At 39.7% G+C, this 288,358-nt stretch overlaps 5 protein-coding genes across 5 annotated transcripts in view; all 5 read right to left on the reverse strand.

Annotated features, from left to right (window-relative positions):
* Positions 1-37,831, reverse strand: part of LOC309803858 (dual specificity protein kinase CLK4-like) — a gene marked incomplete at its 5' end in the record, with an annotated part of 214,810 nt that extends 176,979 nt beyond the window's left edge. The window contains 2 exons of the mRNA XM_082620698.1: positions 32,750-32,836; positions 37,671-37,831. Of these exons, the coding sequence (XP_082476824.1) occupies positions 32,750-32,836; positions 37,671-37,831 (248 nt within the window). The remainder of the gene's footprint in view (positions 1-32,749; positions 32,837-37,670) is intronic.
* On the reverse strand, positions 20,122-32,720 carry LOC309804395 (dual specificity protein kinase CLK4-like; the record flags this gene model as incomplete). The annotated part of the gene is made up of 12 exons (XM_082621743.1): positions 20,122-20,262; positions 20,346-20,436; positions 21,159-21,238; positions 24,054-24,136; positions 26,912-27,041; positions 27,292-27,386; positions 27,593-27,759; positions 27,852-27,968; positions 30,921-30,987; positions 31,384-31,474; positions 32,524-32,659; positions 32,701-32,720. The coding sequence occupies 12 exons, from the start codon at positions 32,718-32,720 to the stop codon at positions 20,122-20,124; spliced, it is 1,218 nt and encodes a 405-aa protein (XP_082477869.1).
* Positions 37,832-101,010: 63,179 nt separating the features above from the next.
* On the reverse strand, positions 101,011-195,687 carry LOC309805249 (uncharacterized protein; the record flags this gene model as incomplete). The annotated part of the gene is made up of 6 exons (XM_082623182.1): positions 101,011-109,158; positions 110,098-110,224; positions 114,136-114,223; positions 115,275-115,691; positions 194,106-194,213; positions 195,601-195,687. 4 exons carry the CDS (start codon positions 195,685-195,687, stop codon positions 114,188-114,190), a joined length of 648 nt encoding a protein of 215 aa, XP_082479308.1. The 3' UTR covers positions 101,011-109,158; positions 110,098-110,224; positions 114,136-114,187.
* LOC309804396 (olfactory receptor 1f45-like) lies at positions 127,775-128,704 on the reverse strand (the record flags this gene model as incomplete). The annotated part of the gene is given in 2 exon segments (XM_082621744.1): positions 127,775-128,440; positions 128,444-128,704. Coding segments are annotated over 2 exon segments (927 nt in total).
* A 12,215-nt stretch (positions 195,688-207,902) lies between the features above and the next one.
* LOC309805472 (dual specificity protein kinase CLK4-like) lies at positions 207,903-216,062 on the reverse strand. The gene is made up of 8 exons (XM_082623376.1): positions 215,894-216,062; positions 215,635-215,801; positions 215,334-215,428; positions 214,704-214,833; positions 211,840-211,922; positions 208,949-209,028; positions 208,136-208,226; positions 207,903-208,052 (listed from the first exon to the last, which is right to left on the reverse strand). The coding sequence occupies exons 1-8, from the start codon at positions 216,058-216,060 to the stop codon at positions 207,912-207,914; spliced, it is 954 nt and encodes a 317-aa protein (XP_082479502.1). The 5' UTR covers positions 216,061-216,062; the 3' UTR covers positions 207,903-207,911.
* Between the last annotated feature and the right edge of the window lie 72,296 nt (positions 216,063-288,358).

Consider the following 288,358-nt stretch of genomic DNA (forward strand, 5'->3'; position numbering starts at 1 on the left):
CAGCTGCATGGCACAGAGAGATCAGCTCGGTGCTTTGTGACCACCTGGATGGGTGGGATCGGGAGGGAGATGCAAGAGGGAGGAGATATGGGAACATATGTATATGTATAACTGATTCACTTTGTTATAAAGCAGAAGCTAGCGCACCACTGTAAAGCAATTATACTCCAATAAAGATGTTAAGAAAAAAGAAAATAAATGTAAAGTTGTGAGAGGAAAAAAAAACAAAAAAAAATAAAAATAAAGTGACAGGGTAAACAAAACAAAACCAAAAAAAAAAAAAAAAAAAGAGAATGGCAGAGAATGACCTGGCACCCAGTTATGGCCAAGTCATTGAACTAACCCAGCATCTGCAGGCTGACTTCCAGGATTCTCAGGTTATACAAGATAATTCAATGACTGTACTGTTTAAGGAATCACACTTGGGGATTTTGGTACTGACCTTCAAAGACTTACTGACCACCACTTTCCTCTACATTATCTTATTTGCTCATCAGTACACAGGTAGTTGTGACCATCGTATTAGGGAAGAGGAAGCAGGAGCTCAGGAAGTTGAAGAGGTTAGATGCCAGGACTAGTAAATAGTGGGACTGAAACCCCATTTATCATCTACCCCTCTCTGCCTGCTGGTATAAATTCATTCAGCTTTCAGATCCCCGAACTTCAGGAGCGATGTTGCAAATCTTCAAAGCTAATGTGTAAAAGTCCAATTCAACAATTCCAAAATATATCTGTGAAAGGAATGTCCCAACAGTTGGCTCATTCGAAACATGCTGCTATTATTATAAAGCTCTCCTAAACTTCTGCAAAATAAAACAAGAAAAAAAAAGAGTGGAGAGATAAAGTGAGCATGCCAGGAAGTAACTATAAACTTCTTTGGTTTGGGAGCCAGGAAATGTCAAGGGAACAAATGTAGCTCTGATTTATACTCCATCTCCAGTTGTGCCATGGGATTCAAAAATTGGCATTTTTATTAAAGCATACACCTTAGAGCAGTCCTGATAAGTGAAAAGCTGCCACAGAGGCCAAAAAAAGCTACATTTGATTCTGGGTTTTATGGTAACTTAACCAATATATATAGTTGATGGTAGGGAAGGAAAGGACTTGAATTTTACCCTGAGTCTCTGGGTTTTTCTTGTTTTCAAACTGATTGGTCTGGAGAATGGAAGACCAACAGCCAACAATAAATCACTCATAAGCTGAAAATAGTTTCCTCTGAATACAACTAAATATTTCTTTAATTCTTGCATTAAAATTTTTGCTGTAGTATAGCAGCTATTTTATATACTCTAAAATTTAAGCTTTTGTAATACTGTAACTATAGGTATAACTAATGGGGGGGGGTTGATTACCGAGGCAAGCTCTTTAAAGCACTTTAAAAGCATAATATCATATGCTTGTTTTGCATTTATATTTTTGGGTCGTACTTAAGATACTATTGTTAATGACTCTTGCTCAAAAATCTTGCTTTTATTTTCTGAAAACCATTTCTTTATTTTGTACCATGGGAAGGGTCTTTAATAATGATGAGTTATCATGAATATCCCTTTTTTGTAGCTTCTATATCTACATTATCAGGCACATCAGCCAGTCCCAAAGAAGTTATTTCACAGTTCTGTTCCCAAGGGAACAAAGACAGTGGGTCCCATATTAACAGTGGCTTCTGTTGGCTTATTGTTTCCTTATTTTTTTCTGACATTAAAGTTGTGTATGGTTGGTAAGGATTTCTATTCTCTGAAAACAAGCTTGTTGGTAAAAGGACAAGCTGCAGGCATCCTCACATACACAACTACTTCAGCACAGGCTGAAAGGATGCTTCACTGAGAACAAATTAGAACTGAAAAACATGTTCAAGTACAAAGGTTCTTTCTTTAAGAGATTTTCAGTTCATTATTTATTTGTCCTTCATATCGAAGAGTTTTCCTAAATTATCTCCACATCTATTTAAACCCAATTACCAACTCCCACTATGCACCTCCCATGAGTCCCCTCATCTCAGCCAGGGACTCTCAGGATCACTGGCCAGGCCATGCACATTTCCCATCCAGTGACATTTGTAAGAAGAATGGCTAGGAGCAGGAACAGACTGGTGCCCTGGGAAAGAGATGCCTTTTCAGAGGGACACTCAAACAGCCAGAAGCTGAACCCCAACTGCATTCATAGTGTGGCATCTCAGATGCTCCAAGTAGAGACTCCTCAACACCAACTTTGGTTAGCTAGTAGCACGAAGTGTTAAGATGTGTCCTATGCTAATGGTACAGCCTGCAGAATGGTATAGCGAATTTCAAGTGGAAATCCCAGGATTTCAAATTTTCCCTTCCCCTTACTAATGAAGAGGAAAGAAGTGTGGGGGGCGCGGGGGGAGAGTGGTTTGGAGAGAGAGAGAGAGAGAGAGAGAGAGAGAGAGAGAGAGAGAGAAACAGAGAGGGAGAGGGGCAATACTCTGCCCAATAACTCCTTGGAAGCAGGATGAAGCCTCCTATGATCTGCATAGTTCAGGACTTGAAAATCTCAGCAGTGGCTGCTTTCCCAGGACTCCCCTCCCTATTAATGGACACAATTTGCAAGTTCCTTCTAAAAGGTTTTACTGCGATTTCTGATTTACTCAATCAAAGCTTGCAGTTTATTTTTTATTAAGTAAAAGGGGCCCCCCATTCGAAAGAACAGCCTCAGTTATATCACTAACAGGGAGAAAATTTACTGGCCCTCCATAAATCAATTCAACATCCTTGTCTCTAAGGACTTGCCTAAAGGTAATGGGCTGCAATTATGAAAACATCACCAGGAGTTGCCAGCAGGGCTCCAGAGAGATTTCTAAAGTCTGCAGGCACTTTCAAGAGGAACATAGGAAATCATTTCATGAAGCAGCAATTTTGCCCAAAACCAAATTAGAAGAGATGTGATACTGGCTTCAATTAAAGTGACTAAGAAATAGGTATGGTGAACACAAAGGCATGGTACAGTCTTCTCCCATTCACCTTAAAGAATCCAAATTAACTCAAAAATGGATACACAGCTACAGTAATAAAGATCACAGCTGGGCACAGCTCAGGGGAAATGGTAGTAACAGCCCTGCCCATCCTCTCCTCTACCTTGAAACACTGTGGTGCTATTCATACTACAGTTGAGGATGCCCCTTTGGGGAGTATGCTTGCCACCTTGGGGTAGCTGCCTTTCCTAGGAAGAAGAGGATGGCTCAGGCAAGGGAGGCCAGCACAAACAGGGGCACTCTGGCCAGTCTACCACCACTGTTCTATGGGGAGGTGCCCTGCTGGAGGTTTTGATCAGCATGATGGGTGAGAGATTTGAAGTCCCAAATGTGGCTCCTGCTTTGAAGACACATAGCAGCAACCTTAACAGAAGTGTCCGAGAGTCTCATATGATGCTTCCAGCAAGGAAACTCAGCATCTGCTGGGTCCACAATGCCCAGGTGGCATCGCCTAGGTGGCGTCGACCGAATCCAGAGTCTGTATTTTTTGGCCCGGACTGTTTTTGATTCCCCTCACCCTGCCAAGCTGATGTTGGCACCCCCTCAGGTCTGGGTTGCCCTGGGTGAGCGCTGAGCCCAAGCAACCCCAGGCACAGCACAGCATCTCCAAGATGGAGCTGTTCTGAAACAATTTCCTGAGGGGCCGTAGGCTGGACAGGGCAGGTTGGATTGACCATGTGCCTCCAAGGGCCCCGGACAGGTTCTGACTGAGGTTTCCTGCCACCAGGAAACCTCCGGTCTGCTGGGGGCCCCACACCTCTGCAGGTATATCAGCGTTGGGAACTATAGCTGCTACCAGTGACAGAAGTCACCACACACTTCCCGCAAGAGCTTCTTCATTATCCCGGCACAGGTAGGAAGGCAGGCCCTTAATGCTGGCGGGAAGCCACCGGTCCGAGTGCACACACCTGTGGAGACTCGCCCCCAGATCTGTTATTTCAAAGCCCGCAGTCTTTCCTCTTCCTCCCCCTGCTCGTCCCCGAAACAGCCCTTCTAGGTTGTTTTTCACGTAGGCCGACCCTGAGGCTGGAGCAGGGACAGCAGGACCCCTCGGCCGCCAGCATCCCAGCCTCCCTCCCCACCCCACCCCACCCCCGACCCCGCGCAGGCTGCTCGGACGGACTCAGGCGCTCACGGCTGGCCGGCGGCCGCTCCGCACCGCGACGGCTCCCGGTGCACGGACAATCCCAGCCCCATGCTCAGCGACTTACCTCGCGCAGCAGGTGCTCCAGTTGCGGCTCGGCCCAGGCGACCAGGGTGTCCGGCGACCCCACGCGCCACAGCAGCTCCCGCTCTTCCTCGAGCGCCGCCACCCGGCCCTGCAGCGTGGCGGCCTGGACGCCCAGCAGCAGGCAGGCGACCGCTGAGCCGGCGGAGAGTGGCAAGCACAACGCGCTCACCGCCCAGGCCCCGGCTGCTGTCGCGGGGAGCTGCGCACCGCCGCCGCCCGTCCGGCAGCCCTTCCGCGCGACGCCACCGGCGCCCTGGCCTGGACTCATGGTGAGCTCATCGCGGGTGGACTCTCAGAGAGGACGGTGCACAGAGCCGGGGTCGCTGGCTGAGCGTGCTGGAGAGCCCGAGGAACGAGGTCGGCCCGGCACGGGGCTTGGCCTCCAGGCAGCAGCGGACCGCGGCGCACGCCCCCTTCCCTGCCGCCAGCTCCTCCACAGCGGCCACTTTGGGCAGTTTCCTCTATGCAAATAGACCCTGCCAGAAGAGGGGCCGGGACCCACCCAGGCGAGGAGCGGCCAGGCCAGAACTGCGTGGCGAGGGGGCGGGGGCGGAAACGGAGCTGGCTCCTCGGAGCCCCACAGCGCGTACCTGGCTGACCCCGCGCGCAGCACGCACCTCCGCCCTCACCTGGACGCCGGGCTGCACCCACTCCCGTGCATGCACCTCTGCGACTCCGCAGCCCGAGTTCCAGCTGCGATCCCAAGAGGTCTGTGGTGCACCCAGAGACTCAGAGCGCCTTCTGCAGCCTACCCCTGGCTGCGGCATCATTCATTTGTTGGGAAAATTCCCCTCGACTTGTGAATTAACCTGACACTTTGAAGTGTCAGAAGTTTTGAAGTACGAAACTTCAAACCCTGTGGAAAACTTAGTGAATCCTTTCTAGATGGTGCCCTAGCGCCGCTTGGTGGTGGAAAGCGACCTCTTGTGCATTCATCCTTACAGATGCAGTCAGGGTCGGGATTGAGCCCAGTGGAAGGATGCCTCTTAGAATATTTAATACTCTCACCATTTATTATGTGCCAGACATGCGGTGCTGGAAACAAATTGAAAGACCTTGTTCCTGACCTAGAGAAGTCTTTCATTTGAGAAAATGTAGGCTTTAACAAATGCAAAAGATAGGGGAAAAGAACTCCAACTTTTGATGAGCGGATGGCTTAATTCTGTAGTGGAAACACAACTTGGCCAAAAATAATCATCTAGTATGCACCACATTTAACCTATACTGCGATTCTGATGCAAATGTACACCCCAGGGGTAAAGTAGGAAAGCCTGAATGAGAATCAAATGGCCGGAACAGTCTTTTTCAAGAAAGGGGGGCAAGGCTGGAAGTCAAGCACATTCTCTGCTGGCTCAGATTCCTACCAGGCATATTGTATCCTAAAATGGGTCCCACATAACTCTCCCACTAACTCCAGTAATAATCAAATAAAAACAACAGACTTGCTTGGACCTTTGTAATTTGGGCAAATCCACAGCCGTTTTTGAAAACAAGACCTGTTATATCTTCCCACTCTCTGGGTATCTTTGGATTTATTAGCGTCTTTGGATAGATTACTTATCTCTGAACGCGGTTGAGGACCTTCAGCTGACATATTCCTCCTTAACTCCTGAATTTGGAGGGGAAAGTTACCTCCAAGATTGGAATAAAACAAATGGTTGGCATCTCACCTCTGCAACTTTGTAGCTGTGACCTTAGGTAACTTGGGGTCACAGTTAAGTGGTTATACAGAGATAGGTCTTGCTAAGATCTAGCGTATGCCCAATAAATTGTCTGAAAAGTACTTGCTCAGCAAACTGGATTGTCTTCTTTGAAAAGAGGCCAACACCATGTTACAAGTGGGCACATCATTCTTGCTACAAACACATAGTTAAATTGCCCATCATCTGTAAAGTATTGTTCACCATATTCCAGAAGCTTCTGTGTATTAAACAAGCCAAGCTCCTTGGTCTCTTTGGCCTCTGCCCTTGCCTACAGCCTCACTATCTGGAATATCCTGCTCTCAGATCTTTGAGCAAGATCCTCCTTCAGGTCAAGGTCCTCAGGTCCTTAAACCTCACTATCTCCAAAAGACCTACCCAGACTGTCCAATCTAAGGAGGCTTCACTCACAGTCCTCAGAAGGATTACTCAGGAAGATCATTTATCACTGTTTGAAGCTACCTTTTTATTAACAAGACAAAGTTATCCATTTGTCTTGTTCACCCCTGTTTTCTCAAAGAGCAGTACAGGATCTGGCAAATATTTGTCAAGTGAATTAAGGAAAGGCGAAAATATGTTTACTGTCTACAGCTTAATTTAAAAGACAAGGCAGAAAATACTCTATTTTGTAAGCTGGGGTCCTGGAAGGAACAGATGGCATCCTCAGACTGAAGACAGTCTGATTGTAGAGACTGTCTACATGGTGGGGCAGATAAAGGGAAGTCAACAGGGGATGTTGAAGAAGCACTCTGGAGTATAAACAGTGGGAGGCCACTATCATCTCTAGCTACAGGGGGGAGAAGAACGAACTGTGTGGGAACCCTGTGAATGCTTGGAGCTCAACAAAGGTCAGCTCAACAGGAGCTGTGGCCTTTGGTCAAGGGATACCACCTCTGCAAAACCATGGCTTGGAAGGTAAGGAGCTGGGGGATAATCTCTCTCTCCTCTTACTCTCTGAACTGCTGGGCCTCCCACTGACCAAACCTACAGGGCAAGGGAGCCCAGATGATGCAATGCAAAGAGGTCAGCCTCCTAAGGGCAGAGAGCTGAGTCAGAGTGGTGGAGAGCAGATCTGGGGGCTGGGCAGGAATCCACTGCATTCCCTAACATGTATATAGATTACCAAGGTCAATCTAGCTACTGCTGCCTCTGAAATGGCTAACCTGTCAGCGATAGGCACTAGTCCTCAGGGAGACCAACTGGCTACTTGGTGGCAAATCAACTACTTTGGACTCCCTTCATCCCAGAAGGGCCGGCACTTTGTCCCTCACAGGATTGGGTAGCTATACTAGGTATGGGCTTGTCTTCCCTGTTTGCAGAGCCTCAGGCAGCACCACTATCCATACAGATTCCCCATTCCACAGGTGTGGAGTCCTATATAACAGAGCATCTGACCAGGGAACCCACTTTACAGCAGAGGAAGAGGGGGAGTGAGCCCATGACCATGGAATCCACTGGTTGTATTACATCCTGCACCAGCCAGAAGCAGCCAGCCTCACAGAACACTGGAACTGCCTTTTGAAGGCACAGGTGAAGCACCAACTCAGAGTATTCAGAGACAATATGCTAAAAGACTGCAGTGCCATCTTTCAGGATGTGGAATCCTCATTAAATGAGGGACCTCTGGCTTCCCTCGTGGTGCAGTGGTTGAGAGTCTGCCTGCCGATGCAGGGGACATGGGTTCGTGCCCCGCTCTGGGAAGATCCCACATGCCGCAGAGTGGCTGGGCCCCTGAGCAATGGCTGCTGAGCCTGCACGTCCGGAGCCTGTGCTCCGCAATGGGAGAGGCCAAAGCAGTGAGAGACCCGTGTACCACAAAAAAAAAAAAAAAGAAAAAAAAGAGAGACCTCTACATGACCCTTTTTTTCCAATAATGCATGGGTCCAGGAACCAACGGGTAGAAGCAAGAGTAGCTCCACTCACCATCACGTCCCATGGCTCACTGGGGGATTTTGTGCTTGCTGTCCTCAGAAAGCTGGGCCCTGCAGGATTGGAGGTCCTACTTCTCAAGAGTGTTACACTTGCAAGGGCACACAGCAGGGATCCATTCAACTACAAGCTATGGCTGCCCCCCAGGGCACTTTGAACTCTGTGTCCAGGGACCTGAAGTCTAAGAGTCACCATTTTGGCAGGAGTACCTGACCCTCAACAGTAGGGAGAGGAGGCTGCTTTTATACAGTGGGGACAGGGAGGAATATGCCAGGCACCGTCTGGCACTCCTTTGCCCATCCTAACTGTAAATAGCAAGTGCAGAAACCCAGCCTGATGTTTCTCAAGGGCTCAGACTCTTCAGAATAAAAGGGCATTATAAAATATCTTATTCAAAAGGGATTACTTGGGTCAGATAGGGTTGATAACCACTGTATAAGATTATAAATAATGTTGATAATGAAGAGGTTCAGATATATTCAAAATGCTCTGTTTAAGAAGGCAGGGGTACTTAAACATTTTTTTTTAAATTTCCAACAAAAATGGTTCAAACTAAGCTTTAAGTCTTAAAAGGATAAGTTTCAATTCCATGAGGAAATTGTTACTTAGAAAAGGCAGTATGATATTGTGGAAAAAGCATCAGGTATTGATGTATAATGCCTAGATTCCAGTTGTGGTTCCACTAATAGCTCACAGCTACTTACTATTTCAGACCCCCAGTTTTCTAGTTTGCAAAATGGATATACCAACAGGGACTAGACTTACTCTATCTGAAACTAGAAAACTAAACAAACTATATGAAACGGCAGTTTTCAAGATACTGGACATCAGGCAACGAGGGACAGTGACCCTTGGGAGATGGTGGAAAAATGAAGTGAGCCCAAGGATTGTCCCACCTTACTCTATGGAGAGATGTTTTCAGGCCACAGTGCAGGAAGGGGGACCCAGGCAGAGCCACCCTAAGGTGAAGGAGCTGCAAGTCCAAAGAAGCTGAGGCAGTTAGAATTTGCAGGGTAGAGGACTGGAGAGCAGAGCTGCACACAGAAAGAGAACTCTCCGCCTGAGATCATCACATTTGTGAGGAAACTACTGGGGCCAGGACAGAACCACTCAAAAGGATGAGACTCTAATTAGAGAGGAAGCAATCCCCACAGCCCACAGGCCAGGGAGAGCTCTTCTTCCCACCAGCCAGCATGGAAAACCTTCTAATTCAGAGGGCATTGGGTAGAGTACTCAAAAGATTTTGCATCAACAGTGGGCATAAACTAGCCCTAGACTAAATGCTGCTCTCGTCCTGCCTAATAAAGCTTAAACCCCAAACCTGAAAAGATCAAAATGATTCAAGTAATTTAATCATGTTCCATAATAAAGCTCAAGTGAATATAAAAATACCCAATAACCAACAAGGTAAAACAAAAAGCCAAAATTACCAGGCACACAAAACAGCAAGAAAATATGACCCATGATAGGAGAAAAAGCAATCAATCAAAACCACCTCAGAAATGAAACAGATGATAGCATTAGCAGATAAGGATATTAAAGGTTATACCTGTATTCTATATGTTCAAGGAACTAAGAGGAGAGACTGAACATGTTAAGTAGAGACAAAAGATTTTTGTTAAAAGTCTAATCTAGAGGCTAAAATGACAATGTTGAGATGAAAATTAAACTCTATGGGATTAAAGGTAGGTTAGACACGGCAGGAGATTAACATAGTTGCAGTAGATGGGACTTCCCTGGTGGCTCAGTGACTAAGAATCCACCTGCCAATGCGGGGGACACAGGTTCAAGCCCTAGTCCGGGAAGATCCCACATGCCATGGAGCAACTAAACCCGTGCATCACAACTCCTGAGCCTGCGCTCTAGAGCCCATGAGCCACAACTACTGAAGCCCGTGCACCTAGAGCCCATGCTCTGCAACAAGAGAAGCCATCGCAATGAGAAGCCCGCACACTGCAACGAAGAGTAACTCCCGCTCATGGCAAATGGAGAAAGCCCGTGCACAGCAGTGGAGATCCAACACTGCCAAATAAATAAATATATATATTTTAAAAAAGGAAAATATAGCAGTAGAAACTATCTAAAATGAAACAGAAGGAAAAAGCTTGAAAAAAAAGAAAAAAAAGAACATGTATTATCTCTTTAAAAGATAATAGATGGCTTAAGGCAAAAATAACAATGTATTGCAGGGTTTTAACATATGGCTAAGTGAAATGTATGGCAAAATGGTATAAAGCCCAGGAGGGGAAAATGGTAGTGTACTGTTACAAGATTCTTTTACTGTATGTGACATAGTATAATGTCAATTACAAGCATACTGTGATAAGGATGTATACTACAAACTCTAAAGCACATGCTAAACACACACACACACACACACACACACACACACAAACACATACACACGGTTTAGCTAATAAACCAGCTAATAAAGTAGAATTATGAAAAATACTCAGTTCAAAATAAAGCAGAAAAAGGAAAATGGGAAGAAATGGGAAAAATAAAAAAAATAGGAAGATGGTAATCTAAACCCCCAAATATAAAAAATCCCATTAAATATAAATGGTCTAAACACAACTAACAGGCAAAGATTGTGGCATATATATACAATGGAATATTACTTAGCCATAAAAAGAAATGAAATTGAGTTATTTGTAGTGAGGTGGATGGACCTAGAGTCTGTCATACAGACTCTAGAAGTAAGTCAGAAGGAGAAAACAAATACCATATGCTAACACATATATATGGAATCTAAGAAAAAATAAAAAATGGTCATGAAGAACCTATGGGCAAGATGGGAATAAAGATGCAGACCTACTAGAGAATGGACTTGAGGATATGGGGAGGGGGAAGGGTAAGCTGGGACAGAGTGAGAGAGTGGCATGGACATATATACACTACAAAATGTAAAATAGATAGCTAGTGGGAAGCAGCCACATAGCACAGGGAGATCAGATCAGTGCTTTGTGACCACCTAGAGGGCTGGGATAGGGAGGATGGGAGGGAGGGAGATGCAAGAGGGAAGAGATATGGGGATGTATGTATATGTATAACTGATTCACTTTGTTATACAGCAGAAGCTAACACACCATTGTAAAGCAATTATACTCCAATAAAGATGTTTTTAAAAAAAGATTGTCAGATTAGATAAAAATGCAAGACCCAAATATATACTTCCTACATAAAACACTTCATAGATAAATAAATAAATAAATGGATGGAAAAAAGATGTACCATGGTAACATACAAATGGAAATAGTATCTATTTGTGCTCATTTCATATGGTTCCTACAGGACTAAAACCAAAAGGATAGGAAAATCATTTATAGACTATAGAATACTGTATAAATCAAGAATATAGGGTATAAATCAAGAAATGGTGAAAATAACAGCTACTTTATATAAATTCCCTTATTTAATCCTCACAACCACTCTTGGGAAGTTAGGTATTAGTATTTCAACTCATAGATGAGACTACAGAGAATACCTAATTTGTCTACCTATACAGGGAATCCCAGGGTCTAAATTCAATCTGACTCTGCAGGCAAGCATTGTCACACAAGTCATATTGTTCTCACGTGTGCAATTATTGTGAGGACACACAACATAACTTAAATGTTCCTAAAAATAATGGGAAAAATATTAAAAAAATAATAGCAAGATCTTTAAAAATTAAACTCCTCTATTAATGACATGCTCTAATCATTTAGGCTGGTTATTATCAATCATTCTCAAAACTGTACCTACCCATGTTGCCTTTAGTTAAGAGTAAATCCAGCAGTGTTTAAAAGCACTGGGTTCTTTTTAAAAAGGTATCTAAATTGGAAGGGAAGAGGGAAAACTGTCATTATATGCAGATGACAATGATACTCTATATAGAAAACCATAAAGACTCCACACAAATGCTATTAGAACTGATAAATGAATTCAGCAAGGTAGCAGGATAGAAGATTAACATACAGAAACCTGTTGCACTTCTTTACAGTAATAATGACATATCAGAAAGAGTAAGTAAAAAACCAATTCATTTTATAATCACATCAAAAACAAAAAACAAAAAACCTAGGAATAAAACTGACCAAGGAGGTGAAAAACGTATTTGCTGAGAACTGTGAAACATTGATAAAAGAAACTGAAGATGACTCAAAGAAATGGAAAGATATCCCATGTTCTCAAAGTGGAAGAATTAATATTGTTCAAATGTCCATACTACCCAAACCAATCTACAGATTTAATGCGAGCCCTGTCAAATTACCCATGACATTTTTCACAGAATTAGAATAAATAATCCTACAATTTATACAGAACCACAAAAGACCCAGATTTGCCAAAGCAATCCTGAGGAAAAAGAACAAAGCTGGAGGCATAACCCTCCCAGAATTCAGACAATACTACAAAAGCTACAGTAATCCAAACAGTGTGGTATGGGCACAAAACAAGACATGGATCAATGGAACAGAATACAGAGCCCAGAAATAAACCCACCCACTTATGGTCAATTAATCTTCGACAAAGGAGGCAAGAATATACAATGGAGAAAAGGCAGTCTCTTCAGCAAGTGGTGTTGGGAAAGCTGGACAGTCAGCTGCATGTAAATCAATGAAGTTAGAACACTCCCTCACACTATACAAAAAAATAAACTCAAAATAGCTTAAAGACTTAAATATAAGACATGACACCATAAAACTCCTACAAGAGAACATAGGCAAAACATTCCCTGACATAAATCATAGCAATGTTTTCTTAGGACAGCCTCCCAAGGCAAAAGAAATAAAAGCAAAAATAAACAAATGGGACCTAATCAAACTTATAAGCTTTTGCACAGCAAAGGAAACCATAAACAAAACAAAACTACAACCTATGGACTAGGAGAAAATATTTGCAAATGATGTGACCAACAAGGGCTTAATTTTCAAAATATACAAACAGCTCGTACAACTCAATAACAAAAAACCCAACTACCCAATCAAAAAATGGACCTATATAGACATTTCTCCAAAGAAGACATCCAGATGGCCAAGAGGCACACAAAAAGATGCTCAGCATTGCTAATTATTAGAGAAACGCAAATCCAAACTACTGAGGTATCACCTCCACCAGTCAGAATTGCCATCATCAAAAAGTTTACAAAAAATAAATGCTGGAGAGGGTGTGGAGAAAAGGGAACCCTTCTACACTGTTGGTGGGAACATAATTTGGTGCAACCACTATGGAAATCAGCATGGAGGTTTCTCAAAAAACTAAACTAGAACTACCATATGATCCAGCAATCCCACTCCTGGGCATATACCCAGAAAAGATGAAAATGAATTCTAATTGCAAAGGATACATGCACCCCAATGTTCATAGCATCACTATTTACAATAGCCAAGACATGGAAGCAACCAAAGTGTCCATCGACAGATGAGTGGATACACACACACACACACACACACACACACACACACACACACACACACACACACACTAGAATATTACTCAGCCATGAAAAAGGAATGAAAAATGGCATTTGCAGCAACATGGATGGACCTAGAGGTTATCATACTCAGTGAATAAGTCAAAGAAAAATATCTTGATATCACTTATATGTGGAATCTAAAAAGATGATACAAATGAACTTATGTACAAAACAGAAATAGACTCACAGACATAGAAAATAAATGGTTACCAAAGGGGAAGTGGGGTAGGGATAAATTAGGAGTTTGGGATTAACAGATACACACTACTATATATAAAATAAATGACAAAGACCTACTGTATAGCACTGCGAACTATATTCAATATCTTGTAGTAACCTATAATGGAAAAGAATCTGAAAAGGAATATATATATATATACACACATATATATGTATATATATATTACTGAATCACTTTGCTGTATACCTGAAACTAATACTTCAATAAAAATAAAATTCAAAGCTCATGATAAAAAAAGGAGCACTGTTTTTTTTTTAAGTTAAAAAAACCTTAATTTTCATTTATATTTGTAATGGGAAACATTTTAAGTCACTGGGAGGAGGGGGTGCATGGGAACTCCTCCAAATCTACAATTAATCTTTAATCTCATTACATGTAACTGCTGTTGATAGTATCTAAAGAACTAGACCTATGAGGTGTCTGCTCCTTTGGGATATTTAGGATTTAGGATTAAATATCCCAAAGGGACCACAAATTGTCCCTTTACAATTAAATCTATGCTAAAGTCTTTTAATTATATATAACTTCTCCCCAGAATTGCAACGTTTAAAAACAAACTAAAACCAGGAAAGGAGTGAATATAAGAAAATATATCTGAATAGTTGACCATTCTTGATTGGTTAAAAAAGGAAAAATTCTTTGAAAATTCTTTGAAAATTCTATTCCCCCTTCCAGTTTCAGTGAAATGTCACAATAAAAACTGCTATGATAGGGAGTCAAAACTAGAATTCTTGGGCTTCCCTGGTGGTGCAGTAGTTGAGAGTCTGCCTGTCGATGCACGGGACGCGGGTTTGTGCCCCAGTCCGGGAAGATGCCACATGCCGTGGAGCAGCTAGTCCCGTGAGCCATGGCCACTGAGCCTGTGCGTCCGGAGCCTGTGCTCTGCAACGGGAAAGGCCACAACAGTGAGAGTCCCACGTACCGCAAAAAAAAAAAAAAAAAGAAAAAAAAAGTAGAATTCTTGATAGTTTTGTAATTCCTGGTGCCCTAAAGAGGAACAACCAACATTACTGGGAAAATTTAAAAAACATGAAGTCACCTGGGTTAAAGCATTTATAGAAAGCAAAGTAACTGCTATTTACTAGGGGTTAAAGCATTTATAGAAAACAAAGTACATAACTGCTATTTACTAGTGGGTCAACTAAAAGCCAGGTAATCTGCTAGATTAAAAAAAAATAAATTTTTGGCTGTGTTGGGTCTTTGTTGCTGAGTGCGGGCTTTCTCTAGTTGTGGTGCACGGTCTTCTCACTGTTGTGGCTTCTCTTGTTGCAGAGCACGGGCTCTAGGTGCATGGGCTTCAGTATTTGCAGCGTGTGGGCTTAGTAGTTGTGGCGCACGGGCTTAGTTGCTCCGTGGCATGTGGGATATTCCCGGACCAGGGATTGAAACTGTGTCCCCTGCATTGGCTATTAGATAACAGATATTATCCCTCAGTAATTCCAAGTAAGGAAGTACAGTTACTTTAAAGTAACTTACTCCTCCAAACACAGAGAAGACCTAGGACTAAAGTGGAAACCATGCTAGTAAGAAGTCTGAGCTCTTTTAATTCATTGAACTGCTACCCCAAAGAATTAACAGACAGGTAAGAAATGAACAAAAAGGGTCGGGATGCTTCTTTATATTTCAATTTCAATCTACAGGCTTGACTAGATCCAAGTTCAATGTTTTTGTTTTAAAGGCAGTGATACCCCACAGGTGCTGTGTATTTCCTATTGCATCACCTCAGACGCATATCAACACATCTATCTGGTTGCCAACCTGAGGTTCAGCCTGATCCCTTCATTCTAAAGTTCTCCATCAGTTTTCCCCTCATGGTTTTAGCATCCACTGATGATTGGTGCCCAAATATAGTATTTCATAAAGAGTAGCAACACAGTGTATTTCTAACATCCCTTCTGTATTTATCAGAAGGAATACTATAAAAAAAACTTCACTAACTATCAGTTTACAGGATAAGTGGGGACTAGAGGAAAGGACACCACTCCAATGAAATATTGAATATGGGAAACTCTCTAAAGACAAATGACCAAGTTTCAATTAGCAAAGAAATAAAAAGAGGAGGAAAAGGCACATAGTGATTAAGAGATCTGAGACAAATTAGCTATGTGTGGACCCTGACTCGGTACTGATTCAAACTAACTTAAAATAACTCTTTAGACAATCATGAAACTTTATAGACCCTACCAGATAAGGAATTATTTTGTTAGGTGTGATACTCGCATTAGAAACTCATGGTAAAAGATATACAGTACAGAAATATGGATGAAATGGTATCTGACATTTGTACTTAAATGCAACAGGAAAATAAGTTGGGGAACTGATGAAACAAAATTTGCAAAATGCTTTTGATTTTTTAAGCTGGGCTATATATATTTAGAGGTTCATTATTCAACTTTTGCATGTTATTTAAAAAAATCACTAACATAAAACTGTCCGCAAAAGCTAGACTGGCCAAGGAGTTGTAAAGCCAACCTGACTTAAAACTTTACCTTCCCTCTATGAAAATATGGAAAAAATAAAACCAATTAACCAACTAATTGGATCAACTCTTTTAAGAATTAAAATTGTTTCTACCTATTTATTTGCAAACGTGCAATCTACTAAGCCAACAATTACTGACGCTATTAATACTGTTAATGACTCATGAATTCTTCTGTTCTATTTGAAAAGGTTGCCTTTTTTTGTTGTTGGCTGCTTGGCATGTGGGATCTTCGTTCCCTGACCAGTGATTGAACCAGTGCCCCCTGCAGTGGAAGCAGAGTCCTAACCACTGGACCACTAGGGAATTCCCAGAAAATGCAGCTTGTTAAACGAAGTACTAGATGTTCAAATTTACAAATTTTTTAAAACTTATTTCTTTTTGTCTGTGTTGGGTCTTCATTGCTGTGTGTGGGCTTTCTCTAGTTGCAGTGAGTGGGGGCTACTCTTCGTTGCAGTGCGCAGGCTTCTCATTGCGGTGGCTTCTCTTGAGGAGCACAGGCTCTAGGCATGCGGCCTTCAGTACTTGCAGCACATGGGCTCAGTAGTTGTGGCTCTCGGGCTCTAGAGCTCAGGCTCAGCAGTTGTGGCACACCAAGTTAGGTGCTTCCGCCATGTGGGATCTTCGCGGACCGGGGCTCAAACCTGCGTCATCTGCATTGGCAGGTGGATTCTTAACCACTGCACCACCCTGGAAGTCCCTGGATGTTTAAATTTAAAATACCTTACTTGGGGCTTCCCTGGTGGCGCAGTGGTTGAGAGTCTGCCTGCCGATGCAGGGGACACGGGTTTGTGCCCCGGTCTGGGAAGATCCCACATGCCGCGGAGCAACTGGGCCCGTGAGCCAAAATTACTGAGTCTGCGCGTCTGGAGCCTGTGCTCCGCAACAAGAGAGGCCGCGATAGTGAGAGGCCCGCGCACCGCGATGAAGAGTGGCTCCCGCTCTCCACAACTAGAGAAAGCCCTCGCACAGAAACGAAGACCCAACACAGCCAAAAATAAATAAATAAATAAAGCAAACTGTCAACAAGTAAAAATAAACACTATTATATTAAAAAAAAAATACCTTACTTGCACCAAATTTTGTGGGAATCAGAAATTTCAAACTGGAAATGAGTTAAAAAGCCAGGCCACTAACTGACAAAGTGTTTCTTCATTCCAGGATGTCAAGATAGTTTAAATATAGGTTATCTGCCTATCTACTTAAAACAGAGTATATTTTCAAATTATCATACCATTTTAACCATTTTGATGGTTGAAGCTATGTATCAACTACTAAAGAAAAACGTGAGAAAAATGGAATCCAAGTAATTAAACTATTAGCCATTACATTCATTTCATCCCATTTCACAGAACCATGAACAAGAATCAAACTGAAGTTTTTAACTCAGTAAGGTGTATTATCACAAGAAGGCACAATGCTAGAATCTAGGATACCTGAGTTTAAGTCACAATTCAGCCGCAATTATTAGGAGTCGTGGCTGAGTCATTTCTAATTTCTCTAGCATCAAGCCCTTCAAGATTATTCAGAGGAATAGTTTTCAGCTGTACGAGCTACAAAACTCCACTGGGTATTTTTCTACTGTCAACTGCATAAGTCAATTTTATTCGTCTACTCCAAAAATTTTGATGAATGCCTGGGTGAGAACACCTGAGCAAATAAGCAGTAGCAGAAAACACTGGAAATAACCTATTTAGCTGCACTTTTAAAACTAGGTTTGACGTCAATGGAATTTCTAGAAATAGTAAACTAGGAGACATCAAATCATGAGGGAAAATACCCAGTTACAAACGATCCATATTTATACACTGGCCATTCTAAACCTTTCCTGTTAGTGCTGAAGCTCCCAACACTGTCAAATAAAAACCTGGTGCTTTCAGAAATTGAGTCCAGAAGTACAAGGAAAAAGTCAAGTAAGAGTAGGAACCCGAGAGTTCACAGAAGATGGGAAGGAAGGTTAGCAGGAGACACTCATATGATACCAGAGGTACCATCCTCACCACTAAACTTTTCTTCTATCCTACCTAATTCACTGAAGTTTCACTTTAATTCCTAAACTTCCATGAATTAGGCCTGGGAACTAGCAAATACCCTTAGTGAAGAATGTAAATACTTTTCAGCAGGGAAAGGGGTTAGCAATCATTACCTTCTTAGTAAGAAAGAGTGTGGATAGTTTTCTTTCCTCCTATATCCTGAGATCAGCTACTCCAAAGGAATGAGTTTCTGATGGGGGAGAAAGTAAACATTAATTTGGGAACCTGGAGCACTTGTAGGGAAAGGTCAGGAGGCTTCGGTAGTACAGTGGCTCTAGCAGTATGGAAATGGAGAGGAAACTAAAGGATGGCTGACTTCTGAATCTCTATAACGAGATTGCTGTGTTAAGGAAAAACCTTTTCTTTACATCAAATGCTCCTTTAAAAAAACCTTATAACATATAACATAGTTGAACTATATGTGGACTGCATCAGAGGCCTAAGAATAATTTAGGCAGTGATTCTATGGCAAAACTTCTTTCAGCTCTCTTAAATTCCTAGTCAACGTCAGGAACATAGCTTTACTCTATGTGCAAATGCTACCAGCGGATCATGTAGAGAAACCCACTTGGTATCACCATTTGTCATACCAAAAAATTACATGCATCTTATGTTCAGAATACAGATGAAACTCAAATCTTTGGTAATGCACTTCAGAAATGGGAATACTTTTAACAAAAATTTTATCTGGATAAGCAATCATGAATTCTACAACAAAAAATATTTTTACCTGGCAGACTGATCAATAGTTTTGGGGTTTTATTTTACTAAATTAACATTTACCATGTAGTTTTGTTTGTTTGTTTGTTTTTTGTTTTTTTGTGGTACACAGGCCTCTCACTGTTGTGGCCTCTCTCGTTGCGGAGCACAGGTTTCAGACGCGCAGGCTCAGAGGTCATGGCTCACAGGCATAGGCGCTCCGCGGCATGTGGGATCTTCCTGGACCGGCGCACGAACCCGTGTCCCCTGCATCGGCAGGCGGACTCTCAACCACTGTGCCACTAGGGAAGCCCCTACCACTTAGTTTTTCATGTGTAAACAGGTAAGCAGAAAAAAATACCTACAGACAAACAAAAAGTTCATTATGTTAACCAATCAGGGTCTGGAAACTTCTGCAGTTTTCTTCCCAAGTGTTCTCCGATCAAATCATCTTTTTTTTTGTTTTCCAGTAAACAGTAACATAAATACAAATTGTTTAATAATAACCATAAAGTCTCATAGGCTGAGGTTTAAGTATTTATACTTCATATGGTAAGGAGACAGATATTGGACAATTTCTAGACTCCTGAAGATTTGGCATTAAAAACAAAAACCTCAGTCATCAGAATTCCTATTTCTACGTTTGTGACTAACTACATAAATAACCATTGGAAAACAGGACTTTCCAAGCTCACTTTCCAGTTAGACTTTAATCTTAAACGAAGTGTGTATGTGGTTTTATTAATCTACTACAATGCACAAGTTGGATGTCTTTCCATGAATGCTACTTACCACCACTGACATCAACCAATGAAACAGAACACAATACTTACAATTTAATGAAATTCCAACAGCAAACAGTTCCTATGGGTTTTGGTTTCTAATACCTGCCTACCTAAAGTTAATAATACTTATTACCTGTTCAACAATTACAGAAAAATCTTTTAAAGTTAAGGAAAGTTTGAGGTAAATAAAGAATATTCATTTAAGAATGAAATAGTCAAGATTTCCTTTTACTCAAAAAAAACAAAAAACCAAACACAAAAATCACTTCCAAGAGTCAACCTCCATGTACAAAAAGGCAAGATCAATCACGGGACACAAAGGATATTCCAAAGGTCTTTAAAAATGGTAATTAATCTCAAAAAAGGAAAATTAATTTTAGCTTTTATATTTCATTCATTATCAAGACCATATTTGCTTAACAAGATAATTATGCGATTGATACAAAACATACAGCATTTACACTTAACTGTACAAAATAATTTAAGGTTTATAAAAATATTAGAATGTTTAGAGTTGACTGACACAGTCTTAAATCATCTCTTCTAGAGAAGTATAGTAAGACCACTGATTTCCATTTTATTTCTTTTTTAATAAGTCAAACAAAGGATGCTGCAATGCTTCATCCAAGGTAATTCTTTTCACTGGATCATATTCTAACATTCTTTGAATCAGGTCAAACAGTTTCTCATGTTCTTCATCATGACAGAGCATAAATTCCTGAGGGGAAAAATGACTTTGTTTAAGAAAGACAATAAAAAATAGTTAAAACAGGGTGTTTTTTGTGTTTTTTTTTGTTTTACCTTTAATGGCTTGCAGTGTCCCGTAACATATCTACCAGCAGAACTACGTTCCTCCCAATCTAGCTGATTATGATGAAAATACATCTGTTTCCTATAGGAAAGAGAAGTCTGGATTAAATTTTAAGAAAAAAAGAAACCCCAAACCCACATTCTTACCCTGCCCCAAACAGGGGATTGGGGGAAAAGATGGAACCATAGACATCTCTCTATATATACATAAACATACAATTTCTAAAAATCTCAGCAATAATTATATCGGATACCTTATATGGTATTTTTCCTAATCTTGTACCCTCTGAAGTTTTAGTATCCCACCTAAGTTGTACCATATGTGAAACAATGCCAGCTTCAAAAACAGAGGTTCCTAGATCCATTCCTGTAAATTCTGATTTCACTAGATCTGGAATGGGGCTAGAAATCGTTAACAATTCCCTGGATGACTTCTGCGGTGAAGCTATGTTTTGAAACCACTTATAGTATTCTTGTCCAAAGACGTACATGTGGTTTGCAACAGTCTGGAATTCAAATTTAGATAGGACTCCAAAATCAAGCTCTTTTTACTACTCTATGTATTATTTTTAAATCAACCTAGGAAAACATTTATGCAAAGGTTAACCTGAGTATAAAAACACCACTTTATTTACTGGATCACAAAGTAAATATTGCATTACTTTTCAAAAACTTGACTTCATGAAAAAGAATTCAAAATCTACAGTCTTTGGAATAAGCAATAACAACAAAGATGGGTTTTCTATAGTTTGAATATAGGCCACTGCATGTACCCAATAAGGACTTTAATCTTAAAAAGCATACCTTGTTTTCTGAATCATGTGTGTTGGTATGGGTCCTAATATACATTCCATCATTGCCAGGTGTTCTTTATTATCATTAGTCTAAAAAAAATAGGAAAAAGAAACTTAGCACTTTCCATTTCCCTACACGCACATAAAAGGATAACACAAGAAAACAGTGTGTCCGGGACTTCCCTGGTGGTCCAGTAGTAGAGAATACACCTTCCAATGCGGGGGACGTGGGTTCGCTCCCTGGTCGGGGAACTAAGATCCCACACGCTGCGGGGCAACTAAGCCTGCCCACCACAACAAGAGAGCCCGCGAGCCACAAACTACAGAGCCCACACACTCTGGAACCCGCACACTACAAGTGGAGAGAGAAAACCCACGTACCGCAGCAAGAGAGAAGCCCACGTGCTGGAATGAAGACCCAATGCAACCCCCCAAAAAAAGTAAATAAATAAATGTTAAGAAAAAAAAAAGAAAATAGTGTCTCCATAAAAGGACTAGATTAGACAGCTATACAATTTATATTACACTCTACTTCAAAGATGGAATAAAACTGAATGAGCTACACTGATTGTCTGATTTCTGAAATGAATTGGTAAGGTTTGTAGAGCTGATTGAGGAACAACTTTTTAAGTATATTTTACTGAAGTACAGTTGATTTACAATGTTCGAATAATTTGTTTAATGTAAAACAGAACAGTTTTCCTTATTTGTATTACTTGCACTGTTTAACTGAGGGATGACTGGGAAGATTACCAATAACCTGGCTACTCATTTTATCGGTTGCTTAACTAACCTCCATTACCCAATGGATAGCAACTTTGTAACACTAATCCTAGACAATAAAAATACAGTCCCAATAATTCTTACAACAACCTTGAGCTAGGAATGTGGGAACATAACATAACTCAAAAAGGTTAAGATACTAGCTCAAGCTCATATAGCTCATCAATGAGGAAACCTGAGCTGTGAACCCAAGTCAAAACTCATATTCTTAAATTACACAGTAACAGAGCTTTGGCTAAAGTCGAATAAATTGTTAAACTAAATGGTACACTCCTAAGCAGAGGCTGGAAAGCTTCTTCTATAAAGGACCAGATAGTAAATATTTTAGGCTTGGATGGTCACAGATGGTCTCCACCACATATTCTTTTTCATTTTTTAAAGCAGGCATCAGATAGGATATAGTTTGCCAATCCTTGCTCTGAAGAGCAGAGTCTATGTGCAATGCTTTTTAAATCCATTAACTACTGTGCCTAGCACACTGCTTTCAAAATGTTCTTAAGTCATGACAGGAATAAATAATACAAGCTCCATTATCTTCAAAAAGTTCCTTAGTTGAAGACTATTTTGGAGGGTGGAATTAAAATATAAACCACATCTCAAACCAAAGTTAATAATCGACGCTTAAGGTCTCAGAATGATTTACAATCATAAGACCATCTGAAGGATTTTATATGTGTCAGAATGAAGAAAGCATGCACTGTGCTCAACTTTTTCCTTGACCCTATAGCTTACTACCACAAAACCAGACACCACCCCCTAGAAATGTCCGACAGCTATGTTCTAGATATCAAACTTGTCTACAAACTCAGAGTACTTTTAACAGATCTCTACGGAGTAGACAGAAGTTTGGTGAGGTGCCCCAGAGCGGCGAACACATATATTCTGCAACAGCCACCTAAGTGACTTATAATTCATCACAGCTTCCTCCCTCCTCATCCTGCATTGCCATAACCTCAAAGCAACCTTGACAGTATTAGCCAGGAACTTCCTAACCACCCTCACCCCATCCAACAACACACCTTGATCAAATCACAACCCTCTTAAAGTTCTCCAATGGTTACACCACTTGAAGCTTTCAAGACTTTTAGTTTTCCGACATAAGCAAAATTATGAGGAAAACAAGTAGAGACCTAAATAACATTTTCTCCTTTTTGTTCTGCCAAGTAAGCCAATAACTATTATCATTGCATAGAAAGAACATTTTAATACCAAAAAAAACAGGAGAGATAATTTCTAAATGAAAGCCAGAACGGCAACCCTACAAAATCATTTTCATTTTAGACCGGTCTACATTTGGAAACCACTGACTCCTAGGATAAAACAAATACCTTTCTATGGCAAACAAGTCCACTATGAATCAGTACTTGCCTACTGACACCATTTTCCTATTTATCCAAGACACTCCAGCAGCACTATTCATCCTTCCTCAACTAGAGTAGCCTCCTTTATGCCTCTTGCATTTATGAATACCATTTCTTCCTGATATGGCCATCACACACTCTAGTTTTCTGACAAACTCTTACTCTTCCTTATAGCTTGGATTAAACTCTCTATTCCTCAGTGATGCCTTCTCGAAGGAAACTTAACCGTTCACCTTTTCTGGGTTCCCTTCTACATTGTTCCATTATAGCAAGTATCATATTGTACTGTACGTTTTCCCATGTCTATCCTGTGTATGTCTTCCTTGAGGAGAGAGATGCTGTCTTTTCATTTTTATACACACAGTGCTTAGAAATGTGCCTAGGGTGTCATACATGCTTAATACAACTTACTGTTTCTGAATTCTTTTAATAAAAGTGCAACATAACCAGAGCTGAATTAAAACTGACCATAGTAACACTAATGTAAATTTATGAAGGAGCATCACAATAAAATGGATCATATGAAGTCAATATGAACCATGTGTTTAAAAGCTCCACATGCAGAATGAATTATGACCATTCACTGAGAGTAGTTCGTTCAACTGTGGTTTTAGAGAAGGATGACTATTTTGCACATGGAAGTTTACATCTTAAGAATAATGACACTATGGCAACTTTCCAATATGGAAACCAAAACTTTAACATGCCTTTAACATTAAAGCTCATTATGAATCAGTAAGTAACATTTACTAAATACATACCTGAAAGACTGTGAAACCAAGGTAATATTCAATAAGAATGCAACCTATGCTCCAAACATCACATGGCTGAGACCAACCTAAAGCTATTTAAAAACAAAACCAAACATTTTATTAGGCAACAATTTTTAACTGCCAATACACAATATCTTTTCCTATGTGGGTGCTCTCTTTATATAGCCCATTTAGGAGAAGATGATAGTAAATTCAGGGTTTACATTTTTAGTTTTATACCAAACATGATTCAGTATGCTTTCACAGTCCTCCATATCCTTGTATCAACTTACAGTATTTTAACCTGGGGGAGGAGGCATTTTATGGAAAGTAAGAGGGGTGAGCAAATAGTCCATAGTCTCTGAATTGCTTGTGCAATGAGGAGCACTGTTATACCCACTTAACCGTTGTTCTATGAAATTTTACATTTTATTAGTGCAAACATAGGTCAATAATTATCCTCAGAGTGTAGTTACTAACCCCTTATCAATTACCATCAGCTTGATATCTGAGTTTATTTCTTCTATTAAAAGAAATAGTAGTGTCACATAAATTATGTAAGAATTATAATGGATATTATAAGCAGTGTCACCCATAAGCAGAATTATACAGATATTTAAAGTTCACATAGAGAGGTATCTATATATGTACTTTCAGGTTGTCTATACATGATCATATATTTTCTCCTTCAGAATTCTCAATAGTAACATTATTCAGAAAAGAAAAAAACACCTAGCCTTAAGTCTCTATCTATTTAGAAAGGAAAAGAGTAAACCTAAACCATACAGATGTTTTAACCTTTTAAATATTAAGTTTTTAATAAAAAAATAATGTACAAATAAAACCTACTTTAAAAGACATTTCAATTACTTTCAGCAACATTACTGAATTTAAAGACAAAGGAAGAAACAATATATTCAAGGAACTTGACTATGATTTAGCCATTTTTGTTAACCCTCATGGTACTTATCACTTGAACAAAAGGATAATGGAGCATGGTTTCTACTTACAGTAACACATACAAAATCTGCAAATGATAGAGCTTGGATCTAAGATGAAAGTTTTCTTTTCCAGCCACTCCTGTCTCCCAGTCCAGCTTTCTCCCAAGTGACTGTAAACTACCTCATTCTCTTATGGCTCAGCTCTCATACTCTTTGGAATTTCACATCATTCACTTTGACCAACTTCTGTTTACTACCAACACCCAAGACATGAGACCAACTGCCCTCCTCAGTGGTGGCACCTGACAACATCTTCCTCTTCAACCTAATTCTGCCTTAATCCTCAGGAGTAACACTTCACAAACACACAAAGAACCCTTCTAATCTTCCCATCTGTTCATTTCTTTTCCTAAACACCAATAAACCCAATTTCAGATTTATATCAACTATCCCCAGCCTGGCCACACATGGGACTGTATTATTACTAAGAATCACTGTATCTTATGCAATCTAGGAGGAGGCCATTAACTAACTGTAAGATACACCACTGTTTTATGAACCAATAACCAAGAAAAAATGCTGTTTTGTCTTATGTTTCCTCACATGTTAAAATGTGGAGAAAAATCTTCTTCTTAAAATTGATAAAACACAGCAAGTTATCTCTTTTTAAGCTCTGAAAATACCTATCTGTCCACAATCTCCTCCCACACTCTTTTCTTTTACCTTCATTGCAGGCTTCAGTCCTCAACCATGAATACACTTTCTAAACTACTGCAACATAGCAGCTTCTTTCAGACCATACTAAGCAGAAATCCTAGTAACATCAATCTCAAAGATGAGCTCCAAACCTGTGCTATCCTATGTGGTAGCCACTAGCCACATGTGGTTATTTAAATCTAAAAGTTTAATTAATTTAAAATTCAGTTCCTCAGTCACACTGGCTATACTGAAAGTACACAGTAGTCTACGTGTGGCTACTAATGGCTACCATGTTGGATAGTGCAGATATACAACATTTCTATCATCATGGAAAGTTCTACTAGCCAGCACTACAAACTATTCTTAATTTCCTGTCCCTTTTACTAATTCTTTACTCTAGGTAAACATCATTAGTTTGCTTTCACACTCATATTCTCAACTACCCAGTCCTCTTCGACAAAAGGTAAAAAGTGGAAAAGACTGATTCCACAAAGATGTTTTACTAGCCAACCTCGGTTGAAACTTACTTTTGGCAAAGTAATATGCTTATACCATTTAACTATCTCCCAATATCACCTGATCTGAATTTTTCCCACTGTCTCCAAGCCCCCAAATCCATCCCTGACTTCCTTGCTCTATCAACATGACTCGGTCTCGAACTTTTAAATTTTGAGGCCTAAGATGTGCTCTCCCTCACTGAGTTCCCTTTTATTAATATTGAAAAACCCTGCACCTTAACTAATTTTCCTTTCCATGCTTTCCCATGTCAAAGATGATCAAAGAAGCTCTCCTCTTAGACTAGCCGCTCTTTCTTCTCCTCTTAACCTCCATCCACCCTACATCTAGACGTCTGCCAGCCAAATCTTTAGCATTTTCACCAGCACCATGCTTTGTGATGAGACGAAAAGAGGTGCCCACATCGCTTCAAAATCACACTGCTGTCATGGACTTAGCCAATACAGCTTGTTCTCTTATGATCTTGTAAGACTGACTTGTTCAAAAAGAACCACCACCTGGAATATCTTTACAGATGATATCACATTTTTCCCACTCAGGAAAATTATTTATAGCAATGTCCAGACAGCTTTTATGAAAACAGAAAACATTTTCTGTACACTGCTAAGAAAATTACAGCTATCCCCCAACTACCTGCCCCCCAATAAAAGCTATAGAGAACAAAAAATCTCTTTTTCAATTAAAATATCAGGAAGTCTGGTATCTACTAACCCAAAATGACCTCTGGAGCTCTGTAATGCCGTGTAGATATCACAGTGCTATGATGTTCATCATCGTATGTTGCACTTCCTAAGTCAACAATTTTGACATCTGTGTTTTTCAGTGTGCGTTCATCACGTTTCTAGAGATACAGTTAAGTAAACACAAAGATCAATAAAGATATGAAATATTTTATAGCACTATCCAAAAGGCTTGCACATGAATTCTCTTTTTGATTTTCAAAATAACCCCATGAGAAAGGCAAAGGATTACCCTTTTTGGGTTAAACGTCAGGATATAATAAGCCTCAAAGGTAAAATTCCTCATCCAAGGATCACCAAGCTAAATTAATTTTAAAGACAACTACCAAAATTAAAACAAGTGTAACTTACCATTTTTGAATTATACTTGACTACATAGTCAGACTCCACAAATAAAATATTTTCAGGCTTCAGATCTGTATGGGTTAATTTATTATGATGCAAAACTACAAAAGAACAAAAAGACATTATTAGTTTCACTTACAAATTTAATCTGTACCGGGGGAAAGGAGAATTAGTAGTAGAGGTAGGGATCAAAAGTGGTTTCATCTTTACTTGCAACGTGCATTTTTAGTGACAATGGTTTGATATGTTGCTTGTCCAATAAAACCTTTAATTGACTGGTATTTAAAAATTTAACAAGTATACTTACAATTTACTGACTGACAGATCTGATATGCCATTTGCCTGATATGGTCAATTTGAAATGGCAGAAAGCTATTTTCTTTAATGAAATCATAGGTACTAAGTCCCAGGAGTTCGAACACAATACAAATATGACCATGATGATCAAACCATTCTAGCATCTGGACACATCGGCTGAAACAGATCCGAATACAAATAATTCAGTTCACAGAATTCTGATTATTTCATGGAACATAATGGATCACAGTTCCAAGTTTCTTACTTACAAGACATTATTGGGATCAGTACTATTTAAATGCTCCAATACTTTGATTTCTGAATGAGCTGCTTCACGATATGGTCCCACATTTTTTGTGATTTTCACTGCTACATGTATGCCACCCCTTAAAAACAAAATGAAAATGGTAAATGTACAGAAGGGCGTTGAAGACATGTATCCTCTAAAGCAGCTGTCCCCAACCTTTTTGGCACCAGGGACCGGTTTCATGGAAGACAAGTTTTCCATGGTTGAGGGGAGGGTGTGATGGTTCAGGTGGTAATGCAAGCTATGGTGAGCAGCAGATGAAGTTTCACTCGCTCGCCCACTGCTCACCTCCTGCTGTTAGGCCCAGTTCCTACCAGTCCACGGCCCAGGGGTTGGGGACCCCTGCTCTAAAGCATCATCTTGTTAAGTACCAATCACTCTATGCTATTTTCCTAAAATAATCTTTCAGGGTATATTATAGCAGATCTATAAACATTTTTTCAAAACATTTTGACAAAATATACATTATACAGAGTGATGATTTCTCTTAATACTTAAGAACGTTAATGTTTGTTTCCAAAAGTTTAAATTGACCTAGATTTTATAAGTAGTTTTTTTTTTAAAAAAGGATAAAAATATAAACCTTGAAGATACTACTGCTGAAAACATTCACTCATTCGCCAGGCTAGACCGAATGTGCCAGATGTTGCATTGGAATCACTGTTAAAAAGAGCTTGTCCCATGTACCTCACAGTCTAATGGAAAAGACAGACACTTGAACAACTTATCATTAGGTTAGAAGTGCCTGGTATAAGGAATAGAGAGAAGAAAGAACCTAACCATCAGAGTTAGGGGAGCTCAGACTTCTTCAGAGAAGAAAGACAACTATCAGTTTGTTAGATAATTCTGGCAAAGGAGACACCAGCAATAAGTCATCAAGCCAAAAAAATGTTTAGTGCATTCACGGATGCGAAGAGGTATAAATAGCAACAATGTAGGGCAGCGTGTTTTAGACCGGGGCATCTGTAGTACTTCCTAAAAAGTACAGAGGGAATTCCCTGGTGGTCCAGTGGCTTAAGACATGAGCTTTCACTGCCGTGGGCCCAGGTTCAATCCCTGGTCGAGGAGCTGAGATCCCGCAAGCCATGTGGTGCGGCCAAAAAAAAAAAAAAAAGCCGTAAATGATTTTGAGGAAAAGGATTTCCAAATCTTCAGCTTCCTTCTGTCCTCTTTTCTAAACCTGATCTTCTTGAATACAAGCCAGCAGTCAACCCTGCATTTTTCACTATGGCCTTCCCACATTACAAAAGAGAACCCCATGCACGTGAAATTAATATGGCAAGGTTTGTGCCCCAGGCTGTTTATAAAAAAGAAAAAAAAATTCTTTGAGGCAAAAATTTTTCTAGTGGCTGAATAGCAAACCTATTCCGAACTCATTTCTTTTGACAAGGTCCCAATGAAGTTGTGGGCTGATATATAATCATCAAACTAAATTTTTAATGATTTATCTCCCTATGATGTATAGCATATATCTCAAGACTTAAAAGAATTACTATAAAACTGCTGTGACAAAACTTCTTCTAGTCTCATCTATTTCATCATATGGACAAGTTTTCTAACTGCTAATAAGCTATAAAAATGAACAGTGCTAATAGCTATAAAAATGAAAAATGGATAATGGTGTTAGCTAATGCTACTATAGTAATCATATTGCAGTATATAAATGTTCAAACCAACGTTATACACCTTAAACTTATAAGCTTTCATATTACTTGTCAATTAAAAAAAAAGAAAAATGGAAACTTAATGTTAAAACAGTAAGATTTATCTATGGACACATGAACTCATTTTTTTAAAGGCCCCAACCATCTCGATAAAAGATATATTTACAATTACATTGTATGTTTTAGGTCTAATAAGTATCAAAATTTGTAACAGATTTGTACTTGATCAATTGAATAATCTTCATTGGAATATCTCAAATACTCAAGTCTTGGAACCTCAAGAAATTTTTAAAAGACCTCAATGGGACAACTAGTGAAATGTGAATCAGGTTGTAGATAAGCTGGCAAAACTTGAAAATACATATAACATGTAAATATAGAGAATGATTAAACACTGTAAAATGTTAACATTTGTGGAATCTGGGTGAAGAATAGATGGGAATTCTTAGCAACTTTCCTAAGTCAAAGTATTTCAAAATATCTTAAAATTTTACTTTATGTTCACATTTTTGTCATAGAGAGGAAAGGGTGATAATAAAAGACACTTAGGATAATATTCTTTATGAAAAGTGAAGTAAAAGTTAAGTTCAAGATAAAACATTTCTAAGTATTCAAGAAAAGTTTGTTCATGGATGACAGGAGGTATCAAGCTGTTGTATTTAGATTCCCCCAAACATATTTAGAAAGAGAGATATGTTTTTTTAAAAAAAATCACCATTTACAATAAGCTGGAAATTACATCCTCAACTATTTTATGATGAAAAGTATAGATGTCAATTTAGAAATGTGCAGTTTCCACTAAACTGTTGTAAGACGTTCACTTACAAAAAAATTTGCAACCGCAGAATAGAGATCCTAGAGGAAAACATGAAAATGAAGCAGAGAGGGTCAAAGAACAAAAAGTTTAGTATAACTCATTAAAGAATCTGGACTTTATTCTGTAGGCTTCAAGTAATATAATTTATTTATAGTTTGAGAAGCTAACCCTAACGTGCAAATATTATCCTTTGGAAATAAAAGTTTTTGAACCAAGAAGATTAGACATGCTAATTTATTGTCTCTGCAATTCAAAAGTAGGGTAAAGCACTCCAAATCTCTTATAGAAAGCTAAGGACCTAAGTTCTGGGAAAGTCTTCACTTGAACACTGACATTAATTTCCATGAACTCCATCTGATAAACATTTTCAGCATTCTTGGTCAAAATCCATACTTATGGTAAATAAATCGTACACAGTTCAAGAACTTCTGAATACTTATACCTCCCAGGAAAACACATAGCTACCACTTAAATTCCATTTCATCTAAATTATGGATCCTTCTCCACCAAAAATATCAGAATGTTCAAAAAAGAAAAACAACAAACTTACATGCCATGATCAAGGCACTCTACAACTCTGCCAAAGGTCCCTTCTCCCAAAGTGTTCACGATTTCATCTAAAGTGAGGGGGGAGAAAGAAGTGTAAGTACCTGAGTACAAATTATCAGTTATTCAAATAATGAATGCTTAAGTGTGGAATTTTTTCAAATGCTCTCTATTAAAGCATAATTAAGGTTCCAGCCCTCAAATTATTTGATTTTCAGATGCTACAAAAATAATGTAGATAGCTATCTTTCTTGCTCTAATCTCAAATTCCACTGATTATTTTGGAACTTTAGAGTAGAAATATTTAAACTCTATAGAAAAGAAGAAATACAAAAGAACAACAAACAAACCCACAAAAAACAAAACAAAAAAGCAATGAAGAGTTCTTTAGCCCCCCGCTGACAAACTATTCTTAAAAAGATTATTCTGTCTGCAAAGTTTAAAAAGTGTTGAAAAATATTCTATACATCTTGCTTTTAGAACGGCTCCACTTTGACAGATAAGGTGACCCTCTTCATCATCTTCTATACTCCTGGATCTTTTCCTTTGGTGGCTCTTCTGGAACGGCAAGTGGGCAGCACCAAGATCGTCCAGCCAATCAATATAGCAGAGTGAATTCAGGGCAGAATACGCAATTCATTCAGCGGGGAGATATTCAGGCATTCCGATAAGAACCAGGCCACGAAGAGTTGGCAGGAGCAAGTTCAAATTCACTCCCCAGAGATTCACAGGACACAGTTTATGTTACAGAAGAAAAACATGGCAAGATTTTCAGATAAGTTACTTAAAGTGGCAATAGAAAAAACAACACAATTGTCTCTAAAATACTGACTTAATTGAAGTCTGAAATTTAAAGAATGCAATGTCATGATCTATTAATCTCGTTATAAAATAGCCTATGCTGTGAGTTGAGATGTCTAGTTTGTCAGGAAAATGTTTTAAAACGTCAAGATTAGCTCAAATTGATACTTAGCAATATTTTTAAACATACTTATTAAAATAAAAGGGGAAAATAAAGGCTAATGTCAATGTTTGATCTAATCAATGATAGTTCTACTGAAGAAAACTTGGGGAGGAAAATAATAACTCATAGTTTACTGCAAACAAGTGAAGATTCATGAGTGAAAAAAAAAGGCAGGCTTTCTGGACAATAATTTCCCCTTCAGCACCCACTTTCAGAACTCCAATGGAACTAATTGCAGATTGTGCTATACACAGGGTAAGTATCCACCAGTGCAACTTTCTACATTTGTCTCCAAGTACTGGGAAAGGGGTTTCTTTTAAAGTAAAAAATGTTTAAGATGAAAGAAAAGATGGGTGCTTCATCTTTTCGTATGATTATGTTATAAAAGATAAAAATATTTTTAACATTAAAATCAAGAACCTCATGATCTGGTCTGCAGAAAATGAGTAAATGTGGGCAAATGAGGACTAACTAATAAATGCAGATTAGTTATAAGAATTTGGAAGTTTCCTTTAAGGATTCAAGTAATATAAACACAATTATATTCATATAGTATTATAAACTTTTTCAAACTTATTGGCTCAGTAAGAGCTTTTACACACAAATAAGTATCCACCCAAAATAAAAACAAAATCAATCATACCGAACGTGACTGATTACTTGAACATTGTCTATTACGCTTCCTTTTAGGACTGCTTCTCCAGCTTCGGACTGAAGATTTACTGCAGTGGATTCGATAACTGCTTTCAACGTCTCTGTGATAACGTCTAGGAACACATCTTTTGCAGTAATCATTTCTGTATTCAGCAATGTTAAGAACATATCTTTTGCAGTAGTCATTTCTGTATTCAGCAATGTTAAGAACATATCTTTTGCAGTAGTCATTTCTGTATTCAGCCATGTATCTCCGGTCCTGATAATATCTCTCATTCAAGAACCTTGCTTCTAAATAATGACTGCAAACACATTAAAGGATTTAAAATTACTCTCTTCATTCTAGAACGCTTTAACGTTTAACCACATTTTAACGTGGTTAAAATAAAACATTCTCTCAAGAATTCCTGGTTTCAACAGCTAACTCAATAAAAGAAAAAAATACAAATTGATGAATTAGAACTTATACTTAACTCACAAAACTTAAATAATTTTACTTTAACCAACAAGCAAATGGGTACATATATCTCTATTAATATATACTGCTATGAAGGAACAAACCTTGGGTCAAATCATTCAACATATTCAGTGTTTACTTGATTAAGTGTCCCTTTACCTTCTGGTGAAAGTTAAGACCAAAAATTCACAAAACTGCTCTTCTGAAATTCATCAATCTTATGATATATGCATCTGTAACTAAGCTCTCTTCCTTTTTGCAGAGCCACACACAACATGAGGCAGGCAAAACAGGATTCCTTTCCTTCTTAATGTAAGTTAGGTATCTCTGGCACACAGAGTTCTTTCACGAAGGGTGTATTAGAGCTAAAAGGAATCTTAAATATATTTCAGGCCTTTCATTTTACAGATGACTACACTGAGATCCCTAGAAGGAAAACGATTTGCCATGGTTGTAGAGCACATTCTAAATCCTATTGTATGTGCCAGTATTATTATACACACCACCTATTCCATCTCCTCTCCTCTATTTCGAGCTTCCTGTATCTTTCTGAGAAATAGTCAACACAGTTTTTGAACGCTGCTTCATGTGCCAAAAATATCCAAAATATATGCCCCTCAAATGAGAAAAGGTTCTTATAATTGCTTGCTTAGGATTTCCCAACTCCCTACTTGCCTTTGCATTTTGAATTTCCTGTCACTCCTGCTTGTTAAATAAACAAGAATTCAGGGAAAACAGCATCATCTGGTGCCATAGTGCTTACCTTCTTTTTGATTTTTTTATTTTTTTTGCGGTACGCAGGCCTCTCACTGTTGTGGCCTCTCCCGTTGTGGAGCACAGGCTTCAGATGCGCAGGCCCAGCATCCATGGCTCATGGGCCTAGCCGCTCCGTGGCATGTGGGATCCTCCCGGACCGGAACACGAACCTGTGCCCCCTGCATCAGCAGGCGGACTGTCAACCACTGCACCACCAGGTAAGCCCCATAGTGCTTGACTGCTGAATCTACACATCCCTTTGAAAATCTAATTGAGAGGTATGGGCCCTCTCCCCTAAGAAACGCACAAATGCGTAAACAAATCTTGGCAAGGAATTTCAGAGATCATGGACCTCAGGAAGTCAATGGATTCCAGTTAAGCAGCCTTGATTTGATGGAAAGAAAAAGACAGAGTCAACTGACCCAGTTTCCCGTCCCCCTCTCTACCTGGGATGAGTATCCTTTTCAACAGTGTGAAGCTTCAAGAGGGATGCACGTGGAGCACTGAGGGAGAGAGGGGACACCTGCCCAGTCAGACACACCAGCTAAAATAATCCTGACAAGCAATGGAGTGACAGATGTTAACTAGACTGCCCTCACTAACCTCGTTCTTTTTCCCAGAATATGTTGTCATTCTTTTTGCTCAGGAGGCTGGTTTATGCAAAAATAAAGGAGAAGCATCTCTAAAACTGCTACTCAACAGGGCTGGCATCAAATCCAGGCTGGGGAGATGCAGAAGCCCCCTTTCCCCAGTGTCAGCCTTAAGTTCTAGCCATTGGAGAAACAACTCAGGATATTAGGGTCTAAATCTGGGTCTAAGTCAGGGATCTGATCAGTTGCTTCGAACCGTTAAGGGAGAGATCTACAATACGTCAAACTAGAAATTACCATACTCTAAAGGGCATCTGTTTAATTCTGTAAGGCATCCTTCCCATAAAAGTCTAAAATGTATCGGAAAACTCTAACACTAATAATCCTTAGCTGGACTAGTGCATGAAATTAGAGCTGCTGATAATCCATAAATAATCTGTAGAATAACAAACATGGAGTGAAGTAATACTATGAGGATAAACTAAAAAGATGAGGACCTCTTCAGCCTACAACAACCGAGCCTTAGAGATTAGATAAACAAAGTCTACAGAATTATAAAGGCTATATGGACAGAGTGAACAGGATGAACAGACTGACTGAATTTCTAAAAAGAGTCACTGAATGTCCAGTGAATATTTCACTGTAGTTCTTTAAAACAGCCAAGACTAATGAGGCTATGGGCATTCATTTTTATTTCCACACAGGTCCTGTGGAAGATAAAAAATATATGAGGCAAAATCCCTGCCAACAAATAACTGTTCAATTTGAGATTACTCACACAAAAATCAAACAAAACTCAACCATGCAGGAAATGCCAAAAGCCTGGATATGAGTGCTTAGGAGAAAAAACTCATAATGCTTAAAATGGTCAGGGAAGATTTCGTGAAAAAGAAGGGAAGAGTTGCATCTTATAGGGACATCAGGATTTGGATAAAGTAGGAAGTAGAAGAAGTGCCAGGAAAGAAAAATGGCATATTACCATCTTACATTTATAGAGTACTTTTAGCCAGAATGGTTTAGAGATGAGTTTGTCTACATGCTACTTAGGAACTAGTAAGTAGACAATTTCAGCAAGAGCAATTTTCACATAGGGGAACATAGGCAAATAAATAAGCTGGGAACAGATCATCCAAAATCTTGCATGCCAGGCTAAAGGGCTTAATACAGTGTTTCTCAAAGGGTGGTCTGTTTATTAACAATATCGAAATACTGAATTTTTAAAAATGAAGATCCCTGGACCCCAGGTCAGACTCACTGAATAATCTGGTACTATGCATTTTAAACATACCTCCAAAGTGATTCTATTCACACTAAAGTTTCAGAATCACTGGTTTAAGGCTTGATACTCTATGTTACAACAAGACATTTAAGGATATAAAATGTGTTCACAGTGTTCACAGCCACATCAGTCTTCCTGTGTAGAATTAATTGATTAAGCTTGTAGGAAGGGAGCAATTCACAGGCTACTTACAAATCAGAAAGAAAAGACACTCTGAAATATATAGGAAAAAAGGTAAGATAATTGATCTACAATAAAAGCGCTGATAAATCATAAGAAAAATATGCTTTAATAGAAAAAATAGGCTAAGAATACAAAAATAATGTTCACAATCAACTAGACTTCAATTAAAAAAATATTCAAGTGTTCAATAAGCACATGACAGAGGACAAATTCAGCAGAAATTTAAACATTCAAATGAAAAGAAAACACTATTCTTGGCATTTCAAAATAGACAAGACTGGTGACAGCATGTCGTAGGGAGTGTAACTTGGTACAAACTTTCTAGAAAAATATGTGGAAAAATATGTGAATATGTAGCAAGAGCCTTATAAGAGTTCACACCCTTTCACTTGAAACTGTCCCTTCTTAGAACCTATTTTCAGGAAATATTCAGAGGCAAAGATTTGTATACAAAGATAGTTTTCAGAAGAAATAACTTTACATCCAAATGGGGGACTAGCATCCTACCAAGAGTACCTTCTTTATATGCTTCTGTATTTTTCAGTTTTTTTCCTATAATTTTACAAAAAAACACTCTTATAAAGTTTTGAATCTTGAAAATGACTATTAGATTACTCCAGATTACGGAGAGCAATTACCACCAGACATCTCTGGTGCCAATATCAAAGAAGAAACTATTGGCCTAGTGGTTATTGCACTGACTCAGTATCATCTTTCTGTGGTTAATTATGAATATGAATAACTGTTCATCATTCATATCACTTCCTTTCGACACATACAATGCATAATAAATCCATGAATGGTTAGTACTATATGTTCAGCCTTACAGAGTATTTTGTAGTTATCTTAATATAGGGTACAGATATTCTTGTATAATACATTAATTAGCTCAGGTCATTGAAATCCTGGCATAGATTCTCCCTCTTCCCTCCATATGATAGTGTGTGAAGAATGATTAGTCTGCACTGATTAACAACAAGCTCACTGTTCTACAGAACAAGTCTGTTTTGGCATGGAGAAGGAAAAAAATTGCATACTGTTTTTTAAAGTAACCCCAGTTGGCTAATTTAGAAAGCAATCTGGCAAACAGTCCCAGTGGAACATCTGCACAAAACAAGGAGAAAACATGGAACCAACAAAAACAAATGAGAAAGGGAAATTAATGGAGGACAGAATGAAAGAAACTCTATTCACCTAGGCTTTGTTTAATCATTTAGGAACTTGAAAAATTCCTTCAATTCTATATAAACGTAGTACCTCCAAATTTTACACGGGTAAGAATACAACAGAACAGGACACATGCCATTGGAAATTTTTATTGAGGCCCTTCTTACAACAGCCAAGCTTCTAAAAATCCCAAACATATCCACTGGCCTTATCTACAAATATAACCTGTAGAATACAGTATAGGCAACTAATCCCCAACACACTTTAACATTCTCACACACCACATGCTATTTTTCTCATCTGGATGAACTCTTCCCCACCCTTCATTAGCTCTCATTTGTGGAACCCTAAATAAGTGCCCCAATGTACAGCTCTCCCTACTACATACAAGTTAAAGGCACTCACTGGTCCTTTAATCACTTACTTAACTTTCGTGTGTCTCATTTCCCACAACTATATTACTGGCAGCTGGGACTCCATCAACTGTCTCCTACAGCTCCCAAATGGACACAGATATGTGAGAGCAGGAACTCTGTTCTATTCACAGCAGTGGCTAGCATATAATAGGCACTCAGTAAATATTTTCTGAATGAGTATTTGTTGACTGATTTATAAAACAATCTGACAGATGAAAGTTATATAAGCTAATGACAAGTCATTACAACTATTAGTGTTAAAATGGTACTAGTTCAAGCGTAATTTACCAATAAGATTCTTTAAGCTGGTGATGTGGTTTACAATGTCTGTTCTCTTGTGTACTACTGTGGGATCTCCTCTTCCGTTTGTACCTTCCACTGTAGCTTTCATGTCCCAGGCTTTCTCTGTTATCCCAGTCAGGGCAGTGAGTTCTGTTGGAATGACTCATCTGTTAATGGAAATGAAAAGTGAGTTGTGGAATTTACAGATGGTTATATTTAGTAAATAAAATATTTCACATTACTATTAATTCAATAGAAAAACCCCAGCACATGGGGTCCTACAGGTTCTAAAATCTTCGTAGGTAATGGTTCCCAAGGCATGGAGGCACTGTCCCACTGGTATGTCAGATGATTCTAAGTGGCACACACACCTAGCACTAAACGATAACACTGTGAGACCTGAATGCATTTTCTTTCCGTTCTTCTGGATAAATTCTCAGCTTGGTGCATATCTTCAACTAACACTTGCTAACTGCCATTTTTAAAAAAAGAGCCAGGATTCAGGCTTACAGCCTTCAGTAGACAACAATATCTAGCTAGAAATTAATAACTTTTTTGGTTTTATTTTTATCATTACCTTCTTTCTATGGTAAATTATTACTAATCTCTTAAGTTATTGATATAATCAAATTATTAAGTTATTGATGTTAACTTTAAATGTGAACTAATTTAAAACAAATATCACAAGTGTCATGCAGCTTTGTTGAAATACTGTGATACAAATAACTGAAGTCAGAGAAACACTTAGGGATAGAATATAGGAGATGACTGTTTATTTTCAGATCATCCTGCAACCATTCTTAAAATTAAACATATTTGTTATAGATCTGGGGTGACTAAAGAAATGAACCTATAAGGATGAATAGGGTCACACTGAAATCAGATAATTGTGACAATTCCTTGACTCCATCTACATCCTCACAGGTTGCATTCAGGATCACGATCTGTGTTCTAACAATGCCATCCCTATCTGCCTCTTCCCATCTTAATTCTTTCACAAAGCAGTTAAGTTTTTAACAGTGATGTCCAAACTGTTGAAGAGGGTGAGGTTCACAACTCAGCAAGGAGCTGAAAACAGGTAAAATGGAGCAAAACCAACTTAGTTAACCTCCTTCAGTTAGCCCAGATGACTCAGTAACAAGCAGACAAATTCAAGTAAAAAATTTAAAAGATTTCAAATGAATTAAAAGACTTTAAAATGAGGCATCTCCTGGGAGGTATTCCCTAAGAAAATGTAGGTATCATGCCATCAGGGACCGAAGCCACCAAATATTTAGATCTTTTAACTCACTTCTCTTGTTGATTCTTAGGTCCAACAAAAATCCTAAAACTCGAGTCAGGGTTCTCACTGGAAATTGATAAGTGAGCATTCTGATTTACATAGTCATTTGAATATGGGAAACTGAAATAAATGACATTACAAATTAACCTGAGCCAAAAGACCATCAGAAAAGCCATCAAAAAAATTATATTTCTAGTGGAATTCTTCTAACCCTTCAATTACCCAAATTATATTTTAACCACATAGGAACTCTTTAAAATTGTTTAGTTAAGCATTCTTAAATCATAGCAAGCAAAATTACAACATCTGATGACTGAGGTTTATTACTATGATTATTATAATGCATTTTTTGCAAAACACGTGTGTCTGCTTCAGTTTTGGTTTTTTCCTTCTACTATCAGTAGGCCATAACTAGCTCACCAAGGCAGAATTCTTAAATAACCACAGTTATCAATATGCAAATATTAAAATAAGCATCTTGGGAGAGCCAAAGGTTTTTATTTCTCTAGCCAAGTTCATTACTTTAAATTTAATTCAGCTGATAGGAAGCCTTCCCCCCCACCACCACTACTGTTCAGAAATATTTTCTCAGGAGGCCAAGAGAAGAATCCCAGATCCAGGTTATACAGATTAGGTTCCTTCGCATACAAAAAAAGAGAAAAACTAGCTAGAATTATCACACTATTTCTTATTAACAAAGAATCCTACATGTTAGAATCATCGGACATCCTTCAATAAAAACATCAGATACAACAAACATCAGATGTTTATATCCATCTTAGAAACCTGATTCTCTACTGCCCTTTAACACCCTATATTACCCGACAATTTGATGTTATCTATATAAAAATATCTATGTAGGTTAAAGTTATGATTAGATGGCTCCAAGAGGACTGTATGTAATGGATAACAAGAAGCCTGTGGGTGTATGTATGGAGCACAATCATACAAAGATAGCTCTAAAATAAGACCAGGTGGTTGACGTGGTCAGTTTGGAGCGCTGTTTCCTAAGAATAGTATAAGCGTTTCATGGTTACTTAAGTAATCAAGGACAGGGTGATCCAAAAGTATCAGAAATGCACATCTGATGCAACAATACTATGCTCCACTTTAGGAAAAAAACAGTTCGCACAAAGGATGAGCCTCTCCGTATTTACCTCTCACAAGCACGAGCTAAATTCCACCACCTGGACTCGCAAACGAGCAGTTCCTCGGACGCCCAGTCCCCACCCCTCGCCTCTCCGCCAGGGCACCTGGCCAGGGCCTTTGGCGCACTCAGAGGCAGAAGTCTGACCTCGGAAAATCCCAGAATGCTACAAACGGCCGAGGCCAGGGACCCAGAGTAAGGCTTGATCTAGGACAACACTTGCCCCAGGAGGCTCTCGCAGGGTCTCACTCTGATCGGCGGGACGGGTCACGGGCCTAAGGAGCCGTGATATGAGTGGCCTGGCCTCTCTGAGACGAGTCAGCGGCAGAGCCGAGGCCTTTCCGCCCTAGGATTTTAAATCTACCATGACACCGGGGCAACTTTAGGTTTCAAATGCCACGAGCAGAGCTGTGTCCCGAAGAAACCCCGGTCGCCGAGGCCCCGAATCCTGTCGTTTTTCTGACACCTGGCTTTCGAGACCTAAAACACTGGGAAACCGCCCAGCCCAGAACACCCTATCCGAAACCTTACCTCCTCAAAAGCAAAAGGCCCTTTGGCCAATAACTGTCACCAAACCGCCGTCTTCAATCCCTGTCGCTGCGACAAACACCCGACAAAATGACAGCAAAACCATCTCCCCAAAACCCCACCTTCGGCCTCTAGCGCCACTTATATAGGACGAAGGCGCCTGCGTAACAGAGCTCCCGCGCTCCCGCCCCGCCCCTAAGGGGCGGGGCCCAGTGTGACGTCAGGGCCGCGCCCGGCCCTCCACCACGCTGCTGCGTGGGCGGAGCAGTCCCGGCCCTGAGATGTGCAGTGGCTGAGGCGACTCCTTAGATTGTTTTCATTGCGGGAGAACCTGGCTGAAGTCAGGAGGAGACGACTTAAGCCTGTGGCACGTGTCTGCTGCTACTCGAGGAGTTATGCTGAATGCAGCACCTCTTAGCCGAGCCAACCTTGGCTCCGTTTCCTGCTCTCCCACCCCAGTGGGCCGCAGCACGGCTGAACTGTCAGGCAGAGCCACCGTGCAATAGACAAACCCCAAACCGTCTCGGTGCTAGGCCCAGGCTGGTGCTGGGGTTAGCTCAGTGAACGCGATTGTGTAGTCCAGCCCGCTTGGAACGTCCTGTCTAAAAATGGATTCTGATAAATAAGATGTCTTAGGAAACAAGCTCAGAGGTGCTTATCTTTTTAAGGCCTGTGTTCCTGATAAGAACAAAAAAAATAAGTTTCAGTTGAGACTCCTTACAAAATTTTTCCTGTTGTGATCCCTGCCTCCTGGGCAGATTCGGTAGCTGGAAGTTTCCCTAACAAACTTTTCCCCATTATTTATTCCTGTGAGTCAGTTTTAGTTAACCAATGCAGAGTAATGTCTGAGAGCTAGTGAGCCCCGTTAAGGGGCTTGCTTACCTCAAATAAGGTATTTCGCAGTTCTAAAGATCCCCAGACAGTTTCCCGTTGTGAGCGTGTACAGTGAGAAGAGAGAAGAGGGCCAAAATCTGAGCCCTGGGGAGCACTTCAGGGACAGAGGAAAAGAGCCTGAGAAGGAATGATCAGAAGGAGAGGAGAACCAAGAGTTTGGTGTCAGAGTAAGTGAGAGAAGGGTTTAAATGAGGGAAAGGCCGACAGTGACAAATGCTGGGAAGGAGTCAGGTAGGGTTGGTCCTGAAAAGTGTCAAGGGGATTTTGTGTTCTGACAAACATTCGATGGATAAAAGAGAAAGTCAGAAATCAGATTTGGGAGGGCACGGTTGGACTCTTGCAGGCATAAATCCAATAACATGTGGGTTTGTACCTTGTACCTTGTTAGGTGAAAGGAGGGCCCTGTCATTTCATGATCTAATAGTGTAGAAAATGTGTGCCACGTACTTTGGATAAATTGAATTGTTATGGAGATTGTACCCCATGTTAAGAAGTGAAGAAGTGAAGTTGAAAAGATACTTGGAAAATTGGAAGTGAAAATTCTTTATGCTGTAGAATGAAACAGACGTTATTCTCCTCACCTGGAATAGCCACCATTTATGCATCTACAATTGTAAATCTTACCCATCCTTTGAGGTCTATCTCTAACATGCTATCTCTGACTACATGAGTTCCCACCCATCTCCCTGCTCTTGACTACTCTGGTTAGAGATGAGGTCCTTAATCAGTTGGCCAAGGCACACTGGTGTGCCTGGAACCACCAAAATATGATGACCAATTTTGCCCATAGTGTGAAATGTATTGGTTCTACAATTGATTACACCTACTATTTCAGGGACATCTATCAGTTGGAATGTTTATCTGAGTAGACTGGGCCATCTTGCGAGGTAAAGTGGGACTCAGCTTGAGGCATATAGAGGCATAAATTAAGCTGGCAGCAAAGAAAAGTTCCCCTTTTTTCCTGGCACATGAAGGATCTTTGTCTTGTGAGGCTAAAAGAGAATGTGGTCAGGACAGTGCACAGTTTTGCTCAAACAACAATAGAAAGTTCAAAGACAGCCAAGTGGAAAGGCCCCCTACAGAGGGATTTATAGACATCACAAAACAATGTTACCCAGTAGTGGAGTCTGCTTTGTAGTTGCTGCTATCTTATTTTAGTGTCATTTTGAATCTTCAAGTTTGTCTGCCACTTAAATATTAAGGTCTAATATTTGAAAGTGTGTCATGATCAGGAGGAGGTCGACATGTATGGTGCTCCTATTTACTCTCTGTGGCTTATGTGCTTTGACTGGAGACAAGGACCTGATTTATATTATCTTTGGTATCTCAGTGGCTACAACCCAGTACATATTTGTAGGTTGTTTATGGAAGCTGCTTTTGGTTGTTTTGCTCAGTTGGGTTAAGTTGGATTAAATCAAAGGTTGAAATTTACTCCCAGAATCCCTGGGCCAGTTGGCTTAATAATCTTACCTGGCACCTTAACCCTTTCTATTAAGTCAGTTACCTGGAAAATGAATACCTTGTGTCAGAGGACTTAATAAAAAGTCTGTCTAATTTCTCAGAATCTACTACTAACACCAGAAAATCTGTCCAATCTGGTAACTTTGTCTCAACACAAGAACAAGTATGTCTAAGAAATCCTTAAGTTAAACCATATATAAAGAAAATCTTAGCTTTGAAGAGCAACCAGAGGAATATTCTTATCATATATTCTAGCACAGACATTCTACAAGTTTAACTTCAGATATAGGAAACAGTCATCTCTGAAAGCAGAGTTCCAGAGTAAAAGTCTAAATTGTTGTGTAAATTACGTTTAACAAAAGATTGTCAGCTATATGGAGAAATCTTTACAAAGCTATAAACCTTTATGAGTTTATAATTTCTAAGTTGCTATTACTGATAATTACCAATCTGTATTTAATTAGATTTTTTTGTGTTTTTAGCTATCAATTAAATACTCATTATGTGCTAACTACTTTGTATACATGATCTCATTTAATAATCTAAACAACACTGTAAAGTGATCATTGGTTACTTGCTTGCAGTCAAGTTATCAAGTACCAGAACCGAGATTCAATCTCAGGACTTACTTGCTCCAAAGCTCTTGTGTTTAACCCGTTCTACTGGCTGCTTCAACTCATACAGCAAAGTACAAAGCAACTTACTTTACTTAGTCATTAGGGAAACCAGGCTGAGTTCATCTTTCAGCAAGATCAAAGGAGTTCGTCTTAAAAAAAGCACTTTTCAAGGTGATATATCATCAAGGGCTCCTCATGATGAAACAATGACTCAGTTTATCTCCAGCACATCAAGGTCATCAAAGGTCCCAGGGTGCCTTATTCACTGTTCAACAGCAAGTCACAAAGGGTCTCCCGTGCATCCCATGCTGCCTAAGATGGATAACATCCCAGGTTTCTCCAATATTTCCTGAGACTGGTTGTGAGGAGATTCATACAGCACACCATGAAGCAGGATCCAATCATCAAACAGTGCCAGAAACATTCCCTGATGCACAGTGCACTTTGCAGTGTATCAAAGGTGGGGAGTGGAGGGGTGCCAGGAGTGATTTAATTCAGAGGTTCTTTTGGGAATAGGGTAAGCTGATCTTTCCAATCTCCTTGTCAATTTTCACTACCTCTAATGAAAGGGCTTTGGAACTAGGTTAATAAATTAGTTTCTCAACACCTGCTACCAATAGTCTCAACTATCAACCATCCAGTGAAACCACTGAAGGGAAAATATATTTGCCTAAGTAAATTCCTAAGTTCTAAATTTCCTATGAATATTGTAGAATCCTACATAAGCATATGAAAACATGTAATATATATTTGTCTCCAAATCTTCTGGGGTTACCTTTTATTTTAATGTATAAATATCAAGCTCCTATTTCACGTAATTGTAGGAAGTACAGTATCCTTCAGAGTATTCTGATGATTTCTATAGAGGTGTTAACTTCTCTGGTGGCTTCCTGTCACCTCTCACTCTAAATTCCCATTCCTGGCTCTATCCCTCAATTCCCTTATACCATCTCATCTGCAGTTGCTGTCTTTGCTTCAGAACATTTTGTACCAAGTATTGACACAGACTTCTCCTTGATTCTCCAAAGACTAGGTACCTTTTATGAGGAATAGGCTTAAAATTTTGAGAATACCAGAGGGTGGGTACAGCACAGAAACAAAAAGAACTGAAATTTTGTATCAGAATTCACAATTCTGAAGGTCCCAATCATTTCTTATCACAGAGAATTTCTTACTGGCTTTCATCTCCTTAGGACTCAACTAGGGGAATGGATATAAGTAAAATGGATATATACTACACATTAGTTAAAAGCAATGAACAATTTTGCTAAATTTATGCTAAATTGACATATAGCAATATAAATAGACCTAAAAAGTTAATGCTGAATGAAGAAGAAAATGTGATTTATAAAACAATATCATTTAGGCAGATATTTAAAAACTGCAACTACACCACATGTTTTCGAGGATACGTATATATTTAAATAAAGGTTAGAGAGTGAATTGGAAAGACAATATATTAAATACACTAGAGATGTGCTTCTCAGAGTTCTGAACTTTAGCCTAGAGACCATTTAGGCTATGCACTCAGTTTACTTTGTAGCTTTGTTGCCCTGGGTCTAATTTTCAACACAGTCTTCCCTGTGGCTACAGGAGACAGCTGAGTCAATAGTGTGCCTTAAGTTGACAGCTGGCTGACCTGATCTTCTCAGTTTCCATTTTCAGAGCTTTTAAAACAACTGACCAAAGGCAGACAACTCAATAACTCTTACAACTGCAATTGTCCCCATACTATTCAAGTGCCTCCAGCTATTGCATAAGCTGATGTTTCACCTCCATCTGAACCTCATCCCAGTTCACCACCAGTGAGAGTTTTTTCCTGGACCCAAAGGGCTATGTTCTTTATTCTGTTTCACCACCTTCTCTCTTAGAAGCAACAATAAGGGACATCCTTGCCTGATTCCTCTTTGTAAAGGGAATGCTTCTAAAGTTTTAGTTAAGTTTCATGTTGTAACTTTTCTTCTCAATGTATTGTGGAAATAGGTCCATACCAGTTAATACTTATATATAACCAATCCTCATTATTGGTGGATTCAGCTACTCATTAAAATTTATTTGTAACCCCCCAAATCAATACTCATAGTGCCTTCATGCTTATTCATGGGCATGAGCAGAGCAGCAAAAAATTTCTCAATGTGTACATTCCCAGCTGAAGTCAAGCAAGGCAATGCTCTGCCTTCTTTTCCAGTTCTCATACTGAAAAGAAGTGCCTTTTTCGCAGTCTATTTAATAGTACATTTTTGTGCTTTTTCTTGGTGACTTCCCTGTTTAAAATGGCCCCTAAGTGTAGTGCTGAAGTTCTATGTAGTGTTTCTAAAAGCAAGAAAGTTATCATGCACCTTATGGAGAAAATATGAATGTTAGATAAGCTTCATTCAGACATGAGTAATAGTGCTTTTGGTCATGAGGTGAATGTTAATGAATCAACGAGGTTTATTAGGTAAGGTTTGTTTGTTTTGTTCTTTTTTTGCGGTATGCCAGCCTCTCACTGTTGTGGCCTCTCCCGTTGTGGAGCACAGGCTCTGGACGCGCAGAACCAGTGGCCACGGCTCACGGGTCCAGCAGCTCCACAGCATGTGGGATCCTCCTGGACCAGGGCATGAACCCGTGTCCCCAGCATCGGCAGGCGGACTCTCAGCCACTGCGCCACCAGGGAAGCCCTAGATGAGGTATTTGTAAACAGAAAACCACATTTCAAAAATTATGGGCTGATTGGATGATGAAAGTATTGTGAACCAGAGGCTCACAGAAACCCAACCTTATTTCTCCTAGGAGGGATGAGTATCTAGTCACCAATTCAGTGTTTTCAGCAACGTTATAAAACCTAATTCCTGCAAATAACGAGAATCAACTACATATATTAAAATAAAAGAAACATTACATGGGACATACTTCTACTACAAAATAATTTATTATTTATCTGAAACAAACTCTACATATCTAAATTACATCTCTTTAATTATGTTTCCCTGATGGTTTGGATCTCAACAGTTCCTTGTTTTGTAGAATTTGCTTAGACATTTAATGCAGTTATAATCTGTGTTCTATTTAAATTGTACATAAACTTTCATTTTTTTTAAGTTTTTTTAATGTGGACTATTTTTTAAGTCTTTATTGAATTTGTTACAATACTGCTTCTGTTTTTGTTTTTTTTGGCTGCAAGGCATGTGGGATCATAGCTCCCCAACCAAGGATTGAACTTGCATCCCCTGAATTGCAAGGGGAAGTCTTAACCACTGGACGGCCAGGGAAGTCCCTTATTTCATTCTTTTGTCCACTACTATTCTTTAGTGAAAAAAGACTCTCATAATCAGCATTATGACCCACTCTACTGAACATGTGTTGGCATAAAATTGGTAACTGAGAATTGACCTTCCAATTTGATTTGTTGAAGTGCATAATACGATCTTTCCATTCTTCAGTATTACTTAGCATCTCTTCATCAAACTCTAGGTAAAAAAAAAATAAAGTTTTTCAAGTAATAAAATCCATTTCAAAAGATAGTCCTGGCAATTTCATAAAAATTACCTACGTCAAATGAGAAATTCTTTTCCATTTTAATGAGGTCCCTCTTAAAAAGTGTCTTGACACTTAACTCTCTAACACCATACACAAAAGTAAGCTCAAAATGGATTAAAGATCTAAATGTAAAGCCAGAAACTATCAAACTCTTAGAGGAAAACATAGGCAGAACACTCTAAGACATAAATCACAGCAAGATCCTTTTTGACCCACCTCCTAGAGAAATGGAAATAAAAACAAAAATAAACAAATGGGACCTAATGGAACTTCAAAGCTTTTGCACAGCAAAGGAAACCATAAACTAGACCAAAAGACAACCCTCAGAAAGGGAGAAAATATTTGCAAATGAAGCAACCGACAAAGGATTAATCTCCAAAATTTATAAGCAGCTCATGCAGCTCAATAACAGAAAAACAAACAACCCAATCCAAAAATGGGCAGAAGACCTAAATAGACATTTATCCAAAGAAGATATACAGATTGCCAACAAACACATGAAAGAATGCTCAACATCATTAATCATTAGAGAAATGCAAATCAAAACTACAATGAGATATCATCTCACACCAGTCAGAATGGCCATCATCAAAACATCTAGAAACAATAAATGCTGGAGAGGGTGTGCAGAAGAGGGAACACTCTTGCACTGCTGGTGGGAATGTGAATTGGTACAGCCACTATGGAGAACAGTATGGAGGTTCCTTAAAAAACTACAAATAGAACTACCATATGACCCAGCAATCCCACTACTGGGCATATACCCTGAGAAAACCATAATTCAAAAAGAGTCATGCACCAAAATGTTCATTGTAGCTCTATTTACAGTAGCCCAGAGATGGAAACAACCTAAGTGTCCATCATCCAATGAATGGATAAAGAAGATGTGGCACATATATACAATGGAATATTACTCACCCATAAAAAGAAATGAAATTGAGCTATTTGTAATGAGGTGGATAGACCTAGAGTCTGTCATACAGAGTGAAGTAAGTCAGAAAGAGAAAGACAAATACCGTATGCTAACACATATATATGGAATTTAAGAAAAAAAATGTCATGAAGAACCTAGGGGTAAGACAGGAATAAAGACACAGACCTACTTGAGAATGGACTTGAGGATATGGGGAGGGGGAAGTGTAAGCTGGGACAAAGCGAGAGAGTGGCATGGACATATATACACTACCAAACGTAAGGTAGACAGCTAGTGGGAAGCAGCCACATAGCACAGGGAGATCAGCTCTGTGCTTTGTGACCACCTGGAGGGGTGGGATAGGGAGGGTGTGAGGGAGGTAGATGCAAGAGGGAAGTGATATGGGAACATATGTATATGTATAACGGATTCACTTTGTTATAAAGCAGAAACTAATGCACCATTGTGAAGCAATTATACTCCAATAAAGTTGTAAAAAAAAAAAGAATTCCTGAGTCGAACGTATGACTAATTTGTTTATTGATAATTTTCACTTGAGGTAATCAGTTAGATATCCTATCTTCACTAGGTGACTAGACTCTGCAGGAAACTTCTGCCTGAGCTCTCCTGAAACCAAGTTTCAGCGCATGTACATCAGCACAAATAACAGCAGTTTCATTCAGAGATGATGAATCATGTCTTCAGGCAAATAAGGACATTGGGAAGCTTGTTCCTGGATGTTTCTTTGAATTACCTTTCTCCTGTTGCCTTATATTATTTGCCTTTATTAAAAGCATTATATGATTATGCTCAAAAAAATTAGAAATAAATATATTTAAAAAATAAAAGTAAAAAATAAAATTAAAAGATAAAAAAATTTAAAAAGTAAAAATTTCCCTGGTGCCTCCGCTATTATTGTCCTTGCACCCACAGAGAGCTACAGTCAACCCCTGACTCCCCAGGAGGCCCTGCAAGACCTCTAGGTAGGTCTCTGGACCTGCTTTGTCGGACCCACCTCTGCGTGTGTTCCTCTCACCAGCTTCTGCTCCTGAAGCTGGCCTGGAGCATGTGTGCTAGTGTAAGCCATCTGGGGTGCAGGCTTCCATGGGCATGGCACAAACCACTGGGACCTGCATGGCCAAAGGAGGCTTTGGAGGGGGATGGCTCACAGCCCACTGGGGCCTGCATGGCCAAAGGAGGCTTTGTTGGGGGCAGCACGCAGGCCACCAGGACCTGTGCTGCCTGGCGGAGGCTTTGACTGGGGTGGGGGTGGGGTGTTCCTGGTATTTGTTTTGGATATATCTCATATCTTTTTTGGTGCCTCTGTCCTCTTCTACTTTCTTCTTTTGTGTTAAACAGATATTTTCAAGTGAGGAATAAAATATGCATTTTAAGTTAAAAAACAATTTCAGATTAATGTTAACTTAATTCCAATATTACACAGAAACTGTTCAAATATGTTTCTCTTCCTACCCCCTCCTTTGTGCTATTTTACTGTAAAGTATATCTTTAACATTATGAGACCAACAATGTTTTATAATTGTTTCAGGATACGTGCTGCTGAAGTGAGCACTATAATTATTGTTTTATGCAGTTGTTTTTAAAATTATTTGAGGAGAAAAGGGTATGCATCATATCAATAGAATAAAGGATAAAAACCACTTAATCATTTCAGTAGACACAGGCATTTGACAAAATTCAATGTGATAAAAGCACTCAAGAATCTATGAATACGGCTTCCATTATGGTGCAGTGGTTAAAAATCTGCCTGCCAATGCAGGAGACATGGGTTCCAGTCCTGGTCCAGGAAGATCCCACATGCTGTGGAGCAACTAAGCCCATGCACCGTAACTATTGAGCCAGTGCTCTAGAGCCCGTGAGCCACAACTATTGAAGGTCATGTGCCTAGAGCCCATACTCCACAACAAGAGAAGCCACCGCAATGCGAAGCCTGCACACCACAATGAAGAGTAGCCCCCACTCGCCACAACTAGAGAAAGCCCGTGAGCAGCAATGAAGAACAAATGCAGCCATAAATAAATAAATAAATAAATAAATAAATAAATAAATAGAAGGAAACTATGAATACAGGGAAGCATCCTCAGCCTGATAAAGAGCACCTATGAAAATTCATGTTTAACATGATCCTGAATGGTAAGTGACTGGATGATTTCTACCTAATGTCAGGAACAAGACAAGGATGTCTGTGCACATCATTTTCCTTCAACATTGTACTGAATGTTCTAGTCAGGGCAATTTAGACAGGGAAAAGTTATAAAAGGCATCTGTATTGAATAAGAAGAAGTAGAACTATATCCATTCACAGATGACATGAAATTATGTACAGAAAATCTCAAGGAATCCAATAAAGCATTATTAAAACTAATAAATGAGTCCAGCAAGGTCATAGGATACAAGATCAATACATAAATATCAATTGTATTTCTATGCACTTTAAATGAATAATCTAACAATGAAAATAAGAAAACAATTCAATTTATGATAACATTGAAAGGAATCAAATTCTTAGGTGCAATTTTCACAAAAACATTGGAAGACTTCTATACTGAAAATAACAAAATATCATTGAAAGAAATTAGAGGGTCTAAATAAATGGAAAAATATCCCATGTTCATCAGAAGATGAACAGTATTGTTAAGATGACAGTACTCTCCAAATTAATCTAATGATGCAATGGAATCCGCATCCAAATCCCAGCTGGCTTCTTTGTAGAAACTGACAGGCTGATCCTATAATTCATGTAGAATTGCAAGGGACCTTGAATAGTCAAAACAAGCCTGAAAAAAAAGTTGGAGGATCCATATTTCTCCATATAAAAGCTTACTACAAAGCAATGGTAATGAAGATGGGGGAAGGGTAAAGGCATACAGGTAGATATGTAAAACAGTAGAATAGAACTGAGCATTCAGAAACTCATAGGTCCATACTCAACTGATTTTTGACAAGGGCATCAAGGCCATTCAATAGAGAAAGAGTAATTTTTTCAATAAGTGATGTTGGAACAACTAGATTACCACATGTAAAAGAATAAAATTGGACCTTTACCTCATAACTTATACAAAAATTAACACAAAATGTATCAAAGACCTAAACGCTAAGAGCTAAATCTATAACACTCTTAAAAGAAAACATGGGGGTATAGCTTCAGGATCTCAGATTTGGCAATATATCCTTAGACATGACATCAAAAGAATAAGCAATAAAAGAAAATAAATTGGGCTTCATCAAAACTAAAAGCATTTGTGCTTCAAAGGACACTATCAAGAAAGTGAAAAGGCAATCTCAGAATGGAAGAAAATATTGGTAGATCATATATCTGATAAGGGCATTGTATATAGAATATGTAAAGAACTCTTACAACTCAATAATAAAAAGGCAAAGAACCCAATTTAAAAATGGGTGAAGGATCTGAATAGACATTTTTTCCGAGGAAGATATACAAATGACTGAGAAGCACATCAAAAGATACTCCACATACTTTCAAGATTCTCTCTTTGTCCTTTGGCAGTCTGACTGTGATGTGTCAAAGTGTTGTAACATTGATTATATCCTATTTGAATTTCATTGACTTCTTGGGTGTGTAGATTCATGTTTTTCATCAGATTGAGAAATTTCAACCATTATTTCTTCAAATATTTTTTCTGCCCTTTTTTCTCTTGCTTCTCCTCTGGGACTTTCATTACACGTTGGTTGATATGCTGAATGGTATCCTACAAGTCTCTGAGACTCCATTCATTATTTTTTTTCATCCCTTAACTTTCTGTTCTTTAGACTGAATAATCTACATTGATCTACACCAAATTCAGCTGATCCTTTCTTCTGCAGCCTCAATTGTGCTGTTGAGACCCTCTAGTAAAATTTTCATTTCAGTTATTTTACTTCTCAACTCCAGAATTTCTATTTGGTTGTGTGTGTGTGTGTGTGTGTGAATTTTTGTCAAGCTTTCATTTAACTCTTTAAATATGGTTTCACTTAGTTCACTTAGTTCTTTAAACATATTTCTAATACCTATTTGATGTCTCTATGAATTGCACCCAATATCTGGGCTTCCTTAGGGACAGTTTCTATTGACTGCCTTTTTATCCTGTGTATAGCCACACTTTCCAGTTTATCTGCACGTCTTATTTTTGTTGTTGTTGAAAACTGGACATTTTAGATAATATATTGTTCTGATACCACCTCCTGGGGTTGTTGTCATTTCTGGCTTCCTAGGGATTACCTTGGGTCAGCATAGTTTAGTAGTCAGTCAGATTGAATGCTGCTGAAACCGCACTCCTTCTTGAATGTGACTCGAACTCAGCCAAAACTCAGATTGGGACTTGAACCCATGATCCCTGACTTAGGAGACGACTCACACCCACTGTCTTTTAATTGAAACTGCTCACCTGGTGTCAGGACTTATTGAAGCTCAGGTTCTTTTTTCTCAATGCAGAAAGAATTCAGTGTGAGGCAAAGTGATTGGCAAAGAGTGAGCTTATTAGCATAGGATGCTTGTGAGAGATACAAATGGGCAGGCAAGGGAGCACAGCAGCCCCAAGAACAAAGCAGGCTATGTTTTTATAATCAAAGAAAAAGTGGGGAGGGGAGAAGACCACCTTCTTCCTCATTTTGTGGTAGATATCAAGGCTTACATCATTAGTTCCTCCTTTGGCCCTATATGGTCTAAATGGGACTGTCATGGTACTATTGAAACATACGTATATTAGCAGAGGGGTGGTAACATATACTAAAATATGGTACTTCATATCAGGTTTCAGTATAATGTCCCCTTTCACCTAGTTTTTTTTTCCCCTTTCACCTATATTCCTGCCTTGGCCACATGCAGAAATGCTACTCTTCAAGAACCATTAACTCCCTGAATTCATGTAACAAGATTCAGAACCCATATCTACTGTCTTGCATTTTAATTATCAGGACTTGTGGCTTGAGTGTGCCTGGTGCTTGAATGTGCCTGGTCTTCCTTCAAGTAGTGTAGATTGTTGCTAGGTTACTGGATTCTTTTCTTGCATGGTCATTAGCTTACAACAGTCTTGCAGACTCCCTTAAAATTCTCTCTCTGTCTTCAATCCTCCAGTGGGATATTCAAATTAACCATTTAATTACCCTACTCTATCACTTTGAGTTGGTTAGGCTTCCATTCAGTGCAAAGGTGATCTATGTATGGGTTAGGGAATGCATTCAAAATTCAGGGAGTTAACAAGTCTGCCTGGGCTTTCACTTCTTGCTTGCCCAGGGTCTAAATGTCAGTCAGATATGAACAGTAGACTGGGGTCCTCTCTGGTGTTTCCTGTGTGTGTGTATGTAGGCTTACCCGTGTGCACAGCGTTCCAAATCAGCAGGAAAAAGTCAGAGTTTTCATATCCTTATTTGAACTGTCTTATTCCCTTCATTTTAAACTTTTGGCTGGTCTCTTGCTTGCCCCTATTGTTATTACAGCCTTAGGCAGCTTCCGTGTTGGCCTTTGACTGTTTGCTACCAAGCACTATTGTTTTTAACAGAGCTGTGGACATGGGGCTTTTCCTTGGAACTCCAAATCATATCAATCCCTTCTGGCACCAGCAAGGTCTATAATACCATGTTGCTGAGTCGGGGAAAGTGAGGATGGAACAAGTTCCAAGTTAAAATGTCACAGACCCTATTGTTCTTACCGAGGCTCAGTAGTTTTTCTTGAATAAATGTTTCTCAACTTGTATACCTTTAGTTAATTTCCAGAGTTCTGAAATGGTTGTTTCTAGTAATTCATCAGTTTTTTAGTTGCTTCTTTTGGAGAAAAGATGTGTCAAGGTCTTCTATCTGTTCTTCTGGAAACTCTTCATGAGTATAATTAAAATTTTTCTAATATTTATGGTTAAAACATAAAAAGAACAGGTAAAATTAATATTAAATTGTTTTATTTAATCCAATATATCAAATTATCATTTAAACATGTAACTTATATAGTTTTTCCAGCTTTATTGAGATATAATTGACATATAACATCATGTAAGTTTACGTTGTACAATGGGATGATTGCTACAAGTATATATTGTGAAATGATTGCCACAATAAGGTTAGTTAACACTTTCATCACCTCATATAGTTACCATTATTTTTTTGTGCAGTGAGGACATCTAAGATCTACTCTCTTAGCAACTTTCATGTATACAATATGGTATTGTTAACTACAGTCACCATGCTGTACATTAGGTCCAGAGAACTTATGTACCTTATAACTAGAAGCTTGTACCACTTGACAAACATCCCCCCATTTCCCCTACTTCCCAGCCCCTGGAAACCACCAAGCTACCTTTTTTTTTTCTGTGAATTTGGCTTTTGTACAGTCCATATAAGTGAGATCATATAGTGTTTGTTTTTCTCTGTCTGACTTATTTTACTTAGTTAATGCCCTTAAGATTCATCCATGTTGTAAATGGCAGGATTTTCTCCTTTATTACAGCCAAATAATATTCCACTGTACATATATCAAATTTTCCTTATTCATTTAAATTTTGAAGGACACTTAGGTTGTTTCTATGTCTTGGCTATTTTGAATAATGCTGCAATGAACATGGAGGTGCAGATATCTCTTTGAGACAGTGAATTCATTTTCTCCAGATGTATACACAGAAGTTGGATTTCTGGATTATATGGTAATTCTGTGTTTAATTTTTTGAGGAACATCCATAGTGTTTTCCATAGTGGCTGCACCAACTTACATTCCCACCAACAGGGCACAAGGATTCCCTTTTCTCTATATCCTTGCCAACACTTATCTCTCTCACTCTCTCTTTTTTTGATAACAACCATTCTAACAAGTGTAAGGTGATATCTCATTGTAGTTTTGATTTGCACTTCCATGATTAGTGATGTTGAGTACCTTTTCGTGTACCTGTTGACCATGTATATCTTCTTTGGAAAAAAAATGTCTATTCAGGCCCTTTTCCAATTTTTAAAGTGGATTATTTGTTTTTGTTTTTTTTGCTATTGCATTGTATGACTTCTTATGCATTTTGGACATTAACCCCTCATCAGATATATGGCTTCAAACATTTTCTACCATTCAGTAGGTTGCCTTTTTATTTTGTTAATTTTTGTGTGTCTGGTGCAGAAGCTTTTTAGCTTGATATAGTCTTATGGGTTTATTTTTGCTTCTGTTGCTTGGTGCTTTGGTGTCCAATACAAAAACTCATTGCCAAGCCATGCCAGGAAGATTTTTCCTGTAATTTCGTTTAGAAGTCCTATGATTTCAGATCTTACACTTAAGTCTCTAATTCATTCTGTGTTAACTTTTGTGAGAAGTGTAAGAGGGGGGTCCGATTTTATTCTTTGGCATGTGAATATCCAGTTTTCACAACACCATATATTGAGAAGACTATCCTTTCCCCATGAGTGTTCTTGGCTCTCTTGTCAAATATTAGTTGATCATATACATGTGGGTTTATTTCTGGGCTCTTGATTCTGCTCCCATGAGTCTCTGTGTCTGTTTTTGTGCCAGTACCATACTGTCATAATTACTATAGCTTTATTAGTATAGTTTGAAATCAGGAAGTGTGATGTCTCCAGCTTTGTTCTTCTTTCTCAGGATTGCTTTCGCTATTTGGGGTCTTTTGTGGTTCCCTATGAATTTTAGGATTGTTTTTATCTATTTCTGTGAAAAATGCTATTGAAATTTTGATAGAAATTGCATCAAATCTATATGGCTTTAGGTAGTATGGACATTTTAACAATATTAATTCTTCTGATCCATGAACATGGGATATTCTTACATTTATTTATGTTCTCTTCAATTTCTTTCATCACCGTCTTATAGTTTTCAGTGTAGAGATCTTTCACCTCCTTGGTTAAATTTATTTCTAAGTATTTACTTATTTATTTATTTATTTATTTTGGCTGTGCCTCGTGGCTTGTGGGATCTTAGCTCCCAAACCAGGGATTGAACTCGCACCCTCGGCAGTGAAAGCACAGAGTGCTAACCACTGGACCACCAGGGAATTCCCAATATTTTATTGTTTTTGATGCTATTGTAAATGGGAGTGTTTTATTTGATTATTTTTAGCTAGTTTATTGCTAGTGTATAGAAATGCAACTGGTTTTTGTATGTTGACTTGGTTATATAAATATTATTAATAAAATACATTACATTTTTTTAAATGCTGTCTTTGCAATCTGATATATATTTTACACTTACAGCTCATCTTAATTTGGATTAGTCACAATTTAGCATATTGGCTAGGGGCTACTATACTGAGCATGCAGCTCTAACATTTGTTAGAGTAGAGAAAAGCAATTGATTTTTAATATCAATCTTATGTCTGGTCACTTTGTTAAACTCTCTTGTTATGTCTAAATTTCTGTCTTTGGATTCTTTTAGAGTTTCTCTATATAAGACCATATCATCTGCAAATAATAATGGACTTGTTTCACCTGTTCCAACCATTACACCACTTATTTTTCTTCTGTTCCTGTGATGTCTAAGACAGTTATAAATAGAAGCAGTAATAGTGGGCAACACTGTCCTGTCTGATTTTACAGGAACTATTTCTAAGATTTTGCCATTAAGATAGATATGTATAACAGGTTTTTGGTAGCAACTTTTCACTAGATTAAGGTGGTTGCCTTCTATTTCTAATTTGCTTAATTTACAAACACACACACACATTCTTGGTAGGCATTTAACTTGCTCTTTATGCTTCTTCTGACATGGTCATATGCTTTTTACAGTAATATAAAAATTATATTTAGATATTCTCTAACTTAAGCTACCTTTGCATTTCTGATAAAACTTTCATATCTATACATTTTGGTCATTGTTGTGGTTTGCAAACTTTTTTTAAAAGGATTTTTGTATCTGTGTCCATGAAATAAATTGGGTCTCTCTCTACTCTCCTTTAATTCATTATCCACACAGAAGTTCTAGTAATCTTTGAAAAATATTAAACTGATTACTCTATATAAGGCTATCAATAATTTTAAATTTTAATTAAAAACAAATCCAAATTCATTACTAGGACCTATAAGGCTTTACAAAATCTGGCTGCATCTTATGCTATTCTCCATTGCCTTAAGCTTTTTTCAACACTACTCAGTATTTTTCTGGAGATCCTAGCACATCAAAGCAAGAAAAAGAAATAAATGAATTTCAAAGGAAGAAACAAACTATCATAATTGTGGATGTTAGTGTATATAGGTAGAAAATGCAATATAACCTATAAATTATGAACAAGTCTGATGGATGTAAAATCATGTAAAAAAATCAAATATTTCTATATGCAAGTAACAAATTGTTGGAAAGTTAAATTTGAAGGATGCCATTTTCATTAACATAAAAAATCAGGTAGCTGAGGGACTTCCTGTTGGTCCAGTGGGTAAGACCCCGTGCTCCCAATGCAGGGGGCCCGGGTTTGATCCCTGGTTGGGGAACTAGATTACACATGCCTGCCGCAACTGAGTCCGCATGCTGCAACTACGAGTCGCATGCTGCCACAACTAAGAAGTCTGAATGCCACAACTAAAGATCCTGCATGCCGCAACCAAGACCCGGTGCAGCCTAAATAAATAAAATAAGTAAATATTTTTAAAAAGTCAGATAGCTGAGAGTAAACTTAACACAATATGCATAAAACCTCTATGGCAAAAATGATAAAAACTTTACTAAGATACCTTTGAAAGACCTAAATAAAGATATACCAAATTCACTGGGTGAAGGACTCAATATTTTTTAAAAAAAACTGCCAGTTCTTTAAACATTGACCCATTAGGTTCAAAGCAGTCACAAGCAAAATCAGAATGAGACTTTTTTTGTACACTGACAAGCTGATTCTAAAAGATCTATGAAACTACAAAGGGCCCAAATAGCCAAGTGACTTGAAGAAGAATAAGGTAGGGGACATGTTCTAATATTATAGTAAGTCTATAGTCATTAACAGAGTATGGTATTAGCACAAAGGTAGGTAAACCAATGGAACAGAATAGAGAGCCCAGAAACAGAAATCTATACGTTGGGTCCCCCAGGAAACAGACCCTGAGACTCTGAGATTTGTGGCAAGAAGTTTATTAAGGAATGTTTTGGGGCATAACACCTCTAAAAATGTAAGAGAAGCAGGGTTGAGTGGAGGTGATCTCCAGCTGATCCTCTTAGGAAATCTAGTTCTGAAGTCACCTTTCATAGTTGTCCCAGTTGAGTCCAGATATTTATCTTCACACATTGACTAGCCATTAGAAGTAGGCTGACACCAGGGAAAGCATGTTACTTCAGATAAGAAGCTTCTTTTGGCTGAAGGCGTTTTCTGGAGAGTGAATGAGGTATAAGCCAGCAAAGCCCAGACGTTCTAGCAGCTGGAGGAACGAGTGCCTTGGTCCTGAGGTGGGATCTGGGTAGCACTCTATCCTCTTCTACTACTCAGATCCACCTCCTTCATATAACTCCACTCCATCCAGAACAACTCTTCCAGGATTCTGGTTGTTCTCTTCTCCTGAGGAATAGAGGTAGGCTAGTGGGATGAAGTATATATAGCACCTTCCACTACAGCTGGTTCCCAGGTCACAGCTGGTAACCATGTTCTCCTTCTTCCACAACTGGCTGAAGTGTTTCAGTGCAGCTGACTTTTATGACTCATGTTCACATTGTTCACATACCAGGTAGGAAAATAGAGATTTCACCAAGGGGAAAAGAAAGATTCTCTTCGTCTTTGGCTAGCTCCTTTACTGATCTTGGTGACTCACCTGGTGAAGTAAGTCAGACCTTCAACCCTGTGTGGTCTGAGCACCTAGTCACTGTGTCCTTCTCAGGTCATTGCTGCTATACTTGTCCATTTACTGTCAAGACTGGAAAATAGAGTCCCAGGAGCACCAAGTGGATCATCTCAGTGTCTAACATGTTCTTCCTGTCTCCATCGTGTAACAGCAATCCTGCCTCCTCCTAATGGTCGGGGTCAGTATTCTGACTCACTCCTTTCCCTCTTGGCACAAGCAGCACAAAGGGAATGGGCAGCAGTCGTAGCTTAAAGTTTTATGGGACTCTTTCTGTGTCCATGTGGGAGCACTCTCCCTCTGAGAATGAAGACCTCTGGAACAACGGAGCATAGAGTTGTGGGGAAATAGAGCACAAATTCCCCTCATAGCATATTTTTCCCCACCACAGATACCTCTAATACCAATAGGTCCGCCAGCTTGTATAGCCCAAGTGGCAGGGCTGTGTACACCGAAGCCTAGACCTACTACATAGCCATTTCCTGCTCTGAGCTCCATTTCTGAATAACTTCTTCTATGGCAGTGCTGTCACTGGAGGATATTCACCACTGAGCTTCTTGGTGATGCTGGTGACCCTCTCAATAGCACTTCTCTTATCACTTTAGGAAATGCAGCATCCTCCAGGCCCTCCTACCACACGTAGTCAGCTGATGAGTTTTCTGGTCTTATAGAATATGTTCCCTCTAGCATGCCCACTTCTGGGTCTTTTGATTCCTTCCTCTACCATTTTCCACAGCATTTCCAGCATCTGTACTTTTCATAGTGTGAATGGCACTTTTTCTGAGCTTCTAAGAGCAATTCTAGAAGCATACTAGATTTGTCTCTCAGGGTCCTTGCCAGGATATTAAAATCCTGTGTCACAGGTGAGTTCTCCCATATTGATAAACTCTCCCTCTTCCAAGCTTCTGTTTCACCGACCTGCTCACCCTGGCCTCTTTATCTAGTACCTAGAGGATCCAGGTCCATATATACTCTTTCAGCTCTCACCAGTATTTGTTGGCAAGGCCCTGGAGCTTATTTTTCCCACAGTCCCTTTCTTCACTTAACAGGCCTAGGACTTCCCTGGCCAGCTTAGTTGTTGGTCACCTGAGGGGAGGTGTGGGAGGACCCTGAGTAAGGCGCATGCTGACTTGTGAAGCAGAAGTCTCAGTATCTTCAAGCATGGGGGGCAGCACTGGCCTTTTACAGGGAAGAGTAGGCTACTTCTGCATGCCCAGAAGGCTCAGAGCATTCTAAGAATTCAAGATACTTGAGTGCATCAACTCAGATAGCCTTATTCCAAGTGTCAGGTCCTACCCCTTCCCACATAGGGTCCTGACCACGGCATAGAAGACTTACTGGGGTTGAGAAGTCAACCTCTGAATTTCTACTACTCTTATAATTAAGTCCTGTGAATGTTGGCTATGCACTCTTTCTGGACTTAGTGATTGCTTATGTATTTGCCTTGTGAGTTTTCTTTACCCTGGGTATGGGCAAACTATGGCCAGCGTGGCCAAATCCAGCCTGTTTTTTGTAAATAAAGTATTATTGGAACAGTGCCATGCTTGTTCACTTACATATTTTCTAGAGTGGCTTTTGCACTATAACTGCAGAGTTGAAAAGCTGTGACAGGCTGAATGATCCACAAAGACTAAAATAGTTACTATCTAGCCCTATACTGAAAAAGTTTGTCAACCCTGCTTATACATTTCTTTTTTTTTCCTTCCCAGATCTTACATTTGCTTTTATACTTATTTCATTGATTCTGTGATACATTTTTTTTTCCAATTTGGGAATATGATTTTTTAAAAACATAGCAATAATCCCTGTAACTAAATAATTATACATTGGTCAGATTATTTCCTTGGGATAACTTCCTGGAAGTGGAATTCCACTAGAAGTGTGTACACATTTTTTAAGACTTTCTGATACATAGCCCAAAAACTTTATATCACAAGATGATATTTTTTTATGTTTTCCAAGTCAATAGGCAAAAAAATATACATTGCTTTTAAATGAACATATCTGTTACAACTTAAAAACCCCAAATATTTCAAAAACCTTGCTTCTACTTTTCAATATATTCTTTTCTGTGCATGCATTATATCTCACAATTTAAAATGAAAAAAAAACCTTTACGTTATCTACATAATCTGAGAATGTATATATTACATGCCATTATTATGCTTTCATGTTAATAATTCTTTGTTGTATAAAACCAGCCTAAATATTTACAAATGCCTTTCATGGTGGAGACATCACACAATAGCCTATAATTTGGTCTTGGGAATTACTTGAGTCATACTAGAGAAACCTGGAACTCATAAATCTTGTCTCACTGTCTTACCCCCTTTCACATTGTTGCAGGCTAATTCATCAGTCCAAGGAGCACCACAAGATAGCTGTCTGAGGGCCATCAAAAGTGATCTGAAAAGTTCTTTTCTGTATCTGAGACATGACCTTGGGAATAGGGCAACACTGGGGAGAGTTACCAGAGGTGACTTGTTCAAGGGAAAGGTGATATGTGTTTACCATTCGGGGGCATAATACCTTTTTAACATGGGAGTGTAGGCATGTAAAAGAGCAGATGGGTCACTGGAGATCTTTACCTAGACATGAGAAGATTGAATAGGTTTGTGCATGAACATATTCACTAACACACAATTCTGGTTATGTGTCTAATACAGGGGTGGATTCTTTGGGGAACGATAAAGAGGTGGTAGCTACAGCCCCCTCTTCCGTGTGTGTGTGTGTGTGTGTGTGTGTGTGTGTGTGTTTAATGAACGGGGAGGGATATGTCATGGTAATGCATGAAGATATTTTACAAGGGTGATGGGAAAACTGGCCTGTTTTTGCATCCTTTTTGCTGTGGTAGATCTATATTCTTTTTTTCTCCCTGCTCCTCTTCCCCCTTCCCTGCTTTGTTATAAGTATTGCCTTTTTAAACAGCTGAGAAGGAGGGTGAGGGTAGTGTCATATTTTGAGCTGAATCACAGGGAACTCAGGCTCTTAGGTACCTGTGGAAGCGGTGGCATTCTGAGAGATTTAGGGATAGGATATTTCAGACGGGGAGTTAAGGAATTCAGTGAATGGAAGCTCCTGAGAGAAGCTTTTGAGCTGGCTGGTGACAACTTTAGGTCTTCTTGGTCTCAATCAGGTTGAAGCTACCTTTTTGAGCCAACAGCTCACTTTTCCTTATTTTTGTTCTCTTTCTTATAGGGTAGAGAGTATTTTGTGGAGAAAAATAGATGATAGAACTGCAAAATATAACCGCAAGAATGAGGTGTAGGCTTCCCAACTAGAATATTAGGAGCCATATCTGCATCTAGTGAAGGGATGGGTCCCATTCTTGGTTAACATCCTTAATGTGAAGTTGCATTATGTCACTTTCATATTATTTTTCTTAAATAAGAAATGTGGCTGCTTTTGGCCAAGAATTCTGTTAATGCTGATTCTTTTGTTCATGTCTTCATGTGCCATGTAGATTGGGATTAGTTGTCTTCAGTGACCATATGTTTCCATAACTTCTGTTTTCTTAAGCCAATCCCAAGCTGGGGAAAGTTTACCAGAGAGACTTTTCAGAAAAATTAGATCAACATAAGAATAATGATTTTTTTTATTAAAGATACATGTTCTCATTTTATTCCAATGTAAAATGAACCTAGGAATAGTAATATTATATTAATTTTCAGGAGCTATAGTGGAATGTTCTGATGGTAGGGGTTCATTTTCCCTTTTACCTGATATTCATTTTTTTAAGTTATTGAGGTATAATTGACATATAATATTATATTAGTTTCAGGTGCACAATGTAATGATTTGATATTTGTATATATTGCAAAATGATCACAAGAAGTCTAGTTAACATCCATCACCATATGTTGTTACACATTTGTGTTTGTGTCATAAAACTTTTAAGATCTATTTTCTTAGCAACTTTCAAATATGCAATACAGTATTAATAACTAGAGTCACCATGCTGTATGTTACATCTCCATGACCTATCTATTTTATAATTGGAAGTTTGTGCCTTTTGACTTCTTCACCTATGTTGGCCTTCCCCCCACACTGTGTTTCCCCCTCCCCACCTCTCACCCCGCCTTCACCTCTGGCAACCTCCAATCTGTTCTCTGTATCGATGAACTCTGTTGTTTTTTTTTAAACATTCTACATGTGAGATCATATAGTACGTGTCTTCCTGCCATAAAAATAGCTTACTGATGCAGGGAATGCTAATTGTCCCTAAATCTACTCTTTCCTACTTCCTCAGTAATAGTTCTCCTCCCCAATATTTAGCAGCTGATAGTCAGACGAAAGACTCTATTTTGCCAACTCTGTTGCAGATTGGTAAGGCCTTGTGAACAAATTTCAGGCAATGATAAGTAAGTAGAAATGTTCCTAAATGTTGAAGGTATACATTTCTATTCTCCTTCCTCCTCCTGCTGGCTGTGATGCAGATGTCATCACATCCGCTAGAGCAGGAATCCACAACCCGTGGGCTGGCTGGCTGTTCTAGAAACAAGGTTTTATTGGAAATCAGCCTTGCTTATTTACTTACATATTGTGTATAACTGCTTTTGTATTACAAAGATGGAGTGATAAGTTATGACAGAGACCATATAGCCAGCAAAGCCTAAAATATCGAATATCTGGCTCTTTAAGCAAAGTTTACTGACTCCTGGGCTAGAGCATGAATTGCCTTCTTGGACCACAAAGACACTGAGAAAACAGTACGATACAACTTAATGTTCTTTTATCTGGGGATTTCTTTTAATATATAATGTTATCTATGTACCTATTTTTAACTGATAGCTTGATGAAGGGATCATATCACTAATTATAGTTTATAATATTTTCTGTGCATCTTAGCCATGAACGTTTTATTAATATTTGATTGAACTTTTAATTGGGTTTCTTATTAAAACTAATTTAAAAGTAAATTTGGTATTAAGACCTGGGAAGTATATACATTCCAAAGTTCCATCTGGGTGATGGTTAGAGGCACAGGCAGGGACAGGGTCAGTGGACGGACAATGGAGGGACATGGGCATGGGTGAGGATGGATTCCTGGGGGGCAGCAGAGTGTATGGGGTGGGTGTAAGAGACAGTGAAGGAGACTGAGAAAAAGAGGCCAGAGATTCAGGAACAGAACCTGGGGTGAGCAGCAGATCTCAGGTACCATATAAGGGGAGAGAACTGAGTTGTGTCAAGAATTGTGTTAAAAGCTAAAGAAAGGACACATTGGATAAAGAATGAGGGAAAAAATGAATTAAAAAGTTAGGAAGTCTTTCATTTTCAAGGAAATGCAAATTAAAACCATAATAAGGTATGATATCACAGCCCCTAGGATGGCTAAAATCAAAAAGTTAGAGAATAACTAGTCTAGTGAGACATGTACAAACTGGAACCCTTGTCCACTGCTGAGAGAATTAAAATGGTACAGTCTGACAGCATCTAAATGTTAAATATGGAGTTACCACATGACCATATGACCTAGTAATTCTACTTCTAGGTATATATCCAAGAGAAATGAACACATGTTCACATAAGAACTTGTTCATGAATGTTCTCACCAGTGTTATTCATAATACCCAGAAGGTGGAAATAATCCAGATGTCCATCAGCTGATGAATAATGAACAAAATGTGGCATATCCATACAATGGAATATTATCTGGCTATAAAAAGCATTGAAGGGGGCATCCTTGGTGGCACAGTGGTTGTGACTCCGCCTGCCGATGCAGGGGACATGGGTTCGTGCCCCGGTCCGGGAAGATCCCACATACTGCGGAGCGGCTAGGCCCGTGAGCAATGGCCGCTGAGCCTGCGGGTCCAGAGCCTGTGCTCCACAATGGGAGAGGCCACAACAGTGAGAGGGCCATGTACACCAAAAAAAAAAAAAAAACCAAAGCAATGAAGTACTGATACACACTGCAACATGGGTGAACCTTGAAAACATTATGCTAAGGAAAGTAGCCAGTCACAAAAGGCCATATATTATAAGATTCCATTCATATGAAAGAAAATAGAGTGACAGAAAGTATATTAATGATGGCTCAGGGCTGGTAGGGGATGGTGGGAAGATGTGGAGTGATTGCTAAAGGGTATGGGGTTTCTTTTTGAGGTGATGAAAATGCTCTAAAATTGAGTGGTGATGAGTGCACATATCTGTGAATATGCTAAAAATGACTGAATTTTGAGCTTTAAGTTGGTGAATTGTATGGTATGTGAACTATATATCAATAAATCTGCTTTAAAAATTAGGATGTCACCAATAGCTTTTGAGGAAGCATTTTAAATAGAGTATAAATAGGTGAGGATAGAAGACTGTGGCATGTGAATGGGAGGTGTGGAGCCATGTAGGGGAAGCAGTTTTGAGAGAAGGTTATTTTAGGTTTGGGACGATGTGAAGCCACTTGGAGAGCAGCAGGAGAATCCTGTAAGTGTAGAGTAAGAGTAATGACCAAGGGAGAGAAGTGATGATTGATGTAGTTAAGGCCAAAGGAAGTTCTTAGGAGATATAGAGATGGCAAGGTGAACTTTCTGAAACCTGTTTTTTTCCAAAATGTGAGAGAAGAATCCTGGGAGCTCATTGAAAAGAGGAACGGCATCAGATTTATTTTTGTAATCTCAGTATCTAGTTAACTTAATGGTAAAGGCACATTTATTCATTCTCTACACATTTAACAAGGGCATACTCTGTGCCTGGTACAGAGCTCATGGCTGGGGATCCAGCAGGGAGGCCTAACAGATAAATCTCTCATAGAAGTCACATTCAAGTTTGTGGGGTAAAACAGTGCATGGGTTGTGGAGGAGACAGTGTTCACTGAATATTCATGTGCTCCTCTCTTTTTCCCAGCATTCCTTGCAGTGAGGTTGGAACCATGTGACTAAATCTGGCCAATGGACTGTGGGCATTCATAGATTTCTGGTTTAGGCTGTATAAAGTCAGTGTGCAGCCTCCATATCTGCTCCTCTGCTATGGTGACCTTGGAAACCACATGCTCATGAAATAATACTTATCCATATTAACTGCAATATGCTCTCATATCTCCTATTTGTTTTGATTCGCTTTCTCTCCATTTCTCTTTCCATCTCCTGCCATCTCTTCTTCCATCCCCCTGTCCTGATTTTTCTTTCAAGGGCTGGGTCCAACAGCCTAAACTGATTTCATGAGTGATTATTAGGCTCTTTGAAAAAAGAATTGTAGATCAGCATTTTCAACATTTAATCTGTACATGAATCATAAGGGATCTTGTTAATGCAGATTCTGATTCAGTGGGTCTGAGTTAGAGCCTGAGAGTTTCTAAAAGGCTCCCAGGTGATGATGGTGCTTGCTCAAGGACCACACTTTATATAGCAAGGTTCTAGAGGGTATTCCTCAACTCTGGTAATGAAATTTCTGACAAAAATTTATTTCTCTGGAATAATGCACACATGCACACGCAACAGACTTGTATGTATGCATACAAACATATGCATATGTATATGTGTCCTCACAGTTGCTTGACAATATATCCCCTCCCAGGCACCCTCAATGGTACCTTTCTTCTTAAAGACAGGATATGTTCCAACTTTTGTTTATTAACTGGTGTTTTAGTAGTGTGCCATTTCCTTATATCTGTTGAGAGGGTGAACACACATAGTCATTCTTGAGAACAGTTATGAATGTCTGTGTGTGGAGGAGAGATGCTAGGGAAAGGAGATCAAAACCTTATGAGAGATGAAGGAAGCTTCTTGTGCCTGGCGGAATTCCCACTCCCTTGCTTGGCTTCATCCAATCTCTGTTACTCATGAGAGCTCTTTTAGAGACATCAGAACATGTAATTCCTGCTGTCTGTAAATGTCTCCTTTGGTTTTCATCTCCTAAATGAAGTTCATCTTCTCTGTGTCTGTTGACATGTGCCATAAGTCTCATCACCTTCCAGTCTCCTAAATCCTCTGCTCTTATTCGCAGGACCCTACACTTACGTACGTATTATTATCGTTGGCACGGTTGTTTTCATGACAATACATCAACGTGTTTGCTGACAGTGATGAACCTGGGGGAACAACTGATACAAAAATGTGAGCTTTACACAGAGAAGAATTGGCTGAAAGTACATAAATCATCAACATTAATACTATTAAAGTAAGAGCTGACTGTAAGGGCCTCTGTACCGCAGCATTTAGTGTTTTGATGATAACCTTTACATATATACTAATTTTATGTCATTATAGGAGTAATGTTTAGGAGAAAAGCAAAACAAACTTTCTTCAAATATGCACCAATAAGAAATACAATAAATCCTTGAACATCCTCTAATTTAGAGTCAAAAATGCCTTACATTTCCAGTCTATTCTTTTTCTTTTCTTTTTTAAAAATTTAATTGAAAAAATTGAAGTATAGTTGCTTTATAATGTTGTGTTAGTTTCTGGTGTAGAGCAAAGTGATTCAGTTATATATGTGTGTGTGTGTGTGTGTGTGTGTATATATATATATATATATATATATATTCATTCTTTTCCATTATGGTTTATTATAAGATATTGAATATAATTCCCTGTGCAATACAGTAGGACCTTGTTGTTTACCTAATTTATGTACAGTAGTTTGTATCTGCTAAACCCAGACTCCTAATTTATCCCCCACCTCCCCTTTCCCCTTTGGTAACCACAAGTTTGCTTTCTATGTTTGTGATTCTGTTTCTGTTTTGTAAATAAGTTCATTTTGTATCATATTTTGGATTCCACATATAAGTGATATCATATGATATATGTCTTTCTCTGACTGACTTACTTCACTTAGTATGATCATCTCTAGGTCCGTCCATGTTGTTGCAAATGGCAATATTTCATTCTTTTTAATGGCTGAGTAATAGTCCACATTATATATATATATATCACATATTCTTTTCTTCTTTATCCATTCATCTGTTGGTGGACATTTAGGTTACTTCTTTGTCTTGGCTATTGTAAATAGTGCTGCTATGAACATTGGGATGCATGTATCTTTTTGAATTATAGTTTTCTCCAGATATATGCCCAGGACTGGGATAGCTGGTAACTCTATATGGTAACTCTATTTTTAGTTTTTAAAGGAACATCCATACTGTTTACCATAGTGGCTGTACCAATCTACATTCCCAACAACAGTGTAGGAGGGTTTGCTTTTCTCTACACCTTCTCTAGTATTTATTTATTTGTTTATTTAAAGAATTAATTATTTTTTTGATTTATTTTATTGTTTTATTTATTTACCTTTTGGCTGCGTTGGTTCTTTGTTGCTGCATGCGGGCTTTCTCGAGCTGTGGTGAGTGGGTGCTACTCTTTGTTTTGGTGCACAGGCTTCTCATTGTAGTGGCCTCTCTTGTTGCAGAGCATGGGTTCTAGGTGCGCGGGATTCAGTAGTTGTGGCACGTGGGCTCAGTAGTTGTGTCTCGCATGCTCTAGAGCACAGGCTCAGTAGTTGTGGCATGTGGGCTTAATTGCTCTGTGGCATGTGGGATCTTCCCAGACCAGGGCTTGAACCTGTGTCCCATGCATTTGCAGGCAGATTCTTAACCACTGCACCACCAGGGAAGTCCTCTCCAGTATTTATTATTTGTAGACTTTTTAATAATGGCCATTCTGACTGGTGTGAGGTTATACCTCACTGATGCTTTGATTTGCATTTCTCTAATAATTAGCAACATTGAGCATCTTTTTGTGTGCCTGTTGGCCATCTGGATGTCTTCTTTGGAGAAATGTCTATTTAGGTCTATTTAGGCCCATTTTTTGATTGGGTTGTTTGGTTTTTTGTTATTGAGTTGTATGAGCTGTTTGTCTATTTTGAAAATTCAGCCCTTGTTGGTCACATCACTGGCAAATATTTTCTCCCAGTTTTATGGTTTCCTTTGCTGTGCAAAAGCTTTCAGTTTGATCAGGTTCCTTTTGTTTATTTTTGCTTTTATTTTTATTGTCTTGAGAGACTGATCTAAGAAAACATTGCTATGATTTATGTCAGAGAATGTTTTGCTTGTGTTGTCTTCTATATTTTTCTGTTTTTCCTAATCTCTTATGTGTCTGCTGGCAAAAATCTGAGGAGAACAGCACATGAGCATTTTAACTGGACCCTTGGTTCTGAGCAAAGTTGGCTTCCCCATGCACTAATCTCTGTACTTTAGCCCACAGAGAACAGCATTAGGCATGGCTTTGAATTCTGGTAATGACATATTTCAGCTGATTTGTCAACCAGAACTGTTTGTCAGTGGCCAGCCTCTGTAAGTGGCATAAGGAATCCAGTAAAACAGAACCTTAAATCAGAAAGGTAATGATTCATGAAATGTAAAACCAACCTTAAATCTAAAGGGTACTTGAGTACCATCTCTTGGCCATGAGGCCACATACTACAAATTAAGGCAAAAACTGAAAACCTGGAGCGGCCTGATGTATGAGAATAGGAAAGTTGTCCACAGCCCCAAATAAATGGCAGACCACACAATTCTGCCTCCAGAATGGTTAATAAAGGTGTGTGGAGGCTCTTCTCCAAAGATGGCCTTCCAATGAGGCATGCCTCCCTTGACAGACTTTCTGGCAGGTGGGTGTGCCAACAGATGGGTGTTTAGGCACACAGATGTCCAGATGTTACTGGCAATCTTGGATCTACATGCCCTTCATGTAGCAAAGACAATCTACTGACACTGGTTGTAGTGAAGGAAAGTAAAGTGCTTATTGCAAGGCACCAAGCAAAGACAAAGGACAGTTCTTGCTCAAAAGACCAGAACTCCCTAATGGCATTCAGGGAAGTGTTTTTAAAGGCAACATTAGGGGTGTGGGTTTCAGGGTGTCTGATCAGCTCATGGACACTCTTCTGACTGGTTGGTGGTGAGGTAACAGGGTGAAGTTTCAAGAATCTGAATCATCAACCTCTGGTCCCAATGAGTTCAGAGTCTGTGTACTTGTGGTCAGCAGTTTCCATCTGGTGGGAATCTGGTTTCTGTAAAAACAACTTAGGAATGTGCGTCAGACATTATTAGCTATGTCTTTCAGTGAGAAATGGAAGGTCTGGTGGCTCTGCTATATGGCTGATCTATTGTTTAAATTTTTACCAGTTTCCCTGCCTGACAGCTATTCTTTGTTTCTACATGTTCACATTTTCCTAATCATTAACTCTTGAGCCAGCTTTTGAGACTCAGGGGAGCCTGAAGCAAAGCCTTTTACTTAAGAGAGCCGGAGCACGGGGTGGTGGGCTTGTATACCTGAGAGGGTCCTAAAGAGTCCTGCTTGGTATAACAGACAGACAGATGTTCAGACTGATTTCAACAGATTGACAGATGTTCCGACAGACAAGTTTTGGACACACGGACATTCAGAAACACGATTATCAGACACATGGACAGGGGTTCAGACTGACGTTTAAACAGACTCACATTCAGAAAAGTGAACAGATGTTCAGACAGATGGTTGGTTGGACAGATGGACAGATGTTCAGACAGAGAGCCATTTTTGCAGATAAGCATGCAGACAGATGGATGTTCGCACAGACAGACTGAGGTTCGGACAGTGGGTGTTCAGACAGATGGACATAAGTTAAGAAAGATGGACATACAAACAGATGGACATTGGAACAGATTGATACACATTCAGACAGATGGGCATTCTTAGAGATGGGTGTTCTGACACACAGATGTTCTGAGATGGACTTTCTGAAAAATGGATATTCTGATAGATTCATATTTAGACAGATTAATATTCAGAAAGACATTTTTACAGATGGACATTCAATCACATGGACACACATTCTGACAGAGAACCTTTCTGGCAGACAGACTTTCTGACAGATGGGCATGTGGACAGATGGGTGTTCAGACAGACCAGTGTTCAGATGGATGGATGTCCCCACTAATGGACAGTTAGGCAGATGAACAGTTATTCACAGAGAGGGAAGTTCAGACAAACAATTCTTCTGACAGACATTTCAGCAGACAGGTGTGCTGACAGATGTTTTGTGGCAACCCTGCATGAAGTGAGTCTATCTATGCCATTTTGTCCAATACCAGTTGCTCACTCGGTGTCTCTGTATCACATTTTGCTAATTCTTGCAATATTTCAAACTTTTTCATTATCATTTAATTTGTTATGGTGATCTGTCATCAGTGATCTTTGATATTACTATTGTAATTGTTTTGGGGTGCCAAGAATGGCACCCATACAAGATGGTGAACTTAATTAATAAATGTGTGTGTTCTGACTGATTCACTGACAGGCTGCTCCCCCATCTCTTTCCCTCTCCTTGGGCCTTTCTCTACCTTAAGACACAACAATATTTAAATTAGGTCAATCTAGAGGACTACAATGACCTCTAAATATTCGAGTGAAAGGAAGAATCACATGTGTCTCACTTCAAATCAAAAGCTAGAAATGATTAAACTTAGGGAGGAAGGGATATCAAAAGCCCAAATAGGCCAAAATCTAGGCCTCTTATGCCAAACAATTAGCCAAGTAGTGAATGCAAAGAAACGTTCTTGAAGGAAAGTAAAAGTGCTACTCCTTTGAACACATGAATGATAAGAAAGTGAAACAAACTTATTGCTGATATGAAAAGAGTGTTAGTGGTCTGGATAGAAGATTAAGCAAGCCACAACTTTGCCTTAAGCCAAAGCCTAGTCCAGAGCAAGGTCCTAACTCTCTTCAATTCTATGAGGGCTTTGAGTAGTGAGGAAGCTACAGAAGAAAAGTTTGAAGCTAGCATAGGTTGATTCATGAGTTTACGGAAAGTAGCTGTCTCTACAACATCAAAGTGCAGGGGCTGATGTAGAAGATACAGCAAGTAATCTAGGACATCTAGCTAAGATAATTAATGAAGGTGGCTATATCAAACAACAGATTTTTAATATAGCCTCATACTGGAAGATGATGTCATCTAGGACTTGCATAGCCAGAAAGAAGTCAATGCTTGGCTTTAAGTCTTCAAATGACAGGCTGACTCTCTTATTAGGGGTTAATGCAGCTGGTGATTTGAAGTTGAAGCCAATGCTTATTTACGATTCTGAAAATCCTAGGGATCTTAGGAATTATGCTATATCTACTCTGCCTGTGTTCTATAAATGAAACAACAAAGCCTGGATGACAGTGCATCTGTTTTCAAATGGTTTACTGAATATTCTAAGCCCACTGTTCAGATCTTTCACTCAGAAAAAAAGACTCCTTTCAAAATATTACTGCTCACTGACAATGCACCTGATTACCCAAGAGCTCTGATGGAGATGTACAACAAGATTAATGTTTTCATGGCTGCATCCATTCTGGGCCAAGGAGTAATTTTGACTTTAAAGTCTTCTTATTTAAGAAATACATTTGGGGAATTCCCTGGTGGTCAGTGGTTAGGACTCCATGCTCTCATTGCCAAGGGCCTGGGTTCAGTCCCTTTTTGGGGAACTAAAATCCCACAAGCCATGCAGCACAGCAAAAAAAAAAAAAAAAAAAGGAAAGAAAGAAACACATTTTGTAAGACTATAGATGCCATCGGTAGTGATTCCTCTGATGGATCTTGGCGAAGTAAATTTAAGGACATTCGTGATTCACGGGAAGATGTCAAAATATAAACATTAACAGGAATTTGGAAGAAGCTGATTCTAACCCTCGTGGACGACTTTTTGAGAGGTTCAAGACCTCAGTGGAAGAAGTAACTGCGGATGTGGTGGAAATAGCAAGAAAACTAGCACTACAAGTGGAGCCTGAAGATGTGATCGAATCGCTGCAATCTCATGATAAAACTTAGTGGAGGAGTTGTTTCATACAGATGAGCAAGAAAAGTGGTTTCTTGAGATAGAATCTACTCCTAGTAAAGATGCTATGAAGATTGTTGACATGAAAACAAAGGATTAAGAATATTTCATAAACTTAGTTGATAAAGCAGTGGCAGGGTTTAGAGGATTGACTACAATTTTGAAAGAAGTTCTACTCTTGGTAAAATGCTACCGAAGAGCATTGTATGTTACAGAGAAATCATTCGTGAAAGGAAGTCAATCGATGCCACAAACTTCATTATTATCTTATTTTAAGAAATTGCCACAGCCACCCCAGTCACCTTCAGCAACCACCATGCTGATCAGTCAGCAGCCATCAACAGTGAGGCAAGACCCTCCACCAGCACAAAGATTACAACTAACTTGCTGAAGGCTCAGATGATGGTTAGCAATTTTTAGCAAGAAAGTACATTTAAATTAAGGTATATACATTATTTTTTAGACATAATTCTATTACACATTTAATATACTACAGTACAATGTGAATGTCATTTTATATGCACAGGAAAACCAAAAACTTCATGTGACTCTCTTGCATTGTCTGCTTTATTGTGGTGGCCTGGAACTGAACCTACAGTATCTCCACAGTATGCTTGTATTCAGACACAGAGACCTATGTTGAGGCAGATGAATGTTCCAAACGGTGGACAGACATACTAACAGATGGCTGTTCTGACACATGGATGATCAGACAGAAGGACAAACCTCAGATGACTGGATGTTTGGACAGATGGACAGAAGATGTTCTGCCAGACAGATATTCTGCCAGAAAGGCCAAATTACAACTATTTACAGAGAATCGATTGATGAGAATGACCTAAAGACTAGCCAAAAATGATATTCCATAACAAAATATATAAAGAAGGAACCACGATGTGATGGGTAGGAGGGGCGGAGACAAGGTATGGTCAAGATCCACAACCAACAAACTGGAGGATAATCATAAGTGCAGAGGGTCTCTCAAAGGAGTGAGGGGTCCAAGCCCCACATTAGGCTCTTTAGCCTAGGGGTCCTACACCAGGATGATGAGCCCCTAGAATGCCTGACATGGAAGGCCAGTGGGGCTTGTGTATGGAAGAGTTGGAGAGCTGTAGGAAACAGAGACTCTGTTCTTATACAGCGCATGAAAAATCTCACATGCTTCAAGACTAAGTGTGGAGGCAGTAATTTGAAAGGAGAGTGGGTTAAATCCACTTGTTGATATTTGAGAGCCTCCTGGAGAGGCAAGAGGCAACTGGGACTCCCTCGGGGGACACAGACACAGGTGAGAGCCATTTATGGAAGTTCGTTCTACCATGAGGACACTGGTGCAGGCAAACCCCATTTGGAGTCCTCCCTCAGGCCTAATAGTGCTGGGAGCTTACCTGTCCACCAACTGGTTGGCACCAGTCCCAGGACTCCCCAGGCTCAGAATTCAGCCATAAGGGACACAGCCCTGCTCACCAGTGGGCCAGCACCAGTCCTGGGCCTTGTCCCCGAAGGCTCACAGCCAGCTGCTGGGACCCAGCCCCTTCCACCAGTGGGTCACCACAACTCTAGGTCCCCTAGGCCATGCAGCCAGGCACACTGTGAACTGATGCCACCCATCAGCAAGCTGGCGCCTACACCCAAAGCAGGGCCTAATAGCTAAGTAAGCCCAGGGGCTAGCCCTGCCTACCAGCATGCCCACAGTTGTCAGCCCCATTACAACAGAAGGGCCCATGCAGCCCACATAGGGGGCACCCCTAGAGCATATAGATCTGATGTCCAGAGGGGAGGGTGCTGCTGGACCCCATAGGACATCTCCTACATAAAGCCACTTCTTCAAGATTGGGAAACATAACTGAACTGCCTAATACACAGAAATAAACACACAGAATTCAGCAAAATGAGGAGATAGAGGAATGTGTTGTAAACAAAGGAACAAGGCTAAACTGCAGAAGAAGAACTAAGTGAGGTGGAGATAAGCCGTCTACCCAATAAAGAGTTCAAGGAAATAATCATAAAGATGCTCAACGAACTTGGGAGAAGAATGGAAGAACACAGTGAGAATTTAACAAAGAGTTAGAAAATATAAAGAACCAAATGGAGCTGAATAATACAACAATCAATAAAAAATACACTAGAAGGAAGCAACAATAGATTAGATGATACAGAAGAATGAAGCAGTGAATGGAAGTCAGAATAGTGGAAATCACCCAAGCTGAACAGAAAAAAAGAATTAAAAGAAATAAGGATAGTTCAAGAGACCTCTGAAACAATGTCACATATACTAACATTCACATCATAGGGGTCGTAGAAGGAGAAGAGAGAGAGAAAGGGACTGATAACATATTTGAAGACAAAATAGTTGAAAACTTCCCTAACCTTGGAAAGACAACAGACATCCAGGTCCAGGAAGCACAGAGTTGCAAACAAGATGAACCCAAAGAGAGCCACACCAAGACACTGTAATTAACATGGCAAAAATTAAAGATGAAGAGAGAATCAAGAAAAGCAACTAGATAGCTACAAGGGAACTCCTGTAAGACCACAAGCTGACTTTTCAGCAGAAAGTTTGCAGGGCAGAAAGGAGTGGCATGATATATTTAAGGTGATGAAAGGAAAAAGCCTGTAACCAAGAATACTCTACTTGGCAAGGCTATCATTTAGATTTGAAGGAAAGATAAAGCATATTACAGATGAGCAAAAGCTCAAAGAATTCAGCACCACTAAACTGATTGATAACAATTATTAAAGGGATTTCTCTAAGTGGAAAAGTAAAGATCACAACTAGAAATATTAAAATTATAAAAGGAAAAACCTCATTGGTAAAGGCAATATACAGTAAAGGTGTAGATCAACCACTTATAAGGCTAGTAGAAAGGTTAAAAGACAAAAGTAGTAAAATCATCTATACCTATAATAAGTAGTTAAGGGATACACAAAACAAAATGATGTAAAATATGATGCAGAAAACAGTACATATGGACGAGGGGAGTAAAAATTCAGCATTGTTAAATGTGTTCGAATGTAAGAGATTTTAAGCTTAAAATAATCATATATATATGTTGTTACATATAAACCACATGGTAACCACAAACCAAGAATCTATAATAGATACACACACACAAAAGAGAAAGGAATCCAAACATAACACCAAAGATAGTCATCAAATCACAAGGGAAGTGAGGGAAAGAAGAAATAAATGAAAAAGGACTACAAAACAACCCCCAAACAATTAAAATGGCAATGAGTATATACCTATCAATAATTACTTTAAATGTAAATGAATTTTTGCTCCAATCAAAAGACATAGAGTGGCTTGAATGGATAAAAAACAAGACCCATAAATATGCTTCCTACAAGACATTCACTTCAGATCTAAAGTCACACATAGACTAAAAGTGAGAGGATGGAAAAGAGTATTCCTTGCAAATGGAAATGAAAAGAAAGCTGTTGTAGCAATACTTATATAATAAAAATAGAATTTAGAACAAAGACTGTAATCAGAGACAAAGATATTATAAAAATCAGAGCAGAAATAAATGAAATAGAGACTAAAAAACCAGAACAAAACAAAACAAAAAATCAATGAAATGAGAGCTGGTTCTTCAAAAAGATAAGCAAAACTGATAAACCTTTAGCCAGACTCATCAAGAAAAAAAGAGAGAGGATTCAAATTAATAAAATCAGAAATAGAAAAGAAGTTAAAACTGAAACCACAGAAATACGAAGGATCATAATTAACTGCTATGAAAAACTATATGCCAATAAAACGGAAAACCTAGAAGAAAGGGACAAATTACCAAAATGTACAATGTGAAACACAAAGAAATAGAAAATGTGAACAGACAAATTACTATTAATGAAATTGAAAAAATAAAGAAAAATTTAAAAAACTCCCAACAGGGACTTCCCTGGTGGTGCAGTGGTTAAGAATCCACCTGCCATTGCAGGGGACACAGGTTTGAGCCCTTGTCCAGGAAGATCCCACATGCCGCAGGGCAACTAAACCCGTGTGCCACAACTACTGAGCTTATGCTCTAGAGCCTGGGAAGCACAACTACTGAGCCCACGTACCACAACTACTGAAGCCCATGTGCCTAGAGCCCATGCTCTGCAACAAGAGAAGCCACTGCAATGAGAAGCCCATGCACTGCAATGAAGAGTAGCTCGTGCTCGTCACAACTAGAGAAAGCCCGCGTGAACCAACGAAGACCCAACACAACTAAAAATAAATAAATAAGTAAATAAATAAATAAATAAATAAATCCATTTATTTAAAAAAAAAACTTCCGACAAACACATTCTAGGACCAGACGGCTTCACAGGTGAATTCTATGAAATATTTAGAGAAGAGTTAGCACCCATCCTTCTCAAACTATTCCAAAAACCTGCAGAGAAAGGAATTCTTCCAAACCTATTCTATGAGGCCAGCATCACCCTGATAACAAAACAGAAAAAGGTATCACACACAAAAAAAGAAAATTAGAGGCCAGTATCACTGATAAACATAGATGCAAAAATACTCAAAAAATATTAGCAAGCTAAATCCAACAATACATCAGATGGATCATACACCATAATCAAGTGGGATTTATCCCAGGGATACAAGGGTTTTTAACATCCACAAATCAATGTGATGTACCACATTAACAAGCTGAAGAATAAAGAACTCATGATCATCTCAATAGATGCAGGTATAGCTTTTGACAAAATTCAAAATCTGTGTATTATAAAAACTCCCCACAAAGTGGGTATAGAGGGAATATAATTCAACATAATAAAGGCCATACTTAAAAATTATGTATTATATAACATACTACTCAAGGGTGAAAAACTGAAAGCATTTCCTCTAAGGTCAGGAATAAGACAAGGATGTCCACTCTCACCACTTTATTCAACATAGTTTTGGAAGTCCTAGCCACAGCAATCAGAGAAGAAAAAGAAATAAAAGGAATACAAACTGGAAAGGAAGAAGTCAAACTGTCACTGTTTGCAGATGACATGATACTAAACATAGAAAATCCTAAAGAAGGCAGCAGAAAACTACTAGAGCTCATCAATGAATTCGGTAAAGTTGCAGGATACAAAATTAACATACAGAAATCTCTTGCATTCTTACGCACTAACAATGAAAGATCACAAAGAGAAATTAAAGAAACAATCCTATTTACCATTGCATCAAAAAGAATAAAATACCTAGGAATAAACCTACCTCAGGAGGCAAAAGACCTGCACTCAGAAAACTATAAGATGAAAGGAATCAAAGATGACACAAACAGATGGAGAGATATACCATGTTTTTGGGTCGGAAGAATCAACATTGTGAAAATGACTACACTACCCAACGCAATCTACAGATTCAATGCAATACCTATCAAATTATCAATGGCATTTTTTACAGAATTAGAACAAAAACTTTTACAATTTTTAATGGAAACACAAAAGACCCTGAATAGCCAAAGAAATCTTGAGAAAGAAAAACGGAGCTGGAGGAATCAGGCTCCCTGACTTCAGACTATACTACAAAGCTACAGTAATCAAGACAGTATGGTACTGGCACAAAAACAGAAATAGAGATCAATGGAACAGAATAGAAAGCCCAGAGATAAACTCACACACATATGGTCATCTTATCTTTGATAAAGGAGTCAAGAATATACAATGGAGAAAAGACTCCTCTTCAATAAGTGGTGCTGGGGAAACTGGACAGCTACATGTAAAAGAATGGAATTAGAACATTTTCTCACACCATGCACAAAAATAAACTCAAAATGGATTAGAGACCTAAATATAAGGCTATAAAACTCTTAGAGGAAAACATAGGCAGAACACTCTCTGACATAAATTGCAGCAATATCTTTCTTGATCCACCTCCTAGAGTAGTGAAAATAAAAACAAAAATAAACAAATGGGACCTAATTAAACTGAAAAGCTTTAGCACAGCAAAGGAAACCATAAACAAAATGAAAAGATAACCCACAGAATGGGAGAAAATATTTGCTAATGAAGTGACTGTCAAGGGATTAATCTCCAAAATATACAAACAGCTCATGCAGGTCTATGTCAAAAAAACAAACAACCCAATCACAAAATAGGCAGAAGACGTAAATAGACATTTCTCCAAAGAAGACATACAGGTGGCCAAAAACCACATGAAAAGATGTTCAACGTCACTAATTCTAAGAGAAATGCAAGTCAAAACTACAATGAGGAACTAATGAGAACCTGCAGTAAAGCACAGGGAACTCTACACTTCTACTGTGTACAGTAGAAACTAACACAACATTGTAAAACAACTATACCCCAATTGAGAAAGAAAGCTGCAATGGGGTGTCCTCTCACACCAGTCAGAATGGCCATCATCAAAAAGTCTACAAACAACAAATGCTGGAAAGGTTGTGGAGAAAAGGGCACCCTCCTACACTGTTGGTGGGAATGTAAAGTGGTACAACCATTATGGAGAACAGTATGGAGGTTCTTTAAAAAACTAAATATAGAACTACCATATGATCCAGAAATCCCACCCCTGGGCATATATCTGGAGAAAACCATAATTTGAAATGTTACATGCACCCCAATATTCATTGTAGCACTATTTACAATAGCCAAGACATGGAAGCAATCTAAATGTCCATCGACAGAGGAGTGCATAAGAAGATAGGGTATATATATATATATATATATATATATATATATATATATATATAATGGAATATTACTCAGCCATGAAAAAGAATGAAATAATGTCTTTTGCAGCAACATGGATGGACTTCAAGATTGTCATACTGAGTGAAGTAAGTCAGAGAGAGAAAGACAAATATCATATGATAGTGCTTATATGTGGATCTAAAAAATGGTACAAAGGAACTCATTTACAAAACAGAAATAGAGTCACAGATGTAGAAAACAAACTTATGGTTACCAGGGGGAAATGGGGGAGGGGACAAATTGGGAAATTGGGATTGACACATACATAGTACTATATATAAAATAGATAACTAATAAGGGCCTACTATATAGCACAGAGAACTCTACTCAGTACTCTGTTATGACCTATATGGGAAAAGAATCTAAAAAAGAGCAGATATATGTGTAACTGATTCACTTTGCTGTACAGCAGAAAGTAACACAACATTTTACGTCAACTATACGCCAATAAAAAATTTAAAAAAACAAACAAATGGACAAAAAAAAGTTTCTTGTTGGAGAACATTCCAAGGACAGGTGATGCCTAGGTCCTGAAGTGGTATGAAGATGATCTGTTCAATGTATAGAAAGAAACCTAGAGGCAAAGGGCAATGAGGATTTAAAAAAATTAGAGTTATGTCTTATTTTTTCCCTGAATTCTGTTAAAAGATGGACAAATAAATTATTTCCCCAAGTTCAATGGTTGTTTTGGGGGCTCACCATATATAAAGGTTCATGATGACAACCTTCTTCCTCTGAGCTATTATACATGAATTTTTAAAAAATAATTAAAATCGACAGCATTTGTCCCAGTTCAAAAATAAAATCCTTCAGTTCCAACAATAACAAGAATAAATTAATCAATAGAAGCATATCCAGAGAAGACACTGATGACCAAATTAGACAAGAGCCTTATATATCAGTTATAAATATACTATTTCCTTTGTACAAGATAGAGGAAATTATGAGCATAAGTCAGGTGCTCCTGAGACACATCCTAGAATCTAGGGCATCTTGACTCCCCTGAATGGTTTCTGGGGGAATGTGGGGTAAGAGGTGCCCTTGGCTTCTGGGTCATCATGCCAACAGGGCATCATGGTATTCCACTGAGACTCCTGGAGACTTCCATGCCCTCAAACAGTGTGAAGTTGTTGCTAGCATCCTGTGGCAGATGGGGAACAGGGAGAGGGGGGATGAGGGTTAGGGTCATTCCGTCCCAGGAAGCTCCCTGCCCATAGATGAAAACCCCAGTGGCAGCCCCCAGAGCCCTTGGTGAGCCTGGGTCTGCTTCTTCTGTCTGCTCTCTGGAGGAGAGCCACTGAAGGTCTTGGCATCCTTGGGGGATCTGGAGTTCTTGGGAATCTTCGTCAGGGCACAATGGCTCCCTTCAGCACCAAGAGTTAGTCCCATGGGGAAGGGCCACTGAGCCCAGGTTGGAGTGCTACAACCACATCCTGGTATGCCAGTGACTACACCTTCCTAAGTGGCCTATCAACGTGTCCTTGGTACACACCCAAGGGACCTGGCAGAGCCCCAGCAATCACCTGGGATTTCCCAAACAAGCCCAAAGTCTCGACCTCCTCGAAGGATTTTTCGCCTTCAGGACTAGTGAATGGAGCCCTATAGTTGGCCACACATTCAAGTGAAGTTCTCACAAAGCTCATAATCTCCCCCTGAAAAGCAATATTGGACCAGTGATACAATTCTCATATATTTTTTTGCCTTATATTCTTTATTGTTAGGAAAGTGAAAATCAAGTGACATGTTTGTGTGTGTGCATGTGTGTGTGTGTGTGAATGACAGTAAAAGTTGTTTAAGAGGAAGACTTGTGAAAGTGGGATCGACACAGAGGAGAAGTGTTTTGTTTTTGACAAATACCTCATAGGACATGTGCAGAAAGCAATGAAAGAGACACAGAGATAATAACATATATCTATGTTATGATGGTCAAAGAAACTGAAGGAAGAAGCGCCTGCTGCAACTTTGCCAGGAGGGACAGGACGCCCAGTAATGCTCAATCAAAGGATGATGATGCCTGTAAAAATTAATAAACAGGGGAATTCCCTAATGGTCCAGTGGTAAAGAATCCCCCTTGCAATGAAGGGGACACAGGTTTGATCCCTGCTTGAGGAACTGGGATCCCAGACACTGCGTGGCAACTAAGCCCGCATGCCACAACTACTGAGCTCGTGCACCTCAACTAGAGCCAGCATGCTGCAAACTACAGAGCCCACATTCCCTGGAGCCCAACTAGAGAGAGAAAACCCACACCCCACAACTAGAGAGAAACCCGCGCACCACAACGAAGAGCCCGTACACCACGTCGAAAGATCCCGCGTGCCCCAAGCAAAGATCGCACGTGCCGCAACTAAGGCCCGACGTAGCCAAAAATAAACAAATCTTAAAAAAAATTAATAAACAGAAACCTCAACTAAAATAGAGCCAGGAGGCCAGAAGGGGAAGCTCTCACACTCTACAACCATAGTGGAACCCCAAAGGAAGAAGACTTCCTCCTCTTGTCTGGCAAGAGCTCAGCCAACGAACGATTGTCACAATTCAGTAAATGAGAAGCCACTAGACTCTGAATTCTCAATTCCTCTAAGGAACTCTTTGTTTACTAAAACCCTCCCAACTTCCTTTCCCCCTCTCTCCTTATGTGAAAGACTTGCATGTGACTTGCCATGGTTGCAGACGCCAAATTGCAGTTCTTTGATGATCATGAGTAAACCCATTTTTGCTGGAGAAATAACTTGCAGTCTATTTTAGGTCAACAATTTTGGCCCACACAGGGACCCAGAGAAGACCCCCGACAACTGGAAGGTGGGCAAGCAAACAAGTGTGATACCAACACTAACCTCATTGATGCCTGCTGGGACCCTGGGGTTTGAGGGTAGGTCTTTCTCCTGGATCTGAGCTTCTGCCCTCTTTACTTTGAGGATCTCCAGGTTTTATTCAGGATCTATATTAAGGCTTTGTCCTCTCTGATTAAAGCCTTGTTTATTTGGCACATTGACCCGGCTCTTTTGCAATCAGGCTGCTCCAACTGGAATTCCCTTGCCTTCAGCCTGATTCCCATTGGAACAGGGGCTCTTCTGTTGGATCTGTGCTGTTAAGCAGTTGGCCTGAGTCTTTCAGAGCTAGGCCGTGCCCTTGGAACTGGCTGGTGTTAGGCCTACAGGCTGTTTGAGCTGTTAGGGTTTTTTTTGTGTAATTTATCCTTCTATTCTAGAGAAAGACCTCTGGGAAATAGGATCCCAGTTATCTAAACATTTTGAAGGAGCATTCCCCCCCACCCCTCAACCACAGGGGCCCTGGCTGATTTTATGTTTAAAATCTGTGGTCCTTCCTCATGTGCATTTCTATGTGGACCTGAGGCAGGAGATAGATGGGCCCCAGGCCACACATTTACAACTAGCCTCCTGTACATATTTCTTGAGGCAGGGTAGAGATGGGCTCCAGATTAGACATTTACAGCCAGCCTCCTGTTTATACTTCAAGATAGAAATAACAACAGGAATAGGCTAAGCACTGCCTGGGCAAAAGATCAAGAGGTCACATATTTCTCATCCTTGGGGTCAGGGAGATCTTGACTGCACATGCGCAGATAGGATCCTCGGGGGTCAAAAAGGGAGCGGAGGGCTTCCCTGGTGGCGCAGTGGTTGAGAATCTGCCTGCCAATGCAGGGGACACGGGTTCGAGCCCTGGTCTGGGAAGATCCCACATGCCGTGGAGTAGCTGGGCCCGTGAGCCACAACTGCTGAGCCTGCACGTCTGGAGCCTGTGCTCCGCAACAAGAGAGGCCGCGACAGTGAGAGGCCTGTGCACCGCGATGAAGAGTGGTCCCCACTTGCCATAACTAGAGAAAGCCCTCGCACAGAAACGAAGACCCAACACAGCTAAAAAAAAAAAATAAAAATAAATTAATTAATTTAAAAAGATGTTTAAAAAAAAAAAAAAAACGGAGGGGACACCAGACTATACTAAGTTTTACTAACTTCCCAAAGGTCCTTGTGCTAAAATCCATCTTGGCTAAAGTATGCGTGTGCACATAGGGGTGCACATAGGGGTGGGCCCTGAGTCAAAGGACAAAGCAAGATGATTGGCCAGAGAAAAACAAAGACCTGGAAGACTGCCCCCTTACAAATGATTTAAACTTCCCAGAGGCGTGACTTTTCTCTGAACTCAACCTTGCCTGTGTTGGCATGTACTCTGCTTTTCTAATATATGCCTACTTTCCTCTCTACCTTCTGTCTCCTTGTCAAAATTTTTTTCAAGGCAGACAAGAAATGGGGCTCAGAAGTTATCCGCTGGCCCTCCTGATCTAGTGCTTAAGATCTGGCACTCTCACTGCTGCAATCAGGGTTCAATCATGGTCTTGCTTCCAGCTGCTGCTCACTGCACTCTGAAATTAGACTAACCTAACCAAAGGCAATTACGGGAAACCTTTGAAATCCCCAAACTTACCTTTCTTAAAACCCCACTGAACAACCTTACCTATAAAACTTCTAAAACTGAACAAAACACTTATTTTTATTGGTATTTTGAGGCTTCCAAATGTTAGCAGGAGCCTAAAATTGCCTCTCTGCAAAATAAGATTTTAAGGTTAATTGAGGCAAACAAATGATTAAAGAAGGAAAAAATAGCTTCTGAAGCCTCACGTTCTTCTTCTGCAGCCTCTTTGTCTCAGGCTCTGCCTTTAGCGCCATCTTGTTTCCCTCCTCTGGGACCTTGTGCTCAGGCCCTGCCTTCAGGGCCATCTTTTTCCTTCCCCTTTATACTGCCTATTCCTCCTCTGTACCCTCAGGTCCTCCACACTAACTCCCTCGCTGAACTTCCCTTTCCCCCTGAAAATCTCCTCACCCCATTTTCCTCTGAATCTATCAGAACCTGTCCCTTTAGAATTGAGCTTTCTGAGGATCCAGAGGTTAAACCCTTAACTTTAAATATTCCTTGGGCTAAAACTGAACTGCGAGCCATAGTTAAAGAGTGTCCCAAAGTAACCAAAGATCCTCACAGATTTGCTGAGGAATTTCATATAACAATCTTACCAATCTTGTGCTCTGACTTACATCAGCTAGGTCATATGCTTGTTGGTGAAGGCCAGGCCCAGCATTGGATGAAAATTGCTGACTGGGAAAGTCCTGAAAGGTCTCTAGAATTAAAAGCAGGAGAGCAACCTGCTAACTTATATGCTCAGGCCAAGGCAATTTCTAGGTGACTTCATTGGGCAATTCCTAGGGCTTTTCCAAAGCCTATTGATTGGAATAAAATGCAGGCTTACACACACAAATCTGATGAATCTGTTCATAGCTATTACAATCAACTTCAGATTATTTTAAAGAAAATTCTGGTCTTCCTTCAGATGTTGATCCCACCCAGGTAGATGTAACTCTGTTTATTAATGGTCTGAACCAGGGTCTTTCCTTTCTAGTAAAAAAGAACAGGATGGAATAGGAAATGATGTCCACTCCAGATTTAGTTATTCTTACAAACCAGCTCTCTCACACTCTAGATGAGTCACCTAAAAGGAAAACTGCCAAAATTCTTAATCGTAAACTTCAGCAAATAAAGTTCCCTAAATGAAACAAAAACCCTCCTAGTTTCTGCTATTAGAGCAAAGAGCCAGGGCACTGGAAAAGAGATTGTTACACATACAAGCCCTTCAGTCACCATCAGCCCTCTAACCAGGCTTTCCAACTTCCTCCCAATTCCCAGTTGTTGGGCTCCAAGGAACTACAGGGGCTCTTCCCAATCCTCCCTCTTAATCAGCTTGGAGAAACATTCCTTCAGATTTGGGATGGGTCTCTTCTCATCCTAACTGACACTGCAGCCACCCTCTCGGTGCTCAACCCCACTACTATAAAGCAGCCCCTGCCTCGGAGTACTAATACAGTTCAAACAGTGGGCATCTTTAATGAACCTCAAGAGGTTCCTGCCTGTGAACTGATTCCCTTTCGTTTAGGCCCTTTGAGAAACGCACACTCTTTCCTCCTTAGTTCCTCTGCCGCTATCCATTTATATTAGGCTGAGACTTCTTACAGAAGCATCATGCTAAAATTTCTCTCCCCTGAAAGGGGAAAATAATTTTGGAATTTGATAGTAGTTATCAAAGCAGCCAACCAGATGAATTAAATGACTCTGACATCTTTTATCAGCTCTGTCTCTGAGCTGATTCTGGGAACACTGATCCTTTGTCCCTATTGAATCCACAACCACCTCCCTTATAGGCAAAATCTCCAACTGATATTGGCAAAATTCACAGTGCATCAATTCAAATAGATCCCTCAAAACCTCTCCCAGAATTAATCAACATGCTATAAGTAAAGAAGCTTTTCATGGCATAAAACCCATAATAGGACATTACAAGTCTCAAAGACTCTATTTCTTGTAAGAGTTCCTGCAATACCCTTATTTTACTAATGAAGAAACCCAAGGGCCGAGGGTGGAGGTTTGTTCAGGACTTCAGAGCAATAAACAACATTGTCATCCCTCCACACCCTGTTGCTCCTAATCCTCATATTTCACTAACATCCATTCCCACTGGATGTAAATTTTTTATTGTCATTTGATTTATGAAGTACATTCTTTAGTATTCCAGTTGATGAAGATGGACTATTGTCTATCGTTTTTGCCTTCACTTGGAAGAAAAACAATTCACCGTGACAGTAATGACTCAGGGTTTTACTGAGCTCTTATTTCTCAAAACTTCTCAAGGCTGATCTGGATAATGTAAAGTTCCCAGAAGTTCTATTTTGTTGCAACATGTGGATGATTTGCTTCTTTGCTCTCCTCAGACCGCTTCACAGGAAGACAGCACCCACTTCCTAAAGCTTTTAGTCTTAAAGGGACACAAGGTTGCCAAGGAAATATTGCCATTTGCCCAAACCCAGGTTTGAGATTTAGGGCATCTGATATCAGAACAAAAGCTATACCTAGTTCCAGATAGCTTTCATGGTGTCCTGAGTTTCCCAAAACCCCAATCTAAGCATTGACTGCAAGGTTTTCTCAGGCTAGTCAGTTATTGCTGAAAGTCTATTCCAAATTTCTCTATTTTTTAAATTAAATTAAATTCTTTATTTTATACAGCAGGTTCTTAGTAGTCAAATTTCTCTCTTAAAGCCAAACCTCTGTGTGTCTTACTCAACAACAACAACTCTGACCCAGTTTTATGGGAAGAGCCAAACAGCATAAACAAACTTTCAGGCCTTAAATGAGAGCTTGAGAAACCCACCTGCCCTTGGGAATCCCAGTTATCAGATCCTCTTTTTTCTTTTTTGTATATGAAAAGGAAGGGAATGCCCTTGGGATACCACTGACCCATAGGGTATTATAGCCAGCAGGTGGACCCTGTGGCACACCTTAGAGCCATTACAGCCACTGCCCTTTTGGTTGAGGCCGCCAAGAAAATCATTGTGGGATTCCCTTTAATCATCCTTGTACCTCATGCAGTAGAAACCCTCCTGAATTCTCATCACACTCAACATTTCTCAGTTAGCCACCTCACCTCCTATGAAGTCCTTTTGTTAACTGCTCCTCATATAACTCTTTTATGTTGTAATAACCTTAGCACTACTACTCTTTTCCCGTCCATCACCAATGAAGTCCCTCACAACTGCTTAACGCTGAAGGATCTCCTCTTTCTCTTTTTTTAGAAATGTATTTATTTTATTTATTTATTTTTGGCTGCATTGGGTCTTCGTTGTTGTGAAAGGGCTTTCTCAAGTTGCGGCGAGCGGGGGCTATTCTTTGATGCGGTGCACGGGCTTATCATTGTGCTGGCTTCTCTTGTGAAGCACGGGCTCTAGGAGCATGGGCTTCAGTAGTTGTGGCACACGGGCTCAGTAGTTGTGGCTCGCTGGCTCTAAAGCACAGGCTCAGTAGTTGTGGCACACAGGCTTAGCTGCTCTGTGGCATGTGGGATCTTCCTGGACCAGGGCTCGAACCCATGTTGCCTGCATTGGCAGGCAGCCTCTTAACTACTGCACCACCAGGGAAGCCCTGAAGAACCTCCTCTTGACTTCACTTGATGATTTGCAGGAAATTCCTTTGGGTAACTGTGGTTTCTCATGGTTCACCCATGGTTCTTATTTAAAAGGTGACAGTGGCAAATATCGTGCTGGGTATTCTACTGCAACTTCCTTTGAGGTGGTTGAGGCAGCATCTTTACTTATGGGTAATTCAGCCTAATAGGCCTACACAGGCTTGAGCTCTTACCCAGGCCTGTACTTTAGCCAAGGGCAAAACTGCCAATACTTATACTGATAGTAGATATGCTTTTGGTGTAGCTCATGCTTTTGGAATGTGGTAGAAGCAACATGGTTGCCTTACTTCCAGCTGAAATAAAATTGAAAATGGCCCCTATGTTTAGGTGTTATTGGATGCAACACTTTTACCTGCCACTTTAGCCATTAAGATTTCAGGACATTCTAAACTTGACTCTCTAGAAGCTAAGGGAAATTTATCTTACTGACATTTCCACAAGGAATGCTGCTATTAAAGGGACCAAAACCAGCCAAACCTCTGTCATGGTCCAAAGGGATAGTTCCTCAAATGATAACTGAGGAAAACTGGACCAGAGAATTTCAACAATTGGCCTGAAAAAAGGAAAAACAAGACTGGAAATTCAATATTTTTTTTTTTGATAACAAGAGAATGCTCTGGTTTGGACCCAATAACAACCCACTCTTACTGAAGACTCTAAAATTCCCACCCTGACTGGACCTGTACATCATCTGGTGACCTGAAAGTAAAGATTTCCCAGAATTGAAGCAGATGATGTCTGAGTTCTACTTCTCTCACTATTTGGGGAACTCGCATGTGACTTGCCACGGTTGCAGACTCTGAACTGTAATTCTCTGCTGAATAAACCTATTTTTTTTCTGGAGAAATATCTGGCAGTCTATTTGTTTTCAGTCAACACAATTTGGTGACATTTAGTACAACCACTTTTGCACAACCCTCACCGCTATGTAGCCCCAGAACATTTTCATCATCCCCCAAAGAAAACCCTGTACCAATGAAGCAATCACTCCTCATTCATCTGTTCCCCAGCACTGGAAACCATTAATCTACTGTCTCTTGGATTTGCCTATTCTGGATATTTCACATAAATGGAATCATACGTGGTCTTGTGTCTGGCTTCCTTCACTTAGCATAATGTTTACAAGATTCATCCATGTTGTGGCTTGTATCAGCATTTTATTCCTTTTTCTTGCTGAATAATATTTCATTGTATGGATATACTACCTTTTGTTTATCCATTCATTGAGTGATGGATACTGCATTATTTCCATCCTTTGGCTATTGTGAATAGTGCTTCTATGAACAGTAGTGAACAGGTTTTTATGGGAACAAATGTTTTCAATTCTCTTGGGTATATACCTAGGAGTTGAATTTCTTGGTCTATGGTAATTCTGTATTTAACACCACCAAACTGTTTCCCACAGCAGCTGCACCATTTAACATTCCCACCATTAATGCCGAAGGGTTCAATTTCTCCATATCCTTACCAACATTTGTTATTAAAAAAAATAGCCATCCTAATGGGTGTGATATGATATCTCGTTGTGGTTTTGATTTGCATTTCTTGCATTATGACTAATGATGTCAGACATCTTTTCATTTGGTTATTAGCTATTTGTATATCTTCCTTAGGAAAATGTCTATTCAATTACTTTGCCCCTTTTTAATTGGATTGTGTTTTTTACTTGGATTGTGTCAAATTATGAGTTAAAAAAATATTTCAGACATGAGGCTTTTAGAAAATATTTGCAAATATCTTTTTCCATTCTGTGAGTTGTCTTTTAATTCTGTTGATAGTGTCTTTTGATACACAAAATTTTAATTTTTCTTTTTAAGTTTTAATTTTGATTGAATTTGTTTGCTTGTGTTTTGTGTCATACCTATGAAAATGTTGCCCTATTCAAGGTCATGCAGAGTTTCACCTATGTTTCCTTCTAAGAATTTTATAGTTTTTAAAATAGTTTTAGCACTTACATTTAGGTTTTGATTCATTTGGAGTTAATTTTTGTATGTGTTGTGAGGTATGGGTCAGATACATTCTTTTGCATGTGGATATCCAGTAGTCTCAGCACAAGTCATTGAAGAGACTATATTTTCCCCCATTGAATGGTCTTTTTAGTCTTGTCAAAAATCTATTGACCATAGATACGTAGGCTCTCAATTTGATTTCACTGAGCTATACGTTTTTTCTATATGCCAATACCACATTGTTTTGATTCCTGTAGCTTTGTAGTAAGTTTTGAACTTGGGAAGTGTTCTTCTTCCAAATGTGTTCTTCTTCTAAATTATTTCCACTATGTGGGATCCCTTGCAATTGCATATGAATTTTAGGATCTGCTTTTCCACTTCTGCAAAAACGCTATTGGAATTTTGATAGTGATTTGCATTGAATTTGTAAATCATTTTGGTAGTATTGTCATTTTAACTATGTCTTCCAATCCATGAATATCAAATATCTTTCCATTTATTTAGGTCTAGGTCTAAGTCTTCTTTAATATATTTCACCAGTGCTTTGCAGTTTTCAGTGTGCGAGTCTTGGACCTAATTGGTTAAATTTCTCCTTAAGTATGTTATCATTTTTGATGCTATTATACATGAAATTGCTTTAATTTCCTTTTAAATTTTCTATTATTAGCATATAGAAATAAAACTGATTTTTACATGTTGACCTTATATCCTGAAATACTGCTAAACTCATTTATGAATTCTAATTGAATTTTGGTAGTTGTTCAGCTTTTCTATATATAAAGTCATGTCATTTGCAAATTGAGAAATTCTTCCTTTCTAATTGGGATGCCTTTTATTTCTTTTCCTTGCCTAACTGCTCGGACTACAACTTCCAGTACAGTGTTGAATAGAAGTGGCAAAATCAGGCACCCTTCTCTTGCTCCTAATCTTAGGGGGAAAGCTGTCAGTGTTTCACTATTCAACATGATGTTAGCTGTGGATTTTTCATCACTGTACTTTATCATGTTAAGGAAATTCCCTTCTATTCCTGAATTGTTCAGTAATTTTACATGACTGGATTTTGCATTTTGTGAAATGTTTTTCCTGCATCAAGATGGTTGTGTGTGTGTGTGTGTGTGTGTGTGTGTTTTGCTCTCATTCTACTAATGCAATGTATTATATTGATTGCTTTTTTTATGCTGTACACATCTTCAATTTCTGGAATAAAGCCCACATGGTCATGGTGCTTTATCCCGCTAGATTTATGTTAATTTGGCTAGGAGTTAGGCAGCCATAGGTGCCAGAGACTTCAAATTCCTCTAGTATCCTTGTTTTTGTCTCCACTATTGACAAAACACTAAACACTCCCTAAACACTCCTCCTCAAGGAGAGTCTGTATCTCTCTTTCTGCTGTAATCCAGTGTTGTTGGTATGTTGGCAAGCTGTGGGGTAAGGGTGGGAGTAGGGATGGGGGAGGAGGATTCTATAATCTTCCAATTAAATCTCAGTTTTAGTAGGCCCATGTCTAGGGCAAATGTTTATCGGGTGGTATAGCTTTTTCCCAAGTTCCTTGCCCTATACTCCCTCCTCTAGTTGCAGCATTCCCAATCTTTTTCCTTGAATCCCCCCCAACCCCATCTATTTGACTGTTTTCTCCTCCTTAGTGAGACAGGAAGGTTAAAGGGGGCTAAAGTGGGAGGAGTGTCCTTACCTCAGCCACCATAAGACTCTAGAAACTCTTTTCCCCAGGAGAGTAGGCATTTTTGGTGGAGAAGACTCTGGGTGTATTTTACAATGGTTACTCTTCTTCCACTAGAGCCCTGAGGGAATATTTCTCAGGTTGCCACCATGCAAATCCAACCGGGTTTCTGGATCTAATGACAATGGAAATGTGGGGGACTCTTAAGGCTGTGGCCCCCCAGGAGTTTCTCACTCTCAAGACAGTCCACACAACCTTCAGCAATTTATCAAAATGAGCATTTAAATCTTTCTACCAGTTTATGGCTTCAGTAATTTCTGTTCCAGGTAAGCAGATCTTGGATGTATCTTTCTGGATATGCCTGTCTCTCCAGATTTCAGTGTTGCAATTTGCCCACCAACCTCAGTTCTCAGGAAGATAAAAGAAAAGTCACTGATTTTCAGCCTGCCCCAATTTTTCTTCTTGTAAGGATACAAGCGATCACTTGCAAGCTGTTTACATGTCATAGCTGAAACAGGAATTCCAAACAAGTTTTGGAATGCTAGAAAGTTGAAGATTATGAAATGCAAACAAAATCACAAAAATTCTTTAACTGCTCAAATGTTTAAATGCTGAAGTAATGCAACAGCTTCACAATAAGTACTCCAGTGTCAACAGAAAGAATATCAGGTGTTGTCTGTGCAGAATTATGCAGAAATGTTGAGTATGGGCAAGATAGCCAACACCCTGCATAGAATCCATTGCACTTTGATTCAACTTTGAATAAATTGTTTGCACTTTTGCACATCCACCATAATTTGCATTTGTATTATCTCTATGGAAAGCAGTACACTTCTCATGAACTCAATAAGTGAGCAGCAGCCTTCTAAGCAAGCCTTTTTCACGACAAAAACATACAAGCAAAGGGATTTATTTTTCAGTATTGTGATTACTTGCAACTTGGGCTGTGTTGTAGAAAGACAAGGCATTTTAGATCTTTAATAATCTCTGTAATAGTAAATAGAGCTATTACATTTTTTTATTGTTACAGCATTTTATCCTGGCACTTAAAATTTTTTTGCAATTTTAGAATCAGAAAATACTCCTGGTATGTTTGATCAGTCATTTGTGCTGAAAAGATTGATAATGATGATACACAAGGTGGACGGTCATTACAACTTCTGCTGTGATTATTTTATTTTCATCCGAATTTGTTTTAATTAGAAAATGTATTTTATCTGTTTATAGCTGAGATAATCCTATATCTCTTAGGTTTAGCTGTTAATAGATACTGGTTTATAAATGACTTTCTATCACTTTTTCATATTGAATGAACAGTTTCATGCTGTGGAAAAGGTTTCAAAAGGATTTTTTCCCTCATTTAATACATAACCAATGTTCTGAAAATTAATCATGAATTTACATTTGCATTTGGGATTCAAATACTAGATGATAGCAAACACCACAGAAATTGAAAATATTGAATTTGATAGTCTCATGGCATCATGATTATGTTTGTCACTCACGAGGCTAAAGTTATAACAGTAAATTGGGGTTGAACTGTAGAAGTTGTTACCAACTAACAATAAATTGAACTTTGATATGTGATGCGGAAAAGCTGGACATCATGTATGGCTGCAAGCGAGAGCTGTATTCGCAAGGAAGAACCTTCCCAAAGAAAGCCACAGCTGATCTCATACAAGGTTTTGGGAAGCTTCGTTCAAGGATTGGTGGATTTTCAGAAGCAGGGGTGTGTATTGATTGACAGACTTTCAATTATGTTAGTGTGATCACTGAAATAAGGCTGTTATCGACTGGCAAACTTTCAGAAGTATGGTCACTAGACTGAGGTATCTGCTGACTGACTTGTCTACAGGCATGGGATAGTAACAAATTGGCTGACTTTCAGAAGCTGCAGTCTCTTTAACTTGCTAACTGTCAGAAGCATGGCCACTGTTGATTTTCAGAGCATGTGTACTGATCCAAAGTAATCTCTAATTAATGGTGATTACTTGCTTACAACTTGAGACCGTGACAAAAAGAAGTCTTTTCCTTTCTTTAATATGGAAAAGAAGACTCTCAATTCTTATTTACCTTCTCCTACACCCACCCCGCCCCCCCCCAACTTTGGTCTTTCCTCCGCCAAAAATATGAGAGAGACTATAAGGGATTGTTTCGGTCTTTGTGGAGATACAATTTTCAGCTAGCATTGCCACCTAAGTCATTTAAGTGCCAATTACTGAAGCAGAAAAATAGTTTCAACTGCTCGATTTTCATTACTGGGAAAAAGCACAACTTATTACAATAAGGGTGACCTGACAAAATCAATACAGGATGCAGTTCAAAGTCATTCAATACGAGACATATCCAGTATACACAGGATACCTGGCAACCCTACCTTCGAGTCAGCTTAGCCTTCTCATTCACCAACCTCATCTCTTTGCTTGTGAACACCATGTCTTGTTTCTAATCCATTATCTTGTCTCCTGTTCTCCATATATGCTATCCCTGCTTGAGTTTGGACTCTCGTTCACCTATCACTTGAATTACCATAGCCCAGATTTCTAGGCATCAGTCTATACAGCTTTCATACGAAACACACCCTCTATACATCATTGCCAGAACAATGTTCCTTACTTAACATTTTTAACTGACTCCATCAATTTCAGGATAAAATCCAAACTTCTTTTCATGGCAAATAGGCCCTTTGTTATCTGGCCTCTGCCTTCTACTCAGACTTTAACATCTGCCATTCTCCTGCTCATTAGTTCTATATTTGAGTTTCCATAAAGGTGTCATGGTATTACTCACCTCTACCTCTCCTATTTGGAATGCTTATCTCATCCTCTGGAGAGTTCTTATTATTCTTTCAAAACCTGGCTCAGGCATCATTGCCTCTGGAAAGCTTTCTCTGATGTCACCACGTTTCCTTGGTTACATTCAGTCTCTCCTTCATCACGTCCACATCTCTACAACTTTCTTGCACTGCAACATATTGTCACAACCTATCTATCTGCCTGTTAAAACAACCACACTTACATACAGTGACATAATAATTTGCTTTACTCATCTGATAGTCCTCCATCCCCTTTCCTCCATTCATGGCTTCTTGAAGGCCTGTGACTTTTTTCTTAAAATTCCCAGTGTGCAGCATAGTACATGTCCCAAAGCTGGGACTCAAACAACCAACCAACCAAACTACTGAGTTGCTTATAAATTACTCCTCTTGTTTTCTTAAAATTGTTTGACACTAGAGAACACCAAGTAGGAAAAACATACTCTTTATTTCATGAAGTGATTGATGTACCTTCCAATATTTTGGCACATATGCTAGATTCATTAAACTACTTTTGACAGCCCCTTCTGCTGTGAATTTAGAATATATGTTATTAAATATATATGTATAATATATATTAAATATAATTTAATAGCTTTAAACTTGAAAACTGCTTCTTTTTCCATTTAATATACTTAAGATGACAGCTCACAGTATATAGCATGTATAATTTCATAATAAATGACTTCAGAGCAAAAAAAATAATTCTGAGAACAGAATTAAAAATTGTGTAGAAAATTTCCAATTCACAGCAATTACTAGAAGAACAAAGGAAGAGAACAGACTTTTATTTCTACTTTTAAATGAAATCCAGGCACAAAGTTTGACATCAAGTCAGGAAAAGGACAAACCCCAGAAAGTCAGAGGTAGTTTACAATTCACTTGTAACTTTCATTTGGTCCTTTTCTCTAAAAATGTATAATTTCTTTGACCACATCTTTTATATACTATTACAATGTCAGTTATTTTTTAAAAAGTATTAAGTTTACAGTTTAACAGGAAATCCAGTGCACACTTCCCCTCATCACCCAGATGTTTACAACAATGACATATGATATGCAGTATGCGATGCTGTAGAGAAAACAATTACTTTACAAATGCCCAAAGTCAATGTCTCCAGTCCGGAATTCTTCATTTTAGGTTATTATAAAGTGTCTGATAGGACTGAACAATTTCCACTTTTCTCATTATCTATTACATAGGTTTATCCTTGGAATTTATTATTTGATGACTAAATCATAGAATGGCTTTTCATATCCATTACATTTATTACATCACTTTCATGTATTCTGATGAGCTTTGGTTTCAGAATGTCACACATACATGCAAACCTACTTTCTAGGGGTTCTCTTCAAGATGAATTTTATGATGATTAGTAAGAGATGACCTGTGATTGAAAAGTTCCCCACATGTATTACATTCATAGGGTTTCTCTCCAGTATGAATTCTCTGATGGGCAATACGTGATGAGCTTTGTCTAAAAGTTTTCCCGCATGTATTACATTTGAAGGGTTTCTCTCCTGTATGAATCCTTCGATGTTGAATAAGAGCTGATCTTTGGCCAAAAGATATCCCACATTCTTCACATCGATATGGTTTCTCTCCTGTGTGAATTCTCTGATGATTACTAAGGGATGAGTTACACCTGGATGTTTCCCACACTCATTACATTTATAGGGTCTTTCTCCAGTATGCATTCTCTGATGTTGAATGAGAGCTGAACTTTGTCTGAAGGCTTTCCCACACACTTTACATTTACATGGTTTCTCTCCAGTATGAATTCTTTCATGAATAATAAGTGTTGAGTGGGAACTTAAGGCTTTACCACATTCATTACAATTATAAAACTTCTCACCAGGAAGAATTAGTCGGTGTCTGTTAAGTCGTGAAATAGAAATGAAACCTTTTCCACATTCATTACATCTATAAGGCTTTTCTCCAGTGTGAATTCTTTCCTGTTGAATAAGAGATGCACTCTGACTGAAGGCTCTCCCACATTCACTACATTTAAAAGGTTTCTCTCCTGTGTGTATCCTCTGATGATAACGAAGGGATGAACTAGACTTAAAGGTATTGCCACATTCATTACATAAATAGGACTTCTTTCTAGAATTCATTCTCTGACATCCAGGAAGGGATGTGTTGCAACTAGATGCCTTCCTACCTGGATTATATTTATAGAGGTTTTCTCCAGCATGGATTTTTTGATGTATAAAAAGGCCTGACCTTCTGCTGAAGGATTTACCACATTCTTTATATCTATAGGATTTCTCCACAGTGTGTGTTCTTAGGGGTTTATAAAGGGATGTACTGAGAGTGAAGGCTTTCCCACATTCTTTACATATATAGGGTTTCTCTCCAGTATGAGTTATTGGATGTTGAATAAGAGCTGAACTTTCGTTAAAGGCTTTCGAACAGTCTTTACATTTAAACAATTTCTCTCCACTATGGTTTATCTCATGTTTATGAAGGGATGAAGTATTAATGAAGGTTTTCTCACACATACTACATTTATAATGTTTCCCGGCTGTGTTGATTTTTTGTTGATTAAATAAATTGGAATTCTGTTTGAAGCTGTTTCCTTGTATTTCACATTTTGGTGGGGTGTTTTCTCTGGGAACCATCTGTTGCCTAACAAGGACTGACTTTGGGCTGAAGTTTTGGCCAAATTCAGTATTTTTATGTTTTCTTTCTACAGTGAGGATTTTTTTGTGAGCGACTGAAACTATCTGAACACTTTCTTTTTTCTTCTGCTTTTTCTCTAATCTGTCTTCATATTTGCAGGGGTTTTCTAATTTGAAGTCCCAGGGTCCATTCCTTTTGGATCTTTTCATTATCAGCTCCTGAAATGAAGAACCTTGTGTTTGAGTTGACTTTGTGGTTTTATAACTGTTCTTCCATCCTGGAAGGGAAAGAAAAAACTGAAGATGTTCCATGTGATACAGCATTTGGCTACTGAGACTAAATGTATAGACTGAATATTGATGGTATTTAAATAAGGTCTTGGTATATGGCCAAAAACAGTAAGAAGAAAAACTTAGGAGATTTAAGCAGTACAGAGAATCAATCAACATGAGTTGAGAACAACAGGGTGGAGAAAAGATTAAACAAACCCATTTAAAGAGGGTGAGTGTAAGAGTGATCAGAAGAATTGGCTAATGGAAAATGGAGAAGAGGGATTCAAAGGGGAGCCATGAATTGGAAAAGGCAGCCTGGGATCAGAGTCCAAAGCCTATGATAGAATCCTAAATTATCTTCATGACATTTTTCTTCTTTGTGTAATCATTCCTAATCTGGAAAGTCTTCATCCCTTTTCCCTCATGCCAAATTCCTTTGTATCCTTCAGACTCAGTCCAAAGGTTAACTCTGAGTCCCTTCTTGACTGTGAGTTTCCACAGAGCATTCCTGTTATTATAGGCACTCACCACAGTGTTAAAAATATATATCTATATATTCTATATATGTAATTATATTTATCTATATCTAAATATTTTCACTTTCCTTTTCTACCCTAATGTTCTCTGCAAGCAGATTAGCATGCCCTATTCACCTACAGATCCTCCTAATGGCATCTGAATTATACACAAAATGTTTGTTTTGTTAACCTTCCTTAATAACTTATATATACCTAATTGGAACAATGTCAAATAATCTCAATTATTTATATATTAATTTCATACACACACACACACACACACACACACACACACACAGGATTCAAGACTTGCATGAGAAGTTGCCTTCCAGGACAGTACATTATACAAGCAGTGGGAGGGTTTCAGAGCCAGTTCAAACAGGAAGTAATTACTGAATTAATCTACAGAGGTGCCAACAGGTAGGCATGAAGCCAAAAGTTGCAAGATAAGAAAGCAGCCTTGCTCATTTATCAAGCAGGAGATGCTATGCAAGCAGCATAGAAAAGAGTCAAAGATCAATAAGACAGGAATATACAAAATGGTAAAAAGGGCTAACATGATAAGGTGGTAAAAAACAGAATTAAATTCAATAAATTTTAAAGTTGGGTAAGGACACAATTCATTGAATATTAAATTCTGGTGGGGAATAGGTATACATATATTTTGGCATTTTCTCCTGGGCTAGAGTAACCATTTAAAGGGCTCCTTTGCAACTCACTGTATTTTGAGATTCCTATCTGACATTCACTTTCTCACCTGTTTACAGATTCTCTCTGCTTGGTGAACATAATATATTCTGCTTTTCTCTTTTCTTCTACCAGTGTTAACTTCTCAGTTTCCTTCATGGGTAACTTTCTATTTCCACTTTAAAACTGCTTTCCCTAGGGTTTGGGATTTTTTCCCCCATTCTACACACCCTCTCTGACTAATTTTAAATGCACCCATCTTTACTATTTTTTTAAGGCACTGATATTTGCCAAGCCGAGCAAGTGAGAATAACACTCATTTTAAAATACATATATAGGTAAGTATCAATAAATCACTCATTAAATTAGGAACCACATCTTCTGGAAGAGACCATAATGTGCATTTTGGGTAATAGCTCTTTTTCACTTAGCCAATCACAAAACCTATCTGCTCTCTAATCTTTACTATTTGTTGTAACAGAAAGAGGAGTTTTTTTTTTTATTTTCTGTTCAACACCTTTCAATTTCCTTATCCATCTAAGTCTTGCTTAAGTGATCCAAATTTCAATAACATTATTTGGGCACAAGTGTGGGAGGCAGTGGTAAAAATGGAGTACTTTCCCTGTGAACATCAGTCATTGGTTCTAGGTTACTACACGAGCTGGGAAGAAAATAGCAAGATTCCAAAATTTTGGATTGTAGTTTATAAGGCAAAGTTAGAGACCCTGCCTTAGGTCTGAATGTAAGGACTGCAGTTTTACAACCAACAACTTTACTAGAGCCCTGAGCACTGGGCTCGGGTACCTAAATGGTACTCTGTTTCTCATGCTTTACTGTTCCACCATAGACTCCTAACTAGTCTCCCCACCTCAAATCTTGCTGTCAATTCAGTCTCCACACTGTAGCCACAGTAATCTTTCTAAAATCCACATCTTACCATGTTGCAAACTTCTGTAAGATCCTCCAAATTATCTTCAATGATTTGTATATAAGTACGGTCCAGAGTACTTAACATGGTCAACAAGGTGTTTCATGATCTGACCTTTATTCACCTCGGTACTCATCTCCCTCCCCTGGTTTCTTGCCATGTATACTGAACTACATGCAGTTTCTGGAGCACTACATGTTTTTTTTCTTATTTTGTTATATTTGCATATGCTGGAGACATCCTTTCCATTCACAAATATTTATTAACTGCGTACTATGGACCAGGTAATGATCCACAACTGCTGAGCCTGTGCACCTGGAGCCCGTGCTCCGCAACAAGGGAAGACATTACAATGAGAAGTCCGTGCACCGCAACAAAGAACCCCCGCTTGCTGCAACTAGAGAAAGCCTGTGCGCAGCAATGAAGACCCAACACAGCCAAAAAAGAAAAAGAAGCTGAAGAACTGAAAAAATCACTTAGGCATTGTAATACTAGAGGGCAAGAAAAGGAAGAAAAGCAGAAGAGTATGGTGGTCCAGAAGCCAAAGGAAGAAAGTACTCCAGTGAGGAGGCAATGATCAACTTTGTTAAACAATTTAAGAATTAAAAACTTAACCCTGATTGTGCCAAGATGGAGACTGTCTGGGATTTAATAACTGCTTTTCATGGACTAGTAAGGAAGAAAGCCCTACTGGAGTGCACAGAAGAAACAATGGGAGGTGAGAACATGGAGACATCAAGTATAGAAATGCTTTTGAAAAGTTCTGTTTAAGGGAGAATAGAGAAACAGGACATGGGGAGTTTTTATTTTTTAATGCAAGTAATTATAGCTACAAGGGTCCATACCAATACTGGGAAACTCACCTCAACTCTACTTCAAGTGCCAATGCCTTAGTCCAGAATGGGACTAATAACTTAAAACAGTCATGTTTCCCAATGAAGGGGACATCAGTCCTGGATTATGGACATCCTAACTGTTCTTTATGGTCTGCTTAAAGTTTTCTGTAGGTCTAAGATATGTCTCCTGAAGTGCAGTTCAACTTTTGCTCTCTCCCAGAATCAAGCCTGGGCCTGAGCTAACTCATGAACAAGGTTATGACTTAGGTCAGAAGTTTAGAGAACAGGTGATTTCGCCAATGACCACCACCCTGACTAGTTCCTGTCATTAGGTCTAGTTTCTCCTCCCTTGGTGCTTATGAAACTCTGTGAGTCTCTCTTCAACCTTCTCTCCCTAGATGATTTCATCCACTCCCACACCTCCTATCTGAATGACTATCCTGAGCCTCAAAACACTTTACAGAGGTATTTCCAGCTGCCTGCTAGACTCTTCATTTGAGGATTTTTCTTCAAATTCAGCTTGTCCAAATCCGAATCCAGTGCATTCCTTTCAAACTCTTTTTGTGTTTCCAAGTTCTGAATTATATCATAACTTCTTCAGCTCCTTTGCCATCAATTCTTAGTTTCATCTCAGAAGCTTCTCTCCCCTGCATTCCAAGTCTAGTCAGTCATCAAATTCCCTTGAATCTCTTCACTAAGATGTCTCTAACAACCATCATTAATACATCCAAGTTCAGGATCTCCTTACTCAATAGTGACTATTGCTATTGACCTTCAAGGTGATCCTCTGACCTGTTTCTCACCTTTCTAGTATTACTTCCCACTGAACTTAACCTTCTTACTATATAGAACTCCTCTTATTATTTCAAAAAGCACTGACTGCTCCTTATTTAATTCATTCAGCAAATACTTAAAAAGCACCTACAACATGTCAGGCTCTATCTTAGGCATGTGATCCACAAGACATTCCAGATCTGGTAATGAAAAGAAACAGTTAACTTCTTTAAGGAGCTCCCAGTTTGGCATTAGAGACAAAAAAGGAGAAGTGTGGTAATTTATACAACAAAAACACAAGACAGAAATGGATGAAAATGTGAGCTTACAACAACATCCAAACTACCCTCAGATAGTACCAAGTACAAGCTGGGAAGGCGTACTAGTGGTGGCCAGAATTTGGGGGAAGAAATGTCTAAAATGGGATTTTAAAGGATTAGCCATAGATTAGATGGAGGGATAGTGTGAGGGCTAAAGGCAGCATCAAAATCTTTGAACCCAAGCCAACTTTCCAGACCTATATCCTTCCCACCTTATCCTACAGGTGGTCAGATTCAAAATTATTCCTATAAAAATGTCACATGCATTTGCAGTCTCATAAGGTTTTCTAGAGTCAGAGAATTGAGGGAGCTATATGCTGAGAATTACACACAACACCACGATGGGGGCAGAACTACACATCTGTAAATTCCAGAATGCCTGTGTTGGTGAAAAAGAGAAATGCTGTTTTAGAAATTCTGTTGTTGGTAATTCTGATTTTTACAGTTTTTTATTATGGAAGATGTTCAGCATGTACAAAAGTGGAGTGAATTGTACAATGAATTGCCAAGCCAGCATCAACAATCACTAATGCTGTTTCATCTATTACCTTATTATGGGTTGAATTGCATCACCCAAAAAAGATATGTTGAAGTCCTAATTTCCAATAACTCAGAATATAACCTTATTTGGTAAGGTTAAGTAACTTTGCAGATTCAATCAAGTTGAGATGAGGTGATTAGGGTAGGTTCTAATATGACTGGTGTCTTTATAAAAGGGAAATTTGGACACAGGCAAGCACAGAAAGACCATGTCAAGATACCCCAGGGGAACACCAAGTGACAAGAGAAGCAGAGACTGGAGTGATGCAGCTGCAAGCCAAGGAACAAGGACCACTGGCCACATCCAGAAGGTAGGGAGAGGCAAGGAAGGATTCTACCTGGAGTTTCAGAGGGAGAATCGCCCCACAAAACTGTGAGACAATAAATTTCTGTTGTTTAAAGCCACACAGTTTGTGGCACTTTGTTGGAGCAGGCTGAGAAAATTAATACAACTCCCTTACGTCTCTTTCATTAGCATATGCTAAAGTACGCTAATTCTGTATTATATCATTTCATCAATAATACTTCAGAACACATTTCTCAAAGATAAGAACTCTATTTGTAAACATAAACACATATTTTTATTATAACCACCAAAATCAACATTTTTGAAGTTATTTTTGCCTGTAAGGTATTAATTACATGTTCTTCACCCAATTCCAATGTGGTGGGTGGGGGGCGGTTTCCACATCAATAATAAGCAATACTTGGATACCAACTGGGTGTCCTCAATTCAGCTCAACTCTGACATTATCTACCTGGAGATAGCATCATATCCCACAGGTTAAGGGTTCAGTCCTATAAGACTGCCCCCTGCCTCCCTCAGACACCAGTTACAAACCCAGGTTATCATCTGTACTTCTGACCAACTGGCTATAAATCAGAGGTTCCCACGACCCCCTTCTTAGGTTTGGTTAATTTGCTACAGTGGCTCATGGAACTCAGAGAAACATTCTGCTTACTAGATCACCAGTTAATTGTAAGAGGATATAACTTGGGAACAGCCAGATGGAAGAGATGCACAGGTCAATGTATGGGGAAAGGGAATGGAATTTCTAAGCCCTCTCTAAGTACACCACACTCCCCAGATCTCCACATATTCACCAACCCAGAAGCTTTCTGAATCTGTCCTTTTGGGTTTTTATGGAGGCGCCATTATACAGGCATGATTGATTAAATCATTGGCCACTGGCAACTAATTCAACCTCCAGTCCCCCTCCCCTCCCTGGAGGTCAACTTTCAAACCTCTAATCACATGATTGGTTATGGCAACCAGGCCCCATCTTAAGATAGGGTCCAAAAGAAACCTCATTAACATAACAAAGACACCTTTGTGGCTCTCATCACCTAGGAATTCCCAGGGTTTTAGGAGCTCTGTACCAAATATATATTACTTATTATAAACCACAATATTTATATAAATCACTAAGGATCTTTATTCAAGCTGCTGTGATTTAAAAGCATTTGAGATAATTTTTCTCTGTGACTAAGCCAACAACCTGAAACACAATTAGGGTCATTTGTTTCATTTTGCTTTCAATATTTATGGAACACTTTTTCATTTTTGTTTAATCTTGTTTTATAATTTAAATTTTTTTTTTTTTTTTTTGCGGTACTTGGGCCTCTCACTGTTTTGGCCTCTCCCGCTGTGGAGCACAGGCTCTGGACACACAGGCTCAGTGGCCATGGCTCACGGCCCAGTCGTTCTGTGGCATGTGGTTATCTTCCCGGACCGGGGCACGAACCCCTGCATCGGCAGGCGGACTCTCAACCACTGCGCCGCCAGGGAAGCCCTATAAACATTTTTATGGTTCCAAAGTCAACATTATAAAAACAAGGTACCTTAAAAAAATTCTACATTCTATCCTTGTTCTCTCAATCCTTTTTCTTTTTCTTCCTTCACCTTATAGGTAACCATTTTTATAGATCTGCTTTTATCCTTTTTTTTTTGGCTTCTCTATTTTTTTTTAATATAAGCAAATATACACTTTGTCTTTTTTGGTATCTCCTCCTTCCTTTGATAAAACTATTCTCACTGTTCTGTTCTGCACTTTCCCCTACTTAGTAATATTATCACCCCACAGTGGAATTTACAGAATTCTTCCTCATTCTTATTTACAGTGAGAATTCCACCATGAGAATGTCCCTCAGCTTATTCAACCAGATTCCTTTGATGGACAGTTGGATTAAATCTAACTGTAATACACCAGGACATCATATGGGTACACGATAAAGGTACAGCTTTAAACCAATATCCATATTGCTAATTAGAAACCACAGCATTTATAAAATTCTAGCCCAAACTGGACCCAATGGGCTAACATTATCCAAAGCCACATACAACCAAAATCACCTCTTCTGCCAGCCAAGAAGAGAGCTAGCTGAAGGCCGTAGAACTACTCCTTAGAATGAGGAAGCTCTTTATGTACTGACATGGAAAGAGTTTCAATATATATCAAGAGAAAGGGGCAGAATAATGTGTGCTGTATAATATAATTGGAGTGGACAGAGAAAAACAAGAAATATTTGTTTATATTTGCATAGAAGAGCTCTCCAGCTACTGCCTCCATGTCACATCTCACCTTGTCGTATCCCACACATATTTATCTCCTCCTGCTCACTCACCCCTCATGGGCTCCATTCTGGCTTCTGTCCTTACCACTACTCTAAGGCAACCATAACCTTCATGTGACAAAGGCAAGATGCTCTCTTCAGTCCCCACCTAACTTACCTCTCAGCAGCATCTGATAGTGACCCCTCATTTTCCTTCAGATGCTCACTACCTAAGCTACAGTGACCCTGAACTTGCCTCAAATTCTTCTCATGTTCCACCAGCTTCAATCTCCTTTGTGTGCTCATTTTCCTCTACCTGAGTTCCGTAGGTTTGAGTGCTAGGCCCCTGATTCTTTTCACTCTGTACCCTTTTCACAGGCCAGCTTCATCTATAAACATACTCTAGGCAAGACTTCTCTACTCTCCATACCTAATTATACAAAACCCAGCTCAAAACAGCAACTTGAGTGTCTCAAAGACAGCTCAACTGAATTTATGATTATTTCCTCCCCCAACCTGTATAACCTTTTTGTCTCTGTAATTGGCACCAGTTCTGAATCAAAACTTTAAAAGGCATCCTTCACACCTCTCCCTCTGCTAATCAATTACCAAGACTTGTTTATTCTGCCATCTAAATATGTCTCAAGTTCATCTCCTTTTCCCTACCTCTACTGATACCATCCTTTATGAGACTTGACTTCAATGACACTAGACTCCCGAGTTTCCTTCTATAGTACACCTTACCCTTGTCTTCCCTATGGGTTCATTTCTCTCTGCCTAGCCATGAAATGCCAGAGTTCCTCAAGATTGAGTCCTAGGCTCTTTCTTGCTCTTGCTGTACTCTGAATCCACTCCACAGGCTAACTCAAACTCAACCACTCTTTCAATTATCTTTAGTGACAGGGTCTCCCAAATTTACATTTAATGCCCAGGGTATATTATAAGGGGTGGAACTCCAAATCAAACAGGCTATTTGACATCTCCACTTGAATAACTGGGTCAACCAAAGACAATTTAAGTCATCCAAAACCATATTTATACCATCCCCCAAATCTGATCTCCTAGCACCACTATCTCAGTGAATGATATCACTGTCCATCCCAGAACAAACCACAAACCAAGCACGCATCCTTGACAACTCCATCTCCTCTATCTTCCATATCTAAACCATCTCCAAGTCCTGTTGCTTTTATCTGCCAAATATCTCTGCAACTGGTTCCCTTTTTTCGGTCTCCATCACGACTACCTAACCAAGTCATTCATACATTCACTAACTGGAAGCTGACTCTGACCAGACACTATTTTAGGTACTGGGGACATGGGAACAAATGAAACAGACAACCCAGCATGAGGGAATTTACAATCCAGAGGAAGAGCTGATAATAAATAAATATGTACTATTTGGCAGTAATAAGTACTCTGAGAGAAAATGAAGCATGGTGAGGGGATAAAGAATGTGGAGGACAAAGGACCTGTGTCCTGTGGAGGACAAAGAACAAAGGATGAGCTGTGTCTAACTGACAAAGTGCCATCTGAGCAGAAACCTGTATAGTGTGAGGAAGTGAGTCAAGTGGGCTCCTGGCCATCAGGAAGAATGGTCCAGGAGAGGAAAAAGCAAGTGCAGAGGCCCTGAGGTGGGAGCCTGCTTGGCCTTCCTGATGAACTACAAGGAGGCCAGGGTGATTAGAGTTCTCCAATGAAGGGCAGAGAGGAAGGAGGTGAAGGCGAAGAGGTAGCTGGGGCCAGACCACAAAGGCCTCTGAGGGCCATGCTGGGGGCTTTGGATTGTGTTCTATGTGATAGAAGCCACTAGAGGTTTTGAGCATGCGAGTGAGATGACCTGATCTATCTTTTAAATAGACCATTCTGGCAGCTACAAGGACAGTAGATGTTGGTGGCAGAAGAGGAGCGCAGGGGATGAGAACAAGACTAAATCAAACATAGTAAACAGGGCCACAGAGCATTTGGGCTCAACTTTCACCTTGTAAGAAATTCACTCCTTAAAATCACTGCATGATATTTCATTAGGTTGCCACTATAACCCCTACAGCACCTTTCTGCAAATTAGAAAAAGACCCCTATTCTCTGTGCAGATGAAGCCCCAGCAAGTCTCAGTGAGTCGAAGGCAGTCCACAAGCAACCCCTTAGCTGACCACCCTTCCAGGTTCAGTCTGCCCTGAATTCTTGCATAAATATAACAAAGGAAGAGAAAAAGACAAAGAAAGAAAAACACCTTTTCATTGGAGGTAACTGTTTACCTAGATCATCCCTGGATTTTAAACTTTTTGAATAAAAGAATATTTTCATGTTAGGTGTAAATCAAACTCATGAGACGTTCAAGTTGATTGAATCACATTATGCTTATTTTATATATATATATAACTTATATACATAATATGCCAGAATAGTGATTAGACTTTGGACTCATTTCTTAAGTAAGAGACTCAGATGAGACGTGTACCCTTTGAGCCATTTCCTCCCATCTCTCAACATGAAACATACAGATCCAGGGATGACAGTTTGTTTTCCCTTTTTGTCTTGTTTTTCCTATTTGTGAGGAGTCTTGAAGTGAAAATTATATTTTAAAAACACACTTGGAGGCAATTAGAGGTTCTAGGAGTCCTACCCTGGAAGCATAAGCTTTTCTGTCACCGGTTGTTCAAAGGGTTGGTTTTTGGTTTTGGCCTACAGTTAATGATCAAGGTACTTCCAAGAACATCCAGGTCCCTCACCTAAGCTCACAGGGAAGTGAGCTCCCCTTGGAAGGGAAACTGTTCCAAGGGCACTTTAGTCCAGGCAAATGGGAGACTCGCCAGGGGTGCAGGAGAGACACAACCACACGCCAGCACACCCAGGACGCCCCATCTCACTGTCTCCTTTGACCAAAGAGAGGAGGTTCATCCCATCAAGAGAAATGCACACACTGCTTGGCTCTGATGGCCTTACTTCCTCCAGACACCCACTCAGAGTTTTCCTTTGGGGACAGTTTCCCAACTCTGAGAAGGACTTGACATCACCACTAGGTGTCTTCAGGGTCTCTCTGGACAGCTTTCGACTCCAGTCATACTTTCTATTCAGTTTAATCCAACTAACATTTCACTCAGGAAGGGGGACTCCTCATGGATCAGAGGCTCCCGAGGCAAATGGAAAGGGAACAATTCTTCCATCTCTTCCTTTGATCTTCCACGCCATACTCAGTCCACACCTGACGCCCCTCCTAAACTCTCCACTGGTTTCCTGCTGCCTGTGTTCTCTGTTTACTTTGTGGTGGTCTCTAGCAGTTCCCACAAAATTAGAATATTTCTCCCAAGTGACAGTTAAAAGATAAAAGGAGAGATACGTGTGGTTCCCACCTCAAAAGATCTCACATTATACGGGGAAGAACGAGCTCTACTAAAGGTGTGGGTGCTTTAGGGATCGAGACAGCCTGTCCCACAGCCCTTCTGCTGGGCCCGCATTGTGAGGGGTCATCACTGACTCGTCTGGACCCGACAGCAACCTCAGACAAGTCCTACTACGTCTATGGCAGGTGGCTCCACATTGGTTGCAGGCTGATCCTTGCACAATATAAACCTGGGCCTGTGGCCAGGGTACTTCAACTCCTCAGAGGCTGTGCCTGGCTCTCAGGTCCCGGCTCCCTCTCCCTGCTCCCGTCTCCACACACCGGCTTCCTTTGTCTGGACTCTCGGACATGCTCTTCCTGTGCCTGAACGCTTCTCACAATGTGGGATCCGGCCCTTCCTCGGGAAGCCTTGCCCACAGCACTCCTCCTGTTCCCCGTTCTCACAGCACCTGCGGCTCTTCCCCCGAGGTCCTCACCGGAGGCTGTCATTCCACAGCCCTGTGTGCGATTAGCCTCCATCTCCACTGAGCTCCGCCAGGGCAGGACCTGCATCCTTCTGTCCAAGGTTGCACTGCTGTTTATCACGGGACAGGGAAGCAGTGAGCGAGGCTTAGAACCTGGCTCCCCCAGAGCCCTGGCCTCCCCAAGTCAACAGCTCTCAGTCCTCAACTTCCATGACAGCCGAATCTGCCAGTTTTCTCCTCTGGTGACTTCTTCTCAGGCTCAGCCACAGATTCTTCCTTCTTAACCCACCTCATAAACACTGAGGTTTCCTGGGACTCTGTCCTCTCCTCCGGTCCCTCATCTGCTCAGCTCAAGGCTTCAAATGCCACCTTTGCACTGATGGCTCCCTGACCTCCCTGTTGAGTTCTGACCCTGTTTACCTTCTACAGCTGTCCACTGGTGACCTCTACCCATATTTCACTAACATTTCAAATGAAACCCATCCCACACCGAACCTGTCCTATACCCTTAATAAAGGGACCTCTCCTCTTTCCTGAACTCACTGCACATGCCTTCCTCCAGGTAATGTCTTGCCTACATTAGGCAATAATCTCCAGAAGGTTCCCACCTCTAGTTTTTCCTCACTTCAAATCTAGGACCAACAGTGTTTCCAAAGTAACCATTCTTAGTTAATTGAAACTGTGTAATAAGGACTCATGAATATATTCTCTGTGAAAATTTTAATAACATTGCATGTAACTAAAGTCCCCTTTCATCAATGCCCATTCTCAGTCCCAATCCAAATGTAACTAGTTACCAGCTTAGGTGTCCCCCGACCTTTCTCTTGGCACTTACACGCACATAATGCATATAGACAAACACCCACGTAATTTTCTTTACACATAGATGGCGATATGTCATAATAATGCACCGTAACTTGCTTTAGTCCTTCACGTAGCTTGGAGCTCTGCCCACACCAGTGCTGCTGCTTTCTGACTGTGGTGCTGTGTGCCAGTGTAGGGACCCACCTCAGCTTCTTTAGCCTTTACTGAGGGACGTTTAAAGTATCTCAGACTCAGACTATTTTTTCTAAAATATCAACAACCATACAACTCTTCTGCTTGAAACTCTTCAATTATTTCCAGTCATCCATGGACAGTTCCCATCCCTAAGAACTGTACCAAAGCACTTCATAGTGTGGCCCCCACCTGGCTCTCTAATCTCATTTCCTTCCTCATCTCTTTCTTTTCCCATATACCCTGAGCTTCAGTCTGAATGAATTATCTGCAGTTCCTTAAATGCACTAAGTTTGCTGAATGAATGCATGACAATGTAGCCCTCCTCTGAAACAACAGGAAATCACAAGAGAAAAGATCCTGAGAGATTCACTTGTGCAGTAATTATCAGAGAAGAAGAGGAAGCTTGTGACTAGGGGCCTTAGCATCCCTTCTCCAAAACTTCTTCAGGACTGAGAACCTGCAGAAAATTCCCCGACCAACATCTCCGAGTTGCACATGCACTCACTTACCAGACTGCTGCCTGCAGACATTCCGCACCCACTCACCTAGAGAGGAGCCTCCAGGGCTTTCTTTCTCTACCTTCCAGGGATCTTCTCCTTGCTGCAACAGGGAGATCACCTCGGGTTTGGAAAATGGGAGTCCTGCTCATAGACCAAAAAGAAGAAAAAAAAAGAAAAAGAAAAAAAAGACTTGATTTTGCCTTGACACAAAGAGGTATCTGAGATCTGAGCGGAAAACTCAAAGGATGATACAGAGAACTTCTGTGGGATGCTCCAGTTGTGCCCCCACAATGTGAGGGGTGTGTTAGGGTAAAAGCAAGGGGCAATGTAACATTTAGTTGTATGTTAGTGAAGTATGATAAACATGCAGACCTGATTAACAGGGTGCTAATAGCTTTCTATACAAGAGGGAATATGTATATACTGTTAAATGTATGTTAAATGGACAGATTAAATTAATATTTGTAACAGGTATCTGTGGAAAGGATTATGTACCAAGTAGCTTGTTTAAAATGAGAAAACACTATCTGACTCCCTTTGAAAGATGGCAGCAGTCAGCAAACTATGGGTCATAGGCCAAATCTAGGCCACTGTCTGTTTATGCATGGCCCTTGAGCAAAGAATGGTTCAAAGAAAAAAAAAAGAAAAGGAATACGTTACAGAGACTATATGTGGCCCACAAAGCTGAAAATATTTACTCCCTGGCCCTTTACAGAAAAAGTTTGCTGACCCCTGTAAAAGAGAATTGAAAAAAGCCAGTGTTGGGTCAAAGAAAAAGGTTGAGGGATGCTCTCTGTTAAGAGATGAGCAAACACATCATAGTTCAGTCATAGTGGGAAAAAGTTGCCTGCAGTGAGGGAATTTCTAATGTGCAGCTCTGTAGATTGTCCCATCCATGGGGCAATTCCATACCTACGAGGGAGAAAAAGGTTTTCAGGTTTATTTATGGAGATCCAGTTTGCACAGTGCTAAGGCAAAACTCAGCTAAAGTTTTTAATGACCCAGGGCTTTTACCCAGGAAATCAGATGCTGAGGTATCCCAATTTCTGAACTCTGTATCTACAGGGAAAATTTCCTTACCCAATGAGACAAGGTTACTATAGTTCTCCAGCATCACATCTTGGTACAAGTTTCTCTCAGAAGGAGCCAGCTTTCTCCACTCATCCCGTGTAAAGAACACAGCCACATCTTCAAACGTCACTGACACCTGTAGAGACAAGCATCTCAGCTCACCCAGGACCACCCATCACACAGGGTGAAAAAGGCGGCAGTGGGGAGTAGACGGGCTACCATGAAATGCTTCTACATTATTCTAGGTTCTGAAGGTTCCAGGTCATTTGCTTAATGAACAACTGACCAATGACAAATAGATACTGAGTAGCATGAAGTATGAACCCGGCTCCGAGTTAACTGCTACAAGAGATGGGTGGAGGTATTAAGGCCATTAGTGGGAGTGTTAATTAGAATAATCTTCCTGTTGGCAATTTGATAACATACATTAGAAGCTTTAAAATGTGCATACTCTTTAACTCTCCAATTACTATATTTGTTTGATAATGAACACTGAACAAAAATGCACATGCAAGGACATTTATCATGGTGTTAGTAACAGCAAAGAAATGGAAACAACCTCAATAATCACTGAGGGAGCTAGTTTAAATAACTGAAGGCACTCTGTGCTCCCTAAAGCTTGAGGACAGTAATAATGGAAATTAAAATAGCTATAATTTATTGAATGCTTTTTTCAGGCTAAGTACTATTCTTAGAGCTTTATATTAACCTTTAGTGTATATCTTTATTTTATCTTCACAACAACCCTATGAAGAAGGTACTATTATTGTGTCCATTTTACACAAGAGAAAACAAAGAGAAATTTATCCAAGTCACACAGCTGGTATGAAGGGAAAACTCACTCCTCCTGCATGTCTCCGCTACTCTTAATACAACACTACTTCACTTCTGACACCAGATGTGGGGGTTTTTCCACACACCAAGCAATTGTGGGACACCAGCTGGGTGTCCTACAATTAAACTCAATTCTGACACCTGAAGATAGTGTCAGATTCCCACAAGACTGGCCCCCTTTCAATGTCAATCACAAGTCCAGGTTGTTACCTGTGCTGCTGACTGACTGGCTCTAAATTGGAGGTTTCTACAACCCTCTCCTCAGGTTTGATTAGTTTGCCAGAGTGGCTCACAGAACTCAGGAAAACATTTACTTACTAGATTACTGGTTGATTATAAAAGAAGATATAGGAACTGGCAGGTGAAAGAGCGGCACAGGGAAGGGGTGCACAGCTTCCATGCTCTCTCAGGATTCACCATTCTCTCTGACTCTCTACATGTTCACCAACCTGGAAGAACTCTGAACCCTTCTGGGTTTTTATGGAGGTTCATTACATAGGCACGATTGATTAAATCACTGACCATTGGCGACTGATTCAACTTTCATCTCCTAGGGTGGTGACAGATGGATAAGAGGGGTTATTGGGGGGCAGGACTGAAAATTCCAACACTTTAATCAAGGTTGATTCCCCTGGCAATTAGCCCGCATCCTTAGGTGGGGTACAAAAGTAACCTCATTAACATAAACTCTGGTGTGGATACAAAACACACCCATTGTGCCTTCATTGCTCTGAAGTAATTTCAGGGATAAAAAGCATATATTACTAACCACTTAGGAAATCACAAGGGTTTTGGAAATTATGTGCCAGGAACAGGGACAAAGACCAAATATATATTTTGTATTATAAATCACAATATCACAGCTGGTCAGTGGTAGAGGTAGAATTCCAATCCAAGGAACTGCCTCTCAACGCCTATCTCATAGGCTTAAGTAATAAATGATAATCCATACAATGGAGGTAAAGAGCAGTGATGGTAGCACCACACTGTGAACGCACTTAATGCCAATATACTCAAAAATGGTTAAAGTGGTGAGTTTAATCTTATGTGTATTTTATCAAAATAAAAAGCTAAAATGAGAAAATAAAAATATACATACATACATATGTACACATGTACATCAATAAGTAATAAATAAATAAAGGTACACAGACAATTATTCTGAGGGCTGCATACCAAAGGTATGACCATGATTATCTCAAGATGTTGGGGTAAGAGTGATTTTACGTTTTTATTCTCTGAGATTTTTAACATTAACATGCAGTGCATGTATAATAAGATAATTTATTGGCACATGGCAGGGAATACAAGAAATGATCTTTGCCCTCAAAAGAATTTACAATCCAACTGGCAGACAAGAAAAACGCGTGAAACAATTTGAACAAGAAAAGTGTCGCTGGACAGGACCATATACTATTTCCTCGTTCAATCCTCATTTTACAGATGAGAAACACAAGGTCCAGGGCAGTTAAGACACCAGGTCACATACTTTACCAATGGCAGAGACAAGACGATAACTGAAGTTTTCTTTTAACCCAGCACTTGGTGGGTATATTCTTTCTCTGGTCTTAAACGTCCTGTCACTGAGTTTTACACACAATTCCACATAGTACTGACGTATCGGCAGCAGGTGAGGTTAGGGAGAAATGTCACATAGGACTCACAAGCAGGGATGGAGAAGATTCTGGGTAAGAGAGCAGCCTGGCTCTGTTGGAATGGAACGGGAAGGGCTTAGAAAAAAGTAGCCCAAATATGCAGAGGCAGGTCCTAGCCACAGTCTCAGAAGATCAACCACTACCACATTTCATGGGTCCAAAAGATACACAACATCACATTGCAGAGAACTCTGGTCATTTGGGAGCCAGGCCTGCCCTGTGTTCTGAAAGATGTACCAGACGAAAGGCTGGATGATAACTAACATGAACTTAGAGGCCAGACATACCTGGGTTTGATTTCAGGTTGCCTGACTTCGTTGAGCCTCAGTTTCAAGTGTAAAATGGGGGTAATAACTTCTGCTTCGCTATGACAGTGAGAACAAAGGTGAAGCCCTCAGGATATTCCCCAGCAACGTTAACTACTATTGTTAGATGAGGATGAGTAAAGGAAGGACACTATAGTCATTTCTATCTACCAACAGTAGATAGATAGACATCATGAACTAGAATAATATCGTTTAGCTACCACAACCACCACATATTGAACATCTACTATGTGCCCGGCCCTGACAAGAACGCTTTCCATGCACTAACTCCCAGGATCCTCTCATCTACCCTTTGAGGTAGGCCCAGTTGTTGTATTCACTTTACAGGTGAAGAAACTGAGGCACAGAGAGGAAAGAAACTGAGGCACAGAGAGGAAAGAAACTGAGGCACAGAGAGGTGGAGTTTTTTGCCCAAGACCCATTAACAGCAACAGAGGAGATGGGCACAAACCTGGCCATCTGGCTCAAAAGCCCCACTGAGGAATCACTGTATACACTGCCTCTCCACTACCAATATCCCATGAAACTCTCACTGCTGCTTCCTGAGGAGTCTTCTCTCTGCTCTTGGAGTCAAGAGACCTCTCCATCTACGTCCCCACCAGCATGGCTATCCTTTGTTCACACAGTGGCTCACCTGGATGGGGTCCCACCCTCATTCTCACAACATAAAGTTGAAAATGGCAGGTCAACATCAGTTTTCAAGAGAGTGACAGAAGCAAGGCACATGATCCAGAAAGTTAAGATGGAGAAAAACTAAGAACTATGGACTGGGAAAAGCCTGGCGAAGGTATCATGAGGATTTCTCAGGGGCGGAAAGAAAAAGAAAAGCATTCTGGCCAAGGGTAGGGAGGGGGACACGACTGAGCAAAGGAGACAGGCCAGAAAGGAACTCTGCCAAGTGTGCATGTTTGTTTGTTCTGACCCCAAGTGGTATAAGACATGTGGCATCTTACCTATCAATTCAGTAATCATACAGTGAATTGAGATTAATGAATAAAAGAGTGTCTATTAGAAAAAAAAAGAGAAACACAAGCCATGGATTGGGGGGTTGGAGGCAAGCATTCCCTATGCAATCCACCATCCACCAGGGTGGACTAACTCTTCCAAGGCAGAAGGACATGGGCTCCAAATCCTGGTGAAGACTGTATTGGGGAGAAAACTTCAGTTTGTGGGTAAAATAACAACAAAAAAAAACCATCTATCTCTAAGACCTGAGATGGCAATGAACTCACCGGAGACCTTGCTTCCCTCTGTTCAGGAGCCATGTCCTCTTTCTGGGCAGTTTCACCTTAGGATGGGAGAAGTCTCCAGAAGCCAGATCTGAGAGAAGAAAAAGGGAACCAGGAGGAAGCCCCTTCTGCTTTCTAGACCTCAGAATCAGCAGCTCTGAAACCTTTATACCACTTGAAAATGATGCCAAGTGCCCCCAGAGAAGGAAGTCAGAAGGAACGAGGGCTAGACAGGACCAGAGAGAAGGGCTGGGTCATCCTGGTCCAGGCCCAGCTCCTTCCCTGGCTCAGAGGAAAAGTCCTAGGACTCTATCAGCAGTAGCAGCAACTCCCTGAGCCTCACCGCGTGCCAGGCACTACCTATCAATACATCGAGGCCCACAGCACAGTTGGCATTGTCAGCACCCCATTTTATAGATCAGGAAACTGAGGGCAGAGTGGGAGCAACTTGTCCCAGTCCACACAGCCAGGGAGGGTGGCACCAGGGTTCCAGGCACCGCGGGCTCCAGAGCACCTGCTCTAACCTCCCTGCGTGCATGTGACAACTTTTCTCCACCTCAAGCATTCCCACCCAATTCCTCCCCCTCCTGTCAAGGAAACAATTTCCAGATTTCTAGAGAAAGCTGCTTCGGAAAGGGAAAACATCAGCTCTCCTATGGCGGGGAGGGGCTGCTGTCTTGAGGAAAGGGCACATTAAACCAAAGACCTGGGTCCAGTCCTGGCTCTGCCACTGGGGGAAGCTGGCGACTCACTTCTCGCGTAAAACAAGCCTGTCACTCGGGAGTGCAGGGGTGACGGTAAGGGGAGGAAATAATTTTCTCACGTTCACTGCCAGCCTGAAACAAATTCAAATGCCGGCAGGCGCTGAGCAGGTAGCGCGCTGGGAACTGGTCGGGAAGAAGCAGGAGGGTGGCTGGGTCCAGCCGATGGGGACGATGTGTCCGACCTGTCTCGTTCAGGGCCACGTCAGTGGGATGGCTGGGGGCGGCAGGCGAACAGAGCCAGGGGTGCCCGGCTCTCGGCCCGCCGGCGCCCACAAAGACCCGGCTCGCGTCTCTTGGGCCTGTGCCCCATGCCCCGGCGACGCATGCTCCCGAAGCCCGGTCCTCCCTCCCGCATCCTGCCTACCCCCCGCCGCTCACCTCGCCCAGGCATCGGGGGTTCCGCGGGCCGCAGGCTGGAGGCTCCGGAACTGCCACGGCCAGACAGAAGCTTCCGCTGGGGACTCCACGCGGTGCCGCCTCGGCGGACCTCTGGCGAGTAATTAGCTCATGCCAACGGCAAACGCCCGACGCCCTACGCCCCACGTAGGTCCGGGAGGGACGGGGCAGGGACAGTCGCGAGCCCCTCTGGGAAATGTAGTCCATGCGAGAACAAAAGATTCTGGGAAATGTAGTTCTTCGAGCTTGTCTGCGAGGAGAGCCCTGGCTGAGCCTATCACTTGTCCAGACCCCATTCTGGGTTCGTGGTCGAGCTCCTTGGGCTGCTGGCTCCTGGGTTCCTGGTTCTTCCAGGAGGAAACCGACGTTCCTACAGGGCAGTGACTTGTAGCTCTGCATCTGCGTAAATGAGAGCAAGGCAAGTAGACAACCGCCAAGAACAAACCTATTTCCCCGTAAGTCTTTCAACAAGAGTGTATGGAGGACTTCCCTGGTGACTAAGTGGTTGAGAATCCGCCTGCCAATGCGAGGAACACGGGTTCGAGTCCTGGTCCTAGAAGATCCCACATGCCTTGGAGCAACTAAGCCTGTGTGCCAGAACTACTGAGCCTGTGCTTTAGAGCCGGCAAGCCACAGCTACTGAGCCCATGTGCCACAACTGAAGCCTGCGCACCTAGAGCCCATGCTCGGCAAGAAAGAGAAGCCACCTCAATGAGAAGCCCACGCACCTCAACGAAGAGTAGCCCCCCTCACACCACAACTAGAGAAAGCCTGTGAGCAGCAACGAAGATGCAGCACAGCCAAAAATAAATAAAATAAAATAAATTAATAAAGAAAAAGAAATTTATCCTGAGCACAGACTCTACATTCTCGCTATATGCTATGTTCATCGTTGCTCAGCTGTGTACCAGCGCTGTGGCACAGCTCTGTGTCTTCAGATGACCCCACTTGGAAGCACACTGCTTGCTCTACCACCAGTAGACTTCAGGGGTCACACTGCACGTCATCCCCATGGTTCCAGTCCTTACATCATCTTTAAAAGTTTTCCCATAAGAGGTTTAATTAATGAATTGTCTAATACATAACAACATGCATGTGTAATCAGTACTGCATACCATTATACCTATACCAATTAATAACATTGAAACCCAAATCTAATCTTGTCCCATAGGACTCAAATCATTGGCTAGGTTTAAGGAGCACATATTTTGAAACATTTAAATTTGATCCAGTTCTAACAAGTAATCCACACTTATTCTATTCTCATTCACATCATTTATGACATTACATTAATACTTTCTTTCATTTCTTGGCTCAGCAATACATCAGCCCAAGAAATGTGACTTAGCAAATTGTGGCATATTAATCTCTTGCTAGCACAGAATATATTTTGTAAAGATTTCAAGATATCCCTTACAGATTTCCTCCTGTGTCTAAAGCACTATGCTCATAAGGCATGTGATTCTGTGTGTTCTCAAGGCCTCCAGACACCAGGTAACAATGGCCCACACAGAAGGACAAATCTGAGAATAGTCTTTAAGTTGAAGTGAGCATTTTCTGTCCCAAGAGGTAAAGGTAAAAAATTATGATTAATAAACGTACCCATGCATCTTAACATACAGAAAAATTTAGATCTTATACCTTCTATCCAAGAATATATAGCTAAGATTAGATAGGTGTAACTTTGGGGCCATTATCCTCCACATCCTCCAAGTGTCCAGAAGTATCTTCTGGCCCAGCAGCCATAATTTCATCTGGCTTCACACCATTTTATTGTTTCATTTATGTTTTGAATAGATACAAGGAGTGCAGTGTGACAGCTGGTCTTTGTCAGATATTTCCCTTCAGTGGGAGTGGTCTTTTCAGAGGTGCATACAACTATTCAGCAGCTGTCTCCTCAGATGTTTCAGATGATAGCTCAGGTACAAGGAAGCAAGACTCATGTTGGCTTTGAAGCCCTAGGCCCTATCAGATCTAATGTATCTTGTAACAGCCTATGAGAAGAGCTGAGTTTCCAAGGTTCCTGCAAGGGACTTGCCCAGTGTAAATACACTTTACCAATCAGGAGTCATTTTTATCTTAAGCAATGTTGCCTCATCATGCAGCTGATGAATCTTTTGAGCATGTTACCAAGGCAGTCAGAAACATAAATAAGATTGTTCAGAAACACAGTTGACATACTTTCTTGGGTGGTTACCAGGGGAACAGAGCTAAAATGCTATTCCAAGGTCAAATTCTTTCACAGAGAAAGAGAAAGGATTTCCTTATCTTATTACCTACCACCCATCCCCTTGTTCTTTGGTTAATTGTTTTTTTTCATTAAACTCTATTTTGAGATCATTACTGATTCGCATGCAGTTGTCAGAAATAACACACAGGGCTCCTGTGTATACTTTACCGTTTCCCCAGTGGCAACATCTTGCAAAACTATAGTACAATAATGTGCTTCTTAGCTTTTTTAATACAGAAAAGAAGACAGGTTAGTATATACCTGGTCACCAGGACTTACATTGTAAAATGGGCCATTAACAACCACTTTATTTATTAAATAATTAGGTGATTTTTTTGATCAAAATAACTTTTTAGTATCCATAGTATTTTTATAGGAAATTTTCTACCAAATAATAGTATGACGGTATTTAACACACCAAACAGTGTTATTTGACAGAGTTAACAGTATCTCTTTCACCCTCTCAGCAAGTGTCTCTTTTAGGTATCTCAAACTTAGTATGTTTTAAATTGGATGTTTTATCTTCTCTCCCAAACCAGTTTTACCAACATTTTTAGTAGACTTTATTTTTTTAGATCATTGTTAGCTTCACAGCAAAACTGAGCGGAAGGTACAGAGAGCTCCCATAGACCTCCTACCTTACCCACATACACAGCTTCCCTCACTATTTTTTTTTATATACTGCAGGTTCTTATTAGTCATCCATTTCATACACATCAGTGTATACATGTCAATCCCAATCTCCCAATTCGTCACCTCAACCCTGCCCACTGCCACTTTCCTCCCCTAGTGTCCATACATCTGTTCTCCACATGTGTCTCAATTTCTGCCCTGCAAACCAGTCCATCTGTACCATTTTTCTCGGTTCCACATACATGCGTTAATATGCGATATTTGTTTTTCTCTTTCTGACTTACTTCACTCTGTATGACAGTCTCTAGATTCATCCATGTCTCAACAAATGACCCAATTACGTTCCTTTTTATGGCTGAGTAATATTCCATTGTATATATGTACCCCATGTTCTTTATCCATTCATCTGTCAATGGGCATTTAGGTTGCTTCCATGACCTGGCTATTGTAAATAGTGCTGCAGTGAACATTGGGGTGCGGTGCATGTGTCTTTTTGAATATGGTTTTCTCAGGGTATGTGCCCAGTAGTGGGATTGCTGGATCATATCATAATTCTATGTTTAGTTTTATTTTTTACATCTTTATTGGATTATAATTGCTTTACAATAGTGTGTTAGTTTCTGCTTTATAACAAAAAGAATCAGTTATACATATACATATGTTCCCATATCTCTTCCCTCATGCATCTCCCTCCCTCCCACCCTCCCTATCCCACCCCTCCAGGTGGTCACAAAGCACCGAGCTGATCTCCTTGTGCTATGCGGCTGCTTCCCACTATCTATTTTACATTTGGTAGTGTATATATGTCCATGCCACTCTCTCACTTTGTCACAGCTTACGCTTTCCCCTCCCCATATCCTCAAGTCCATTCTCTACTAGGTCTGTTTCTTTATTCCCATCTTACCCCTACGTTCTTCATGACATTTTTTTCTTAGATTCCATATATATGAGTTAGCATATGGTATTTGTCTTTCTCTTTCTGACTTACTTCACTCTGTATGACAGACTCTAGATCCATGCACCTCACTACAAGTAACTCAATTTCGTTTCCTTTTATGGCTGAGTAATATTCCATTGTATATATGTGCCGCATCTTCTTTATCCATTCTTCCAATGATGGACACTTAGGTTGTTTCCAGCTCCTGGCTATTGTAAATAGAGCTACAATGAACATTTTGGTACATGACTCTTTTTGAATTATGGCTTTCTCAGGGTATATGTCCAGTAGTGGGATTGCTGGGTCATATCGTAGTTTATTTTTAGTTTTTTAAGGAACCTACAAACTGTTCTCCATAGTGGCTGTATCAATTTACATTCCCACCAGTAGTGCAAGAGTGTTCCCTTTTCTCCACACCCTCTCCAGCATTTATTGTTTCTAGACTTTTTGATGATGGCCATTCTGACCGGTGTGAGATGATACCTCTTTGTAGTTTTGATTTGCATTTCTCTAATGATTAATGATGTTGAGCATTCTTTCATGTGTTTGTTGGCAATCTGTATGTCTTCTCTGGAGAAATGTCTATTCAGGTCTTCTGCCCATTTTTGGATTGGGTTTTGGCTTTTTTGTTATTGAGCTGCATGAGTTGTATGTAAATTTTGGAGATTAACCCAACTGACAAAGTTGCTTCATTTGCAAATATTTTCTCACATTCTGAGGGTTGCCTTTTGGTCTTCTTTATGGTTTCCTTTGCTGTGCCAAGCTTTGAAGTTTCATTAGGTCCCATTTTTTAATTTTTGTTTTTATTTCCATTTCTCTAGGAGGTGGGTCAAAAAGGATCTTGCTGTGATTTATGTCATAGAGTGTTGTGCCTATATTTTCCTCTAAGAGTTTGATAGTTTCTGGCCTTACATTTAGATCTTTAATCCATTTTGAGCTTATTTTTGTGTATGGTGGTAGGGAGTGTTCTAATCTCATACTTTTACATGTACCTGTCCAGTTTTCCCAGCCCCAATTATTGAAGAGTCTGTCCTTTCTCCACTGTACATTCCTGCCTCCTTTATCAAAGATAAGGTGAGCATATGTGCGTGTGTTTATCTCTGGGCTTTCTATGCTGTTCCATTGATCTACATTTCTGTTTTTGTGCCAGCACCATACTGTCTTGATTACTGTAGCTTTGTAGTATAGTCTGCGGTCAGGGAGCCTGATTCCTCCAACGCCCTTTTTCATTCTCAAGATTGCTTTGGCTATTCGGGGTCTTTTGTGTTTCCATAAAAATTGTGAAATTTTTTGTTCTAGTTCTGTGAAAAATGCCAGTGGTACTCTGATACGGATTGCATTGAATCTGTAGATTGCTTTGGGTAGTATAGTCATTTTCACAAAGTTGATTCTTCCAATCCAACAACATGGTGTATCTCTCCATCTATTTGTATCATCTTTAATTTCTTTCATCAGTGTCTTATAATTTTCTGCATATATGTCTTTTGTCTCCTTTAGGTAGGTTTATTCTTAGATATTTTTTTCTTTTTGTTGCAATGGTAAATGGGAGTGTTTTCTTAATTTCACTTTCAGATTTTTCATCATTAGTGTATAGGAATGCCAGAGATTTCTGTGCATTAATTTTGTATCCTGCTACTTTACCAAATTCATTGTTTAGCTCTAGTAGTTTTCTGGTAACATCTTTAGGATTCTCTATGTATAGTATCATATCATCTGCAAACAGTGACAGCTTTACTTCTTCTTTTCCAATTTGGATTCCTTTTATTTCTTTTTCATATCTGATTGCTGTGGCTAAAACTTCCAAAACTATGTTGAATAATAGTCGTGAGAGTGGGTAACCTTGTCTTTTTCCTGATCTTAGTGGAAATGCTTTCCGTTTTTCACCATTGAGGACGATGTTGGCTGTGGGTTTGTCATATATGGCCTTTATTATGTTGAGGAAAATTCCCTCTATGCCTACTTTCTGCAGGGTTTTTATCATAAATGGGTGGTAAAATTTAAGTTAATACATGCATAAGCCCTCTGACTTCCCACATACCTGAATATGTGCATATTTTCCATCATTTCCCCTTTTGATTGCAAATCTTGTTAGAAAGCAGTGATGCTCAAAATATCCATCCCTCAATGCTGGGGTGCTGGCTCTTACCTCAGGTTCAGATCATGTCCCTCGCTGTTACATCTCCTTTGTTTTCACCTAGTCACTCACGTTGGAGGAAAACTACGCTGATCTCATGAACAGGCTCAGAGATATGTTAATGGGGAAACACTTTATAGGCTATACATTTTATCACTTACACTCAATTGTCACAGAAGCATTGCACATGTGCTGTTAGCAGCAGACTTAAAGCAAGCAGTGTCACATTTCATGAGTAGTTATAATCTGTGAAAATTTCACTAGATAATTTTCTTTCCATTCAGAACATCAGGGCAAAAGCATGGTTAACACAATAACTGTCATAAATACAGACCTTAACTAACAGAAATAGAATTTAACATCCACTAAAACATAGTCTTTTTTCTCTCTGAAATAACCCTCATCTCCACCAAACACAGCAAATCAAAACTAGTTTGTTTGCAATTGACCATATCAGCTCCTTCAAGCTGGCTGAGGTAGAAGTCCTCAGGAGTCTCAGACTGAATTCCCCAAAGGCCTCTCAAGGCCAGGAATGCCATGACAAAAGCCTGCCATAAGCCTCCACCTCAGTGGATTTCTGTCTTCTAGAGGTATCCCAAATATCAAGATTCGTGCACATGCCAGGAGACAGTCTTTCCCATTCACCTGATAAGGCTGCTCAGAAACCAGGAGTCCCAGTTTTTGGAGGGACTAGGTAGAGAGAAAAGAAAAATGTTTCAATTCTACCCTCAGGAGTAGTTTACCCAATTGCTGTAAGTCACAACTAACTTGAGGGGAAGGGCATCCCTCTATCTGGAAAACACAGATCAAAACTTTCCAGACAAAACCCATAAATATTATAACCATATTCACCAGTTCACTCAGTAACCAATCCTTCCATTAACTTTTTACGAAGCCATCAGGTTTTCCTTTAGGATTATTTAAGTTTTTACCCAGTTCTGAAGTGTAATCTGAAATTTATCAGAGACCTGTTATTAGCAAAAGGTCGTTCCTATGAATCTGGAAGATGAAGCACTTTTGCAAAAGCATCAGAGTACAACAATAACTGTCTACAAAAGACAAAAGACTTAAAAAGTCACAGTTAAACATATTATCACAATATAAGCAATAAAGAATCTTGGTTATAGTAACTAGGATTATGACTGATTATAATCTTAACCCTTAAAAACCTTAATCTCTCACCAAAACCAAAAAACAATTGTGCATTTCCTGATTGGTAAGCTTAATGCTTTAGTCTTATTCTCCTAAGCAGGCAAAAGTAGATAAACTTAGACCTGACCAGCAATTAATGTTCCAATATTTTACCTTTTTTGAAATGACTTAGTCAATGAATTCTCTTCATGTAACTTAGTTTAGTTTCAAGTTACAAAAATCTTGAGAGACTATTTTAGATAGACACTCCCAAAACATAATTATTCCCATAAAGAATTTTAAAATCCTTGCTCCTTTTTGTTCATTTACTCTTAGAGATCACATATGATTAGATTAAAGTTCCTGAGAACCCAGGTAGATCATATACATCTCAAAGGTACAGGAAGAGAAATACCAATTCCTTCAGAGAGCTAGCTTAACCAATTACAGAAGGCTCACTTTGATACAATAGCAGAGCCATGAGGGGCCATTGTTCTCCAGATCTCTTGGCCGCCCCCATTCATCATGCACAGCCACTACAGGGTCCCACATACTAGTAGACATCCACTGCAGTACTACCCCTGCAACTTTCAGGATTACCCCCTCAACTTTTGGACCCCACGTGTGAATGGCCGGCCACCCCGGGATAAAACCCACAACTTTCAGGCCCCACAAGCTAGTGGACAACCCCTGCAACATTCCATTCCCCATCCTGTATTTCCCAACATCTCCGTGCTCACAAGAGTTTCCTTGTTCTCCTGGCTGGCTCTGCCAACTGTTGGGCTGCACCCAGCAGGCCTCTAAGGCCTACATTTGCCCAGTTTAAGACCAAAGAAGAAGCCTGGAGTCAGCAACAGAGACATCAGTGGCTTAATGGATGGTAGGGGGTGTAGTTTGCCAGTTATAGAGGGAATTACATCAGTTTGGCGCATTAGTTACCAGGACCCATACTACCCCTTTGATAAGGACAATCAGTAGCCTGGGCCTGGGGCAAGCATGTAGGAAGTTCAGTCGTGTGAGTAGGGTATAGGGGAAGCAGGCAATGGTTGAGCAGGGGATGTTCAGAGAGGAAGAGAACCCCTATCCTGAGTGGCCTGACCATATAAATGTCATCAGTAGTATACCATGTCCCTGTTCCCTCCTTCCTGATCCTCTCCTCCCCACTTCATGTAGTAAAGTCAGAGTAATTTATTTACCTATTTGGCTTTGAATGATTTCTTTACCAAAATATTATATTAGATATGATTTCTTGAGACTACTTTTGGCTTCATTATGACAATTTTTAAGGATATAAGCTGAATTTATTTACGATAGAAATTTCTTGAAACAACTGGATCACTAGGCAGTTCTTTGGTCTTTTTAGGTTCTATAGGGAGTTTGTGTTGTAATCATGGCTCTGTATTGTGGGATTTGATCTGCATCATCAAGTCTGAATTCTTAAGGGACATCTGCAGTTACTTTCATGCAACAAAGATAACCTCACATCCTTCTTGGCAAATATATCCATCCACAATACAGGGGCAAGTTTGTGCCTTTATATCAGTTGTATGTCACATTTAGAAATCATGATGAACCTGAACCAGTAGTTTTTGATGAGCAACAGGATATGCTTGAAGTTTAGAATGAATAAAAGGTGGCCTGTTTTGACGGTGGGCTTGGCAATACACTGTGTACCTCTGTGTGGCTCACAAATGAAAAGTTAATCTAGAAAACCAGATTCATTTGGAATCAGATTTCATAAGTTAGACATAGCCAGCTTTCAATATTCAAGTGACAAAAGGTCAATGCCGAGAACAAAGTCATCTACTAGAAGGCCAATTGACAATGTGATAGATAAAGTTCATATAAAGCCTAGCTTTCTGCCCTCAAGCACAAGGAGACAAGATATTACAGGCAGAACACTAAGAATATCTACTAGGCTACAATATCCAGGGACTAGCAGGAAGGGCTTCTTCAGCTCATGAGAGATGGTGCTGGACTCTGATGGAAACCGTGGCCTTGGAACAGACACTTGAAGGACAAGTTAGAGGAAAATGATTCCATGAAACTTGAAAATACCTCCAATGGCCGTGACATGGAGCAATCCTTGCTCCCTCCAGGGAGAACAGTATCTGGGGAAATGTGCCAGGAAGAAGGATGAGCCTTTATTCCAACATCATTGAGGTGAAGCCAAACTTTTCCCTCCATATGTTTTTTGTTTGTTTGTTTTTGTTGTTTTTTAAACATCTTTATTGGAGTATAACTCCTTTACAATAGTGTGTTAGTTTCTGCATTATAACAAAGTGAATCAGTTATACATATACATATGTTCCCATATCTCTTCGCTCTTGAATCTCCCTCCCTCCCACCCACCCTATCCCACCCCTCTAGGTGGTTTGTGTCCAAATGGTTTTAATTGGCTCACAAAGAGCTGTTCCTGTTGGCTAACTAGTGCTAGATGGAAGTTGCCTGTGGGGAAGTGGGGGTGGTGTCTTTAGGGAGTCCCAGCTGCAGAGAAGAGGCTCCTGGCAGAGGCCTGGCCTCTGCTAACTCAGGCCCTGGAGGGTGAATTCCCAGACACAATCCTGATTTCCTGGCTGCTCCCAGGGGGGACTCTGCCAGCCTGGCACTGCTTTGCTTCTATGGGCAGAGGTCCCTCGAAGCCCTGCATGAGGCTGAGCTTTGATTTATGACCACTTCATGTCATGTGTGACTCTCACATGCAGGAAACCACAACAGAGGCTGATTCTACCTGGACCTTAGAGTAAACCCCTTTGCTTATTTCCCCTTCATTCCCCTTAAGTGGTTGAAGTAATGCAAGGAGCCAGTGAAGATGGTGTTGAAGGTGGCCCTCAGAAGTAGGAGGTTTAAAGACTCGAGGCTCTGGTAGAATTAAACAGCATATAACCTCACACCACAGCCAGTCTGAGCAAGACAGAGGCCTTTCCTCTTTCTGCTAACACCACACTGCTGAGATTTCTTTTCCCCTTCAGACAGGATCTTCTGTCTGGTGAATGATGATTTCTCCCTTGAGCTGAATGAGTGGGGACCATGTAGATAGAGAGTGATTTTCCCTTTGACTTTGTACCCTATTGTAAGTTCACTGATTTCTCTCTATCCTCATGCTCCTTCTCACAGCCAACTTTTGACTGACAGTTGAGGGAGAGATGGATGAGCAATAAAACTATATCCCAAACATGGCTCTTTTCATTCAACCCTGCTGCTTCTTTGGGTCCCAGAATGCAGTGGAATCTTTCTGTGTTCTGGAGTAACCTTCTCAGTACTTTAGTTCCCTAGATTTAAATTTTTACCCTTCTGATTTTTTTTGTGTCTAGGAATGTTCACTTCCCAGTTTACCATTAGACTTGCCTACCACATCATCAGTGATTTTTCAATACATGATTATTTGGGATGAACAAAAACTCTACTGAGCATTGTATGGGATGTGCCCATGCATAATCTATGGTATTTTATCAAAGTGAATATGTAATGTAATAACCAGAGGAGACGTATGCAGATATGGGTAATGCAAGGAAGAATATGATGAGACCAAAATGAGTCATGTAACCTTAAACACCAACATTAGTCCATGTTATTATATCTCAAACATTTGCACTAAACTACTTCTAAAATAAAACTTAACAGTTCAGAACACTACATTGATTTTGTCACATGTAGTCAGGTTCCCACTGACACCAACATACATTTGGGAGTTCATTTACTACAACCAAGAAGAACTGTGTTGTGTGCTCAGTACATGTCTGTGAGATGTAATTAGTAAAGAAGTTAAGGGGAATGCACAATTATTAGAGTCTTTAAAAATCAAGGGAGGGCTTTCCTGGTGGCACAGTGTTTGGGAGTCTGCCTGCCGATGCAGGGGACACGGGTTCGTGCCCTGGTCCAGGAAGATCCCACATGCCGAGGAGCGGCTGGGCCCGTGAGCCATGGCCGCTGAGCCTGCGCGTCCAGAGCCTGTGCTCCACAACGGGAGAGGCCACAACTGTGAGCGGCCCGTTTACCACACACACACACAAAAAAAAAATCAAGGGAGTTTTTCAGCAGACGAATGAAAGAAAGAGGAAGAGAATTAGGAGAAAGTCATGGAACATATAATTATGTGAGTTGATGACAAACAAAGTTGTAAGTATGGCTCGGGGCCGAGTCATCTTGGGCTTGTATTTGAAGGTAATACTTGGATTTATCCTGGCCTCTTCAATATTTCTATAAGGAGTGGCTGACAGGATGTCATCAATGTTTTAGGAGGATTAAAGTGATCCTGTGTGCAGGACAGATATGTGTAGGGGGAAGCAGGAGGCAGTCAGAACCACGATAAGCCTGTTGCTGTGCTCATGGTAAGAGCTGGTCAGTGTTGGGACCAAGTGGGAAAGAAGGTGATAGTGAGGACAATGAGTACTGATTTTTCACGAGAGTAGAGAAGATTGAGAAAGGAGAGAAGGCCAATGAGGAATTGAAGGCTTTTGAAGAATGACCACTGGAGATTTAGGTGAGTGCTCCCTGGACACCAGGGAAGACGAGGTGGGAACCCTCAGGTGTAGAGTAGGAAAAGAGGCAAGGGCTCCTAGAAACTTTCCCCATGGATTGGAACAAACTCTGGACTTGGAGTCAGAAGTTCTGGGTTCTAATCCAAATCCTGTAATTAATTCATGTTTTCATGTTCCTAAGTTGTTATAGGAACTCTGGGCAGTTTAGCATTAAGGGAACCTCTGCTTCTCTTAGCCCATCTAAATTTGAAGGGATACCGAGATTTCTATGAGGAATTCTAGCTACTGTCTGAGGCTCGTCACCCTCTGATACCCATCCCTGACACCCATGCCAGGCAATAAACCACCAAGAAGTTAGATTGGTTGTGGGGGAAGAAGAATAGTGCAGGGCTAGGTTCTGAGCTGTGAGAGGAGAGGGTAGGAATTGAGCCTAAGACAGAGGAAAAGTTAACTAATTCAGTAATGACCAAAGACCCTGAAAGTAACAGCACCATTTGTAACCAATAATTGCTCATTGTACAGCCCTGGAAAAGGTAACTTTTCTGTGACTCAGTAAATTGGGGATAATTTAACATCTCCTAATGTGAGGCCATAGAGGACAGGTGACACTGAGGAGAGCCAACTCTAAAGTTTTCTGAAATTCTCAGACCATATAGTAGTCACTGTCTCATAGGGTTGCTGGACCCAATCCTGTCTTTTCCTGAATTTTTGTTGTCTGTAAAATAAGTGTTTTTAAATCACACCTTTTTATACATAACTAATGGTTTTATGACTTATGAGCACCTATCAGCCTCATATTTAAAAGCATGACCATGATCACATATCATTAATTACAGGAATAGTCATGGGTAAATTTACACCTATAGGGACTCAGTTTCTTGGTCTGTAAAATGAAAAAAATGTATGCTATCAAGAGTCCTCTCAGTTCTAAAAGTTTTAAATTATAGAATATGAAATTAGTTTCCTTAAAGCTCCCTTCATGTCATGAGTTCTCAAGCTGTAGATGAAGAGATTGATGAGAGGAGTCACCACTGTGAAGATGACAATAGTCACCACATCTTGCACTGAGTACGAGGATGAAGGGTGCTTATAGTCCCCCAGGATTGCCCCATAGAACAGGGAGACCACAGTGAGGTGGGATCCACACGTGGACAGGGCTTTCCTTATTCCATGGGCAGATGGCAACTTCAGTACATTAGAGAAGATGGAATCATATAAAATGATGATACATGTAAATGGTGTCATAAATACCAGTTCACCCACAGTGAATACCATCAGGTCATTGATAAAGGTATTCAAACAAGAGAGTTTTAGAATAGGATAAGGGTCACAGAAAAAGTTATACACAGCATTGTTGGAACAAAATGTGAGTTGCACCATAAGAAGAGTGTGTAGGAGACCATGCAGATTTGTACTGAGCCAAGATGCAGCCACCAGAAGGACACAGAGTTTGGGCCTCATGATCATGGTGTAGTGGAGTGGGCAACAGATGGCAGTATAATCATCATAGGCCATCACACTCAGGAGGAACCCATCTATGTTGATGAAAATGATGAAGAAGTAGATCTGGGTCGTACATTCCATGTAAGAGATAGACTTGCTTCACAGTATGTGATTCACCAGCTTCTTGGGGATTGTGACTGATGAAAAGCAGATGTTGACACAGGAGAGGTTGGCCAAGAATAAGGACATGGGTGTTTGGAGATGACTGTCACAGCTGATAGCCAAGACAATGAGAAAGTTCCCAATGAGGGTGACCAGGTACATCCACAAGAACAGCCCAAAGAGAACCTCCTCCTGCTCTGACTGCCCAGAGAGTCCCAGGAGAATGAATTCTGTGACTCCAGTCTGGTTGTCTCTGCCCATGTCTGCAGGGGAGAAGATGTGGTCAAAAGTAAAAGGAAATATTTATTTAATTAGGCTCCATATATTGTTTATAGATTACAAGTTTTTAATGATACCAGATCCAAAATGTATTTCTTAATTAATAACACTTCAAATATAAAAGTAGATGAGATTGATAATGTCATCATTGGAGCAAATTTTTTATGATACTGTTTTGTCATTGAGAATTAATTCACATTAGATAATTCTATGAAGCGAGTTTTAATGAAATAAATAGCTGTTTAATTATCTTTGATTTCATGCAGCTTAATTCATACTTCAATAACATTTAATGAATATCTGGTATATACAAGTTATTTTCACATACACAATCTCTTTTAATCCATATCATCCATATATATATATATATATATATATATATATACATATATATATATATATGTATGTATATATATATATATATATATATATATATATATATATATATATATAGGCCGCCTCACATGGCTTTTGGGATCTCAGTTCCCTGGCCAGGTACTGAACCTGGGCCACAGCAGTAAAAGCCTAGAATCCTAACCACTAGGCCACCAGGAACTTCTGTAATCCATCATTCATAAGTGAGGACCCTGAGAAGAAGAATCAGAGATGAAGAACCTGGGATTCAGGGAAATTAGGTGATGACAGATTAGATTGAAAGAAAGCGTAACATTTATAGTCTTGAAACAGCTGAAATGCCCTTTTCTTTATATTCCTCCCTAGTTTTACTTCCAAGTTTCAATTATCAACCATTTATTGAGACTATAACCAAGTGCCAGGCAGTGTCTTCCTGCCTTACATACATTTCTTACAGATTTAAAATATGTAAATTTAAAAAATAACAAGCTTCATTAAGCAGAAGGGAAAAATGAAGCAATGAGATTTAGCTATTTGTTTAAAGTCATAAGTTCTTTTACCCGAATAACTTTATACAACTCACTCAAATTCATTCTGGATCTCTCTTATTTTCTCAGGATTATACTAATTCTAGGCACTGAAGGATCTGCCTGGCAGTTTTCCCTCAACGTTGTAACTGGAGAGCATCAAAATGTCATTGCAGTAGCTCACAAATGTTGGCTTGGATGAGCTAAGCATGCTAGTGAGTTTGCTATGTACTGCATTCTGTGAAGAGACTTCTTTTCTCCCTGTGCTGGCCAAAACAGGATCACTGGTATTTGTATTATTTTTGAAGAGGAAAAGGAGATTCATAGAGAAAGTCAAGTTATGGGGGCATATCCAAGTGATAATCCCAGCCTTAAGGAATTCATGCAGGCAGAAAGAGTCAGATAGAGAATTTTGAATATGTAAGAATACACAGTATTCGAATAGTAAAGAGGAGAGGAGATGGCATTTCAGGGGAGGAGATTTACAGGTTAAATGTCTTGACTGACTGGGATAAAGGATGTCACAGGCAATACTTTTAGGAGAGTGGTTGCAGGATGTATATAGTATGGTGACTATAAAGTATCCAGCATTTTGAGAGTTAACTTAGTAAAACCAATGTAAAATTCTGAGATCTGAAGCCATTTTCTCATAAATTATATCAGAATTAAAAGGTAGAAAGGCAGTAGTTGGCAGTACCCAGAGCTATTGAAAGAAAGTACTTCAGGGAAAGGATGTCGAATGTAGAAGTGGGGTACAGGGGTTGCATCAAGGAAAAACCAAAACAATATTTGTGCAGACTTTTTCATTGTGCTCCAAAGAGTAGATGTTGATATTAGGGTCTTAATTGTAAGCTATTTCCCATAATGGAAATGGTAGTAGAAGGGGAAAGAAGTATAGCAGGATGGTGTAGGGTTTTTCCTATTGTCTGGGAACTGGCAAAGGCAAAAACAGGTGTACAGGCTCTAAATAACCCAGACTCTAGGTCGAGAGATCTGCCAGCATTAAGGTTAGCCACTTCCTGTCAATGTTTGCTGAGATAGTCCTACCAGGAGTACAAGCAACGTTGGCCCCAACCCCCAAGTCAATATGGTAAGAGGGCCTGGTTTCATATATTAGTCCCTTGTGAATCTCTTTAGTTTGTGACTGTCTCTGAGACATCTCATGTTTTGCAGCATTGAGTGTTTGTGTTCCTGGACCTTAAAACTGAGGATGCTTCGTGCTTGGACCGCAGCTCAAGCTGACCCCCTCTGTGGGGTTCCATGTGGCATCCAAGCAACCTCCCTCTGAGACACTTCTGTAATGTGGTCATAGACCACAGTGAAGGTACACAAGGAAGCAACTAATAAAACGGTGGAGCTTAAGGGCAGAATAGGAGGGTCTTGAATGTCTGACAGAAGAGTCTCTTTTGTGAGGAAAGAGGGTGGCTCTTGGCTCTGAGCTTTTGGCCAGAATTTCTAAGAGCCTGCCATCACTGATCTTAGCAATGCTGCCCTTAGTTACCTCTTTCGTTTCCCACTGCTTAATTTTCTGTTTCCACCTTGGAAACATGCTTGCTCTCTTCTGCAATGGGCAGTACATCCTGAAAGAGGAAAGGCTTGTACATGTTAAACCAGGTGATGTTTCCCGTTTGAACTTGGTGAGATGCTGAAGCATTTAGTGTGTGTTTCTCCAAATGTAAATGTATGTGTTTTTGTCTGTGTGAATCTGTCTCTGTGGGAGATAACTGTGTCCTCACCTGCTTTCCCAGATTTTCTTACCTGGCTGCTCTGCTGCTGTGAGAGGCTATCATGGGACCCCTGTCTCCACTGGCTCCTTGCCTGACCCTGAATCATGAGAATGTCACAGCTAGTGGGGGAGTCAGAAAGATTTTCTCCCTGGAGGAGAACACTTAGATTCAGACAGGTGGATTCCCCACAGCTCCTCATTAAAGGCACACATACTAAGTGTTCTTTGTTCCTATCCTCTCTGGAAACAGATATCTCAGCCTGAGGGGAATCAGTTTCGTGTTCAGACTTGTTGCTTCCCATTGCATCAAGTACATCTCACACCCATGTCACAGACAAAATATACTTGGTCCCTTGTTCTGTGCTCAGAATTGATCTGAAGAAAAATTGTGAAGCCAGTGAACTTGGCCCACAGATATTCACGGTAGCTCCAAGGCTCTACACTGACTCCCTTTTGTATAATCCTTAAGTCTTTAGGACTCTGCACTCTTTCTTCTTTCAAATAAAAGGTTTGTCAATTTATAGTAAGAAAGTAAGGTCTAAGAACAGACCCTCAATTCTGTCTCAGTTAATCTCTGTAATAGTTGCTGTGTCCCTGACATAGGAAACCAGAGGTACCACTTAGAAATGCTGGCCTGTGGACAGGGGTAGGGAATACTGGGTGTGGGTTATATATGTGGTCATCTAAATAATATCTGTGGGCTATTGGCACTTGGATGTGTATTTTTAAGTTTCTATTTGTGTGCATATACATAGCAAAATTTTTACAAAGTGAGTTTTAAAACCAATTTAAAAAAATGAAAGAACACAAATATGAAATTGGGCAAAGGTGTGTTAGGCAAGTGCAAAAATTAGAGAACATTGGTGGCATTATTAATTACAGATAAAGCAATAATTAAGTCAACTGAAAGCATAAATCACAAAAGAGGAATATTTGATGATAACAAAGGACAAATTCATAAAACTTAATCACAGTTATGAAATCAAACAAAACAATGTAGCAACTGTTTGCAACAGCAATGTAGAATAGGAATAGGTTAGGCAAAGGTTTAAAAAAATTTTAAAGAAGTTGATTAATGTCTTAATGATGGACTTTAGTATACAATTCCCAGAATTTGATAGATCAAGTAGTTAATTAAAAAATATGACAGAGATTTTGTTTAAACAACAAAGAAATTTGATTTGTACACAGGGAAATATATTCAATATTCTGAGATAAACCATAATGGAAAAGAATATTTAAAAAATGCATATATAACTGAATCACTTTGCTGTACAGCAGAAATTATCACATTGTAAATCAACTATACCTCAGTTAGAAATATATATATAGGGCTTCCCTGGTGGCGCAGTGGTTGAGAGTCCGCCTGCCGGTGCAGGTGACATGGGTTCGTGCCCTGGTCCGGGAGGATACCACATGCTGCAGAGCAGCTGGGCCCGTGAGCCATGGCCGCTGAGCCTGCACGTCCAGAGCCTGTGCTCCGCAAGGGGAGAGGCCACGGCAGTGAGAGGCCAGTGTACTGCAAAAAAAAAAAAAAAAAAAAAAAAAAATATATATATATATATATATACACATATAAAATACACATATTTCCACCTTGAAAATAGAAAATATATATTCTTATTTTAAGCCCAGGGAATAATTATAAATGTTGGCCATTTTCTTGACTACAACAAAAACTTTATAATAGAGTTTTTGAAATGAAAACTGAATCAATGAAATCAAACATTGATTTCATAAGATATATTCTCTTATGGCCTTCACCACAAAGCCAAAAATTAGAAACCAGAAATCAAAATGTAAAAAGAAATGTTCAGTTGATAAAATTTAAAACAGTATTCTTCATAATCCCCATATCAAAAAGAAAGTTTAAACCAAATGATTCATAAATTAGAGAAAAAATATAAAAAGCTATGGGAAAATAGACTTAAATGCTCTTATTAATAATAAAGGAATATAAAAACTGAATAAATCAAGTATTTAATCAAGAATTTTTATTTTAAAATTATTTTAGTCAAATAAATATATTAGCATAGCTTTAAAAGTTAAACAATTCTTTAAATGAGAAAGGTAGTTCACTACCTATCTTTCCACTCCATGATCCAACTTCCCAATATAAATACTTTTATATATTTCTAAATAATATGTTTATAATGCTATTTTTGATCATTGATTTACAATATATTGTCTTCCCATTTTGACAGGTGATGAGTTAATACCATTTCACCATCCCTTTTCCTCTTCCTCAAATGCTCCTATTATAGGCACAACACAATTTGGAGGTATGTCAATATCTATTATTGACTTTCTGACTCTGTTATACACCGTTTGTGTACTAATCCTTTTGTTTTTCCTGGCACAAATTTTGAATGTTCCTGAAGTTAATAATTGCCTATTTTTTTCATTTGCTTAATTTTTTGTGTGTGTGTGGCATGTGGGCCTCTCACTGTTGTGGCCTCTCCCGTTGCGGAGCACAGCCTCTGGACGCGCAGGCTCAGCGGCCATGGCTCACCGGCCCAGCCGCTCCGCGGCATATGGGATCCTCCCAGACCCGGGCACGAACCCATATCCCCTGCATGGGCAGGCGGACTCTCAACCACTGCGCCACCAGGGAGGCCATCATTTGCTTAATTTTTATGCCTCTTTTCCTTCCATATTTTGAAATTAATTTTGGGGGGGTGAGTTATAATTGATAGATAATAAACATTACCCATTTACGTTACACTTCGATGAATGTTAAAATCATGTTGTCATGTAACCACCACCACAATCAAGAAACACAACAGTTATATCACCCTAAAAAGTTTTCTTGTTTCCCTTTGAAGTTAGCACCCTTCCATGACCAGGTAATCACTGATCTGCTTTCTTTCACTACAATTTTGTGTTTCCTAGAATTTAATATAAATGGAATCATACAGTATGTGGTCTTTTGTGTTTGAATTCTTTCACTTAGCATAATGCTTTTGAGATTAATCCATGTTGTCAATGTATCACAAATTTGTTGCATTTATTAACATTGTGTTCCTTTTCATTCCTGTGTAGTATTCCATAGTAAGGAGATCCACAATTTTTATAACCATTCAACAGTTGAGGAAATTGGTTTGTTTCCAGTTTAGAACTATTATGTATAATATGTATGCATATCACTATATATGTATACAATGTGCATATAATACTACCATGTATATTTCTGTAGAAGTTTGTGTGTGGCCATATGCTTTCATTTTTCTTGGAATGTGATTACTGGTTTTTATGGTAAATGTTTTAACTTTATAAGATACTGCAATACCGTTTTTGCAAAAAATAGCTGGACAGTTTGCATTCCTATCAGCAATATTTGAGAGTTCGAATTGTTACACATCCTTATCAACACTGGGTATTGTCAGTCATTTTTTTTTTTTTTCGGTATGAAGGCCTCTCACTGCTGTGGCCTCTCCCGTTGCAGAGCACAGGCTCCAGACACACAGGCTCAGTGGCCATGGCTCATGCGGCACGTGGGATCTTCCCGGACTGGGGCACGAACCCATGTCCCCTGCATCAGCAGGCGGAGTCTCAACCACTGTGCCACCAGGAAAGCCCTTGTCAGTCTTTTTAACATTAACTATTCTACTGGATGTATAATAATATCTCATTGTGGTTTTAATTTGCATTTTCCTGATAACTAGTGATGTTGAGCATCTTATACTTATCGCCTATTCATATATCCCCTTTTGTGAAGTTATGTTCAAATATTTTCCCCGTTTTTATTGGGTTGTTTGTCTATTTTTATTGAGCTGTTTTTCTTCTCAGTTTTGAGTTTTATTTTTTCTGGACTCAATTGTAAATTTCGCAAAGATTTTCTCCCAGTTTGTGGTTTGCTTTTAATTTTCTTATGCCTTATGAAAAGAAAAAAAATTAATTTTAATGTTCATCTTATCACTCTTTCCCCTTAAAGTTATGCTTTTTTTTTTTTTTTTTTTTTTTTTTTTTTTCTTTTTGCGGTATGCGGGCCTCTCACTGTTGTGGCCTCTCCCGTTGCGGAGCACAGGCTCCGGATGCGCAGGCCCAGCGGCCATGGCTCACGGGCCCAGCCGCTCCGCGGCATATGGGATCCTCCCAGACCGGGGCACGAACCCGTATCCCCTGCATCGGCAGGCGGACTCTCAACCACTGCGCCACCAGGGAGGCCCAAAGTTATGCTTTTTATGTCCTATTCATGAAATCTTTGCCTCAGTCAGTGTAACAAATATTTTGTACCATGTTTTCTTCCAGTAGTTTAATAGAATTTTGTCTTTAACTTTATGATTCATTTCCGTGAGTGAATATGATGTGAGATAATAATTAGAGTTAGTTTTTATCTATACTGATTACCAGTTGTTCCAACATCACCTGCTAAAAAGATTTCTGTTTCCATATTGAATTATACTTGCACCTTTGTTGAAATTCAATTCTATTTCTGGAGTTTCTGTGTGTTGCATTCATTTCTATGTTTATCTAACACCAATACCACACTGTCATGATTATTGAATCTTTATGTTAAATATTGAGATCAATAGTATAAGTGATCTGAACTTGTTCTTAATTTTCAAGGTTTTTGGCTATTTTAGGTCCTTTGCTTTTCAATATAAACCTTTAAATCAGCTTGTCAATTTCTTGAAAATTGTCTGTTAGGATTTTGATTGGGTTGTATTGAATCTGTTGATTAATTTGGGGAGAATTAAATTCTAATCTTTTATTGCTAACATATAGACACACAGTTGATTTTACGTATTCACCTTGTACTCTGAAATTAGCTTATCAATTCTAGGAATGTTTCTATAGATTCCATTGTGTTTTCTATGTAGTTCAACATGTACACTACGGCAAGAGTCAGCAAATTTTTACTGTAAAAGGCCAGTTACTGAGTACTCTACATGTTGCAATGTCACCTCTCCCATTGTAGAAGGAGAGCAGTCATAGAAAATATGAAAAAAATGATGATGGCTATGTTCCAAAGAACTTGTTAAAAAAAGAAAACAAAATGCAGAGGGCTGAATTTTGCTTATAGGCTGTGCTTTGCCAACTCTTGTTCTTGGGTTTTGCAGAAATGAAATCCTATAACATGTACACTTTTGTCTGGCTTCTTTAACAGCATAATTGTTTTGAGATTCATCCATGCTGTAGCTGTAGTTTATTCCTTTTTATTGCAGGTAATATTCCATTTCATGGCTATACTACAATGCTTCATACAGGCGCCTACCTATGAAGACTTGTGTTGTCTCTTAGAAATAAAGCTGCTAGCAACATTCAACTACAAGACTTGGTATGGATCTATGCTTTTTCTTCTCTTGGATTAATTAACTAGAAGAGGAAAGGCTGGATCATTTTAAGAAATTAACATTTTTAAGAAAATGCCAAACTCTTTTCCAAGGTTGTTGTATTGCGTATATTTCTTGGTGAATTGCCTGTTCAAATTTTTTGCATTTTTCAAAATTACAATGTTTGTCTTTATATTCTTGAATTTGTATATTGGGCATAGTTAAACTTTATCAGATATATGAATTAACAGATAAATGTTCTCGTTAGATATATGATTTGCAAATGTTTTCTTCCAGTATGTAACTTGTCTTTTAATTCATTTATCAGTGTATTTTGAAGAGCAGAAGTTCTTACTTTGATGTTCAATTTACCAGTTTGTTCATTTATATATGGTCTTTTGGTGTCATATCTAAGACATATTTATGTAATCCAAGTACCCAAAGTTTTTTTTTTTTTTTTTTTTTTTTTTTTTTTTTTTTTTTTTTGGTGCGCAGGCCTCTCAATGCTGTGGCTTCTCCCATTTTGGAGCACAGGCTCCAGACACGCAGGCTCAGTGGCCATGGCCCACGGGCCCAGCCACTCCACAGCATGTGGGATCTTCCCAGACCGGGGCATGAACCTGTGTCCCCTGCATTGGCAGGTGGACTCTCAAGGACTGCGCTATCAGGGAAGCCCTCCAAAGATTTTTTACGTGTTTTGGAAGTTTTATAACTTTAGATTTTACATTCAGATCTGTGGTCCATTTTGGGTTAATTTTAAAATATGGTATGAGGTATGGATCTAAGTTCCATACCCCCTCACCCCATATGATTTAGATAGCCAACTGGTCCAGCACCACTTGTTTAAAAAAGCTAGACGTTCTCTGCTAAATTGCCTTTGTATTTGGGTTTATTTCTGAATTCTTTCCTTTTCATTCATATATTTGTCTATACGGATGGCAGGACTCATGGCCAAGACTGATGGCCAAGACTCATTTGTCTTGAGTACAATCTTTATATAATAATTCTTGAATTTGGACAGTGTAAGTCTTCCAACTTAGATCTTTTTCAAAGCTGTTTTTGCAATGCTAGGTTTTTTGCATTGTTATATAAATTTTAGAATCAGTTTGCCAATTTCTATGAAAAAGTCTGATGAAATTTTGAGACCACATGAAATGTTATCTATTTCAGAATTAACGATAATTAGTATCCTGACCCAAAAGCATAGCATATTTCTTCATTTTAAAAGGTTTTCTTTTATTCCACTCATGAATATTATCTTTAGTTTTCAGTGTATGGATTGCTCATATTTTTGACAACTTTAACACTAAATGTTTCATATTTTATGCTACTGTAAATGGTACTAAGTTTTTAATTCAAATTATTTATTATTTGTTGTTATATGATTATTTTTTAATATTGGTTTTGAATCCTGAAACTTTGCTAAACTCACTAATTAGCTATAATAGATGCCTTATAATTCCATCAAAAATTCTGCATGGCAGATTATTGTGTCCACATACAAAGACAATTTTACTTTTTCCTTTCCAATCTAATTGGGTGCCCTATAATTTAATTTAATTCAGATACTAACTATTCTGACCTAAGACAGACCCCAGAGTTTAAGGGCTCGGTCCCACAAAGCTACCCCCATTCAGATGCCAATCAGAAGTACTGGGCCCCCAGGTTACTCATACTCTGTTAAACTTGGTTACACATCGGGGTTTCCATGACCCTATCCTCAAATTGGATAATTTGCTATAATGTCTCACAGAACTCAAGGAAACAGTTTATTTACCATTATTGGTTCATTTTAAAGGATACTATAAATGACACAAATGACCAGCCAGAGGAAGAGGCACATAGGGACAGGCCAAGGTCAGGAAGGGTCCTGAGTGCAGGAACTTCTGTCCCACAGAGTTTGGGGTGCACCAGCCTCGTGGCACATGGATGCTCGCTCTTCTACTTTTCCTTCTTTCTCTGGCCTGTGGTGTGGAAATGATGACAGTACCTCCAGCTGCCACCCTGGACCATAAGATGAGGATGGAAAACTTACACTAAGATAATGGGGTAGAAATTTCTGAGCTTGGGAGTCTGATGACATCTTAGATCCACTGTACCAGCCTTTGAATACCTACAACTGATCTTATTTTGTGGGTGATAGAAATAAACTTCTATCTTGTCTAAGCCAACATTTTATACATTTTTGTCTTTTGAAGGTAATAGTACTGTTCCAAACGGCCCCCAAGCATAGTGCTGCAATGTTGTCTAGTGTTCCTAAGTGCAGGAGGGCCATGAGGTGTTTAACGGAGAAAATAATCTTTGTTCAGGTATGAGTTACAGTGCTGTTGGCCATGAGTTCAATGTTAATGAGTTTACAATATATATTAAGTAAGGTGTATTTAAACTGAGACACACATACAACAATGTTATGTATTGATTGGTTGACCAAAAATATTGTGGCCAGAGGCTCACAGGAACCTCTTTCCCTTAGTAACAGTGGTTCAGTATTCACCAATTCAGTGTTTATCATGACTTTATGGAACAAAACTACCTACATAAAGAGAATTGACTGTATTATTATCCTTAGATGATAAAGCTGAGGTGCAGAGATACAAAGTAATGAGCCCGGGATCACATAGCTAGTAAGTGGTACAGCTGATATTTGAACCCAGGGCAGCCTGATTCCAGAACCTGTATTCTTCCCCACCACACCATCCTGCCTCTGGTAGGGTGAGAGAACCCTGGGTATCAGACTTCCTTGAAGGTCAAGTTTGAGTGGGAATTTGGATGCCCTGGAAAAAAACTCCTCCCCAGCCTTCTAGGAAATGATGGTATCCTGGGATGTCAAGTCAAACCTGTAGTGTCTCAATGTCTTGGGGAGCAGGGTAGTAGGTCAGAGTTTCTTTGTACTATCAGAGTGTCCTGGGATCATCAGGCTGCTTTGGATGGCTGGTCAGAGTTCCCTTATAGGGTTAGGCTATTTTGAGGCAGCAAGAGTATTGGAATTCAGTGTGTGCTTGTGGATCCAAGTTGACTACATGAATCTTGGGAGTCAGAGCTGTCATGCAGCTCGAGTTTCTCTAGGAGGCCACAGTATACCCTGGGGTAGGGGGAGAGGGGTTGGCATCTTGGATCAGTGTTTCTCGACTTTTATGTTGTTATGACCTGAATGTTTGTGTCTCCTCACCACTTCATATGTTGAGTCCTAACCCCAATGTGATGCAATGATATTTGGAGGTGGGGCCTTTGGGAGGTGATTAGGGTTAAGTGAGATCGTGAGGTTGAGGCCACAAGATAAGAGTAGTGTCTTTATAAGAAGAGAAAAGAGACCAGGACTGAGTTCTCTTTCTGTCTTGTGAAGACACAGAAGGTGGCTGTCTGTAACCCAGGAAAAGTCTCTAAGGAACTGAATCAGCTGGCATGTTAATCATGGACTTCTCAGCCTCCAGAACTGTGAGAAATGGATACCTGTTGTTTTAGCCACCTTACCTTTGGCATTTTATTATGGCAGCCAGAGCTGATGAAGACAAGTGTACAGTCAGTTCTCTTGGGGATCTTGTTACGGTGAAAATTCTGATTCAGTAGGACTGAAGTGAGGCCTCAAATCTTACATTTCTAACAAGCTCTCATGTGCTGCTTATACTTCTGATCCATGGATCATATTGTAAGCCTCAGGATCCTGGAAGATTACTATGTTTTTCTGTCTTGATTGTTCTTTTAAAGAATGTGTGTGAAGGATTAGCATAACATTGGGGATCAGACAGTCCTATGAGTACAGTGTGTTCCAAGGGGATTAGGGTGTCCTCATTGATTCAGTCTATTCTGACATTTCAGAACTTCATGGCGGGGGACAGGGATAATCTCCTAGTTGAGGTTGAATACTCTAGGTTTCAGTGTGTCCTAGAGAACCCTAGAGTCCTAGGATATTGGGTTGTCTTTAAAGGGTCAGGATGTCCTACAGATGTCAGAATGTAGTTCCTAGATCTAAGTAATCTCAAGAAGCAGAGTACTGCATGTGTCAGGGTGTCCTGACTGCTCAGCAATGGTGGGTATGTCAGGGTTTCCTTGAAGAATCAGAATGTCGGGATGTCATGGGAATCTCAGTCTTCTGCAGAGTCCTGAGGTCCAGGGAGATCAGGATGCACCTGGAATACAGATGCTCTTGAGGGTAAGTGTTCTCTGATGGTCTGGGTGACCTTGGAGGGTCAGGGAGTCCTGGGGGGTTCTGAGTGAAGGAGGAGGTGACATTTGGGAGAAGAAAACAGAAAGTACTTGAGAACTATGGTGTCCGGGAGACTCATCCTATGGTTCAGGTTGTCCTGACGGGGTGTCCAGTGTATTCTGAGAATCAGGATATTTAGGAGGGGCCAGAATGTACTTGTGTTTTTAGTTTTTTAGTTTCCTGGAAAGAAGTCTGTGGGAATCACCCACGTACTGAGACACAAGGCAGGCCCTACTCCTCATCTCCATTTGCACAAACTCTCCCTCCCCCTCTCCCCTCATGATGAGGTTCTGAGGAGGAGTCTCAGGAGGAATGCATTTTCTCTTCCTTCCCCTGCCTTCTCCCAGGGGGGGATGTAACAGGACAAAAGAATTTGGTCCTCTGGGAATATGAGCTCTTGGCCCCAGTCCCTAGACCCTCCAACAGAGCACCTTCCCTCATCTGGCTTGTGATCCTCCCCTGATGATGGGGGCTCTGGCGACCAGGCAATGATTGGATGGGCTCACAGGGGTGAGGAACAGGTCACTCCTCCAAGGCTCAGGGAGAAAGAGTTAGTGTGGGATTGCAAGCTGGGAAAGTAGGCATCTGAGAGCAAAAGGAGAGAACGGCATCCCAGAGAGAGAAGGTGCAGGCGGAGAAAAGTGCAGACTAAAACAGAGAAACAGAGTGAGGGCAAGGCAGAATGAGATGATACTCAAGCAAAGGAATGGGGAATTAGAAATAGAAAGAAAAGTTAGAAAAAAGGAGAGAGAGAAAAAGGTCTATCTATCTATATCTACACAGGGAGAGAGATTCAGAGAGAGGTATAAACAGGGGGAAAGCAGTGAAATACAAGGCATAGAGGGGAACAGAAACACAGAAAGACTGATCCAGAATCAGGGACAGGAGACTGAGCTGTCTTTGGTCTTTGTTGTGAGCCATGGATGCAGAAGGGAAGAGCGAGCAGGGTAAACAAAAGAAGGGGCGAGTTTGCAGCAGTCTCTGGCCCGAGGGCTACGCAGCCGCTGGGACATTGACCTCCACAGTGGGTGAGTGAATCTCTGGGGTGGTCCTGAGGAGACAGCAGGTGTGCATGCTCCATGCCCAGGCTCCATGGGGTGATGGTTCACCACGAGGAAAGTGAAGAGGAGAAATAAAAAACCAGAATCCTAGAATGTTAAAAACAAGGGAATCTTAGAACACATGGGCCGATACAACGCCTTTGCTTTACAGAGTGGCACACTGAGACCCTGACGGATGAGGAGGCGGCAGAGGCTGAGCTAAAAGCTGTCTCCTCACTCCTGACCTCAGAGTTTGCTCACTGCACTGCTTTCTCCAAGGAAGAGAGGTGGAGGGGCCAGGGCTTTGGATCTGCAGAGAGCAGGGGGCTAAGGTGGACAGTGAGCACTGGGTAGGGACTACTGCCTGGGTCCCCATGGGGATGGGATCCTCACTCCAGATATCTTTTCTCAGTGTGTGCCTCCCAGGTGTTTCCTTTTGCTCCTGTTCTCTATTCCCCAGCTGGCTCTCAGACTAATTAGTGTGGGAGCTTAGTGAGTCTGTAGGGAGAAGAGGCAGGCCTTTCCCACGAGCTCAGTTTCCTGCAGCCTGGTGGCCAGGCCAGGACTGGGATAGGGGAGAAGATGAAATGTATGTGTGAGGAGGGTGTGTCTGAGCAGAAGAGTGAGGAATGTTTCATCTTCCCAGGTGGAGGGAATAGGACAATGGGAACAATATAAAGGTTTAAGTTGCATGTGAACCATGAGAGCAGGGAGCAAGTCATAGGGGTCATAGACAGAGACCTGGGCAGTTTGTTAGGTTGTCAGAGCAAATAGGAGATCCACAGGGTGAGACCCAGGAAGGTGGTATGTGTGCTGAGAGAGATGAAAGGCTATGGAGGGGCATGCCTTACATGGGGATGCATCTGGGGGAGTGTAATGGGGAGTGGGCACAAGATGCAGAAGTGAGGCAGAGGGAGCGTGAGTGCCTAGGACAAGTGAGACTGAGGGGCAGACTTCATGTGGAGAGGGCAGCATGGGTTAAGGGAGTCAGAAGTGAAGCAGGGCCAAGGCTGAGCTGGATTCAGCTAATTCTGAAAGCTGAAGAATTTCTGGTCAGTGCAGAGTATATGAGCAATACACTGGGTCCTAGTAGAAACTGGGGGTTCCAGCATATGTGGTCTGGGATGGATGGGTGGATCCATGCGGCAGCAAACTCTCCTCCACCCTCCTTCTCAGACATGAGCACTCAGCCCTACAGGAACCTCTCTGGTGTAGGAGTGGGGAGACCAAGTCTTTGCTCACAAGGAGGACAGAGGGGTTGCCCACACTCCTGGCGCTGCCAACGCACCACCTTCAGTCCAGCGCACTTGGAACAGCTGGAGTCAGCTTTTGGGAGGAACCGCTACCCTGACATTTGGGCCCAAGAAGGCCAATTTATTTAATCAACAAAAAATCAACACAGCCGGGAAACATTATAAATGTAGGATGTGTGAGAAAACCTTCATTAATACTTCATCCCTTCATAAACATGAGATAAACCATAGTGGAGAGAAATTGTTTAAATGTAAAGACTGTTCAAAAGCCTTTAACGAAAGTTCAGCTCTTATTCAACATCCAATAACTCATACTGGAGAGAAACCCTATATATGTAAAGAATGTGGGAAAGCCTTCACTCTCAGTACATCCCTTTATAAACCCCTAAGAACACACACTGTGGAGAAATCCTATAGATGTAAAGAATGTGGTAAATCCTTGAGCAGAAGGTCAGGCCTTTTTATACATCAAAAAATCCATGCTGGAGAAAACCTCTATAAATATAATCCAGGTAGGAAGGCATCTAGTTGCAACACATCCCTTCCTGGATGTCAGAGAATGAATTCCAGAAAGAAGTCCTATTTATGTAATGAATGTGGCAATACCTTTAAGTCTAGTTCATCCCTTCGTTATCATCAGAGGAAACACACAGGAGAGAAACCTTTTAAATGTAGTGAATGTGGGAGAGCCTTCAGTCAGAGTGCATCTCTTATTCAACAGGAAAGAATTCACACTGGAGAAAAGCCTTATAGATGTAATGAATGTGGAAAAGGTTTCACTTCTATTTCACGACTTAACAGACACCGACTAATTCTTCCTGGTGAGAAGTTTTATAATTGTAATGAATGTGGTAAAGCCTTAAGTTCCCACTCAACACTTATTATTCATGAAAGAATTCATACTGGAGAGAAACCATGTAAATGTAAAGTGTGTGGGAAAGCCTTCAGACAAAGTTCAGCTCTCATTCAACATCAGAGAATGCATACTGGAGAAAGACCCTATAAATGTAATGAGTGTGGGAAACATCCAGGTGTAACTCATCCCTTAGTAATCATCAGAGAATTCACACAGGAGAGAAACCATATCGATGTGAAGAATGTGGGATATCTTTTGGCCAAAGATCAGCTCTTATTCAACATCGAAGGATTCATACAGGAGAGAAACCCTTCAAATGTAATACATGTGGGAAAACTTTTAGACAAAGCTCATCACGTATTGCCCATCAGAGAATTCATACTGGAGAGAAACCCTATGAATGTAATACATGTGGGAAACTTTTCAATCACAGGTCATCTCTTACTAATCATCATAAAATTCATCTTGAAGAGAACCCCTAGAAAGTAGGTTTGCATGTATGTGTGACATTCTGAAACCAAAGCTCATCAGAATACATGAAAGTGATGTAATAAATGTAATGGATATGAAAAGCCATTCTATGATTTAGTCATCAAATAATAAATGCCAAGGATAAACCTATGTAATAGATAATGAGAAAAGTGGAAATTGTTCAGTCCTATCAGACACTTTATAATAACCTAAAATGAAGAATTCCGGACTGGAGACATTGACTTTGGGCATTTGTAAAGTAATTGTTTTCTCTACAGCATCGCATACTGCATATCATATGTCATTGTTGTAAACATCTGGGTGATGAGGGGAAGTGTGCACTGGATTTCCTGTTAAACTGTAAACTTAATACTTTTTAAAAAATAACTGACATTGTAATAGTATATAAAAGATGTGGTCAAAGAAATTATACATTTTTAGAGAAAAGGACCAAATGAAAGTTACAAATGAATCGTAAACTACCTCTGACTTTCTGGGGTTTGTCCTTTTCCTGACTTGATGTCAAACTTTGTGCCTGGATTTCATTTAAAAGTAGAAATAAAAGTCTGTTCTCTTCCTTTGTTCTTCTAGTAATTGCTGTGAATTGGAAATTTTCTACACAATTTTTAATTCTGTTCTCAGAATTATTTTTTTTGCTCTGAAGTCATTTATTATGAAATTATACATGCTATATACTGTGAGCTGTCATCTTAAGTATATTAAATGGAAAAAGAAGCAGTTTTCAAGTTTAAAGCTATTAAATTATATTTAATATATATTATACATATATATTTAATAACATATATTCTAAATTCACAGCAGAAGGGGCTGTCAAAAGTAGTTTAATGAATCTAGCATATGTGCCAAAATATTGGAAGGTACATCAATCACTTCATGAAATAAAGAGTATGTTTTTCCTACTTGGTGTTCTCTAGTGTCAAACAATTTTAAGAAAACAAAAGGAGTAATTTATAAGCAACTCAGTAGTTTGGTTGGTTGGTTGTTTGAGTCCCAGCTTTGGGACATGTACTATGCTGCACACTGGGAATTTTAAGAAAAAAGTCACAGGCCTTCAAGAAGCCATGAATGGAGGAAAGGGGATGGAGGACTATCAGATGAGTAAAGCAAATTATTATGTCACTGTATGTAAGTGTGGTTGTTTTAACAGGCAGATAGATAGGTTGTGACAATATGTTGCAGTGCAAGAAAGTTGTAGAGATGTGGACGTGATGAAGGAGAGACTGAATGTAACCAAGGAAACGTGGTGACATCAGAGAAAGCTTTCCAGAGGCAATGATGCCTGAGCCAGGTTTTGAAAGAATAATAAGAACTCTCCAGAGGATGAGATAAGCATTCCAAATAGGAGAGGTAGAGGTGAGTAATACCATGACACCTTTATGGAAACTCAAATATAGAACTAATGAGCAGGAGAATGGCAGATGTTAAAGTCTGAGTAGAAGGCAGAGGCCAGATAACAAAGGGCCTATTTGCCATGAAAAGAAGTTTGGATTTTATCCTGAAATTGATGGAGTCAGTTAAAAACGTTAAGTAAGGAACATTGTTCTGGCAACAATGTATAGAGGGTGTGTTTAGTATGTATTAAAGCTGTATAGACTGATGCCTAGAAATCTGGGCTATGGTAATTCAAGTGATAGGTGAATGAGAGTCCAAACTCAAGCAGGGATAGCATATATGGAGAACAGGAGACAAGATAATGGATTAGAAACAAGACATGGTGTTCACAAGCAAAGAGATGAGGTTGGTGAATGAGAAGGCTAAGCTGACTCGAAGGTAGGGTTGCCAGGTATCCTGTGTATACTGGATATGTCTCGTATTGAATGACTTTGAACTGCATCCTGTATTGATTTTGTCAGGTCACCCTTATTGTAATAAGTTGTGCTTTTTCCCAGTAATGAAAATCGAGCAGTTGAAACTATTTTTCTGCTTCAGTAATTGGCACTTAAATGACTTAGGTGGCAATGCTAGCTGAAAATTGTATCTCCACAAAGACCGAAACAATCCCTTATAGTCTCTCTCATATTTTTGGCGGAGGAAAGACCAAAGTTGGGGGGGGGGTGTAGGAGAAGGTAAATAAGAATTGAGAGTCTTCTTTTCCATATTAAAGAAAGGAAAAGACTTCTTTTTGTCACAGTCTCAAGTTGTAAGCAAGTAATCACCATTAATTAGAGATTACTTTGGATCAGTACACATGCTCTGAAAATCAACAGTGGCCATGCTTCTGACAGTTAGCAAGTTAAAGAGACTGCAGCTTCTGAAAGTCAGCCAATTTGTTACTATCCCATGCCTGTAGACAAGTCAGTCAGCAGATACCTCAGTCTAGTGACCATACTTCTGAAAGTTTGCCAGTCGATAACAGCCTTATTTCAGTGATCACACTAACATAATTGAAAGTCTGTCAATCAATACACACCCCTGCTTCTGAAAATCCACCAATCCTTGAACGAAGCTTCCCAAAACCTTGTATGAGATCAGCTGTGGCTTTCTTTGGGAAGGTTCTTCCTTGCGAATACAGCTCTCGCTTGCAGCCATACATGATGTCCAGCTTTTCCGCATCACATCTCAAAGTTCAATTTATTGTTAGTTGGTAACAACTTCTACAGTTCAACCCCAATTTACTGTTATAACTTTAGCCTCGTGAGTGACAAACATAATCATGATGCCATGAGACTATCAAATTCAATATTTTCAATTTCTGTGGTGTTTGCTATCATCTAGTATTTGAATCCCAAATGCAAATGTAAATTCATGATTAATTTTCAGAACATTGGTTATGTATTAAATGAGGGAAAAAATCCTTTTGAAACCTTTTCCACAGCATGAAACTGTTCATTCAATATGAAAAAGTGATAGAAAGTCATTTATAAACCAGTATCTATTAACAGCTAAACCTAAGAGATATAGGATTATCTCAGCTATAAACAGATAAAATACATTTTCTAATTAAAACAAATTCGGATGAAAATAAAATAATCACAGCAGAAGTTGTAATGACCGTCCACCTTGTGTATCATCATTATCAATCTTTTCAGCACAAATGACTGATCAAACATACCAGGAGTATTTTCTGATTCTAAAATTGCAAAAAAATTTTAAGTGCCAGGATAAAATGCTGTAACAATAAAAAAATGTAATAGCTCTATTTACTATTACAGAGAGTATTAAAGATCTAAAATGCCTTGTCTTTCTACAACACAGCCCAAGTTGCAAGTAATCACAATACTGAAAAATAAATCCCTTTGCTTGTATGTTTTTCTCGTGAAAAAGGCTTGCTTAGAAGGCTGCTGCTCACTTATTGAGTTCATGAGAAGTGTACTGCTTTCCATAGAGATAATTCAAATGCAAATTATGGTGGATGTGCAAAAGTGCAAACAATTTATTCAAAGTTGAATCAAAGTGCAATGGATTCTATGCAGGGTGTTGGCTATCTTGCCCATACTCAACATTTCTGCATAATTCTGCACAGACAACACCTGATATTCTTTCTGTTGACACTGGAGTACTTATTGTGAAGCTGTTGCATTACTTCAGCATTTAAACATTTGAGCAGTTAAAGAATTTTTGTGATTTTGTTTGCATTTCATAATCTTCAACTTTCTAGCATTCCAAAACTTGTTTGGAATTCCTGTTTCAGCTATGACATGTAAACAGCTTGCAAGTGATCGCTTGTATCCTTACAAGAAGAAAAATTGGGGCAGGCTGAAAATCAGTGACTTTTCTTTTATCTTCCTGAGAACTGAGGTTGGTGGGCAAATTGCAACACTGAAATCTGGAGAGACAGGCATATCCAGAAAGATACATCCAAGATCTGCTTACCTGGAACAGAAATTACTGAAGCCATAAACTGGTAGAAAGATTTAAATGCTCATTTTGATAAATTGCTGAAGGTTGTGTGGACTGTCTTGAGAGTGAGAAACTCCTGGGGGGCCACAGCCTTAAGAGTCCCCCACATTTCCATTGTCATTAGATCCAGAAACCCGGTTGGATTTGCATGGTGGCAACCTGAGAAATATTCCCTCAGGGCTCTAGTGGAAGAAGAGTAACCATTGTAAAATACACCCAGAGTCTTCTCCACCAAAAATGCCTACTCTCCTGGGGAAAAGAGTTTCTAGAGTCTTATGGTGGCTGAGGTAAGGACACTCCTCCCACTTTAGCCCCCTTTAACCTTCCTGTCTCACTAAGGAGGAGAAAACAGTCAAATAGATGGGGTTGGGGGGGATTCAAGGAAAAAGATTGGGAATGCTGCAACTAGAGGAGGGAGTATAGGGCAAGGAACTTGGGAAAAAGCTATACCACCCGATAAACATTTGCCCTAGACATGGGCCTACTAAAACTGAGATTTAATTGGAAGATTATAGAATCCTCCTCCCCCATCCCTACTCCCACCCTTACCCCACAGCTTGCCAACATACCAACAACACTGGATTACAGCAGAAAGAGAGATACAGACTCTCCTTGAGGAGGAGTGTTTAGGGAGTGTTTAGTGTTTTGTCAATAGTGGAGACAAAAACAAGGATACTAGAGGAATTTGAAGTCTCTGGCACCTATGGCTGCCTAACTCCTAGCCAAATTAACATAAATCTAGCGGGATAAAGCACCATGACCATGTGGGCTTTATCCCAGAAATTGAAGATGTGTACAGCATAAAAAAAGCAATCAATATAATACATTGCATTAGTAGAATGAGAGCAAAACACACACACACACACACACACACACACACAACCATCTTGATGCAGGAAAAACATTTCACAAAATGCAAAATCCAGTCATGTAAAATTACTGAACAATTCAGGAATAGAAGGGAATTTCCTTAACATGATAAAGTACAGTGATGAAAAATCCACAGCTAACATCATGTTGAATAGTGAAACACTGACAGCTTTCCCCCTAAGATTAGGAGCAAGAGAAGGGTGCCTGATTTTGCCACTTCTATTCAACACTGTACTGGAAGTTGTAGTCCGAGCAGTTAGGCAAGGAAAAGAAATAAAAGGCATCCCAATTAGAAAGGAAGAATTTCTCAATTTGCAAATGACATGACTTTATATATAGAAAAGCTGAACAACTACCAAAATTCAATTAGAATTCATAAATGAGTTTAGCAGTATTTCAGGATATAAGGTCAACATGTAAAAATCAGTTTTATTTCTATATGCTAATAATAGAAAATTTAAAAGGAAATTAAAGCAATTTCATGTATAATAGCATCAAAAATGATAACATACTTAAGGAGAAATTTAACCAATTAGGTCCAAGACTCGCACACTGAAAACTGCAAAGCACTGTTGAAATATATTAAAGAAGACTTAGACCTAGACCTAAATAAATGGAAAGATATTTGATATTCATGGATTGGAAGACATAGTTAAAATGACACTACTACCAAAATGATTTACAAATTCAATGCAAATCACTATCAAAATTCCAATAGCGTTTTTGCAGAAGTGGAAAAGCAGATCCTAAAATTCATATGCAATTGCAAGGGATCCCACATAGTGGAAATAATTTAGAAGAAGAACACATTTGGAAGAAGAACACTTCCCAAGTTCAAAACTTACTACAAAGCTACAGGAATCAAAACAATGTGGTATTGGCATATAGAAAAACGTATAGCTCAGTGAAATCAAATTGAGAGCCTACGTATCTATGGTCAATAGATTTTTGACAAGACTAAAAAGACCATTCAATGGGGGAAAATATAGTCTCTTCAATGACTCGTGCTGAGACTACTGGATATCCACATGCAAAAGAATGTATCTGACCCATACCTCACAACACATACAAAAATTAACTTCAAATGAATCAAAACCTAAATGTAAGTGCTAAAACTATTTTAAAAACTATAAAATTCTTAGAAGGAAACATAGGTGAAACTCTGCATGACCTTGAATAGGACAACATTTTCATAGGTATGACACAAAACACAAGCAAACAAATTCAATCAAAATTAAAACTTAAAAAGAAAAATTAAAATTTTGTGTACCAAAAGACACTCTCAACAGAATTAAAAGACAACTCACAGAATGGAAAAAGATATTTGCAAATATTTTCTAAAAGCCTCATGTCTGAAATATTTTTTTAACTCATAATTTGACACAATCCAAGTAAAAAACACAATCCAATTAAAAAGGGGCAAAGTAATTGAATAGACATTTTCCTAAGGAAGATATACAAATAGCTAATAACCAAATGAAAAGATGTCTGACATCATTAGTCATAATGCAAGAAATGCAAATCAAAACCACAACGAGATATCATATCACACCCATTAGGATGGCTATTTTTTTTAATAACAAATGTTGGTAAGGATATGGAGAAATTGAACCCTTCGGCATTAATGGTGGGAATGTTAAATGGTGCAGCTGCTGTGGGAAACAGTTTGGTGGTGTTAAATACAGAATTACCATAGACCAAGAAATTCAACTCCTAGGTATATACCCAAGAGAATTGAAAACATTTGTTCCCATAAAAACCTGTTCACTACTGTTCATAGAAGCACTATTCACAATAGCCAAAGGATGGAAATAATGCAGTATCCATCACTCAATGAATGGATAAACAAAAGGTAGTATATCCATACAATGAAATATTATTCAGCAAGGAAAAGGAATAAAATGCTGATACATGCCACAACATGGATGAATCTTGTAAACATTATGCTAAGTGAAGGAAGCCAGACACAAGACCACGTATGATTCCATTTATGTGAAATATCCAGAATAGGCAAATCCAAGAGACAGTAGATTAATGGTTTCCAGTGCTGGGGAACAGATGAATGAGGAGTGATTGCTTCATTGGTACAGGGTTTTCTTTGGGGGATGATGAAAATGTTCTGGGGCTACATAGTGGTGAGGGTTGTGCAAAAGTGATTGTTCTAAATGTCACCAAATTGTGTTGACTGAAAACAAATAGACTGCCAGATATTTCTCCAGAAAAAAAATAGGTTTATTCAGCAGAGAATTACAGTTCAGAGTCTGCAACCGTGGCAAGTCACATGCAAGTTCCCCAAATAGTGAGAGAAGTAGAACTCAGACATCATCTGCTTCAATTCTGGGAAATCTTTACTTTCAGGTCACCAGATGATGTACAGGTCCAGTCAGGGTGGGAATTTTAGAGTCTTCAGTAAGAGTGGGTTGTTATTTGGTCCAAACCAGAGCATTCTCTTGTTATCAAAAAAAAAAATATTGAATTTCCAGTCTTGATTTTCCTTTTTTCAGGCCAATTGTTGAAATTCTCTGGTCCAGTTTTCCTCAGTTATCATTTGGGGAACTATCCCTTTGGACCATGACAGAGGTTTGGCTGTTTTTGGTCCCTTTAATAGCAGCATTCCTTGTGGAAATGTCAGTAAGATAAATTTCCCTTAGCTTCTAGAGAGTCAAGTTTAGAATGTCCTGAAATCTTAATGGCTAAAGTGGCAGGTAAAAGTGTTGCATCCAATAACACCTAAACATAGGGGCCATTTTCAATTTTATTTCAGCTGGAAGTAAGGCAACCATGTTGCTTCTACCACATTCCAAAAGCATGAGCTACACCAAAAGCATATCTACTATCAGTGTAAGTATTGGCCGTTTTGCCCTTGGCTAAAGTACAGGCCTGGGTAAGAGCTCAAGCCTGTGTAGGCCTATTAGGCTGAATTACCCATAAGTAAAGATGCTGCCTCAACCACCTCAAAGGAAGTTGCAGTAGAATACCCAGCACGATATTTGCCACTGTCACCTTTTAAATAAGAACCATGGGTGAACCATGAGAAACCACTGTTACCCAAAGGAATTTCCTGCAAATCATCAAGTGAAGTCAAGAGGAGGTTCTTCAGGGCTTCCCTGGTGGTGCAGTAGTTAAGAGGCTGCCTGCCAATGCAGGCAACATGGGTTCGAGCCCTGGTCCAGGAAGATCCCACATGCCACAGAGCAGCTAAGCCTGTGTGCCACAACTACTGAGCCTGTGCTTTAGAGCCAGCGAGCCACAACTACTGAGCCCGTGTGCCACAACTACTGAAGCCCATGCTCCTAGAGCCCGTGCTTCACAAGAGAAGCCAGCACAATGATAAGCCCGTGCACCGCATCAAAGAATAGCCCCCGCTTGCCGCAACTTGAGAAAGCCCTTTCACAACAACGAAGACCCAATGCAGCCAAAAATAAATAAATAAAATAAATACATTTCTAAAAAAAGAGAAAGAGGAGATCCTTCAGCGTTAAGCAGTTGTGAGGGACTTCATTGGTGATGGACGGGAAAAGAGTAGTAGTGCTAAGGTTATTACAACATAAAAGAGTTATATGAGGAGCAGTTAACAAAAGGACTTCATAGGAGGTGAGGTGGCTAACTGAGAAATGTTGAGTGTGATGAGAATTCAGGAGGGTTTCTACTGCATGAGGTACAAGGATGATTAAAGGGAATCCCACAATGATTTTCTTGGTGGCCTCAACCAAAAGGGCAGTGGCTGTAATGGCTCTAAGGTGTGCCACAGGGTCCACCTGCTGGCTATAATACCCTATGGGTCAGTGGTATCCCAAGGGCATTCCCTTCCTTTTCATATACAAAAAAGGAAAAGAGGATCTGATAACTGGGATTCCCAAGGGCAGGTGGGTTTCTCAAGCTCTCATTTAAGGCCTGAAAGTTTGTTTATGCTGTTTGGCTCTTCCCATAAAACTGGGTCAGAGTTGTTGTTGTTGAGTAAGACACACAGAGGTTTGGCTTTAAGAGAGAAATTTGACTACTAAGAACCTGCTGTATAAAATAAAGAATTTAATTTAATTTAAAAAATAGAGAAATTTGGAATAGACTTTCAGCAATAACTGACTAGCCTGAGAAAACCTTGCAGTCAATGCTTAGATTGGGGTTTTGGGAAACTCAGGACACCATGAAAGCTATCTGGAACTAGGTATAGCTTTTGTTCTGATATCAGATGCCCTAAATCTCAAACCTGGGTTTGGGCAAATGGCAATATTTCCTTGGCAACCTTGTGTCCCTTTAAGACTAAAAGCTTTAGGAAGTGGGTGCTGTCTTCCTGTGAAGCGGTCTGAGGAGAGCAAAGAAGCAAATCATCCACATGTTGCAACAAAATAGAACTTCTGGGAACTTTACATTATCCAGATCAGCCTTGAGAAGTTTTGAGAAATAAGAGCTCAGTAAAACCCTGAGTCATTACTGTCACGGTGAATTGTTTTTCTTCCAAGTGAAGGCAAAAACGATAGACAATAGTCCATCTTCATCAACTGGAATACTAAAGAATGTACTTCATAAATCAAATGACAATAAAAAATTTACATCCAGTGGGAATGGATGTTAGTGAAATATGAGGATTAGGAGCAACAGGGTGTGGAGGGATGACAATGTTGTTTATTGCTCTGAAGTCCTGAACAAACCTCCACCCTCGGCCCTTGGGTTTCTTCATTAGTAAACTAAGGGTATTGCAGGAACTCTTACAAGAAATAATGAGTCTTTGAGACTTGTAATGTCCTATTCTGGGTTTTATGCCATGAAAGGCTTCTTTACTTATAGCATGTTGATTAATTCTGGGAGAGGTTTTGAGGGATCTATTTGAATTGATGCACTGTGAATTTTGCCAATATCAGTTGGAGATTTTGCCTATAAGGGAGGTGGTTGTGGATTCAATAGGGACAAAGGATCAGTGTTCCCAGAATCAGCTCAGAGACAGAGCTGATAAAAGATGTCAGAGTCATTTAATTCATCTGGTTGGCTGCTTTGATAACTACTATCAAATTCCAAAATTATTTTCCCCTTTCAGGGGAGAGAAATTTTAGCATGATGCTTCTGTAAGAAGTCTCAGCCTAATATAAATGGATAGCGGCAGAGGAACTAAGGAGGAAAGAGTGTGTGTTTCTCAAAGGGCCTAAATGAAAGGGAATCAGTCCACAGGCAGGAACCTCTTGAGGTTCATTAAAGATGCCCACTGTTTGAACTGTATTAGTACTCCGAGGCAGGGGCTGCTTTATAGTAGTGGGGTTGAGCACCGAGAGGGTGGCTGCAGTGTCAGTTAGGATGAGAAGAGACCCATCCTAAATCTGAAGGAATGTTTCTCCAAGCTGATTAAGAGGGAGGATTGGGAAGAGCCCCTGTAGTTCCTTGGAGCCCAACAACTGGGAATTGGGAGGAAGTTGGAAAGCCTGGTTAGAGGGCTGATGGTGACTGAAGGGCTTGTATGTGTAACAATCTCTTTTCCAGTGCCCTGGCTCTTTGCTCTAATAGCAGAAACTAGGAGGGTTTTTGTTTCATTTAGGGAACTTTATTTGCTGAAGTTTACGATTAAGAATTTTGGCAGTTTTCCTTTTAGGTGACTCATCTAGAGTGTGAGAGAGCTGGTTTGTAAGAATAACTAAATCTGGAGTGGACATCATTTCCTATTCCATCCTGTTCTTTTTTACTAGAAAGGAAAGACCCTGGTTCAGACCATTAATAAACAGAGTTACATCTACCTGGGTGGGATCAACATCTGAAGGAAGACCAGAATTTTCTTTAAAATAATCTGAAGTTGATTGTAATAGCTATGAACAGATTCATCAGATTTGTGTGTGTAAGCCTGCATTTTATTCCAATCAATAGGCTTTGGAAAAGCCCTAGGAATTGCCCAATGAAGTCACCTAGAAATTGCCTTGGCCTGAGCATATAAGTTAGCAGGTTGCTCTCCTGCTTTTAATTCTAGAGACCTTTCAGGACTTTCCCAGTCAGCAATTTTCATCCAATGCTGGGCCTGGCCTTCACCAACAAGCATATGACCTAGCTGATGTAAGTCAGAGCACAAGATTGGTAAGATTGTTATATGAAATTCCTCAGCAAATCTGTGAGGATCTTTGGTTACTTTGGGACACTCTTTAACTATGGCTCGCAGTTCAGTTTTAGCCCAAGGAATATTTAAAGTTAAGGGTTTAACCTCTGGATCCTCAGAAAGCTCAATTCTAAAGGGACAGGTTCTGATAGATTCAGAGGAAAATGGGGTGAGGAGATTTTCAGGGGGAAAGGGAAGTTCAGCGAGGGAGTTAGTGTGGAGGACCTGAGGGTACAGAGGAGGAATAGGCAGTATAAAGGGGAAGGAAAAAGATGGCCCTGAAGGCAGGGCCTGAGCACAAGGTCCCAGAGGAGGGAAACAAGATGGCGCTAAAGGCAGAGCCTGAGACAAAGAGGCTGCAGAAGAAGAACGTGAGGCTTCAGAAGCTATTTTTTCCTTCTTTAATCATTTGTTTGCCTCAATTAACCTTAAAATCTTATTTTGCAGAGAGGCAATTTTAGGCTCCTGCTAACATTTGGAAGCCTCAAAATACCAATAAAAATAAGTGTTTTGTTCAGTTTTAGAAGTTTTATAGGTAAGGTTGTTCAGTGGGGTTTTAAGAAAGGTAAGTTTGGGGATTTCAAAGGTTTCCCGTAATTGCCTTTGGTTAGGTTAGTCTAATTTCAGAGTGCAGTGAGCAGCAGCTGGAAGCAAGACCATGATTGAACCCTGATTGCAGCAGTGAGAGTGCCAGATCTTAAGCACTAGATCAGGAGGGCCAGCGGATAACTTCTGAGCCCCATTTCTTGTCTGCCTTGAAAAAAATTTTGACAAGGAGACAGAAGGTAGAGAGGAAAGTAGGCATATATTAGAAAAGCAGAGTACATGCCAACACAGGCAAGGTTGAGTTCAGAGAAAAGTCACGCCTCTGGGAAGTTTAAATCATTTGTAAGGGGGCAGTCTTCCAGGTCTTTGTTTTTCTCTGGCCAATCAGCTTGCTTTGTCCTTTGACTCAGGGCCCACCCCTATGTGCACCCCTATGTGCACACGCATACTTTAGCCAAGATGGATTTTAGCACAAGGACCTTTGGGAAGTTAGTAAAACTTAGTATAGTCTGGTGTCCCCTCCCTTTTTGACCCCCGAGGATCCTATCTGCGCATGTGCAGTCAAGATCTCCCTGACCCCAAGGATGAGAAATATGTGACCTCTTGATCTTTTGCCCAGGCAGTGCTTAGCCTATTCCTGTTGTTATTTCTATCTTGAAGTATAAACAGGAGGCTGGCTGTAAATGTCTAATCTGGAGCCCATCTCTACCCTGCCTCAAGAAATATGTACAGGAGGCTAGTTGTAAATGTGTGGCCTGGGGCCCATCTATCTCCTGCCTCAGGTCCACATAGAAATGCACATGAGGAAGGACCACAGATTTTAAACATAAAATCAGCCAGGGCCCCTGTGGTTGAGGGGTGGGGGGGAATGCTCCTTCAAAATGTTTAGATAACTGGGATCCTATTTCCCAGAGGTCTTTCTCTAGAATAGAAGGATAAATTACAAAAAACCCTAACAGCTCAAACAGCCTGTAGGCCTAACACCAGCCAGTTCCAAGGGCACGGCCTAGCTCTGAAAGACTCAGGCCAACTGCTTAACAGCACAGATCCAACAGAAGAGCCCCTGTTCCAATGGGAATCAGGCTGAAGGCAAGGGAATTCCAGTTGGAGCAGCCTGATTGCAAAAGAGCCGGGTCAATGTGCCAAATAAACAAGGCTTTAATCAGAGAGGACAAAGCCTTAATATAGATCCTGAATAAAACCGGGAGAGCCTCAAAGTAAAGAGGGCAGAAGCTCAGATCCAGGAGAAAGACTTACCCTCAAACCCCAGGGTCCCAGCAAGCATCAATGAGGTTAGTGTTGGTATCACACTTGTTTGCTTGCCCACCTTCCAGTTGTCGGGGGTCTTCTCTGGGTCCCTGTGTGGGCCAAAATTGTTGACCTAAAATAGACTGCAAGTTATTTCTCCAGCAAAAATGGGTTTACTCATGATCATCAAAGAACTGCAATTTGGCGTCTGCAACCATGGCAAGTCACATGCAAGTCTTTCACATAAGGAGAGAGGGGGAAAGGAAGTTGGGAGGGTTTTAGTAAACAAAGAGTTCCTTAGAGGAATTGAGAATTCAGAGTCTAGTGGCTTCTCATTTACTGAATTGTGACAATCGTTCGTTGGCTGAGCTCTTGCCAGACAAGAGGAGGAAGTCTTCTTCCTTTGGGGTTCCACTATGGTTGTAGAGTGTGAGAGCTTCCCCTTCTGGCCTCCTGGCTCTATTTTAGTTGAGGTTTCTGTTTATTAATTTTTTTTAAGATTTGTTTATTTTTGGCTACGTCGGGCCTTAGTTGCGGCACGTGCGATCTTTGCTTGGGGCACGCGGGATCTTTCGACGTGGTGTACGGGCTCTTCGTTGTGGTGCGCGGGTTTCTCTCTAGTTGTGGGGTGTGGGTTTTCTCTCTCTAGTTGGGCTCCAGGGAATGTGGGCTCTGTAGTTTGCAGCATGCTGGCTCTAGTTGAGGTGCACGAGCTCAGTAGTTGTGGCATGCGGGCTTAGTTGCCACGCAGTGTCTGGGATCCCAGTTCCTCAAGCAGGGATCAAACCTGTGTCCCCTTCATTGCAAGGGGGATTCTTTACCACTGGACCATTAGGGAATTCCCCTGTTTATTAATTTTTACAGGCATCATCATCCTTTGATTGAGCATTACTGGGCGTCCTGTCCCTCCTGGCAAAGTTGCAGCAGGTGCTTCTTCCTTCAGTTTCTTTGACCATCATAACATAGATATATGTTATTATCTCTGTGTCTCTTTCATTGCTTTCTGCACATGTCCTAGGAGATATTTGTCAAAAACAAAACACTTCTCCTCTGTGTCGATCCCACTTTCACAAGTCTTCCTCTTAAACAACTTTTACTGTCATTCACACACACACACACATGCACACACACAAACATGTCACTTGATTTTCACTTTCCTAACAATAAAGAATATAAGGCAAAAAATATATGAGAATTGTATCACTGGTCCAATATTGCTTTTCAGGGGGAGATTATGAGCTTTGTGAGAACTTCACTTGAATGTGTGGCCAACTATAGGGCTCCATTCACTAGTCCTGAAGGCGAAAAATCCTTCGAGGAGGTCGAGACTTTGGGCTTGTTTGGGAAATCCCAGGTGATTGCTGGGGCTCTGCCAGGTCCCTTGGGTGTGTACCAAGGACACGTTGATAGGCCACTTAAGAAGGTGTAGTCACTGGCATACCAGGATGTGGTTGTAGCACTCCAACCTGGGCTCAGTGGCCCTTCCCCATGGGACTAACTCTTGGTGCTGAAGGGAGCCATTGTGCCCTGAGGAAGATTCCCAAGAGCTCCAGATCCCCCAAGGATGCCAAGACCTTCAGTGGCTCTCCTCCAGAGAGCAGACAGAAGAAGCAGACCCAGGCTCACCAAGGGCTCTGGGGGCTGCCACTGGGGTTTTCATCTATGGGCAGGGAGCTTCCTGGGACGGAATGACCCTAACCCTCATCCTCCCTCTCCCTGTTCCCCATCTGCCACAGGATGCTAGCAACCACTTCACACTGTTTGAGGGCATGGAAGTCTCCAGGAGTCTCAGTGGAATACCATGATGCCCTGTTGGCATGATGACCCAGAAGCCAAGGGCACCTCTTACCCCACATTCCCCCAGAAACCAGTCAGGGGAGTCAAGATGCCCTAGATTATAGGATGTGTCTCAGGAGCACCTGACTTATGCTCATAATTTCCTCTATCTTGTACAAAGGAAATAGTATATTTATAACTGATATATAAGGCTCTTGTCTAATTTGGTCATCAGTGTCTTCTCTGGATATGCTTCTATTGATTAATTTATTCTTGTTATTGTTGGAACTGAAGGATTTTATTTTTGAACTGGGACAAATGCTGTCGATTTTAATTATTTTTTAAAAATTCATGTATAATAGCTCAGAGGAAGAAGGTTGTCATCATGAACCTTTATATATGGTGAGCCCCCAAAACAACCATTGAACTTGGGGAAATAATTTATTTGTCCATCTTTTAACAGAATTCAGGGAAAAAATAAGACATAACTCTAATTTTTTTAAATCCTCATTGCCCTTTGCCTCTAGGTTTCTTTCTATACATTGAACAGATCATCTTCATACCACTTCAGGACCTAGGCATCACCTGTCCTTGGAATGTTCTCCAACAAGAAACTTTTTTTTGTCCATTTGTTTGTTTTTTTAAATTTTTTATTGGCGTATAGTTGACGTAAAATGTTGTGTTACTTTCTGCTGTACAGCAAAGTGAATCAGTTACACATATATCTGCTCTTTTTTAGATTCTTTTCCCATATAGGTCATAACAGAGTACTGAGTAGAGTTCTCTGTGCTATATAGTAGGCCCTTATTAGTTATCTATTTTATATATAGTACTATGTATGTGTCAATCCCAATTTCCCAATTTGTCCCCTCCCCCATTTCCCCCTGGTAACCATAAGTTTCTTTTCTACATCTGTGACTCTATTTCTGTTTTGTAAATGAGTTCCTTTGTACCATTTTTTAGATCCACATATAAGCACTATCATATGATATTTGTCTTTCTCTCTCTGACTTACTTCACTCAGTATGACAATCTCGAAGTCCATCCATGTTGCTGCAAAAGACATTATTTCATTCTTTTTCATGGCTGAGTAATATTCCATTATATATATATATATATATATATATATATATATACCCTATCTTCTTATGCACTCCTCTGTCGATGGACATTTAGATTGCTTCCATGTCTTGGCTATTGTAAATAGTGCTACAATGAATATTGGGGTGCATGTAACATTTCAAATTATGGTTTTCTCCAGATATATGCCCAGGGGTGGGATTTCTGGATCATATGGTAGTTCTATATTTAGTTTTTTAAAGAACCTCCATACTGTTCTCCATAATGGTTGTACCACTTTACATTCCCACCAACAGTGTAGGAGGGTGCCCTTTTCTCCACAACCTTTCCAGCATTTGTTGTTTGTAGACTTTTTGATGATGGCCATTCTGACTGGTGTGAGAGGACACCCCATTGTAGCTTTCTTTCTCAATTGGGGTATAGTTGTTTTACAATGTTGTGTTAGTTTCTACTGTACACAGTAGAAGTGTAGAGTTCCCTGTGCTTTACTGCAGGTGCTCATTAGTTCCTCATTGTAGTTTTGACTTGCATTTCTCTTAGAATTAGTGACGTTGAACATCTTTTCATGTGGTTTTTGGCCACCTGTATGTCTTCTTTGGAGAAATGTCTATTTACGTCTTCTGCCTATTTTGTGATTGGGTTGTTTGTTTTTTTGACATAGACCTGCATGAGCTGTTTGTATATTTTGGAGATTAATCCCTTGACAGTCACTTCATTAGCAAATATTTTCTCCCATTCTGTGGGTTATCTTTTCATTTTGTTTATGGTTTCCTTTGCTGTGCTAAAGCTTTTCAGTTTAATTAGGTCCCATTTGTTTATTTTTGTTTTTATTTTCACTACTCTAGGAGGTGGATCAAGAAAGATATTGCTGCAATTTATGTCAGAGAGTGTTCTGCCTATGTTTTCCTCTAAGAGTTTTATAGCCTTATATTTAGGTCTCTAATCCATTTTGAGTTTATTTTTGTGCATGGTGTGAGAAAATGTTCTAATTCCATTCTTTTACATGTAGCTGTCCAGTTTCCCCAGCACCACTTATTGAAGAGGAGTCTTTTCTCCATTGTATATTCTTGACTCCTTTATCAAAGATAAGGTGACCATATGCGTGTGAGTTTATCTCTGGGCTTTCTATCCTGTTCCATTGATCTCTATTTCTGTTTTTGTGCCAGTACCATACTGTCTTGATTACTGTAGCTTTGTAGTATAGTCTGAAGTCAGGGAGCCTGATTCCTCCAGCTCCGTTTTTCTTTCTCAAGATTGCTTTGGCTATTCAGGGTCTTTTGTGTTTCCATTAAAAATTGTAAAAGTTTTTGTTCTAATTCTGTAAAAAATGCCATTGATAATTTGATAGGTATTGCATTGAATCTGTAGATTGCGTTGGGTAGTGTAGTCATTTTCACAATGTTGATTCTTCCGACCCAAAAACATGGTATATCTCTCCATCTGTTTGTGTCATCTTTGATTCCTTTCATCTTATAGTTTTCTGAGTGCAGGTCTTTTGCCTCCTGAGGTAGGTTTATTCCTAGGTATTTTATTCTTTTTGATGCAATGGTAAATAGGATTGTTTCTTTAATTTCTCTTTGTGATCTTTCATTGTTAGTGCGTAAGAATGCAAGAGATTTCTGTATGTTAATTTTGTATCCTGCAACTTTACCGAATTCATTGATGAGCTCTAGTAGTTTTCTGCTGCCTTCTTTAGGATTTTCTATGTTTAGTATCATGTCATCTGCAAACAGTGACAGTTTGACTTCTTCCTTTCCAGTTTGTATTCCTTTTATTTCTTTTTCTTCTCTGATTGCTGTGGCTAGGACTTCCAAAACTATGTTGAATAAAGTGGTGAGAGTGGACATCCTTGTCTTATTCCTGACCTTAGAGGAAATGCTTTCAGTTTTTCACCCTTGAGTAGTATGTTATATAATACATAATTTTTAAGTATGGCCTTTATTATGTTGAATTATATTCCCTCTATACCCACTTTGTGGGGAGTTTTTATAATACACAGATTTTGAATTTTGTCAAAAGCTATACCTGCATCTGTTGAGATGATCATGAGTTCTTTATTCTTCAGCTTGTTAATGTGGTACATCACATTGATTTGTGGATGTTAAAAACCCTTGTATCCCTGGGATAAATCCCACTTGATTATGGTGTATGATCCATCTGATGTATTGTTGGATTTAGCTTGCTAATATTTTTTGAGTATTTTTGCATCTATGTTTATCAGTGATACTGGCCTCTAATTTTCTTTTTTTGTGTGTGATACCTTTTTCTGTTTTGTTATCAGGGTGATGCTGGCCTCATAGAATAGGTTTGGAAGAATTCCTTTCTCTGCAGTTTTTTGGAATAGTTTGAGAAGGATGGGTGCTAACTCTTCTCTAAATATTTCATAGAATTCACCTGTGAAGCCGTCTGGTCCTAGAATGTGTTTGTCGGAAGTTTTTTTTTTAAATAAATGGATTTATTTATTTATTTATTTATTTACTTATTTATTTATTTTTAGTTGTGTTGGGTCTTCGTTGGTTCACGCGGGCTTTCTCTAGTTGTGACGAGCACGAGCTACTCTTCATTGCAGTGCATGGGCTTCTCATTGCAGTGGCTTCTCTTGTTGCAGAGCATGGGCTCTAGGCACATGGGCTTCAGTAGTTGTGGTACGTGGGCTCAGTAGTTGTGGTTCCCAGGCTCTAGAGCATAAGCTCAGTAGTTGTGGCACATGGGTTTAGTTGCCCTGCGGCATGTGGGATCTTCCTGGACAAGGGCTCAAACCTGTGTCCCCTGCAATGGCAGGTGGATTCTTAACCACTGCACCACCAGGGAAGTCCCTGTTGGGAGTTTTTTAAATTTTTCTTTATTTTTTCAATTTCATTAATAGTAATTTGTCTGTTCACATTTTCTATTTCTTTCTGTTTCACATTGTACATTTTGGTAATTTGTCCCTTTCTTCTAGGTTTTCCGTTTTATTGGCATATAGTTTTTCATAGCAGTTAATTATGATCCTTCGTATTTCTGTGGTTTCAGTTTTAACTTCTTTTCTATTTCTGATTTTATTAATTTGAATCCTCTCTCTTTTTTTCTTGATGAGTCTGGCTAAAGGTTTATCAGTTTTGCTTATCTTTTTGAAGAACCAGCTCTCATTTCATTGATTTTTTGTTTTGTTTTGTTCTGGTTTTTTAGTCTCTATTTCATTTATTTCTGCTCTGATCTTTATAATATCTTTGTCTCTGATTACAGTCTTTGTTCTAAATTCTATTTTTATTATATAAGTATTGCTACAACAGCTTTCTTTTCATTTCCATTTGCAAGGAATACTCTTTTCCATCCTCTCACTTTTAGTCTATGTGTGACTTTAGATCTGAAGTGAATGTCTTGTAGGAAGCATATTTATGGGTCTTGTTTTTTATCCATTCAAGCCACTCTATGTCTTTTGATTGGAGCAAAAATTCATTTACATTTAAAGGAATTATTGATAGGTATATACTCATTGCCATTTTAATTGTTTGGGGGTTGTTTTGTAGTCCTTTTTCATTTATTTCTTCTTTCCCTCACTTCCCTTGTGATTTGATGACTATCTTTGGTGTTATGTTTGGATTCCTTTCTCTTTTGTGTGTGTGTATCTATTATAGATTCTTGGTTTGTGGTTACCATGAGGTTTATATGTAACAACATATATACATATATATATATATATATATATATATATATATATATATATATATGATTATTTTAAGCTTAAAATCTCTTACATTCGAACACATTTAACAATGCTGAATTTTTACTCCCCTCGTCCATATGTACTGTTTTCTGCATCATATTTTACATCATTTTGTTTTGTGTATCCCTTAACTACTTATTATAGGTATAGATGATTTTACTACTTTTGTCTTTTAACCTTTCTACTAGCCTTATAAGTGGTTGATCTACACCTTTACTGTATATTGCCTTTACCAATGAGGTTTTTCCTTTTATAATTTTAATATTTCTAGTTGTGATCTTTACTTTTCCACTTAGAGAAATCCCTTTAATAATTGTTATCAATCAGTTTAGTGGTGCTGAATTCTTTGAGCTTTTGCTCATCTGTAATATGCTTTATCTTTCCTTCAAATCTAAATGATAGCCTTGCCAAGTAGAGTATTCTTGGTTACAGGCTTTTTCCTTTCATCACCTTAAATATATCATGCCACTCCTTTCTGCCCTGCAAACTTTCTGCTGAAAAGTCAGCTTGTGGTCTTACAGGAGTTCCCTTGTAGCTATCTAGTTGCTTTTCTTGATTCTCTCTTCATCTTTAATTTTTGCCATGTTAATTACAGTGTCTTGGTGTGGCTCTCTTTGGGTTCATCTTGTTTGCAACTCTGTGCTTCCTGGACCTGGATGTCTGTTGTCTTTCCAAGGTTAGGGAAGTTTTCAACTATTTTGTCTTCAAATATGTTATCAGTCCCTTTCTCTCTCTCTTCTCCTTCTACGACCCCTATGATGTGAATGTTAGTATATGTGACATTGTTTCAGAGGTCTCTTAAACTATCCTTATTTCTTTTAATTCTTTTTTTCTGTTCAGCTTGGGTGATTTCCACTATTCTGACTTCCATTCACTGCTTCATTCTTCTGTATCATCTAATCTATTGTTGCTTCCTTCTAGTGTATTTTTTATTGATTGTTGTATTATTCAGCTCCATTTGGTTCTTTATATTTTCTAACTCTTTGTTAAGTTCTCACTGTGTTCTTCCATTCTTCTCCCAAGTTCGTTGAGCATCTTTATGATTATTTCCTTGAACTCTTTATTGGGTAGACGGCTTATCTCCACCTCACTTAGTTCTTCTTCTGCAGTTTAGCCTTGTTCCTTTGTTTACAACACATTCCTTTATCTCCTCATTTTGCTGAATTCTCTGTGTTTATTTCTGTGTATTAGGCAGTTCAGTTATGTTTCCCAATCTTGAAGAAGTGGCTTTATGTAGGAGATGTCCTATGGGGTCCAGCAGCACCCTCCCCTCTGGACATCAGCTCTGTATGCTCTAGGGGTGCCCCCTATGTGGGCTGCATGGGCCCTTCTATTGTAATGGGGCTGACAACTGTGGGCATGCTGGTAGGCAGGGCTAGCCCCTGGGCTTACTTAGCTATTAGGCCCTGCTTTGTGTGTAGGCGCCAGCTTGCTGATGGGTGGCATCAGTTCACAGTGTGCCTGGCTGCATGGCCTAGGGGACCTAGAGTTGTGGTGACCCACTGGTGGAAGGGGCTGGGTCCCAGCAGCTGGCTGTGAGCCTTGGGGGACAAGGCCCAGGACTGGTGCTGGCCCACTGGTGAGCAGGGCTGTGTCCCTTATGGCTGAATTCTGAGCCTGGGGAGTCCTGGGACTGGTGCCAACCAGTTGGTGGACAGGTAAGCTCCCAGCACTATTAGGCCTGAGGGAGGACTCCAAATGGGGTTTGCCTGCACCAGTGTCCTCATGGTAGAACGAACTTCCATAAATGGCTCTCACCTGTGTCTGTGTCCCCCGAGGGAGTCCCAGTTGCCTCTTGCCTCTCCAGGAGGCTCTCAAATATCAACAAGTGGATTTAACCCAATCTCCTTTCAAATTACTGCCTCCACACTTAGTCTTGAAGCATGTGAGATTTTTCATGTGCTGTATAAGAACAGAGTCTCTGTTTCCTACAGCTCTCCAACTCTTCCATACACAAGCCCCACTGGCCTTCCATGTCAGGCATTCTAGGGGCTCATCATCCTGGTGTAGGACCCCTAGGCTAAAGAGCCTAATGTGGGGCTTGGACCCCTCACGCCTTTGAGAGACCCTCTGCAATTATGATTATCCTCCAGTTTGTTGGTTGTGGATCTTGACCATACCTTGTCTCCACCTCTCCTACCCATCACATCGTGGTTCCTTCTTTATATATTTTGTTATGGAATATCACTTTTGGCTAGTCTTTAGGTCATTCTCATCAATAGATTCTCTGTAACTAGTTGTAATTTGGCCTTTCTGGCAGAATATCTGTCTGGCAGAACATCTTCTGTCCATCTGTCCAAACATCCAGTCATCTGAGGTTTGTCCTTCTGTCTGATCATCCATGTGTCAGAACAGCCATCTGTTAGTATGCTGTCCACTGTTTGGAACATTCATCTGCCTCAACATAGGTCTCTGTGTCTGAATACAAGCATACTGTGGAGATACTGTAGGTTCAGTTCCAGGCCACCACAATAAAGCAGACAATGCAGGAGAGTCACATGAAGTTTTTGGTTTTCCTGTGCATATAAAATGACATTCACATTGTACTGTAGTATATTAAATGTGTAATAGAATTATGTCTAAAAAATAATGTATATACCTTAATTTAAATGTACTTTCTTGCTAAAAATTGCTAACCATCATCTGAGCCTTCAGCAAGTTAGTTGTAATCTTTGTGCTGGTGGAGGGTCTTGCCTCACTATTGATGGCTGCTGACTGATCAGCATGGTGGTTGCTGAAGGTGACTGGGGTGGCTGTGGCAATTTCTTAAAATAAGATAATAATGAAGTTTGTGGCATCGATTGACTTCCTTTCACGAATGATTTCTCTGTAACCTACAATGCTCTTCGGTAGCATTTTACCAAGAGTAGAACTTCTTTCAAAATTGTAGTCAATCCTCTAAACCCTGCCACTGCTTTATCAACTAAGTTTATGAAATATTCTTAATCCTTTGCTTTCATGTCTACAATCTTCATAGCATCTTTACTAGGAGTAGATTCTATCTCAAGAAACCACTTTTCTTGCTCATCTGTATGAAACAACTCCTCCATTAAGTTTTATCATGAGATTGCAGCGATTCGCTCACATCTTCAGGCTCCACTTCTAGTGCTAGTTTTCTTGCTATTTCCACCACTTCCGCAGTTACTTCTTCCACTGAGGTCTTGAAACTCTCCAAAAGTCGTCCACGAGGGTTAGAATCAGCTTCTTCCAAATTCCTGTTAATGTTTATATTTTGACCTCTTCCCATGAATCACGAATGTCCTTAAATTTACTTCGCCAAGATCCATCAGAGGAATCACTACCGATGGCATCTATAGCCTTACAAAATGTGTTTCTTTCTTTCCTTTTTTTTTTTTTGCTGTGCTGCATGGCTTGTGGGAGTTTAGTTCCCCAAAAAGGGACTGAACCCAGGCCCTTGGCAATGAGAGCATGGAGTCCTAACCACTGACCACCAGGGAATTCCCCAAATGTATTTCTTAAATAAGAAGACTTGAAAGTCAAAATTACTCCTTGGCCCAGAATGGATGCAGCCATGAAAACATTAATCTTGTTGTACATCTCCATCAGAGCTCTTGGGTAATCAGGTGCATTGTCAGTGAGCAGTAATATTTTGAAAGGAGTCTTTTTTTCTGAGTGAAAGATCTGAACAGTGGGCTTAGAATATTCAGTAAACCATTTGAAAACAGATGCGCTGTCATCCAGGCTTTGTTGTTTCATTTATAGAACACAGGCAGAGTAGATATAGCATAATTCCTAAGATCCCTAGGATTTTCAGAATCGTAAATAAGCATTGGCTTCAACTTCAAATCATCAGCTGCATTAACCCCTAATAAGAGAGTCAGCCTGTCATTTGAAGACTTAAAGCCAAGCATTGACTTCTTTCTAGCTATGCAAGTCCTAGATGACATCATCTTCCAGTATGAGGCTATATTAAAAATCTGTTGTTTGATATAGCCACCTTCATTAATTATCTTAGCTAGATGTCCTAGATTACTTGCTGTATCTTCTACATCAGCCCCTGCACTTTGATGTTGTAGAGACAGCTACTTTCCGTAAACTCATGAATCAACCTATGCTAGCTTCAAACTTTTCTTCTGTAGCTTCCTCACTACTCAAAGCCCTCATAGAATTGAAGAGAGTTAGGACCTTGCTCTGGACTAGGCTTTGGCTTAAGGCAAAGTTGTGGCTGGCTTAATCTTCTATCCAGACCACTAACACTCTTTTCATATCAGCAATAAGTTTGTTTCACTTTCTTATCATTCATGTGTTCAAAGGAGTAGCACTTTTACTTTCCTTCAAGAACGTTTCTTTGCATTCACTACTTGGCTAATTGTTTGGCATAAGAGGCCTAGATTTTGGCCTATTTGAGCTTTTGATAGGCCTTCCTCCCTAAGTTTAATCATTTCTAGCTTTTGATTTAAAGCGAGGCACATGTGATTCTTCCTTTCACTCGAATATTTAGAGGTCATTGTAGGCCTCTAGATTGACCTAATTTAAATATTGTTGTGTCTTAAGGTAGAGAAAGGCCCAAGGAGAGGGAAAGAGATGGGGGAGCAGCCTGTCAGTGAATCAGTCAGAACACACACATTTATTAATTAAGTTCACCATCTTGTATGGGTGCCATTCTTGGCACCCCAAAACAATTACAATAGTAATATCAAAGATCACTGATCACAGATCACCATAACAAATTAAATGATAATGAAAAAGTTTGAAATATTGCAAGAATTAGCAAAATGTGATACAGAGACACCGAGTGAGCAACTGGTATTGGACAAAATGGCATAGATAGACTCACTTCATGCAGGGTTGCCACAAAACATCTGTCAGCACACCTGTCTGCTGAAACGTCTGTCAGAAGAATTGTTTGTCTGAACTTCCCTCTCTGTGAATAACTGTTCATCTGCCTAACTGTCCATTAGTGGGGACATCCATCCATCTGAACACTGGTCTGTCTGAACACCCATCTGTCCACATGCCCATCTGTCAGAAAGTCTGTCTGCCAGAAAGGTTCTCTGTCAGAATGTGTGTCCATGTGTTTGAATGTCCATCTGTAAAAATGTCTTTCTGAATATTAATCTGTCTAAATATGAATCTATCAGAATATCCATTTTTCAGAAAGTCCATCTCAGAACATCTGTGTGTCAGAACACCCATCTCTAAGAATGCCCATCTGTCTGAATGTGTATCAATCTGTTCCAATGTCCATCTGTTTGTATGTCCATCTTTCTTAACTTATGTCCATCTGTCTGAACACCCACTGTCCGAACCTCAGTCTGTCTGTGCGAACATCCGTCTGCATGCTTATCTGCAAAAATGGCTCTCTGTCTGAACATCTGTCCATCTGTCCAACCAACCATCTGTCTGAACATCTGTTCACTTTTCTGAATGTGAGTCTGTTTAAACGTCAGTCTGAACCCCTGTCCATGTGTCTGATAATCGTGTTTCTGAATGTCCGTGTGTCCAAAACTTGTCTGTCGGAACATCTGTCAATCTGTTGAAATCAGTCTGAACATCTGTCTGTCTGTTATACCAAGCAGGACTCTTTAGGACCCTCTCAGGTATACAAGCCCACCAGCCCGTGCTCCGGCTCTCTTAAGTAAAAGGCTTTGCTTCAGGCTCCCCTGAGTCTCAAAAGCTGGCTCAAGAGTTAATGATTAGGAAAATGTGAACATGTAGAAACAAAGAATAGCTGTCAGGCAGGGAAACTGGTAAAAATTTAAACAATAGATCAGCCATATAGCAGAGCCACCAGACCTTCCATTTCTCACTGAAAGACATAGATAATAATGTCTGACGCACATTCCTAAGTTGTTTTTACAGAAACCAGATTCCCACCAGATGGAAACTGCTGACCACAAGTACACAGACTCTGAACTCATTGGGACCAGAGGTTGATGATTCAGATTCTTGAAACTTCACCCTGTTACCTCACCACCAACCAGTCAGAAGAGTGTCCATGAGCTGATCAGACACCCTGAAACCCACACCCCTAATGTTGCCTTTAAAAACACTTCCCTGAATGCCATTAGGGAGTTCTGGTCTTTTGAGCAAGAACTGTCCTTTGTCTTTGCTTGGTGCCTTGCAATAAGCACTTTACTTTCCTTCACTACAACCAGTGTCAGTAGATTGTCTTTGCTACATGAAGGGCATGTAGATCCAAGATTGCCAGTAACATCTGGACATCTGTGTGCCTAAACACCCATCTGTTGGCACACCCACCTGCCAGAAAGTCTGTCAAGGGAGGCATGCCTCATTGGAAGGCCATCTTTGGAGAAGAGCCTCCACACACCTTTATTAACCATTCTGGAGGCAGAATTGTGTGGTCTGCCATTTATTTGGGGCTGTGGACAACTTTCCTATTCTCATACATCAGGCCGCTCCAGGTTTTCAGTTTTTGCCTTAATTTGTAGTATGTGGCCTCATGGCCAAGAGATGGTACTCAAGTACCCTTTAGATTTAAGGTTGGTTTTACATTTCATGAATCATTACCTTTCTGATTTAAGGTTCTGTTTTACTGGATTCCTTATGCCACTTACAGAGGCTGGCCACTGACAAACAGTTCTGGTTGACAAATCAGCTGAAATATGTCATTACCAGAATTCAAAGCCATGCCTAATGCTGTTCTCTGTGGGCTAAAGTACAGAGATTAGTGCATGGGGAAGCTAACTTTGCTCAGAACCAAGGGTCCAGTTAAAATGCTCATGTGCTGTTCTCCTCAGATTTTTGCCAGCAGACACATAAGAGATTAGGACAAACAGAAAAATATAGAAGACAACACAAGCAAAACATTCTCTGACATAAATCATAGCAATGTTTTCTTAGATCAGTCTCTCAAGACAATAAAAATAAAAGCAAAAATAAACAAAAGGAACCTGATCAAACTGAAAGCTTTTGCACAGCAAAGGAAACCATAAAACTGGGAGAAAATATTTGCCAGTGATGTGACCAACAAGGGCTGAATTTTCAAAATAGACAAACAGCTCATACAACTCAATAACAAAAAACCAAACAACCCAATCAAAAAATGGGCCTAAATAGACCTAAATAGACATTTCTCCGAAGAAGACATCCAGATGGCCAACAGGCACACAAAAAGATGCTCAATGTTGCTAATTATTAGAGAAATGCAAATCAAAGCATCAGTGAGGTATAACCTCACACCAGTCAGAATGGCCATTATTAAAAAGTCTACAAATAATAAATACTGGAGAGGACTTCTCTGGTGGTGCAGTGGTTAAGAATCTGCCTGCAAATGCATGGGACACAGGTTCAAGCCCTGGTCTGGGAAGATCCCACATGCCACAGAGCAATTAAGCCCACATGCCACAACTACTGAGCCTGTGCTCTAGAGCATGCGAGACACAACTACTGAGCCCACGTGCCACAACTACTGAATCCCGCGCACCTAGAACCCATGCTCTGCAACAAGAGAGGCCACTACAATGAGAAGCCTGTGCACCAAAACAAAGAGTAGCACCCACTCACCACAGCTCGAGAAAGCCCACATGCAGCAACGAAGAACCAACGCAGCCAAAAGGTAAATAAATAAAACAATAATATAAATCAAAAAAAATAATTAATTCTTTAAATAAACAAATAAATAAATACTAGAGAAGGTGTAGAGAAAAGCAAACCCTCCTACACTGTTGTTGGGAATGTAGATTGGTACAGCCACTATGGTAAACAGTATGGATGTTCCTTTAAAAACTAAAAATAGAGTTACCATATAGAGTTACCAGCTATCCCAGTCCTGGGCATATATCTGGAGAAAACTATAATTCAAAAAGATACATGCATCCCAATGTTCATAGCAGCACTATTTACAATAGCCAAGACAAAGAAGTAACCTAAATGTCCACCAACAGATGAATGGATAAAGAAGAAAAGAATATGTGATATATATATATATAATGTGGACTATTACTCAGCCATTAAAAAGAATGAAATATTGCCATTTGCAACAACATGGACGGACCTAGAGATGATCATACTAAGTGAAGTAAGTCAGTCAGAGAAAGACATATATCATATGATATCACTTATATGTGGAATCCAAAATATGATACAAAATGAACTTATTTACAAAACAGAAACAGAATCACAAACATAGAAAGCAAACTTGTGGTTACCAAAGGGGAAAGGGGAGGTGGGGGATAAATTAGGAGTCTGGGTTTAGCAGATACAAACTACTGTACATAAATTAGGTAAACAACAAGGTCCTACTGTATTGCACAGGGAATTATATTCAATATCTTATAATAAACCATAATGGAAAAGAATGAATATATATATATATATATATATATACACACACACACACACACACACACACACACATATATAACTGAATCACTTTGCTCTACACCAGAAACTAACACAACATTATAAAGCAACTATACTTCAATTTTTTCAATTAAATTTTTAAAAAAGAAAAGAAAAAGAATAGACTGGAAATGTAAGGCATTTTTGACTCTAAATTAGAGGATGTTCAAGGATTTATTGTATTTCTTATTGGTGCATATTTGAAGAAAGTTTGTTTTGCTTTTCTCCTAAACATTACTCCTATAATGACATAAAATTAGTATATATGTAAAGGTTATCATCAAAACACTAAATGCTGTGGTACAGAGGCCCTTACAGTCAGCTCTTACTTTAATAGTATTAATGTTGATGATTTATGTACTTTCAGCTAATTCTTCTCACATTTTTGTATCAGTTGTTCCCCCAGGTTCATCACTGTTAGCAAACACGTTGATGTATTGTCATGAAAACAACCGTGCCAACGATAATAATACGTACATAAGTGTAGGGTCCTGCGAATAAGAGCAGAGGATTTAGGAGACTGGAAGGTGATGAGACTTATGGCACATGTCAACAGACACAGAGAAGATGAACTTCATTTAGGAGATGAAAACCAAAGGAGACATTTACAGACAGCAGGAATTACATGTTCTGATGTCTCTAAAAGAGCTCTCATGAGTAACAGAGATTGGATGAAGCCAAGCAAGGGAGTGGGAATTCCACCAGGCACAAGAAGCTTCCTTCATCTCTCATAAGGTTTTGATCTCCTTTCCCTAGCATCTCTCCTCCACACACAGACATTCATAACTGTTCTCAAGAATGACTATGTGTGTTCACCCTCTCAACAGATATAAGGAAATGGCACACTACTAAAACACCAGTTAATAAACAAAAGTTGGAACATATCCTGTCTTTAAGAAGAAAGGTACCATTGAGGGTGCCTGGGAGGGGATATATTGTCAAGCAACTGTGAGGACACATATACATATGCATATGTTTGTATGCATACATACAAGTCTGTTGCGTGTGCATGTGTGCATTATTCCAGAGAAATAAATTTTTGTCAGAAATTTCATTACCAGAGTTGAGGAATACCCTCTAGAACCTTGCTATATAAAGTGTGGTCCTTGAGCAAGCACCATCATCACCTGGGAGCCTTTTAGAAACTCTCAGGCTCTAACTCAGACCCACTGAATCAGAATCTGCATTAACAAGATCCCTTATGATTCATGTACAGATAAAATGTTGAAAATGCTGATCTACAATACTTTTTTCAAAGAGCCTAATAATCACTCATGAAATCAGTTTAGGCTGTTGGACCCAGCCCTTGAAAGAAAAATCAGGACAGGGGGATGGAAGAAGAGATGGCAGGAGACGGAAAGAGAAATGGAGAGAAGGCGAATCAAAACAAATAGGAGATATGAGAGCATACTGCAGTTAATATGGATAAGTATTATTTCATGAGCATGTGGTTTCCAAGGTCACCATAGCAGAGGAGCAGATATGGAGGCTGCACACTGGCTTTATACAGCCTAAACCAGAAATCTATGAATGCCCACAGTCCATTGGCCAGATTTAGTCACATGGTTCCAACCTCACTGCAAGGAATGCTGGGAAAAAGAGAGGAGCACATGAATATTCAGTGAACACTGTCTCCTCCACAACCCATGCACTGTTTTACCCCACAAACTTGAATGTGACTTCTATGAGAGATTTATCTGTTAGGCCTCCCTGCTGGATCCCCAGCCATGAGCTCTGTACCAGGCACAGAGTATGCCCTTGTTAAATGTGTAGAGAATGAATAAATGTGCCTTTACCATTAAGTTAACTAGATACTGAGATTACAAAAATAAATCTGATGCCGTTCCTCTTTTCAATGAGCTCCCAGGATTCTTCTCTCACATTTTGGAAAAAAACAGGTTTCAGAAAGTTCACCTTACCATCTCTATATCTCCTAAGAACTTCCTTTGGCCTTAACTACATCAATCATCACTTCTCTCCCTTGGTCATTACTCTTACTCTACACTTACAGGATTCTCCTGCTGCTCTCCAAGTGGCTTCACATCGTCCCAAACCTAAAATAACCTTCTCTCAAAACTGCTTCCCCTACATGGCTCCACACCTCCCATTCACATGCCACAGTCTTCTATCCTCACCTATTTATACTCTATTTAAAATGCTTCCTCAAAAGCTATTGGTGACATCCTAATTTTTAAAGCAGATTTATTGATATATAGTTCACATACCATACAATTCACCAACTTAAAGCTCAAAATTCAGTCATTTTTAGCATATTCACAGATATGTGCACTCATCACCACTCAATTTTAGAGCATTTTCATCACCTCAAAAAGAAACCCCATACCCTTTAGCAATCACTCCACATCTTCCCACCATCCCCTACCAGCCCTGAGCCATCATTAATATACTTTCTGTCACTCTATTTTCTTTCATATGAATGGAATCTTATAATATATGGCCTTTTGTGACTGGCTACTTTCCTTAGCATAATGTTTTCAAGGTTCACCCATGTTGCAGTGTGTATCAGTACTTCATTGCTTTGGTTTTTTTTTTTTTTTGGTGTACATGGCCCTCTCACTGTTGTGGCCTCTCCCATTGTGGAGCACAGGCTCTGGACCCGCAGGCTCAGCGGCCATGGCTCACGGGCCTAGCCGCTCCGCAGTATGTGGGATCTTCCCGGACCGGGGCACGAACCCATGTCCCCTGCATCGGCAGGTGGAGTCACAACCACTGTGCCACCAAGGATGCCCCCTTCAATGCTTTTTATAGCCAGATAATATTCCATTGTATGGATATGCCACATTTTGTTCATTATTCATCAGCTGATGGACATCTGGATTATTTCCACCTTCTGGGTATTATGAATAACACTGGTGAGAACATTCATGAACAAGTTCTTATGTGAACATGTGTTCATTTCTCTTGGATATATACCTAGAAGTAGAATTACTAGGTCATATGGTCATGTGGTAACTCCATATTTAACATTTAGATGCTATCAGACTGTACCATTTTAATTCTCTCAGCAGTGGACAAGGGTTCCAGTTTCTACATGTCTCACTAGACTAGTTATTCTCTAACTTTTTGATTTTAGCCATCCTAGGGGCTGTGATATCATACCTTATTATGGTTTTAATTTGCATTTCCTTGAAAATGAAAGACTTCCTAACTTTTTAATTCATTTTTTTCCTCATTCTTTATCCAATGTGTCCTTTCCTTAGCTTTTAACACAATTCTTGACACAACTCAGTTCTCTCCCCTTATATGGTACCTGAGATCTGCTGCTCACCCCAGGTTGTGTTCCTGAATCTCTGGCCTCTTTTTCTCAGTCTCCTTCACTGTCTCTTACACCCACCCCATAAACTCTGCTGCCCCCCAGGACTCCATCCTCACCCATGCCCATGTCCCTCCATTGTCCGTCCACTGACCCTGTCCCTGCCTGTGCCTCCAACCATCACCCAGATGGAACTTTGGAATGTATATACTTCCCAGGTCTTAATACCAAATTTACTTTTAAAGTAGTTTTAATAAGAAACCCAATTAAAAGTTCAATCAAATATTAATAAAACGTTCATGGCTAAGATGCACAGAAAATATTATAAACTATAATTAGTGATATGATCCCTTCATCAAGCTATCAGTTGAAAATAGGTACATAGATAACATTATATATTAAAAGAAATCCCCAGATAAAAGAACATTAAGTTGTATCGTACTGTTTTCTCAGTGTCTTTGTGGTCCAAGAAGGCAATTCATGCTCTAGCCCAGGAGTCAGTAAACTTTGCTTAAAGAGCCAGATATTCGATATTTTAGGCTTTGCTGGCTATGTGGTCTCTGTCATAACTTATCACTCCATCTTTGTAATACAAAAGCAGTTATACACAATATGTAAATAAATAAGCAAGGCTGATTTCCAATAAAACCTTGTTTCTAGAACAGCCAGCCAGCCCACGGGTTGTGGATTCCTGCTCTAGCGGATGTGATGACATCTGCATCACAGCCAGCAGGAGGAGGAAGGAGAATAGAAATGTATACCTTCAACATTTAGGAACATTTCTACTTACTTATCATTGCCTGAAATTTGTTCACAAGGCCTTACCAATCTGCAACAGAGTTGGCAAAATAGAGTCTTTCGTCTGACTATCAGCTGCTAAATATTGGGGAGGAGAACTATTACTGAGGAAGTAGGAAAGAGTAGATTTAGGGACAATTAGCATTCCCTGCATCAGTAAGCTATTTTTATGGGAGAAAGACACGTACTATATGACCTCACATGTAGAATGTTTAAAAAAAAACAACAGAGTTCATCGATACAGAGAACAGATTGGAGGTTGCCAGAGGTGAAGGTGGGGTGAGAGGTGGGGAGGGGGAAACACAGTGTGGGGGGAAGGCCAACATAGGTGAAGAAGTCAAAAGGCACAAACTTCCAATTATAAAATAGATAGGTCATGGAGATGTAACATACAGCATGGTGACTCTAGTTATTAATACTGTATTGCATATTTGAAAGTTGCTAAGAAAATAGATCTTAAAAGTTTTATGACACAAACACAAATGTGTAACAACATATGGTGATGGATGTTAACTAGACTTCTTGTGATCATTTTGCAATATATACAAATATCAAATCATTACATTGTGCACCTGAAACTAATATAATATTATATGTCAATTATACCTCAATAACTTAAAAAATGAATATCAGGTAAAAGGGAAAATGAACCCCTACCATCAGAACATTCCACTATAGCTCCTGAAAATTAATATAATATTACTATTCCTAGGTTCATTTTACATTGGAATAAAATGAGAACATGTATCTTTAATTAAAAAAAATATTATTCTTATGTTGATCTAATTTTTCTGAAAAGTCTCTCTGGTAAACTTTCCCCAGCTTGGGATTGGCTTAAGAAAACAGAAGTTATGGACACATATGGTCACTGAAGACAACTAATCCCAATCTACATGGCACATGAAGACATGAACAAAAGAATCAGCATTAACAGAATTCTTGGCCAAAAGCAGCCACATTTCTTATTTAAGAAAAATAATATGAAAGTGACATAATGCAACTTCACATTAAGGATGTTAACCAAGAATGGGACCCATCCCTTCACTAGATGCAGATATGGCTCCTAATATTCTAGTTGGGAAGCCTACACCTCATTCTTGCGGTTATATTTTGCAGTTCTATCATCTATTTTTCTCCACAAAATACTCTCTACCCTATAAGAAAGAGAACAAAAATAAGGAAAAGTGAGCTGTTGGCTCAAAAAGGTAGCTTCAACCTGATTGAGACCAAGAAGACCTAAAGTTGTCACCAGCCAGCTCAAAAGCTTCTCTCAGGAGCTTCCATTCACTGAATTCCTTAACTCCCCGTCTGAAATATCCTATCCCTAAATCTCTCAGAATGCCACCGCTTCCACAGGTACCTAAGAGCCTGAGTTCCCTGTGATTCAGCTCAAAATATGACACTACCCTCACCCTCCTTCTCAGCTGTTTAAAAAGGCAATACTTATAACAAAGCAGGGAAGGGGGAAGAGGAGCAGGGAGAAAAAAAGAATATAGATCTACCACAGCAAAAAGGATGCAAAAAAAGGCCAGTTTTCCCATCACCCTTGTAAAATATCTTCATGCATTACCATGACATATCCCTCCCCCTTCATTAAACACACACACACACACACACACACGGAGGAGGGGGCTGTAGCTACCACCTCTTTATCATTCCCCAAAGAATCCACCCCTGCATTAGACACATAACCAGAATTGTGTGTTAGTGAATATGTTCATGCACAAACCTATTCAATCTTCTCATGTCTAGGTAAAGATCTCCAGTGACCCATCTGCTCTTTTACATGCCTACACTCCCATGTTAAAAAGGTATTATGCCCCCGAATGGTAAACACATATCACCTTTCCCTTGAACAAGTCACCTCTGGTAACTCTCCCCAGTGTTGCCCTATTCCCAAGGTCATGTCTCAGATACAGAAAAGAACTTTTCAGATCACTTTTGATGGCCCTCAGACAGCTATCTTGTGGTGCTCCTTGGACTGATGAATTAGCCTGCAGCAATGTGAAAGGGGGTAAGACAGTGAGACAAGATTTATGAGTTCCAGGTTTCTCTAGTATGACTCAAGTAATTCCCAAGACCAAATTATAGGCTATTGTGTGATGTCTCCACCATGAAAGGCATTTGTAAATATTTAGGCTGGTTTTATACAACAAAGAATTATTAACATGAAAGCATAATAATGGCATGTAATATATACATTCTCAGATTATGTAGATAACGGAAAGGTTTTTTTTTTTCATTTTAAATTGTGAGATATAATGCATGCACAGAAAAGAATATATTGAAAAGTAGAAGCAAGGTTTTTGAAATATTTGGGGTTTTTAAGTTGTAACAGATATGTTCATTTAAAAGCAAGGTATATTTTTTTGCCTATTGACTTGGAAAACATAAAAAAATATCATCTTGTGATATAAAGTTTTTGGGCTATGTATCAGAAAGTCTTAAAAAATGTGTACACACTTCTAGTGGAATTCCACTTCCAGGAAGTTATCCCAAGGAAATAATCTGACCAATGTATAATTATTTAGTTACAGGGATTATTGCTGTGTTTTTAAAAAATCATATTCCCAAATTGGTAAAAAAATGTATCACAGAATCAATGAAATAAGTATAAAAGCAAATGTAAGATCTGGGAAGGAAAAAAAAAGAAATGTATAAGCAGGGTTGACAAACTTTTTCAGTATAGGGCTAGATAGTAACTATTTTAGTCTTTGTGGATCATTCAGCCTGTCACAGCTTTTCAACTCTGCAGTTATAGTGCAAAAGCCACTCCAGAAAATATGTAAGTGAACAAGCATGGCACTGTTCCAATAATACTTTATTTACAAAAAACAGGCTGGATTTGGCCACGCTGGCCATAGTTTGCCCATACCCAGGGTAAAGAAAACTCACAAGGCAAATACATAAGCAATCACTAAGTCCAGAAAGAGTGCATAGCCAACATTCACAGGACTTAATTATAAGAGTAGTAGAAATTCAGAGGTTGACTTCTCAACCCCAGTAAGTCTTCTATGCCGTGGTCAGGACCCTATGTGGGAAGGGGTAGGACCTGACACTTGGAATAAGGCTATCTGAGTTGATGCACTCAAGTATCTTGAATTCTTAGAATGCTCTGAGCCTTCTGGGCATGCAGAAGTAGCCTACTCTTCCCTGTAAAAGGCCAGTGCTGCCCCCCATGCTTGAAGATACTGAGACTTCTGCTTCACAAGTCAGCATGCGCCTTACTCAGGGTCCTCCCACACCTCCCCTCAGGTGACCAACAACTAAGCTGACCAGGGAAGTCCTAGGCCTGTTAAGTGAAGAAAGGGACTGTGGGAAAAATAAGCTCCAGGGCCTTGCCAACAAATACTGGTGAGAGCTGAAAGAGTATATATGGACCTGGATCCTCCAGGTACTAGATAAAGAGGCCAGGGTGAGCAGGTCGGTGAAACAGAAGCTTGGAAGAGGGAGAGTTTATCAATATGGGAGAACTCACCTGTGACACAGGATTTTAATATCCTGGCAAGGACCCTGAGAGACAAATCTAGTATGCTTCTAGAATTGCTCTTAGAAGCTTAGAAAAAGTGCCATTCACACTATGTAAAGTACAAGTGCTGGAAATGCTGTGGAAAATGGTAGAGGAAGGAATCAAAAGACCCAGAAGTGGGCATGCTAGAGGGAACATATTCTATAAGACCAGAAAACTCATCAGCTGACTACGTGTTGTAGGAGGGCCTGGAGGATGCTGCATTTCCTAAAGTGATAAGAGAAGTGCTATTGAGAGGGTCACCAGCATCACCAAGAAGCTCAGTGGTGAATATCCTCCAGTGACAGCACTGCTCTGGACCAGCCTGGGCCACACAGCCAGCAGGTGGTGGTGGCTGCTACAGACTGAATCATTCAGCCCCCCGCCCCCCTGTAATGGGATTAGGTGATGTGGGCTTTGAGAGGTGATTAGGACATGAGAGTAGAGCCCTCATTAATGGGATTAGTGTTCTTATCAAAGAGACCCCAGAGAGCTCCCTCAACCCTTCTGTCTGCCATGAGAGGACACAGGGAGAAGACCGCCTATGAACCAGGAAGCATGTCTACACCAGACACCAAATCTGAGGGCGCCTTGGTCTTGGACTTCCTAGCCTCCACAACTGTGAGAAATAAATATCTGTTGTTTAAGCCACCCAGTCTGTGGTATTTTGTAACAGCAGCTTGAACAGACTAAAGACAGTGGCCTTCTGATTCCTTGTCCAGAGCGCTTCCTCTTCAAACTCAGACCCCTCAAGGCCACCATGACACACAGCACCAGGCAAAGCTGGGCAACCTCCTGGCCTCACTGCTCCTGGTCACTGGGACTCAGGGCACCCCAACAGATTCCTCCAACGGTCTGGAGAGGAGCCTCCTTTCTCATGAGTGCACTCCTATGGGGAGAACACTCTCTGGGAAGGAGATGAAAATGGGCTGAAGGGGGACTTCCCTGGTGGTCCAGTGGTTAACACTTCGCCTTCCAATGCACGGGGTATGGGTTCTATCCCTGGTGGGGGAACTAAGATACCACATGCCCCACAGCCAAAAAACCAAAACATAAAGTAGAAGCAATATTGTAACCAATTCAATAAAGACTTAAAAAAGAAAAGCAAAGAAAGTGGGCCAAGCTAAGTGGGCCCCAGCAGCAGGCGGCCCTGACTGCCCTCGGCTGGATATGAAACTCATATAAATGGTGTAGAGAACACACACAACCTTATCACTCCTCCTTCCAAGGCCTCCTGCTGACCTGAGGGAGCTCAGGCCTGGCCTGTGTGCCTGGAACAGGTCACGGCCTCCCTCTGAGTGACATTTCTCCCTTGTAAAACAATGACAATAACCTCTATCTTCCACAATTCATCATGCTGTTGTGGGAAAGTTTTAAGATTTTAAGTTATCCTATAACTTGTTAAGCTCACATTTTGTGATTGCATTATATTCAGAGAGAAATACAGATTTTGATCCTACAGATAAACTCAAATTTATCAATATACATAAACACCTGCAGAACAAACACCTACCAACCTACTGCCTAGCCCATTAGATCAAAAATCCTTTAGCTGGATTTCAAGCCATTGAGGAAGAATTTCTCCAGAATGTGGCTCCAGCTTGTTGCCCAAGCCTCTCTCTTGTTATTCCTTGGATGGTCATCTACTTGGTTTTACCAGCCCCTTGTCTTCTTCCCCTCCTAATAACAACACTTCAAATTGTCCTTTGGGGACCATCCTCCACTCCTGGTCCTTTCAGCTCCAGTGGGGTACACACAGATGTGCCCAGTTGCACACAACCCCCCCCACACACACACAGATCAGAGATGCTGCCTGGCTCATCTCAGTGACTGGTGCAGGTAATCCATATTGACCATTGGAGTGAATCAGTGGGACTATTGGGAAAGAGAAACTCTAATGCTGAGGATATGGACCTGGAGCTGCTGACAGTTGCCCTGCCACTTCATGGGAAAGAGTGAGGGCATCCTTGACAAATATGGAGCCAACACAAGGAAACACAAAATCAAGGCACCTCTAGCTGTGCCTGAGCAGATATTTCCCTGGACATTTCAGTTAAATTCCCTTTTTAATTAAGCCAGTCTGAGCTGGGGTCCTGTCACATTGCTATTTGAAAGTTTAAGGATCCAAAGGCAACTAGAAAGGTGGACTCTAATGAGATGATGCTCAATGAAGGTAAAAGAGACACCCTGCTCTGGGGACCATGATTCTTCCATGACCTCTGGAAGGGGATTTGGAGGCCACAGTGAGATATAGTTGTTGAAAAATTCTTGGGGGCCTATGGCTGGGATTGGGGTGAGGAGGGGGAGCAGAGCTGCCTAGGCACACCTTATGGGTATAGGGCACCACACACGTTTTCAGGTCCACTGATCTGCTTGGTCCTCGGAGTGGCTGGGCCAGTTCCCTCCAGCCCGAGCAGCCTCTTCCACTTACTGCAGGGTGATATGCAGGTGTCCTCGTATTTGTGTATGCCACGATGTGGAAAGAGCTGGAAAGCAAGACCCTACAGTGCCATCACCAGTGAGGAGGCCACTCCAGTCAGTCACTTTGGGATCAGAACAGCATGCACTTAAGGGTTAAAGACCACAAACTACAAAGCATGGGACTGAGCCAGAGAGAAACCCAAATGCATCAACCTTGCCTTTGACTACTATGGCTAGATGCAGGGCGGGAGAGCAGGACCCTGAGAGAAACAGAAATTTTGCAGCTGGAGAGTGTTCCCAAAGTGTGGAGCAGTGAAGGGGGCATGGTCATGAAAGCTGCAGCAGTTTGGATGACTTCCCCCTCCCTCCACCCCCGCCCTGTCCTCCTCTAGGGTAACATTCTAGGGCACCTATCTGACACTGTTGGTTGCTCCCCAATAGCCATTCCTAAGCTCCCTTCCTCACAAAGCTACCATTTTGTTCCACTGGCAACATGCCCAGACTCAGGGGATTCACCAAGCTTGGCCAAAGTCTCCTGTGGCAACCCCATCACCCTTGACAGGATGATGGTGATCACTGGCCCTGGTTCTGGCTGGTGGCTATAAAGAAAAGTTCCCTAACTCAAAAAAGAAAGCCTCTCGAGAAGATAGCTTTTTCCTGCCCTCTTCCCTTCTACCTTGGCTATTCTTGTGTGAAGACATGTGCTTGGAGCTGCAGCAGCCATCTTGTGACCATGAGGAAAGACCAAGTGAATGGCAGCATTTTGTCTGTGTCGAGGCGTCAGGAGGACCTAGAACCATGTGCGGCACCCTTCGGCCAGCCTGAGACCCAGAGTCACTTCCCCTTGATCGCCCAGCACCCCCAAGCCACTCCCGGGGCTCACGATACACCAGAAATACATCTACACGTGGAACAACTCCTACAGAACACCTACTGAATGCTGGCAGAAGACCTCAGACCTCCCAAAAGGCAAGAAACTCCCCACGTACCTGGGTAGGCAAAAGAAAAAAGAATAAACAGAGACAAAAGAATAGGGATGGGACCCGCACCAGTGGGAGGGAGTTGTGAAGGAGGAAAAGTTTCCACATACTAGGAATCCCCTTCATGGGTGGAGACTGCATGTGGCGGAGGGGGGAAGCTTCGGGGCCGCGGAGGAGAGCACAGCAACAGGGGTGCGGAGGGCAAAGCGGAGAGATTCCCGCACAGAAGATGAGTGCCGACCGGCACTCACCAGCCCGAGAGGCTTGTCTGCTCACCCGCCGGGGTGGGCGGGGCTGGGAGCTGAGGCTCTGCCTTTGGTCGGAGCACAGGGAGAGGACTGGGGTTGGTGGCGTGAACACAGCCTGCAGGGGATTGGTGCACCACGGCAAGCCGGGAGGGAGTCCGGGGAAAAGTCTGGACCTGCCGAAGAGGCAAGAGACTTTTTCTTCCCTATTTGTTTCCTGGTGCACGAGGAGATGGGATGAAAAGTGCTGCTTAAAGGAGCTCCAGAGACGGGCGTGTGTCACAGCTAACAGCGTGGACCACAGAGATGGGCATGAGATGCTAAGGCTGCTGCTGCCGCCACCAAGAAGCCTGTGAGCAAGCACAGGGCACTATCCACACCTCCACTCCTGGGAGCCTAGGCAGCCTGCCACTGCCTGGGTCCCGGGATCCAGGGACAACTTACCTGGGAGAACGCACAGCGTGCCACAGGCTGGTGGAACGTCCCGCTGGCCTCTGCCACCGCAGGCTCGCTCAGCATCCACACCCCTCCCTCCCCTGGCCTGAGTGAGCCAGAGCCCTGCAAGCAGCTGCTCCTTTAACCCCATCCTGCCTGATCCAAGAACAGACGCCCTCTGGCGACCTACACACAGAGGCGGGGCCAAATCCAAAGCTGAGCCCTGGGAGCTGTGAGAACAAAGAAGACAAAGGGAAATCTCTCCCAGCAGCCTCAGGAGAAGCGGATTAAAACTCCACAATCAACTTGATGTACCCTGTATCTGTGGAATACATGAATAGACAACGAATCATCCCAAATTGAGGAGGTGGACTTTGAGAGCAAGATTTATTATTTTTTCCCATTTTCCTCTTTTTGTGAGTGTGTAAGTGCATGCTTCTGTGCAAGATTTTGTCTGTATAGCTTTGCTTTCACCATTTGTCCTAGGTTTCTATCCATCCTTTTTTTTTACTTAAAAATTTTCTTTTTCTTAATAATTATTTTTATTTTAATAACTCTATTTTATTTTATCTTATTTTATTTTATCATCTTTCTTTCTTTCTTTCTTCCTTCCTCTATTATTTCTTTCTTTCTTCCTTCCTTCCTTCCTTCCTTCCTTTCTTTCTTTCTTTCATTCTACTTTTTCTCCCTTTTATTCTGAGCAATGTGGATGAAAGGCTCTTGGTGCTGCATCCAGGAGTCAGTGCTGTGCCTCTGAGGTGGTAGAGCCAACTTTACAACACTGGTCCACAAGAGACCTCCCAGCTCCACATAATATCAAATGGCGAAAATCTCGCAGAGATCTCCATCTCAACACCAGCACCCAGCTTCACTCAACGACCAGCAAACTACAGTGCTGGACACCCAATGGCAAACAACTAGAAAGACAGGAACACAACCCCCCCATTAGCAGACAGGCTGGCTAAAATCATAATAAGTCCACAGACACCCCAAAACACACCACCAGACTGGACCTGAACACCACAAAGACAAGATCCAGCTTCATCCACCAGAACAAAGGCACTAGTCCCCTCCACCAGGAAGCTTACACAACCTGCTGAACCAACTTTAGCCACTGGGGACAGAACCCAAAACCAACGGGAAATACGAACCTGCAGCCTGCACAAAGGAGACCCCAAACACAGTAAGATAAGCAAAATGAGAAGACAGAAAAACCACAGCAGATGAAGGAGCAAGATAAAAACCCACCAGACCTAACAAATGAAGAGGAAATAGGCAGTCTACCTGAAAAGGAATTCAGAATAATGATAGTATATAAGATCCCAAATCTTGGTAACAGAATAGAGAAAATGCAAGAAGCATTTAACAAGGACCTAGAAGAACTAAAGATGAAACAAGCAATGATGAACAACAAAATAAATGAAATGAAAAATACTCTAGATGGGATCAATAGCAGAATAACTGAGACAGAAGAACGGATAAGTGAGCTGGAAGATAAAAGAGTCGAAATAACTACTTCAGAGCAGAATAAAGAAAAACACAATGAAAAGAACTGAGGACAGTGTCAGAGACCTCTGGGACAACATTAAAGGCACCAACATCCGAATTTTAGGGGTTCCAGAAGAAGAAGAGAAAAAGAAAGGGACTGAGAAAATATTTGAAGAGATTATAGTTGAAAACTTCCCTAATATGGGGAAGGAAATAGTTAATCAAGTCCAGGAAGCACAGAGAGTCCCATACAGGATAAATCCAAGGAGAAACCTGCCGAGACATATATTAATCAAACTGTCAAAAATTACATACAAAGAAAACATATTAAAAGCAGCAAGGGAACAACAAATAACACACAAGGGAATCCCCATTAAGTTAACAGCTGATCTTTCAGCAGAAACTCTGCAAGCCAGAAGGGACTGGCAGGACATATTTAAAGTGATGAAGGAGAAAAAAGTGCAACCAAGATTACTCTACCCAGCAAGGATCTCATTCAGATTTGATGGAGAAATTAAAACCTTTACAGACAAGCAAAAGCTGAGAGAGTTCAGCACCACCAAAGCAGCTTCACAACAAATGCTAAAGGATCTTCTCTAGGCAAGAAACACAAGAGAAGGAAAAGACCTATAATAACAAACCCAAAACAATTAAGAAAATGGGAATAGGAACATACATATTGATAATTACCTTAAATGTAAATGGATTAAATGCTCCCACCAAAAGACACAGACTGGCTGAATGGATACAAAAACAAGACCCATATATATGCTGTCTACAAGAGACCCACTTCAGACCCAGAGACACATACAGACTGAAAGTGAGAGAATGGAAAAAAGATATTCCATGCAAATGGAAACCAAAAGAAAGCTGGAGTAGCAATTCTCATATCAGACACAATAGACTTTAAAATAAAGACTATTAGAAGAGACGAAGAAGGACACTACATAATGATCAAGGGATCAATCCAAGAAGAAGATATAAGAATTGTAAATATTTATGCACCCAACATAGAAGCACCTCAATACATAAGGCAAATACTAACAGCCATAAAAGGGGAAGTCAACAGTAACACATTCATAGTAGGGGACTTTAACACCACACTTTCACCAATGGACAGATCATCCAAAATGAAAATAAATAAGGAAACACAAGCTTTAAATGATACATTAAACAAGATGGACTTAATTGATATTTATAGGACATTCCATCCAAAAACAACAGAATATACATTTTTCTCAAGTGCTCATGGAACATTCTCCAGGATAGATCATATCTTGGGTCACAAATCAAGCCTTGGTAAATTTAAGAAAATTGAAATTGTATCAAGTATCTTTTCTGACCACAATGCTATAAGACTAAATATCAATTAAAGGAAAAGCTCTGTAAAAAATACAAACACACACTGGGCTTCCCTGGTGGTGCAGTGGTTGAGAGTCCGCCTGCCGATCAGGGGATACGGGTTCCTTTCCCGGTCTGGGAAGATCCCACATGCCGCGGAGCGTCTGGGCCCGTGAGCCATGGCCGCTGAGCCTTTGTGTCCGGAGCCTGTGCTCTGCAATGGGAGAGGACACAACAGTGAGAGGCCCCCGTACCGCAAAAAATAAAAAATAAAAAAAATACAAACACATGGAGGCTAAACAATACACTACTTAATAACGAAGTGATCACTGAAGAAGTCAAAGAGGAAATCAAAAAATACCTAGAAACAACTGACAATGGAGACACAACGAGCCAAAACCTATGGGATGCAGCAAAAGCAGCTCTAAGAGGGAAGTTTATAGCAACACAATCCTACCTTAAGAAACAGGAAATATCTCAAATAAACAACCGAAACTTGCACCTAAAGCAATTAGAGAAAGAAGAACAAAAACCCCCAAAGTTAGCAGAAGGAAAGAAATCATAAAAATCAGATCAGAAATAAATGAAAAAGAAATGAAGGAAACGAGAGCAAAGATCAATAAAACTAAAAGCTGGTTCTTTGAGAAGATAAACAAAATTGATAAAGCATTAGCCAGACTCATGAAGAAAAAAAGGGAGAGGACTCAAATCAATATAATTAGAAATGAAAAGGAGAAGTAAGGACTGACAGTGCAGAAATACAAAAGATCATGAGAGATTACTACAAGCAACTCTATGCTAATAAAATGGACAACCTGGAAGAAATAACAAGTTCTTAGAAATGCACAACCTGCCAAGACTGAATCAGGAAGAAATAGAAAATATGAACAGACGAATCACAAGCACAGAAATTCAAACTGTCATTAAAATCTTCCAACAAACAAAACCCCAGGACCAGATGGCTTCACAGGCGAATTCTATCAAACATTTAGAGAAGAGCTAACAATGATCCTTCTCAAACTCTTTCAAAATATAGAAGAGGGAGGAACACTCCCAAACTCATTCTATGAGGCCACAATCACCCTGATACCAAAACCAGACAAGGATGTCACAAAGAAAGAAAACTATAGGCCAATATCACTGATGAACAGAGATGCAAAAATCCTCAACAAAATACTAGCAAACAGAATCCAACAGCACATTAAAAGGATCATACACCATGATCAAGTGGGGTTTATTCCAGGAATGCAAGGATTCTTCAATATATGCAAATCAATCAACATGATAAACCATATTTACAAATTGAAGGAGAAAAACCATATGATCATCTCAATAGATGCAGAGAAAACATTCGACAAAACTCAACACCTATTTATGATAAAAACCCTGCAGAAAGTAGGCATAGAGGGAACTTTCCTCAATATAATAAAGGGCATATATGACAAATCCACAGCCAACATCGTCGTCAATGGTGAAAAACTGAAAGCATTTCTACTAAGATCAAGAACAAGACGAGGTTGCGCACACTCACCGCTCTTATTCAACATAGTTTTGGAAGTTTTAGCCACAGCAATCAGAGAAGAAAAGGAAATAAAAGGAATCCAAATCAGAAAAGAAGAAGTAAAGCTGTCACTGTTTGCAGATGACATGATACTATACATAGAGAATCCTAAAGATGCTACCAGAAAACGACTAGAGCTAATCAATCAATTTGGTAAAGTAGCAGGATACAAAATTAATGCACAGAAATCTCTGGCATTCCTGTACACTAATGATGAAAAATCTGAAAGTGAAATCAAGAAAACACTCCCATTTACCACTACAACAAAAAGAATAAAATATCTAGGAATAAATCTACCTAAGGAGACAAAAGACCTGTAAGCGGAAAATTATAAGACACTGATGAAAGAAATTAAAGATGATACAAATAGATGGAGAGATATACCATGTTGTTGGATTGGAAGAATCAACATTGTGAAAATGACTCTTCCACCCAAAGCAATCTACAGATTCAATGCAATCCCTATCAAACTACCACTGGCATTTTTCACAGAACTAGAACAAAAAATTTCACAATTTGTATGGAAACACAAAAGACCCCGAATAGCCAAAGCAATCTTGAGAAAGAAAAAGGAACTGGAGGAATAAGCCTCCCTGACTTCAGACTATACTACAAAGCTACAGTAACCAAGACAGTATGGTACTGGCACAAAAACAGAAATCTAGATCAATGAAACAGGATAGAAAGCCCAGAGATAACCCCACGCACATATGGTCACCTTATCTTTGAAAAGGAGGCAGGAATGTACAGTGGAGAAAGGACAGCCTCTTCAATAATTGGTGCTGGGAAAACTGGACAGGTACATGTCAAAGTATGAGATTAGATCACTGCCTAACACCATACACAAAAATAAGCTCAAAATGGATTAAAGACCTAAATGCAAGGCCAGAAACTATCAAACTCTTAGAGGAAAACATAGGCAGAACACTCTATGACATAAATCACAGCAAGATCCTTTTGGACCCACCTCCTAGAGAAATGGAAATAAAACCAAAAATAAACAAATGGGACCTAATGAAACTTCAAAGCTTTTTCACAGCAAAGGAAACCATAAACAAGACCAACACATAACCCTCAGAATGGGAGAAAATATTTGCAAATGAAGCAACTGACAAGGGATTAATCTCCAAAATTTACAAGCAGCTCATGCAACACAATCCAAAAATGGGCAGAAGACCTAAATAGACGTTTCTCCAAAGAAGATATACAGACTGCCAACAAACACATGAAAGAATGCTCAACATCATTAATCATTAGAGAAATGCAAATCAAAACTACAATGAGATATCATCTCACACCAGTCAGAATGGCCATCATCAAAACATCTAGAGACAATAAATGCTGGAGAGGGTGTGCAGAAAAGGGAACACTCTTGCACAGCTGGTGGGAATGTAATTTGGTACAGCCACTATGGAGAACAGTATGGAGTTTCCTTTAAAAACTACAAATAGAACTACCATATGACCCAGCAATCCCACTACTGGGCATATACCCTGAGAAAACCATAATTCAAAAAGAGTCATGTACCAAAATGTTCACTGAAGCTCTATTTACAACAGCCCGGAGATGGAAGCAACCTAAGTGTCCATCATCGGATGAATGGATAAAGAAGATGTGGCACATATATACAATGGAATATTACTCAGCCATAAAAAGAAGTGAAATTGAGTTATTTGTTGTGAGGTGGATGGACCTAGAGTCTGTCATACAGAGTGAAGTAAGTCAGAAAGAGAAAGACAAATACCATATGCTAACACATATATAATGGAATATAAGAAAAAAACATGTCATGAAGTACCTAGGGGTAAGAGGGGAATAAAGACACAGACCTACTAGAGAATGGACTTGAGGATATGGGGAGGGGGAAGGGTAAGCTGTAACAAAATGAGAGAGTGGCATGGACATATATGCACTACCAAATGTAAAATAGATAGCTAGTGGGAAGCAGCTGCATGGCACAGAGAGATCAGCTCGGTGCTTTGTGACCACCTGGATGGGTGGGATCGGGAGGGAGATGCAAGAGGGAGGAGATATGGGAACATATGTATATGTATAACTGATTCACTTTGTTATAAAGCAGAAACTAGCGCACCACTGTAAAGCAATTATACTCCAATAAAGATGTTAAGAAAAAAGAAAATAAATGTAAAGTTGTGAGAGGAAAAAAAAACAAAAAAAATAAAAATAGTGACAGGGTAAACAAAACAAAACCAAAAAAAAAAAAAAAAAAAAAAGGAGAATGGCAGAGAATGACCTGGCACCCAGTTATGGCCAAGTCATTGAACTAACCCAGCATCTGCAGGCTGACTTCCAGGATTCTCAGGTTATGCAAGATAATTCAATGACTGTACTGTTTAAGGAATCACACTTGGGGATTTTCGTACTGACCTTCAAAGACTTACTGACCACCACTTTCCTCTACATTATCTTATTTGCTCATCAGTACACAGGTAGTTGTGACCATCGTATTAGGGAAGAGGAAGCAGGAGCTCAGGAAGTTGAAGAGGTTAGATGCCAGGACTAGTAAATAGTGGGACTGAAACCCCATTTATCATCTACCCCTCTCTGCCTGCTGGTATAAATTCATTCAGCTTTCAGATCCCCGAACTTCAGGAGCGATGTTGCAAATCTTCAAAGCTAATGTGTAAAAGTCCAATTCAACAATTCCAAAATATATCTGTGAAAGGAATGTCCCCACAGTTGGCTCATTCGAAACATGCTGCTATTATTATAAAGCTCTCCTAAACTTCTGCAAAATAAAACAAGAAAAAAAAAAAAGAGTGGAGAGATAAAGTGAGCATGCCAGGAAGTAACTATAAACTTCTTTGGTTTGGGAGCCAGGAAATGTCAAGGAAACAAATGTAGCTCTGATTTATACTCCATCTCCAGTTGTGCCATGGGATTCAAAAATTGGCATTTTTATTAAAGCATACACCTTAGAGCAGTCCTGATAAGTGAAAAGCTGCCACAGAGGCCAAAAAAAGCTACATTTGATTCTGGGTTTTATGGTAACTTAACCAATATATATAGTTGATGGTAGGGAAGGAAAGGACTTGAATTTTACCCTGAGTCTCTGGGTTTTTCTTGTTTTCAAACTGATTGGTCTGGAGAATGGAAGACCAACAGCCAACAATAAATCACTCGTAAGCTGAAAATAGTTTCCTCTGAATACAACTAAATATTTCTTTAATTCTTGCATTAAATTTTTTGCTGTAGTATAGCAGCTATTTTATATACTCTAAAATTTAAGCTTTTGTAATACTGTAACTATAGGTATAACTAATGGGGGGGTTGATTACCGAGGCAAGCTCTTTAAAGCACTTTAAAAGCATAATATCATATGCTTGTTTTGCATTTATATTTTTGGGTCATACTGAAGATACTATTGTTAATGACTCTTGCTCAAAAATCTTGCTTTTATTTTCTGAAAACCATTTCTTTATTTTGTACCATGGGAAGGGTCTTTAATAATGATGAGTTATCATGAATATCCCTTTTTTGTAGCTTCTATATCTACATTATCAGGCACATCAGCCAGTCCCAAAGAAGTTATTTCACAGTTCTGTTCCCAAGGGAACAAAGACAGTGGGTCCCATATTAACAGTGGCTTCTGTTGGCTTATTGTTTCCTTATTTTTTTCTGACATTAAAGTTGTGTATGGTTGGTAAGGATTTCTATTCTCTGAAAACAAGCTTGTTGGTAAAAGGACAAGCTGCAGGCATCCTCACATACACAACTACTTCAGCACAGGCTGAAAGGATGCTTCACTGAGAACAAATTAGAACTGAAAAACATGTTCAAGTACAAAGGTTCTTTCTTTAAGAGATTTTCAGTTCATTATTTATTTGTCCTTCATATCGAAGAGTTTTCCTAAATTATCTTCACATCTATTTAAACCCAATTACCAACTCCCACTATGCACCTCCCATGAGTCCCCTCATCTCAGCCAGGGACTCTCAGGATCACTGGCCAGGCCATGCACATTTCCCATCCAGTGACATTTGTAAGAAGAATGGCTAGGAGCAGGAACAGATTGGTGCCCTGGGAAAGAGATGCCTTTTCAGAGGGACACTCAAACAGCCAGAAGCTGAACCCCAACTGCATTCATAGTGTGGCATCTCAGATGCTCCAAGTAGAGACTCCTCCACACCAACTTTGGTTAGCTAGTAGCACGCAGTGTTAAGATGTGTCCTATGCTAATGGTACAGCCTGCAGAATGGTATAGCGAATTTCAAGTGGAAATCCCAGGATTTCAAATTTTCCCTTCCCCTTACTAATGAAGAGGAAAGAAGTGTGGGGGGCGCGGGGGGAGAGTGGTTTGGAGAGAGAGAGAGAGAGAGAGAGAGAGAGAGAGAGAGAGAAACAGAGAGGGAGAGGGGCAATACTCTGCCCAATAACTCCTTGGAAGCAGGATGAAGCCTCCTATGATCTGCATAGTTCAGGACTTGAAAATCTCAGCAGTGGCTGCTTTCCCAGGACTCCCCTCCCTATTAATGGACACAATTTGCAAGTTCCTTCTAAAAGGTTTTACTGCGATTTCTGATTTACTCAATCAAAGCTTGCAGTTTATTTTTTATTAAGTAAAAGGGGCCCCGCATTCGAAAGAACAGCCTCAGTTATATCACTAACAGGGAGAAAATTTACTGGCCCTCCATAAATCAATTCAACATCCTTGTCTCTAAGGACTTGCCTAAAGGTAATGGGCTGCAATTATGAAAACATCACCAGGAGTTGCCAGCAGGGCTCCAGAGAGATTTCTAAAGTCTGCAGGCACTTTCAAGAGGAACATAGGAAATCATTTCATGAAGCAGCAATTTTGCCCAAAACCAAATTAGAAGAGATGTGATACTGGCTTCAATTAAAGTGACTAAGAAATAGGTATGGTGAACACAAAGGCATGGTACAGTCTTCTCCCATTCACCTTAAAGAATCCAAATTAACTCAAAAATGGATACACAGCTACAGTAATAAAGATCACAGCTGGGCACAGCTCAGGGGAAATGGTAGTAACAGCCCTGCCCATCCTCTCCTCTACCTTGAAACACTGTGGTGCTATTCATACTACAGTTGAGGATGCCCCTTTGGGGAGTATGCTTGCCACCTTGGGGTAGCTGCCTTTCCTAGGAAGAAGAGGATGGCTCAGGCAAGGGAGGCCAGCACAAACAGGGGCACTCTGGCCAGTCTACCACCACTGTTCTATGGGGAGGTGCCCTGCTGGAGGTTTTGATCAGCATGATGGGTGAGAGATTTGAAGTCCCAAATGTGGCTCCTGCTTTGAAGACACATAGCAGCAACCTTAACAGAAGTGTCCGAGAGTCTCATATGATGCTTCCAGCAAGGAAACTCAGCATCTGCTGGGTCCACAATGCCCAGGTGGCATCGCCTAGGTGGCGTCGACCGAATCCAGAGTCTGTATTTTTTGGCCCGGACTGTTTTTGATTCCCCTCACCCTGCCAAGCTGATGTTGGCACCCCCTCAGGTCTGGGTTGCCCTGGGTGAGCGCTGAGCCCAAGCAACCCCAAGCACAGCACAGCATCTCCAAGATGGAGCTGTTCTGAAACAATTTCCTGAGGGGCCGTAGGCTGGACAGGGCAGGTTGGATTGACCATGTGCCTCCAAGGGCCCCGGCCAGGTTCTGACTGAGGTTTCCTGCCACCAGGAAACCTCCGGTCTGCTGGGGGCCCCACACCTCTGCAGGTATATCAGCGTTGGGAACTATAGCTGCTACCAGTGACAGAAGTCACCACACACTTCCCGCAAGAGCTTCTTCATTATCCCGGCACAGGTAGGAAGGCAGGCCCTTAATGCTGGCGGGAAGCCACCGGTCCGAGTGCACACACCTGTGGAGACTCGCCCCCAGATCTGTTATTTCAAAGCCCGCAGTCTTTCCTCTTCCTCCCCCTGCTCGTCCCCGAAACAGCCCTTCTAGGTTGTTTTTCACGTAGGCCGACCCTGAGGCTGGAGCAGGGACAGCAGGACCCCTCGGCCGCCAGCACCCCAGCCTCCCTCCCCACCCCACCCCACCCCCGACCCCACGCAGGCTGCTCGGACGGACTCAGGCGCTCACGGCTGGCCGGCGGCCGCTCCGCACCGCGACGGCTCCCGGTGCACGGACAATCCCAGCCCCGCGCTCAGCGACTTACCTCGCGCAGCAGGTGCTCCAGTTGCGGCTCGGCCCAGGCGACCAGGGTGTCCGGCGACCCCACGCGCCACAGCAGCTCCCGCTCTTCCTCGAGCGCCGCCACCCGGCCCTGCAGAGGCCAACACCATGTTACAAGTGGGCACATCATTCTTGCTACAAACACATAGGCAAATTGCCCATCACCTGTAAAGTATTGTTCACCATATTCCAGAAGCTTCTGTGTATTAAACAAGCCAAGCTCCTTGGTCTCTTTGGCCTCTGCCCTTGCCTACAGCCTCACTATCTGGAATATCCTGCTCTCAGATCTTTGAGCAAGATCCTCCTTCAGGTCAAGGTCCTCAGGTCCTTAAACCTCACTATCTCCAAAAGACCTACCCAGACTGTCCCATCTAAGGAGGCTTCACTCGCAGTCCTCAGAAGGATTACTCAGGAAGATCATTTATCACTGTTTGAAGTTACCTTTTTATTAACAAGACAAAGTTATCCATTTGTCTTGTTCACCCCTGTTTTCTCAAAGAGCAGTACAGGATCTGGCAAATATTTGTCAAGTGAATTAAGGAAAGGCGAAAATATGTTTACTGTCTACAGCTTAATTTAAAAGACAAGGCAGAAAATACTCTATTTTGTAAGCTGGGGTCCTGGAAGGAACAGATGGCATCCTCAGACTGAAGACAGTCTGATTGTAGAGACTGTCTACATGGTGGGGCAGATAAAGGGAAGTCAACAGGGGATGTTGAAGAAGCACTCTGGAGTATAAACAGTGGGAGGCCACTATCATCTCTAGCTACAGGGGGGAGAAGAACGAACTGTGTGGGAACCCTGTGAATGCTCGGAGCTCAACAAAGGTCAGCTCAACAGGAGCTGTGGCCTTTGGTCAAGGGATACCACCTCTGCAAAACCATGGCTTGGAAGGTAAGGAGCTGGGGGATAATCTCTCTCTCCTCTTACTCTCTGAACTGCTGGGCCTCCCACCGACCAAACCTACAGGGCAAGGGAGCCCAGATGATGCAATGCAAAGAGGTCAGCCTCCTAAGGGCAGAGAGCTGAGTCAGAGTGGTGGAGAGCAGATCTGGGAGGTGGGCAGGAATCCACTGCATTCCCTAACATGTATACAGATTACCAAGGTCAATCTAGCTACTGCTGCCTCTGAAATGGCTAACCTGTCAGCGATAGGCACTAGTCCTCAGGGAGACCAACTGGCTACTTGGTGGCAAATCAACTACTTTGGACTCCCTTCATCCCAGAAGGGCCGGCACTTTGTCCCTCACAGGGGTGGATGGCTATACTAGGTATGGGCTTGTCTTCCCTGTTTGCAGAGCCTCAGGCAGCACCACTATCCATACAGATTCCCCATTCCACAGGTGTGGAGTCCTATATAACAGAGCATCTGACCAGGGAACCCACTTTACAGCAGAGGAAGAGGGGGAGTGAGCCCATGACCATGGAATCCACTGGTTGTATTACATCCTGCACCAGCCAGAAGCAGCCAGCCTCACAGAACACTGGAACTGCCTTTTGAAGGCACAGGTGAAGCACCAACTCAGAGTATTCAGAGACAATATGCTAAAAGACTGCAGTGCCATCTTTCAGGATGTGGAATACGCATTAAATGAGGGACCTCGGGCTTCCCTCGTGGTGCAGTGGTTGAGAGTCTGCCTGCTGATGCAGGGGACATGGGTTCGTGCCCCGCTCTGGGAAGATCCCACATGCCGCAGAGTGGCTGGGCCCCTGAGCAATGGCTGCTGAGCCTGCATGTCCGGAGCCTGTGCTCCGCAATGGGAGAGGCCAAAGCAGTGAGAGACCCGTGTACCACAAAAAAAAAAAAAGAAAGAAAAGAGGGACCTCTACATGACCCTTTTTTTCCAATAATGCATGGGTCCAGGAACCAACGGGTAGAAGCAAGAGTAGCTCCACTCACCATCACGTCCCGTGGCTCACTGGGGGATTTTGTGCTTGCTGTCCTCACAAAGCTGGGCCCTGCAGGATTGGAGGTCCTACTTCTCAAGAGTGTTACACTTGCAAGGGCACACAGCAGGGATCCATTCAACTACAAGCTATGGCTGCCCCCCAGGGCACTTTGAACTCTGTGTCCAGGGACCTAAAGTCTAAGAGTCACCATTTTGGCAGGAGTACCTGACCCTCAACAGTAGGGAGAGGAGGCTGCTTTTATACAGTGGGGACAGGGAGGAATATGCCAGGCACCGTCTGGCACTCCTTTGCCCATCCTAACTGTAAATAGCAAGTGCAGAAACCCAGCCTGATGTTTCTCAAGGGCTCAGACTCTTCAGAATAAAAGGGCATTATAAAATATCTTATTCAAAAGGGATTACTTGGGTCAGATAGGGTTGATAACCACTGTATAAGATTATAAATAATGTTGATAATGAAGAGGTTCAGATATATTCAAAATGCTCTGTTTAAGAAGGCAGGGGTACTTAAACATTTTTTTTTAAATTTCCAACAAAAATGGTTCAAACTAAGCTTTAAGTCTTAAAAGGATAAGTTTCAATTCCATGAGGAAATTGTTACTTAGAAAAGGCAGTATGATATTGTGGAAAAAGCATCAGGTATTGATGTATAATGCCTAGATTCCAGTTGTGGTTCCACTAATAGCTCACAGCTACTTACTATTTCAGACCCCCAGTTTTCTAGTTTGCAAAATGGATATACCAACAGGGACTAGACTTACTCTATCTGAAACTAGAAAACTAAACAAACTATATGAAACGGCAGTTTTCAAGATACTGGACATCAGGCAACGAGGGACAGTGACCCTTGGGAGATGGTGGAAAAATGAAGTGAGCCCAAGGATTGTCCCACCTTACTCTATGGAGAGATGTTTTCAGGCCACAGTGCAGGAAGGGGGACCCAGGCAGAGCCACCCTAAGGTGAAGGAGCTGCAAGTCCAAAGAAGCTGAGGCAGTTAGAATTTGCAGGGTAGAGGACTGGAGAGCAGAGCTGCACACAGAAAGAGAACTCTCCGCCTGAGATCATCACATTTGTGAGGAAACTACTGGGGCCAGGACAGAACCACTCAAAAGGATGAGACTCTAATTAGAGAGGAAGCAATCCCCACAGCCCACAGGCCAGGGAGAGCTCTTCTTCCCACCAGCCAGCATGGAAAACCTTCTAATTCAGAGGGCACTGGGTAGAGTACTCAAAAGATTTTGCATCAACAGTGGGCATAAACTAGCCCTAGACTAAATGCTGCTCTCGTCCTGCCTAATAAAGCTTAAACCCCAAACCTGAAAAGATCAAAATGATTCAAGTAATTTAATCATGTTCCATAATAAAGCTCAAGTGAATATAAAAATACCCAATAACCAACAAGGTAAAACAAAAAGCCAAAATTACCAGGCACAAAAAACAGCAAGAAAATATGACCCATGATAGGAGAAAAAGCAATCAATTAAAACCACCTCAGAAATGAAACAGATGATAGCATTAGCAGATAAGGATATTAAAGATTATACCTGTATTCTATATGTTCAAGGAACTAAGAGGAGAGACTGAACATGTTAAGTAGAGACAAAAGATTTTTGTTAAAAGTCTAATCTAGAGGCTAAAATGACAATGTTGAGATGAGAATTAAACTCTATGGGATTAAAGGTAGGTTAGACACGGCAGGAGATTAACATAGTTGCAGCAGATGGGACTTCCCTGGTGGCTCAGTGACTAAGAATCCACCTGCCAATGCGGGGGACACAGGTTCAAGCCCTAGTCCGGGAAGATCCCACATGCCATGGAGCAACTAAACCCGTGCATCACAACTCCTGAGCCTGCGCTCTAGAGCCCATGAGCCACAACTACTGAAGCCCGTGCACCTAGAGCCCATGCTCTGCAACAAGAGAAGCCACCGCAATGAGAAGCCCGCACACTGCAACGAAGAGTAACCCCCGCTCATGGCAAATGGAGAAAGCCCGTGCACAGCAATGGAGATCCAACACTGCCAAATAAATAAATATATATATTTTAGAAAAGGAAAATATAGCAGTAGAAACTATCTAAAATGAAACAGAAGGAAAAAGCTTGAAAAAAAAGAAAAAAAAGAACATGTATTATCTCTTTAAAAGATAATAGATGGCTTAAGGCAAAAATAACAATGTATTGCAGGGTTTTAACATATGGCTAAGTAAAATGTATGGCAAAATGGTATAAAGCCCAGGAGGGGAAAATGGTAGTGTACTGTTACAAGATTCTTTTACTGTATGTGACATAGTATAATGTCAATTACAAGCATACTGTGATAAGGATGTATACTATAAACTCTAAAGCACATGCTAAACACACACACACACACACACACACATACACACGGTTTAGCTAATAAACCAGCTAATAAAGTAGAATTATGAAAAATACTCAGTTCAAAATAAAGCAGAAAAAGGAAAATGGGAAGAAATGGGAAAAATAAAAAAAATAGGAAGATGGTAATCTAAACCCCCAAATATCAAAAATCCCATTAAATATAAATGGTCTAAACACAACTAACAGGCAAAGATTGTGGCACATATATACGATGGAATATTACTTAGCCATAAAAAGAAATGAAATTGAGTTATTTGTAGTGAGGTGGATGGACCTAGAGTCTGTCATACAGAGTGAAGTAAGTCAGAAGGAGAAAACAAATACCATATGCTAACACATATATATGGAATCTAAAAAAAAAATAAAAAATGGTCATGAAGAACCTATGGGCAAGATGGGAATAAAGATGCAGACCTACTAGAGAATGAACTTGAGGATATGGGGAGGGGGAAGGGTGAGCTGGGACAGAGTGAGAGAGTGGCATGGACATATATACACTACAAAATGTAAAATAGATAGCTAGTGGGAAGCAGCCACATAGCACAGGGAGATCAGATCAGTGCTTTGTGACCACCTAGAGGGCTGGGATAGGGAGGATGGGAGGGAGGGAGACGCAAGAGGGAAGAGATATGGGGATGTATGTATATGTATAACTGATTCACTTTGTTATACAGCAGAAACTAACACACCATTGTAAAGCAATTATACTCCAACAAAGATGTTTTTAAAAAAAGATTGTCAGATTAGATAAAAATGCAAGACCCAAATATATACTTCCTACATAAAACACTTCATAGATAAATAAATAAATAAATGGATGGAAAAAAGATGTACCATGGTAACATACAAATGGAAATAGTATCTATTTGTGCTCATTTCATATGGTTCCTACAGGACTAAAACCAAAAGGATAGGAAAATCATTTATAGACTATAGAATACTGTATAAATCAAGAATATAGGGTATACATCAAGAAATGGTGAAAATAACAGCTACTTTATATAAATTCCCTTATTTAATCCTCACAACCACTCTTGGGAAGTTAGGTATTAGTATTTCAACTCATAGATGAGACTACAGAGAATACCTAATTTGTCTACCTATACAGGGAATCCCAGGGTCTAAATTCAATCTGACTCTGCAGGCAAGCATTGTCACACAAGTCATATTGTTCTCACGTGTGCAATTATTGTGAGGACACACAACATAACTTAAATGTTCCTAAAAATAATGGGAAAATATTAAAAAAATAATAGCAAGATCTTTAAAAATTAAACTCCTCTATTAATGACATGCTCTAATCATTTAGGCTGGTTATTATCAATCATTCTCAAAACTGTACCTACCCATGTTGCCTTTAGTTAAGAGTAAATCCAGCAGTGTTTAAAAGCACTGGGTTCTTTTTAAAAAGGTATCTAAATTGGAAGGGAAGAGGGAAAACTGTCATTATATGCAGATGACAATGATAGTCTATATAGAAAACCATAAAGACTCCACACAAATGCTATTAGAACTGATAAATGAATTCAGCAAGGTAGCAGGATAGAAGATTAACATACAGAAACCTGTTGCACTTCTTTACAGTAATAATGACATATCAGAAAGAGTAAGTAAAAAACCAATTCATTTTATAATCACATCAAAAACAAAAAACAAAAAACCTAGGAATAAACCTGACCAAGGAGGTGAAAAACGTATTTGCTGAGAACTGTGAAACATTGATAAAAGAAACTGAAGATGACTCAAAGAAATGGAAAGATATCCCATGTTCTCAAAGTGGAAGAATTAATATTGTTCAAATGTCCATACTACCCAAACCAATCTACAGATTTAATGCGAGCCCTGTCAAATTACCCATGACATTTTTCACAGAATTAGAATAAATAATCCTACAATTTATACAGAACCACAAAAGACCCAGATTTGCCAAAGCAATCCTGAGGAAAAAGAACAAAGCTGGAGGCATAACCCTCCCAGAATTCAGACAATACTACAAAAGCTACAGTAATCCAAACAGTGTGGTATGGGCACAAAAAAAGACATGGATCAATGGAACAGAATACAGAGCCCAGAAATAAACCCACCCACTTATGGTCAATTAATCTTCGACAAAGGAGGCAAGAATATACAATGGAGAAAAGGCAGTCTCTTCAGCAAGTGGTGTTGGGAAAGCTAGACAGTCAGCTGCATGTAAATCAATGAAGTTAGAACACTCCCTCACACTATACAAAAAAATAAACTCAAAATAGCTTAAAGACTTAAATATAAGACATGACACCATAAAACTCCTACAAGAGAACATAGGCAAAACATTCTCTGACATAAATCATAGCAATGTTTTCTTAGGACAGCCTCCCAAGGCAAAAGAAATAAAAGCAAAAATAAACAAATGGGACCTAATCAAACTTATAAGCTTTTGCACAGCAAAGGAAACCATAAACAAAACAAAACTACAACGTATGGACTAGGAGAAAATATTTGCAAATGATGTGACCAACAAGGGCTTAATTTTCAAAATATACAAACAGCTCGTACAACTCAATAACAAAAAACCCAACTACCCAATCAAAAAATGGACCTACATAGACATTTCTCCAAAGAAGACATCCAGATGGCCAACAGGCACACAAAAAGATGCTCAGCATTGCTAATTATTAGAGAAACGCAAATCAAAACTACTGAGGTATCACCTCCACCAGTCAGAATTGCCATCATCAAAAAGTTTACAAAAAATAAATGCTGGAGAGGGTGTGGAGAAAAGGGAACCCTTCTACACTGTTGGTGGGAACATAATTTGGTGCAACCACTATGGAAATCAGCATGGAGGTTTCTCAAAAAACTAAACTAGAACTACCATATGATCCAGCAATCCCACTCCTGGGCATATACCCAGAAAAGATGAAAATGAATTCTAATTGGAAAGGATACATGCACCCCAATGTTCATAGCATCACTATTTACAATAGCCAAGACATGGAAGCAACCAAAGTGTCCATCGACAGATGAGTGGATACACACACACACACACACACACACACACTAGAATATTACTCAGCCATGAAAAAGGAATGAAAAATGGCATTTGCAGCAACATGGATGGACCTAGAGGTTATCATACTCAGTGAATAAGTCAAAGAAAAATATCTTGATATCACTTATATGTGGAATCTAAAAAGATGATACAAATGAACTTATGTACAAAACAGAAATAGACTCACAGACATAGAAAATAAATGGTTACCAAAGGGGAAGTGGGGTAGGGATAAATTAGGAGTTTGGGATTAACAGATACACACTACTATACATAAAATAAATGACAAGGACCTACTGTATAGCACTGCGAACTATATTCAATATCCTGTAGTAACCTATAATGGAAAAGAATCTGAAAAGGAATATATATATATATATACACACATATATATGTATATATATTACTGAATCACTTTGCTGTATACCTGAAACTAATACTTCAATAAAAATAAAATTCAAAGCTCATGATAAAAAAAAGGAGCACTGTTTTTTTTTTTTTAAGTTAAATAAACCTTAATTTTCATTTATATTTGTAATGGGAAACATTTTAAGCCACTGGGAGGAGGGGGTGCATGGGAACTCCTCCAAATCTACAATTAATCTTTAATCTCATTACATGTAACTGCTGTTGATAGTATCTAAAGAACTAGACCTATGAGGTGTCTGCTCCTTTGGGATATTTAGGATTTAGGATTAAATATCCCAAAGGGACCACAAATTGTCCCTTTACAATTAAATCTATGCTAAAGTCTTTTAATTATATATAACTTCTCCCCAAAATTGCAACGTTTAAAAACAAACTAAAACCAGGAAAGGAGTGAATATAAGAAAATATATCTGAATAGTTGACCATTCTTGATTGGTTAAAAAAGGAAAAATTCTTTGAAAATTCTATTCCCCCTTCCAGTTTCAGTGAAATGTCACAATAAAAACTGCTATGATAGGGAGTCAAAACTAGAATTCTTGGGCTTCCCTGGTGGTGCAGTAGTTGAGAGTCTGCCTGTCGATGCACGGGACGCGGGTTTGTGCCCCACTCTGGGAAGATGCCACATGCCGTGGAGCAGCTAGTCCCGTGAGCCATGGCCACTGAGCCTGTGCGTCCGGAGCCTGTGCTCTGCAACGGGAAAGGCCACAACAGTGAGAGTCCCACGTACCGCAAAAAAAAAAAAAAAAAAAGAAAAAAAATGTAGAATTCTTGATAGTTTTGTAATTCCTGGTGCCCTAAAGAGGAACAACCAACATTACTGGGAAAATTTAAAAAACATGAAGTCACCTGGGTTAAAGCATTTATAGAAAGCAAAGTAACTGCTATTTACTAGGGGTTAAAGCATTTATAGAAAACAAAGTACATAACTGCTATTTACTAGTGGGTCAACTAAAAGCCAGGTAATCTGCTAGATTAAAAAATAAATAAATTTTTGGCTGTGTTGGGTCTTTGTTGCTGAGTGCGGGCTTTCTCTAGTTGTGGTGCACGGTCTTCTCACTGTTGTGGCTTCTCTTGTTGCAGAGCACGGGCTCTAGGTGCATGGGCTTCAGTATTTGCAGTGTGTGGGCTTAGTAGTTGTGGCGCACGGGCTTAGTTGCTCCGTGGCATGTGGGATATTCCCAGACCAGGGATTGAAACTGTGTCCCCTTCATTGGCTATTAGATAACAGATATTATCCCTCAGTAATTCCAAGTAAGGAAGTACAGTTACTTTAAAGTAACTTACTCCTCCAAACACAGAGAAGACCTAGGACTAAAGTGGAAACCATGCTAGTAAGAAGTCTGAGCTCTTTTAATTCATTGAACTGCTACCCCAAAGAATTAACAGACAGGTAAGAAATGAACAAAAAGGGTCGGGATGCTTCTTTATATTTCAATTTCAATCTACAGGCTTGACTAGATCCAAATTCAATGTTTTTGTTTTAAAGGCAGTGATACCCCACAGGTGCTGTGTATTTCCTATTGCATCACCTCAGACGCATATCAACACATCTATCTGGTTGCCAACCTGAGGTTCAGCCTGATCCCTTCATTTTAAAGTTCTCCATCAGTTTTCCCCTCATGGTTTTAGCATCCACTGATGATTGGTGCCCAAATATAGTATTTCATAAAGAGTAGCAACACAGTGTATTTCTAACATCCCTTCTGTATTTATCAGAAGGAATACTATAAAAAAAACTTCACTAACTCTCAGTTTACAGGATAAGTGGGGACTAGAGGAAAGGACACCACTCCAATGAAATATTGAATATGGGAAACTCTCTAAAGACAAATGACCAAGTTTCAATTAGCAAAGAAATAAAAAGAGGAGAAAAAGGCACATAGTGATTAAGAGATCTGAGACAAATTAGCTATGTGTGGACCCTGACTCGGTACTGATTCAAACTAACTTAAAATAACTCTTTAGACAATCAGGAAACTTTATAGACCCTACCAGATAAGGAATTATTTTGTTAGGTGTGATACTCGCATTAGAAACTCATGGTAAAAGATATACAGTACAGAAATATGGATGAAATGGTATCTGACATTTGTACTTAAATGCAACAGGAAAATAAGTTGGGGAACTGATGAAACAAAATTTGCAAAATGCTTTTGATTTTTTAAGCTGGGCTATATATATTTAGAGGTTCATTATTCAACTTTTGCATGTTATTTTAAAAAATCACTAACATAAAACTGTCCGCAAAGGCTAGACTGGCCAAGGAGTTGTAAAGCCAACCTGACTTAAAACTTTACCTTCCCTCTATGAAAATATGGAAAAAATAAAACCAATTAACCAACTAATTGGATCAACTCTTTTAAGAATTAAAATTGTTTCTACCTATTTATTTGCAAACGTGCAATCTACTAAGCCAACAATTACTGACGCTATTAATACTGTTAATGACTCATGAATTCTTCTGTTCTATTTGAAAAGGTTGCCTTTTTTTGTTGTTGGCTGCTTGGCATGTGGGATCTTAGTTCCCTGACCAGTGATTGAACCAGTGCCCCCTGCAGTGGAAGCAGAGTCCTAACCACTGGACCACTAGGGAATTCCCAGAAAATGCAGCTTGTTAAACGAAGTACTAGATGTTCAAATTTACAAATTTTTTAAAACTTATTTCTTTTTGTCTGTGTTGGGTCTTCATTGCTGTGTGTGGGCTTGCTCTAGTTGCAGTGAGTGGGGGCTACTCTTCGTTGCGGTGCGCAGGCTTCTCATTGCGGTGGCTTCTCTTGAGGAGCACAGGCTCTAGGCATGCGGTCTTCAGTACTTGCAGCACATGGGCTCAGTAGTTGTGGCTCTCGGGCTCTAGAGCTCAGGCTCAGCAGTTGTGGCACACCAAGTTAGGTGCTTCCGCCATGTGGGATCTTCGCGGACCGGGGCTCAAACCTGCGTCATCTGCATTGGCAGGTGGATTCTTAACCACTGCACCACCCTGGAAGTCCCTGGATGTTTAAATTTAAAATACCTTACTTGCACCAAATTTTGTGGGAATCAGAAATTTCAAACTGGAAATGAGTTAAAAAGCCAGGCCACTAACTGACAAAGTGTTTCTTCATTCCAGGATGTCAAGATAGTTTAAATATAGGTTATCTGCCTATCTACTTAAAACAGAGTATATTTTCAAATTATCATACCATTTTAACCATTTTGATGGTTGAAGCTATGTATCAACTACTAAAGAAAAACGTGAGAAAAATGGAATCCAAGTAATTAAACTATTAGCCATTACATTCATTTCATCCCATTTCACAGAACCATGAACAAGAATCAAACTGAAGTTTTTAACTCAGTAAGGTGTATTATCACAAGAAGGCACAATGCTAGAATCTAGGATACCTGAGTTTAAGTCACAATTCAGCCGCAATTATTAGGAGTCGTGGCTGAGTCATTTCTAATTTCTCTAGCATCAAGCCCTTCAAGATTATTCAGAGGAATAGTTTTCAGCTGTATGAACTACAAAACTCCACTGGGTATTTTTCTACTGTCAACTGCATAAGTCAATTTTATTCGTCTACTCCAAAAATTTTGATGAATGCATGGATGAGAACACCTGAGCAAATAAGCAGTAGCAGAAAACACTGGAAATAACCTAGTTAGCTGCACTTTTAAAACTAGGTTTGACGTCAATGGAATTTCTAGAAATAGTAAACTAGGAGACATCAAATCATGAGGGAAAATACCCAGTTACAAACGATCCATATTTATACACTGGCCATTCTAAACCTTTCCTGTTAGTGCTGAAGCTCCCAACACTGTCAAATAAAAACCTGGTGCTTTCAGAAATTGAGTCCAGAAGTACAAGGAAAAAGGCAAGTAAGAGTAGGAACCTGAGAGTTCACAGAAGATGGGAAGGAAGGTTAGCAGGAGACACTCATATGATACCAGAGGTACCATCCTCACCACTAAACTTTTCTTCTATCCTACCTAATTCACTGAAGTTTCACTTTAATTCCTAAACTTCCATGAATTAGGCCTGGGAACTAGCAAATACCCTTAGTGAAGAATGTAAATACTTTTCAGCAGGGAAAGGGGTTAGCAATCATTAACTTCTTAGTAAGAAAGAGTGTGGATAGTTTTCTTTCCTCCTATATCCTGAGATCAGCTACTCCAAAGGAATGAGTTTCTGATGGGGGAGAAAGTAAACATTAATTTGGGAACCTGGAGCACTTGTAGGGAAAGGTCAGGAGGCTTCGGTAGTGCAGTGGCTCTAGCAGTATGGAAATGGAGAGGAAAATAAAGGATGGCTGACTTCTGAATCTCTATAACGAGATTGCTGTGTTAAGGAAAAACCTTTTCTTTACATCAAATGCTCCTTTAAAACAACCTTATAACATATAACATAGTTGAACTATATGTGGACTGTATCAGAGGCCTAAGAATAATTTAGGCAGTGATTCTATGGCAAAACTTCTTTCAGCTCTCTTAAATTCCTAGTCAACGTCAGGAACATAGCTTTACTCTATGTGCAAATGCTACCAGCGGATCATGTAGAGAAACCCACTTGGTATCACCATTTGTCATACCAAAAAATTACATGCATCTTATGTTCAGAATACAGATGAAACTCAAATCTTTGGTAATGCACTTCAGAAATGGGAATACTTTTAACAAAAATCTTTATCTGGATAAGCAATCATGAATTCTACAACAAAAAATATTTTTACCTGGCAGACTGATCAATAGTTTTGGGTTTTTTTTTACTAAATTAACATTTACCATGTAGTTTTGTTTGTTTGTTTGTTTTTTGTTTTTTTGTGGTACACAGGCCTCTCACTGTTGTGGCCTCTCCCGTTGCGGAGCACAGGTTTCAGACGCGCAGGCTCAGGGGTCATGGCTCACAGGCCTAGGCGCTCCGCGGCATGTGGGATCTTCCTGGACCGGCGCACAAACCCGTGTCCCCTGCATCGGCAGGCGGACTCTCAACCACTGTGCCACTAGGGAAGCCCCTACCACTTAGTTTTTCATGTGTAAACAGGTAAGCAGAAAAAAATACCTACAGACAAACAAAAAGTTCATTATGTTAACCAATCAGGGTCTGGAAACTTCTGCAGTTTTCTTCCCAAGTGTTCTCCGATCAAATCATCTTTTTTTTTGTTTTCCAGTAAACAGTAACATAAATACAAATTGTTTAATAATAACCATAAAGTCTCATAGGCTGAGGTTTAAGTATTTATACTTCATATGGTAAGGAGACAGATATTGGACAATTTCTAGACTCCTGAAGATTTGGCATTAAAAACAAAAACCTCACTCATCAGAATTCCTATTTCTACGTTTGTGACTAACTACATAAATAACCATTGGAAAACAGGACTTTCCAAGCTAACTTTCCAGTTAGACTTTAATCTTAAACGAAGTGTGTATGTGGTTTTATTAATCTACTACAATGCACAAGTTGGATGTCTTTCCATGAATGCTACTTACCACCACTGACATCAACCAATGAAACAGAACACAATACTTACAATTTAATGAAATTCCAACAGCAAACAGTTCCTATGGGTTTTGGTTTCTAATACCTGCCTACCTAAAGTTAATAATACTTATTACCTGTTCAACAATTACAGAAAAATCTTTTAAAGTTAAGGAAAGTTTGAGGTAAATAAAGAATATTCATTTAAGAATGAAATAGTCAAGATTTCCTTTTACTCAAAAAAAACAAAAAACCAAACACAAAAATCACTTCCAAGAGTCAACCTCCATGTACAAAAAGGCAAGATCAATCACTGGACACAAAGGATATTCCAAAGGTCTTTAAAAATGGTAATTAATCTCAAAAAAGGAAAATTAATTTTAGCTTTTATATTTCATTCATTATCAAGACCATATTTGCTTAACAAGATAATTATGCGATTGATACAAAACATACAGCATTTACACTTAACTGTACAAAATAATTTAAGGTTTATAAAAATATTAGAATGTTTAGAGTTGACTGACACAGTCTTAAATCATCTCTTCTAGACAAGTATAGTAAGACCACTGATTTCCATTTTATTTCTTTTTTAATAAGTCAAAGAAAGGATGCTGCAATGCTTCATCCAAGGTAATTCTTTTCACTGGATCATATTCTAACATTCTTTGAATCAGGTCAAACAGTTTCTCATGTTCTTCATCATGACAGAGCATAAATTCCTGAGGGGAAAAATGACTTTGTTTAAGAAAGACAATAAAAAATAGTTAAAACAGGTTTTTTTTTTGTTTTTTTTTTGTTTTACCTTTAATGGTTTGCAGTGTCCCGTAATATATCTACCAGCAGAACTACGTTCCTCCCAATCTAGCTGATTATGATGAAAATACATCTGTTTCCTATAGGAAAGAGAAGTCTGGATTAAATTTTAAGAAAAAAAGAAACCCCAAACCCACATTCTTACCCTGCCCCAAACAGGGGATTGGGGGAAAAGATGGAACCATAGACATCTCTCTATATATACATAAACATACAATTTCTAAAAATCTCAGCAATAATTATATCGGATACCTTATATGGTATTTTTCCTAATCTTGTACCCTCTGAAGTTTTAGTATCCCACCTAAGTTGTACCATATGTGAAACAATGCCAGCTTCAAAAACAGAGGTTCCTAGATCCATTCCTGTAAATTCTGATTTCACTAGATCTGGAATGGGGCTAGAAATCGTTAACAATTCCCTGGATGACTTCTGCGGTGAAGCTATGTTTTGAAACCACTTATCGTATTCTTGTCCAAAGACGTACATGTGGTTTGCAACAGTCTGGAATTCAAATTTAGATAGGACTCCAAAATCAAGCTCTTTTTACTACTCTATGTATTATTTTTAAATCAACCTAGGAAAACATTTATGCAAAGGTTAACCTGAGTATAAAAACACCACTTTATTTACTGGATCACAAAGTAAATATTGCATTACTTTTCAAAAACTTGACTTCATGAAAAAGAATTCAAAATCTACAGTCTTTGGAATAAGCAATAACAACAAAGATGGGTTTTCTATAGTTTGAATATAGGCCACTGCATGTACCCAATAAGGACTTTAATCTTAAAAAGCATACCTTGTTTTCTGAATCATGTGTGTTGGTATGGGTCCTAATATACGTTCCATCATTGCCAGGTGTTCTTTATTATCATTAGTCTAAAAAATATAGGAAAAAGAAACTTAGCACTTTCCATTTCCCTACACGCACATAAAAGGATAACACAAGAAAACAGTGTGTCCGGGACTTCCCTGGTGGTCCAGTGGTAGAGAATACACCTTCCAATGCGGGGGACGTGGGTTCGCTCCCTGGTCGGGGAACTAAGATCCCACACGCTGCGGGGCAACTAAGCCTGCCCACCACAACAAGAGAGCCCGCGAGCCACAAACTACAGAGCCCACACACTCTGGAACCTGCACACTACAAGTGGAGAGAGAAAACCCACGTACCGCAGCAAGAGAGAAGCCCACGTGCTGGAATGAAGACCCAATGCAACCCCCCAAAAAAAGTAAATAAATAAATGTTAAGAAAAAAAAAGAAAATAGTGTTTCCATAAAAGGACTAGATTAGACAGCTATACAATTTATATTACACTCTACTTCAAAGATGGAATAAAACTGAATGAGCTACACTGATTGTCTGATTTCTGAAATGAATTGGTAAGGTTTGTAGAGCTGATTGAGGAACAACTTTTTAAGTATATTTTACTGAACTACAGTTGATTTACAATGTTCGAATAATTTGTTTAATGTAAAACAGAACAGTTTTCCTTATTTGTATTACTTGCACTGTTTAACTGAGGGATGACTGGGAAGATTACCAATAACCTGGCTACTCATTTTATCGGTTGCTTAACTAACCTCCATTACCCAATGGATAGCAACTTTGTAACACTAATCCTAGACAATAAAAATACAGTCCCAATAATTCTTACAACAAACTTGAGCTAGGAATGTGGGAACATAACTTTCAAAGAGGTTAAGATACTAGCTCAAGCTCATATAGCTCATCAATGAGGAAACCTGAGCTGTGAACCCAAGTCAAAACTCATATTCTTAAATTACACAGTAACAGAGCTTTGGCTAAAGTCGAATAAATTGTTAAACTAAATGGTACACTCCTAAGCAGAGGCTGGAAAGCTTCTTCTATAAAGGACCAGATAGTAAATATTTTAGGCTTGGATGGTCACAGATGGTCTCCACCACATATTCTTTTTCATTTTTTAAAGCAGGCATCAGATAGGATATAGTTTGCCAATCCTTGCTCTGAAGAGCAGAGTCTATGTGCAATGCTTTTTAAATCCATTAACTACTGTGCCTAGCACACTGCTTTCAAAATGTTCTTAAGTCATGACAGGAATAAATAATACAAGCTCCATTATCTTCAAAAAGTTCCTTAGTTGAAGACTATTTTGGAGGGTGGAATTAAAATATAAACCACATCTCAAACCAAAGTTAATAATCGACGCTTAAGGTCTCAGAATGATTTACAATCATAAAACCATCTGAAGGATTTTATATGTGTCAGAATGAAGAAAGCATGCACTGTGCTCAACTTTTTCCTTGACCCTATAGCTTACTACCACAAAACCAGACACCACCCCCTAGAAATGTCCGACAGCTATGTTCTAGATATCAAACTTGTCTACAAACTCAGAGTACTTTTAACAGATCTGTACGGAGTAGACAGAAGTTTGGTGAGGTGCCCCAGAGCGGCGAACACATATATTCTGCAACAGCCACCTAAGTGACTTATAATTCATCACAGCTTCCTCCCTCCTCATCCTGCATTGCCATAACCTCAAAGCAACCTTGACAGTATTAGCCAGGAACTTCCTAACCACCCTCACCCCATCCAACAACACACCTTGATCAAATCACAACCCTCTTAAAGTTCTCCAATGCTTACACCACTTGAAGCTTTCAAGACTTTTAGTTTTCCGACATAAGCAAAATTATGAGGAAAACAAGTAGAGACCTAAATAACATTTTCTCCTTTTTGTTCTGCCAAGTAAGCCAATAACTATTATCATTGCATAGAAAGAACATTTTAATACCAAAAAAAACAGGAGAGATAATTTCTAAATGAAAGCCAGAACGGCAACCCTACAAAATCATTTTCATTTTAGACCGGTCTACATTTGGAAACCACTGACTCCTAGGATAAAACAAATACCTTTCTATGGCAAACAAGTCCACTATGAATCAGTACTTGCCTACTGACACCATTTTCCTATTTATCCAAGACACTCCGGCAGCACTATTCATCCTTCCTCAACTAGAGTAGCTTCCTTTATGCCTCTTGCATTTATGAATACCATTTCTTCCTGATATGGCCATCACACACTCTAGTTTTCTGACAAACTCTTACTCTTCCTTATAGCTTGGATTAAACTCCCTATTCCTCAGTGATGCCTTCTCGAAGGAAACTTAACCGTTCACCTTTTCTGGGTTCCCTTCTACATTGTTCCATTATAGCAAGTATCATATTGTACTGTACGTTTTCCCATGTCTATCCTGTGTATGTCTTCCTTGAGGAGAGAGATGCTGTCTTTTCATTTTTATACACACAGTGCTTAGAAATGTGCCTAGGGTGTCATACATGCTTAATACAACTTACTGTTTCTGAATTCTTTTAATAAAAGTGCAACATAACCAGAGCTGAATTAAAACTGACCATAGTAACACTAATGTAAATTTATGAAGGAGCATCACAGTAAAATGGATCATAGGAAGTCAATATGAACCATGTGTTTAAAAGCTCCACATGCAGAATGAATTATGACCATTCACTGAGAGTAGTTCATTCAACTGTGGTTTTAGAGAAGGATGACTATTTTGCACATGGAAGTTTACATCTTAAGAATAATGACACTATGGCAACTTTCCAATATGGAAACCAAAACTTTAACATGCCTTTAACATTAAAGCTCATTATGAATCAGTAAGTAACATTTACTAAATACATACCTGAAAGACTGTGAAACCAAGGTAATATTCAATAAGAATGCAACCTATGCTCCAAACATCACATGGCTGAGACCAACCTAAAGCTATTTAAAAACAAAACCAAACATTTTATTAGGCAACAATTTTTAATTGCCAATACACAATATCTTTTCCTATGTGGGTGCTCTCTTTATATAGCCCATTTAGGAGAAGATGATAGTAAATTCAGGGTTTACATTTTTAGTTTTATACCAAACATGATTCAGTATGCTTTCAGAGTCCTCCATATCCTTGTATCAACTTACAGTATTTTAACCTGGGGGAGGAGGCATTTTATGGAAAGTAAGAGGGGTTAGCAAATAGTCCATAGTCTCTGAATTGCTTGTGCAATGAGGAGCACTGTTATACCCACTTAACGGTTGTTCTATGAAATTTTACATTTTATTAGTGCAAACATAGGTCAATAATTATCCTCAGAGTGTAATTACTAACCCCTTATCAATTACCATCAGCTTGATATCTGAGTTTATTTCTTCCATTAAAAGAAATAGTAGTGTCACCTAAATTATGTAAGAATTATAATGGATATTATAAGCAGTGTCACCCATAAGCAGAATTATACAGATATTTAAAGTTCACATAGAGAGGTATCTATATATGTTCTTTCAGGTTGTCTATACATGATCATATATACTTTCTCCTTCAGAATTCTCAATAGTAACATTATTCAGAAAAGAAAAAAACACCTAGCCTTAAGTCTCTATCTATTTAGAAAGGAAAAGAGTAAACCTAAACCATACAGATGTTTTAACCTTTTAAAGATTAAGTTTTTAATAAAAAAATAATGTACAAATAAAACCTACTTTAAAAGACATTTCAATTACTTTCAGCAACATTACTGAATTTAAAGACAAAGGAAGAAACAATATATTCAAGGAACTTGACTATGATTTAGCCATTTTTGTTAACCCTCATGGTACTTATCACTTGAACAAAAGGATAATGGAGCATGGTTTCTACTTACAGTAACACATACAAAATCTGCAAATGATAGAGCTTGGATCTAAGATGAAAGTTTTCTTTTCCAGCCACTCCTGTCTCCCAGTCCAGCTTTCTCCCAAGTGACTGTAAACTACCTCATTCTCTTATGGCTCAGCTCTCATACTCTTTGGAATTTCACATCATTCACTTTGACCAACTTCTGTTTACTACCAACACCCAAGACATGAGACCAACTGCCCTCCTCAGTGGTGGCACCTGACAACATCTTCCTCTTCAACCTAATTCTGCCTTAATCCTCAGGAGTAACACTTCACAAACACACAAAGAACCCTTCTAATCTTCCCATCTGTTCATTTCTTTTCCTAAACACCAATAACCCCAATTTCAGATTTATATCAACTATCCCCAGCCTGGCCACACATGGGACTGTATTATTACTAAGAATCACTGTATCTTACGCAATCTAGGAGGAGGCCATTAACTAACTGTAAGATACACCACTGTTTTATGAACCAATAACCAAGAAAAAATGCTGTTTTGTCTTATGTTTCCTCACATGTTAAAATGTGGAGAAAAATCTTCTTCTTAAAATTGATAAAACACAGCAAGTTATCTCTTTTTAAGCTCTGAAAATACCTATCTATCTGTCCACAATCTCCTCCCACACTCTTTTCTTTTACCTTCATTGCAGGCTTCAGTCCTCAACCATGAATACACTTTCTAAACTACTGCAACATAGCAGCTCCTTTCAGACCATACTAAGCAGAAATCCTAGTAACATCAATCTCAAAGATGAGCTCCAAACCTGTGCTATCCTATGTGGTAGCCACTAGCCACATGTGGTTATTTAAATCTAAAAGTTTAATTAATTTAAAATTCAGTTCCTCAGTCACACTGGCTATACTGAAAGTACACAGTAGTCTACGTGTGGCTACTAATGGCTACCATGTTGGATAGTGCAGATATACAACATTTCTATCATCATGGAAAGTTCTACTAGCCAGCACTACAAACTATTCTTAATTTCCTGTCCCTTTTACTAATTCTTTACTCTAGGTAAACATCATTAGTTTGCTTTCACACTCATATTCTCAACTACCCAGTCCTCTTCGACAAAAGGTAAAAAGTGGAAAAGACTGATTCCACAAAGATGTTTTACTAGCCAACCTCGGTTGAAACTTACTTTTGGCAAAGTAATATGCTTATACCATTTAACTATCTCCCAATATCACCTGATCTGAATTTTTCCCACTGTCTCCAAGCCCCCAAATCCATCCCTGACTTCCTTGCTCTATCAACATGACTCGGTCTCGAACTTTTAAATTTTGAGGCATAAGATGCGCTCTCCCTCACTGAGTTCCCTTTTATTAATATTGAAAAACCCTGCACCTTAACTAATTTTCCTTTCCATGCTTTCCCATGTCAAAGATGATCAAAGAAGCTCTCCTCTTAGACTAGCCCCTCTTTCTTCTCCTCTTAACCTCCATCCACCCTACATCTAGACGTCTGCCAGCCAAATCTTTAGCATTTTCACCAGCACCATGCTTTGTGATGAGACGAAAAGAGGTGCCCACATCGCTTCAAAATCACACTGCTGTCATGGACTTAGCCAATACAGCTTGTTCTCTTATGATCTTGTAAGACTGACTTGTTCAAAAAGAACCACCACCTGGAATATCTTTACAGATGATATCACATTTTTCCCACTCAGGAAAATTATTTATAGCAATGTCCAGACAGCTTTTATGAAAACAGAAAACATTTTCTGTACACTGCTAAGAAAATTACAGCTATCCCCCAACTACCTGCCCCCCAATAAAACCTATAGAGAACAAAAAATCTCTTTTTCAATTAAAATATCAGGAAGTCTGGTATCTACTAACCCAAAATGACCTCTGGAGCTCTGTAATGCCGTGTAGATACCACAGTGCTATGATGTTCATCATCGTATGTTGCACTTCCTAAGTCAACAATTTTGACATCTGTGTTTTTCAGTGTGCGTTCATCACATTTCTAGAGATACAGTTAAGTAAACACAAAGATCAATAAAGATATGAAATATTTTATAGCACTATCCAAAAGGCTTGCACATGAATTCTCTTTTTGATTTTCAAAATAACCCCATGAGAAAGGCAAAGGATTACCCTTTTTGGGTTAAACGTCAGGATATAATAAGCCTCAAAGGTAAAATTCCTCATCCAAGGATCACCAAGCTAAATTAATTTTAAAGACAACTACCAAAATTAAAACAAGTGTAACTTACCATTTTTGGTTTTTTTTTTTTTTTTTTTTTTTTTTTTTTTTTTTTTTTTTCTTTTTGCTGTATGCGGGCCTCTCACTGTTGTGGCCTCTCCCGTTGCGGAGCACAGGCTCCGGATGCGCAGGCCCAGCGGCCATGGCTCACGGGCCCAGCCGCTCCGCGGCATATGGGATCCTCCCAGACCGGGGCACGAACCCGTATCCCCTGCATCGGCAGGCGGACTCTCAACCACTGCGCCACCAGGGAGGCCCTCCATTTTTGAATTATACTTGACTACATAGTCAGACTCCACAAATAAAATATTTTCAGGCTTCAGATCTGTATGGGTTAATTTATTATGATGCAAAACTACAAAAGAACAAAAAGACATTATTAGTTTCACTTACAAATTTAATCTGTACCAGGGGAAAGGAGAATTAGTAGTAGAGGTAGGGATCAAAAGTGGTTTCATCTTTACTTGCAACGTGCATTTTTAGTGACAATGGTTTGATATGTTGCTTGTCCAATAAAACCTTTAATTGACTGGTATTTAAAAATTTAACAAGTATACTTACAATTTACTGACTGACAGATCTGATATGCCATTTGCCTGATATGGTCAATTTGAAATGGCAGAAAGCTATTTTCTTTAATGAAATCATAGGTACTAAGTCCCAGGAGTTCGAACACAATACAAATATGACCATGATGATCAAACCATTCTAGCATCTGGACACATCGGCTGAAACAGATCAGAATACAAATAATTCAGTTCACAGAATTCTGATTATTTCATGTAACATAATGGATCACAGTTCCAAGTTTCTTACTTACAAGACATTATTGGGATCAGTACTATTTAAATGCTCCAATACTTTGATTTCTGAATGAGCTGCTTCACGATACGGTCCCACATTTTTTGTGATTTTCACTGCTACATGTATGCCACCCCTTAAAAACAAAATGAAAATGGTAAATGTACAGAAGGGCGTTGAAGACATGTATCCTCTAAAGCAGCTGTCACCAACCTTTTTGGCACCAGGGACCGGTTTCATGGAAGACAAGTTTTCCATGGTTTTGAGGGGAGGGTGTGATGGTTCAGGTGGTAATGCAAGCTATGGTGAGCAGCAGATGAAGTTTCACTCGCTCGCCCACTGCTCACCTCCTGCTGTTAGGCCCAGTTCCTACCAGTCCACGGCCCAGGGGTTGGGGACCCCTGCTCTAAAGCATCATCTTGTTAAGTACCAATCACTCTATGCTATTTTCCTAAAATAATCTTTCAGGGTATATTATAGCAGATCTATAAACATTTTTTCAAAACATTTTGACAAAATATACATTATACAGAGTGATGATTTCTCTTAATACTTAAGAACGTTAATGTTTTTTTCCAAAAGTTTAAATTGACCTAGATTTTATAAGTAGTTTTTTTTTAAAAAAGGATAAAAATATAAACCTTGAAGATACTACTGCTGAAAACATTCACTCATTCGCCAGGCTAGACCGAATGTGCCAGATGTTGCATTGGAATCACTGTTAAAAAGAGCTTGTCCCATGTACCTCACAGTCTAATGGAAAAGACAGACACTTGAACAACTTATCATTAGGTTAGAAGTGCCTGGTATAAGGAATAGAGAGAAGAAAGAACCTAACCATCAGAGTTAGGGGAGGTCAGACTTCTTCAGAGAAGAAAGACAACTATCAGTTTGTTAGATAATTCTGGCAAAGGAGACACCAGCAATAAGTCATCAAGCCAAAAAAATGTTTAGTGCATTCACGGATGCCAAGAGGTATAAATAGCAACAATGTAGGGCAGCGTGTTTTAGACCGGGGCATCTGTAGTACTTCCTAAAAAGTACAGAGGGAATTCCCTGGTGGTCCAGTGGCTTAAGACATGAGCTTTCACTGCCGTGGGCCCAGGTTCAATCCCTGGTCGAGGAGCTGAGATCCCGCAAGCCATGTGGTGCGGCCAAAAAAAAAAAAAAAAGCCGTAAATGATTTTGAGGAAAAGGATTTCCAAATCTTCAGCTTCCTTCTGTCCTCTTTTCTAAACCTGATCTTCTTGAATACAAGCCAGCAGTCAACCCTGCATTTTTCACTATGGCCTTCCCACATTACAAAAGAGAACCCCATGCACGTGAAATTAATATGGCAAGGTTTGTGCCCCAGGCTGTTTATAAAAAAGAAAAAAAAATTCTTTGAGGCAAAAATTTTTCTAGTGGCTGGATAGCAAACCTATTCCGAACTCATTTCTTTTGACAAGGTCCCAGTGAAGTTGTGGGCTGATATATAATCATCAAACTAAATTTTTAATGATTTATCTCCCTATGATGTATAGCATATATCTCAAGACTTAAAAGAATTACTATAAAACTGATGTGACAAAACTTCTTCTAGTCTCATCTATTTCATCATATGGACAAGTTTTCTAACTGCTAATAAGCTATAAAAATGAACAGTGCTAATAGCTATAAAAATGAAAAATGGATAATGGTGTTAGCTAATGCTACTATAGTAATCATATTGCAGTATATAAATGTTCAAACCAACGTTATATACCTTAAACTTATAAGCTTTCATATTACTTGTCAATTAAAAAAAAAGAAAAATGGAAACTTAATGTTAAAACAGTAAGATTTATCTATGGACACATGAACTCATTTTTTTAAAGGCCCCAACCATCTCGATAAAAGATATATTTACAATTACATTGTATGTTTTAGGTCTAATAAGTATCAAAATTTGTAACAGATTTGTACTTGATCAATTGAATACTCTTCATTGGAATATCTCAAATACTCAAGTCTTGGAACCTCAAGAAATTTTTAAAAGACCTCAATGGGACAACTAGTGAAATGTGAATCAGGTTGTAGATAAGCTGGCAAAACTTGAAAATACATATAACATGTAAATATAGAGAATGATTAAACACTGTAAAATGTTAACATTTGTGGAATCTGGGTGAAGAATAGATGGGAATTCTTAGCAACTTTCCTAAGTCAAAGTATTTCAAAATATCTTAAAATTTTACTTTATGTTCACATTTTTGTCATAGAGAGGAAAGGGTGATAATAAAAGACACTTAGGATAATATTCTTTATGAAAAGTGAAGTAAAAGTTAAGTTCAAGATAAAGCATTTCTAAGTATTCAAGAAAAGTTTGTTCATGGATGACAGGAGGTATCAAGCTGTTGTATTTAGATTCCCCCAAACATATTTAGAAAGAGAGATATGTTTTTTTAAAAAAAATCACCATTTACAATAAGCTGGAAATTACATCCTCAACTATTTTATGATGAAAAGTATAGATGTCAATTTAGAAATGTGCAGTTTCCACTAAACTGTTGTAAGACGTTCACTTACAAAAAAATTTGCAACCGCAGAATAGAGATCCTAGAGGAAAACATGAAAACGAAGCAGAGAGGGTCAAATAACAAAAAGTTTAGTATAACTCATTAAAGAATCTGGACTTTATTCTGTAGGCTTCAAGTAATATAATTTTTTTATAGTTTGAGAAGCTAACCCTAACGTGCAAATATTATCCTTTGGAAATAAAAGTTTTTGAACCAAGAAGATTAGACATGCTAATTTATTGTCTCTGCAATTCAAAAGTAGGGTAAAGCACTCCAAATCTCTTATAGAAAGCTAAGGACCTAAGTTCTGGGAAAGTCTTCACTTGAACACTGACATTAATTTCCATGAACTCCATCTGATAAACATTTTCAGCATTCTTGGTCAAAATCCATACTTATGGTAAATAAATCGTACACAGTTCAAGAACTTCTGAATACTTATACCTCCCAGGAAAACACATAGCTACCACTTAAATTCCATTTCATCTAAATTATGGATCCTTCTCCACCAAAAATATCAGAATGTTCAAAAAAGAAAAACAACAAACTTACATGCCATGATCAAGGCACTCTACAACTCTGCCAAAGGTCCCTTCTCCCAAAGTGTTCACGATTTCATCTAAAGTGAGGGGGGAGAAAGAAGTGTAAGTACCTGAGTACAAATTATCAGTTATTCAAATAATGAATGCTTAAGTGTGGAATTTTTTCAAATGCTCTCTATTAAAGCATAATTAACGTTCCAGCCCTCAAATTATTTTATTTTCAGATGCTACAAAAACAATGTAGATAGCTATCTTTCTTACTCTAATCTCAAATTCCACTGATTATTTTGGAACTTTAGAGTAGAAATATTTAAACTCTATAGAAAAGAAGAAATACAAAAGAACAACAAACAAACCCACAAAAAACAAAACAAAAAAGCAATGAAGAGTTCTTTAGCCCCCCGCTGACAAACTATTCTTAAAAAGATTATTCTGTCTGCAAAGTTTAAAAAGTGTTGAAAAATATTCTATACATCTTGCTTTTAGAACGGCTCCACTTTGACAGATAAGGTGACCCTCTTCATCATCTTCTATACTCCTGGATCTTTTCCTTTGGTGGCTCTTCTGGAACGGCAAGTGGGCAGCACCAAGATCGTCCAGCCAATCAATATAGCAGAGTGAATTCAGGGCAGAATACGCAATTCATTCAGCGGGGAGATATTCAGGCATTCAGATAAGAACCAGGCCACGAAGAGTTGGCAGGAGCAATTTCAAATTCAGTCCCCAGAGATTCACAGGACACAGTTTATGTTACAGAAGAAAAACATGGCAAGATTTTCAGATAAGTTACTTAAAGTGGCAATAGAAAAAACAACACAATTGTCTCTAAAACACTGACTTAATTGAAGTCTGAAATTTAAAGAATGCAACGTCATGATCTATTAATCTCGTTATAAACTAGCCTATGCTGTGAGTTGAGATGTCTAGTTTGTCAGGAAAATGTTTTAAAACGTCAAGATTAGCTCAAATTGATACTTAGCAATATTTTTAAACATACTTATTAAAATAAAAGGGGAAAATAAAGGCTAATGTCAATGTTTGATCTAATCAATGATAGTTCTACTGAAGAAAACTTGGGGAGGAAAATAATAATTCATAGTTTACTGCAAACAAGTGAAGATTCACGAGTGTAAAAAAAAAGGCAGGCTTTCTGGACAATAATTTCCCCTTCAGCACCCACTTTCAGAACTCCAATGGAACTAATTGCAGATTGTGCTATACACAGGGTAAGTATCCACCAGTGCAACTTTCTACATTTGTCTCCAAGTACTGGGAAAGGGGTTTCTTTTAAAGTAAAAAATGTTTAAGATGAAAGAAAAGATGGGTGCTTCATCTTTTCGTATGATTATGTTATAAAAGATAAAAATATTTTTAACATTAAAATCAAGAACCTCATGATCTGGTCTGCAGAAAATGAGTAAATGTGGGCAAATGAGGACTAACTAATAAATGCAGATTAGTTGTAAGAATTTGGAAGTTTCCTTTAAGGATTCAAGTAATATAAACACAATTATATTCATATAGTATTATAAACTTTTTCAAACTTATTGGCTCAGTAAGAGCTTTTACACACAAATAAGTATCCACCCAAAATAAAAACAAAATCAATCATACCGAACGTGACTGATTACTTGAACATTGTCTATTACGCTTCCTTTTAGGACTGCTTCTCCAGCTTCGGACTGAAGATTTACTGCAGTGGATTCGATAACTGCTTTCAACGTCTCTGTGATAACGTCTAGGAACACATCTTTTGCAGTAATCATTTCTGTATTCATCAATGTTAGGAACATATATTTTGCAGTAGTCATTTCTGTATTCATCAATGTTAGGAACGTATATTTTGCAGTAGTCATTTCTGTATTCATCAATGTTAGGAACGTATCTTTTGCAGTAGTCATTTCTGTATTCATCAATGTTAGGAACGTATATTTTGCAGTAGTCATTTCTGTATTCATCAATGTTAGGAACGTATCGTTTGCAGTAGTCATTTCTGTATTCATCAATGTTAGGAACGTATCTTTTGCAGTAGTCATTTCTGTATTCATCAATGTTAGGAACGTATCTTTTGCAGTAGTCATTTCTGTATTCATCAATGTTAGGAACGTATCTTTTGCAGTAGTCATTTCTGTATTCATCAATGTTAAGAACATATCTTTTGCAGTAGTCATTTCTGTATTCAGCAATGTTAAGAACATATCTTTTGCAGTAGTCATTTCTGTATTCAGCCATGTATCTCCGGTACTGATAATATCTCTCATTCAAGAACCTTGCTTCTAAATAATGACTGCAAACACATTAAAGGATTTAAAATTACTCTCTTCATTCTAGAACGCTTTAACGTTTAACCACATTTAACGTGGTTAAAATAAAACATTCTCTCAAGAATTCCTGGTTTCAACAGCTAACTCAATAAAAGAAAAAAATACAAATTGATGAATTAGAACTTATACTTAACTCACAAAACTTAAATAATTTTACTTTAACCAACAAGCAAATGGGTACATATATCTCTATTAATATATACTGCTATGAAGGAACAAACCTTGGGTCAAATCATTCAACATATTCAGTGTTTACTTGATTAAGTGTCCCTTTACCTTCTGGTGAAAGTTAAGACCAAAAATTCACAAAACTGCTCTTCTGAAATTCATCAATCTTATGATATATGCATCTGTAACTAAGCTCTCTTCCTTTTTGCAGAGCCACACACAACATGAGGCAGGCAAAACAGGATTCCTTTCCTTCTTAATGTAAGTTAGGTATCTCTGGCACACAGAGTTCTTTCACAAAAGGTATATTAGAGCTAAAAGGAATCTTAAATATATTTCAGGCCTTTCATTTTACAGATGACTACACTGAGATCCCTAGAAGGAAAACGATTTGCCATGGTTGTAGAGCACATTCTAAATCCTATTGTATGTGCCAGTATTATTATACACACCACCTATTCCATCTCCTCTCCTCTATTTCGAGCTTCCTGTATCTTTCTGAGAAATAGTCAACACAGTTTTTGAACGCTGCTTCATGTGCCAAAAATATCCAAAATATATGCCCCTCAAATGAGAAAACGTTCTTGTAATTGCTTGCTTAGGATTTCCCAACCCCCTACTTCCCTTTGCATTTTGAATTTCCTGTCACTCCTGCTTGTGAAATAAACAAGAATTCAGGGAAAACAGCATCATCTGGTGCCATAGTGCTTACCTTCTTTTTTTATTTTTTTATTTTTTTTGCGGTACGCAGGCCTCTCACTGTTGTGGCCTCTCCCGTTGTGGAGCACAGGCTCCAGATGCGCAGGCCCAGCATCCATGGCTCATGGGCCTAGCCGCTCCGTGGCATGTGGGATCCTCCCGGACCGGGACACGAACCTGTGTCCCCTGCATCAGCAGGCGGACTGTCAACCACTGCACCACCAGGTAAGCCCCATAGTGCTTGACTGCTGAATCTACAGATCCCTTTGAAAATCTAATTGAGAGGTATGGGCCCTCTCCCCTAAAAAACGCACAAATGCGTAAACAAATCTTGGCAAGGAATTTCAGAGATCATGGACCTCAGGAAGTCAATGGATTCCAGTTAAGCAGCCTTGATTTGATGGAAAGAAAAAGACAGAGCCAACTGACCCAGTTTCCCGTCCCCCTCTCTACCTGGGATGAGTATCCTTTTCAACAGTGTGAAGCTTCAAGAGGGATGCACGTGGAGCACTGAGGGAGAGAGGGGACACCTGCCCAGTCAGACACACCAGCTAAAATAATCCTGACAAGCAATGGAGTGACAGATGTTAACTAGACTGCCCTCACTAACCTCGTTCTTTTTCCCAGAATATGTTGTCATTCTTTTTGCTCAGGAGGCTGGTTTATGCAAAAATAAAGGAGAAGCATCTCTAAAACTGCTACTCAACAGGGCTGGCATCAAATCCAGGCTGGGGAGATGCAGAAGCCCCCTTTCCCCAGTGTCAGCCTTAAGTTCTAGCCATTGGAGAAACAACTCAGGATATTAGGGTCTAAATCTGGGTCTAAGTCAGGGATCTGATCAGTTGCTTGGAACCGTTAAGGGAGAGATCTACAATACGTCAAACTAGAAATTACCATACTCTAAAGGGCATCTGTTTAATTCTGTAAGGCATCCTTCCCATGAAAGTCTAAAATGTATCGGAAAACTCTAACACTAATAATCCTTAGCTGGACTAGTGCATGAAATTAGAGCTGCTGATAATCCATAAATAATCTGTAGAATAACAAACATGGAGTGAAGTAATACTATGAGGATAAACTAAAAAGATGAGGACCTCTTCAGCCTACAACAACCGAGCCTTAGAGATTAGATAAACAAAGTCTACAGAATTATAAAGGCTATATGGACAGAGTGAACAGGATGAACAGACTGACTGAATTTCTAAAAAGAGTCACTGAATGTCCAGTGAATATTTCACTGTAGTTCTTTAAAACAGCCAAGACTAATGAGGCTATGGGCATTCGTTTTTATTTCCACACAGGTCCTGTGGAAGATAAAAAATATATGAGGCAAAATCCCTGCCAACAAATAACTGTTCAATTTGAGATTACTCACACAAAAATCAAACAAAACTCAACCATGCAGGAAATGCCAAAAGCCTGGATATGAGTGCTTAGGAGAAAAAACTCATAATGCTTAAAATGGTCAGGGAAGATTTCGTGAAAAAGAAGGGAAGAGTTGCATCTTAGAGGGACATCAGGATTTGGATAAAGTAGGAAGTAGAAGAAGTGCCAGGAAAGAAAAATGGCATATTACCATCTTACATTTATAGAGTACTTTTAGCCAGAATGGTTTAGAGATGAGTTTGTCTACATGCTACTTAGGAACTAGTAAGTAGACAATTTCAGCAAGAGCAATTTTCACATAGGGGAACATAGGCAAATAAATAAGCTGGGAACAGATCATCCAAAATCTTGCATGCCAGGCTAAAGGGCTTAAAACAGTGTTTCTCAAAGGGTGGTCTGTTTATTAACAATATCGAAATACTGAATTTTTAAAAATGAAGATCCCTGGACCCCAGGTCAGACTCACTGAATAATCTGGTACTATGCATTTTAAACATACCTCCAAAGTGATTCTATTCACACTAAAGTTTCAGAATCACTGGTTTAAGGCTTGATACTCTATGTTACAACAAGACATTTAAGGATATAAAATGTGTTCACAGCCACATCAGTCTTCCTGTGTAGAATTAATTGATTAAGCTTGTAGGAAGGGAGCAATTCACAGGCTACTTACAAATCAGAAAGAAAAGACACTCTGAAATATATAGGAAAAAAGGTAAGATAATTGATCTACAATAAAAGCGCTGATAAATCATAAGAAAAATATGCTTTAATAGAAAAAATAGGCTAAGAATACAAAAATAATGTTCACAATCAACTAGACTTCAATTAAAAAAATATTCAAGTGTTCAATAAGCACATGACAGAGGACAAATTCAGCAGAAATTTAAACATTCAAATGAAAAGAAAACACTATTCTTGGCATTTCAAAATAGACAAGACTGGTGACAGCATGTCGTAGGGAGTGTAACTTGGTACAAACTTTCTAGAAAAATATGTGGAAAAATATGTGAATATGTAGCAAGAGCCTTATAAGAGTTCACACCCTTTCACTTGAAACTGTCCCTTCTTAGAACCTATTTTCAGGAAATATTCAGAGGCAAAGATTTGTATACAAAGATAGTTTTCAGAAGAAATAACTTTACATCCAAATGGGGGACTAGCATCCTACCAAGAGTACCTTCTTTATATGCTTCTGTATTTTTCAGTTTTTTTCCTATAATTTTACAAAAAAACACTCTTATAAAGTTTTGAATCTTGAAAATGACTATTAGATTACTCCAGATTACGGAGAGCAATTACCACCAGACATCTCTGGTGCCAATATCAAAGAAGAAACTATTGGCCTAGTGGTTATTGCACTGACTCAGTATCATCTTTCTGTGGTTAATTATGAATATGAATAACTGTTCATCATTCATATCACTTCCTTTCGACACATACAATGCATAATAAATCCATGAATGGTTAGTACTATATGTTCAGCCTTACAGAGTATTTTGTAGTTATCTTAATATAGGGTACAGATATTCTTGTATAATACATTAATTAGCTCAGGTCATTGAAATCCTGGCATAGATTCTCCCTCTTCCCTCCATATGATAGTGTGTGAAGAATGATTAGTCTGCACTGATTAACAACAAGCTCACTGTTCTACAGAACAAGTCTGTTTTGGCATGGAGAAGGAAAAAAATTGCATACTGTTTTTTAAAGTAACCCCAGTTGGCTAATTTAGAAAGCAACCTGGCAAACAGTCTCAGTGGAACATCTGCACAAAACAAGGAGAAAACATAGAACCAACAAAAACAAATGAGAAAGGGAAATTAATGGAGGACAGAATGAAAGAAACTCTATTCACCTAGGCTTTGTTTAATCATTTAGGAACTTGAAAAATTCCTTCAATTCTATATAAACGTAGTACCTCCAAATTTTACACGGGTAAGAATACAACAGAACAGGACACATGCCATTGGAAATTTTTATTGAGGCCCTTCTTACAACAGCCAAGCTTCTAAAAATCCCAAACATATCCACTGGCCTTATCTACAAATATAACCTGTAGAATACAGTATAGGCAACTAATCCCCAACACACTGTAACATTCTCACACACCACATGCTATTTTTCTCATCTGGATGAACTCTTCCCCACCCTTCATTAGCTCTCATTTGTGGAACCCTAAATAAGTGCCCCAATGTACAGCTCTCCCTACTACATACAAGTTAAAGGCACTCACTGGTCCTTTAATCACTTACTTAACTGTCGTGTGTCTCATTTCCCACAACTATATTACTGGCAGCTGGGACTCCATCAACTGTCTCCTACAGCTCCCAAATGGACACAGATATGTGAGAGCAGGAACTCTGTTCTATTCACAGCAGTGGCTAGCATATAATAGGCACTCAGTAAATATTTTCTGAATGAGTATTTGTTGACTGATTTATAAAACAATCTGACAGATGAAAGTTATATAAGCTAATGACAAGTCATTACAACTATTAGTGTTAAAATGGTACTAGTTCAAGCGTAATTTACCAATAAGATTCTTTAAGCTGGTGATGTGGTTTACAATGTCTGTTCTCTTGTGTACTACTGTGGGATCTCCTCTTCCGTTTGTACCTTCCACTGTAGCTTTCATGTCCCAGGCTTTCTCTGTTATCCCAGTCAGGGCAGTGAGTTCTGTTGGAATGACTCATCTGTTAATGGAAATGAAAAGTGAGTTGTGGAATTTACAGATGGTTATATTTAGTAAATAAAATATTTCACATTACTATTAATTCAATAGAAAAACCCCAGCACATGGGGTCCTACAGGTTCTAAAATCTTCGTAGGTAATGGTTCCCAAGGCATGGAGGCACTGTCCCACTGGTATGTCAGATGATTCTAAGTGGCACACACACCTAGCACTAAATGATAACACTGTGAGACCTGAATGCATTTTCTTTCCGTTCTTCTGGATAAATTCTCAGCTTGGTGCATATCTTCAACTAACACTTGCTAACTGCCATTTAAAAAAAAAGAGTCAGGATTCAGGCTTACAGCCTTCAGTAGACAACAATATCTAGCTAGAAATTAATAACTTTTTTGGTTTTATTTTTATCATTACCTTCTTTCTATGGTAAATTATTACTAATCTCTTAAGTTATTGATATAATCAAATTATTAAGTTATTGATGTTAACTTTAAATGTGAACTAATTTAAAACAAATATCACAAGTGTCATGCAGCTTTGTTGAAATACTGTGATACAAATAACTGAAGTCAGAGAAACACTTAGGGATAGAATATAGGAGATGACTGTTTATTTTCAGATCATCCTGCAACCATTCTTAAAATTAAACATATTTGTTATAGATCTGGGGTGACTAAAGAAATGAACCTATAAGGATGAATAGGGTCACACTGAAATCAGATAATTGTGACAATTCCTTGACTCCATCTACATCCTCACAGGTTCCATTCAGGATCACGATCTGTGTTCTAACAATGCCATCCCTATCTGCCTCTTCCCATCTTAATTCTTTCACAAAGCAGTTAAGTTTTTAACAGTGATGTCCAAACTGTTGAAGAGGGTGAGGTTCACAACTCAGCAAGGAGCTGAAAACAGGTAAAATGGAGCAAAACCAACTTAGTTAACCTCCTTCAGTTAGCCCAAATGACTCAGTAACAAGCAGACAAATTCAAGTAAAAAATTTAAAAGATTTCAAATGAATTAAAAGACTTTAAAATGAGGCATCTCCTGGGAGGTATTCCCTAAGAAAATGTAGGTATCATGCCATCAGGGACCGAAGCCACCAAATATTTAGATCTTTTAACTCACTTCTCTTGTTGATTCTTAGGTCCAACAAAAATCCTAAAACTCTAGTCAGGGTTCTCACTGGAAATTGATAAGTGAGCATTCTGATTTACATAGTCATTTGAATATGGGAAACGGAAATAAATGACATTACAAATTAACCTGAGCCAAAAGACCATCAGAAAAGCCATCAAAAAAATTATATTTCTAGTGGAATTCTTCTAACCCTTCAATTACCCAAATTATATTTTAACCACATAGGAACTCTTTAAAAATTGTTTAGTTAAGCATTCTTAAATCATAGCAAGCAAAATTACAACATCTGATGACTGAGGTTTATTACTATGATTATTATAATGCATTTTTTTGCAAAACACGTGTGTCTGCTTCAGTTTTGTTTTTTTCCTTCTACTATCAGTAGGCCATAACTAGTTTACCAAGGCAGAATTCTTAAATAACCACAGTTATCAATATGCAAATATTAAAATAAGCATCTTGGGAGAGCCAAAGGTTTTTATTTCTCTAGCCAAGTTCATTACTTTAAATTTAATTCAGCTGATAGGAAGCCTTCCCCCCCACCACCACTACTGTTCAGAAATATTTTCTCAGGAGGCCAAGAGAAGAATCCCAGATCCAGGTTATACAGATTAGGTTCCTTCGCATACAAAAAAAGAGAAAAACTAGCTAGAATTATCACACTATTTCTTATTAACAAAGAATCCTACATGTTAGAATCATCGGACATCCTTCAATAAAAACATCAGATACAACAAACATCAGATGTTTATATCCATCTTAGAAACCTGATTCTCTACTGCCCTTTAACACCCTATATTACCCGACAATTTGATGTTATCTATATAAAAATATCTATGTAGGTTAAAGTTATGATTAGATGGCTCCAAGAGGACTGTATGTAATGGATAACAAGAAGCCTGTGGGTGTATGTATGGAGCACAATCATACAAAGATAGCTCTAAAATAAGACCAGGTGGTTGACGTGGTCAGTTTGGAGCGCTGTTTCCTAAGAATAGTATAAGCGTTTCATGGTTACTTAAGTAATCAAGGACAGGGTGATCCAAAAGTATCAGAAATGCACATCTGATGCAACAATACTATGCTCCACTTTAGGAAAAAAACAGTTCGCACAAAGGATGAGCCTCTCCGTATTTACCTCTCACAAGCACGAGCTAAATTCCACCACCTGGACTCGCAAACGAGCAGTTCCTCGGACGCCCAGTCCCCACCCCTCGCCTCTCCGCCAGGGCACCTGGCCAGGGCCTTTGGCGCACTCAGAGGCAGAAGTCTGACCTCGGAAAATCCCAGAATGCTACAAACGGCCGAGGCCAGGGACCCAGAGTAAGCCTTGATCTAGGACAACACTTGCCCCAGGAGGCTCTCGCAGGGTCTCACTCTGATCGGCGGGACGGGTCACGGGCCTAAGGAGCCGTGATATGAGTGGCCTGGCCTCTCTGAGACGAGTCAGCGGCAGAGCCGAGGCCTTTCCGCCCTAGGATTTTAAATCTACCATGACACCGGGGCAACTTTAGGTTTCAAATGCCACGAGCAGAGCTGTGTCCCGAAGAAACCCCGGTCGCCGAGGCCCCGAATCCCGTCGTTTTTCTGACACCTGGCTTTCGAGACCTAAAACACTGGGAAACCGCCCAGCCCAGAACACCCTATCCGAAACCTTACCTCCTCAAAAGCAAAAGGCCCTTTGGCCAATAACTGTCACCAAACCGCCGTCTTCAATCCCTGTCGCTGCGACAAACACCCGACAAAATGACAGCAAAACCATCTCCCCAAAACCCCACCGTCGGCCTCTAGCGCCACTTATATAGGACGAAGGCGCCTGCGTAACAGAGCTCCCGCGCTCCCGCCCCGCCCCTAAGGGGCGGGGCCCAGTGTGACGTCAGGGCCGCGCCCGGCCCTCCACCACGCTGCTGCGTGGGCGGAGCAGTCCCGGCCCTGAGATGTGCAGTGGCTGAGGCGACTCCTTAGATTGTTTTCATTGCGGGAGAACCTGGCTGAAGTCAGGAGGAGACGACTTAAGCCTGTGGCACGTGTCTGCTGCTACTCGAGGAGTTATGCTGAATGCAGCACCTCTTAGCCGAGCCAACCTTGGCTCCGTTTCCTGCTCTCCCACCCCAGTGGGCCGCAGCACGGCTGAACTGTCAGGCAGAGCCACCGTGCAATAGACAAACCCCAAACCGTCTCGGTGCTAGGCCCAGGCTGGTGCTGGGGTTAGCTCAGTGAACGCGATTGTGTAGTCCAGCCCGCTTGGAACGTCCTGTCTAAAAATGGATTCTGATAAATAAGATGTCTTAGGAAACAAGCTCAGAGGTGCTTATCTTTTTAAGGCCTGTGTTCCTGATAAGAACAAAAAAAATAAGTTTCAGTTGAGACTCCTTACAAAATTTTTCCTGTTGTGATCCCTGCCTCCTGGGCAGATTCGGTAGCTGGAAGTTTCCCTAACAAACTTTTCCCCATTATTTATTCCTGTGAGTCAGTTTTAGTTAACCAATGCAGAGTAATGTCTGAGAGCTAGTGAGCCCCGTTAAGGGGCTTGCTTACCTCAAATAAGGTATTTCGCAGTTCTAAAGATCCCCAGACAGTTTCCCGTTGTGAGCGTGTACAGTGAGAAGAGAGAAGAGGGCCAAAATCTGAGCCCTGGGGAGCACTTCAGGGACAGAGGAAAAGAGCCTGAGAAGGAATGATCAGAAGGAGAGGAGAAGCAAGAGTTTGGTGTCAGAGTAAGTGAGAGAAGGGTTTAAATGAGGGAAAGGCTGACAGTGACAAATGCTGGGAAGGAGTCAGGTAGGGTTGGTCCTGAAAAGTGTCAAGGGGATTTTGTGTTCTGACAAACATTCGATGGATAAAAGAGAAAGTCAGAAATCAGATTTGGGAGGGCACGGTTGGACTCTTGCAGGCATAAATCCAATAACATGTGGGTTTGTACCTTGTACCTTGTTAGGTGAAAGGAGGGCCCTGTCATTTCATGATCTAATAGTGTAGAAAATGTGTGCCACGTACTTTGGATAAATTGAATTGTTATGGAGATTGTACCCCATGTTAAGAAGTGAAGAAGTGAAGTTGAAAAGATACTTGGAAAATTGGAAGTGAAAATTCTTTATGCTGTAGAACGAAACAGACGTTATTCTCCTCACCTGGAATAGCCACCATTTATGCATCTACAATTGTAAATCTTACCCATCCTTTGAGGTCTATCTCTAACATGCTATCTCTGACTACATGAGTTCCCACCCATCTCCCTGCTCTTGACTACTCTGGTTAGAGATGAGGTCCTTAATCAGTTGGCCAAGGCACACTGGTGTGCCTGGAACTACCAAAATATGATGACCAATTTTGCCCATAGTGTGAAATGTATTGGTTCTACAATTGATTACACCTACTATTTCAGGGACATCTATCAGTTGGAATGTTTATCTGAGTAGACTGGGCCATCTTGCGAGGTAAAGTGGGACTCAGCTTGAGGCATATAGAGGCATAAATTAAGCTGGCAGCAAAGAAAAGTTCCCCTTTTTTCCTGGCACATGAAGGATCTTTGTCTTGTGAGGCTAAAAGAGAATGTGGTCAGGACAGTGCACAGTTTTGCTCAAACAACAATAGAAAGTTAAAAGACAGCCAAGTGGAAAGGCCCCCTACAGAGGGATTTATAGACATCACAAAACAATGTTACCCAGTAGTGGAGTCTGCTTTGTAGTTGCTGCTATCTTATTTTAGTGTCATTTTGAATATTCAAGTTTGTCTGCCACTTAAATATTAAGGTCTAATATTTGAAAGTGTGTCATGATCAGGAGGAGGTCGACATGTATGGTGCTCCTATTTACTCTCTGTGGCTTATGTGCTTTGACTGGAGACAAGGACCTGATTTATATTATCTTTGGTATCTCAGTGGCTACAACCCAGTACATATTTGTAGGTTGTTTATGGAAGCTGCTTTTGGTTGTTTTGCTCAGTTGGGTTAAGTTGGATTAAATCAAAGGTTGAAATTTACTCCCAGAATCCCTGGGCCAGTTGGCTTAATAATCTTACCTGGCACCTTAACCCTTTCTATTAAGTCAGTTACCTGGAAACTGAATACCTTGTGTCAGAGGACTTAATAAAAAGTCTGTCTAATTTCTCAGAATCTACTACTAACACCAGAAAATCTGTCCAATCTGGTAACTTTGTCTCAACACAAGAACAAGTATGTCTAAGAAATCCTTAAGTTAAACCATATATAAAGAAAATCTTAGCTTTGAAGAGCAACCAGAGGAATATTCTTATCATATATTCTAGCACAGACATTCTACAAGTTTAACTTCAGATATAGGAAACAGTCATCTCTGAAAGCAGAGTTCCAGAGTAAAAGTCTAAATTGTTGTGTAAATTACGTTTAACAAAAGATTGTCAGCTATATGGAGAAATCTTTACAAAGCTATAAACCTTTATGAGCTTATAATTTCTAAGTTGCTATTACTGATAATTACCAATCTGTATTTAATTAGATTTTTTTGTGTTTTTAGCTATCAATTAAATACTCATTATGTGCTAACTACTTTGTATACATGATCTCATTTAATAATCTAAACAACACTGTAAAGTGATCATTGGTTACTTGCTTGCAGTCAAGTTATCAAGTACCAGAACCGAGATTCAATCTCAGGACTTACTTGCTCCAAAGCTCTTGTGTTTAACCCGTTCTACTGGCTGCTTCAACTCATACAGCAAAGTACAAAGCAACTTACTTTACTTAGTCATTAGGGAAACCAGGCTGAGTTCATCTTTCAGCAAGATCAAAGGAGTTCGTCTTAAAAAAAGCACTTTTCAAGGTGATATATCATCAAGGGCTCCTCATGATGAAACAATGACTCAGTTTATCTCCAGCACATCAAGGTCATCAAAGGTCCCAGGGTGCCTTATTCACTGTTCAACAGCAAGTCACAAAGGGTCTCCCGTGCATCCCATGCTGCCTAAGATGGATAACATCCCAGGTTTCTCCAATATTTCCTGAGACTGGTTGTGAGGAGATTCATACAGCACACCATGAAGCAGGATCCAATCATCAAACAGTGCCAGAAACATTCCCTGATACACAGTGCACTTTGCAGTGTATCAAAGGTGGGGAGTGGAGGGGTGCCAGGAGTGATTTAATTCAGAGGTTCTTTTGGGAATAGGGTAAGCTGATCTTTCCAATCTCCTTGTCAATTTTCACTACCTCTAATGAAAGGGCTTTGGAACTAGGTTAATCAATTAGTTTCTCAACACCTGCTACCAATAGTCTCAACTATCAACCATCCAGTGAAACCACTGAAGGGAAAATATATTTGCCTAAGTAAATTCCTAAGTTCTAAATTTCCTATGAATATTGTAGAATCCTACATAAGCATATGAAAACATGTAATATATATTTGTCTCCAAATCTTCTGGGGCTACCTTTTATTTTAATGTATAAATATCAAGCTCCTATTTCATGTAATTGTAGGAAGTACAGTATCCTTCAGAGTATTCTGATGATTTCTATAGAGGTGTTAACTTCTCTGGTGGCTTCCTGTCACCTCTCACTCTAAATTCCCATTCCTGGCTCTATCCCTCAATTCCCTTATACCATCTCATCTGCAGTTGCTGTCTTTGCTTCAGAACATTTTGTACCAAGTATTGACACAGACTTCTCCTTGATTCTCCAAAGACTAGGTACCTTTTATGAGGAATAGGCTTAAAATTTTGAGAATACCAGAGGGTGGGTACAGCACAGAAACAAAAAGAACTGAAATTTTGTATCAGAATTCACAATTCTGAAGGTCCCAATCATTTCTTATCACAGAGAATTTCTTACTGGCTTTCATCTCCTTAGGACTCAACTAGGGGAATGGATATAAGTAAAATGGATATATACTACACATTAGTTAAAAGCAATGAACAATTTTGCTAAATTTATGCTAAATTGACATATAGCAATATAAATAGACCTAAAAAGTTAATGCTGAATGAAGAAGAAAATGTGATTTATAAAACAATATCATTTAGGCAGATATTTAAAAACTGCAACTACACCACATGTTTTCGAGGATACGTATATATTTAAATAAAGGTTAGAGAGTGAATTGGAAAGACAATATATTAAATACACTAGAGATGTGCTTCTCAGAGTTCTGAACTTTAGCCTAGAGACCATTTAGGCTATGCACTCAGTTTACTTTGTAGCTTTGTTGCCCTGGGTCTAATTTTCAACACAGTCTTCCCTGTGGCTACAGGAGACAGCTGAGTCAATAGTGTGCCTTAAGTTGACAGCTGGCTGACCTGATCTTCTCAGTTTCCATTTTCAGAGCTTTTAAAACAACTGACCAAAGGCAGACAACTCAATAACTCTTACAACTGCAATTGTCCCCATACTATTCAAGTGCCTCCAGCTATTGCATAAGCTGATGTTTCACCTCCATCTGAACCTCATCCCAGTTCACCACCAGTGAGAGTTTTTTCCTGGACCCAAAGGGCTATGTTCTTTATTCTGTTTCACCACCTTCTCTCTTAGAAGCAACAATAAGGGACATCCTTGCCTTATTCCTCTTTGTAAAGGGAATGCTTCTAAAGTTTTAGTTAAGTTTCATGTTGTAACTTTTCTTCTCAATGTATTGTGGAAATAGGTCCATACCAATTAATACTTATGTATAACCAATCCTCATTATTGGTGGATTCAGCTACTCATTAAAATTTATTTGTAACCCCCCAAATCAATACTCATAGTGCCTTCATGCTTATTCATGGGCATGAGCAGAGCAGCAAAACATTTCTCAATGTGTACATTCCCAGCTGAAGTCAAGCAAGGCAATGCTCGGCCTTCTTTTCCAGTTCTCATACTGAAAAGAAGTGCCTTTTTCGCAGTCTATTTAATAGTACATTTTTGTGCTTTTTCTTGGTGACTTCCCTGTTTAAAATGACCCCTAAGTGTAGTGCTGAAGTGCTATGTAGTGTTTCTAAAAGCAAGAAAGTTATCATGCACCTTATGGAGAAAATATGAATGTTAGATAAGCTTCATTCAGACATGAGTAATAGTGCTTTTGGTCATGAGGTGAATGTTAATGAATCAACGAGGTTTATTAGGTAAGGTTTGTTTGTTTTGTTCTTTTTTTGCGGTATGCCAGCCTCTCACTGTTGTGGCCTCTCCCGTTGTGGAGCACAGGCTCTGGACGCGCAGAACCAGTGGCCACGGCTCACGGGTCCAGCAGCTCTGCAGCATGTGGGATCCTCCTGGACCAGGGCATGAACCCGTGTCCCCAGCATCGGCAGGCGGACTCTCAGCCACTGCGCCACCAGGGAAGCCCTAGATGAGGTATTTGTAAACAGAAAACCACATTTCAAAAATTATGGGCTGATTGGATGATGAAAGTATTGTGAACCAGAGGCTCACAGAAACCCAACCTTATTTCTCCTAGGAGTGATGAGTATCTAGTCACCAATTCAGTGTTTTCAGCAACGTTATAAAACCTAATTCCTGCAAATAACGAGAATCAACTACATATATTAAAAGAAACATTACATGGGACATACTTCTACTACAAAATAATTTATTATTTATCTGAAACAAACTCTACATATCTAAATTACATCTCTTTAATTATGTTTCCCTGATGGTTTGGATCTCAACAGTTCCTTGTTTTGTAGAATTTGCTTAGACATTTAATGCAGTTATAATCTGTTTTCTATTTAAATTGTACATAAACTTTCAGTTTTTTTAAGTTTTTTTAATGTGGACTATTTTTTAAGTCTTTATTGAATTTGTTACAATACTGCTTCTGTTTTTGTTTTTTTTGGCTGCAAGGCATGTGGGATCATAGCTCCCCAACCAAGGATTGAACTTGCATCCCCTGAATTGCAAGGGGAAGTCTTAACCACTGGACGGCCAGGGAAGTCCCTTATTTCATTCTTTTGTCCACTACTATTCTTTAGTGAAAAAAGACTCTCATAATCAGCATTATGACCCACTCTACTGAACATGTGTTGGCATAAAATTGGTAACTGAGAATTGACCTTCCAATTTGATTTGTTGAAGTGCATAATACGATCTTTCCATTCTTCAGTATTACTTAGCATCTCTTCATCAAACTCTAGGTAAAAAAAAATAAAGTTTTTCAAGTAATAAAATCCATTTCAAAAGATAGTCCTGGCAATTTCATAAAAATTACCTACGTCAAATGAGAAATTCTTTTCCATTTTAATGAGGTCCCTCTTAAAAAGTGTCTTGACACTTAACTCTCTAACACCATACACAAAAGTAAGCTCAAAATGGATTAAAGATCTAAATGTAAAGCCAGAAACTATCAAACTCTTAGAGGAAAACATAGGCAGAACACTCTAAGACATAAATCACAGCAAGATCCTTTTTGACCCACCTCCTAGAGAAATGGAAATAAAAACAAAAATAAACAAATGGGACCTAATGGAACTTCAAAGCTTTTGCACAGCAAAGGAAACCATAAACTAGACCAAAAGACAACCCTCAGAAAGGGAGAAAATATTTGCAAATGAAGCAACCGACAAAGGATTAATCTCCAAAATTTATAAGCAGCTCATGCAGCTCAATAACAGAAAAACAAACAACCCAATCCAAAAATGGGCAGAAGACCTAAATAGACATTTATCCAAAGAAGATATACAGATTGCCAACAAACACATGAAAGAATGTTCAACATCATTAATCATTAGAGAAATGCAAATCAAAACTACAATGAGATATCATCTCACACCAGTCAGAATGGCCATCATCAAAACATCTAGAAACAATAAATGCTGGAGAGGGTGTGGAGAAGAGGGAACACTCTTGCACTGCTGGTGGGAATGTGAATTGGTACAGCCACTATGGAGAACAGTATGGAGGTTCCTTGAAAAACTACAAATAGAACTAACATATGACCCAGCAATCCCACTACTGGGCATATACCCTGAGAAAACCATAATTCAAAAAGAGTCATGCACCAAAATGTTCATTGTAGCTCTATTTACAGTAGCCCAGAGATGGAAACAACCTAAGTGTCCATCATCCAATGAATGGATAAAGAAGATGTGGCACATATATACAATGGAATATTACTCAGCCATAAAAAGAAATGAAATTGAGCTATTTGTAATGAGGTGGATAGACCTAGAGTCTGTCATACAGAGTGAAGTAAGTCAGAAAGAGAAAGACAAATACCGTATGCTAACACATATATATGGAATTTAAGAAAAAAAATGTCATGAAGAACCTAGGGGTAAGACAGGAATAAAGACACAGACCTACTTGAGAATGGACTTGAGGATATGGGGAGGGGGAAGTGTAAGCTGGGACAAAGCGAGAGAGTGGCATGGACATGTATACACTACCAAACGTAAGGTAGACAGCTAGTGGGAAGCAGCCACATAGCACAGGGAGATCAGCTCTGTGCTTTGTGACCACCTGGAGGGGTGGGATAGGGAGGGTGTGAGGGAGGTAGATGCAAGAGGGAAGCGATATGGGAACATATGTATATGTATAACGGATTCACTTTGTTATAAAGCAGAAACTAATGCACCATTGTGAAGCAATTATACTCCAATAAAGTTGTAAAAAAAAAAAGAATTCCTGAGTCGAACGTATGACTAATTTGTTTATTGATAATTTTCACTTGAGGTAATCAGTTAGATATCCAATCTTCACTAGGTGACTAGACTCTGCAGGAAACTTCTGCCTGAGCTCTCCTGAAACCAAGTTTCAGCGCATGTACATCAGCACAAATAACAGCAGTTTCATTCAGAGATGATGAATCATGTCTTCAGGCAAATAAGGACATTGGGAAGCTTGTTCCTGGATGTTTCTTTGAATTACCTTTCTCCTGTTGCCTTATATTATTTGCCTTTATTAAAAGCATTATATGATTATGCTCAAAAAAATTAGAAATAAATATATTTAAAAAATAAAAGTAAAAAATAAAATTAAAAGATAAAAAAATTTAAAAAGTAAAAATTTCCCTGGTGCCTCCGCTATTATTGTCCTTGCCCCCACAGAGAGCTACAGTCAACCCCTGACTCCCCAGGAGGCCCTGCAAGACCTCTAGGTAGGTCTCTGGACCTGCTTTGTCGGACCCACCTCTGCGTGTGTTCCTCTCACCAGCTTCTGCTCCTGAAGCTGGCCTGGAGCATGTGTGCTAGTGTAAGCCATCTGGGGTGCAGGCTTCCATGGGCATGGCACAAACCACTGGGACCTGCATGGCCAAAGGAGGCTTTGGAGGGGGATGGCTCACAGCCCACTGGGGCCTGCATGGCCAAAGGAGGCTTTGTTGGGGGCAGCACGCAGGCCACCAGGACCTGTGCTGCCTGCCGGAGGCTTTGACTGGGGTGGGAGTGGGGTGTTCCTGGTATTTGTTTTGGATATATCTCATATCTTTTTTGGTGCCTCTGTCCTCTTCTACTTTCGTCTTTGGGGTTAAACAGATATTTTCAAGTGAGGAATAAAATATGCATTTTAAGTTAAAAAACAATTTCAGATTAATGTTAACTTAATTCCAATATTACACAGAAACTGTTCAAATATGTTTCTCTTCCTACCCCCTCCTTTGTGCTATTTTACTGTAAAGTATATCTTTAACATTATGAGACCAACAATGTTTTATAATTATTTCAGGATACGTGCTGCTGAAGTGAGCACTATAATTATTGTTTTATGCAGTTGTTTTTAAAATTATTTGAGGAGAAAAGGGTATGCATCATATCAATAGAATAAAGGATAAAAACCACTTAATCATTTCAGTAGACACAGGCATTTGACAAAATTCAATGTGATAAAAGCACTCAAGAATCTATGAATACGGCTTCCATTATGGTGCAGTGGTTAAAAATCTGCCTGCCAATGCAGGAGACATGGGTTCCAGTCCTGGTCCAGGAAGATCCCACATGCTGTGGAGCAACTAAGCCCATGCACCGTAACTATTGAGCCAGCGCTCTAGAGCCCGTGAGCCACAACTATTGAAGGTCATGTGCCTAGAGCCCATACTCCACAACAAGAGAAGCCACCGCAATGTGAAGCCTGCACACCACAATGAAGAGTAGCCCCCACTCGCCACAACTAGAGAAAGCCCGTGAGCAGCAATGAAGAACAAATGCAGCCATAAATAAATAAATAAATAAATAAATAAATAAATAAATAGAAGGAAACTATGAATACAGGGAAGCATCCTCAGCCTGATAAACAGCACCTATGAAAATTCATGTTTAACATGATCCTGAATGGTAAGTGACTGGATGATTTCTACCTAATGTCAGGAACAAGACAAGGATGTCTGTGCACATCATTTTCCTTCAACATTGTACTGAATGTTCTAGTCAGGGCAATTTAGACAGGGAAAAGTTATAAAAGGCATCTGTATTGAATAAGAAGAAGTAGAACTATATCCATTCACAGATGACATGAAATTATGTACAGAAAATCTCAAGGAATCCAATAAAGCATTATTAAAACTAATAAATGAGTCCAGCAAGGTCATAGGATACAAGATCAATACATAAAAATCAATTGTATTTCTATGCACTTTAAATGAATAATCTAACAATGAAAATAAGAAAACAATTCAATTTATGATAACATTGAAAGGAATCAAATTCTTAGGTGCAATTTTCACAAAAACATTGGAAGACTTCTATGCTGAAAATAACAAAATATCATTGAAAGAAATTAGAGGGTCTAAATAAATGGAAAAATATCCCATGTTCATCAGAAGATGAACAGTATTGTTAAGATGACAGTACTCTCCAAATTAATCTAATGATGCAATGGAATCCGCATCCAAATCCCAGCTGGCTTCTTTGTAGAAACTGACAGGCTGATCCTATAATTCATGTAGAATTGCAAGGGACCTTGAATAGTCAAAACAAGCCTGAAAAAAAAGTTGGAGGATCCATATTTCTCCATATAAAAGCTTACTACAAAGCAATGGTAATGAAGATGGGGGAAGGGTAAAGGCATACAGGTAGATATCTAAAACAGTAGAATAGAACTGAGCATTCAGAAACTCATAGGTCCATACTCAACTGATTTTTGACAAGGGCATCAAGGCCATTCAATAGAGAAAGAGTAATTTTTTCAATAAGTGATGTTGGAACAACTAGATTACCACATGTAAAAGAATAAAATTGGACCTTTACCTCATAACTTATACAAAAATTAACACAAAATGTATCAAAGACCTAAACGCTAAGAGCTAAATCTATAACACTCTTAAAAGAAAACATGGGGGTATAGCTTCAGGATCTCAGATTTGGCAATATATCCTTAGACATGACATCAAAAGAATAAGCAATAAAAGAAAATAAATTGGGCTTCCTCAAAACTAAAAGCATTTGTGCTTCAAAGGACACTATCAAGAAAGTGAAAAGGCAATCTCAGAATGGAAGAAAATATTGGTAGATCATATATCTGATAAGGGCATTGTATATAGAATATGTAAAGAACTCTTACAACTCAATAATAAAAAGGCAAAGAACCCAATTTAAAAATGGGTGAAGGATCTGAATAGACATTTTTTCCGAGGAAGATATACAAATGACTGAGAAGCACATCAAAAGATACTCCACATACTTTCAAGATTCTCTCTTTGTCCTTTGGCAGTCTGACTGTGATGTGTCAAAGTGTTGTAACATTGATTATATCTTATTTGAATTTCATTGACTTCTTGGGTGTGTAGATTCATGTTTTTCATCAGATTGAGAAATTTCAACCATTATTTCTTCAAATATTTTTTCTGCCCTTTTTTCTCTTGCTTCTCCTCTGGGACTTTCATTACACGTTGGTTGATATGCTGAATGGTATCCTACAAGTCTCTGAGACTCCATTCATTATTTTTTTTCATCCCTTAACTTTCTGTTCTTTAGACTGAATAATCTACATTGATCTACACCAAATTCAGCTGATCCTTTCTTCTGCAGCCTCAATTGTGCTGTTGAGACCCTCTAGTAAAATTTTCATTTCAGTTATTTTACTTCTCAACTCCAGAATTTCTATTTGGTTGTGTGTGTGTGTGTGTGTGTGAATTTTTGTCAAGCTTTCATTTAACTCTTTAAATATGGTTTCACTTAGTTCACTTAGTTCTTTAAACATATTTCTAATACCTATTTGATGTCTCTATGAATTGCACCCAATATCTGGGCTTCCTTAGGGACAGTTTCTATTGACTGCCTTTTTATCCTGTGTATAGCCACACTTTCCAGTTTATCTGCACGTCTTATTTTTGTTGTTGTTGAAAACTGGACATTTTAGATAATATATTGTTCTGATACCACCTCCTGGGGTTGTTGTCATTTCTGGCTTCCTAGGGATTACCTTGGGTCAGCATAGTTTAGTAGTCAGTCAGATTGAATGCTGCTGAAACCGCACTCCTTCTTGAATGTGACTCGAACTCAGCCAAAACTCAGATTGGGACTTGAACCCATGATCCCTGACTTAGGAGACGACTCACACCCACTGTCTTTTAATTGAAACTGCTCACCTGGTGTCAGGACTTATTGAAGCTCAGGTTCTTTTTTCTCAATGCAGAAAGAATTCAGTGTGAGGCAAAGTGATTGGCAAAGAGTGAGCTTATTAGCATAGGATGCTTGTGAGAGATACAAATGGGCAGGCAAGGGAGCACAGCAGCCCCAAGAACAAAGCAGGCTATGTTTTTATAATCAAAGAAAAAGTGGGGAGGGGAGAAGACCACCTTCTTCCTCATTTTGTGGTAGATATCAAGGCTTACATCATTAGTTCCTCCTTTGGCCCTATATGGTCTAAATGGGACTGTCATGGTACTATTTAAACATACGTATATTAGCAGAGGGGTGGTAACATATACTAAAATATGGTACTTCATATCAGGTTTCAGTATAATGTCCCCTTTCACCTAGTTTTTTTTCCCCTTTCACCTATATTCCTGCCTTGGCCACATGAAGAAATGCTACACTTCAAGAACCATTAACTCCCTGAATTCATGTAACAAGATTCAGAACCCATATCTACTGTCTTGCATTTTAATTATCAGGACTTGTGGCTTGAGTGTGCCTGGTGCTTGAATGTGCCTGGTCTTCCTTCAAGTAGTGTAGATTGTTGCTAGGTTACTGGATTCTTTTCTTGCATGGTCATTAGCTTACAACAGTCTTGCAGACTCCCTTAAAATTCTCTCTCTGTCTTCAATCCTCCAGTGGGATATTCAAATTAACCATTTAATTACCCTACTCTATCACTTTGAGTTGGTTAGGCTTCCATTCAGTGCAAAGGTGATCTATGTATGCGTTAGGGAATGCATTCAAAATTCAGGGAGTTAACAAGTCTGACTGGGCTTTCACTTCTTGCTTGCACAGTGTCTAAATGTCAGTCAGATATGAACAGTAGACTGGGGTCCTCTCTGGTGTTTCCTGTGTGTGAATGTAGGCCTACCCGTGTGCACAGCATTCCAAATCAGCAGGAAAAAGTCAGAGTTTTCATATCCTTATTTGAACTGTCTTATTCCCTTCATTTTAAACTTTTGGCTGGTCTCTTGCTTGCCCCTATTGTTATTATAGCCTTAGGCAGCTTCCGTGTTGGCCTTTGACTGTTTGCTACCAAGCACTATTGTTTTTAACAGAGCTGTGGACATGGGGCTTTTCCTTGGAACTCCAAATCATATCAATCCCTTCTGGCACCAGCAAGGTCTATAATACCATGTTGCTGAGTCGGGGAAAGTGAGGATGGAACAAGTTCCAAGTTAAAATGTCACAGACCCTATTGTTCTAACCGAGGCTCAGTAGTTTTTCTTGAATAAATGTTTCTCAACTTGTATACCTTTAGTTAATTTCCAGAGTTCTGAAATGGTTGTTTCTAGTAATTCATCAGTTTTTTAGTTGCTTCTTTTGGAGAAAAGATGTGTCAAGGTCTTCTATCTGTTCTTCTGGAAACTCTTCATGAGTATAATTAAAATGTTTCTAATATTTATGTTTAAAACATAAAAAGAACAGGTAAAATTAATATTAAATTGTTTTATTTAATCCAATATATCAAATTATCATTTAAACATGTAACTTATATAGTTTTTCCAGCTTTATTGAGATATAATTGACATATAACATCATGTAAGTTTACGTTGTACAATGGGATGATTGCTACAAGTATATATTGTGAAATGATTGCCACAATAAGGTTAGTTAACACTTTCATCACCTCATATAGTTACCATTATTTTTTTGTGCAGTGAGGACATCTAAGATCTACTCTCTTAGCAACTTTCATGTATACAATATGGTATTGTTAACTACAGTCACCATGCTGTACATTAGGTCCAGAGAACTTATGTACCTTATAACTAGAAGCTTGTACCATTTGACAAACATCTCCCCATTTCCCCTACTTCCCAGCCCCTGGCAACCACCAAGCTACCTTTTTTTTTTTTTCTGTGAATTTGGCTTTTGTACAGTCCATATGTGAGATCATATAGTGTTTGTTTTTCTCTGTCTGACTTATTTTACTTAGTTAATGCCCTTAAGATTCATCCATGTTGTAAATGGCAGGATTTTCTCCTTTATTACAGCCAAATAATATTCCACTGTACATATATCAAATTTTCCTTATTCATTTAAATTTTGAAGGACACTTAGGTTGTTTCTATGTCTTGGCTATTTTGAATAATGCTGCAATGAACATGGAGGTGCAGATATCTCTTTGAGACAGTGAATTCATTTTCTCCAGATGTATACACAGAAGTTGGATTTCTGGATTATATGGTAATTCTGTGTTTAATTTTTTGAGGAACATCCATAGTGTTTTCCATAGTGGCTGCACCAACTTACATTCCCACCAACAGGGCACAAGGATTCCCTTTTCTCTATATCCTTGCCAACACTTATCTCTCTCACTCTCTCTTGTTTTGATAACAACCATTCTAACAAGTGTAAGGTGATATCTCATTGTAGTTTTGATTTTCACTTCCATGATTAGTGATGTGGAGTACCTTTTCGTGTACCTGTTGACCATGTATATCTTCTTTGGAAAAAAAATGTCTATTCAGGCCCTTTTCCAATTTTTAAAGTGGATTATTTGTTTTTGTTTTTTTTGCTATTGCATTGTATGACTTCTTATGCATTTTGGACATTAACCCCTCATCAGATATATGGCTTCAAACATTTTCTACCATTCAGTAGGTTGCCTTTTTATTTTGTTAATTTTCGTGTGTCTGGTGCAGAAGCTTTTTAGCTTGATATAGTCTTATGGGTTTACTTTTGCTTCTGTTGCTTGGTGCTTTGGTGTCCAATACAAAAACTCATTGCCAAGCCATGCCAGGAAGATTTTTCCTGTAATTTCGTTTAGAAGTCCTATGATTTCAGATCTTACACTTAAGTCTCTAATTCATTCTGTGTTAACTTTTGTGAGAAGTGTAAGGGGGGGTCCGATTTTATTCTTTTGCATGTGAATATCCAGTTTTCACAACACCATATATTGAGAAGACTATCCTTTCCCCATGAGTGTTCTTGGCTCTCTTGTCAAATATTAGTTGATCATATACATGTGGGTTTATTTCTGGGCTCTTGATTCTGCTCCCATGAGTCTCTGTGTCTGTTTTTGTGCCAGTACCATACTGTCATAATTACTATAGCTTTATTAGTATAGTTTGAAATCAGGAAGTGTGATGTCTCCAGCTTTGTTCTTCTTTCTCAGGATTGCTTTCGCTATTTGGGGTCTTTTGTGGTTCCCTATGAATTTTAGGATTGTTTTTATCTATTTCTGTGAAAAATGCTATTGAAATTTTGATAGAAATTGCATCAAATCTATATGGCTTTAGGTAGTATGGACATTTTAACAATATTAATTCTTCTGATCCATGAACATGGGATATTCTTACATTTATTTGTGTTCTCTTCAATTTCTTTCATCACCGTCTTATAGTTTTCAGTGTAGAGATCTTTCACCTCCTTGGTTAAATTTATTTCTAAGTATTTACTTATTTATTTATTTATTTATTTTGGCTGTGCCTCGTGGCTTGTGGGATCTTAGCTCCCAAACCAGGGATTGAACTCGCACCCTCGGCAGTGAAAGCACAGAGTGCTAACCACTGGACCACCAGGGAATTCCCAATATTTTATTGTTTTTGATGCTATTGTAAATGGGAGTGTTTTATTTGATTATTTTTAGCTAGTTTATTGCTAGTGTATAGAAATGCAACTGGTTTTTGTATGTTGACTTGGTTATATAAATATTATTAATAAAATACATTACATTTTTTTAAATGCTGTCTTTGCAATCTGATATATATTTTACACTTACAGCTCATCTTAATTTGGATTAGTCACAATTTAAGTGTCTAACAGACATATTGGCTAGGGGCTACTATACTGAGCATGCAGTATATGCTCTAGAGAGCATTTGTTAGAGTAGAGAAAAGCAATTGATTTTTAATATCAATCTTATGTCTGGTCACTTTGTTAAACTCTCTTGTTATGTCTAATTTTCTGTCTTTGGATTCTTTTAGAGTTTCTCTATATAAGACCATATCATCTGCAAATAATAATGGACTTGTTTCACCTGTTCCAACCATTACACCACTTATTTTTCTTCTGTTCCTGTGATGTCTAAGACAGTTATAAATAGAAGCAGTAATAGTGGGCAACACTGTCCTGTCTGATTTTACAGGAAATATTTCTAAGATTTTGCCATTAAGATAGATATGTATAACAGGTTTTTGGTAGCAACTTTTCACTAGATTAAGGTGGTTGCCTTCTATTTCTAATTTGCTTAATTTACAAACACACACACACATTCTTGGTAGGCATTTAATTTGCTCTTTATGCTTCTTTTGACATGGTCATATGCTTTTTATAGTAATATAAAAATTATATTTAGATATTCTCTAACTTAAGCTACCTTTGCATTTCTGATAAAACTTTCATATCTATACATTTTGGTCATTGTTGTGGTTTGCAAACTTTTTTTAAAAGGATTTTTGTATCTGTGTCCATGAAATAAATTGGGTCTCTCTCTACTCTCCTTTAATTCATTATCCACACAGAAGTTCTAGTAATCTTTAAAAAATATTAAACTGATTACTCTATATAAGGCTATCAATAATTTTAAATTTTAATTAAAAACAAATCCAAATTCATTACTATGACCTATAAGGCTTTACAAAATCTGGCTGCATCTTATGCTATTCTCCATTGCCTTAAGCTTTTTTCAACACTACTCAGTATTTTTCTGGAGATCCTAGCACATCAAAGCAAGAAAAAGAAATAAATGAATTTCAAAGGAAGAAACAAACTATCATAATTGTGGATGTTAGTGTATATAGGTAGAAAATGCAATATAACCTATAAATTATGAACAAGTCTGATGGATGTAAAATCATGTAAAAAAATCAAATATTTCTATATGCAAGTAACAAATTGTTGGAAAGTTAAATTTGAAGGATGCCATTTTCATTAACATAAAAAATCAGGTAGCTGAGGGACTTCCTGGTGGTCCAGTGGGTAAGACCCCGTGCTCCCAATGCAGGGGGCCCGGGTTTGATCCCTGGTTGGGGAACTAGATTACACATGCCTGCCGCAACTGAGTCCGCATGCTGCAACTACGAGTCGCATGCTGCCACAACTAAGAAGTCTGAATGCCACAACTAAAGATCCTGCATGCCGCAACCAAGACCCGGTGCAGCCTAAATAAATAAAATAAGTAAATATTTTTAAAAAGTCAGATAGCTGAGAGTAAACTTAACACAATATGCATAAAACCTCTATGGCAAAAATGATAAAAACTTTACTAAGATACCTTTGAAAGACCTAAATAAAGATATACCAAATTCACTGGGTGAAGGACTCAATATTTTTTTTAAAAAACTGCCAGTTCTTTAAACATTGACCCATTAGGTTGAAAGCAGTCACAAGCAAAATCAGAATGAGACTTTTTTTGTACACTGACAAGCTGACTCTAAAAGATCTATGAAACTACAAAGGGCCCAAATAGCCAAGTGACTTGAAGAAGAATAAGGTAGGGGACATGTTCTAATATTATAGTAAGTCTATAGTCATTAACAGAGTATGGTATTAGCACAAAGGGAGGTAAACCAATGGAACAGAATAGAGAGCCCAGAAACAGAAATCTATACGTTGGGTCCCCCAGGAAACAGACCCTGAGACTCTGAGATTTGTGGCAAGAAGTTTATTAAGGAATGTTTTGGGGCATAACACCTCTAAAAATGTAAGAGAAGCAGGGTTGGGTGGAGGTGATCTCCAGCTGATCCTCTTAGGAAATCTAGTTCTGAAGTCACCTTTCATAGTTGTCCCAGTTGAGTCCAGATATTTATGTTCACACATTGACTAGCCATTAGAAGTAGGCTGACACCAGGGAAAGCATGTTACTTCAGATAAGAAGCTTCTTTTGGCTGAAGGCGTTTTCTGGAGAGTGAATGAGTTATAAGCCAGCAAAGCCCAGACTTTCAAGCAGCTGGAGGAACGAGTGCCTTGGTCCTGAAGTGGGATCTGGGTAGCACTCTATCCTCTTCTACTACTCAGATCCACCTCCTTCATATAAATCCACTCCATCCAGAACAACTCTTCCAGGATTCTGGTTGTTCTCTTCTCCTGAGGAATAGAGGTAGGCTAGTGGGATGAAGTATATATAGCACCTTCCACTACAGCTGGTTCCCAGGTCACAGCTGGTAACCATGTTCTCCTTCTTCCACAACTGGCTGAAGTGTTTCAGTGCAGCTGACTTTTATGACTCATGTTCACATTGTTCACATACCAGGTAGGAAAATAGAGATTTCACCAAGGGGAAAAGAAAGATTCTCTTCGTCTTTGGCTAGCTCCTTTACTGATCTTGGTGACTCACCTGGTGAAGTAAGTCAGACCTTCAACCCTGTGTGGTCTGAGCCCCTAGTCACTGTGTCCTTCTCAGTTAATCGCTGCTATACTTGTCCATTTACTGTCAAGACTGGAAAATAGAGTCCCAGGAGCACCAAGTGGATCATCTCAGTGTCTAACATGTTCTTCCTGTCTCCATCGTGTAACAGCAATCCTGCCTCCTCCTAATGGTCGGGGTCAGTATTCTGACTCACTCCTTTCCCTCTTGGCACAAGCAGCACAAAGGGAATGGGCAGCAGTCGTAGCTTAAAGTTTTATGGGACTCTTTCTGTGTCCATGTGGGAGCACTCTCCCTCTGAGAATGAAGACCTCTGGAACAACGGAGCATAGAGTTGTGGGGAAATAGAGCACAAATTCCCCTCATAGCATATTTTTCCCCACCACAGATACCTCTAATACCAATAGGTCCGCCAGCTTGTATAGCCCAAGTGGCAGGGCTGTGTACACCGAAGCCTAGACCTACTACATAGCCATTTCCTGCTCTGAGCTCCATTTCTGAATAACTTCTTCTATGGCAGTGCTGTCACTGGAGGATATTCACCACTGAGCTTCTTGGTGATGCTGGTGACCCTCTCAATAGCACTTCTCTTATCACTTTAGGAAATGCAGCATCCTCCAGGCCCTCCTACAACACGTAGTCAGCTGATGAGTTTTCTGGTCTTATAGAATATGTTCCCTCTAGCATGCCCACTTCTGGGTCTTTTGATTCCTTCCTCTACCATTTTCCACAGCATTTCCAGCATTTGTACTTTACATAGTGTGAATGGCACTTTTTCTAAGCTTCTAAGAGCAATTCTAGAAGCATACTAGATTTGTCTCTCAGGGTCCTTGCCAGGATATTAAAATCCTGTGTCACAGGTGAGTTCTCCCATATTGATAAACTCTCCCTCTTCCAAGCTTCTGTTTCACCGACCTGCTCACCCTGGCCTCTTTATCTAGTACCTGGAGGATCCAGGTCCATATATACTCTTTCAGCTCTCACCAGTATTTGTTGGCAAGGCCCTGGAGCTTATTTTTCCCACAGTCCCTTTCTTCACTTAACAGGCCTAGGACTTCCCTAGCCAGCTTAGTTGTTGGTCACCTGAGGGGAGGTGTGGGAGGACTCTGAGTAAGGCGCATGCTGACTTGTGAAGCAGAAGTCTCAGTATCTTCAAGCATGGGGGGCAGCACTGGCCTTTTACAGGGAAGAGTAGGCTACTTCTGCATGCCCAGAAGGCTCAGAGCATTCTAAGAATTCAAGGTACTTGAGTGCATCAACTCAGATAGCCTTATTCCAAGTGTCAGGTCCTACCCCTTCCCACATAGGGTCCTGACCACGGCATAGAAGACTTACTGGGGTTGAGAAGTCAACCTCTGAATTTCTACTACTCTTATAATTAAGTCCTGTGAATGTTGGCTATGCACTCTTTCTGGACTTAGTGATTGCTTATGTATTTGCCTTGTGAGTTTCCTTTACCCTGGGTATGGGCAAACTATGGCCAGCATGGCCAAATCCAGCCTGTTTTTTGTAAATAAAGTATTATTGGAACAGTGCCATGCTTGCTCACTTACATATTTTCTAGAGTGGCTTTTGCACTATAACTGCAGAGTTGAAAAGCTGTGACAGGCTGAATGATCCACAAAGACTAAAATAGTTACTATCTAGCCCTATACTGAAAAAGTTTGTCAACCCTGCTTATACATTTCTTTTTTTTTCCTTCCCAGATCTTACATTTGCTTTTATACTTATTTCATTGATTCTGTGATACATTTTTTTTTCCAATTTGGGAATATGATTTTTTAAAAACATAGCAATAATCCCTGTAACTAAATAATTATACATTGGTCAGATTATTTCCTTGGGATAACTTCCTGGAAGTGGAATTCCAGTAGAAGTGTGTACACATTTTTTAAGACTTTCTGATACATACCCCAAAAACTTTATATCACAAGATGATTTTTTTTATGTTTTCCAAGTCAATAGGCAAAAAAATATACCTTGCTTTAAAATGAACATATCTGTTACAACTTAAAAACCCCAAATATTTCAAAAACCTTGCTTCTACTTTTCAATATATTCTTTTCTGTGCATGCATTATATCTCACAATTTAAAATGAAAAAAAAAAAAAACCTTTCCGTTATCTACATAATCTGAGAATGTATATATTACATGCCATTATTATGCTTTCATGTTAATAATTCTTTGTTGTATAAAACCAGCCTAAATATTTACAAATGCCTTTCATGGTGGAGACATCACACAATAGCCTATAATTTGGTCTTGGGAATTACTTGAGTCATACTAGAGAAACCTGGAACTCATAAATCTTGTCTCACTGTCTTACCCCCTTTCACATTGTTGCAGGCTAATTCATCAGTCCAAGGAGCACCACAAGATAGCTGTCTGAGGGCCATCAAAAGTGATCTGAGGGCTTCCCTGGTGGCGCAGTGGTTGAGAGTCCGCCTGCCGATGCAGGGGACACGGGTTCGTGCCCCGATCCCGGAAGATCCCACATGCCGCGGAGCGGCTGTGCCCGCGAGCCATGGCCGCGGACCCTGTGTGTCCGGAGCCTGTGCTCCGCAACGGGAGAGGCCACAGCAGTGAGAGGCCCGCGTACAGCAAAAAAAAAAAAAAAAGTGATCTGAAAAGTTCTTTTCTGTATCTGAGACATGACCTTGGGAATAGGGCAACACTGGGGAGAGTTACCAGAGGTGACTTGTTCAAGGGAAAGGTGATATGTGTTTACCATTCGGGGGCATAATACCTTTTTAACATGGGAGTGTAGGCATGTAAAAGAGCAGATGGGTCACTGGAGATCTTTACCTAGACATGAGAAGATTGAATAGGTTTGTGCATGAACATATTCACTAACACACAATTCTGGTTATGTGTCTAATACAGGGGTGGATTCTTTGGGGAATGATAAAGAGGTGGTAGCTACAGCCTTCTCCTCTGTGTGTGTGTGTGTGTGTGTGTGTGTGTGTGTTTAATGAAGGGGGAGGGATATGTCATGGTAATGCATGAAGATATTTTACAAGGGTGATGGGAAAACTGGCCTTTTTTTGCATCCTTTTTGCTGTGGTAGATCTATATTCTTTTTTTCTCCCTGCTCCTCTTCCCCCTTCCCTGCTTTGTTATAAGTATTGCCTTTTTAAACAGCTGAGAAGGAGGGTGAGGGTAGTGTCATATTTTGAGCTGAATCACAGGGAACTCAGGCTCTTAGGTACCTATGGAAGCGGTGGCATTCTGAGAGATTTAGGGGTAGGATATTTCAGATGGGGAGTTAAGGAATTCAGTGAATGGAAGCTCCTGAGAGAAGCTTTTGAGCTGGCTGGTGACAACTTTAGGTCTTCTTGGTCTCAATCAGGTTGAAGCTACCTTTTTGAGCCAACAGCTCACTTTTCCTTATTTTTGTTCTCTTTCTTATAGGGTAGAGAGTATTTTGTGGAGAAAAATAGATGACAGAACTGCAAAATATAACCGCAAGAATGAGGTGTAGGCTTCCCAACTAGAATATTAGGAGCCATATCTGCATCTAGTGAAGGGATGGGTCCCATTCTTGGTTAACATCCTTAATGTGAAGTTGCATTATGTCACTTTCATATTATTTTTCTTAAATAAGAAATGTGGCTGCTTTTGGCCAAGAATTCTGTTAATGCTGATTCTTTTGTTCATGTCTTCATGTGCCATGTAGATTGGGATTAGTTGTCTTCAGTGACCATATGTTTCCATAACTTCTGTTTTCTTAAGCCAATCCCAAGCTGGGGAAAGTTTACCAGAGAGACTTTTCAGAAAAATTAGATCAACATAAGAATAATATTTTTTTAATTAAAGATACATGTTCTCATTTTATTCCAATGTAAAATGAACCTAGGAATAGTAATATTATATTAATTTTCAGGAGCTATAGTGGAATGTTCTGATGGTAGGGGTTCATTTTCCCTTTTACCTGATATTCATTTTTTAAGTTATTGAGGTATAATTGACATATAATATTATATTAGTTTCAGGTGCACAATGTAATGATTTGATATTTGTATATATTGCAAAATGATCACAAGAAGTCTAGTTAACATCCATCACCATATGTTGTTACACATTTGTGTTTGTGTCATAAAACTTTTAAGATCTATTTTCTTAGCAACTTTCAAATATGCAATACAGTATTAATAACTATAGTCACCATGCTGTATGTTACATCTCCATGACCTATCTATTTTATAATTGGAAGTTTGTGCCTTTTGACTTCTTCACCTATGTTGGCCTTCCCCCCACACTGTGTTTCCCCCTCCCCACCTCTCACCCCACCTTCACCTCTGGCAACCTCCAATCTGTTCTCTGTATCGATGAACTCTGTTGTTTTTTTTTAAACATTCTACATGTGAGGTCATATAGTACGTGTCTTTCTGCCATAAAAATAGCTTACTGATGCAGGGAATGCTAACTGTCCCTAAATCTACTCTTTCCTACTTCCTCAGTAATAGTTCTCCTCCCCAATATTTAGCAGCTGATAGTCAGACTAAAGACTCTATTTTGCCAACTCTGTTGCAGATTGGTAAGGCCTTGTGAACAAATTTCAGGCAATGATAAGTAAGTAGAAATGTTCCTAAATGTTGAAGGTATACATTTCTATTCTCCTTCCTCCTCCTGCTGGCTGTGATGCAGATGTCATCACATCCGCTAGAGCAGGAATCCACAACCCGTGGGCTGGCTGGCTGTTCTAGAAACAAGGCTTTATTGGAAATCAGCCTTGCTTATTTATTTACATATTGTGTATAACTGCTTTTGTATTACAAAGATGGAGTGATAAGTTATGACAGAGACCATATAGCCAGCAAAGCCTAAAATATCGAATATCTGGCTCTTTAAGCAAAGTTTACTGACTCCTGGGCTAGAGCATGAATTGCCTTCTTGGACCACAAAGACACTGAGAAAACAGTACGATACAACTTAATGTTCTTTTATCTGGGGATTTGTTTTAATATATAATGTTATCTATGTACCTATTTTTAACTGATAGCTTGATGAAGGGATCATATCACTAATTATAGTTTATAATATTTTCTGTGCATCTTAGCCATGAACGTTTTATTAATATTTGATTGAACTTTTAATTGGGTTTCTTATTAAAACTAATTTAAAAGTAAATTTGGTATTAAGACCTGGGAAGTATATACATTCCAAAGTTCCATCTGGGTGATGGTTGGAGGCACAGGCAGGGACAGGGTCAGTGGACGGACAATGGAGGGACATGGGCATGGGTGAGGATGGAGTCCTGGGGGGCAGCAGAGTTTATGGGGTGGGTGTAAGAGACAGTGAAGGAGACTGAGAAAAAGAGGCCAGAGATTCAGGAACAGAACCTGGGGTGAGCAGCAGATCTCAGGTACCATATAAGGGGAGAGAACTGAGTTGTGTCAAGAATTGTGTTAAAAGCTAAAGAAAGGACACATTGGATAAAGAATGAGGAAAAAAATGAATTAAAAAGTTAGGAAGTCTTTCATTTTCAAGGAAATGCAAATTAAAACCATAATAAGGTATGATATCACAGCCCCTAGGATGGCTAAAGTCAAAAAGTTAGAGAATAACTAGTCTAGTGAGACATGTACAAACTGGAACCCTTGCCCACTGCTGAGAGAATTAAAATGGTACAGTCTGATAGCATCTAAATGTTAAATATGGAGTTACCACATGACCATATGACCTAGTAATTCTACTTCTAGGTATATATCCAAGAGAAATGAACACATGTTCACATAAGAACTTGTTCATGAATGTTCTCACCAGTGTTATTCATAATACCCAGAAGGTGGAAATAATCCAGATGTCCATCAGCTGATGAATAATGAACAAAATGTGGCATATCCATACAATGGAATATTATCTGGCAATAAAAAGCATTGAAGGGGGCATCCCTGGTGGCGCAGTGGTTGTGACTCCGCCTGCCGATGCAGGGGACATGGGTTCGTGCCCCGGTCCGGGAAGATCCCACATGCCGCGGAGCGGCTAGGCCCGTGAGCCATGGCTGCTGAGCCTGCGGGTCCAGAGCCTGTGCTCCACAACGGGAGAGGCCACAACAGTGAGAGGGCCATGTACACCAAAAAAAAAAAAAAAAAACCAAAGCATTGAAGTACTAATACACACTGCAACATGGGTGAACCTTGAAAACATTATGCTAAGGAAAGTAGCCAGTCACAAAAGGCCATATATTATAAGATTCCATTCATATGAAAGAAAAGAGAGTGACAGAAAGTATATTAATGATGGCTCAGGGCTGGTAGGGGATGGTGGGAAGATGTGGAGTGATTGCTAAAGGGTATGGGGTTTCTTTTTGAGGTGATGAAAATGCTCTAAAATTGAGTGGTGATGAGTGCACATATCTGTGAATGTGCTAAAAATGACTGAATTTTGAGCTTTAAGTTGGTGAATTGTATGGTATGTGAACTATATATCAATAAATCTGCTTTAAAAATTAGGATGTCACCAATAGCTTTTGAGGAAGCATTTTAAATAGAGTATAAATAGGTGAGGATAGAAGACTGTGGCATGTGAATGGGAGGTGTGGAGCCATGTAGGGGAAGCAGTTTTGAGAGAAGGTTATTTTAGGTTTGGGACGATGTGAAGCCACTTGGAGAGCAGCAGGAGAATCCTGTAAGTGTAGAGTAAGAGTAATGACCAAGGGAGAGAAGTGATGATTGATGTAGTTAAGGCCAAAGGAAGTTCTTAGGAGATATAGAGATGGCAAGGTGAACTTTCTGAAACCTGTTTTTTTCCAAAATGTGAGAGAAGAATCCTGGGAGCTCATTGAAAAGAGGAACGACATCAGAGTTATTTTTGTAATCTCAGTATCTAGTTAACTTAATGGTAAAGGCACATTTATTCATTCTCTACACATTTAACAAGGGCATACTCTGTGCCAGGTACAGAGCTCATGGCTGGGGATCCAGCAGGGAGGCCTAACAGATAAATCTCTCATAGAAGTCACATTCAAGTTTGTGGGGTAAAACAGTGCATGGGTTGTGGAGGAGACAGTGTTCACTGTATATTCATGTGCTCCTCTCTTTTTCCCAGCATTCCTTGCAGTGAGGTTGGAACCATGTGACTAAATCTGGCCAATGGACTGTGGGCATTCATAGATTTCTGGTTTAGGCTGTATAAAGCCAGTGTTCAGCCTCCATATCTCCTCCTCTGCTATGGTGACCTTGGAAACCACATGCTCATGAAATAATACTTATCCATATTAACTGCAATATGCTCTCATATCTCCTATTTGTTTTGATTCGCTTTCTCTCCATTTCTCTTTCCGTCTCCTGCCATCTCTTCTTCCATCCCCCTGTCCTGATTTTTCTTTCAAGGGCTGGTTCCAACAGCCTAAACTGATTTCATGAGTGATTATTAGGCTCTTTGAAAAAAGTATTGTAGATCAGCTTTTTCAACATTTAATCTGTACATGAATCATAAGGGATCTTGTTAATGCAGATTCTGATTCAGTGGGTCTGAGTTAGAGCCTGAGAGTTTCTAAAAGGCTCCCAGGTGATGATGGTGCTTGCTCAAGGACCACACTTTATATAGCAAGGTTCTAGAGGGTATTCCTCAACTCTGGTAATGAAATTTCTGACAAAAATTTATTTCTCTGGAATAATGCACACATGCACACGCAACAGATTTGTATGTATGCATACAAACATATGCATATGTATATGTGTCCTCACAGTTGCTTGACAATATATCCCCTCCCAGGCACCCTCAATGGTACCTTTCTTCTTAAAGACAGGATATGTTCCAACTTTTGTTTATTAACTGGTGTTTTAGTAGTGTGCCATTTCCTTATATCTGTTGAGAGGGTGAACACACATAGTCATTCTTGAGAACAGTTATGAATGTCTGTGTGTGGAGGAGAGATGCTAGGGAAAGGAGATCAAAACCTTATGAGAGATGAAGGAAGCTTCTTGTGCCTGGTGGAATTCCCACTCCCTTGCTTGGCTTCATCCAATCTCTGTTACTCATGAGAGCTCTTTTAGAGACATCAGAACATGTAATTCCTGCTGTCTGTAAATGTCTCCTTTGGTTTTCATCTCCTAAATGAAGTTCATCTTCTCTGTGTCTGTTGACATGTGCCATAAGTCTCATCACCTTCCAGTCTCCTAAATCCTCTGCTCTTATTCGCAGGACCCTACACTTATGTACGTATTATTATCGTTGGCACGGTTGTTTTCATGACAATACATCAACGTGTTTGCTAACAGTGATGAACCTGGGGGAACAACTGATACAAAAATGTGAGCTTTACACAGAGAAGAATTAGCTGAAAGTACATAAATCATCAACATTAATACTATTAAAGTAAGAGCTGACTGTAAGGGCCTCTGTACCGCAGCATTTAGTGTTTTGATGATAACCTTTACATATATACTAATTTTATGTCATTATAGGAGTAATGTTTAGGAGAAAAGCAAAACAAACTTTCTTCAAATATGCACCAATAAGAAATACAATAAATCCTTGAACATCCTCTAATTTAGAGTCAAAAATGCCTTACATTTCCAGTCTATTCTTTTTCTTTTCTTTTTTAAAAATTTAATTGAGGGCTTCCCTGGTGGCGCAGTGGTTGAGAATCTGCCTGCTAATGCAGGGGATACGGGTTCGAGCCCTGGTCTGGGAAGATCCCACATGCCGCGGAGCAACTGGGCCCGTGAGCCACAGCTACTGAGCCTGCGCGTCTGGAGCCTGTGCTCCAGCAACAAAAGAGGCCTCGATAGTGAGAGGCCCGCGCACCGCGATGAAGAGTGACCCCCCACTTGCCACAATTAGAGAAAGCCCTCGCACAGAAATGAAGAACCAACACAGCCAAAAATAAATAAATAAACAAATGTGGGTTTAAAAAAAAAAAAAAAGAAATGACTAGCCAACTACTAGGCACTCTTTAAAAAAAAAAATTTAATTGAAAAAATTGAAGTATAGTTGCTTTATAATGTTGTGTTAGTTTCTGGTGTAGAGCAAAGTGATTCAGTTATATATGTGTGTGTGTGTGTGTATATATATATATATATATATATATATATATTCTTTTCCATTATGGTTTATTATAAGATATTGAATATAATTCCCTGTGCAATACAGTAGGACCTTGTTGTTTACCTAATTTATGTACAGTAGTTTGTATCTGCTAAACCCAGACTCCTAATTTATCCCCCACCTCCCCTTTCCCCTTTGGTAACAACAAGTTTGCTTTCTATGTTTGTGATTCTGTTTCTGTTTTGTAAATAAGTTCATTTTGTATCATATTTTGGATTCCACATATAAGTGATATCATATGATATATGTCTTTCTCTGACTGACTTACTTCACTTAGTATGGTCATCTCTAGGTCCGTCCATGTTGTTGCAAATGGCAATATTTCATTCTTTTTAATGGCTGAGTAATAGTCCACATTATATATATATATATATATATATATATATATATATATATATATATATATATCACATATTCTTTTCTTCTTTATCCATTCATCTGTTGGTGGACATTTAGGTTACTTCTTTGTCTTGGCTATTGTAAATAGTGCTGCTATGAACATTGGGATGCATGTATCTTTTTGAATTATAGTTTTCTCCAGATATATGCCCAGGACTGGGATAGCTGGTAACTCTATATGGTAACTCTATTTTTAGTTTTTAAAGGACCATCCATACTGTTTACCATAGTGGCTGTACCAATCTACATTCCCAACAACAGTGTAGGAGGGTTTGCTTTTCTCTACACCTTCTTTAGTATTTATTTATTTGTTTATTTAAAGAATTAATTATTTTTTTGATTTATTTTATTGTTTTATTTATTTACCTTTTGGCTGCGTTGGTTCTTTGTTGCTGCATGCGGGCTTTCTCGAGCTGTGGTGAGTGGGTGCTACTCTTTGTTTTGGTGCACAGGCTTCTCATTGTAGTGGCCTCTCTTGTTGCAGAGCATGGGTTCTAGGTGCGCGGGATTCAGTAGTTGTGGCACGTGGGCTCAGTAGTTGTGTCTCGCATGCTCTAGAGCACAGGCTCAGTAGTTGTGGCATGTGGGCTTAATTGCTCTGTGGCATGTGGGATCTTCCCAGACCAGGGCTTGAACCTGTGTCCCATGCATTTGCAGGCAGATTCTTAACCACTGCACCACCAGAGAAGTCCTCTCCAGTATTTATTATTTGTAGACTTTTTAATAATGGCCATTCTGACTGGTGTGAGGTTATACCTCACTGATGCTTTGATTTGCATTTCTCTAATAATTAGCAACATTGAGCATCTTTTTGTGTGCCTGTTGGCCATCTGGATGTCTTCTTTGGAGAAATGTCTATTTAGGTCTATTTAGGCCCATTTTTTGATTGGGTTGTTTGGTTTTTTGTTATTGAGTTGTATGAGCTGTTTGTCTATTTTGAAAATTAAGCCCTTGCTGGTCACATCACTGGCAAATATTTTCCCCCAGTTTTATGGTTTCCTTTGCTGTGCAAAAGCTTTCAGTTTGATCAGGTTCCTTTTGTTTATTTTTGCTTTTATTTTTATTGTCTTGAGAGACTGATCTAAGAAAACATTGCTATGATTTATGTCAGAGAATGTTTTGCTTGTGTTGTCTTCTATATTTTTCTGTTTTCCCTAATCTCTTATGTGTCTGCTGGCAAAAATCTGAGGAGAACAGCACATGAGCATTTTAACTGGACCCTTGGTTCTGAGCAAAGTTGGCTTCCCCATGCACTAATCTCTGTACTTTAGCCCACAGAGACCAGCATTAGGCATGGCTTTGAATTCTGGTAATGACATATTTCAGCTGATTTGTCAACCAGAACTGTTTGTCAGTGGCCAGCCTCTGTAAGTGGCATAAGGAATCCAGTAAAACAGAACCTTAAATCAGAACGGTAATGATTCATGAAATGTAAAACAAACCTTAAATCTAAAGGGTACTTGAGTACCATCTCTTGGCCATGAGGCCACATACTACAAATTAAGGCAAAAACTGAAAACCTGGAGCGGCCTGATGTATGAGAATAGGAAAGTTGTCCACAGCCCCAAATAAATGGCAGACCACACAATTCTGCCTCCAGAATGGTTAATAAAGGTGTGTGGAGGCTCTTCTCCAAAGATGGCCTTCCAATGAGGCATGCCTCCCTTGACAGACTTTCTGGCAGGTGGGTGTGCCAACAGATGGGTGTTCAGGCACACAGATGTCCAGATGTTACTGGCAATCTTGGATCTACATGCCCTTCATGTAGCAAAGACAATCTACTGACACTGGTTGTAGTGAAGGAAAGTAAAGTGCTTATTGCAAGGCACCAAGCAAAGACAAAGGACAGTTCTTGCTCAAAAGACCAGAACTCCCTAATGGCATTCAGGGAAGTGTTTTTAAAGGCAACATTAGGGTTGTGGGTTTCAGGGTGTCTGATCAGCTCATGGATACTCTTCTGACTGGTTGGTGGTGAGGTAACAGGGTGAAGTTTCAAGAATCTGAATCATCAACCTCTGGTCCCAATGAGTTCAGAGTCTGTGTACTTGTGGTCAGCAGTTTCCATCTGGTGGGAATCTGGTTTCTGTAAAAACAACTTAGGAATGTGCGTCAGACATTATTATCTATGTCTTTCAGTGAGAAATGGAAGGTCTGGTGGCTCTGCTATATGGCTGATCTATTGTTTAAATTTTTACCAGTTTCCCTGCCTGACAGCTATTCTTTGTTTCTACATGTTCACATTTTCCTAATCATTAACTCTTGAGCCAGCTTTTGAGACTCAGGGGAGCCTGAAGCAAAGCCTTTTACTTAAGAGAGCCGGAGCACGGGCTGGTGGGCTTGTATACCTGAGAGGGTCCTAAAGAGTCCTGCTTGGTATAACAGACAGACAGATGTTCAGACTGATTTCAACAGATTGACAGATGTTCCGACACACAAGTTTTGGACACACGGACATTCAGAAACACGATTATCAGACACATGGACAGGGGTTCAGACTGACGTTTAAACAGACTCACATTCAGAAAAGTGAACAGATGTTCAGACAGATGGTTGGTTGGACAGATGGACAGATGTTCAGACAGAGAGCCATTTTTGCAGATAAGCATGCAGACAGATGGATGTTCGCACAGACAGGCTGATGTTCGGACAGTGGGTGTTCAGACAGATGGACATAAGTTAAGAAAGATGGACATACAAACAGATGGACATTGGAACAGATTGATACACATTCAGACAGATGGGCATTCTTAGAGATGGGTGTTCTGACACACAGATGTTCTGAGATGGACTTTCTGAAAAATGGATATTCTGATAGATTCATATTTAGACAGATTAATATTCAGAAAGACATTTTTACAGATGGACATTCAAACACATGGACACACATTCTGACAGAGAACGTTTCTGGCAGACAGACTTTCTGACAGATGGGCATGTGGACAGATGGGTGTTCAGACAGACCAGTGTTCAGATGGATGGATGTCCCCACTAATGGACAGTTAGGCAGATGAACAGTTATTCACAGAGAGGGAAGTTCAGACAAACAATTCTTCTGACAGACATTTCAGCAGACAGGTGTGCTGACAGATGTTTTGTGGCAACCCTGCATGAAGTGAGTCTATCTATGCCATTTTGTCCAATACCAGTTGCTCACTCGGTGTCTCTGTATCACATTTTGCTAATTCTGGCAATATTTCAAACTTTTTCATTATCATTTAATTTGTCATGGTGATCTGTGATCAGTGATCTTTGATATTACTATTGTAATTGTTTTGGGGTGCCAAGAATGGCACCCATACAAGATGGTGAACTTAATTAATAAATGTGTGTGTTCTGACTGATTCACTGACAGGCTGCTCCCCCATCTCTTTCCCTCTCCTTGGGCCTTTCTCTACCTTAAGACACAACAATATTTAAGTTAGGTCAATCTAGAGGCCTACAATGACCTCTAAATATTCGAGTGAAAGGAAGAATCACATGTGCCTCACTTTAAATCAAAAGCTAGAAATGATTAAACTTAGGGAGGAAGGCCTATCAAAAGCCCAAATAGGCCAAAATCTAGGCCTCTTATGCCAAACAATTAGCCAAGTAGTGAATGCAAAGGAAACGTTCTTGAAGGAAAGTAAAAGTGCTACTCCTTTGAACACATGAATGATAAGAAAGTGAAACAAAATTATTGCTGATATGAAAAGAGTGTTAGTGGTCTGGATAGAAGATTAAGCCAGCCACAACTTTGCCTTAAGCCAAAGCCTAGTCCAGAGCAAGGTCCTAACTCTCTTCAATTCTATGAGGGCTTTGAGTAGTGAGGAAGCTACAGAAGAAAAGTTTGAAGCTAGCATAGGTTGATTCATGAGTTTACGGAAAGTAGCTGTCTCTACAACATCAAAGTGCAGGGGCTGATGTAGAAGATACAGCAAGTAATCTAGGACATCTAGCTAAGATAATTAATGAAGGTGGCTATATCAAACAACAGATTTTTAATATAGCCTCATACTGGAAGATGATGTCATCTAGGACTTGCATAGCTAGAAAGAAGTCAATGCTTGGCTTTAAGTCTTCAAATGACAGGCTGACTCTCTTATTAGGGGTTAATGCAGCTGGTGATTTGAAGTTGAAGCCAATGCTTAGTTACGATTCTGAAAATCCTAGGGATCTTAGGAATTATGCTATATCTACTCTGCCTGTGTTCTATAAATGAAACAACAAAGCCTGGATGACAGCGCATCTGTTTTCAAATGGTTTACTGAATATTCTAAGCCCACTGTTCAGATCTTTCACTCAGAAAAAAAGACTCCTTTCAAAATATTACTGCTCACTGACAATGCACCTGATTACCCAAGAGCTCTGATGGAGATGTACAACAAGATTAATGTTTTCATGGCTGCATCCATTCTGGGTCAAGGAGTAATTTTGACTTTCAAGTCTTCTTATTTAAGAAATACATTTTGGGAATTCCCTGGTGGTCAGTGGTTAGGACTCCATGCTCTCATTGCCAAGGGCCTGGGTTCAGTCCCTTTTTGGGGAACTAAAATCCCACAAGCCATGCAGCACAGCAAAAAAAAAAAAAAAAAAGGGAAAGAAAGAAACACATTTTGTAAGGCTATAGATGCCATCGGTAGTGATTCCTCTGATGGATCTTGGCAAAGTAAATTTAAGGACATTCGTGATTCATGGGAAGAGGTCAAAATATAAACATTAACAGGAATTTGGAAGAAGCTGATTCTAACCCTCGTGGACGACTTTTTGAGAGGTTCAAGACCTCAGTGGAAGAAGTAACTGCGGATGTGGTGGAAATAGCAAGAAAACTAGCACTACAAGTGGAGCCTGAAGATGTGAGCGAATCGCTGCAATCTCATGATAAAACTTAGTGGAGGAGTTGTTTCATACAGATGAGCAAGAAAAGTGGTTTCTTGAGATAGAATCTACTCCCAGTAAAGATGCTATGAAGATTGTTGACATGAAAACAAAGGATTAAGAATATTTCATAAACTTAGTTGATAAAGCAGTGGCAGGGTTTAGAGGATTGACTACAATTTTGAAAAAAGTTCTACTCTTGGTAAAATGCTACCGAAGAGCATTGTATGTTACAGAGAAATCATTCGTGAAAGGAAGTCAATCGATGCCACAAACTTCATTATTATCTTATTTTAAGAAATTGCCACAGCCACCCCAGTCACCTTCAGCAACCACCATGCTGATCAGTCAGCAGCCATCAACAGTGAGGCAAGACCCTCCACCAGCACAAAGATTACAACTAGCTTGCTGAAGGCTCAGATGATGGTTAGCAATTTTTAGCAAGAAAGTACATTTAAATTAAGGTATATACATTATTTTTTAGACATAATTCTATTACACATTTAATATACTACAGTACAATGTGAATGTCATTTTATATGCACAGGAAAACCAAAAACTTCATGTGACTCTCCTGCATTGTCTGCTTTATTGTGGTGGCCTGGAACTGAACCTACAGTATCTCCACAGTATGCTTGTATTCAGACACAGAGACCTATGTTGAGGCAGATGAATGTTCCAAACGGTGGACAGACATACTAACAGATGGCTGTTCTGACACATGGATGATCAGACAGAAGGACAAACCTCAGATGACTGGATGTTTGGACAGATGGACAGAAGATGTTCTGCCAGACAGATATTCTGCCAGAAAGGCCAAATTACAACTATTTACAGAGAATCTATTGATAAGAATGACCTAAAGACTAGCCAAAAATGATATTCCATAACAAAATATATAAAGAAGGAACCACGATGTGATGGGTAGGAGAGGTGGAGACAAGGTATGGTCAAGATCCACAACCAACAAACTGGAGGATAATCATAATTGCAGAGGGTCTCTCAAAGGAGTGAGGGGTCCAAGCCCCACATTAGGCTCTTTAGCCTAGGGGTCCTACACCAGGATGATGAGCCCCTAGAATGCCTGACATGGAAGGCCAGTGGGGCTTGTGTATGGAAGAGTTGGAGAGCTGTAGGAAACAGAGACTCTGTTCTTATACAGCGCATGAAAAATCTCACATGCTTCAAGACTAAGTGTGGAGGAAGTAATTTGAAAGGAGATTGGGTTAAATCCACTTGTTGATCTTTGAGAGCCTCCTGGAGAGGCAAGAGGCAACTGGGACTCCCTCGGGGGACACAGACACAGGGGAGAGCCATTTATGGAAGTTCGTTCTACCATGAGGACACTAGTGCAGGCAAACCCCATTTGGAGTCCTCCCTCAGGCCTAATAGTGCTGGGAGCTTACCTGTCCACCAACTGGTTGGCACCAGTCCCAGGACTCCCCAGGCTCAGAATTCAGCCATAAGGGACACAGCCCTGCTCACCAGTGGGCCAGCACCAGTCCTGGGCCTTGTCCCCCAAGGCTCACAGCCAGCTGCTGGGACCCAGCCCCTTCCACCAGTGGGTCACCACAACTCTAGGTCCCCTAGGCCATGCAGCCAGGCACACTGTGAACTGATGCCACCCATCAGCAAGCTGGCGCCTACACCCAAAGCAGGGCCTAATAGCTAAGTAAGCCCAGGGGCTAGCCCTGCCTACCAGCATGCCCACAGTTGTCAGCCCCATTACAATAGAAGGGCCCATGCAGCCCACATAGGGGGCACCCCTAGAGCATATAGATCTGATGTCCAGAGGGGAGGGTGCTGCTGGACCCCATAGGACATCTCCTACATAAGGCCACTTCTTCAAGATTGGGAAACATAACTGAACTGCCTAATACACAGAAATAAACACACAGAATTCAGCAAAATGAGGAGATAGAGGAATGTGTTGTAAACAAAGGAACAAGGCTAAACTGCAGAAGAAGAACTAAGTGAGGTGGAGATAAGCCGTCTACCCAATAAAGAGTTCAAGGAAATAATCATAAAGATGCTCAACGAACTTGGGAGAAGAATGGAAGAACACAGTGAGAATTTAACAAAGAGTTAGAAAATATAAAGAACCAAATGGAGCTGAATAATACAACAATCAATAAAAAATACACTAGAAGGAAGCAACAATAGATTAGATGATACAGAAGAATGAAGCAGTGAATGGAAGTCAGAATAGTGGAAATCACCCAAGCTGAACAGAAAAAAAGAATTAAAAGAAATAAGGATAGTTTAAGAGACCTCTGAAACAATGTCACATATACTAACATTCACATCATAGGGGTCGTAGAAGGAGAAGAGAGAGAGAAAGGGACTGATAACATATTTGAAGACAAAATAGTTGAAAACTTCCCTAACCTTGGAAAGACAACAGACTTCCAGGTCCAGGAAGCACAGAGTTGCAAACAAGATGAACCCAAAGAGAGCCACACCAAGACACTGTAATTAACATGGCAAAAATTAAAGATGAAGAGAGAATCAAGGAAAGCAACTAGATAGCTACAAGGGAACTCCTGTAAGACCACAAGCTGACTTTTCAGCAGAAAGTTTGCAGGGCAGAAAGGAGTGGCATGATATATTTAAGGTGATGAAAGGAAAAAGCCTGTAACCAAGAATACTCTACTTGGCAAGGCTATCATTTAGATTTGAAGGAAAGATAAAGCATATTACAGATGAGCAAAAGCTCAAAGAATTCAGCACCACTAAACTGATTGATAACAATTATTAAAGGGATTTCTCTAAGTGGAAAAGTAAAGATCACAACTAGAAATATTAAAATTATAAAAGGAAAAACCTCATTGGTAAAGGCAATATACAGTAAAGGTGTAGATCAACCACTTATAAGGCTAGTAGAAAGGTTAAAAGACAAAAGTAGTAAAATCATCTATACCTATAATAAGTAGTTAAGGGATACACAAAACAAAATGATGTAAAATATGATGCAGAAAACAGTACATATGGACGAGGGGAGTAAAAATTCAGCATTGTTAAATGTGTTCGAATTTAAGAGATTTTAAGCTTAAAATAATCATATATATATATATATATATATATATATATATATATATGTATGTATATATGTTGTTACATATAAACCTCATGGTAACCACAAACCAAGAATCTATAATAGATACACACACACAAAAGAGAAAGGAATCCAAACATAACACCAAAGATAGTCATCAAATCACAAGGGAAGTGAGGGAAAGAAGAAATAAATGAAAAAGGACTACAAAACAACCCCCAAACAATTAAAATGGCAATGAGTATATACCTATCAATAATTCCTTTAAATGTAAATGAATTTTTGCTCCAATCAAAAGACATAGAGTGGCTTGAATGGATAAAAAACAAGACCCATAAATATGCTTCCTACAAGACATTCACTTCAGATCTAAAGTCACACATAGACTAAAAGTGAGAGGATGGAAAAGAGTATTCCTTGCAAATGGAAATGAAAAGAAAGCTGTTGTAGCAATACTTATATAATAAAAATAGAATTTAGAACAAAGACTGTAATCAGAGACAAAGATATTATAAAGATCAGAGCAGAAATAAATGAAATAGAGACTAAAAAACCAGAACAAAACAAAACAAAAAATCAATGAAATGAGAGCTGGTTCTTCAAAAAGATAAGCAAAACTGATAAACCTTTAGCCAGACTCATCAAGAAAAAAAGAGAGAGGATTCAAATTAATAAAATCAGAAATAGAAAAGAAGTTAAAACGGAAACCACAGAAATACGAAGGATCATAATTAACTGCTATGAAAAACTATATGCCAATAAAACGGAAAACCTAGAAGAAAGGGACAAATTACCAAAATGTACAATGTGAAACAGAAAGAAATAGAAAATGTGAACAGACAAATTACTATTAATGAAATTGAAAAAATAAAGAAAAATTAAAAAAACTCCCAACAGGGACTTCCCTGGTGGTGCAGTGGTTAAGAATCCACCTGCCATTGCAGGGGACACAGGTTTGAGCCCTTGTCCAGGAAGATCCCACATGCCGCAGGGCAACTAAACCCGTGTGCCACAACTACTGAGCTTATGCTCTAGAGCCTGGGAACCACAACTACTGAGCCCACGTACCACAACTACTGAAGCCCATGTGCCTAGAGCCCATGCTCTGCAACAAGAGAAGCCACTGCAATGAGAAGCCCATGCACTGCAATGAAGAGTAGCTCGTGCTCGTCACAACTAGAGAAAGCCCGCGTGAACCAACGAAGACCCAACACAACTAAGAATAAATAAATAAATAAATAAATAAATAAATAAATACATTTATTTTTTAAAAAAAACTTCCGACAAACAAATTCTAGGACCAGACGGCTTCACAGGTGAATTCTATGAAATATTTAGAGAAGAGTTAGCACCCATCCTTCTCACACTATTCCAAAAAACTGCAGAGAAAGGAATTCTTCCAAACCTATTCTATGAGGCCAGCATCACCCTGATACCAAAACAGAAAAAGGTATCACACACAAAAAAAGAAAATTAGAGGCCAGTATCACTGATAAACATAGATGCAAAAATACTCAAAAAATATTAGCAAGCTAAATCCAACAATACATCAGATGGATCATACACCATAATCAAGTGGGATTTATCCCAAGGATACAAGGATTTTTAACATCCACAAATCAATGTGATGTACCACATTAACAAGCTGAAGAATAAAGAACTCATGATCATCTCAATAGATGCAGGTATAGCTTTTGACAAAATTCAAAATCTGTGTATTATAAAAACTCCCCACAAAGTGGGTATAGAGGGAATATAATTCAACATAATAAAGGCCATACCTAAAAATTATGTATTATATAACATACTACTCAAGGGTGAAAAACTGAAAGCATTTCCTCTAAGGTCAGGAATAAGACAAGGATGTCCACTCTCACCGCTTTATTCAACATAGTTTTGGAAGTCCTAGCCACAGCAATCAGAGAAGAAAAAGAAATAAAAGGAATACAAACTGGAAAGGAAGAAGTCAAACTGTCACTGTTTGCAGATGACATGATACTAAACATAGAAAATCCTAAAGAAGGCAGCAGAAAACTACTAGAGCTCATCAATGAATTCGGTAAAGTTGCAGGATACAAAATTAACATACAGAAATCTCTTGCATTCTTACACACTAACAATGAAAGATCACAAAGAGAAATTAAAGAAACAATCCTATTTACCATTGCATCAAAAAGAATAAAATACCTAGGAATAAACCTACCTCAGGAGGCAAAAGACCTGCACTCAGAAAACTATAAGATGAAAGGAATCAAAGATGACACAAACAGATGGAGAGATATACCATGTTTTTGGGTCGGAAGAATCAACATTGTGAAAATGACTACACTACCCAACGCAATCTACAGATTCAATGCAATACCTATCAAATTATCAATGGCATTTTTTACAGAATTAGAACAAAAACTTTTACAATTTTTAATGGAAACACAAAAGACCCTGAATAGCCAAAGCAATCTTGAGAAAGAAAAACGGAGCTGGAGGAATCAGGCTCCCTGACTTCAGACTATACTACAAAGCTACAGTAATCAAGACAGTATGGTACTGGCACAAAAACAGAAATAGAGATCAATGGAACAGGATAGAAAGCCCAGAGATAAACTCACACACATATGGTCACCTTATCTTTGATAAAGGAGTCAAGAATATACAATGGAGAAAAGACTCCTCTTCAATAAGTGGTGCTGGGGAAACTGGACAGCTACATGTAAAAGAATGGAATTAGAACATTTTCTCACACCATGCACAAAAATAAACTCAAAATGGATTAGAGACCTAAATATAAGGCTATAAAACTCTTAGAGGAAAACATAGGCAGAACACTCTCTGACATAAATTGCAGCAATATCTTTCTTGATCCACCTCCTAGAGTAGTGAAAATAAAAACAAAAATAAACAAATGGGACCTAATTAAACTTAAAAGCTTTAGCACAGCAAAGGAAACCATAAACAAAATGAAAAGATAACCCACAGAATGGGAGAAAATATTTGCTAATGAAGTGACTGTCAAGGGATTAATCTCCAAAATATACAAACAGCTCATGCAGGTCTATGTCAAAAAAACAAACAACCCAATCACAAAATAGGCAGAAGTCGTAAATAGACATTTCTCCAAAGAAGACATACAGGTGGCCAAAAACCACATGAAAAGATGTTCAACGTCACTAATTCTAAGAGAAATGCAAGTCAAAACTACAATGAGGAACTAATGAGAACCTGCAGTAAAGCACAGGGAACTCTACACTTCTACTGTGTACAGTAGAAACTAACACAACATTGTAAAACAACTATACCCCAATTGAGAAAGAAAGCTACAATGGGGTGTCCTCTCACACCAGTCAGAATGGCCATCATCAAAAAGTCTACAAACAACAAATGCTGGAAAGGTTGTGGAGAAAAGGGCACCCTCCTACACTGTTGGTGGGAATGTAAAGTGGTACAACCATTATGGAGAACAGTATGGAGGTTCTTTAAAAAACTAAATATAGAACTACCATATGATCCAGAAATCCCACCCCTGGGCATATATCTGGAGAAAACCATAATTTGAAATGTTACGTGCACCCCAATATTCATTGTAGCACTAGTTACAATAGCCAAGACATGGAAGCAATCTAAATGTCCATCGACAGAGGAGTGCATAAGAAGATAGGGTATATATATATATAATGGAATATTACTCAGCCATGAAAAAGAATGAAATAATGTCTTTTGCAGCAACATGGATGGACTTCGAGATTGTCATACTGAGTGAAGTAAGTCAGAGAGAGAAAGACAAATATCATATGATAGTGCTTATATGTGGATCTAAAAAATGGTACAAAGGAACTCATTTACAAAACAGAAATAGAGTCACAGATGTAGAAAAGAAACTTATGGTTACCAGGGGGAAATGGGGGAGGGGACAAATTGGGAAATTGGGATTGACACATACATAGTACTATATATAAAATAGATAACTAATAAGGGCCTACTATATAGCACAGAGAACTCTACTCAGTACTCTGTTATGACCTATATGGGAAAAGAATCTAAAAAAGAGCAGATATATGTGTAACTGATTCACTTTGCTGTACAGCAGAAAGTAACACAATATTTTACGTCAACTATACGCCAATAAAAAATTAAAAAAAAAACAAACAAATTGACAAAAAAAAGTTTCTTGTTGGAGAACATTCCAAGGACAGGTGGTGCCTAGGTCCTGAAGTGGTATGAAGGTGATCTGTTCAATGTATAGAAAGAAACCTAGAGGCAAAGGGCAATGAGGATTTAAAAAAATTAGAGTTATGTCTTATTTTTTCCCTGAATTCTGTTAAAAGATGGACAAATAAATTATTTCCCCAAGTTCAATGGTTGTTTTGGGGGCTCACCATATATAAAGGTTCATGATGACAACCTTCTTCCTCTGAGCTATTATACATGAATTTTTAAAAAATAATTAAAATCGACAGCATTTGTCCCAGTTCAAAAATAAAATCCTTCAGTTCCAACAATAACAAGAATAAATTAATCAATAGAAGCATATCCAGAGAAGACACTGATGACCAAATTAGACAAGAGCCTTATATATCAGTTATAAATATACTATTTCCTTTGTACGAGATAGAGGAAATTATGAGCATAAGTCAGGTGCTCCTGAGACACATCCTAGAATCTAGGGCATCTTGACTCCCCTGACTGGTTTCTGGGGGAATGTGGGGTAAGAGGTGCCCTTGGCTTCTGGGTCATCATGCCAACAGGGCATCTTGGTATTCCACTGAGACTCCTGGAGACTTCCATGCCCTCAAACAGTGTGAAGTGGTTGCTAGCATCCTGTGGCAGATGGGGAACAGGGAGAGGGAGGATGAGGGTTAGGGTCATTCCGTCCCAGGAAGCTCCCTGCCCATAGATGAAAACCCCAGTGGCACCCCCCAGAGCCCTTGGTGAGCCTGGGTCTGCTTCTTCTGTCTGCTCTCTGGAGGAGAGCCACTGAAGGTCTTGGCATCCTTGGGGGATCTGGAGCTCTTGGGAATCTTCCTCAGGGCACAATGGCTCCCTTCAGCACCAAGAGTTAGTCCCATGGGGAAGGGCCACTGAGCCCAGGTTGGAGTGCTACAACCACATCCTGGTATGCCAGTGACTACACCTTCCTAAGTGGCCTATCAACGTGTCCTTGGTACACACCCAAGGGACCTGGCAGAGCCCCAGCAATCACCTGGGATTTCCCAAACAAGCCCAAAGTCTCGACCTCCTCGAAGGATTTTTCACCTTCAGGACTAGTGAATGGAGCCCTATAGTTGGCCACACATTCAAGTGAAGTTCTCACAAAGCTCATAATCTCCCCCTGAAAAGCAATATTGGACCAGTGATACAATTCTCATATATTTTTTGCCTTATATTCTTTATTGTTAGGAAAGTGAAAATCAAGTGACATGTTTGTGTGTGTGCATGTGTGTGTGTGTGTGAATGACAGTAAAAGTTGTTTAAGAGGAAGACTTGTGAAAGTGGGATCGACACAGAGGAGAAGTGTTTTGTTTTTGACAAATATCTCCTAGGACATGTGCAGAAAGCAATGAAGGAGACACAGAGATAATAACAATATCTATGTTATGATGGTCAAAGAAACTGAAGGAAGAAGCACCTGCTGCAACTTTGCCAGGAGGGACAGGAGGCCCAGTAATGCTCAATCAAAGGATGATGATGCCTGTAAAAAATTAATAAACAGGGGAATTCCCTAATGGTCCAGTGGTAAAGAATCCCCCTTGCAATGAAGGGGACACAGGTTTGATCCCTGCTTGAGGAACTGGGATCCCAGACACTGTGTGGCAACTAAGCCCGCATGCCACAACTACTGAGCTCGTGCACCTCAACTAGAGCCAGCATGCCGCAAACTACAGAGCCCACATTCCCTGGAGCCCAACTAGAGAGAGAAAACCCTCACCCCACAACTAGAGAGAAACCCGCACACCACAACGAAGAGCCCGTACACCACGTCGAAAGATCCCGCGTACCCCAAGCAAAGATCCCACGTGCCACAACTAAGGCCCGACGTAGCCAAAAATAAACAAATCTTAAAAAAAAATTAATAAACAGAAACCTCAACTAAAATAGAGCCAGGAGGCCAGAAGGGGAAGCTCTCACACTCTACAACCATAGTGGAACCCCAAAGGAAGAAGACTTCCTCCTCTTGTCTGGCAAGAGCTCAGCCAACGAACGATTGTCACAATTCAGTAAATGAGAAGCCACTAGACTCTGAATTCTCAATTCCTCTAAGGAACTCTTTGTTTACTAAAACCCTCCCAACTTCCTTTCCCCCTCTCTCCTTATGTGAAAGACTTGCATGTGACTTGCCATGGTTGCAGACGCCAAATTGCAGTTCTTTGATGATCATGAGTAAACCCATTTTTGCTGGAGAAATAACTTGCAGTCTATTTTAGGTCAACAATTTTGGCCCACACAGGGACCCAGAGAAGACCCCCGACAACTGGAAGGTGGGCAAGCAAACAAGTGTGATACCAACACTAACCTCATTGATGCTTGCTGGGACCCTGGGGTTTGAGGGTAAGTCTTTCTCCTGGATCTGAGCTTCTGCCCTCTTTACTTTGAGGCTCTCCCGGTTTTATTCAGGATCTATATTAAGGCTTTGTCCTCTCTGATTAAAGCCTTGTTTATTTGGCACATTGACCCGGCTCTTTTGCAATCAGGCTGCTCCAACTGGAATTCCCTTGCCTTCAGCCTGATTCCCATTGGAACAGGGGCTCTTCTGTTGGATCTGTGCTGTTAAGCAGTTGGCCTGAGTCTTTCAGAGCTAGGCCGTGCCCTTGGAACTGGCTGGTGTTAGGCCTACAGGCTGTTTGAGCTGTTAGGGTTTTTTGTAATTTATCCTTCTATTCTAGAGAAAGACCTCTGGGAAATAGGATCCCAGTTATCTAAACATTTTGAAGGAGCATTCCCCCCCACCCCTCAACCACAGGGGCCCTGGCTGATTTTATGTTTAAAATCTGTGGTCCTTCCTCATGTGCATTTCTATGTGGACCTGAGGCAGGAGATAGATGGGCCCCAGGCCACACATTTACAACTAGCCTCCTGTACATATTTCTTGAGGCAGGGTAGAGATGGGCTCCAGATTAGACATTTACAGCCAGCCTCCTGTTTATACTTCAAGATAGAAATAACAACAGGAATAGGCTAAGCACTGCCTGGGCAAAAGATCAAGAGGTCACATATTTCTCATCCTTGGGGTCAGGGAGATCTTGACTGCACATGTGCAGATAGGATCCTCGGGGGTCAAAAAGGGAGGGGACACAAGACTATACTAAGTTTTACTAACTTCCCAAAGGTCCTTGTGCTAAAATCCATCTTGGCTAAAGTATGTGTGTGCACATAGGGGTGCACATAGGGGTGGGCCCTGAGTCAAAGGACAAAGCAAGATGATTGGCCAGAGAAAAACAAAGACCTGGAAGACTGCCCCCTTACAAATGATTTAAACTTCCCAGAGGCGTGACTTTTCTCTGAACTCAACCTTGCCTGTGTTGGCATGTACTCTGCTTTTCTAATATATGCCTACTTTCCTCTCTACCTTCTGTCTCCTTGTCAAAATTTTTTTCAAGGCAGACAAGAAATGGGGCTCAGAAGTTATCCGCTGGCCCTCCTGATCTAGTGCTTAAGATCTGGCACTCTCACTGCTGCAATCAGGGTTCAATCATGGTCTTGCTTCCAGCTGCTGCTCACTGCACTCTGAAATTAGACTAACCTAACCAAAGGCAATTACGGGAAACCTTTGAAATCCCCAAACTTACCTTTCTTAAAACCCCACTGAACAACCTTACCTATAAAACTTCTAAAACTGAACAAAACACTTATTTTTATTGGTATTTTGAGGCTTCCAAATGTTAGCAGGAGCCTAAAATTGCCTCTCTGCAAAATAAGATTTTAAGGTTAATTGAGGCAAACAAATGATTAAAGAAGGAAAAAATAGCTTCTGAAGCCTCACGTTCTTCTTCTGCAGCCTCTTTGTCTCAGGCTCTGCCTTTAGCGCCATCTTGTTTCCCTCCTCTGGGACCTTGTGCTCAGGCCCTGCCTTCAGGGCCATCTTTTTCCTTCCCCTTTATACTGCCTATTCCTCCTCTGTACCCTCAGGTCCTCCACACTAACTCCCTCGCTGAACTTCCCTTTCCCCCTGAAAATCTCCTCACCCCATTTTCCTCTGAATCTATCAGAACCTGTCCCTTTAGAATTGAGCTTTCTGAGGATCCAGAGGTTAAACCCTTAACTTTAAATATTCCTTGGGCTAAAACTGAACTGCGAGCCATAGTTAAAGAGTGTCCCAAAGTAACCAAAGATCCTCACAGATTTGCTGAGGAATTTCATATAACAATCTTACCAATCTTGTGCTCTGACTTACATCAGCTAGGTCATATGCTTGTTGGTGAAGGCCAGGCCCAGCATTGGATGAAAATTGCTGACTGGGAAAGTCCTGAAAGGTCTCTAGAATTAAAAGCAGGAGAGCAACCTGCTAACTTATATGCTCAGGCCAAGGCAATTTCTAGGTGACTTCATTGGGCAATTCCTAGGGCTTTTCCAAAGCCTATTGATTGGAATAAAATGCAGGCTTACACACACAAATCTGATGAATCTGTTCATAGCTATTACAATCAACTTCAGATTATTTTAAAGAAAATTCTGGTCTTCCTTCAGATGTTGATCCCACCCAGGTAGATTTAACTCTGTTTATTAATGGTCTGAACCAGGGTCTTTCCTTTCTAGTAAAAAAGAACAGGATGGAATAGGAAATGATGTCCACTCCAGATTTAGTTAATCTTACAAACCAGCTCTCTCACACTCTAGATGAGTCACCTAAAAGGAAAACTGCCAAAATTCTTAATCGTAAACTTCAGCAAATAAAGTTCCCTAAATGAAACAAAAACCCTCCTAGTTTCTGCTATTAGAGCAAAGAGCCAGGGCATTGGAAAAGAGATTGTTACAGATACAAGCCCTTCAGTCACCATCAGCCCTCTAACCAGGCTTTCCAACTTCCTCCCAATTCCCAGTTGTGGGGCTCCAAGGAACTACAGGGGCTCTTCCCAATCCTCCCTCTTAATCAGCTTGGAGAAACATTCCTTCAGATTTGGGATGGGTCTCTTCTCATCCTAACTGACACTGCAGCCACCCTCTCGGTGCTCAACCCCACTACTATAAAGCAGCCCCTGCCTCGGAGTACTAATACAGTTCAAACAGTGGGCATCTTTAATGAACCTCAAGAGGTTCCTGCCTGTGGACTGATTCCCTTTCGTTTAGGCCCTTTGAGAAACACACAGTCTTTTCTCCTTAGTTCCTCTGCCGCTATCCATTTATATTAGGCTGAGACTTCTTACAGAAGCATCATGCTAAAATTTCTCTCCCCTGAAAGGGGAAAATAATTTTGGAATTTGATAGTAGTTATCAAAGCAGCCAACCAGATGAATTAAATGACTCTGACATCTTTTATCAGCTCTGTCTCTGAGCTGATTCTGGGAACACTGATCCTTTGTCCCTATTGAATCCACAACCACCTCCCTTATAGGCAAAATCTCCAACTGATATTGGCAAAATTCACAGTGCATCAATTCAAATAGATCCCTCAAAACCTCTCCCAGAATTAATCAACATGCTATAAGTAAAGAAGCCTTTCATGGCATAAAACCCATAATAGGACATTACAAGTCTCAAAGACTCATTATTTCTTGTAAGAGTTCCTGCAATACCCTTATTTTACTAATGAAGAAACCCAAGGGCCGAGGGTGGAGGTTTGTTCAGGACTTCAGAGCAATAAACAACATTGTCATCCCTCCACACCCTGTTGCTCCTAATCCTCATATTTCACTAACATCCATTCCCACTGGATGTAAATTTTTTATTGTCATTTGATTTATGAAGTACATTCTGTAGTATTCCAGTTGATGAAGATGGACTATTGTCTATCGTTTTTGCCTTCACTTGGAAGAAAAACAATTCACCGTGACAGTAATGACTCAGGGTTTTACTGAGCTCTTATTTCTCAAAACTTCTCAAGGCTGATCTGGATAATGTAAAGTTCCCAGAAGTTCTATTTTGTTGCAACATGTGGATGATTTGCTTCTTTGCTCTCCTCAGACCGCTTCACAGGAAGACAGCACCCACTTCCTAAAGCTTTTAGTCTTAAAGGGACACAAGGTTGCCAAGGAAATATTGCCATTTGCCCAAACCCAGGTTTGAGATTTAGGGCATCTGATATCAGAACAAAAGCTATACCTAGTTCCAGATAGCTTTCATGGTGTCCTGAGTTTCCCAAAACCCCAATCTAAGCATTGACTGCAAGGTTTTCTCAGGCTAGTCAGTTATTGCTGAAAGTCTATTCCAAATTTCTCTATTTTTTAAATTAAATTAAATTCTTTATTTTATACAGCAGGTTCTTAGTAGTCAAATTTCTCTCTTAAAGCCAAACCTCTGTGTGTCTTACTCAACAACAACAACTCTGACCCAGTTTTATGGGAAGAGCCAAACAGCATAAACAAACTTTCAGGCCTTAAATGAGAGCTTGAGAAACCCACCTGCCCTTGGGAATCCCAGTTATCAGATCCTCTTTTCCTTTTTTGTATATGAAAAGGAAGGGAATGCCCTTGGGATACCACTGACCCATAGGGTATTATAGCCAGCAGGTGGACCCTGTGGCACACCTTAGAGCCATTACAGCCACTGCCCTTTTGGTTGAGGCCGCCGAGAAAATCATTGTGGGATTTCCTTTAATCATCCTTGTACCTCATGCAGTAGAAACCCTCCTGAATTCTCATCACACTCAACATTTCTCAGTTAGCCACCTCACCTCCTATGAAGTCCTTTTGTTAACTGCTCCTCATATAACTCTTTTATGTTGTAATAACCTTAGCACTACTACTCTTTTCCCGTCCATCACCAATGAAGTCCCTCACAACTGCTTAACGCTGAAGGATCTCCTCTTTCTCTTTTTTTAGAAATGTATTTTATTTATTTATTTATTTTTGGCTGCATTGGGTCTTCGTTGTTGTGAAAGGGCTTTCTCTAGTTGCGGCGAGCGGGGGCTATTCTTTGATGCGGTGCACGGGCTTATCATTGTGCTGGCTTCTCTTGTGAAGCACGGGCTCTAGGAGCATGGGCTTCAGTAGTTGTGGCACACGGGCTCAGTAGTTGTGGCTCGCTGGCTCTAAAGCACAGGCTCAGTAGTTGTGGCACACAGGCTTAGCTGCTCTGTGGCATGTGGGATCTTCCTGGACCAGGGCTCGAACCCATGTTGCCTGCATTGGCAGGCAGCCTCTTAACTACTGCACCACCAGGGAAGCCCTGAAGAACCTCCTCTTGACTTCACTTGATTTGCAGGAAATTCCTTTGGGTAACAGTGGTTTCTCATGGTTCACCCATGGTTCTTATTTAAAAGGTGACAGTGGCAAATATCGTGCTGGGTATTCTACTGCAACTTCCTTTGAGGTGGTTGAGGCAGCATCTTTACTTATGGGTAATTCAGCCTAATAGGCCTACACAGGCTTGAGCTCTTACCCAGGCCTGTACTTTAGCCAAGGGCAAAACTGCCAATACTTACACTGATAGTAGATATGCTTTTGGTGTAGCTCATGCTTTTGGAATGTGGTAGAAGCAACATGGTTTCCTTACTTCCAGCTGAAATAAAATTGAAAATGGCCCCTATGTTTAGGTGTTATTGGATGCAACACTTTTACCTGCCACTTTAGCCATTAAGATTTCAGGACATTCTAAACTTGACTCTCTAGAAGCTAAGGGAAATTTATCTTACTGACATTTCCACAAGGAATGCTGCTATTAAAGGGACCAAAACCAGCCAAACCTCTGTCATGGTCCAAAGGGATAGTTCCCCAAATGATAACTGAGGAAAACTGGACCAGAGAATTTCAACAATTGGCCTGAAAAAAAGGAAAAACAAGACTGGAAATTCAATATTTTTTTTTGATAACAAGAGAATGCTCTGGTTTGGACCAAATAACAACCCACTCTTACTGAAGACTCTAAAATTCCCACCCTGACTGGACCTGTACATCATCTGGTGACCTGAAAATAAAGATTTCCCAGAATTGAAGCAGATGATGTCTGAGTTCTACTTCTCTCACTATTTGGGGAACTTGCATGTGACTTGCCACGGTTGCAGACTCTGAACTGTAATTCTCTGCTGAATAAACCTATTTTTTTTCTGGAGAAATATCTGGCAGTCTATTTGTTTTCAGTCAACACAATTTGGTGACATTTAGTACAATCACTTTTGCACAACCCTCACCGCTATGTAGCCCCAGAACATTTTCATCATCCCCCAAAGAAAACCCTGTACCAATGAAGCAATCACTCCTCATTCATCTGTTCCCCAGCACTGGAAACCATTAATCTACTGTCTCTTGGATTTGCCTATTCTGGATATTTCACATAAATGGAATCATACGTGGTCTTGTGTCTGGCTTCCTTCACTTAGCATAATGTTTACAAGATTCATCCATGTTGTGGCATGTATCAGCATTTTATTCCTTTTTCTTGCTGAATAATATTTCATTGTATGGATATACTACCTTTTGTTTATCCATTCATTGAGTGATGGATACTGCATTATTTCCATCCTTTGGCTATTGTGAATAGTGCTTCTATGAACAGTAGTGAACAGGTTTTTATGGGAACAAATGTTTTCAATTCTCTTGGGTATATACCTAGGAGTTGAATTTCTTGGTCTATGGTAATTCTGTATTTAACACCACCAAACTGTTTCCCACAGCAGCTGCACCATTTAACATTCCCACCATTAATGCCGAAGGGTTCAATTTCTCCATATCCTTACCAACATTTGTTATTAAAAAAAATAGCCATCCTAATGGGTGTGATATGATATCTCGTTGTGGTTTTGATTTGCATTTCTTGCATTATGACTAATGATGTCAGACATCTTTTCATTTGGTTATTAGCTATTTGTATATCTTCCTTAGGAAAATGTCTATTCAATTACTTTGCCCCTTTTTAATTGGATTGTGTTTTTTACTTGGATTGTGTCAAATTATGAGTTAAAAAAATATTTCAGACATGAGGCTTTTAGAAAATATTTGCAAATATCTTTTTCCATTCTGTGAGTTGTCTTTTAATTCTGTTGATAGTGTCTTTTGATACACAAAATTTTAATTTTTCTTTTTAAGTTTTAATTTTGATTGAATTTGTTTGCTTGTGTTTTTTGTCATATCTATGAAAATGTTGCCCTATTCAAGGTCATGCAGAGTTTCACCTATGTTTCCTTCTAAGAATTTTATAGTTTTTAAAATAGTTTTAGCACTTACATTTAGGTTTTGATTCATTTGGAGTTAATTTTTGTATGTGTTGTGAGGTATGGGTCAGATACATTCTTTTGCATGTGGATATCCAGTAGTCTCAGCACGAGTCATTGAAGAGACTATATTTTCCCCCATTGAATGGTCTTTTTAGTCTTGTCAAAAATCTATTGACCATAGATACGTAGGCTCTCAATTTGATTTCACTGAGCTATACGTTTTTCTATATGCCAATACCACATTGTTTTGATTCCTGTAGCTTTGTAGTAAGTTTTGAACTTGGGAAGTGTTCTTCTTCCAAATGTGTTCTTCTTCTAAATTATTTCCACTATGTGGGATCCCTTGCAATTGCATATGAATTTTAGGATCTGCTTTTCCACTTCTGCAAAAACGCTATTGGAATTTTGATAGTGATTTGCATTCAATTTGTAAATCATTTTGGTAGTATTGTCATTTTAACTATGTCTTCCAATCCATGAATATCAAATATCTTTCCATTTATTTAGGTCTAGGTCTAAGTCTTCTTTAATATATTTCAACAGTGCTTTGTAGTTTTCAGTGTGCGAGTCTTGGACCTAATTGGTTAAATTTCTCCTTAAGTATGTTATCATTTTTGATGCTATTATACATGAAATTGCTTTAATTTCCTTTTAAATTTTCTATTATTAGCATATAGAAATAAAACTGATTTTTACATGTTGACCTTATATCCTGAAATACTGCTAAATTCATTTATGAATTCTAATTGAATTTTGGTAGTTGTTCAGCTTTTCTATATATAAAGTCATGTCATTTGCAAATTGAGAAATTCTTCCTTTCTAATTGGGATGCCTTTTATTTCTTTTCCTTGCCTAACTGCTCGGACTACAACTTCCAGTACAGTGTTGAATAGAAGTGGCAAAATCAGGCACCCTTGTCTTGCTCCTAATCTTAGGGGGAAAGCTGTCAATGTTTCACTATTCAACATGATGTTAGCTGTGGATTTTTCCTCACTGTACTTTATCATGTTAAGGAAATTCCCTTCTATTCCTGAATTGTTCAGTAATTTTACATGACTGGATTTTGCATTTTGTGAAATGTTTTTCCTGCATCAAGATGGTTGTGTGTGTGTGTGTGTCTGTGTGTTTTGCTCTCATTCTACTAATGCAATGTATTATATTGATTGCTTTTTTTATGCTGTACACATCTTCAATTTCTGGGATAAAGCCCACATGGTCATGGTGCTTTATCCCGCTAGATTTATGTTAATTTGGCTAGGAGTTAGGCAGCCATAGGTGCCAGAGACTTCAAATTCCTCTAGTATCCTTGTTTTTGTCTCCACTATTGACAAAACACTAAACACTCCCTAAACACTCCTCCTCAAGGAGAGTCTGTATCTCTCTTTCTGCTGTAATCCAGTGTTGTTGGTATGTTGGCAAGCTGTGGGGTAAGGGTGGGAGTAGGGATGGGGGAGGAGGATTCTATAATCTTCCAATTAAATCTCAGTCTTAGTAGGCCCATGTCTAGGGCAAATGTTTATCGGGTGGTATAGCTTTTTCCCAAGTTCCTTGCCCTATACTCCCTCCTCTAGTTGCAGCATTCCCAATCTTTTTCCTTGAATCCCCCCCAACCCCATCTATTTGACTGTTTTCTCCTCCTTAGTGAGACAGGAAGGTTAAAGGGGGCTAAAGTGGGAGGAGTGTCCTTACCTCAGCCACCATAAGACTCTAGAAACTCTTTTCCCCAGGAGAGTAGGCATTTTTGGTGGAGAAGACTCTGGGTGTATTTTACAATGGTTACTCCTCTTCCACTAGAGCCCTGAGGGAATATTTCTCAGGTTGCCACCATGCAAATCCAACCGGGTTTCTGGATCTAATGACAATGGAAATGTGGGGGACTCTTAAGGCTGTGGCCCCCCAGGAGTTTCTCACTCTCAAGACAGTCCACACAACCTTCAGCAATTTATCAAAATGAGCATTTAAATCTTTCTACCAGTTTATGGCTTCAGTAATTTCTGTTCCAGGTAAGCAGATCTTGGATGTATCTTTCTGGATATGCCTGTCTCTCCAGATTTCAGTGTTGCAATGTGCCCACCAACCTCAGTTCTCAGGAAGATAAAAGCAAAGTCACTGATTTTCAGCCTGCCCAAATTTTTCTTCTTGTAAGGATACAAGTGATCACTTGCAAGCTGTTTACATGTCATAGCTGAAACAGGAATTCCAAACAAGTTTTGGAATGCTAGAAAGTTGAAGATTATGAAATGCAAACAAAATCACAAAAATTCTTTAACTGCTCAAATGTTTAAATGCTGAAGTAATGCAACAGCTTCACAATAAGTACTCCAGTGTCAACAGAAAGAATATCAGGTGTTGTCTGTGCAGAATTATGCAGAAATGTTGAGTATGGGCAAGATAGCCAACACCCTGCATAGAATCCATTGCACTTTGATTCAACTTTGAATAAATTGTTTGCACTTTTGCACATCCACCATAATTTGCATTTGTATTATCTCTATGGAAAGCAGTACACTTCTCATGAACTCAATAAGTGAGCAGCAGCCTTCTAAGCAAGCCTTTTTCACGAGAAAAACATACAAGCAAAGGGATTTATTTTTCAGTATTGTGATTACTTGCAACTTGGGCTGTGTTGTAAAAAGACAAGGCATTTTAGATCTTTAATAATCTCTGTAATAGTAAATAGAGCTATTACATTTTTTTATTGTTACAGCATTTCATCCTGGCACTTAAAATTTTTTTGCAATTTTAGAATCAGAAAATACTCCTGGTATGTTTGATCAGCCATTTGTGCTGAAAAGATTGATAATGATGATACACAAGGTGGACGGTCATTACAACTTCTGCTGTGATTATTTTATTTTCATCCGAATTTGTTTTAATTAGAAAATGTATTTTATCTGTTTATAGCTGAGATAATCCTATATCTCTTAGGTTTAGCTGTTAATAGATACTGGTTTATAAATGACTTTCTATCACTTCTTCATATTGAATGAACAGTTTCATGCTGTGGAAAAGGTTTCAAAAGGATTTTTTCCCTCATTTAATACATAACCAATGTTCTGAAAATGAATCATGAATTTACATTTGCATTTGGGATTCAAATACTAGATGATAGCAAACACCACAGAAATTGAAAATATTGAATTTGATAGTCTCATGGCATCATGATTATGTTTGTCACTCACGAGGCTAAAGTTATAACAGTAAATTGGGGTTGAACTGTAGAAGTTGTTACCAACTAACAATAAATTGAACTTTGAGATGTGATGCGGAAAAGGTGGACATCATGTATGGCTGCAAGCGAGAGCTGTATTCGCAAGGAAGAACCTTCCCAAAGAAAGCCACAGCTGATCTCATACAAGGTTTTGGGAAGCTTCGTTCAAGGATTGGTGGATTTTCAGAAGCAGGGGTGTGTATTGATTGACAGACTTTCAATTATGTTAGTGTGATCACTGAAATAAGGCTGTTATCGACTGGCAAACTTTCAGAAGTATGGTCACTAGACTGAGGTATCTGCTGACTGACTTGTCTACAGGCATGGGATAGTAACAAATTGGCTGACTTTCAGAAGCTGCAGTCTCTTTAACTTGCTAACTGTCAGAAGCATGGCCACTGTTGATTTTCAGAGCATGTGTACTGATCCAAAGTAATCTCCAATTAATGGTGATTACTTGCTTACAACTTGAGACTGTGACAAAAAGAAGTCTTTTCCTTTCTTTAATATGGAAAAGAAGACTCTCAATTCTTATTTACCTTCTCCTACACCCACCCCGCCCCCCCAACTTTGGTCTTTCCTCCGCCAAAAATATGAGAGAGACTATAAGGGATTGTTTCGGTCTTTGTGGAGATACAATTTTCAGCTAGCATTGCCACCTAAGTCATTTAAGTGCCAATTACTGAAGCAGAAAAATAGTTTCAACTGCTCGATTTTCATTACTGGGAAAAAGCACAACTTATTACAATAAGGGTGACCTGACAAAATCAATACAGGATGCAGTTCAAAGTCATTCAATACGAGACATATCCAGTATACACAGGATACCTGGCAACCCTACCTTCGAGTCAGCTTAGCCTTCTCATTCACCAACCTCATCTCTTTGCTTGTGAACACCATGTCTTGTTTCTAATCCATTATCTTGTCTCCTGTTCTCCATATATGCTATCCCTGCTTGAGTTTGGACTCTCATTCACCTATCACTTGAATTACCATAGCCCAGATTTCTAGGCATCAGTCTATACAGCTTTAATACATACTAAACACACCCTCTATACATCATTGCCAGAACAATGTTCCTTACTTAACATTTTTAACTGACTCCATCAATTTCAGGATAAAATCCAAACTTCTTTTCATGGCAAATAGGCCCTTTGTGTTCTGGCCTCTGCCTTCTACTCAGACTTTAACATCTGCCATTCTCCTGCTCATTAGTTCTATACTTGAGTTTCCATAAAGGTGTCATGGTATTACTCACCTCTACCTCTCCTATTTGGAATGCTGATCTCATCCTCTGGAGAATTCTTATTATTCTTTCAAAACCTGGCTCAGGCATCATTGCCTCTGGAAAGCTTTCTCTGATGTCACCAGGTTTCCTTGGTTACATTCAATCTCTCCTTCATCACGTCCACATCTCTACAACTTTCTTGCACTGCAACATATTGTCACAACCTATCTATCTGCCTGTTAAAACAACCACACTTACATACAGTGACATAATAATTTGCTTTACTCATCTGATAGTCCTCCATCCCCTTTCCTCCATTCATGGCTTCTTGAAGGCCTGTGACTTTTTTCTTAAAATTCCCAGTGTGCAGCATAGTACATGTCCCAAAGCTGGGACTCAAACAACCAACCAACCAAACTACTGAGTTGCTTATAAATTACTCCTTTTGTTTTCTTAAAATTGTTTGACACTAGAGAACACCAAGTAGGAAAAACATATTCTTTACTTCATGAAGTGATTGATGTACCTTCCAACATTTTGGCACATATGCTAGATTCATTAAACTACTTTTGACAGCCCCTTCTGCTGTGAATTTAGAATATATGTTATTAAATATATATGTATAATATATATTAAATATAATTTAATAGCTTTAAACTTGAAAACTGCTTCTTTTTCCATTTAATATACTTAAGATGACAGCTCACAGTATATAGCATGTATAATTTCATAATAAATGACTTCAGAGCAAAAAAAATAATTCTGAGAACAGAATTAAAAATTGTGTAGAAAATTTCCAATTCACAGCAATTACTAGAACAAAGGAAGAGAACAGACTTTTATTTCTACTTTTAAATGAAATCCAGGCACAAAGTTTGACATCAAGTCAGGAAAAGGACAAACCCCAGAAAGTCAGAGGTAGTTTACAATTCATTTTTAACTTTCATTTGGTCCTTTTCTCTAAAAATGTATAATTTCTTTGACCACATCTTTTATATACTATTACAATGTCAGTTATTTTTTAAAAAGTATTAAGTTTACAGTTTAACAGGAAATCCAGTGCACACTTCCCCTCATCACCCAGATGTTTACAACAATGACATATGATATGCAGCATGCGATGCTGTAGAGAAAACAATTACTTTACAAATGCCCAAAGTCAAGGTCTCCAGTCCGGAATTCTTCATTTTAGGTTATTATAAAGTGTCTGATAGGACTGAACAATTTCCACTTTTCTCATTATCTATTACATAGGTTTATCCTTGGAATTTATTATTTGATGACTAAATCATAGAATGGCTTTTCATATCTATTACATTTATTACATCACTTTCATGTATTCTGATGAGCTTTGGTTTCAGAATGTCACACATGCAAACCTACTTTCTAGGGGTTCTCTTCAAGATGAATTTTATGATGATTAGTAAGAGATGACCTGTGATTGAAAAGTTTCCCACATGTATTACATTCATAGGGTTTCTCTCCAGTATGAATTCTCTGATGGGCAATACGTGATGAGCTTTGTCTAAAAGTTTTCCCACATGTATTACATTTGAAGGGTTTCTCTCCTGTATGAATCCTTCGATGTTGAATAAGAGCTGATCTTTGGCCAAAAGATATCCCACATTCTTCACATCGATATGGTTTCTCTCCTGTGTGAATTCTCTGATGATTACTAAGGGATGAGTTACACCTGGATGTTTTCCCACACTCATTACATTTATAGGGTCTTTCTCCAGTATGCATTCTCTGATGTTGAATGAGAGCTGAACTTTGTCTGAAGGCTTTCCCACACACTTTACATTTACATGGTTTCTCTCCAGTATGAATTCTTTCATGAATAATAAGTGTTGAGTGGGAACTTAAGGCTTTACCACATTCATTACAATTATAAAACTTCTCACCAGGAAGAATTAGTCGGTGTCTGTTAAGTCGTGAAATAGAAGTGAAACCTTTTCCACATTCATTACATCTATAAGGCTTTTCTCCAGTGTGAATTCTTTCCTGTTGAATAAGAGATGCACTCTGACTGAAGGCTCTCCCACATTCACTACATTTAAAAGGTTTCTCTCCTGTGTGTTTCCTCTGATGATAACGAAGGGATGAACTAGACTTAAAGGTATTGCCACATTCATTACATAAATAGGACTTCTTTCTGGAATTCATTCTCTGACATCCAGGAAGGGATGTGTTGCAACTAGATGCCTTCCTACCTGGATTATATTTATAGAGGTTTTCTCCAGCATGGATTTTTTGATGTATAAAAAGACCTGACCTTCTGCTCAAGGATTTACCACATTCTTTACATCTATAGGATTTCTCCACAGTGTGTGTTCTTAGGGGTTTATAAAGGGATGTACTGAGAGTGAAGGCTTTCCCACATTCTTTACATATATAGGGTTTCTCTCCAGTATGAGTTATTGGATGTTGAATAAGAGCTGAACTTTCGTTAAAGGCTTTCGAACAGTCTTTACATTTAAACAATTTCTCTCCACTATGGTTTATCTCATGTTTATGAAGGGATGAAGTATTAATGAAGGTTTTCTCACACATACTACATTTATAACGTTTCCCGGCTGTGTTGATTTTTTGTTGATTAAATAAATTGGCCTTCTTGGGCCCAAATGTCAGGGTAGCGGTTCCTCCCAAAAGCTGACTCCAGCTGTTCCAAGTGCGCTGGACTGAAGGTGGTGCGTTGGCAGCGCCAGGAGTGTGGGCAACCCCTCTGTCCTCCTTGTGAGCAAAGACTTGGTCTCCCCACTCCTACACCAGAGAGGTTCCTGTAGGGCTGAGTGCTCATGTCTGAGAAGGAGGGTGGAGGAGAGTTTGCTGCCGCATGGATCCACCCATCCATCCCAGACCACATATGCTGGAACCCCCAGTTTCTACTAGGACCCAGTGTATTGCTCATATACTCTGCACTGACCAGAAATTCTTCAGCTTTCAGAATTAGCTGAATCCAGCTCAGCCTTGGCCCTGCTTCACTTCTGATTCCCTTAACCCATGCTGCCCTCTCCACATGAAGTCTGCCCCTCAGTCTCACTTGTCCTAGGCACTCACGCTCCCTCTGCCTCACTTCTGCATCTTGTGCCCACTCCCCATTACACTCCCCCAGATGCATCCCCATGTAAGGCATGCCCCTCCATAGCCTTTCATCTCTCTCAGCACACATACCACCTTCCTGGGTCTCACCCTGTGGATCTCCTATTTGCTCTGACAACCTAACAAACTGCCCAGGTCTCTGTCTATGACCCCTATGACCTGCTCCCTGCTCTCATGGTTCACATGCAACTTAAACCTTTATATTGTTCCCATTGTCCTTTTCCCTCCACCTGGGAAGATGAAACATTCCTCACTCTTCTGCTCAGACACACCCTCCTCACACATACATTTCATCTTCTCCCCTATCCCAGTCCTGGCCTGGTCACCAGGCTGCAGGAAACTGAGCTCGTGGGAAAGGCCTGCCTCTTCTCCTTACAGACTCACTAAGCTCCCACACTAATTAGTCTGAGAGCCAGCTGGGGAATAGAGAACAGGAGCAAAAGGAAACACCTGGGAGGCACACACTGAGAAAAGATATCTGGAGTGAGGATCCCATCCCCATGGGGACCCAGGCAGTAGTCCCTACCCAGTGCTCACTGTCCACCTTAGCCCCCTGCTCTCCTCAGATCCAAAGCCATGGCCCCTCCACCTCTCTTCCTTGGAGAAAGCAGTGCAGTGAGCAAACTCTGAGGTCAGGAGTGAGGAGACAGCTTTTAGCTCAGCCTCTGCCGCCTCCTCATCCGTCAGGGTCTCAGTGTGCCACTCTGTAAAGCAAAGGCGTTGTATCGGCCCATGTGTTCTAAGATTCCCTTGTTTTTAACATTCTAGGATTCTGGTTTTTTATTTCTCCTCTTCACTTTCCTCGTAGTGAACCATCGCCCCATGGAGCCTGGGCATGGAGCATGCACACCTGCTGTCTCCTCAGGACCACCCCAGAGATTCACTCACCCACTGTGGAGGTCAATGTCCCAGCGGCTGCGTAGCCCTCGGGCCAGAGACTGCTGCAAACTCGCCCCTTCTTTTGCTTACCCTGCTCACTCTTCCCTTCTGCATCCATGGCTCACAACAAAGACCAAAGACAGCTCAGTCTCCTGTCCCTGATTCTGGATCAGTCTTTCTCTGTTTCTGTTCCCCTCTATGCCTTGTATTTCACTGCTTTCCCCCTGTTTATACCTCTCTCTGAATCTCTCTCCCTGTGTAGATATAGATAGATAGACCTTTTTCTCTCTCTCCTTTTTTCTAACTTTTCTTTCTATTTCTAATTCCCCATTCCTTTGCTTGAGTATCATCTCATTCTGCCTTGCTCTCACCCTGTTTCTCTGTTTTAGTCTGCACTTTTCTCCGCCTGCACCTTCTCTCTCTGGGATGCCGTTCTCTCCTTTTGCTCTCAGATGCCTACTTTCCCAGCTTGCAATCCCACACTAACTCTTTCTCCCTGAGCCTTGGAGGAGTGACCTGTTCCTCACCCCTGTGAGCCCATCCAATCATTGCCTGGTCGCCAGAGCCCCCATCATCAGGGGAGGATCACAAGCCAGATGAGGGAAGGTGCTCTGTTGGAGGGTCTAGGGACTGGGGCCAAGAGCTCATATTCCCAGAGGACCAAATTCTTTTGTCCTGTTAAATCCCCTCCTGGGAGCAGGCAGGGGAAGGAAGAGAAAATGCATTCCTCCTGAGACTCCTCCTCAGAACCTCATCATGAGGGGAGAGGGAGAGGGAGAGTTTGTGCAAATGGAGATGAGGAGTAGGGCCTGCCTTGTGTCTCAGTACGTGGGTGATTCCCACAGACTTCTTTCCAGGAAACTAAAAAACTAAAAACACAAGTACATTCTGGCCCCTCCTAAATATCCTGATTCTCAGAATACACTGGACACCCCGTCAGGACAACCTGAACCATAGGATGAGTCTCCCGGACACCATAGTTCTCAAGTACTTTCTGTTTTCTTCTCCCAAATGTCACCTCCTCATTCACTCAGAACCCGCCAGGACTCCCTGACCCTCCAAGGTCACCCAGGCCATCAGAGAACACTTACCCTCAAGAGCATCTGTATTCCAGGTGCATCCTGATCTCCCTGGACCTCAGGACTCTGCAGAAGACTGAGATTCCCATGACATCCCGACATTCTGATTCTTCAAGGAAACCCTGACATACCCACCATTGCTGAGCAGTCAGGACACCCTGACACACGCAGTACTCTGCTTCTTGAGATTACTTAGATCTAGGAACTACATTCTGACATCTGTAGGACATCCTGACCCTTTAAAGACAACCCAATATCCTAGGACTCTAGGGTTCTCTAGGACACACTGAAACCTAGAGTATTCAACCTCAACTAGGAGATTATCCCTGTCCCCCGCCATGAAGTTCTGAAATGTCAGAATAGACTGAATCAATGAGGGCACCCTAATCCCCTTGGAACACACTGTACTCATAGGACTGTCTGATCCCCAATGTTATGCTAATCCTTCACACACATTCTTTAAAAGAACAACTCAAGACAGAAAAACATAGTAATCTTCCAGGATCCTGAGGCTTACAATATGATCCATGGATCAGAAGTATAAGCAGCACATGAGAGCTTGTTAGAAATGTAAGATTTGAGGCCTCACTTCAGTCCTACTGAATCAGAATTTTCACCGTAACAAGATCCCCAAGAGAACTGACTGTACACTTGTCTTCATCAGCTCTGGCTGCCATAATAAAATGCCAAAGGTAAGGTGGCTAAAACAACAGGCATCCATTTCTCACAGTTCTGGAGGCTGAGAAGTCCATGATTAACGTGCCAGCTGATTCAGTTCCTTAGAGACTTTTCCTGGGTTACAGACAGCCACCTTCTGTGTCTTCACAAGACAGAAAGAGAACTCAGTCCTGGTCTCTTTTCTCTTCTTATAAAGACACTACTCTTATCTTGTGGCCTCAACCTCACGATCTCACTTAACCCTAATCACCTCCCAAAGGCCCCACCTCCAAATATCATTGCATCACATTGGGGTTAGGACTCAACATATGAAGTGGTGAGGAGACACAAACAT

Source organism: Mesoplodon mirus (genome assembly GCF_964341445.2).
Source record: "Mesoplodon mirus genome assembly, chromosome: 5".
In the NCBI taxonomy this organism is placed as follows: Eukaryota; Metazoa; Chordata; class Mammalia; order Artiodactyla; family Ziphiidae; genus Mesoplodon; species Mesoplodon mirus.

Excerpts from the sequence above, each read along its gene's own strand:
- LOC309805472 (XM_082623376.1), bottom strand. The coding sequence starts at position 216,060 with ATGTCTTCAACGCCCTTCTGTACATTTACCATTTTCATTTTGTTTTTA. Across the intron at positions 215,802-215,893 it reads ACTGATCCCAATAATGTCTT|CCGATGTGTCCAGATGCTAG; the intron begins GTAAGTAAGAAA and ends GATCTGTTTCAG. Across the intron at positions 208,053-208,135 it reads GACACTGCAAACCATTAAAG|GAATTTATGCTCTGTCATGA; the intron begins GTAAAACAAAAA and ends TTTTCCCCTCAG.